We start from the raw sequence: 288358 nt of genomic DNA, 5'->3' as shown, positions 1-288358 counted from the left end.
CTGTTAAGACAGTCGACACGGGTGGAGGTGGAGGCCTGGGCGGAAAAGCGGTGGCCTCAGGACGAACCACAGCCTTCAACATGTCCCGGTGGACATTTCGGACTCGTTGTAGGTCATTCACTGGGGCCACCGTATAGACTGTTCCTTCACCAGATGGCGCCTTCACGACCTGGTGTACCACAGAGCTCCAGAGATCTTGGATTTTATGCCGCCCTCTAACCCCATGGTTCCTCAGATAAACCATTTGGCCAACTGGGAGATGTGCCTCTCGGACTCGCTGGTCATGCCGCTCTTTCCGGCGGCCAGCAGCAGCCAACAACCGTTCACGAGCACCCTCGAAAGCAATTCTGAGCCTGGCTTGATGTTCGACCACCCAGTCCCTGTACCCCGCCAAGTACCGGCTCCTGGACTCGACCCAGGAGAAAGTCTATAGGAAGCTGAGGTTCCTGTCCAAACATCAGATAGAACGGTGTTTCACCAGTGCCCTGATGGGGCGTAGTGTTGTAACAGAACAGCACCTGAGGCAAACAGGAAGCCCAATCATGTTTGCGAGATGCTGGTAAGGTGCGAAGGAGGTTATGGAGGGTTCTATTGAACCGTTCGCATTGCCCGTTACCCGCAGGATGGTAGGGGGTAGTACGGGATTTAGCAACACCGTACAGAGAACAAAGTTGCTGGATCAAAGAACCCTCGAAGCTCCTTCCCTGGTCCGAATGAAGACGGCTTGGGACCCCAAACTTATAAAACCATTCATAGGTCAGGACTTGGGCCACAGTGGAGGCCCGTTGGTCCCGAGTGGGGACAGCCACTGTGAATTTGCTGAACACGTCAGTCATGACAAGGACGTTCTCCAGCCCATTCCGGGAGGGTTCCAACAAGGTGAAATCTATTGCCAAGATTTCATTGGGTCGTGAGGCAAGCAAGTGGCCCATAAAGCTATGGGGTACATGCCCCGAGTCTTTTGCCACTTGGCAACGTTCACACTCCTGGACCCAGCTCTTGATATCCGAGGACATTCCCGGCCAATAGCATCGTTGTCTGACTAACTCCGTAGTCCTTTCGATTCCTTGGTGGCCATGCTCTTGGTGTAACTGCCTCAATGTTTCCTGCTTGAGAACAGCAGGCAAAATGAGCTGAAGATATTCTTCACCTCCATCAGGGCGGAACACTCGTCGGAAAAGGACTCCGTCGTTCTCCACAAGGCGGTCCCATTGACGCAAAAGCGCCATGACTGGACGGCGAAGCTGCTGCCTCTCCGCCGAGGTAGGCTGAGCCTTACGTCGCCAAAACACCAACACCTCTTCGAGGAGTGGGTCATCTTCCTGCCAGGCACGAAGATCGGTTGCCGAGTGGGTTGGAAGAACCGAGACCGAAGACTGAGTTGCAGGCACCACAAGACCTGAGGATGGGTTTTGGTGAAGGTTGGCAGGGAGCAAAGTACCAGGCACATACTGCCGTGAAAGTGCGTCAGCATTCCCATTGCTGCGACCAGAGCGGTATTTGACAACAAAGTCAAAAGACGCAAGCTGGGCCGCCCACCGTTGCTCCGTGGCGCCCAGTTTGGCAGACTGGATGTAACTCAACGGGTTGTTGTCGGTGTAGACAGTACACTTATGCCCCAGTAGGTACTCTCGAAACTTCTCGGTCATAGCCCACTTGAGCCCAAGGAATTCCAGCTTCATGGAACTATAGTTTGACATGTTGCGCTCAGTGGGCCGAAGACCCCTGCTGGCATAAGCCACCGGTCTCACAACCCTGTCCTTCTCCTGGGAAAGGACAGCCCCAAGGCCACTATGACTGGCATCAATCTCCAAGATGAAGGGGCGTGAAAAGTCTGCATAAGCCAGCAATGGAGCTGAGACCAACTTGGATTTCAGGGACTCAAAACTTTCCTCACACTGAGGTGTCCATGCCGCATCCAAGAGTTGATTTGATCTCCTCTTTGACTTGGTGCCTGCCAGCTCTGCCACTAACTGATGCAGAGGTCCTGCCAACTTTGCAAAACCCTCTACAAAGCGACGGTAATAGCTGGCAAAACCCAAGAAGGAGCGCAGCTCTGAAACATGACGAGGGCATTTCCAATTTGCCACTGCCTCAATCTTCCTAGGGTCTGTGGAGACACCCTGGCTGGAGATGACATGGCCCAAGTATCCAATCTCCTGTTTGAAGAAGACACATTTCTGAAGGTTGGCCTTTAGGCCCTCTTTCTCAAGCCGACCGAGCACTGTTTCCAATCTTTGCAGATGTTGTTCAACAGAGGATGAGAAGACGATGATGTCATCAAGATAGAGCAGTAGCGACTGGCCCTGTTGGTCGCCAAACATCCTCTGCATCAGCCGCTGGAAGGTGCTAGGGGCATTGCATAACCCAAAGGGCATGCGGTTGAACTCAAAGAGGCCAAAAGGTGTACAGAAAGCGGTCTTGGGCCGGTCCTGCTCTGCCATAGGAACCTGATTGTAACCACTGGCTAGGTCAAGGGTGGAGAACCAGCAGGCCCCAGAAAGTGCATCCAAGGTTTCCTCAATGCGAGGCAAGGGGAAGGCATCTTTCCTAGTCTTGCTGTTGAGGAGGCGGTAGTCAACACACAAGCGCAAGCTCCCATCCCTTTTCCTCACCAGAACAATTGGTGATGCATAGGGGCTGCAGCTCTCCCTAATGACTTGGGACTCCAAGAGTTGGTTAATGTGGGCCTTCACTGCTTCGTACTCCGATGGAGGGATGCGGCGGTGCCTCTGTCGGACAGGCACATCATCAAGTACGGGGATGTCATGCGAAATGAGAGTTGTACAGCCCAAGTCTCCATCATGGGCTGAGAAGACAGATTGGTACCTGAACAACAAAGACTTTACGCCTGTCTTTTCCCGCTCAGTCAATGAAGACATGTCCAACGTATCTAACCTATCGTGCACTGAGGGGGCAGCTGTCTGAGAGGAAACAGCTGCAAAGGATGACCCCACCTCAGTCACACCTGCGGGAAGGCTGACAATCTGGGCAGCACTCAAGACACCAAGACCAGTACGTGGGTAAAGCAGAACTTCGGTCGTCCCCACATTGACCACAGGGACGTATGCTGTACCCCGGACAACCTGTACGAGGCATGGTGAGGCGAGCAGCCCAGCTGGTAAGCCCGACTCTGGGGGCTCGAAGAGAGCACTTTGACCAGAAAGCTGTTCAGGACAGGTACTAGCAACCAGCTTCATCACCCCTCCGGGTATGCGCACTGCATGCTTTCCCCGGACCCTCGCAATGCCAGTGAGTTTCCCTGGAACCTGAGCGGGAGACTGGTGGACCTCCTGTAGAGCTGCGATGACAGCAACAGGTGCCTGTGACACGATGGGTGTGTCAAAAAGAGAAGAGCCAAAGGCCCCGAAGAGCTCTCGATAGCAGCGACGAATCACATTCATCCCCATGATTCCAGGGACAGGAGACACAGCACCAGGGGGGTCCTTAACGATCAGGATCCCACAACGGGACATCACTTTACCACACAGCTCTACATCAAGTTCCAAGTAGCCAATGTATGGAATGGCTAAGCCGTTAGCTGCTCGCAGCTGTAGCCAGTGACAAGAGCGAAGGCGATCAACGCCCCAAGGTGCAAACTTCTCCAAAAAGAAACTCTCAGTGACTGTGGACACCATGGAACCAGTGTCCACCAAGCACGGGACAGTTACACCTCCGATCATAACATTAATGTTTGGACAAGAGCCAATTAAGTCAGCTGCGGCACCTTCCAGTGAACCTGTAGACTCCCCAATTGAGCTGTGGCTCGGCAGCTCAGTGGGTTTCAGTTTTCCGACCGGTAGGAGGGATGGGCTGGCAGAGAAGCACTGGAGTTAACGCCAGCAACAGAATTACTACGATGTCGGGGGGGAGCCCGCACACCATCACACTCCCGAGCAAGATGTCCAGCCTGCTGGCACCTTCGGCATATTAAAGGACCACTACTAGAAGTTTGGCCTTGGAAGCGAGGCATCTGCAGGGAGGCTACAGTCTGGGTAAGTGTGTTCAGCTGCTCCTGTTGACGTTTCATAAGATCCATCAACTCACCCAACCCTGGCCCAGGTGGATTGACCTGAGGGGGGGGTTGAAAGTGAACCTGGGGGGGTTGGAAGCGACCCTGCACTCCATACTGAAGACCATAAGCTGATGGCAGAGAGGAGCTACGCCCTCTAGTACCCCCTGGAAGACCCTCCCTTTCCCACCTAATAGCCTCGCCACGAAGTTCCAACAAGGTGGCTGTAGGCTGGCGACGAACAAGCTGTTTAAGCTCCCGGCGGAGAGAACTGTCCAGCACATGCTCAATAAACTGATCCCGAAGGAGAACATCTGCATTGGGCATCCCATGAGGTGCATGCTGCTCAACCTGAGCCATTAAAGCCATGAGGGCTAAGGAGAACTCCTGAAGGGTCTCACCTTCAAGTTGGTGCCGAGAAAAGAAAGCTTGTTGTAAGGTGACATAAGACTGAGCACAACCATAAAGCTCCCTTAAGATGGTGAACACTCTGTCTGAGTCTCCTCGCTCTAGCCTAGGGCGAAACTTGATCTCCTCCTTCGCCTCTCCCTCCAAATGATCAAATATGTAGAGGGCTTGGTCCGCAGCAGAAAGATGGCGGGCACGCACACATGCCTGTACTTCTTCTATACATTCAGTTACGCCCATGCCTGTCTTGCCACTAAACATGGGACACTTACGATCCCTTGGAATAACAATAACCCGCTCAGCAGCAGCGACACCTGCATACAGGTCAGGACGACCTGACACCACCAGAGTCCATCCGCAAAGCAGCATGCTCCTGACGAAGTCTCTCGTTGTCTGCCTTAAGCTCCATCACTAGCTCGCGGAGCTGCTGCATCTCGTCCTCCATAACAACTGAGGAAAGCTACACCAAAGCCACACAAAATGGTATGAGGAGAGGGATCCCTATATTACACACTGCTGTTTTGGCTCTACACTTTCATATATGGGAAAAGACACTTACTGCTGAAACTAAACATCAAAAAGGTAAGAAAACTAAACAAAAACTTGTCTCTGCCCCTTTAACGTGGTGATCCTGCCGACAACGCCAGAATGTGGCGGTGTGGGTTTCAGTAGGTACTCTCGGTCCTGCCGACAACGCCAGAATGTGGCGGTGTGGGTTTCATGTAGGTACTCTCGGTTTGCTGACAATGCCATACTGTCTCTGCCTGTGGTGTTCAAACGAACCTGATTGCCTTTTTATGAAATTGTATAACTTTAGTTTTTAGTAATTTCCTGGGGGCGAAACTCCCCCAGGTGGCGTTGTCAGCAAACCGAGAGTACCTACATGAAACCCACACCGCCACAGATGCAATAGATATTATTATGAATATAGTTAGATTCCACTTTCATGATTATGGATCTGTGAGTGAATTGTTTTCTAACGCGTCCTTTTTATTTATATTAGTCTTAAAGTTTTTGGATAAATTAGGGCGTGGTCACATTGAGTGACGGCTCTGTCAAGTGCCTGCCGCTGTTAGCTTCTTGTCTCTCTGCTAGCTGCTCCGTGAAGCTAGCTACAGGGACTCTGCCTACTCAGCTCATCCAGGAAACACAACTTGTAGCCGGCCGTGGTTGTTTGTTCTTCATGCTTATATATCGGACTGTTGTGACTCGCTCTGTGGTTGAAACAGACGGTGCATGAATGCGGTAAGTGAAAATCGAGTACTTATTTATGTGTTAATGATTTTAATCTGCTACGTAATGAATGTTAAGGCTTGGGTTAGCGTGTAAGCGAGTGGTAGTTACATCGGTGCTAACGATGCTAATCGTAGCCTCCAAGTTAAGATCATAGACTGTAACTATATATATAAAGTAGTGCTGTCAAAATTATCGCGTTAACGGCGGTAATTAATTTTATGAATTAATTGCGTTAAAATATTTAACGCATTTAACGCATGTGCAGAATGGCCCGCCCCATACGTGCCACCAGTGGCAGCGCCAGGGTATGGCTGGGGTAGGCGACACCTAAACCAAGAAATGGCTTAGCCCCACCATGAGAAATGATGTTAAAGTAAGCAAAATAAAGTCTGCCAACTCGCGCGGAGTAAATTGCACAGACAGCAGTTAGTCAGATTGATTTCAGTAGCCACGGTTTTGAAAACTTTTGTCACGTAGTGATCGTCTTCTCAATAGAACATCTTTGATAACGGCGTGGTATTGTTGCAGGAAGTCCCGACGGAGAATACTTGTGCTGTAGTACAGGGGTGCACATAACTGGTACGCAGGTTATGTACTCTGAAATGCGTACCGTCACTTGTGTCACAAAGCGCATTTGCGTACCGACGTACTTGTGAAGCTTTTCCAGAAGGCGGTTAGATCACCGGACGCCAGAGTCGGTCTCCGTGTGCACAGACAGGGCTGCTGTTAATGTCGGTCTGTACAACGGAATTGTGCCAAAACTACGCCAACCGGCTGCGGAGGGAGACTCCCCCCTCACTGGAGAACTGCGCTAAAACAGCTGATCACAACATTCACACTCTGTGGTCACGAAGTACTCCACTAGGTGTGTGTGGGCTGTCTTTCATTTTGACACACAGAAAAATGTTATAATAAACATAGATACTGTATGTTAAATGGATATATCCGCCTTCTTTCATTTATCTTTCCATTTCCACAACAATATACATAAATAAATGGCATATTTTGGACATAGTTCGAATGGTGATTAATCATGATTAATTAATTTTAAGCTGTGATTAATCTGATTAAAAATTGTAATCGTTTGACAGCCCTAATATAAAGGTCAAAACGAAATAGACAAGTGTTAAGCGTTATACTGTAAAACAAACGGCTTCTGTTTGAGGTTGATAAAATAAGGTCATCCTTGTAACTTAGAGATATTTTATTATGTAGGTAGGAACTGTATGCATCGCAAAGGTTAATTTAAATTGGCTATGCTCAAGTATGTAGACAAGCTAATGTCGAAATAGTGTATGTGAAATGAACATCACAATAAGATGTGTGTATATTACAATTATTAATGTCATATTTCAAGATGATTACTTAGATATTACAATATGGTTGGTTGAGCTGGAGCATTATTGAGCTTACAAGTTAACGTCACAGTCATCTGAAGAACGAACCCAAACCTTGTTGTTTTTATTAATTGCATTACCAAATTGGTATCAAATAAACAGTAAGCATTGGTAACACAACTTCCAAAGTTACAGTAAAATAAAATGGACCCTGACTCGGACAATACACAATCCAACATGTTCAACAGAAGAGAATCAGTTATATTGTTTGTATATATATATATCTGTTTGTTTAAGGTGTCCAGGTGATGCAGACAGGCTGGACCAGAGAGTGAGAGACAGAACTGGACTCCTCACAGTAGTGAACTTCAGCTCAGGTACAAAGACTCTTTTTTTCATACTGTACAAAGAATCAAGAAATATATTGGTTTAAATAAATGAAGTATTGACTTTAATACACTGATATACATTCCATTAAACAATACTAAATACTAGATCACCTACACATCAGTTAAGTTGAGGGTTTTTTCCATGCAAAAAGTTACATTTAGATATTTAGCAATATGATTTTGTCAGCTTTCTAATTTAATGTATTGAAGGCAAAGATATTTAACACAGTGAGAACTGCTACTATTTATCTCTCAATATTGTCTGTAAAAAACGTGGTAAAAGTTATTCTTTCAGTGAGACAACAGAGCAAGCTTCTACAGTTGCACTACGTTTTAATAACAGTTCAATATTATTTTGATAATAACATATATTTCAATGTTGATGAACTTCATACTGTTCATTCATAATCTGATCGTCTTTGTAGCTCACTGTTGAAATAAAAAAAAAACATTACAATTACAAAATAATTATATCTACAGCCCCTAAACACACAAACACACCGCTTTCATAAATAACACGGTTGTTCTGCAATAATATGTTTTATGTTTCCTGTCATTTTTGTTAGGAAAGGACATGCCTGAAAGACACGACATTTTCTCCTTCTCTGAGGGTCAAGAAGAACATCCAAGAGGATCATTAAAGGCTGATGCTATGAGATGTTAGACCAGTACAGGACATTCACTAAGAAACTACTTTTATTGTGAAAACACAGTCAGCTGATCGAATGCAGCTATTTCCACATCTACACTCCATCAGCTGATTATTTCTATTTGCCTCACTTTATGAGCTTCACATCACTTGTGCCTTGTACCGCAGAGTTTGCAACGTCACAAATAAATGGGGCCAATCTTCAGTCAGATGTGAATGTGTAATCTAACATTTTCAGTCAGAATAATGGACAAAAGGAGTACAAATACAAATACAATTTATTGAAATGTGAACCAAAAGTTCATCAAAAATGTTTTAAATAAAAAGCACATATTGACAGAAGGTGTAAACCTATTAAATGTATAAGTGAACACATTTAGTCAAATAAAGTGACAGACTAGGCCTGTGCAGTTGGTATCAGCTGTGCCCAGCATGGGCTCCTCCATCAGGCCTGGTCCTCCTCGCAGAGGAAAGACCCTCAGTCCTCTCCAAACAAACAGACAGGACGTCCATTACACGGAGGTCTCTCCCTGAAGTCTCTGCAGCTCTCTGGACACCACACTGTCTCAATCCGTCCACACTGAATATGAGAGGGGGAAAATGAAAATAATAAATGCTTAGACAATAAGAAATATAAAGTTGACTGTTGAGTTGCTCAGTTTTTTTAGATTGTCAATACTATTACTGTATAACTAATATCTCAGTGTTGAACTTTCCTGTCGGCTCCCAGACCGTGGTCGAGGAAACAGGGGGGGATGACTCTCTGTCGTCTCCCAGGGCAGAAGCAACAGGCTTTGGATTCAATAACCCACTTTATGAAATCACTGGAGAGAGGCGAGCTCGTCTTGGGAGGTCGTTGTATTTATTTAGTTCTTCCGTTTCACAAGATACATCACAGACCTATGCTTTTTCCTGCTGCCTCGTTTCATTTCCAGAAAACATATATACCGCTCGCTCACTCTCGCTCTACCATACCCACTCTCACATGCACGCGCCACACCCCTCTCTTAAAGGGGTAGCGATCTCACTCTGCATTAGGGGTGCAACAACTAATCGACTTAATCGATTAAAATCGATTACCAAATTAGTTGCCAACTAATTCAGTCGTCGATTCGTTGGTGACGTCATCACGTGCGTTTTACGCACCGTTAAGCTACAACGTTATCGGTACTGGGGACATTTAAAAAATATATGTCATGTATTATTGATACAAAAACATTATATCGCAGTCTTAGTGTGGCCAGCTCGTTTCTAATATGCAAAAAGACAAACAAATGCGTCTATGATGTATTTTCGATCAGACGAGATCTCTCCCTGGTCTGTGTGCGAGGGGGCGGGGCAGTTTACACACACGCGGCTGCTACATGCAGCAACACACTGCGGAGATGGCGGAGAGAACGCGCTCCGAGGTGTTGTTAAACTTTACCCGTCTCGATGCTCGTTGCCAAAAGTGCAATAACAGTTCATCATGTAAGGGCGGTAACACGAGCAATTTATCTAAACATTTATCAAAAGTGCTCCACATCCAGACGGAGAAATGCACCGGGTTCGACTGTCTTTCTAGCAGCTCTGTAGCCCCATCCACGAGTAACGTTTTCACGTCAGGTGTCATGTATGCTAGCAGCAACACACGGAGTTAACTCCATTATACAAACATGGGTTAATGATTAGAGGTAACCGAGTTATTTAGTTTGTTAAAGTTTCAGCTATTCTGTTTACAGTTCTGTCATCACATTATTTATTATTTGCTAAAACACTGTTGTTTCTTTTGATGTGAAATATTATTTATTTAATTTAAATGAAAAGCAATGTTCATTTTGTAAACAATTCGTTTAGTTAATTTAATAATATGTATTTTTTAATCAAGTATTCATCTTTATTGTCTTCATTGTTAGTTTCCACATGCCTAAAACAACCTCAAGCTAAATCTAAAAGTTGATGGCTAAATAAGAGCGCTTGAGAAATTGTGCAAGGCGTAATAGTCCGAATAGTCGATTAATCGTTTCATTAATCGATAGATTAATCGACTATCAAATTAGTCGTTTGTTGCAGCCCTACTCTGAATTACCCTAATGTCATAACACTACCCCCACTCTGGATGGCAATTGCACACAATTCTAATCCAGCACAGTAAATTACATGGTACAACATTTCAGTGCAGATATATAGCAGTCTTTGTGTGCACATATCACTGTGGAGCATAAGGAAACCCTGAAAAGGCATTAATAGCTGAACTCTAAAATAGCAGTGAAATGTATGAACATATGAAACAATAACATTTAGCTTGGACATTAGTAAACAACATAACGGTGTCCATGAACAGTCCCTTAACTGTGTGGCTTATGTCCTCACCCACTCACCATACCAGACAGGTGGTCCTCTGTCCGTGGCCCTGGAACATGATGGCTCCGACGATGTTGCTCTGCCACACTAACCTGAATGTCCTCAGGGGCAGAAAAGTCTGGAGGAGTGGAGGGGACTGAAAGGGCAGCAGTGACAGTCTCCACTTCTGGATCTGACAGGGTACAGCTGGAGCCTTCCTCAGCTGTGGCGTCAGTGTCGGTGAACAGTTGAGATAGACCCAGGGTAGGATCTGCAGGATCCATGTCCAAGGCAGGGGCCGACACCTCCGTAGGTGTCCATCTCCGGGTGTGCTCCACAGCCCAGGCGTTGTCCAGTGGATCACAGCAGCGGTAGGGTTTCAGCTGATCATGGTGAACCACTTTCACTTTAGTCATCGGGCCTTTCTGGTTGCGATACACCAGATCATCCAAGTGTTCCAGAATGAAGTATGGTCCTTTGTACGACGGGAGAAACTTCCTGACTTTGTTTTGGACTCTCCGTGTTCCTTTAATCAGGTACCACACAGCATCACCAATATGGTACTGTTTGCGACAGCAGTTTTTGTCGTATTGTCTCTTAGCACGTTTTATAGACTCACCAAGGGCCTCTCTGGTGATTTGATGAGCCAGCTCCAGGCGTTGTCGGGTCTGCTGGACATATTCGGGGGCTGAAGGGAGTGTGTCAGAGTCTGGGGGTAGACCAGCTACCAGGTCCACCGGCTCGCTCACTTCCCGACCAAACATCATGAAGTTGGGGGTGAAACCAGTTGCATTGTGCTTGGTTGCTCTGTAAGCCATAACAGCATAGGAGATCATGAGGTCCCAGTCCCAGTGGCAGCGCTCAGCTGTTGTGGCCAGTATCTTTTGTAGTGTGGCATTAAATCTTTCGACATGGCCATCAGATTGAGGTCTGAAAGGTGTTGTGCGTGTTTTGTCAATGCCAAACAGCTTACACATTTCCTGAAACACTTCGGATTCAAAGTTTGATCACCTTGCAGCATCTGTGGTGCTCCATAACGACACACCCACTCTGAAGCCAGCACTTCAGCCACAGTTACAGCCTGCTGGTTGGGAAGGGGGTAAGCTTCCACCCACTTTGTAAAATAGTCCTGTATCACAAGCACATAACAGTTTTTGCGATCTGTCTCGTTCAGGGGCCCCGTGATGTCCAAGGCGATGTGCTCCATGGGGGCTCCTACCCTGACAGTGCCCATTGGAGCTTGTGGTGTCTTACGGGGCCTGGCTTTGGATGCACAGCTGGTACAGGTGCTACACCAGAGGGCAACGTCTTCTCTCATTATATACCAGAAGTATCGGGTCTGCAGCCGGGCCACTGTGCGCATTACACCAACATATCCACCTATTTGGCCGTTGTTCATTTGTTTCATGACATCTTGACACTTGACACTTGTGGATAAAACTGTGTGTCATCTAGGCAGTAGAACCGCCTAACCAGAATTCCGTCTTTGAAGTAGAGTCGCTTCCACTGGCTCCAATATGTTTTTGTAGCTGGGCTGCACGGGGAGACTGTTACCCATTGTGGCCGTTCATCGCTGGCCTCCATCCATGCTTTGATGGGGCCTATGTCTGAACAGCCCAGTAGTATTGTTGGTCGTAGTCCGGTAGATTATTCCAGAATTTACATTGTCAATCTCAGCAGGTGAAGCTTCTCCTACCCCCACTGGACTCACTGCTGTGGAAGCTGAGGGTCTCTCTACCCCCACTGGATTCACCATCGCCTGGTTGATGTCAGAGTACAACTGGCACTGCACCGCCTGATCACTAAAGCTCACCGGCTGAGGGGAGGGGCATGGCAGCTTACATGGACAAGACTCGCAGTAGGGTCTCCTTGAGAGGGTGTCTGCGTTGCTGTGCAGCCGTCCAGGCCGATGAACAATCTCAAAGTTGTATTCACCCAGTCTCTCCAACCACCTGGCAAGCTGTCCCTCAGGCTCTTTCATCCGTGTTAGCCAGTGAAGGCTCTGCTGTGGTCAGTGCGCACTGTGAAGGGCCGGACCAGGAGGTACTGCCTAAAGTGTGATGTAAACTCCACCACAGCCAGCAGTTCACGTCGTGTAGTGCAGTAATTCTGTTCAGTTTTGGATAGTTTGCGACTCCCATAGGCCAGCACGCGCTCTCTGCCCTGCTGAACCTGAGAGAGGACAGCGCCAATGCCAACATCGCTGGCATCTATGTCCAGTATCATGCTGCCTTGGTCGAGTGGATAACCCAAAACTGGTGCTGTGGTTAGCAGACGCTTGAGCTCGTTGAAGGATTCCTGGCATTCTTCACTCCAGTGAAAACGGGCATACTTCTTTGTCAGGGCGTGAAGAGGCTCAGCCACGGAGGCAAAGTCTTTAACGAACCGCCTGTAGTATGATGCAAGGCCGATTAACTGGCGGACTTCTTGGACTGATGTAGGCGCCGGCCACTCCTGCACCTTCTGAACTTTGCTGGGGTCAGTAGCCACACCATCCTCAGAGAAAATGTGGCCCAGGTAGGCCACCTGGCGGCGAAAGAGACAGCATGTTGCAGGCTTGAGTTTCAGGTTAGCCTGTTGGAGGCGGTCGAAAACCTGGCTCAGTCGTTACAGCATCTCTGACACATCTCTGCCCAGCACGATGATGTCGTCCAGGGAGACGAGGCAGGTCTCCCACTGCATGCCAGTCAATACGCGGTCCATCAGGCGCTGAAAGGTCGCGGGGGGGTTGCACAATCCGAAGGGCATGACATTCCACTCAAACAGTCCATTTCTTGTGCAGAAGGCAGATGCTTTGCATGCTCTAGGGGTCAGCTCGACCTGCCAATAGCCAGAGGCGAGGTCCAGCGTGCTGAACCATTTGGCATTGGAGAGGGTGTCGAGTGTGTCTTGGATGCGGGGTAGTGGATACGCATCTTTAATAGTGCTGTCATTTAGGGCTCTATAGTCTATGCAAAGGCGGTAGGTGGCGTCCTTTTTGCGCACCATAACTATAGGTGACGCCCAGCCGCTGTTACTGCGGCGGGCCAGTCCTACCTCCAGGCTCTGTTGTATCTGCTGGTTGGCATTTTCTTGCTTCTCTGAGGCCATACGGTGTGGCGTTTGCTTGACTGGGGCACCTGGCCTGGTTAGGATGTCATGCTGCACCAGGCTAGTGCGGCCGAGGTCATCAGGGCCAGTAGAGAACACACTGCCAACTTTGCAAGCTGGGGCTGCTCTTCAGCTTTCAGCTCAGTAGAGCTCTGGGCGTAGAGCTGTTGCAGGTGCTTTGGGACCGTGGGACCAATGACAGTCTTCCCCGGCTGATCTGTAGTGGTTGCAGGCTGTACAGCTTCGACAGGTTGAAGAACAGCGGCGATGGCCCCCTCCTTGATGGTTACGGAAGCGTTTCCTGGATTGAAGATACGGAGGGGCACAGTTCCAGAGTGCTGAGTTTCTACAAGGGCTCGGGCTACCAGCAGTCTGTGTTTTTCAACGAAACCCTTGGTGGGGCTAAGCATTACTTCCCCTTTAGCTTGTCCTTTATAACGTGTGTAGCCTGTACTCCCACCCAGGCTCCACTACAACAGTCCGGGATACTCTCGCTGCACGTGATGGTGGCTTGCTTCGTGGCTTGAAGAATGGGACCTCTTCACCATGATTGGTACCATAGTCAAAACGTGCTTTGGATTGGACCAGGAATGGATGGCCTAGCAGGGCTTCATCTGAAGCTATGTCAGCAACCAGGATGTGAATGCTAACTTGGCGTCGGTTTATCTGGAAAGGGAAGTTAGCCTCACCGAGCACAGGTATGTTACCCGGACCGATACCAACAACGGACGTAACAACTGATTGCTGGAGAGGAGGCCGGACCTCTGGGTGAATAGCTTCGTACTGATGCAGAGCCAACACACTTTTCCGTGCACCACTGTCCAAAACAGCACACACTTTCAGTTCATTTATAAGCATGAGAATACTCATTTCTTGATTTTGTGTTTTAAGGTGAAGCACAGTGGGGTCAGTGATTTCAGGAAATGCTGAATAAACTTGGGCTCTTGTTGTTTTCTTTGGTGAGGGGCAATTTATCTTCATGTGACCTAATCCTGAACAGTTATGACAAGGAATCTCCTCCCAGTTAATATCTTTACGGCGTTTTTGTTTGCTGGGTGTGAATTTTGGGTTGGAGAAGGTGTGTTGGGCATATGGGCTGGAGTTTGCAGGCTCAGGCTTCCATCTGGGTCCTGGGGGTGTGGCTGCAGTCTCAATCGGCTCGTCCTCTGCTCTTTCCCTGAGGACAGCAGCACGGGGCCTCCGCTCAGTGATGTTGTGTGCCCCTGGGTGCATGCGGCTAGTGACATAAAGCGCAGTCTGCTTGGTGGTTTCATGGCGGAGGGCAATGTCATATGCTTGGGCTAGTGTCTGAGGCCGCTGCTCCAACAGTTTTTGAACAATTTCTGCATCTCCCAGAGCATTAGTGAAAACGCCTATCACGTCTTGCTCAGTCTCATTCCGGTTACTGTAGGCTACAGACACTTTCCCATAAATGTCATCCCTCTGTGTGTCATTCAAGCTCGGGATAACCTCAGCTCAGGTGAGGTAAAGGACTCTGAGTGTTTAGAAAGTTAACTTAGTCTAAGTTCTCAGTGGGTCTCAAACGGTGTGGTCACCATTTATGTAAACACATATTTCCATTTGAGAGGGTAGTGATTGGTCTAATGCAGTGGTTCCCAACCTGTAAGGCAATACATGATTGTCACTAAAGCCTTGTCTCTACATTACAATAAAATATAAAAAATAATTGATTAATTAATTTTAATAAAAATTCAAGTTAGTATTAAAGGTGGGGTAGGTAAGTTTGAGAAACCGGCTCGAGATCGCTAGAATTTGAAAATACACAACCGGAGAAAATCTGCCACTTCCTTACAGAGCCCCTCCTCCAACACACACGAACGCACACATGACCAATGAGGGCACGAGATAAGTTTGTGCCCCGATGGAAGGCTGACAGGCAGGTAGGCCATCCAATTGGTTGTACTTTTTACAGTATTACGGCTTCTACAGATGACATTTTTTTATGGATTTTTTGTCAAAGCACTTCAGATATTCATTGCTATCGGGATGTTAAGAGCATTCCATGGAATATAACGAAAAGTGTATCTCGAGCCGGTTTCTGAAACTTACCTACCCCACCTTTAAAGGCATAAAAAGAAAGAAATGTATTATTTTTGGGAAAAAAGGTTGGGAACCCCTGGTCTAATGGATAGTGAGGTGGGCTGAAGATCGGAAGGCTGTGAGTTCAAATCCCGCCAGGAACACCACCACTAGTGTGCCCTTGAGTAAGGCACTTAGCCCTTAGTTACTCCAGGGAGAATGTCCCTGTAATCAGTCATTATAAGTCGCTTTGGATAAAAGCGTCAGCTAAATTAAATGTAATGTGATTAGTAAAATATGCATGAATAAATAAATAAAAAGTTAACAAGGTGAAAAAAGGCAAGATACACTTTTAAAACTTGTTGAGAGAAAACTAGTCTTTGCTGTTGCCTCAAAGAGGAGCAGGGGGGAGAGGAGGGAGACAGGAGAGGCTGATTCAGAAGCACAGACACACTCACAACTATAAATGAACCAAAAATAAATTAATAAACAAGTTTCAGTGTTTTTTTCATATTGGAAAAGGTATGTTATTGGCCATAATTTTATGATTATTGAAATGTATACAGTTCTGTTTAATATAGGTGTTTCCATAGATCTAGTTTCTTTATTTTCCCCTCAAAATGGACCAGATTGATGCATTTAACTCCAAAATAAAAAATAAAATCTTACCGGGGGGGCATGCCCCTGGACCCCCTAGAGGATTTGAGGTCGACCCCCACTAAAAATCACATGGATAGGTTCCTAAATACATTTATTAACCCATTTAAATATGTTCATGTGTGGGTAGTAGATTTAAACTATAGGGCTATCATTATGGGCCCTGCCTCTACCTGTTCGCTCTGCCATCGCGTGAAGGGTCTGCTAACAAGCGATCAGATCTGTGGGAAACACTGGCAGTTAATGGACCAGCACCAGAGGCGTTCCCATACACACAGGCGTTGGAGCTGTTCTTCATGAAATCCCAGAAGGATTAAGTGCTCTGACAAACAGTGCCATCTTTGCGCAAAATGGTTATACAGGAATGAAAAGTCAATAAATAAACATGTTTTTTTTTAATAAAACAGCTCTCAAACCTGTGCAGGAACTCTTTCCAAGGTGTTGTGCCATCATACTTACCAGGGCGCAGTATTGGGACTCTTTCTCTCTGTTCACAGTCCTCCTCACCCTCTGAAGAATCTGGGCAGTGTGCAGGCGAGGCTGGCGTGCACGTGATTTTGGCCGTTCATAGTTGGGGGAATAGCACTTTAATTGACTATGCTGACTATGCTCTTCTTCTGGTGACAGCCTATAGCATGGATAAGGGACTGGCGTGCTATGTATGAATTCTCCCCTATATTCAGGGGTAAAGGGGTTTGAAACAGTAGCAGCCATACACGTGTCCTGCACCCTTGATGGCGTGACATGAGCTTGGGGGCTATACACGTGATCGCATGGGCCTCTGCCTTGTATTTCACAGTCCTGAGCAAAAAGGTTTGTGCTTGAAAACCTCGGCCGACTGGGCTTATTGTCACATATGAAAGGGTTAAAATGTCCAAACTAGGGCTGCACGGTATTGAAAAAAACTGACATCGCGATTTCCCCCCCCCCCCTGCGGTATATATTGCGTTTTTTTTAACCTGTTAAACCCCAAAGTCCCGGCGGGTACTTTACTTTTTTTTTCACGACAGTGTCTCAGGGGATCGTAATATTTAAGAACCTATTAATGTGTTATACCAGATTAACGGAAATAATCTCAGCTAGTTGACGATACAAACCATTTTTACCAAAACAAAACACAAGTCTCATAAGAAGCATCTCAATGACCCCTGAGCGAAAAATGTTAAGGCACTTTGGCACAGAACTCAAGATAAAAGTACCCTTATTATTACTTATCGTAGCTGCATTTACAAGATATCCGATTAAAGCTGAGGTTCCACAGATTATTTAGGTATATAGTATCATCACTGAGTGATCTGAACTCGGACAGGGGAAGCAAACACAGACATCACAACACGTACCTTTACGTAGCTTCTAGGGGAGATGTCTCACCGTAGCTGTCAATCCAACCCAGTCTCACGGCATTTCGTGTTCACCAACACGATTTTTAATCTATTGATTCGTGTTCACCAACACGATTTGCCCCTTTTTTTTTCGTGTTGCACAGCACGATTTTAAAAGCAATGTATTTCTACTGCCTGCAGCACGTCTTTTTCTCCGGTCGGGTCGAGGAAGACCGGAAGCTGTGTGGTTCATAAAAACATGTTCTTACTCAATATCAAGCCGCAGTTATTGCTTTGATTTGAAATCGTATAAATTCGGACTTTTGTTGCCGTCTGTGAGGAAAATAAATGGGGCTCAGAGCCTCAGGATACTGAAATCTGTATTTTTTAAATCTTTTTTTCCTTCTAATTTGTTATTCTTTTCAAAATTACTCACCAATAACACTCAATTATCCTTGCTTTTATTTATTGGTTTAATTCCATAATCTCGGGCTTTTTTGGCGTCCGTCAGGAAACAGACGTAGGCATTTCGAGCGATTACCCAAGATCCTCAGCTATGGTTTTAAGCTCGCTTATTGGATGTTTTAGCCGCAATGCATGCTGGGATTTGGTGTGTATATGATATGAAATCCGGAAAACATTTTAAAAGAATAAAATAATACTTAATTCCGAGTGTTCTTGCTTTTCTCTTTGAAAGTCATCACATAACGGCATTGTAATACACGGTTCGGCTGCATTACATATTACAGATCTGCCGTAGTTCTTTATTTATAGAGCCCTGATGAGAAGACCTTTGGAAAAACTGAGAAAATGCCGCCGAAACTGAATACTTGACGTGGATCATAAATATATTCAACAATTAAACAACATCTTCACACAATGCGTCTCCTTGCAGTATCAACACTAATTCGGCTGACTTTTACATTTGATCTAATTCACAGATAGGTTACATTTACACCATAACGGTGCACAGCTGATATAAAAGGACTGTAGTTTTTAAAGATATTACTGATTTTCTTTGAATGTAAGAATGTAAATACTGAGTCTGAAATAGTATAGCAATATGCTATAAAATTATGTGAAAGCATGAATAAAACGTGTCCTACACTAATAATACAAAGTTATTATGGCTGTGTGTACCTTGTGTGCACCGCCTAGTGGTTAAAGCACGTTATTGAATTATTGTTTTTGTGTTATAATATAACACATAAAAACAATAATGTACTCTTAATATTTTTTTCATCAAATATTATTTGAATATTTGAATAATAATATGAAGAGTACATACTTTCATAGGGGGAAAGTAGAAGGTCTGTGATAGAAATATAGAATATAAAAAATCAAGAAGATACTATAAGTGATCTCTACAATAAAACAGTTTAGTGCAGGATGTACAAAGATATGAATAGGAGGAGGTGCAAAACAGAAAAACTAATTAACCTTTATTTAAACATTAAATAACAGATTAAGGTCTTCTTTTAAATAAGAAAAAAACTTTGGGGGTATCTACAGATAAATATTAAGCCTGACAAAGTACTTAACGTCTAATATATTGCTTTCCTGCCATGTTAACTATGTTGAAGCACTTATTTTAACTGATATTATACATATGAATTATACTCTTATGTATGTAGATAGAATAAGAAATGTGCAGAATATGAATATGTTTAATGGTGGAGGTACACACATATTGATAGATGTCTTGTAATGCACTGTTGAGGAACCTGTGACCCAAGTGTTTCATTCATTGCATAACTACACCGTAGTTGTGTATATGATATGTCAATAAACCTTTGAAAATCTTGAAAGGGATGTGCAAAATAGCCATAATATACAGTCTTTAATTAACTATTAGTAGAGAATAACGAGTAATGAATATACTTTATTACTCGTTTCCATTCATGTCAATTGCAGATACATGTTTAGTCTTCTCAAGCACCAACTATCAAATATCTCTCCTGATTGTTGGCACTTGACAATGACCTTACCTGAATTGTACTCAGGTGTAACTAAAGTCTGATTTAAGGGTTGTTTATATTTCACATAATTAATCAGAATCTGAAAAGTAACTCAAATAAATGCAGTGGAGTAAAAATACCAGGTTAACCTCTGAATTGTCGTGGAGTAGAATTACAAAGTAACAATGAGCTGTCATGTGGGTATATATTAATGCTGCGCTTATGGACACAAGCGATTTTCACCCATTTATTAATTATATGTTTTACATTTGATTACACCAATGTGTTTAATACTGGCAACTTCTAATTGTGGGAAAAACGAAAACGTTCAGTAGAGACGTCCCATAGAACATTTTGCGAAACACAATAGCCAGCATGTGTAGTTCTGGGGGGGCGTTCGATTCCAGTTTTGGATAGTCTGGCGTGGTTTCGTTCCATTTCACACAGCTGTTTGACGCTCTGCGTAACCTTACGGGGACTGTAGTCCTAAACGATAGCTGGGGATTATGGGTAGTGTAGTGTCTTCGGCCTTCCTAAACTCAGAAATGTTGACAATCGCAATGATGCTCGAAATGTCTCTTATAGGCCTACGTCTGTTTCCGGTTATTTTTATTTTGAAATTCAGTTCCTGACGGACGCCAAAAAAGCCCGAGATTATGGCTGTGGTCCTGGATCATCGGTCCTGGATGGATATCCTCTTGGATTCATCTTCCTATTATACACACATGCATTTCCAAACACTTGGACTACCTATGTTGCAAATGTATTATCTTTTCAATTTACACACGGCATCTATTGCACGTCTGTCCGTCCTGGGAGAGGGATCCCTCCTCTGTTGCTCTCCCTGAGGTTTCTCCCATTTTTCCCTTTAAACTGGGTTTTCTTCGTTAGTTTTTCCTTGTACGATGTGAGGGTCTAAGGACAGAGGGTGTCGTATTGTCATACTGATATTCTGTACACACTGTGAAGACCACTGAGACAAATGTAACATTTGTGATATTGGGCTATATAAATAAACATTGATTGATTGATTGATTGATTGATTGATTGATTAAGGAATTAAACCAATAAATAAAAGCAAGGATAATTGTGTGTTATTGGTGAGTAAATAACAGTGTGTTATTTTGAAAAGAATAACGAATTAGAAGGAAAAAAATATTTAAAAATACAGATTTCTGTATTCTGAGGCTCTGAGCCCCATTTATTGTTTGAGCCCCATTTATTTTCCTCACAGACGACAACAAAAGTCCGAAATTATACGATTTAAAATAAAAGCAATAATTGTGGCTTGATATTGAGTAAGAACATGTTTTTATGAACCACACAGCTTCTGGTCTCCCACGACCCGACCGGAGAAAAAGACGTGCTGCAGGCAATAGAAATACATTGCTTTTAAAATCGTGCTGTGCAACACGAAAAAAAGGGACAAATCGTCTTTGGTGAACACGAATCAATAGATTAAAAATCGTGTTGGTGAACACGAAATGCCGTGAGACTGGGTTGGTCAATCTGATCAAAAGACGTGTGAAATTAAAAAATGATTTAATTTATAATCCATAGTTCAATTTTTATGTAAATATCGCAGAGCAAAGATTAGCTGCTAATGGTAGCCACCAGAGTGGCTGCTGCTTCCGGTCTTGGCCTTGCAGCAGTCCAGCGCAGTCTAACACATAACCAAATAAGGAGTGAGAGTGACGCGTAGCCAAAACCGGAAGCTGCATACACTCTGGTGGCTACCATTAGCAGCTAACTGTTGTGCTCCGATCTTTACATAAAAATGGAATTATGGATTATAAACAATTGCTTCAAAGCCACAGATACATTATCAACCTATGGATTAACCGATTCAGCCGCGTTTTTTCTTTCTCGTTTTAATGCCATTGAACACTTCTTTTGATCCGATTGACAGCTACGGTGAGACGATCTCCAGTAAAAGCTCCGTAAAAGGTACGTTTTGTGATGTCTGTGTTTGCTTCCCCTGTTGCGAGATCGGATCGCTTAGATACTATACTTAAATAATCTGTGGAGTCTCAGCTTTAATCGGATATATTGTATGTGCAGTTTCAATAAGTAATAAGGGTATCTTTATTTTGAATTCTGTGCTAAATGCGTTAGCAATTTTTTTTTTTTTAAATGAATAAAACCGCACGTCCCTGCGGTATGAATACCGCGCATGCGCATACCGCGGTTATCGCCATGACACGGTATATCGTTCAGCCCTAGTCCAAACACTTCATATATTTCATTAACATTGTCCATTTTAGATTCCACCTGTGTCTCTGTAGCAGTTGGACTCATGAACCGGTTGGAATAGCTTGTTAGCTCGTAGCAATACTCCGGCTTGTTTACGTTAGCGGCCACAATTTAGCTTAGCTTGCAGCCGAATAAACTTGCTAATTAGCACGGCAAATCTCACAGTTTATCTCCACCATTTATTTACTCTGTTTATGTTCTCACCACTGTCTTTATGTTGAACATGAATAGTCCCTTCGTGGTCGCCAATGTTGAACTTTCCTGTCGGCTCCCAGACTGTGGTCGAGGAAACAGGGGGGGATGACTCTCTGTCGTCTCCCAGGGCAGAAGTAACACGCTTCGGATTCAATAACCCACTTTATGAAATCACTGGAGAGAGGCAAGCTCGTCTTGGGAGGTCGTTGTATTTATTTAGTTCTTCCGTTACACAAGATACATCACAGACCTATTGCTTTTTCCTGCTGCCTCGTTTCATTTCCAGAAAACATATATACCGCTCGCTCACTCTCACTCTACCATACCCACTCTCACATGCACGCGCCACACCCCTCTCTTAAAGGGGTAGCTATCTCACTCTGCATGACCCTAATGTCATAACATCAGGTTAAGAGGCACATTCAAATAAAGATTGGTCTTTAAATACATGTTGTCTTTTGAATTGTTTGTCTAAAGTCAAGGATCTAGAACTGGGATTTAGTTTTAATGATACAGTCTGGTTATTATGCTGTTTGGAGGAGGCCTCACAGGTAAGAGCACTAACTAGCTACCATCACATGTACCTTAGCTTGACTTAAATGTATTACATTTATAATTAAGTGATATCAAAATGTAAATAATTATGTCATGCAAACATATTAATATTTGCTTGATTCCAGTGTTGAAAAGGGATTTTAAGATTCTGAAGTATTATGCTAAAAACTCAATAACTTAGATTATTATTTATAGTTTTGCTGAATAGTTTCATGTCCGCTTACCTTAGAAACGTACAATGCGACCGCAGTGTGCAGATGGGGAGCATGTTAGCTTAGCTTGGTAGCTTCAGCTAGCTCTGGAACTTCCAGCTCGGTGGCAGCAGGTCCCGCCTCGGCTCCGCCTCTTTGCCCTTATTTGGAGCAGGCGGGAGTTGAACTCTGACGTCACTGTCGAGCCGTTAGTGGCCGACTCCGCCTACTAAGGGCTTCTCGGCAACTTTGCAGAATCCTATGCGTGACGTCACCGACCCTACGTCCATTTATATATACAATCTATGGTTCTTACTCAATATCAAGCCACGATTATTGTTTTTATTTTAAATAGTATAATGTCGGACTTTTTTTGCCGTCCATGAGGATAAGAAATGGGGCTCAGAGCCTCAGAATACTGAAATCTGTATTTTTTAAATCTTTTTTTCCTTCTAATTTGTTATTCTTTTCTCAATAACACACAATTATCCTTGTTTTTATTTATTTGTTTAATTCTATAATATCGGGCTTTTTTGACATCCATCAGGAACTGAATTTCAAAATAAAGTCACCGGAAACAGAAGTAGCCGATACACGAGAAGCGTCCGGCTGCAGCCGCAGCCAGACGGTGGAGGTTGATCCTGTAGGAAGTTGTATGAAGTTGTACTTCCAAATATGGTCAGAAGAGAGCGCGCCCAACACGTGAGACGCTGACGCAAGGATATTTAATGAGATATGGAGGTTTACAGAGAACAGACAACAGACAATATGGCGCACCGAGTACAGGTAATTAACGTCTTGTGGTTTTAGATATAATTACATACTATTTAGGTTCTCGGTTGTTTGTCGATTTGGCTGTTTAGCGCAGTGTAATTGTGTTTATTTTGCTAATTTGTATTTTAAATATTCAATTTAAAGGAATGGAATACATAAATTATATATATATGTGTATGTGTAACAGAGTTAAAAATGTGTATAAATAATTATTAGTTATAAATTACGATTTACAATAGGTTGTGAATTCTATCTCTATGAGATTGTTTCCTTTTAATGTTTTTGAGTATTGTTTCTAGTGGGAACACTTTCCCGTTGCACATCGTTTTCTACTTCCTGTATGTCATTTCCGCTTTCCCCTCACATTGAAGTGAGCACTGCTGAGGGTAAGCTATGCTAGGAATTGTTATAGTTCATTACAATTTTGTGTGGTAAACCGGCTATTTAAGTTTATGAAAGTGATGTTAAGTGTCAATTTGGGTATATTATTAACCCGTTTTTGTTAAGTTTCCACCATAAGAAATTGTATTTTTGAGTGATATCTACGGTATGGTTTTGGCGGGAAATAGACGCGTTCTGAACACTTTCTGACTTTTCTTTCGTTTCTTTTGTAAAGATGTGCAACGCGGATATAAAGAGAATATTATTTTTGTTCTCATGTATGTTTGTATTTTGTATGATTACTTAAAAATAAGATTTTCTTGGTAATTTAATAATTTCTCAATGTATAATTAAATACTAGAGGACATTGAAGTGAGCACTGCTGAGGATGTGCAACGCAGATGTAAAGAGAATATTATTTTTGTTCTCAGAATAAATGCCAGAAAAGACACCCAGATGCTTCACTGTCGTTTCCTGATCGATAACATGTCGCTTACGGTTGTGACCCGTTACATATGCTAACTGAGCGAGCATGTCCAGTTAGCATACATGCTAACTGAATGAGCATGTCAAGCTAAGAGCTAAGATATATGTATATATCTTAGCTTGACAGATGGAACAATGCATGTACTCACATTTTTACAAGAATCTGATTTTGTGTAAGTTTTAAATATGAATTGAAGGTGTCTTTCACATTTTAATGTTTATTTATTTAAAACATGTATTAGTTCATATACTGTAGACATGTACATATGTATAATTATATTATTATTTTAAGTGTGGTTTAAAGTAAACTTATATAAAGTTATTTGGTTGAGCCAAGTAACCCAGGTCGATGCAATCAGGTAATTAGGACAGAGCCTCTGTTTTTAGATGGGGTTTGTGGCCATGCTGTAGGTCTGACGTTTAAAATAAATGATCAAATCTTATCTGTTAAGATGAATGTTTTATTTAAAAGGTGTTTAAATAAAGCAGACCGCCTTCTCCCGCCGCAGGCAGGATCAAACTCTCGGTCCGGCAGCTTCCCCGTGATGGGCTCCGTGTAACAAGTCCCCTCAGTCTGTGCGGGGAGCCATCACATAACGCCATTGTAATACACGGTTCAGCTGCATTATATATTACACATCTGCTGTAGTTCTCTATTTATAGAGCCCTGAATAGAAGACCTTTGGACAAACTGGAAGAACTGCCACCGAAACTGAATACGTGACGTGGATCATAAATATATCAGCAATGAAACAACATCTTCAATTTCTCTTCACACAATACGTCTCCTTGCAGTATCAATATCAATTCGGCTGACTTTTATATTTGATCCAATTGGTAGATAACGGTGCACAGCTGATAGAAAAGGACTTGTAGTTTTTAAAGATATTATTGATTTTCTTTGAATTAAAGAATCTAAATACTGAGTTGAGAGGATAGTCAGGGGATTTGGGTGATGGGAGACACATCTATTGAATCACAATTTCAATAGCTTACCATTAAATCACAGATATACCTTTCTGTCTGTGATGTTTTACAAATCAGATATTAATGTGTAGAAGTAAAAAATGTGAAATAGTATAGCAATATCCTGTACAATTATGTGAAAACATGAATAAAACTACACATCTTCAGATGTTATACATACATAAGTGTCCTACACTAATAATAAAAAGTATAATTTGTTGTGTTAACACTTTAAACTTGACAGTTTTTTAACCCGCACCGCCTAGTGGTTAAAGCACGTTATATTTGATGAAAGAAATATTAAGAGTACATACTTTCATAGGGGGAAAGTAGAAGGTCAATGATAGAAATATAAAATATCAAGAAGATACTGTAAGTACAATACACAATAGTACAATAAAACAGTTTAGTGCTGGATGTACAACGATATTAATAGGAGGATGTGCAAAACAGACAAACTAATTAACCTTTATTAACACATTAAAGAATACTTTAGGTTATGGTCTTCTTTTAAATAAGAAAAAAGCTTTGGGGGTATCTACAGATAAATATTAAGCCTGACAAAGTACTTAACGTCTAATATATTGCTTTCCTGCAATGTTAACTATGTTGAAGCACTTATTTTAACTGATATTATACACATTAATTATACTCTTATGTATGTAGATAGTATAAGAAATGTGCAGAATATGACAGTTTAATGGTGGAGGTACACACATATTGATAGATGTCTTGTAATGTACTGTTGAGGAACCTGTGACCCAAGTTTTTCATTCATTGCATAACTACACCGTAGTTGTATGATATGTCAATACACCTAAATCTTGAAAGGGATATGCAAAATAGCCATTATATACAGTCTTTAATTAACTATTAGTAGAGAATAACGATTAATGAATATACTTTATAGAGATCTGCAGATAAATGTTTAGTCTTCTCAAGCACCAACTATCAAATGTCTCTCCTGATTGTTGGCACTTGACAATCACCTTCCCTGAATTTTACTCAGGTGTAACTAAAGTCTGCTTTAAGGGTTGTTTATATTTCACATCATTAATCAGAATATACTCAAGTAACTCAAATAAATGTAGTGGAGTAAACAGGTTCGCGCGTGCACGAGAGAGGGGAGGGACTTAGTGCGTGCTTGTTTTGAGAGGGGAGGGACTGCAGGCACGCTGCAGTGCAGGGAGTGGAAGCAGAGCGCTGAACACACACGGCTCTTATTAAAACAGCGTTTTCTCAACAGAGTACTTTTCCGCGTCATTCTTAAAGTACCGATACTAATGAAACGGAGGAATCGTAACGTTTTTAACGGCAGGGTATCGCGGTACCTTTCAAGTATCGGTACACCGTGCAACACTAGTGTAGTGTCTTCGGCCATACTAAACTCAGAAAAAACTAGTTGTTTCTCCGAAGGGGGAAAACACAAAAGCATTGTACACAATTTAAACCAATCAATGTTGTGTAATTAACAAGGATAAACTGATGTGTTTAGTTGATGAGTACTGCAGATTACTATGCTAACTTCGAGACCGGAAAAACTATTTTCACCCCAAGCTGTTGCCTGGCAACGCAATTCCAACGTGCATTGCGGCTAAAACATCCAATCACCGAGCTTCAACCATAGCTGAGGATCTTGGGTAATCAGTTCAGTGGGTGTGTATCGCCTACGTCTGTTTCCGGTGACTTTATTTTGAAATTCAGTTCCTGACGGATGTCAAAAAAGCCCGATATTATAAAATTAAACAAATAAATAAAAACAAGGATAATTGTGTGTTATTGTTGAGTAAATAACAGTGTGTTATTTAGAAAAGAATCACAAATTAGAAGGAAAAAAAAGAAGAAAATACAGATTTCAGTATTCTGAGGCTCTGAGCCCCATTTCTTTTTTCACAGCAAAAAAAAGTCAGACATTATACGATTTAAAATAAAAACAATAATCGTGGCTTGATATTGAGTAAGAACATGTTTTTATGAACCACACTCCTTCCGGTCTTCCAAGACCTGACCGGACAAAAAGACGTGCTGTAGGCACGAAACATACTACCAATAGAAATATATTGCTTTGAAAATCGTGCTGTGTGACACGAAAAAAAGGGGGAAATCGTGTTGGTGAACACGAATCAATAGATTAAATGTTGTGACTATAACACGAAATGCCGTGAGACTGGGTTGCATGAACTGACATGTGCTGCCATGTGTTTCTCATCCTCAGTCTTCAGTTTAAAGTGTGGTCTAATCCAGACTGCTTTTCTTCGGCTAAGCCTAATATTGTGTAGGAAATTCCTGATACAGTATTCAGCTCAACCATTGTTAAAAACAAAGTACAATATTGCCTGATAGGCGTTGCATTACATAGCTTATCTCATCCTTCCTCTCCCTGCTGCTGGTGATAGGCAACCAGTCTCCGCTGGGCAATCAAATCGGACAACAGCAAAGCAGGAAGCTTTGGGATTTTCTGAAGCTGCAACATGAGAAAGGTCATTTGTTCATCTAAGGTTCTGTATCATGTTAGCTATGTGTCATTAAACTGATTTACTATCCTGCATCACCATTGCCAAAGAATACTTATTGTATGCTGAAGAGGAAGCAAGCATGTCAGACAGATTTATCTAGCCCTATGGACACTCAAGCCTCCGCATCTAATTAGACACATTACATTCAAGCACATTTTTGTAAATATTTTCACATGCTGCACGTATTGTTTTTATTTGACTTGATTTAGAACCCTTTCACACATGCAATGCTGTCCTGAATATATTTAGACATAGCCCGGAGGAGTTGTATGAGAGAACACAACTGTCGGACGGTACTTTAAACAGATTTTCACTGTTTCCTCAGTTAAAGTCTTTGTAATGTCCGATTGAGCGCATGTGGCGATCATTCTCCGGAGATTTTGTTGATGACATTTCCATGCTGCTAGTGCAAAGGGTTAAGAAGAGGACTAATCTTTGTGAGAGCAGTATTGAAAATGTCTTATTTAAAGATGACGAGACTCTGGAACTTCAAGGAATATCGAGTAGCTCAGTTGTTGGAAACCAAATTCGGAACAGCTCAAAGTACTTGTATTCTATTCTCCCACTTTATTTTTTAACACACCCCAACACAAATGCAAATTCCCTCAAAAATGTACCTGTTTCTGACCCATCAACAGGTCTAAAGCTGCTAGCAATCTACATGCTAACGTCAGCATGCTAACATGCTAATAATGACAATTTCAACATGCTTTTAGGAAGGAATGTTACCATCTTTATTCAGTGTGCTAGTATGCAACCATTTTCTATTTAGCACCTAACACAACATAGCCTACAGCTACGGCTGATGGGAAAATCCTTAATGGAAGTAGTTTCTCTGTCATTCAAACCATTTTTAGAGGCCTGGAGAGGTACAACTTAACATGCTAACATTTGCAAATTAGCAAGTAATACTGGAGCTGATGGGAATACCATTACATTTGCAGGTATTTTAACATAAACCAAATAATAAAAAAAAGTACTTTTACCAAAGTTTCTGTACCAAATACAATTTCAAATCAACCAACAGTTGATGAGACATTTAACTGAAACCGCAGACTGTATGTTAGCAGTCAGGGGATCAAGACAATCAAAAGGATTCATCCTCTGGGGATCATGAATGTGAAAGTATATCACAAGCTATTTGGAAGTTTGGATCTGGGTCAAAGTGGTGAAGAAAAGAGACACACATTAACTAAACTAAACTATCACTAAATTTGGTAAAAACCCGATGAGAGTTACGTTGCCAGTCCTTCTGTCAGGTACTACGACTAACAAATGTGATCAAACATTCTGATCCCTGAAAACGTACAGAAAGATACTCTATATTTTGCATACTTTATGTTGTCAAAGTAATTGTTTGCATGGACAGAGCCAACAAAAACTAAACCAAAGGGCAAATGCAAAATATTTCCAGAACACTGCAATCTACAAAGAATACAGTAATTTTCTCCTTGAGAGTCGGATAATTACGCACTAAAGTAACACTATCAGACATATTTAATGAAAACTACAATAACACCTTAAAAGGACCTGTTATGTGCTTTCTTAGGCTTAGTCAGCTTGATATTCTATAATATGTCATTCTTCACATTACAAGACTTTGATACTGTGTCTGATTTCAGCGTTAAACCGGTAATAAGGGTAATGTTGGAGTAATAATACCATTTTATGATAGAAAGGCTGAGTATCCATTTCAAGGTCCACTAATGGACTACTGGTGTGACAGAAAGAAGCTGAGGAATGTTTCAGGTCTCCTTTACAAAACCAAGAAAGAATAATGCAACCAGTGAACACCAGTATGGTTGTGCAAAAATAAATACACATCTATTGCACAATATCAAGCAAAACACTGCCAAGACGATCCTCTCAGAAACAAAAATCATTTGAAAGCAGTCTCTTTTTTGTATTGTGCATTTCATTCTTACATTTTCTTGATTCACCATACAGTAGTATTTTATGTTTTTATAAGACAGTACAAAATCTACGCCAAAATTCTCACGGCCTGTGTGTACAAACGTGTATAAAAGTATGCCTCAGAAATGTCTTGGCACACCAAATGGAACCTTTACAATTTATGTTAAATATTTGGAAACCTAACCTCTGAATATTGCAGGCTGTTAATAGATCGGAAGGTATTTTTATTTTTTTTGATTGAAGCAATAAAATCCTAGCTATTTTTGGACATGGGGTTGTAGCTACCTTTGAGGACACTGAGGTCCTGACCATTGTATTTTTCCTTTGAAAATTGACAGCCATTCTAAAGTTGAAAATATTCACATGGTTAGTCTATTTCAAAGCAAATTCCATTCTTTTTGTGGGTGAAAAATAAATAAATCCAGCTCCAATATAACTCTACCCCTGAGTGAAGAGGGCTTTGAAACCATTAGGTCTTTATCCTTGAATGTAAATATACAGTAAGGCTTTATTTGAAGTGTCTTGAATTTCCTCACGATTGCCTGGGATGTTTCCTGGAAGAATATCTGGTATGTGTACGATATGATATGATATCATGTGTGTAGTCACGTGGAGACCAAGTTCTGTTTTAGAGTTTCAGTTATGGGCTGAATTTATTCGCTGTTCCTTCAGAAACTGTTTAATTTTATTATAAAACTTAATTTGACAGCTAATAAGTTAATATGGGAAATGTCAAAAATCCAAGATAAACATTTACATATGCTTTAATATCTGTGGGTGGTTTTAGGGTGATTCTTTATTACCAGTTGAGAAATAACTTTAAAGATACGTCTCATGTTGGTTGGTGCTCATAACAAATATTGGAAGCCCTTTCATACCCTTGATGAAAACGTGCTTCTCTGTATTTACCCCAGAATATTATTAGGCCCAACATTTGCTTGGGTTCCTCTCCAGAGGCAGTTGGCTGAGGAGGCTCGGGTGGTTCGGCTGTTTGTCAGAGTGCTCAGTCCTAGAACACATTTCTGGAAGGGTCTTCAAAACAGAGACCTGCCATGTTTCTTCCCCCAGTTGAAAAAGTAGACCATGAGGCCCTCTAGAATAACAAGGAATGCCTGGAGCAAAAGTAATCCTCCCCATATCACACAATAGGGGAGTATGTGGATTGTGTCTCTCAGATTGATAAGAACACTGCCCTCTTTATCGTGAAAAACAAGGATACAGGTTTAACTGAGCAGGCTTACCCAGCTATCCATCTGACTTCCTGTCTCTTGTTGCATTCATCCTGCACGAGCGCTAACTGAAACCATACAGTCCTGATTACACACATCAGGCTCCAGAGACATGTCGTCCTGGCAACTAATAACAGTGCTTGTACAGTCTTAATTTAATGTATAACAGTAAAATGATACTGACGTGACGATAACAAACCATACAGCTGATATACAAGATCTTGATTGATTCTGATGTAGAAATTAAAAATACAACAACAGGACAGATGGTTTATAAAAAAAAATATGTAAGGCATTATTAAGAGCTTTCTGTTCTCACACTATTTTTATGTTGGTTTTTTTACATTTTCACTTTTCACAAATGAAAGGTGCAGTGGGAAATGACTGGCCAGAAATAGGTTCCCTTTGCTACTCGGTCCATAGAACCAAGTTTAAGAGAGAGGGAACACAGGGATTTTAGCCTTTGCAGACCATTTACATGCACTAAAACCTATAGGAAACTACAGGAAACGGAAAAACAAACAAAAAGCATAATAAGGACTTTATTGCCAAATAGGCTCCAATTTCCATATAAAATAAACCATTTGGTCAAAGTCACTATAGATTTTAGACTTCAGGACTTAGTAGACCATGTTGTAAGATTCAGATACAGATGATGGTCTTAGCAGGATCCTCTCCACATATCAACACACTTCTGCTGCGTTTCATTCATATAAAACGGAAAGCTTTATAACAAGGTACATTTTCAAAGTATAAGCCAAATGTGAATATTGTAATCTTATATGAACATCTGATCTCAAAATAAAAGCATGGGGTAAAAAGTAATGGTCCATTTACGCAACTAGCAAACTCTCCAATATGATTTAGGACGTTTTAGGATTACAAACATGATCCCACGTGTGTGACTCTCTGGCAGTGCACCTGGTGAGAAATGTTTCATTCAGTGCAGACTTGGGATTTTCTCCTGATTTTCACTCTCACCTGAAGCAACATATCTGATTCTGATGCATTTCAGCTTGATTGAAGATCAAAACAGAGATAGAATATATGAGTTACTAAACATTAACATTTGCGGCTGATGATGATTTAGCCTGCCAGATACCTAACAATCAAACAAAGTCCAAATCCATGTTTATTTGACTAGATTCTCTCCTAACACTGGGTGTATTGTTTTGTGAGGCAGAGTGTCCCGTTTCATTCTACATGGCCTACAGTAATATATAGCACATGTTAGTGAGTGACCACCTAGAGGGCTGGACAGAGGCTCAGCGATCGGACCGAGCTTGGTGCCGACGTCATGAAGTTAGGGAGAGTTTTCGTTCACAATCCTCTTCCTTTAACATCTGGAAAACTTTCTCCAATCGATTGTCCAAGTTTCTCCAGCCAAATCAGGAGCATTCATAAAAGATGTGTTCTTGATGTCGACAGATGTATCTACATTGATGTGATGGCAGCGAGAATGTAATGGGGATTGTTGGACTCTAAAAGGCCTGAACAACAACATTCTGTTTTACTGTCTGCAAATCCACCTTGTGATTTATTGTGATGAATTTCACCCTAAGCCAGGACATTCATCTGGTTGCTTCGTGTTATGTGTATCCTCCCTTCGAGTGAAAAGGGTTAGAGGAAGTGACATTTTTATAGAATCCAAATTGGGTCCAAGATTTTTATGTATTCATTCTAAATAAAGTTTAATATTTAGAGGCAGACAACAGGCAGACTGAGTTCATCCGATATTTGACAAATGGGAAGAGAGGGGAGTTCCAAGAGGGGATGTGGAGCGGGCCAACGGGAGGTGGAGCTCAGGACAGAGTGGAGAGTGTTGCATGTTGGGAAATGGTTTTTTTATGCCACTGAATTCTCTCCCCACTAAATATTTGGTAACACTTTAGAATGCCTGTTATTAAGAAATGGTACGGTGACAGTTGATTCGCCTTAGTTGAATAATGATTTCACAGTTATGCAATTATAATAAATAAGGTTTACTAATTATTATGCTTTTATTTATTTAAGAACACATTATTGTAACAGTTAATTTTTGCACAAATTATAAAATTATAAATTCAGTATTTGTTAATGATTGCCAAAGGACTTGTAATCCTTTAAGGAAATGTTTGTAAAATATTAAGCTGGACCAGCTACTGGTTATTATTGATCAACTATTTGGATGGTTAGAAAGTTTAATAACTATTATTCCTTGTTCAATGAAAACAAATAATAATACATAGTTTGGTAAGCTTCTACATTTAGGAATAATCTTAATTTCTTTAGCATAATGATTATGATTTCTGATCCAATAATCTATGTAATGTTTTACAAAATATGTATTTAATGTGTTCAAATCATATCATAATGAATGCAGCACTAAACGTTTAATACATATTTTACTAATGTAATAATAATGTAATTGTCCTTTTATCAGCTACAATAAATCATTTATAAACTAGTTATTTCATATTACACAAACTAATGAAATGTACATTTATCAAAGTTTTCTAAAAACAAGCAAACATTATCAATTATCATTTAATTGTCAGAAGATACAAATATATTTACTCATCAGAAAAACTCCCTCGGAATATCGTGGCTGATCCCCGCAGGAACAAAGACTCCTGAACAGCATTGAGCTGCATTAACATTATGGGATGAGGGTGCAGAGCAGCCGCGATGAAAATAGCTCTTTAGTTTTGTTTCTATGGTTACATTCAGTGCTAGCTTGCGGTGCTACATACAGCTGTCCTCTGATTGGTTGTGAATCGAAAGGTTAGCGGTATAGGTCAAAGTCACAGCTCGAGATTGTCTCTGCGCTCCAAGTTCAAATTATTTCAACTTTGACCTTGCTGACCTTTTGACGGGCAACCAATCAGATGACAGCTGTATGTAGCGGTGCAGGCTAGCAGAGGAGTGAACCACAGCAACAGAAGTTAACTGGCTGTTTCCACCGAAGGCTCTGACGTCCAGTATCACAGGAAGCTTCAGCAGTGTGGCTTTGAAGGGTGAACACAGAAGCTCTTAATAAGATGAAGCTCTAAAATGTTGGCTCCGTTTAGCTCTCTATAATGTGTGTAACTCTTTCAGCCGTGTTGATCAAGTTTGATCATCAGAAGTTGTAATGCTCCCCGCTGACCCGGGGGGGTTTCAGGCCAGGGTGAAATACTGGGTCACTGCGATCTGCTTCCACACAGATCTCTGGCAAATCACGAGGAGGAGGAGCAGAGACCATTTGTCAGAAATTAACTTGACATGTTGATGAACTGTTCTGCGGAATATGTAACCTCCCAGACACATATCTTAAAGCGGCTGAGGTAAGTGACTGCAGTCAGATTACACTGTCCAGGAACGTGCATTATATATCTGAGAGGTGAGAAGTTGTATAAAGTAAGCAAGAAGGAAAGATTCCCGTTTGGGGCGAATCGGTCACCATTTCCAGGCGGATCAAAGCCGTCCATGCAGCCAAAAGCACATTCTTTCTTTCACACACAACAAAGCTTTTATTCTCCAAAGCGTTGCAGCCAGCAAGCTTCAGTAAGTCCTCGGGCGAGAGTGACCCACCCGCTGAGTGAATTTCTCGAAAAGTGGCTTGGCCCCCAGCCCCTCCCTGTAAATCTCACCTCCATTACTTAGCACTCAAGCACGCACGCATTATCATTCCTCTCGCCTTTTTCACTTCCTCCCTCTCCTTTGTGTAACTGCTCTCTGAGAGACGATGAGCATCAGATGCGTAATTGCTGCTGGGATCTAAAGGCCTGGAAGCACCTGTGATGTACGGGATGAGACAATTACACACATGACAAGGTAATTAGTAAAGGGAACATCAAGTCCATTTTACAACCTTGAAGACTTCCTTATTTCAGTGATTATCAGTGACAGTGGCCATGTGTGTCCCATTATCACATGACTGAGTTTGCACAGCGAAGATGTGGCTTTGCTCTTGGTTTCAATTCAAAATGAATCTTCCCTTCCAAGCTGGGCTTTTTGAATTGAACTGTATACATGGGATGGTACCAAAACATGAATAAATAGGTGGCTTAGACTGTTCTAATATGTTTTAGAATCTGTGAAATTGTTACCTGTAAAAATGCATCGTCATGCATAGTCTTTAAATGTAGATCGATGTATCTTCATTTAAGGCCGACAACACACAGTTGTATTGCGTTTCAACAACATATGTTACTTTTAGGTTACCACTCAACATATGGTATAAATACAGCTTCAAAGTAACACAAACGTCCTGAAGAAGACACGCTGATGTGGTAACCATGACACCTTGATCTCTTTGTCTTTGTAATGGTTAGTATTGGAATAAAGTATGTTAAAGTGAATGAGTGTTGCCAGGGCCGTCCCTCCCTACAGCCAGATCACGCAGACTGCGTGGGGCCTCACCTTGGGGAGGGGGCCTCACCTTGGGGAGGGGACCTCATCTGCGGAGGGAGCCTCAACTGAGCCGCAAATGCGGCGCACCTATGCGCTTATACGGCGCAATTAGTGTGGCGTGGCACGGTTTCACGCTGCGAGGCTCCACTAGCACAACTCGCCCCTAACCCCCCCCCCGCAGACGCTCGCGAAACAGAGGGCCTCATCATATAACTTTGCGTGGGGCCTCAAGTTGACCAGGGACGGCCCTGAGTGTGACCTTAACACTAGAACCGCCAGAGGGCGCTGTATACCTAAAACCGCCAACGGGTAAAATGTACCCGCTATTGATTTTCAAGGTACAATGTTCTTTTATTTACCATACAGAACAGTGAGTTGTGATCGCACAGGGAGGAAACTTATACCAATAGAATCTGTGGACTCTCAGCTTTTCATATGATATCGTTTGTGCAGATAGCATGAAGTATAAAATATCGCTACCAGTGCTGATTTAAACGCTTGGTGTTAGACTTGTGTTTTGTTTAGGTACAAATCTCTCTATCTATCTATATAACTATCTATCGATCCATCTGTAATGTTCTGTTCTATGGACATATAATTGTCTACATAAACAGACGACGCGGACTACTTCTCTCATTCCGAGTGTCCATCTTTATTCAACTGGCACGTAACCTGCATGCATTACGTCCTCAACGTAAGCTCAGTCATCCAAGATCTTGTATTCTCCAAGATATTACACTATCTATAACTATATCTATCTATCTATCTATCTATCTATCTATCTATCTATCTATCTATCTATCTATCTATCTATCTATCTATCTATCTCTCTCTCTATCTATCTATATCTCTCTCTCTATCTATAAGGAACCGCAGCAGACAAAAGGTGTTGCTATAGCAACACGTCATGTCTACGCTGCATTTTCTATGAGGTAAATATTACCCGCTGGCGGATATAGGTATAAATGGCCTTTTTTTTGGGCGATTTTTTCAATCTGACTTCCTATTGTCCATTGTTAACAACAGAGTGTGCTACATAACACACTTTCAGGAAAAGTCACGGACTGGGAGACTTTAATACGTTATGGAAAAAAAGTTACGATCAAAAAACAGCTGCGGGTAAAATGTACCCGTTGGCGGTTCTAGTGTTAAGAAGCTGACCTTCTGTGGCCATTTTGGATTCGATAACTAGAAAAACAATCAATTCAAAACTCTAGAGAATCTGTTGGGATTGCCTAAAAGCAAAATAAAATATTTTACTACTAACAGTGGTGAGCAACCTTTTCAGGAGAACCAATTTTTCTTTGTATCACGATGTCTTTTCAGTTTTAAGCAGTATCAACAAAGACTTACAGGTTCTCTTTCTCTGTCATGTCAACAACTTTAGAGACCTGCAGAGTTAAGACTCAGGAGTCTCCAGCCATGGAGAGGCTGTACTGAGGCTAAGGGCTACATGCTACTGTCAGCATTTTACATGCTCAATGATAAGGTTAGCATGTACAATGTTTACCATGTTAGTAGTGTGTGTTAGCAAATCTATAACACATCTTTACTAGAAAAAAAGTCAGAGGATAACCAAAGTCAATGAGCTTCATCTTCCAGGGACCACGTCTGTCTCTGCAATATTTCACTGCAATCTATTCATAGTTGTTGAATTTGTTCAATACCATCTTTTTGTGTGTGCAGCAGACAGCGTTCTAGAAGAGCCTTTCAGGAACGTTAAACATACCCTTCAGGTTTTTTTTTTAAAACACGGTCAGATATTTTATGACTCGAATGTATCACTAATGCTAACCAATGTGAGGCACAAACTGGACCAAAGTAGGGGACCAATGAACTGACTGATTGCACCAACGGCATTCCTTTGAACTCTTCTCAGTTTTTTCTCCTTAAATGCCATTTGGTGGTATGCAATCCTTGGTAGCAGCTTAGCAGGAGCAGGACACCATTGTTGTTTGTGAAGACTGCCGCTCTGTCACGAGATCTGCTCAAAGAATCACTACACGCTGTACCTCAGAGGCACAAGGGAATCGTTCCCAGGAATAAGAGAGGAGAACACATGGTGTTACCCATGAAAGTACAACAAAACATGTACGTACCACATACAGCACAATGGCTACTGAAAAAGAGCAAAACATTATCATCCATACAAAATCTAATCTTTCCCTCCGTGCTGTGATATGCCTTTTCATATTGTGTCCTATTGTTGGCTGTAGGGGGTCTGTTGTTATGGCCCATTGTGTTCGGGGAGTATTCCCCACTTCCTATAGATGTCAGGTGTCAATTACGTCATTCAAACTTTGTGAAGGTAATTATAGAAAGCCACAATGTCTTGGAGCAAGAATATACTCCCAAATCCTCTGATATGGACGATGACATCAGTCCCCAGCAACCGTTTTTCATAAGTTCATAATAAAACTGTCATGGTCATTGTGATGACCAGAGTCCTGCACTCACAGCACTCCAAACCCAATATTGATATTGCTGCAATGGGATCAGCTGGACCCCGCTGCATTTCATTACGCTGTGCAACTGGAGCATGTGGGGAGAATAAGTGAGCCCCATAAAAGTGTGAGTGTGCTGAATGGCTGGGAAAGGTGGAGGCTTGCATTCTTAAAAACACGGGAAGCGAGAGAGAGGAGCGAGGTTCTACTGCAGAAGGATTGGAGAGGTGACTGGGATTTCATCCGGGCAGATGGTCTAGTTTCGGAGATGGTTTAAACAGCTGACCTGGGTCACAGAACAATGTTGACCAGCCAGGTCCAGGACCAGGACCGCTGGAGGTGAGCGGGTCCACCAGGGCCGGTCTGAGCTCTCAGACAGGACACCGGAGCTGCTGCTTCTCCCACTGCCCTTGTAACACGGCCCCCCAATCCCTATATTATGACTATAATCCAGCCATAAAGAGTTATAGTCGTGGTATGAGGTCTCGACTGGCTAATGAAATAGTAAGTACTTTACGTCCTCGTGTTGACTTTAAACCACAGAGCTGAACGCTGGCCAGGCTGATATCTGACTCCTGCTCTCTTCCTGTCCTGAGACATGACATACTTTTCTTCACTTACAGGGACACATGTTGTTACTGTATAAGCAACAAAAACTCAACTAACATCCTGAATACTGTATGCCAAGTCAAAAGTTTAGTTTCAGAAATGTGCTCATCTGCTTTCTTACCGAGAGACAGATGAGAACATGGATGCTATTTTATTCAAGCAGAGTGGACAAGAGGCAACCATGGTCTGAAATGTGACGGCATGGCCTTACACCTCCCCAGTCCCAACAGGGGGCGACTCCAACGGTTGCACAAAGAGTCTGCTTCTGTAGAAGTCTATGAGAGGATTAACCTACTTTTCGCTGTTGCTGTGGTCCTGAGTCCTGCATCCTGAGTCGTGGCTGTCCCTGTTGCTGTGGTCCTGAGTCCTGCATCCTGAGTCGTAGCTGTCCCTGTTGCTGTGGTCCTGAGTCCTGCATCCTGGGTCGTGGCTGTCCCTGTTGCTGTGGTCCTGAGTCCTGCATCCTGAGTCGTGGCTGTCCCTGTTGCTGTGGTCCTGAGTCCTGCATCCTGGGTTGTGGCTGTCCCTGTTGCTGTGGTCCTGAGTCCTGCATCCTGAGGCGTGGCTGTCCCTGTTGATGTGGTCCTGAGTCCTGCACCCTGAGTCGTGGCTGTCCCTGTTGCTGTGGTCCTGAGTCCTGCATCCTGAGTCGTGGCTGTCCCTGTTGCTGTGGTCCTGAGTCCTGCATCCTGAGTCGTGGCTGTCCCTGTTGCTGTGGTCCTGAGTCCTGCACCCTGAGTCATGGCTGTCCCTGTTGCTGTGGTCCTGAGTCCTGAATCCTGGGTTGTGGCTGTCCCTGTTGCTGTGGTCCTGAGTCCTGCATCCTGAGTCGTGGCTGTCCCTGTTGCTGTGGTCCTGAGTCCTGCATCCTGAGTCGTGGCTGTCCCTGTTGCTGTGATCCTGAGTCCTGCATCCTGAGTTGTGGCTGTCCCTGTTGCTGTGATCCTGAATCCTGCATCCTGAGTCGTGGCTGTCCCTGTTGCTGTGGTCCTGAGTCCTGAATCCTGGGTTGTGGCTGTCCCTGTTGCTGTGGTCCTGAGTCCTGCATCCTGAGTCGTGGCTGTCCCTGTTGCTGTGGTCCTGAGTCCTGCATCCTGAGTCGTGGCTGTCCCTGTTGCTGTGGACCTGCATCCTGAGGCGTGGCTGTCCCTGTTGATGTGGTCCTGAGTCCTGCATCCTGAGTCGTGGCTGTCCCTGTTGCTGTGGCCCTGAGTCCTGCATCCTGAGTCGTGGCTGTCCCTGTTGCTGTGGTCCTGAATCCTGCATCCTGAGTCGTGGCTGTCCCTGTTGCTGTGGTCCTGAGTCCTGCACCCTGAGTCGTGGCTGTCCCTGTTGCTGTGGTCCTGAGTCCTGCATCCTGAGTCGTGGCTGTCCCTGTTGCTGTGGTCCTGAGTCCTGCACCCTGAGTCGTGGCTGTCCCTGTTGCTGTGGTCCTGAGTCCTGCATCCTGAGTCGTGGCTGTCGCTGTTGCTGTGGTCCTGAGTCCTGCATCCTGAGTCGTGGCTGTCCCTGTTGCTGTGGTCCTGAGTCCTGCATCCTGAGTCGTGGCTGTCGCTGTTGCTGTGGTCCTGAGTCCTGCATCCTGAGGCGTGGCTGTCCCTGTTGATGTGGTCCTGAGTCCTGCATCCTGAGTCGTGGCTGTCCCTGTTGCTGTGGTCCTGAGTCCTGCATCCTGGGTCGTGGCTGTCGCTGTTGCTGTGGTCCTGAGTCCTGCATCCTGGGTCGTGGCTGTCGCTGTTGCTGTGGTCCTGAGTCCTGCATCCTGGGTCGTGGCTGTCCCTGTTGCTGTGGTCCTGAGTCCTGCATCCTGAGTCGTGGCTGTCCCTGTTGCTGTGGTCCTGAGTCCTGCATCCTGAGTCGTGGCTGTCCCTGTTGCTGTGGTCCTGAGTCCTGCATCCTGAGTCGTGGCTGTCCCTGTTGCTGTGGTCCTGCCTGACGCTCATCTTACTACTTCTTTGATGGCTCCCACAGGATTGTTGACATCCACCAGGATGGATCTTCTTATTATTTATAGACACATGCATTTTCCAGCATTTGGCCTACCTATGTTGTCTTCGATTTACACACGGCATCTATTGCACGTCTGTCTGTCCTGGGAGAGGTTTCGTCCATTTTCTCCCATTAACTGGGGGTCTTCTTTGGGAGGGATCCTTGTCCGTTGTGAGGGTCCAAGGACAGAGAGTGTCATATTCATATTCTGAACAAACTGTAAAGTCCACTGAGACAGATGTAAAATGTGTGATATTGGGCTCTATAAATACACTTTGATTGATTTATTTCCTCGGTAAAGCTTGTCACTCCCTAGTTGTTTTTGTTCAAGATCAATTTTTGGCTTCTTTGCTTTCATTGCAAAACAGCCGAAAAAAGACGAGACCGACCTCCAGCTAAGATCCTCAGCTCGGGTTTAAACCCTGGCCTCACACCAACTAAAAATGAAGGTTGTTTCTTGATAGAGTCTATGAGTCAATATGAAGCTACAACCAGGAGAAGGTTAGTTGAGTTTGGCATGAGGACTGGAAACAGTGGCTAACAGCTAGCATGGCTCTGTCCAAAGGTAACACACATCTAGTTTGTTTATCCGTACGAAACCTGAAGTTAAAAATGCCTCACTAACAACATGACTGCAGTAAATCACGGTGCCCGGCCAAGAAATAGTCCATAACCTCTAGTTGCAACACAACTTTAATTTTTACCACACTGAGGCTATTTCCTGTTGCTAAGCTAAACTAAATGTCTCCTGGTTCCTGCTTGATATTTGAACAGTGACACTTACGGATTCATGCTAAAACAGTTACAGCAGCCCAGGTAGAGAGGCGTCATAAAGTGGTGACCTGACTCCGTGTCAGCTGTACAGTAATATCTATCTGAGTAAGTGGAAGTTTTCCCCATCTCATTTATAAGATGAGGAATGTTCTTTTTTCTTCCGAAACCTATATGGCACCTCAAACGCACTTGAGAGTGGTCAAGCTCATCTCACTTTCCTGCAGTCACCTCGACCAAACTGTTCAAAGAAAGATTCTGCACTTATGTATCGTTTCCCTTCCAGTGTTCCTCAGAAGCATGATGGTCATTAATCCACACAATATACAGTCATGCACTGTGCACAGTGGCGGCGCCAGAGTATTTGTGTTGGGTAATCTATGGTAGGGCTAACCCATACAGTGGTGGGGCTCAAGTCAGTATTTGCAATGTAATTACATACACGCTCCCCTTGAGAGCGAAACGCCACGCGTGAGGTTTACATTATTTCCGTCTCAATCCAAATTGAACTGTATGAAATAAAAAGGCACATTTGTCTTGTAGTAAATAAAAAGGGCGACCTGGAGCCAATCCTGCAATTTCCCCACAGGTGAAAGAGTTGACATGCTGAAAGCCCAACCCCTGCAGGGGTCTGGGGGGATTCTCCCCCAGGAGATTTTTTGAAATACTAACAATACACATTCTGGTTCTCTCTTGAGAAGAAAAATAAATGCATCTATTACTACACGATATATTTAAAAAAATGAATGCCATTTTTGTTTTTTGTTACTGTGTTCTGAAAGCTGAACCTGCTGCTCCTCAAAGAGAGAAGAGGGAAGAGGCTGTGTATTACTTTACATTGTGGATAAGGGTGGATAGCCCCCATTGTCCTGTGTGCCAAAATGAAAGACAACCCACACACCTATCAATCATCAAACCGTGTTGATTTCTATCAACACGTAATGTTGTATCGATGTACACGTAGTGATCGTCTTCTCGATAAAACATCTGCCTTTTATTGTGGCCAGCCTAAGGCACACCTGTGCAATAATCATGCTGTCTAATCAGCATCTTGATATGCCACACCTGTGAGGTGGGATGGATTATCTCGGCAAAGGAGAAATGCTCACTATCACACATTTCTTCAGATTTGTGAACAATATTTGAGAGAAATGGTTATTTTGTGTATATAGAAAATGTTTTAGATCTTTGAGTTCACCTCATGAAAAATGGGAGCAAAAACAAAAGTGTTGCATTTATATTTTTGTTCAGTGTATATTGAGATGTACTACCGCAAAAGTATTCTCTGTCGGGACTTCCTGCAACAACACCACGCCGTTATCGTGATTCTGATTGGCCAGAAGACATTATCAAAGATGTTTTATCGAGAAGACGATCACTACGTGACAAAAGTTTTCAAAACCGTTTCTGGTCATCGGTATTTCCAGACAAGTGGCTGCTGCAATCAATCTTACTAACTGCCGTCTGTGCAATTTACTCCACGCGAGTTGGCGGACTTTAGTTTGCTTACCTTAACATCATTTTTCATGGTGGGGCTAAGTCATTTCTTGGTATGGCTGTAGCCTACCCCAGCCATACCCTGGCGCTGCCACTGGTCATGCAGTACTTTTTCCCCATTTGTTTACATATTTCCCAAAATAAATGTACAGTATGTGGAGATGCCTGGTGAGAAATGAAAGGATTGTTGTACACGAGCACCGCCCACAGTAACAATGACGGACCAGGTAATGACAGGGTATGGCATTTCAGTGAGACCAGAGAATGACAGGGGTACGCCGAATGACTTTGACCTGGGACCGATGTAGTCAGACGATATGGCTGCAGAACAAATGTGGTGCTGAGGGACTGCAGCGAGTCTCCTCCCTGTGAACATTGTTAATCCTACCCATAATGCACGCTGAGATGGAGTCTACTTCATGACACAACGCACATCAGGAGTGGACAGTATGTCTGGTGAATATTCAAATCAATGAACAGAGTATTGTAGTATCACTGCTCTGAGGATAAAGACAGAGGATAAGGGTTGGTTCACACACACACACACACACACACACACACACACACACACACACACACACACACACACACACACACACACACACACACACACACACACACACACACACACACACACACACACACACACACACACACACACACACACACACACACACACACACACACACACACACACACACACACACACACACACGGCCGGGGCTTAGACAGCAGGCGTTGCTGCTTTGGGCTGGTGTGTATTTTGTGAGGTGCCTGTGATGATGACCAGTACAGCAGACTATACATTGCAGCCGCGCTGAACTCTTTAAACCGAGCACTCAGCTCGAGAATATGAAGATGGCTTTGTGAGTAAGGAAATGAGGCCTGCTTACTCTCACTCTCAATGCCTCAGTTCTTGTTCTCATAAACTTTAAATTATAATAATAACCTGCAAACTATCAACGTTTTAAACCGTGCACCTGTGCACAGGAAAATGCACTCACATTCTACAGCAGGTCTGCCTTCCATGATGGCACAAATGTCCTGTCCCCAGCTCCATGAAATGTGACTCCCAGAAGGCCGAGCGTTGAGGCCTTCAGACACCTGCGGGGGCTTAGCCGTGACAGCAGACAGTCAGCAGTGACACGAGGAGCTTATGGAGCAGGAAACTGCTTCATGTGAATGTATGGGACAGCTTCAGCAATCATCTGCATTATTGCAATTCCTAATGGCAATGCCTATAAAAAGCCCAACAGGTGACTCTGAAAGAGAAAGCTTTATTGTATAATAAATATATTGATAGCAGCCAAGCATAATTTGCCTGAAAGTGATTTACAAGGCTTTAAGTTACTGTTTTCCGGTGCTTAATGTGAACAAATTGAAACATTGCATGTAACCCTGACAACACAGTGACATGGTAATACCACGGAAAGGTTGGATTTGACCCAGACGAGTGTATAATGAGGTAAAGGAATGCACAAGAGCTTATTTCATTAGAAAAGGGCTTACTTCAAGTGCTGAAGGCACTGTAGGTCACATGTATCACCACATGTGTACATATATATACAGTGGGGAAACCAATTGTGCAAGTTCTCCCACTTAAAAAGATGAGAGAGGCCTGTAATTTTCATCATAGGTATACCTCAACTATGAGAGACAAAATGAGAAGAAAAAAAAAATCCAGAAAATCACATTGTCTGAATTTTAAAGAATTTATTTGCAAATGATGGTAGAAAATAAGTATTTGGTCAACAACAAAAGTTCATCTCAATACTTTGTTATATACCCTTTGTTGGCAATGACAGAGGTCAAACGTTTTCTGTAAGTAACGAGTGGAGGACAGAGGAGGCTCCTAAAGAAGTTACAGGTCTGTGAGAGCCAGACATCTTGTTTGTTTGTAGATGACCAAATACTTATTTTACCGAGGAATTTACCAATTAATTCATTAAAAATCCTACAATGTGATTTCCTGGACTCTTTCCCCCCATGCTGTCTCTCATAGTTGAAGTGTACCTAGGATGAAAATTACAGGCCTCTCTCATCTTTTTAAGTGGGAGAACTTGCACAATTGGTGGCTGACTAAATACTTTTTTGCCCCACTGTATGTAAGGTATGTGGTGCTCACATTGATAAGGGCCAACGAGGGGAAAGAGCTTCAGCCTGCTCTGGCCAACACACTGAAACTGATAGTAGTTCATGCATAAAAAACGTGATGTCATGAATCTGAAATAAATGACAAGCATTAAAAGGTCCATCAATTTAACAAATATGAAATATCTGGAAACAAAAAACCCCAGTTACTCCTTTTATACGCTGGCCTCAGTACAAATGGTTGATTATAATCAGAGGAGTAAAACGAGGCTTAACACATGATTTACCAAGTCAGTACCATATTTCACAATGTTTCCATTCATCCCCAACTACAGTAAAAAGGGATGCATGGTACACCAGCCAGGAGAGCTGAGCACAACATGTTCAATCTGACAACACTAAAATGAGATACATTTCAAATATATTTCAGATGGAACAGATTATGAGCCGTACCTGCCAGACTAATGACTTTCAAGGAGTTCAAAGCAGGATGCACCTGGAGTCTTCCCTGTCCATGAAGTACTGTTGTATTAAACCGATCTGCGATTTACGGAGGCCTGCTCGTCGCGAAGAGACGGAGTGGCTCCACCTGTTGCTGCCTAAGATCTGCGATCTACGGAGGCCTGCTCCCACCCGTAGAATACGGCTGTACTGGAGAGGTTTTTACCCCGGAGTGGTCGCGGAGAGACGGAGTGGATCCACGCTTCGGGCTTGGCCTGCTTCCACCGGGCGTGTACTGCTGTGCGGAGGAGGATTTTACCACCGCTGGGGCCTGCTTTCCACCTGTCCTGGTTCTGCTGTTGCAGAGGCCTGCTTTCACCCCGGGGATACCACGGAGGGACCGGAGCGCTTCCACGCTGCTGTTTTCGCCTGTCCTTTGCTGCTGTGCTGATTTTGCTGCAGGAACATCGCGGATACTGTGTGCTGGTCTGGGAAAATGGCCCATATCGGGATTCTGCTGTGCCTGTTAACTGTTTTGGACTATGAGAAGATCTCTAGTCATTCTGAGAAGTCTACTGGATTCAGGTCTGTTCTGCCACCCGCAGTGGGCATCCCCTGCAAAGGTTCGGATGTGTTGCTCAAACAATTACCGGTTGCCTTGTCACAGTCAATCTGCTCGACAAAATGTTATGTTTGTCTTTTTTGTTTTCCTGCGATGATGGTTCTTCAGGACTGCTTCTTAAGCTCAAATCACACTCTCGCAGACTTTTCCGGTGTTTCTAAATTAGATGACAATGTATGTGTGTCGTTTAAGAGGAAAAGATGCCTGTTTTTTTGTTGTTATTACTGTCAGGAAATGTACAACCTAACCCTGGTCCGCCCTCTAGTAGTAGTCAGATCGCTACTCCTGCTGATTTTAAAGCTAGGTCTGGGTTGGGTTTCATCCACTTGAATGTGCGCAGTCTGTTAGGTAAACTAGATTTTGTCCGTATCTGGGAGAGCTCGACTGACGCTGACGTCATTGTTTTATCAGAAACATGGCTAAACAAATCTATTTTGGCCTTAATTTATGTTAAGAATAAGTTCAGTGTAACCACATTAGTTTCCAAATCTATCAGTAAGCATTTTGAATTTTTAGCCTTAAATATAGAAGTGGCAAAGGGTCAACAGGTCATGGTGGTGGGCTGTTACAGACCCCCCTCAGCTGTCAAAGACTCCTTGTCTTCACTAGCAAATCTTTTATCACAACTAGACTACAAGGAAATAGTGCTACTTGGAGATTTTAACTGGGACTGGTTAACTGCAGAGTCAGAGGATTTTAAAAACCTTTGTATCTCTTTAAATGTTACTCAGATTGTGGACGGTCCTACTCGCCCAAATATTAAGTCCCCTAATAAATCCTCCCTAATTGATCTCATTTTAACTAATGTTCTCCATAAATACTCATCTGTGGGAGTATTTGCAAATGATCTGAGTGACCACTGTGTTGTAGCCACAATTAGGGACACTAAGGTCCAAAAGGTTAAACCTCCCATTATCATTAAGAGAGACAAAAAACATTTTGTGGAGCAGGGTTTTGTGCATGATCTGTTTGGGTTTAATTGGGGTAAAATCGATCTGTGTGCTGATGTAGAAACCGCATGGTCTTATTTTTATCTTGGTTTTATGGAGATCATTGATAGACATGCACCCCTGCGTACATTTAGAGTACAGGGACGAGACAATCCTTGGTTTTCTGCTAATCTGTCCAGTCTCCTTCATGAGAGAAACAAGGCCTGGGCAAAGGCTAGGAAATCAGGCTCAGAGGTAGAATGGCTGCATTTTAGGCAGCTAAGAAATAGCTTCACTTCACATATCAAAAGTGCTAAATCAAAGTACCCACAACCACTGTCAGTAACCACACAGAATCTGAATAATCCTGGAACATTTTGGAAAGCCATTAAATCGTTATCCACCGGCGATATCCGTAATGAGCTACCTCCGTGCATTACCACAGCATCTGGCTCTATATCGGACAGGGCTTCTATGCTAAATTGCTTTAATGAGAATTTTGTGTCCTGTGGTTCTCTATTTGATTCTGTCACTAACTCTGCTTCTGTGAACACTACAGTCTGTGACTCTGAAAAACGTGTGTTGGAAAACCCTTTTAGTTTTACCCCTTTTACTGTTGATGTTGTTCGTGAAGCTTTAACCAAGTTAGATCCTAAGAAACCGGCCGGCCCGGACAACGTAGAACCTTTCTTTTTAAAGATAGCTGCAGATTTTATTTCTCAACCTCTCCCTACTCTTTTTAACCTCTCCCTCAGCACTAACACAATTCCAAAATGGTGGAAGTTAGCGTATGTCCTGCCTTTGCTAAAAGGAGGGGAGGCCACCTTATTAAATAACTATAGGCCAAAAGTTGTCAGTTCTGGCTAAGGTTCTTGAACGCTTAGTGAGTGAACAGGTAAAGGTGTTTTTATGTACAAATGACATCCTGTCTAAACATCAGTCAGGCTTCAGAAAGCAACACAGCACCATCACTGCCACAATGAAAGTGGTAAATGATGTGGCGAGTATTTTAGATAATAAGCAGAGTTGTGCAGCTCTGTTTATTGACCTTTCAAAAGCGTTTGACACCGTCGATCATCTCATCTTAAAGCAGAGGCTAGCCAGTATAGGCATGTCCAGCCATGCAGTGGGTGGTTTGTGAACTACCTCTCTGAAAGGTCCCAATGTGTTCACTTTGATGGGCTGTCTTCTCAGTGGTTGAACATTGCAAATGGTGTTCCCCAAGGTTCTGTTTTAGGTCCACTTTTATTCTCCATCTACATCAACAGTTTAGGTGAAAATGTGAATGAAGCTACTTTACATTTTTCTGCGGATGATACCGTGATGTACTGTGCAGGTCCCTCCATTAAGGAGGCTGGTGTTAAATTACAGGCTGTTTTTAACACTATTCAGACTCAGCTCTCTGAACTAAAGCTTCTTTTAAATGTTGAGAAAACCAAGGTAATGCTCTTCTCTAAAGCTAAAAAGACACCAGAGCCTGTTTTAGATATTGTAACTACGCAAGGAATAAAACTTGAAGTGGTTACCTGTTACAAATACCTTGGTATCTGGCTTGAGGATTGTCTCTCTTTTAAACTTCATGTCAATAACCTGCTTAAAAAGCTGAGGGTTAGGCTAGGGCTGCAGTCGAATAGTCCAAAGATCAGCTCCTAAGTTCTAACCCTATCGTCTATTCCTTGACCTCTGAGTGAAACGTCACGGGGTTAAGGGATAGTGGATAGCAGAATTCAAAAGGACTTAGGAGAAGAGACTGCAGTACTTTAGAGAATCCGAATGCACTTTCACTATCCGACGTGTTTATGATGCGCCAGCGGACGTCATTGTGTGCGTCTGCTGCTGTGGGGAAACTATGGAAACCACAGTGTTCTATACAGCGGACTACAACATGGATGTTTAATAAGAACGAGGGACTACTGTAAACTCATCTAGAGACTCTGCACCGTGCTCTGATGCTGCTGCTTTGCTTTATGAACGTGGACAACAGAGAAACATATTCTTCAGGACCAAAGTTGGAAGTGAAATAAAAAAGGAAAGTGAAACTTATGCTCGTCACCCTCTCCCTCCGGTCCACATTAATACCAATGATCCCAATACGTATGATTGTATGAACTAAAGATCTTAAAATCAATACAAATGTATTTATTATAAACGTTAGTCCTTAACATCTATCACTGTGTATATCACCATTCAAACATCTTTTAGAAGTTGAACAAACCCCACACAGCTCAGTAAAGACTGAAATGTTGACTTTATTTGATCATTTCAGTGAAAACTAACATTCATATTTCTCTTTTTGATTATAATACTGATGAACGTGCAAAACAAAGCACTTTGGCAACTTACCACCTATGTTTTAAAATGCTTAATAAGCACCGTAACTTTCATGATATCATTTCTCTGTCATAATCGGTTGTTTCCGTGAACGGCCGACTGTTGAGTGACGGCAAATGCTGCGGCTGCAAGGCATTGTGGGGCAGCATTTTCGCTTCTCCTGCCGGTTAGGGAGGTCCAGTGGTTCCTAAGCTAAAGGAGGTTATAAAGGAAGTTTGAAACCTCCTTTCCTATCATTCTCATCATTCTAGAGAATTCGAACGGCACTCATCATGGCTGCCACTGAGGGACTTCCGGGTCACTTCACTCCTTTAGGAAGGTTCCTAAGCTAAATGGACTATTCGACTTCAGCCTAGGTTTCTTCTACAGGAACAAGTCCTGTTTCCCGCTTGAGGCCAGGAAAAGGCTAGTCACTGTGACCTTTGTACCTGTGCTGGACTCTGGGGATCTGGTCTATATGAATGCACCTGCCCATTGCCTGGTCAAGTTAGATGCTGCGTATCACAGCGCACTGAGATTTGTGACAAACTGTAAAGCATTAACCCATCACTGTACCCTGTATGCAAGGGCTGGTTTGCTTTCACTAACTGTACGGAGGCTCAGTCACTGGTACATTTTTATATACAAAGCCATGCTAGGGAAACTTCCATCTTATATCTGCTCCCTGATCTCACGGAGAATTGTAAGTGGCTACTGCCTGAGATCGAATGCTGTGGTTTTATTAAATGTGCCAACTGCTAGGACTGTCTTAGGGAAGACAGCTTTTAGATGCGCAGCTCCTCTGTCTTGGAATAGTCTAAACTGAACAATCTGGTGCCACTAAATGTTTTTAAAGCTCGGTTGGATGCTAGTCAATCGGAAGCTATTGGTACCTGTTTATGTGGATAATTATGTAAATGATGCTGGATGATGTCCTTTTGTTGTTCTATTTATGTATTTATGTTTCATGTGGAACTACTTGAGCAGGTCTCCCTTGAAAAAGAGATCAATGATCTCAATGGGATTTATCTGTATAAATAAAGGTTTGAAATGAAATGAACATACAGCTCCCTTTCACCTGAGAGTTGAGAGCTGTATCCATCAATTCATTTTGTGCTCAAAGAGCACCAGATTGATGCATTTCACTACAACATTTCAAAAAAAATCCCACAGACCCAAACAGTACATAAAGGTAAGTGTATAATAATGTGTAATGAAAAAAATACCAATAACTGTATTGCATTGTTTTCTTAGGTGTATGCGCAATTACTTCATACTGTCTTTGTCTTTTTCGTCCTGCATTTATTGTGCCCCCCTCAGAAAACAACTGGCCCCCCCAGTCTAATTGGCCTAGAACCGCCACTGCCTCCACCATGAGGTGTCTCCACATTACTGGTTGGATTGCCATTTCATTTGTTGCACAAATGCACGTTTAGTGCACGTATCCTCAAGAGAATGAAACATGACTTTGGTGATCCTCTGACTTTTCAGGTAGTGTAAGTATCAGGTCAAATGTCTAATGTCTTTAGTACTTTGATTACCACATACCTGATCAACTAGGATATATATTCCCATCAGACTCTTTGTTTCGTCCTAAAGAGTATTTGTTGGCATGCTAACAATCTGTAACTAAGATGGTGAAACATGGTATACATTATAACTTCGTAACTAGCGTCGGCATGTTGTCAATGTGAGCAAGATAGCATGCTGGTTAGCATGTTTGATACATTTTATTGCTGTAAAACCCTTACAGTTAAACTTGAGCACACCAATAGAAATATATGCCGAGCACTCTCAAGGGGGCTACATACATCCATGCCATTGATGTAAGTCTTTAATAAGAAAAACCCTCCATACAAAAGTATCTGTACACGGTCACTTACTGAACTTATAGCATGGAAATGATCAGGTTTTATCTTTAGTATTAAATACAATAGCTCTCCACAGAGCGGGCAGAAGAGTCATCCGTCATGGCGGCGATGCAGAGCAGCCGTCTGCCTCAGGACCAGACACCGGTAATATTGTTTGTTTGTAGCTTTTATAGGCTTTAACATAAGTCTAACAATATGAATGAGCGACATCCCATGTGAGTGGGGAACATTCAACTAAATATGGATTTTCTTTTAAACATAGCACACAATCATTGAGACTTAAATAATGCAATCATTGAATACCAGTGCAAGAAAGCATTCAGAACATGGACACAGGACCACATCACAGACATTAACACTTACAGTAAAGCCTGAGTGAGACATCCCAACAGAATGCAGACACACAATGAACTCTTTGCTCCACTGAGTATGAGAATCAGTGGACGTGGCATTAACATGGATGTTATTATTAATGGGGTACATTCAAATTGAAAAAGAAAAAGAGAGTAATCGAGAACATGGAGATGGACAGAAAAATAATTGCACCGTATCCCTGCCATGTGCTGAGCTCCAAGCGGACACCCGCTCCTCACCTAAAGACCTGAAGGAGACCCTGGACTCCGAGTGGAGAATGACGGGGGAGGGGCTCTCTGGTTATGACTCACCTCATGTGTGGGGGCAAAACCCTGCTGACAAAGGTCATTGGTGGGATTCATTGAAACCTCACTGTAGCTGTTGCATGCTAATGTGAAGCTGCGACACACATGTCGTCTACACACGGCGTCTACACACACACACACACACACACACACACACACACACACACACACACACACACACACACACACACACACACACACACACACACACACACACACACACACACACACACACACACACACACACACACACACACACACACACACACACACACACACACACACACACACACACACACACACACACACACACACACACACACACACACACACACACACAAAGGCTCGGGAAGCGTCTAAACGTTTGCTTGTTCAGTCTAAGGTGTCAGTGCTGGGACAGCCGGCTCAGAGAAGATTATTCTCTTTAATTATGTTTCAAGTTGAAACAATTCCCGCACTGTGAATCTTGCAGTTCAGAGATAATAATGTGTGTGCAAGAAGTAAAGAGCAAACAAGGTACTGCATGAAGGACTTGAAAAACAATTGACACTTTTGAGTTGTTCTGCGGTATGGTCCCATGTCTCCTGGATCAACAGGCTTCACTGAAGACACTGAAACACTGACATTAATGACATGTTGTCATGTCAACAACTTTCACATCACTCTTAGGTTTGTTTCAAGCAATAATATTAAGTTGAACCTAATATGTTGTATTTAAACTTAATAATATTGCTTCCAACGAACCAAACACAATCTGTTGACATACTGCATTTCATTAAAGTCAACGTTTCACTTTTTTAGTGAACAACAACACTAATTCAAAAGGGCCATTGTTAAGCTCAAGTCCAAATGTAGTTGTATTAAAAATGTCTGAATAACGAAGCATTGTTCCACCCATTGTTAAAAATATATGAATGCTGGCATCAAAAATACAAGTAAAGCCAACTGTCCCAATACTTACACTACAACTGCATTTCATTTAAAAGATTACTATGGAAATGTTTACAAGAAGTGCAAATTGGTCGTTATTCCAGAATAGCTCATATCATTGTTGATGCTGTGATGAGGGAGTGGACCCGCCCTGATGTCCCTGCATGTGTCTGTCCCTGTGCAAGTCTTCCATGCCCCCCTCTCTCCTCAGGTGCTAGCCTCACTTATCAGAGTTCTTGCGCGGCCTCCTGAAGCTGGACATGTTCTCGTTGAGTGCGTAGATGCGCCTGGAGAACTCCTCGAAGCCGGCCGCGTCCAGCTCTCCCAGCACCTGCTCGTCACATTCCACCGCGACTGCGTGGTCCACCGGGATGGAGCGGTAGTCTTCCATCCGGGCCTCGTCTGCCACCCCTAACCCCACCCCCAGCCCTAACCCGGTGGCCTCTGTGCCCATGATCTCCTCAGCCTGCTCCACAGAGCAGCGCAGCTCTGGAGCCAGACTGACGGAGCCGTTCATTGAAGCCGTGTGCTGACTGCTGTCCTCTCCAGTGTCCTGCACTGTCAGAGAGTGAGACGCAACAGTGCTACTGGTCGGTTGCTGCTCAGGTTCTTCTTCTTTGTCTACTTCCATCTCTCCATCTGTGCTTCTGCATCTCCCCACCTCTGCCTCCCTGCTCTCCTCCTTCTCCTCTCCGTCCTCGGTGGGCTCCGTACACTTGGCCAGGTTGAGAGAGGCCATGCCGGCATCAAGGGAGGAGGACAGGTGTTGGGGTGAGGGAGAGGGCGCTGCCAGGCTCTGCTTTTCCCCCATGGCTGTGCTGTAGCTGGGAGGGGGAGTGGGCTTGTCTGCCTCTGAACTGGCCCTCTTCCTCAGGCCTCGGTCGGGGGAGCTGGTGTGGGAGGGCAAGCCCATCTCTGAAGCAGCAGACACACCCAGCTGAGACTTGGCTGGGACTGGGATGGAGCTCGAGACGTGATGTCTGTCACTGAGGAACAAAGAGAAGGACAGAAATAATCAAGGATGTAAATAAAAGCAATGACAATCAAACGACCACTATGTGCAGTATGACATTGAGATAAGACTAAGTAGCAATCTCTATAGCCAAACGTAAAGTGTCCCAGGCTCCCTTTGGACCTAATTCTCTACTGATCACCAAGCACCCAACTGTTCGAGGAAAAACACAGCTGCAGTTCTTTGTAAATCATTCCAACTTACAACATTCAGAAAACATTTGAGCATCCTGTGGGACTGCACTCAACTGTGTGCTGGAAGTGCGCAGCAGGCGTCCGCCCAAATATGTCAGACATTCTCCTCCATAAAAGATAACGGACTCGGGGGACACCACGCCTGGCCCCAGTACTAAAGCCATACATGTACTTAAATGGAGGCCATATCGCAAAATTACAGGACTATTTAGCGCTCTGCTTAACCATTCCACTATGCCAGGAGCCCAGCACTGTGCTGTTGGGGTCAAAGGTGAAGCAGGGCCTCCCGGGGCTCAAGAGCTTCACATGTGTTGCTTAACGAGTTGAAGGACATATCTCTGCCTTTTCAGTTGGACTTGGATTCATAATAGATGTCCTTGTAAATCTTTTCCTGTCGACAAAGCAAATCTTTGTAACAATGGCGTTCGATGTGTGGATGTATTGTATACTGCTCGTTGTCTGATGGACACTTCAACCACCAAACACGTGACAGCTTGTTAAAAGGGCCTGACCTTGTCCCAGGCTGGCCCCCTGCCTCTGTGGTCCTGACAGGGTTCACAGGCAGGACACTGCTGAGAAGAGCGAAGAAGTCTGTCTAGCTTTATGAGACACTTCAAAGCCCCTGTGATACAGTAAACCAGAACCATCCACGGTCTGAATGTACAGTGTGTAACCGCTTATGGTTCAACCTGTAAATACTGGATGGATAACTTAAGATATCAGAGGCATACAGATGTATACATGTTGAATGGTCAACTAAAGTCAAAGTTAAGAAAATAAAGGCGCAGGGTAACCTGATGGTGTGATGCGGTTGCTATGAAGAGAGCAGAGCAGGAGACGGACTGTGCTTTGCTTGGCAGTGATGTCCATCGAAACACATTGTGCAATACAACAAGCATATGCTTAATTCGGCAGCAAAGCATTTTTAGCTAAATGGAAACAATGTGCTCTTTTACACCACATTCTCTGGGAAGAAAGATCCAAAGAGAACGGATGAATTAGTTGCCATCTCCAACACGTTTCAGTGACTTTCCGAATGAAACCCCCTTGGGATCTTTGGAAGCCACTCCAAGGAAATCTAAGACTGATTTGTCCGAAAGAAGGAAAGCAAGACAGATGTCAGGAGAAGTCAGTGATCATCTTGGTAAGTGGAAAATGGGATTCAGACTCTTTGAAACACAACACCGGATTGGAAACCAGAGACAACTGGTACTGAGCGAGAGGTCAAGGTTGACATTCATCATTTATAGGAAGCTAATAAGTTACTACCAGTCTTTGAGTTTGGTCGACTGATATCCTCACGCCATTGGCTGATTAGACGGCTTTGATTTGAATTACTATCAGCCATTTTCTTCCATCCCTCCCCCAGCTGGCTCTCCAATGTAATCCATTTGGTGTGACGTTAGCTGGTTCTAGGCCTAAAGCAAATGTACTAATGACGGTGTGATGGCCATTTCATTTATGCACCAAGTCTTTTGTATAATGAGCAATGTTCACGTTTGGACCATGTCACGATGCTCCACGACAGCATGTCTCTACGTTTGGCCTATTATCAGGAGTGTAACTTGCAGCAGTATATGAGTAACAGAGGCGGCTGGGTGTGTCTGTGAGGACTTCAGTAAGTAAACCTCTGAACAGTCATAACAATTGTTCTTGAAACATTTGGACTATTATATCAATGACATGTTTTTATTGTAGGCAATTAGGCCCCACATGTACGGCCACTGTGAGCACGGGTGCTGCTTGAGGTCCTGGGAACACAGAACGTCTGAAACACATTTCAGCTGGAACTCATCCAGGCCAAATACTAACATCGCATGAGCCGTCTCCTGTTGACATTCTAGGTCAACTGCGTGAAATGTTTCAAATGAACATTTAGCTATGTCCCCATTCTGAAATGTCCTTCTCCTTGCATAAATCCTTCTTGGAAGTTATCCTTAAACTCCTCTTTTAAAAGGTGGACTGCTATTATAAGGATGGTGTAATGTTCCTCCATCACTTGATGAAGAGTGACAGAATATTAACACTAATGGATCTTTTTTTTAGATTAGATTAGATTTTTGATATATAATATATGGTTCCCACAGGATGAGCTCTATTACTTTCGTGGTCCCCTGACTTTCTGTGAGTTCCATCACCATGCCAACGTTTTGACCTCCATCTCTACAGGATGGATCAGCAGCATAATGTGTACAGTCAAGAGGAGGAATGCTCAAGACTTGTGATTTCCTTGAATGCCAGCACGAGGTGACATTTTATTATTTGAAGTCAAATGTCTCAAAAAATGTCTCAACAATTGTTAACAAATGATCAGTTTAAGTGTGCCTATATATCTAGAGGAAACGAAGAAGAAAGATCACAGACACTCTGATAGGTGGACACGACCAAACATTAGATGCTATCCACACCTACAACAGACAATACTTTATTAAAACGTATACATTGAGAAAACTGAAACGTTACATTTAATTGAATGTATTATGTCAACAGATTTCACACAAATGTATTAGGTTAGTTGAAAGCAATAATATTAAGTTTAAATAAAAAACATTAGGTTAACCCTAACCCTTAATTAAAGTCAACGTTTCAGTTTCTCAGAGTGAGCGCTCCAAACACAAGCATTGTGATCATTGCCTCCTTGCGTTTTAGGATCCTATTTATGATAGTTGACAGACTTTGAAAGGCTATTATGGGATTAAATCTTCAATCTGGGACGTTACTACTCCAATCCTGGACCCCGACTACACAGCAACAGTTTTGAGATGCAACTTTAGCCCACAACCCAGAGATTACTCGTGTTTGCCTGCAGGCTTCCCAAGGATTTCCCTCCAGCCAACACCGTGATGGAAGCATGGCAACGGCTCAAAAGGTTGCATACTGTGGACTTCATTCTTGCAAACATATTCCCAGGCTCAGCAGTACATACTCGAATGCAAAACTTAGGTGAGAAAAATTGCCTAGCATTTAAGCGTCATCGTTGTAAGCATATTAGCAATAATGCCATTAGGCTCAAAAAGGTCTCTGAGTTCTGTTGAAACAATATCACTCGTTTCCAGGCAGCCCTGAATCCTGAATCCTGAACCCTGAACCCTGAACCCTGAACCCTGAATCCTGAATCCTGAACCCTGAATCCTGAACCCTGAATCCTGAACCCTGAATCCTGAATCCTGAACCCTGAACCCTGAACCCTGAATCCTGAACCCTGAACCCTGAATCCTGAATCCTGAATCCTGAACCCTGAATCCTGAACCCTGAATCCTGAATCCTGAACCCTGAATCCTGAATCCTGAATCCTGAATCCTGACGCATACAGTCGATGTCCGCTGGGTTAGATGCTACAGCACACAAGTTATTATTGTGCACATCTTTAGCATTTCTCATCACATAAGAACATTTACCTGAATGTTTTAAACTCTTATCTTGCAATGGCTTGAGCTTTGGAAAATGTTACTTTCAATTACTAATGACTCACTGCCCCAAATGTATCAAGAATAATCAAGAGAGTTAAGCCATAAGAGGACATTGTTCCCCGTGTGCACACTGCAATACCTGTGAGGATTTGCAGCAGAGGGCTCTTATTTCACACTTTCTGTGCAGCTTTGTTTTTGGTTAAGGGAATAGAGTAAATATGGCTGCACCTTAATATACCAAAGTGATGAGGAAAAGGCCTGCTGCACATTCCAAATGTATGATACACAGCTGGTACTGGCACGGTAGCTACCACCTTCAGTAAGTCATAAAAGTGTAACTGGACCCCAATCTGCTGCATCACCCTGACAACAATTTCACTGCACACCGTTACGGAGGAGGTCTCTGCCTAAATCATCAATCAGAGACCGGAACATGCCGAGCCAGAAATAACTCCTCTGTGCGCTTTTCTCCTTTCCACTGCTGATGTCAAACCTGGCATATTTCAGGCCAACTCGGGAAGGTGGTAAGCCAGACCTTTCCACTGTCCAATCCCCAGGCTGGCTTCACAACAAGCCCCTGTTCAAACCCAATCCTGCTAGCGATCCACGATGTTGGGCCAAGACCAACAATGGCAGATAAGATTTGGCTGTTTGATGTGGTTTAGGGAAATCCCCGTGAAACTAAAAGAGCAAACATTGCTAAGAATTGGATACACAGTGTGGTGGAAGCTACCTTTTCTTTTTGCTACCTGGCCACTGTCTGGCCTTTGAAGACAGGGAATTACTACAGCGCAGCAACACCATCAACAAGCGGACAATATCAACTCACCACACTGGTGCAATATCTGAGCTATTGCATCAAATGTAAAAGGTAATACTGTTGTTTTCAAAATTCTGAAATGAAAAGTAATGTCAAATGAAATGAATAGCTCATAAAAATAACAAATCCTTTCTGAGAATGACTTTCCAGAGTCTGCAGAGGAAACAAATGCCTTTTGTGTTATATGTGCATTGTCCCTGTTAATTAACAAATACATTCTCATATGTACACTTAATATAAGGCTACAACATCTTAAGCTCACTTATTCAAACATCATATCTTCTTTGTTTAATGAACAAAAAACAAAGTTTAAAAATGTAAACATATCTTTTACAGTTATTTCCTGTTCAGCTATGAGTCTTTATGCTAAGCTACACTCACTATTCATTTACAATCATTCTGTTGATTGAGTTGACCCAATTCTTTTCAAAAACTAGTGGTTAGCAGTATTATAAACACGTGTTGCGACGGGTGAGCTGTGCGCTGTGCACGTTAAGGGAGTAAAAGCTAAATTCCAAATTAAAAAGCGATCATGGCGATCATGTCAGAAAAATGGTTTATAGAAGGGGAAAATGGAATGGAAATTGCATTAACATTCCCAATGGACAAGGAGGAAGTGGTGTTTGCTGAAGTACCGTACCTTTACAGCATATCACATGAGCAGGGAAAAAGAAAACATCCTTGATTTATTCCTCGAAATGGTCAACTGCTATTATAAATATACTAAATCCATAGTACCTGGTAGGCTTAATGTACCATGCAAATGCTTATTTTAGGTGTATACATTTCAGATGATATCCTTTTATCTTTCCCTGATGAGACTGCAGCTGTTTGTGTAGGTCATGTATGCTTTTCCTAACTTTACACTCACTATGGGGTCTTCAGGGAGACTCACATGCTCCAGCTGCAGTGGTGAATCTGCCTGCTCTGGAGCTTTGCCACACCTTGACCCCCCCCCCACCGCACCGTGAACGTAGCCCTGCTTCCAGGCACCGGAGCGGGATTACAGGGACCTGTGAACGTCTGCCAGGCCCTCAGCGGATGTGAAGCGGCAAATGGGAGCATGTTGAATGTGTTTGCTTTGATGTCTGTGGAGTTCACAAAAAATTGGTTTCTGGTACCGTCTCTGTCTGCCTCTGGGTAATAGATTCACCATTTGTCTGCTGTGTCTTATCCTTCAGAAAGATACAAAATACCCCCATATTGCCCATTTTTCACCAGATCTGGACTGTATATACTACGACATGTTATGATGTGTCTCTGAGAAAGTATAAAGATATGATCAGCAGCTCGCCAGAAGGGCGTCATGAAGCTCAGTGTGCACTCAGGTTTTCTATCCGTGTTCTTCTAACATGTCTGAGATGAAGCCGCTCCGCTCCATAGTGTGGGGGCTTGGTGCTTTGGGAAAGGCTCCCTGTAGACTGGATGCATGCTGAATTAGCTCTATATGAAGGGTGGAACCGTTTCCAGATATGTTCTGGAAACGGTGCCCTTGGTCATATCCTTCATCACATCATCCTTGTTTGGATTCGTGGAAGGAAGAAAGAGGTGGCAAGGAGGGATAGAGGAAGCAGATTAGTTTCTCTCTCTCACAGACTATACGATAATTGTCTGCAGCTGCCAGGCACATTTTTTATACATCCATATTTCATGAGCTGGATCCCAGCGCTGGAAATTGTATCTGAATGTAGTCTTTTACAAGAGCCAAAAGAGGACTGGGACTGATATGGAAAGGAAAAATCTATGCGTACACTCCTTCTGACAGGTATTGTGAAACCATCACCTCCTCATCCTCACTGCAGGCTTTACAGTGCATTAGGCTGAAGGTGCATTATGCATGGAAGCAACTCTAACCACTGTTAGTCCATTTTCTTTTCTTTTTGTATCCAATGGTATGGCGGCCGTGAAGTTGTTTGCGGCCTGCCAGTAAACCCAAAGCAGAAGAAGAAGTGACGTCAGCGGCTTCATTTGCGTAATCTTCCCTCGGGGAACGCGATCTGCTCTTTAGTTCCATGGGGGAACTAACTAAGTGCTGGGAACTAAGTACGGCAAAGTACTTGGTGTGAAAGCGGCTGTTGAAGGTTTCTCTTATTTAAATAAGGGTTAAAGCTAAATCGCACCAGTCAACACGTTATGTCTCAATTATTTGAATATAGACATGAACTGAAATGTGTTCATTAGTGAGCCTTGGAAGAGCTTGTATTGCACCGTTTCCTGCTTCTCGTCCTTCTGGTAAGATAAGAAGATCTGCTGCTGGCTGCTTCATATTTACCTACAGAAATGAGTGTTATCGATCGTTGATCTCACGCTCGGCAAGAAAGCACTTTTGAAAAGAGCACATTTTCCTTAAATGTAAAATATTTCTTTGCTAAATCTATCCCTTTGTTGCAGAGCTTTATACTGTATGTATATATGTACAGTATATTAGGATGAATGACTGATCTCAGTGTGGTTGAAGCTCAGTGTTGCTCGCGCTGATGAGAAAGTCCGTTCTCTGCAGACTTTGAGTCAGTGTTTATGTCTGGTATCTCTGTTGTTAAGTATTGTTGCTTCTTCACACACACACACACACCACACACACACACACACACACACCACACACACACACACACACACACACCACACACACACACACACACACACACCACACACACACACACACACACACACACACACACACACACACCACACACACACACCACACACACACACACACACAAACACACACACACACACACACACACACACACACACACACACACACACACACACACACACACACACACACACACACACACACACATCACACACACACACACACACCCCCCCCCCCCCCCCTTGCTTTCATCTCATCTATCTTTGGGCCCTTCCACTTCCCATTAAGGAGGGGGGTGGGGGCTGGCTGATTTTAGAGCTCAGGCTTTTGATGGCTTCTTGCCTTTCAAAACAAAAGATTATTCAATTAATGTGTGTAATACACATTTTCCCCTTTGCTGACCCTGGGAGAGGAGAGGAGAGGAGATCAAAGACAGCTTTCTCTTATATAGGGCAGTGGATCTGAAGTCTGACGGAGAGCGACTCGAGTTTTAGTGAAAGGTTACTGACAGGCCAAAAGCCTGCTGAAGGAGAGAAGCAGAGATCTAAGCATTCCACTTCACCCGGACAGAGTGCTGCTGCAAATCTCATTAAACACTTATTTTCAAATGTGGAGGTACTTATGATGTGCAGAGGTGCTACGTTATTACTCTTGCCTTATACATACAGTGGGGCAAAAAAGTATTTAGTCAGCCACCAATTGTGCAAGTCCTACCACTTAAAAAGATGAGAGGCCTGTAATTTTCATCCTAGGTACACTTCAACTATGAGAGACAGAATGGGAAAAAAAAAATCCAGAAAAACACTGATGTTTTGGGGCTGTCGCTGGGCAACACGGACTTTCAACTCCCTCCAAGGATTTTCTATGGGGTTGAGATCTGGAGACTGGCTAGGCCACTCCAGGACCTTGAAATGCTTCTTACGAAGCCACTCCTTCGTTGCCCGGGTGGTGTCTTTGGGATCATTGTCATGCTGAAAGACCCAGCCACGTTTCATCTTCAATGCCCTTGCTGATGGAAGGAGGTTGTCACTCAAAATCTCACGATACATGGCCCCATTCATTCTTTCCTTTACACGGATCAGTCGTCCTGGTCCCTTTGCAGAAAAACAGCCCCAAAGCATGATGTGTCCACCCCCATGTTTCACAGTAGGTGTTCTTTGGATGCAACTCAGCATTCTTTCTCCTCCAAACACGTCTAGTTGAGTTTTTACCAAAAAGTTCTATTTAGGTTTCATCTGACCATATGACATTCTCCCAATCCTCTTCTGGATCATCTAAATGCTCTCTAGCAAACTTCAGACGGGCCTGGACATGTACTGGCTTAAGCAGGGGGACACGTCTGGCACTGCAGGATTTGAGTCCCTGGCGGCGTAGTGTGTTACTGATGGTAGCCTTTGTTACTCTGGTCCCAGCTCTCTGCAGGTCATGGACTAGGTCCCCCCGTGTGGGTCTGGGATCTTTGCTCACCGTTCTTGTGATCACTTTGACCCCACGGGGTGAGATCTAGCGTGGAGCCCCAGATCGAGGGAGATTATCAGTGGTCTTGTATGTCTTCCATTTTCTAATAATTGCTCCCACAGTTGATTTCTTCACACCAAGCTGCTTACCTATTGCAGATGCAGTCTTCCCAGCCTGGTGCAGGTCTACCATTTTGTTTCTGGTGTCCTTTGACAGCTCTTTGGTCTTGGCCATAGTGGAGTTTGGAGTGTGACTGTTTGATGTTGTGGACAGGTGTCTTTTATACTGATAACGAGTTCAAACAGGTGCCATTAATACAGTTACCGAGTGGAGGACAGAGGAGGCTCTGAAGAAGAAGTTACAGGTCTGTGAGAGCCAGACATCTTGTTTGTTTGTAGGTGACCAAATACTTATTTTACCGAGGAATTTACCAATTCATTCATTAAAAATCCTACAATGTGATTTCCTGGATTCTTTCCCCCCATTCTGTCTCTTATAGTTGAAGTGTACCTAGGATGAAAATTACAGGCCTCTCATCTTTTTAAGTGAGAGAACTTGTATGTACATAGGATTTCAGACAATACTGTGCTTTGTCACAGTAACATTTTGTTTTTAGTTAGAAGACCTAATGCTGCTAGAAATGTATACATATACAGCCATGTATATACACAGTATTTAACTATACAGCTGGGGGGGGGGGGAAATGACCACTGCAAAAATGATCTGGCTCTCCAATGTAAAAGCTATTTTTTTTTTTATTCTAAACTGCTGACGACATTTCTCCCAAATTCCAAATTGAAATATTCAGGGATGCAGTCGTTTCAGACCTCGAATAATGCAAAAAACTAAACAAAAACAAGCTTAACTTTCAAACACCAGAATATTAATGTTTGAATTTAAGAAGAGCTCATACATCAATGAATGGTGGTACATCTCTTATTTACAATCACTGCTTTTGTATATTGGCTTCTTCTCCACCAACCTGTCACATTGCTGTTGGCTGACTTGCAAATGGAACACCAGGAGCAGAGGTCGCGTTAACCGAATATATTCCGTCACAAATCTGAAAGCAGTCCGTCATTTTGACAGATTAGAACAAACTCAGAACAGCGCCAAAGTTCCCCCGCAGCGAGGCTCCGGTGTTATGCCGTGTTATGCGTGCCCTCCAAAAAGGAAATTATACCGTTTCCAAACCGAACTGTGCCGTACAAATCATTGAAATGTCTGAGTTTTGGCTTTACGCTGTGCACGCTCCCGCGAGGTGCAGCAGCCATGCATAACACGGCGCATGTGAACTGTCCCCCCCCGTTGACAGTTCATGAGCATGCTTCCCCCCCCTCGTCAGAGTTGTGTAAAGGCCGACGGGTAATTCTGGATTTTGACGGAAGTTTTACAATCCTGTCCGTCAAAATGACGGGCAGTGAAAAAGTCTAGCGCAACCTCTGACCAGGAGCAAAGATCCAAGCAGCTCGGCTTTGTGTTATGGCTCATACCCATAAATCTTTATCTTGGTGACTTGAGACTGTGTTACGTGACAGGTCTCCATCCAAACCTTGGTGAGCTGCTGTGTGGCATGGAGCATTTTCCTACTGGAGAAACCAATCGTTGGAGATGGGGAACATTGTCCGTGCAGAAAGAACCACGTTTTCTCGCAGGAGGACTGTCTGTGCCTTAATTCATGCATCCTTCAGAGAGACACATCTGCCCTACTCCAGCCTGAATAAAGCATACCATCCTAACCACACACCAGATTATCACCAATCTTCCACCAATGTTACAGTCATTGCGCGACACTGTGGCATTTAGGCCACTCCGGCTGACCTTTACACCAATACTGTAGATGACCAAGTCTTGGGAAGAGCTGAAAATGGGACTCACTCTGACCTTACTCCAGTCCTCTTGTGTTCAATCCTTACAGTCTGCAGTGTGAGCATTTTAGAGAGTACTTGTCCATGGACAAGTGAGTTTGGCAATTTACTTGTCCGAATAGATTTTTCACTTGTCCAGAATGGACAAATAATTGGGGCCACTGGAATCTTCTTCTTCGTCATCATATTTTACATTTTCCCACGTTTTTTACAACACCGCTAACGTAAGTGAGCGGTAAGATTTTACTGCATCACACATAGGGTTGGGTATCGGTTGGAGTCCAACCACACATGTCCAACACATAGGCCTAATAATAATAATAATACATTATATTTATAGCCTATAGGCCTAGAGCTTTTCTACAACTCAAAGACGCTTGCACGTTTACACATGTCCTGCAATACACATGCTGCAGCTGCCCAGCTACTCACTGTTTGTAAAAGTAAGTAAATAGTATTTTCATTTCAATAATGTACTTTCTATACCCTGCTTCATAAACAATACTGACATTCCTGTGCTCCTCCGAGTCTGGGGGTCCGGGGATGTGAGGACAGCGCGAGGACACGGACAGGGAGGCTGCTTCACTTCATAAAGGAAATGGCGGTCAATATTAACAACACAGGAGCTAAAACGCTTAATAACCTTCATTACGTGTTCGAGAAAGAACATAATTTTTTATGTTTTAACCAGCTGTTCTGTATTCACCTTGCAGGTGCAGCTATGTTGCTTTTATCCTGGATAAAGTGTTTCAGTCATGGATGTTTAAAGTTTAACTTCTTCATATTTGTCTAATATTATAGTTTCATTTTCATTAATGAAGTATGACGCTGCGCTGTCAGTACGCTTGTCCATGTTTGTGATTGGTCAAATGTTGCTAGCCCCGCCCCTTGAACGCGCTCTCAGCTGGAGAGAGAGACCCTGGCTTGATTTACCGAGTTGATAACCAGCGTCGTAGGACCGCTTAGCGACATCTCGTTTGTTAGGGTTAAGATAACTCAAACGTATCCAGGGTCTGTTGAGCTGGCTTCGTAGTGCAGGGCACAGGTGGCTGCATAGCAGCGCTAATGTCAAAGACACAAACATCATACATTATATTTTTATTTTAACAGGATGCAGTGACACAAATATTTGGGAAGGCTTAGCCTTCCTTATCCTACAGTACCCACCGCCCCTGATGGTCCTGCTCCGCCCCGCCCCCGCCTAACAGTAATAATAATAATACACTTTATTTCAAAGCGCTTTTCCAGGTGCTCAAAGACGCTTTACAGGGGTTTGATAAAACATGATACAATAGAATAAAGAATAGAAAATAAATAAAAATAACAAATAATAAAGTGCAGAAAGCGGTGAGATGCATCTCCTTAGGAATCCACAAGCAGAACCAAAACTAACATTTCTAAACGAACAATGGCGGACACGGACAATTTGCGAATGAGTTCTGCTTTTTGTAAACTGAATTTATCAATCATTTGTCAATAAATGAGAAACGTCCGCCGGACAAGTCAATTGAAAGATATGCTTGTCCGATATCGTAAAGCACACGTCTCGGACGGTGCGACGTGTGCTTTTTCGCACACTGAGTCTTCCACAAACCTTAGCCTGGCTTGGCTCTATTTTTTGCTAGCTTTGCACGACTTTAGACCTGCACCACGACTTTAGACCTGCACCACGACTTTAGACCTGCACCACGACTTTAGACCTGCACCATGACTTTAGACCTGCACCATGACTTTAGACCTGCACCACGACTTTAGACCTGCACCATGACTTTAGACCTGCACCACGACTTTAGACCTGCACCACGACTTTAGACCTGCACCGAGGAGCCTGTTTGAGAACACTTTAACCCAGGTATTGGGATGACAATTGCCTCAACTGAACCACATTGCAAACCTCATGAATCATCAAGATAAAGATGGTTTTTCAAAGCAATCAAACAAACCAAGCTGCTTGAATTTTAGAAAAAATGAAAATGAACTTGTTTATTTGCATTATTCGAGGTCTGAATACGCTGAGTCGTTTGCAAAGAACAAAAAGGGAACTCCACGCAGTCATGGAAAACCCATATATTTGCACTTATAACAATTTATACTGTACATAATATAACACCGGACCCTACATTGAGTGTTGTATTATGGGTTGCTTGTTAATCAAAGACACAGGAGGTTCTAACGGCTCGTGTGAAGTTGAATGGAGTGCGTCTCCCAACACCGTCCCTGCAGGAACATCTGGGGACAGGATCGTCCCTCCAGTGACCGAGAGTTCATCCTGACGCTGACTGTCAGGCGGACTGATGATAAAAGCCAAGAGAAACCTTCCCAATGCTTCCAGGAACCTGACAGTGTCTCAGGGTGTGAGTGATGGGCACGGTAGATATATGTAGGGTTTATGTTGAGCTTTAATGGAAGTATTTAATGTTTCAGTTTATAACAGAAAAGGATTCAAGATGTGGACTCTTTTCTCCTTGGACTACATTTCAACCACGGCTGGTCTGAACTGCTTCAAATCTTCAAAATGTGTCAGCATGTGTCTGTGACTCGGGAAGTAGAGCACTCGTCCACCAATCAGAAGGTCAGTGGTCTTATCTTCATCAACATGGTAATTGAAAACGTATCTGTTTCAATTGTACCTTGGCAATTCAATTCTTTAAAAAGGGAAAAAAAGGCACTTAAAAGTTAACTTAGGCCTTGTTACTAATTCACCAGTACTTACAATGGTATGACTCGCTTGAAGTGAATATATTTGCACTTTCCTTGTTGTTCGGAGTTTGATTCTCTATGGTTTTTGCACTTACTGTAAGTCGCTTTGGATAAAGCGTCAGCTAAATTAAATGTAAGGTCATGTAATGTATTGTGTCCTTAGGCTAGTACCTAACCCAAATGACTCCTGACGACACAGGGAACATAGATGGCAAAGCGCTATTTAACATTCAACACAACAGGACAAGTATAGCCACGTTTCCAAAGAAGTGTATTGAACATATATATAATTAGGAAAGGAATGATATCAGGAATGTACATTTTATCTTATCGTTTTATATACTTTCGATATAATGCAATTATATCTGAAGTATTAGCCGGTCATTGTGTTGTTTATGCATTGTTATTTTTGTCTTTCAGTTTATGGAGTAATATATGTTGTGGGTTTGTGTGACGGTTTGATGCAAGTGCTTACATGCTGTCTGTTAATGTGGTCAATTAGAATTAGCTCTGTTTTGATGAAGTAATGTGTATCAAAAAACGTTGATTGTATGAAAAACATTCCTCTTGTTGTCTTCAATTGAAGCACATCCCTGTTAACATGACCTTTCTGGCTGAAGTTGCCGTTTACACCTCTAACCTAGGGTTGATGTGGCGGGTTAGGTTTCTGATCCTTACCATCGCACCAGCAGGCCGTGCTCCAGAAAGTTCTTCAGGTTGGGGAGTGTCTGCTGCAGGTCGGGGGTCGTCAAGCCATGTTGATACCTCAGCTGCAAGAAAAGGGAACACATACGGATCATTTACCTCCCACCACACCTTACATCCCACACGCATAATGATGTGGAGTGGCGAGCACACGGCGCGTCACTCAGACACGTATGCACATTCTGCATGGTCGCATGTTGTTAGGAGAAGACAGGAGAGGTCTGAAGTCTACATTCTTTCACCATGACACATTTCTTCTCCCCCCATCAGACCATTACTCATCTGGACACACAATGGGCATCCTCCCCTGATAACAGGCATGTGAGCTAATATGTAAGGCGTGTGGAAAGACAGGGATGGGATGCGGGTGTAAAAACATCTGGGGCAAAGAGAGCGTATTAGAAAACCCCATCACACTCTCCTGTGATCTCTCCCTTGCTCTTCAACAGACCCACTTCTACATTTCAAACGTTCCTCCCACTAGTGTTTTATTTCATGATGATAGAATCAAATCCAGTGCAAAATCAACAAGGCCACCTTGAAACTCCAGCTCGGTGCCAGGAAACCTCCTCCAACAGTTGAGCAATGTCACAGCAAGCCGACGCTGGTCCCGGAGAGTTTATTTAACCTCCATCACTGAACAGCAGAGGAGCATCATGCCGCACGTCCAGCGTACATCTCTGAGGCCCCTCTGTCACACACACACGCACCAGCTGACATCCGTTTGGTCTCACACACACACACACACACACACACACACACACACACACACACACACACACACACACACACACACACACACACACACACACACACACACACACACACACACACACACACACACACACACACACACACACACACACACACACACACACACACACACACACACACACACACACACACAAGGTTGCTCCCACACGGTATCAGCAGCCCCCAGACATACATCAATAACTGTTTTCTTGTATAATTGGCTTAATTTCTAACCAGAATCCTGCTGTACAGCAACGGGTTGTGCTCGACTTATAGCAATAGGAAGGCATAAGGGGAGGCCACATGTTCATTTGTGTCAAATTTCAACTCAACATAAAATGGCCAAATCCCATTCCGTCTGAATAGCTGCCAGAAAGTGTGTGAACGGCATGGTATGAGCCATACGATATGTTTCCTGTCCCCATCACTGTTCCAGTGTGTTGGCACGTGTGTGTTTCTGGCCTAAATGGGTCCAACAGTAATGATAGTATTAGAGGACGACCTAATCAAAGAAACTCAAATTAAGGGAGTCAGACAAGAGGGGCGCCTCGAAACCCAGATGCTGATGGAATGGTTAGAACCTATGAGAACAACATAGAGATCCATTCATGGCTCAGAGCAAACCTCAGGATCTGACCAAGTGACGCTGCGCTGTCCACTGGGCCGGGCCAGCGGAGTTGGGTTCGAGCAGTAGGCCAAGATCAATAACACCACGGGTTTAGACACAGAAAGAACATAGCAACATTGAGCAGGGGGCTGCTTGTTCTGCGGCCAGATGCTAAAAAAAAGTCAATCCCAATCTAATGGAAATTTCAAGGACACGGTCTAGAAAGTATGAATCAGAAAGCGTGAATCAGATATGAGCAAAGAATAAATATTATGGCTTCAGAAAGTTAAACAGCGCTTGTTGGATATACTGTGTGCTTTCTTTGATTCTCAGTCAGAAAGCTTAACAAAATGATATCTTTAAATTCCATTACTTGCCTTGAGCTCTGAAGTGTGTGTAATAAGCACACTGCGTGTCTGACAGGAGCCCCATGTCAAATTACACGGCTGTATGTCTGCGAGTGTGAGGAGGGAGAGAGGGAGCATGAGTGTGCATTTCTCTGTGTGTCTGATGCTTTCTTCGCGAGAAGCGATCTAGCCAAGCGTGCAGCATACTTGTGCTATGTCTCAATTTGTGGTTTTTTAAGCGTGTTAAAGCGTCCTAATGTGAAGTATTGCAAGATGCAGTGCAAGATTAGTACCCTGATAGATAATGTTTAAAAAGTTGGGTGTGAAGTGCTGGACACTTCTCACCTCAGTGAAGGTTGAGGGCAGCAGCGGTTGTGTTGGATCTGGTCAACACAGTACTACACACACACAAGTTATTTGTGCTGTTTTTTCCTATATTCAATGCATGTACTGTAAAGACTGCTAAACACCTGCACTTTGAAACAACATCCACAACTACTAGCTACTTAGAAATTATTTATCTAATATATCATATTCCAATAACTTGCATATAGACTCTTATTGCACTATTTCACTTTTTATATTTACTATTTACGTGCACTATATTTGTCTGTTTATCTGTTGTATTGTGTTGCACTGTTGGAGCGAGCCTGTGCCCTAAGATGTTCATTGTCATAACTACACTGTAGCTATGTTCGGACGACAAATAAAAAACCTTGAAACCTTGTACCAATATTCTTGTGTCGAAGGAAGCCAACGTTAATTCTGTCGGGTTATTTGCGCAGCCTGTAAGGATTTACTAGCATTATACCGCTAGTTTGCCGCAGTGCATTATTACAGTGTTCGCCAATGGGGATAAAACAGTGGGATGTACTGGCGAAGATGTATTCATAACTGATGCCACAGCCAAGCGAACAAAAGAGAATTCCACTTGCATGGAAGCTGGCTCAGGCAAGTGCCAAACCTCTGCCAGTGGGCACCAACAACACTTGAGCTAAGTGTCTGTTTGGCAGCAGTGGGTGACGGCTGCTTCACACCATCTTTGTAGTGAGTTGTGTTAAACACTTTCAGACACTTTGGAAGACTAAATATTGCAGGCCTAGTCCTCAGCAACCAGACTATCAATATTCATAAACTGGTCTGGCCCTCCCTGGTGGGAGCTGCATTAGGTTTCTCCTCAGAGTGCACGGTGTGTGCGTGTGCGTGTGCGTGTGTGTGTGTGTGTGTGTGTGTGTGTGTGTGTGTGTGTGTGTTGCTTATGGCCTTCGTCCTAGGAAGGCATACATCCTGGACGCTGGCTGTCCAAAATATGCGAACCCCCTCCCTTCTTCGCTGCTCTCTTGAGACAAACATTACTGACCTGGCTGTGTCATCTGTGTGAAAAGAGAACAGGGAATGTTGTAAAGCAAAAATAAATGTTTGAGGCAGCTTAAGATGAGTGTCATTTCCAATTATTGGCACCATCATGAAGGCTTTGACTCCAGTGTGGAAACAAACAGCTCCGCTACAGTTTAGATTCTGGTCTGTAAACCAAACTGGAGAGTCAAACAATAGATTGATTTCTGTCATGCTCTACAGGAACGAAAGTGTGTGAATCTATGAGTCAAGACAGTGAGCATCTCAGAGAAATGTTATACAAACACGGCAATGAGAAACAACCTCTGAGTGTTGCTATGTCAACAGCTCCGGACCAGATTATACAAATGGCTCCGAACCAGTCCACCTGAGACAGCTTGTCATTTCTAGTTTCCCTTACATTTATCATTGTGATGGATGCTGGTGTAGTCCTGTGTGTGAATGTGCTTATGTGCATGTTAGATTGCTGCTGGCCACGGGGTCTTTGTAATGGGGCTAACCAGATCGTGGTGAGAAATGTCCCTCACCCATTGAGGGAGGCTGTAAGGCGAGAGGAGTTGGGAGGGGGGGTTCTTTCACATGATGACATAGTGAAACAGATCCAGCCAGGTCCCCCTGCCGCGGCTCACACCTCTGTGTCTGGACACTCCCTTCGCTGTTTAGCTATTCTTCTAAACCCATGCATTGCTGTGGAGACTTCCTAGTGTGCGTATAGGGAATCTGTTGCTATGGCCTGTTGCTATGGCCGCAAGGTTTAATTTAAGTTTAGAGAACTGACCGTCACATCTGAAAATGTGGGAATCATCCTCATCTCAAAGATGGAGAAACACCCTCGATATTGCAGCAGAGTAAACTGTCCCAGCCTGCCAATATACCTGAGCCATGGACATACAACCACACTGACGAGAGCCGGAGGAAAGCAGTCAGTTTACAGAACATGATGCCACCCATCATTCGGCCAAACCTGCTTGCTTCCCCTGAGCTCTGTACAGAGGCTACACAAACACAGCCTGGCTTATGCCACGTATTACAGCTTCCCTCGGTCTGTCAGTACCAATCACCCTCACATCAGACCGCAAATGTGGGCGGGCTGCAGAGGACTTTGAGGTTGATTGCCGCTGATGTTGCGGTGCAGGTAAAAGAAAAGCACACCTCCCGCTACTCGCAGGCTATGAGGTCACTGTAGGAGCCCCCTGTCAGCGCAGACATCTCAACTGGTGCATATCATTAGCATCACTGACAAGCGGTCTTCCCTCCTCAAAGGGGATGGGCAGTGCAGCCGGGAATCTGAGGCACAGGACATGTTCATCCAAAAGGTTGTGTTTCATGCGTCAGGAGGTTAACATATCCAAATCAAACCCCGGAGTATCCTGTGCATGTCTGACCCGCATCAAGGACAATTACCTAGTTTAGCTTTAGATTTAAATCAAGTGGCTTTTGTCCACAGGGGTACAAATAGAAATGGTTGTTTTACAGAGTACGTATGTTTTACATACTCCCTAGGGAAGATAATCAGGGAGCTCATTGGGTTCTATGACGGCTTGTTACCGAGGGGCTGACCAGGTGTTCCTCCCTCTGGTCAAACTGTGGACTGGATACTTGAGCAGAGGCTGTGAGGCTGACACACATGATTCTCCTTCATAGACCTCATAGTATGCAGAGAGCTGGAGCTATGGGAGACAAGCTGTCACTGATCATATGTCAGGGCTGTGTCTGCTCTTGTAAAGATTCATGAACAGCTAATTATCTAATTAACATTAGAGTGAACCGTTAAGTCACCCTGTAATAGAACAGTTCCTGTGGAGTATACTGGCCTTTATACAGATCCCGCAAGGAAACGCTAGAAATCAGCACGCTGGGGTGTATTTTGAAGCCAAAGCTAATTGTGTTGCAGTCGCCTGAAGGCCAAACACTTCGCTCAATTAAACTGCCGACATCAACCCATTTGTTTGTGAAAATAAATAACTTTAGAAATGACTGAAGCTTAAACAAAACAGCTCAATTATTATTCCAATCTGACAGTTGTTAATGTTAATGAGTCTGAAGACTGTTAGATTCTAATAAACCATGCTTTTAGCTACTGTGGCATTCATTTCTATTTGAACTAAACGGGTGTTAATGCATAATGGCCATTCCTCAAAGATTTCAATACTTCATTTCAAGAGAGACGAGCAATAAAATGGTCAATAACCAACAGTTTCTCTCCCCGTGAAAGCCATTGTTGGGCACCCACAGTGTCCCCTGGAGCAGATTGGCTCGCGCATGAAAACGACATAGTTCATGTTTCTTTCGATGATAACGTTTAAGGAGCTATTAACTCCAGCCAGTAAAGTGCTTGCAAATGGTTCAACACTAGACTGCAGGCTTTAACTGTCCAGGTGAAAGCAGGCAACATTTAACTGTCATCATAAACGACTTCTCGTTATAGCGGTCATTCATCTGTGTGTGCATGCATCCAAATATCTTAAAGCTACTACCTACAAGGACTTCTGAACTGGTTGTGAAACAGTCTCAATGAAATACTGATGCAATATGTATGAACAACGGAAGCTTTAGTTCTTCACAATGACAACTAAATCTGACAAAACTATCGAATCATTAGTTATTGGTGAAGCTACTAACTGGGCTGTGATTAGCAGAGAAAAGACTCAGATGTAGCAAAGAACAGAAACAAAGCTAAAAGGGATTTCTACAGAAAGCCTCTAACACAAGTGTGGTCAGTCATCCAGCAGATGACAAGAGCGGGTGGGATCTGAAAGGCTTCAAAGCCGATCCTAAATGGTCACTCTTCATTGTACACCGCTATGTCTTCTTTCAAATCTAAATTGAGAGAGCTGGTTTTACATCAATTATTTCATTGTCCCTGTCAGCTAGTTCGTGCCCGGGCGAACACGAGCTGTGTGCCGCTGAACTAACTAATTATGACCCACAGTCAACACACAAGCACGAGGCATTTCACAGGTTGTATTGCTATGCATTCTGTCAAATAGGGCTGCATCATTACTTCACCCTCTTCCAAAACAAGATCAAGAACTTTGCAACAAGAGGCGCTGGTAGTCAATGAGAACCGCACTCTTCATTCCAGAACAACACGACTGCTTTAGTTCTCCGGGGACGGCACACTTAACATCAAAGAAGCTTTCTTGTAATTGCTTGAAATCTGTGTTTACAGCTACACACAGCTCATGATCTATTTGTGTTTGCCAACTGTTGTTCCCAATTGTTCGAAGGCTAAGTCCAGCTTTGAGGAAATAAACAAGTCATTCACCTCGGTGGGCTGATATGGTTAGTGAGACGTACATGAACACACTATTTACAGACACAGAGATTTGATGTCTGACTTATTGTTTTGACGTTGCAATAAACAGTTTGACTGGTCCAAAAATAATGACACCACTGCCGGTATCTGTTGTGGCCACGCTGCAACGCCAGACCTCACAGGTCTTTGTGTTACACAGTATATTTATTTAACCCAGAACATGCAATATAGCAGCTATGTTTGACTATCATTTTGAACATTGGAAATAAAACAATGAATATGTTGGATCTATCGCCTTGTAGCTGAACCAGAGAGTGCACACTTGGTGGAGACCATGGCAACTGCTGTTTATTATCTTACTGAAACTGGACTTTCCCTTTCCCAGTGTTTGTAGCCCTGACACATTTTTAAAAAACATTCCAAATTCAAACTGGCCCACATGATCTCTAAATGCATGTTGTATGTGCCAAGTGACTTGAGCACCTAGTCTGACATGTATTTAGCCGTATTGGCTACATTAACTATATATCTCAAACTTACACTCTGATTGGAGATAATGACTCCATTGGCTTTGATAAAGCATCATTAAGAAAGGATGTTATTATATTCCACCATATGTTCCCTTCATTTGGAACAAACGAGTGTGAGAAAAGGCAGCCAACAGTTTGGTCCATGTCTTACTTCTGGCAGCTATAACAGATCTGCCAGGAGCCGATTGCAAAAACATTCATTGTTAACATGAAGGTTGAAAACGTACATACGTACTAGGGTTGCCAGAAACTGACCATGATCAAAATCGATTATTCGGCAGCCCTGGCGAATAATAATCGATTATTCGACCGACCCCTCTCCCCCCCCCGCGGGAGAAGAAAGAAAGAAAAAAAAAGGAATTCCGTTTTCTTTTCTTTACTGGAACATGTTTAACAGCACAAACAACAAACAAGCATGTCATCACAACGACGTGGCCTTGAAGTGAAGTTGGTAATGGCCGGCTGTGCTGCGTCTTTCTCTGTAACCTCTTTGGCGTGCTTCGCACTCAAATGCCAACGCATTGTTGAGGTTGAGCTGTGATAGACCAACGTCTTTTCGCAGAGCTTGCATTTAACTTCCTTTGGACTTGTAAGTTCGAAGTAGTTCCACGAGGAGGAACTCTTTTTACCTGCCGCTTTGTTCATCTTTAGTCGCACGTGTGAGGGAGAGGGGGGGCGGGGTCGGTGTGTAGCGTGCTGCAGCAGCAGTCTGCTCTGCACGCAGGCTTCCTCCAAGTTTACAGTAAAACAAACTGGTGGTGTGACCAATGACAATTATTAATACTATTACTATTATTAGCATATATATATTTTGGTTGAAACTAAGCCAGAAAAAAAAAAAAAAAAACATAAATAAATTTAAAAAAAAAAATATATATAAATAAAATCGATTTTTAAAAATAGTATTCGATTATGGAGACTGTAGCGAATATTCGAATAATCGCTGGCATCCCTATTACGTACTGAAACACCCATCGAGGGAAATGTAGCCAGAACAGACATGTTTGGGGTGATAATGTGAGGTTAACAAATACACACAGAACTACTTATGTTGTCAATAGCTGGAAAGATGTAAGATTGTAGCTCTCAGTCTTATCAGCATGCGTCTTCATATGCCTTTTGTGGACTTTATTTGATTTACATCACACAGGATTCCCCTCTGAGAAGCTCTTTCTAGCTCACTGGTGGATTTGAAATGGTTGATTATATTGGCTACAGTGCGGTGCTCCAATGATTTGGCCCATCTGGCTTACATGGGCACATAATGAAACTCGCTTTACTGGATACAGCCTGCACTCATCCACTAAGTTACAGTTCACCAGGACGCATAGAAAAGGGCCGAGACAAAGCGGCTGCAGATGGAAACTGTGAACACATGTATATGTTTTACATGAATATGAGAATAATATGTTAATTGTTATTGGTCCTTACTATTTTGATTTGATGTATATTTTTAGCAATCCTGTGTTGTTTTTTGCTGACCTGCAGTTGTTTGAGTTTACATTTGCAGCTTTGTATCCGACTACGACAGATACAACCTCACATGGAGCAGTGGAGGTTCACAACCTCAACAATCATGCGGTTCAGTGTTGAATATGAAATCCAACTTGATTAATCACTGCAGCCTTTCATGTGTCTCAATAAATATACAGAGCAAGGCTGAACAGTTGTTTGAGTCTGGCTAGAGTCATATAATTCATTCACAACAGAAGTGTACTTCCCTTATACTCAGAGCAGTGTTCTGGCCTTGAATACGTGCCACGGTCATCATCCTCCGGTCTTTACGCCAAACTGGCAATCTGGATTCATAAACACCACTGGCGTTTGCTTACCACAGGAAATATCTTCCCACATATTCATAGTGAGAATCATCTTCCCGTGTTTTCACTCGTCTTGCTGATGGTGTTTCTTCATTTTCCATGCTAACGTTTAAGTTAATTATTATTCTATTTCCAAACCTTTCCACTCAGTTACATTGGATATAGACAAGGCAGAAAATGCCATACCGAAATGTCAACACTCCAAAGCAATTACTATGGCAGTGGTATAATGGAACGGGACATTATTGTTCATTCAAATGGCCTGGCTTCAAACGTTCCAGAGGACAAACAGAAAGAGAAAAGAAGGATCAACAAAGTATCAGATTTCTTCTTCTTCCGAGTGGAGCTTATTTTCATAAATTGTTGAGACATAGTAAACCTCCAACACAAGTAACTGTATAGTAACTATTAAGCTCTAGGGGTTGGGCCATACATTTATTTAAAAATAAATACTCCTACAAAAAGATTTGCGCTGAGGCTGTGGAGTCCACCAGTAACACACGCACACTTGTTTTGCCAGAGCCATGTGTGTTTGCACTGATGAGACAAGTCAAATAATGTTACTCCCATCAATTCCTGAAAGGTGTCAAGCACGTGATACAAAATGGTCTACGGTACCCATGGTTTCAGGCATTAGTTTTGAGTGGTTGTTGAAAAAACATTAAGAACACCTCCGGTTGTAGCAACCAAAGTCAATTGTTGTGCTAAGCAGCCAGCAGCAGAAGACCTTGTGGGTCTACCATGACTAAAATGTACCGTACTTTTCGGACTATAAAGCGCACCTGCATATAAGCCGCAGCAGCTAAATTGTCCGTCTGTCTTGCTCTCGTTCTGTCTCTCGGTTCCACTTTTACTTTGGCGCGCTACCTGTCTCACTCTTTTCCGGCCTCCAGCTTTTCCTGCTGGAGCCCGCCGCTTAAAGGTGGCGGGCGCGGACCGGTCATAGAGCCCGTAGTGTTAAAGGTGGTTAATTTTACCTGTAAAATCCATAGATGTAGGAGGTTCCCTAGTGGCCGTTAGCTGGACAAAAACAATGGGGAAAAAAGTCGCGGCTTATAGTCCGAAAAGTACGGTAGCTAACATCTGTCAAAAGAAGTGGAACAGGAGCCTTTCTGTTTTTAAAGAGATGGGTTAATACTCATAGCTTACATGAGCCTCTATCATCTAAGGGTCAGTGTTTCAGCTAGGCCTTTAAAGAATCATAGCAATTCAAATCTAATATTAACAATGATCTTGTTTAGGGATGTGAAAAAGATAGATAGACCTGAGCTAAAAAAAAAGTATGGCGAAAAGGTGTCATTTGGTTTTTACACCAAGTTGGAGGAGTTCAGAAAGCTTGTCATTTGGTGAAGCTGCTGTTCAGCCATTCGACCAACACCTCTGAAAAGAGTGTTCGCTACAGTCCTGTAAAAATGCACCCATTGTGTTGTAAGAGTCCAATAACCAGCACATTGCATCTTTTACATGAATAGCCTTTTAGAGTCGTGGGTTGTGCATGGGCTAAAGCCTCTCAATTTCACAAACGTATCCACACCTCGAGATTATTAGATAGCAGATAATGGTCCAGTATGTTTAAGATTATGGTGTTTGACTAAGTTATTGACTTTAGCAGCGGCCTTATCACTGTAAGATGTTTAAGAACCAAAGCAAACTCAACACTACATGGGAACTGCCTGGCTGCATAGTTCATACAATATGTTTAAGCACTTCCTTAGAAGCTGAAATGTAATATTCGTTGTACTTCCTGTCTCTGTTGCCATTTCAAACAAGCGTGTAATAAAACAGTTTTTAATATTGCCCACTCAGTTCTTCCACTCTCTCGCCTCCGTTCTGTCTCTGGGGTAATGTAATACAGGTGTGGGGTACTCACTGTGCCCGAGTCGGATTCAAACGCCGCCCTAATTCAAACCAGATTCTTCCGTCGCATTACTTGTTGTTACACTTTGTGGAGTATCGTATCGCCGCCAAATTCAGTCAACAGATTTACATAGTTACGGGAAAGGCTGTGTGAGATGAATAGGACATTTAGCTAGGGAGACCACCGCTGACAAGAGACCAATGTTAGACTCCTGTGACCCCAATCACGCAGGGCGGGTGGGAGCTGGGTATTGCCATTCAAGCAGTCCTAATGAGATCCTTTCATGATGTGGTTATTTAGTCTGTCGATTGGCTGGTCAGAAGAGAAGGCAAACGAGTCACATGTGCTACAGTGACACCTATTGGACGAGCCACCATCTATGAGAGTGGCTTTGATCCTCAGGGGTTAACGCCCCTCACCACTGCAACAACTATTGCCCTAAAGTAACCCACATTGGCTGACCCTGTTATTGAAGTCCCAACACTGAGGTCAACTTCCTGTTAGCAGTATTGGCATGCATCATCAATCCTCCATGGCAGCTCTAACAAGGACTCCTGGAGCCTGGACACGGCACACCTACGAGAATATGCTAATTCACTGCTTTGTAGATTGAAATTCAAAGCATACGGAGCTTTTGCTCGAGGGATGCTATAAAAGTTTGTGGTCAGATTGGGAAAGGTGGCGAACAGTAAAGGGCACAAGGTCTGCGAAGTCCTGAGGGAAAGGGAGGATGCCATGGACAGGTCTAATGTCTTCTCCGGGGCATGGAAAGATACATGCATGGAGGAACAAACAACAAACCTTGTCCGAGTTGTAGCACACCTTTTAAATAAGCTGCCAAATATAGTCATTCAAACATTATTTTAATTTAGCCGTAGCCAATTTAGTCTGATCACACTCATTTTATTATTTGGAATAAAAGTGTTTTATATGCGTGTTGTGTTTCCACAAGGCCCCTAGGAAAATACTAAACCAGCGCTGGGGATGAATATATGGTTTGTGGGCAGGTGCCTCTCCTGGCTTCGTGCTGCCCACAATTTCTCTCGCTTCCAATGCTCGTGAATGGGCATATTATTTTCTCTTCGTTTCCTCTTCATTTTGTGGATGGTTTTACGACTGAGATTTTCTATTAGTATTACCACGGGACTGGAGGTCACAGCCGAGGCTGGCGAACTGTGTACATTCCCCCTTTATCTGTCTCGGTTACTAACTTTGAAATGTGTTGCTTTCAAAGTGATGGTTGACGAGAGCTACTTATCCAAATGTCTGCAGTTGTTTTACCAAGTCAAAAGTCTGAGTGAGCCATAACAAGAAATGAAGAATGGATACAACTGATCTGGGAGTTGTTGTTTCTCACTATTCCAACATGTAACAACAAAAGGCATATTTTGCACATTCTAAACCTCTGTCCGCTTACTTCATAAAAACTATTTTCCCAGTTGGAATACAACCTTGATGACAGTAAAACAACCACGGCTGGCCTACAGTCCAACTGGCTGGCCGACTACATGCCCTATCAAAACAGTAACAGAGAGCCCCAGATTAAACCTCAGACTTCCAATATTTCACAAAGTTCAAAAGGATTTCCAGACAGATCCCGCTACTATTCTACCAGGATAACATATGCAGCATCAAACTGCTTTGTGAAGGAATTTGGGCTAGTGAGGATAAGAGTTTAAATTGGAAAACGAGGGTTCTTTCTATATCCACACCATGAAGGATTTAGCTATGATTATCATATGCAATATACTGTACGTTTATTGATTTAATTTATGCACACAGGGCATACTGGAGATTTGAAAGATAGTTTGTATTTGTGTAACTTTGTTTGTGGGGGAGCCAGACAGAGCCATCAGGATAAAGTATGAACATATTAAGTATTAGCAGGCAACCTAGCTGTAAGCTGGCAGATCAGATGTGCCGTGGCTCTTGGAGAATAGATTGGAGATTGTGATGCGCTTTCCAAGAAATACTTTTTGTTTTTGTGTTTATCTGTATAACATGTGTTAGTGGGGATTGGTTATGGACATATTAAGTATTAGCAGGCATCTTAGATGTAATCTGTGCCTGGGCTATTGTACAAGAGGTCTGAGACTCAGGCCAGCTTTCCCAGAGCCACGTTAGGTTGCAGAAAGAACAATTACATGAGAACATTAGACAGGAAAGAACATTCTTTCAATGTGAAATATGGTATAAAAGGTCAGCACTAATTCACATTGATTTAAGTCAGACTTGACTTAGACTAAATTGTGGAGAACAGAACTGGGATTTCTAAGCTGAAAAGTGATATTACACTGTAATGGTTGAGCAAAAGGTAAAGAGAGGGTTAGAAGTGAGTTGTTGTAAATGCACCTCCAGTAATCTCTGCGTCACACATTTGACTGTAAACTAATTGTCAGTACAATTCAGTGCGTATCTTTAGAAAATATAAAGCAATGAGGATTTCTTGAAAAGGGCGTACAAATTAAAGAGCAGCATAGCTATGCATTAAAGAAAAAAAAGAAGAACCCTTGGCTTTCTTTTTTATTGGCCCCAAGTCTCAAATTGAAAACCTGCCACGGTATGGGAGGAGTAGAGGCCGTGTCCGGTATACTTTGGAGAGCCCGGAGCATTCTCTGCTCATCTGGGTTTGTTCAACTGTGACCCTGCATAGTGTTAAGGATGTTAAACCTTTTCTCTTGCACTGCCGAAGGGCTGCTAAGATTGGAATGTATAAGTCATAGTCCAATACAGAACGATTTTTGTCATAATGAATAGCTGATCAGAATCAGGGACAATTTCATGTAAACAATATTTGATCTCACCAACAAAGCAATGCGACGCTTGTGGCAAAACCCCCGTGTGGAGCGTTAGCGTAGTTCTTTTCAATCAGATAAAGAGGTGTAATCTGCGATGAGACGGGCGGATCCAAGCTCACTTGGAGTGCTGTCCAGAGTTCAGCCCGCTCTACTGTATTCTTAGTGATAACAGCTCATAGCTCTCGTTTGCCTATACAATGATTACATTCATTAGGCGCATTCACACCGCAGTACTCTCCCCACAAAGGTTCATCAGAACTCTTTAGTTCTCATGAACTAAGTACAGATCGCGTTCACACCGGATAAAGTCCCTGGGGGAGGATTAGGCAAATGAAGCCGCTGACGTCACTTCTTCTTCTTCTGCTTTGGGTTTACTGGCAGGCCGCAAACAACTATACTGCCACCTGAAGTCCCCGGCCGGAAGTCCCCGGAGTTGGGGAGTTTCAGTAGAAGCTGCTGGGACTCCCAGAAGCTTCTGAAGCTCCAGAACGCCGACACCTCCTCATCTCCACCGCTCCCATGTTGTCTCTTCACTAAATCGCTGTACAGTTAAACAACAGAAACCCATAATATTGGGTTCTCCTAATAGATACATTTTAGTGTAATAATGTCTCAAGGAACTCAACACGAGTAGGACTTTTCGAGAGAGGCAGAAACAGACGGATGAACAAGCAACACATACCTATTGTGTGGTCATGTTTTTTTCCAACCACACTCTTGGTAGCCAACTATGTGGATTGTTCCATTAATTCAGCATGAGGGAAAGAGTGTAAGGTTGAATGTGTGGTTTTTAACTCTCTAATTGAGCTGGAAGGAGGCCACTGCTGTCTTGAACTGAAGGCTAAAGTCAAATGAAGGTCAAGCCGGCTCTCCTGCAGCAGCCAATTCATATAAAAGAAGATGCTTTCATCTTATGAGGGACATTAAAAAGTAAGACAGATCAAATATTTTAGATCAGGGATCCTACAGCTTGAAGCAAGTAAGATTTAAAACCTTTGAAGACTTTTTTGTAATTTTAATGGCACTCTTAATGACATTTATGACCTACTTTACACACATTTGCTGCTATCTGGATCTTGATAATGTTGCGAGAATCATTCGGTAAATACAAGAGATGTTACCAATTATTAATAGATATGAAAATAAACAGTTCATAACATTCCACTGAGAAAGAAAAGGTCTTCTTAGACTTTTGCTGTAAGGACCAGCTAGCCCAGGGGTGGCCAACCCGCGGCTCTCGAGCCGCATGCGGCTCTTTGCCTAGTTTCATGCGGCTCTTCAGTTCATATCGAATTGTATATGTGTGAGTTTGGGGGAGAGACACTGACTCCTGACTAGTGTTGCACGGTACCGATACTTTGAAAGGTACCGCGATACTCTGCCGTTAAAAACGTTACGATTCCTCCGTTTCATTAGTATCGGTACTTTAAGAATGACGGGGGAAAGTACTCCGGTGAGAAAGCGCCGTTTTAATAAGAGGCGTGTGTGTTCAGCGCTCTGCTTCCACTCCCTGCACTGCAGCAGTGCCTGCAGTCCCGCCCCTCTCAAGCACGATCTAAGTCCCTCCCCTCTCTCGTGCACGCGCCAGCTGCCAGAGCATGTGAGAAAACGAGAAGCATGGCTGCAAGTGGGAGTGCAACTGCCGCTGCGCCTCGGCTTGTTGACAAAAAAGACGCCAGAAGCGACATTTGGAAGTACTTGAGCGATATCTCTGACAGTGAGGGCAAGCCTACGGACACCACGAGGCCCGTCTGTGAGACATGTATTAATTTGATTTAATACGAATTCTTGTCATTTATTTTATTTATTGTTCTCATTGTTTAAAAGTTTGTGTTATGGTTCTGGTTCTGGTGTGAAATAAAGCACAATAATTACATTTAAGACTGTTTCCTTTTTTTTAAGAAAAGTATCGAAAAAGAATCGGAAATCGCAATGCTTGACTTGGTATCGAAACCAACATGTTGGTATCGTGACAACACCTACTCCTGACAGTTAAAACCTGATATTTAGTAGGTCTGTTAAGTCTTGAATGCTGATCATTCTGACGTAATGTGGCCGGTCAAAGTTGTTTGGGATCGGATAAAATCGCTCCGTTACTTTGGTCCCGTGTTACTTTGGTCCCCGTGTTTACTTTGGTGCCGGCCTCTCCCTACATGTGTATGGGTGGTGTCAGTATGAGAGGATGACAGCACGTCTAATTTAATATCTAATTTAAGTCACAATAATACCTGCGATGCAGTGAACCAATCACCTTTGAGGGGGGGGGAAACCTATCGTTGATTAAACACTATCCAGTGTTACCCCTACCATTGTCTTGGAGGGGCGCTGCGCCCCGCCAACGGAGCCCCCCGCCCCCCCCCCCTTAATTCAAGGTGTTTTAAAAAAATATATATAATTAAAAAAAAATATTTATATATATATATATATATATATCACCAAATTGCAAATAATCTACAACTACTGTCACTTTTCACATTGAACATGTGCTCTTTTATTAAATAAACTAAACACTTTCATTTTAAGTTGTGAGTTTAGTGTTTTTGACCCTAAAAAACACTGATGCATTAATCTGATCAATAACAATAATCCACAGCTCCTCTCTGCTCCAGAGGATTTAAAAAATATATCCCAATGCCACAAAAATGCATCAGTGACGTTGAAATCTTGTCTCCAGAAAACAAAAAACTGAAACAAGCGGTATCAGTGACTGTGTGTTTGATGTGGCTCTTTGCAGTAACATAGAACAAATGTGGCTCTTAACCTCTGGCTGGTTGGCCACCCCTGAGCTAGCCTATAACACAGTTTGTAGAACATATTAAAATTTGACAAAATCAAAATGAAAGTCGAAGGAAAAGCTCCATAACCAATCAACACACAATCCAAACAACTGAATAAACATCACCTCTCATCTTTTGGATGTATTGATCCCAACTCTGTGGTCTGCAGACTGGCCGATTGGTGACGTAAGGCTGAGGTCGTCATGTGGAGTGAGTCTTGTCAACTTCGATGGAAAAGATTAATGTTGACATTGCAGCTGGAAGCTTGGTTCTCAGAGTAATACTCAGCCCCTCTCAAGAATAACTTTAGCTCCAAACGGCTTCCTGTGACCGTTATGCTTGTGGTTGGGCTAAAGCTACAAACATAGGAAAGCCAAACACATGAGCTGACGTATATTTATAGTCAGATGCATATTTAGCTTGTGTGCAGTTTCTGCGGACAACATCCTAATTGCTCTGAAAAGCACAAGCCAACGACTTAACTACGGCATCTTTTAACTTCCAAATAGGGTCTGTTTCCATGGTGACAACAGGTTTGGCAATCATTTGTCCACTAAACTTAAGATATGTCTGTTGGCGCAATAATGGGGGAGTAACAATCTACATGTATAGGGTAGCAACAAACAAACATTGAAGATGCAATCTAACGGAATCTATATATATATATATATATGATATATAAGCTTTATCATATGTTGCTGGGAACAACATTTTCACAGCGCCTTCGACATCTCACATTGCAATGATTTTCCTTTGAAATTCAATCAAATGTGCCTCATTAGAATGATCCTTTAGGTAGCCAAGATTCCTTCGTCAGGTTTATTTTATTATGTTAATACTGAATATGTATACAAAAATATGTCTCAAAAATCTCGTCTATTCTTGGAAATATAAATGAATTCCTCTTTAATTGTCACACAGACGTACACAGCACCGCATACAGTGACATTCAGTCCCTGCATTTAACCTATCCAAGTATAAGGAGCAGCATTTTTCACAAAGTGCAATGCATTTTTTTTCATAAAACAAGTTACATTGTTCATTCAGCTAAAAAGTAAGTTTTCCAGAATTAGAAAAAACAGCTTACGCTAATTATCTTCAAAGCGAAAGAAAAAAAGGACCCTGTTGCAGCCTCCTTTTTTTACTGGTGTTTATTTAACGGCTGTTTTCATGAGCCCCTTAGCCCCCTTTACGCAATAACTGTTAAACGATGATTTGGCCTCTGGGACAACAGGCCTGGACCCATCACAGACGCTTCATTAATAACGAAAGAAGGACGAGGCTGGGTGAAGCAAAGATGACACCCCGCAGACTGGTAGAGTAATGGAGGCTAACATCAGGGGTGATGGAGAGACACTGGCCTAATGAGGTGAAATGCATTTGATTGACAGGAGTGTTGGAGCGACTGACATGCAGAGAAGGAGACATTATCTTGATGAAACCAAATGAGGGGAAACCGACACTGACCCTCTTAACTTGATGAGGAGTAACACTAAAAGAGATCTGTTGTCCAGAGTGGCTGTTCATTCAGATGGAAAGCTGCCGATTGGCCAGAGTCAAAGGGCTGTAATGAAATCCACATGGAAGCAGAAGGCACTGGGTAGCAGCAGTAACAGAGTCAGGGTGTCTGATATGTGTTCAAATAGTGACCAGATGAGGCCAGCATTGTTTTATTCTAAGAGCTGTTTAATGTCACTGAGCCACAGCAAGCCCTGCACTCATGATTGAATACCTCTACTCCAAAACACCCATGTGACAGCACACAGGCCTTGATGAATTAACAACAAAAACAAGTTTTTCTAAACTCGCTGACATAAAATATAATTGGTCTCTGCCCCTCTTTATTCTTATGACAAGTTAGTGGGAAGTTTGGCAGCCAACAAAGCCCCACAAGCAGAGAGAAATCTTTTGTTTGTGTGCCTTGGTCCAGTTTCCCCTCAACTTTACCAAGAGAAAAACAGAAAGCTGCAGATATTTCGACACACAGTAACATAACTATGATCTATGGAAGGGATAAAGCCTCCAGCGAAGACAACACTCACTTGTAATGGACTGTCTGATTGGTTTGGGTCTTTCCTTTTATCTCCCGAGCAGTACGTTTCCTTTGAACCCAAGCCAGCATTTTTAGATATTACCACAGAAACATGAAGTGGAGTTGAGACGGAGGAATTATCGGTACTGTAAGTGACGGGACTTCAGAGAGGCCTTGGTGCTGAAGCAGAGAAGTATAGCATGTAGTGAGACAACAGGAGAGCAGACTTGAAACAAACAGGCCTCGGATACAAATTCAAACCATCTGGAAACTGCAGACGCACTATTAAGTAAATGATGGAGCAGAGCAGCCAGCACTTTGCAAACACCCAGAATCACAGCAAATCCGTCCTCTCAGAAAGTTCCTCCAGTCTGACCTGTGGGAGAAAGATGTTCATAACAACCCAGATTGATCTTAAAAGACGATATATAAGCTAATTAAACATTTCCACTTAATGTATCATCTCTGTATTCTCTGTGGACCAATGTATTCTGCTACCATGAAGAAACTACTGTAAGCTCTCCATCCTATGACGTCTATGCAATCCAAAAACTCTATAAATAACATGACATTGTGGCTTGACTTGCTAGAAACACCAAACTTTGGTCAACGCTTAAATAATCAAAAAAATACTTTGGCACTTACTGTTTGAAATTCTCTCAAATCATTTGCGATTTCTCTTAGTCATAAACACAGACACAGAACTCAAATGTACTTATATCCTTATATTTAGTGGAACTAGCGCGCCTATGGTACCTCTTTGCGGTGATGGACAAACCTGGAACTACCAACCACAAAATGTGGAAATTCAATTAGACAAATGTAAGTGTTTCATAAAGTCATAGGTGGCTGTCCAGAGGAATTCCCATAAAACCCTGCAGCTCAGGCATAATCGCAGCATGCTGACGGACTCGCTACGCACACGCCCAGAACTAGAAACCACAGAACAGTGACACACACATACAACTGCGGTCTGAGAGTGGCTTATAAAATTGAACTTCTGGAGGATGTCAGGCTGACAGACCACTCGGCATCGTACTGGAGTGTCACATGCTTCCACTCTTTCTTTCTTATCAAACATGGAACCTGCTGGGTGGTAAAGGCTTTACAAGCACTGCACCTCAGACAAACTACCGCCTTCCCACAATCTCCTTGATACAGCGAGAAAGGAAAATATCCGTTTATAGAAAAGGGTGCTCCTACTGTACTTGTTGTAAAAAAGGCTCCCACCAACAACTTACTCTGGCCAATGCGTGGCACTGGATGGGAGCTGTAGCTAACAACAACAGTTTGTGATGGAAAACAGAGACCACACAGTAGGGCTATGAAACCCCATGGGCATAGAGAAGTGTACGTTCAGGCCTGGGTATGGTTAATAGGTAGCTTGAACAAGGACTTCCAGTCAGAGAACCAAAAGAACCAAACCACTGGGAGACGGGGTTTTTCTACAGGATTTTTTTGGAGCAGAAAAAACAGTTCTTATCTAAATGTCATTTCTCAGGAGTGTTTCTTCCTGTCTGAGTGCGGGGAGCTGGTCAGGCTTTTCTACACTTCTCTTGTTCGGCCTGGGCCAACACACACACACACACACACACACACACACACACACACACACACACACACACACACACACACACACACACACACACACACCACACACACACACACACACACACACCACACACACACACACACACACACACACACACACACGACACCACACACACACACACGACACACACACACACACACACACAGCACACACACACACACACACACACACACACACATCACACACACACACACACACACACACACACACCACACACACACACACACACACACACACACACACACACACACACACACACGGTTGCTCCCAACTTGTGTTTCAAAAGTAATAGCCACACATATTACATAAGTAATTATTATAACTGTCACATATTTGGAAAATATTTATATATATTAAAAATAATATACATATTATCCATATTCTGCATTTTGTAATGCAAACATATACGCCTATTATCTGATACACTTCTTAGTATAATGTATTATAGTAGTACAGTAAGTATGAAATGGTACGGTATAGTATTCTAAAGCAAATTATAGTATAGTACGCTATAGTGCATAGTATAGTATGGGATGGTATAGTTTATCATAGAATTGTATAGTATAGTATTGGTATAGGTAGTAAGTATAGGTATTATCGTGTAGTAATAAAGGATAGTATAGTAATGCAATAGTATAGTACGGTATAGTTACTCATAGGTATGGTATAGTAATGGGATAGTGTAGTCTGGTATAGTTATGGGCAATGTGTAGGATTAATTGGGGATAGTTTCGTATGGTGTCGTATGGTAGCAGGTGTGTCTCGTCTGGTATCGTGTGGTGATCGTGTGGTACTCTTCATGGTCTCGTGTGGTCATCGTCTCGTGTGGTCTCGTGTGGCTCTTCTGGTCTCGTGTGGTCTCGTCTGGTCTGGTCTCGTCTCGTGTGGTCTCAGTCTGGTCTCGTGTGGTCTCGTCTCGTGTGGTCTCGTGTGGTCCTCGTTCTCGTGTGGTCTCGTGTGGTATCGTGTGGTCTGGTATTTCGGGCTTCGTGTCAGGCCGAACCACGCCCTTAGCTGTGATCTAATGAGCCATATCACCCGGCCTGTCGTGAGCTAGTTGCTTTTATAAAACGGTTACCAAGTGTGGCACATATGCAATAAAAATACACTCTAATTTAAATAGTTTTTATTAGTAAATAATGACGTTCAAATAAATAGTCCCTCCGTTCCTTCTGCGCGAAACATAGGTGTGAGGTGGTTGCTATGCAACAACACTAACAGCTACGAACATATTCGACCAGAGAGCGTTGATCCATTATTTGGCTATTTATTTACATTAATTTGTATGTTGCCGTTTATTGTGCACCCACTGAAAACCTGTCCAGCGTCAGTAGCATGGCTTACGTGGTTACTTGGATAGGTTGAGGTTGTTCTAGGCTGTTGCTCGGCGTGGTGAGAATATTGCTCCACTTTCTCCGGTCCCCGAGATTCGGCTTCCAGTAGCTCTGGAGAGAGCTTTCGCACCTGTGGCCACTAACGGTCATCATTTCTCTGCTTTGTTTCAAGACCCGCATCAGAAAGCTTTTGAATGGTGCTACTTTTCCAGTTGGTCTACCTGCTCTTCATGTAGCTCTGCATGTCGTCCTTTAGGTGCTTTTTTTTCTGGAGATAGGCACTGCTCAATCCACTCCTCCATAGTAAGACCCCCCCCCGGAGGTCGAAGTTAATCGTAAATGTTTCCATCTTATGCTTTGTAAGTTTGTTTTGTAAATGAAGAAATTAAAATATATTTATAAAACTGACAAGTCAAATCAAGCAATCTGATTGGTCGATAGCGTTTTTGCGGACCTCTTTGATTACAGATTTGAAAACAACGTTGCTTGCTTTAAAAGTAGCACAATTCATGATGTCAAACCTTGGAAAGTATCTAGATATCCCTGCCCTAATGCCAAAGGAACTGCACACTGAATATGTTTGCCGTTTGATGTCTATGTCTGGACCGCTGCGTAAAAAGGAGGGTTTCTGCCCCGTTACTTCTCCGCTGCTTTCTTGTTCCAGTTTGAAAAGCAAACTGCAGGCAGTTTCAGCCCAACTGTATACTGTTTTTCTCAGGCGCGGAGGGATACCGACTTGTTGTGAAAAGTAACTTACAATTCTACCCGTGGTATACGCTATATCACGGCTAAGAACCAATCAGATTGATTGATTTGACTTGTCCGTTTTATAAAGTGTATTATAAAACGCGTCGGGCCGAGCCACGCCCCTTAGCTGTGATATAATTAGCATATACCACGGCCTGTCGTGAGCTATTGCTTAAGTATAGTATGGTATAGTGTAGTATAGTATGGTATGGTATAGTATAGTATGGTATAGTATGGTATAGTATGGTATGGTATAGTTTGGCATATTATAGTAAAGTACAGTATAATATTGTATGGTAATGTTTAAGTATAGTATGATGTAGTGTTTGAACAACTCATTTAATGTCAAGTGAATTCATATAGCGTCAAGTCAGATATTATTTACCTTTCGCCACATGATGACAGAAGTTTCCTCGTGGCATGTTTCATACAGAGCAGATCTAGAGCACACTTTATGTACAATCAAAAAGAGATAGGAGAGGCTACAGACAGAACGTGTCAAACTATGCAATAACAGAGGCTTTATACTTCAACCATTGACAGACCTGATCTCAAATCCAGCATCAGAAACAGGGGTTTCCTCTCTTTGAATCAATCTGCAGAGGGAGAGGGCTGACAGCCATCAGCCTGCTGTCTCATGTCAAGCTGTTAACAAACTCTTAATACAACCCACACCACCACTTATGACCCGTCACAAATCATTTATTGCTTGAAATGTGATAAATAAAGTACACTAATGACATGCTTTTCACTGTCAACAGAGATCTTGTTTAAAGTGGCACCTTAATGGTGTTCAAATTCAAAACACATTGTCAAACTCAGGGTTTATAACTTATCCTCTATTAGATGTAAGGAGGGGGTGATTATCCAACATTTGTACAGCATGTGGCCATGTGTACAGATGCAGGTTCAGGTTGTTCTTCTGTGGGCTAAAGCAATAACATACACATTAATGGTCTGCTTAAAACAATACAAATAAACTTCACTTGGTGATTCATACCTTCATTCATCCTTCTCTTTTGTGATCAAAGTGACATAAATGATGTTGACTTGGCACTACATTTTCTAATGCCTGTCCATTATATGTTTTATCATATAAATCCCTGTAAAATGGGAAATGGATGTTGGCATGTGGCTGTTATGGAAGGATGAAGACAATGAGTGGCAGCCGGCAGTAGAAATGGCCTGATTGCTACCAGGCTCTGTCTGGAAGTCAGAGATGGTGGCGGAGCCGGGGGAACCGCGGTCCAGGGTTCAGGTAAACAAACAGCGTACAGTGGGCTGCATTATGATTTCTGAACATTGAGGAGTCTGTTTGGACAGTTCAGATGTAATCATCTGGTTTTCTTCTTTTTTTGGAACACACCGAGAAGTGAGTCACAAACCGCAGCCCTCAGTTTCGACAAGGAGAGGAAGAACAACAGGCTTGTGAGAGAAACCTGGAATAGTCCCGTTTAAAAAAATGTTGATTCTTATTCAAAATAATCCGAGACATGGAGGAGTGAATAAATAGCACACATTGGACCAGATATAGACTTTTCTGCTAAGAGCAATGCCTTACAGTGGGGCAAAAAAGTATTTAGTCAGCCACCAATTGTGCAAGTTCTCCCACTTAAAAAGATGAGAGAGGCCTGTAATTTTCATCCTAGGTACACTTCAACTAAGAGAGACAGGATGGGGGGAAAGAATCCAGGAAATCACATTGTAGGATTTTTAATGAATTAATTGGTAAATTCCTCGGTAAAATAAGTATTTGGTCACCTACAAACAAACAAGATGTCTGGCTCTCACAGACCTGTAACTTCTTCTTTAAGAGCCTCCTCTGTCCTCCACTCGTTAACTGTATTAATGGCACCTGTTTGAACTCGTTATCAGTATAAAAGACACCTGTCCACAACCTCAAACAGTCACACTCCAAACTCCACTATGGCCAAGACCAAAGAGCTGTCAAAGGACACCAGAAACAAAATGGTAGACCTGCACGAGGCTGGGAAGACTGCATCTGCAATAGGTAAGCAGCTTGGTGTGAAGAAATCAACTGTGGGAGCAATTATTAGAAAATGGAAGACATACAAGACCACTGATAATCTCCCTCGATCTGGGGCTCCACGCAAGATCTCACCCCCGTGGGGTCAAAATGATCACAAGAACGGTGAGCAAAGATCCCAGAACCACACAGGGGGATCAAGTCAATGACCTGCAGAGAGCTGGGACCAAAGTAACAAAGGCTACCATCAGTAACACACTACGCCGCCAGGGACTCAAATCCTCAAAGAACACCTACTGTGAAACATTGGGGTGGACACATCATGCTTTGGGGCTGTTTTTCTGCAAAGGGACCAGGACGACTGATCCGTGTAAAGGAAAGAGTGAATGGGGCCATGTATCGTGAGATTTTGAGTGACAACCTCCTTCCATCAGGAAGGGCATTGAAGATGAAACGTGGCTGGGTCTTTCAGCATGACAATGATCCCAAACACACCGCCCGGGCAACAAAGGAGTGGCTTCGTAAGAAGCATTTCAAGGTCCTGGAGTGGCCTAGCCCCATAGAAAATCTTTGGAGGGAGTTGAAAGTCTGTGTTGCCCAGCGACAGCCACAAAACATCACTGCTCTAGAGGAGATCTGCATGGAGGAATGGGCCAAAATACCAGCAACAGTGTGTGAAAACCTTGTGAAGACTTACAGAAAACGTTTGACCTCTGTCATTGCCAACAAAGGGTATATAACAAAGTATTGAGATGAACTTTTGTTATTGACCAAATACTTATTTTCCACCATAATTTGCAAATAAATTCTTTAAAAATCAGACAATGTGACTTTCTGGATTTTTTTTTCTCATTTTGTCTTTCATAGTTGAGGTATACCTAGGATAAAAATTACAGGCCTCATCTTTTAAAGTGGGAGAATTTGCACAATTGGTGGCTGACTAAATACTTTTTTGCCCCACTGTATATAGCAAATAATGGATCCTTGTGCACTAAGATCTTTCTTTCCCTATGAAGGACCCTTACTCACTGTAGGTAGGTTCAGGAAATTGGCTCTAATACAAGATAGCCATCACTCCTATCTCATAATGTTAACAATACATATAATTGAAGGAAAGGTTGTAAAACATGTGACAAAAGACATTGACATTAGCGTACTGTGCATTTCAAAACTACAATTTGAGTGAATTAATGTTACACAATGGCAGTGTGCATAATCATTTATGATTCACAGACTAGTGGATGGTACCAGAGTAAACACACAACTGCTTACAGAAAAGTCAATTGTGGAAAAACAAAATGTATGTGCAAGTATGGTCGTACCATTGTTCTACTATAAGGACTCAACAGTATCACAGAAGAAGGGAAATAAGGTAATCGGTAGAGAAATGTATAGAGTCTTGGCAACTCATCCTGAGCTGGAGGGAGTTGTGAAGTGGAAGGGAGCTGTGTATGTCTTTGCTTGGGTCATAGGGTTTCTATCGAAGCACAATCACATGAGCTAATGTCCGCAAAGGGCTATGCAAAGCCCTTGTCGTTTCTCTTTTGATAAGGGTCATGATCTTTGAAACAGAGGTGAAGGAAGGACCCTCAACTTTGGAATATGTCAAATGAACATTATGCATGCTCACAGTCACCCCTCTAAACCTGATGACACCTACAGTACAGAACAGTTTATTCCTATATCATTATTCTTTTAGGATCAGGGTTAGAAATAGCAAACAGACATTGCTCTGCAGTCAGATAATTCAGACAGACTTATGTTTAAAAATAAATTTCAGAGATGTAGGATGAGGAATCATTTATTTTTTATATTATATTCAAACCAGGAGATTAGTTTATGTGGATCATACCATGCCATTTAGCTGCATGTAACCTAGCTCTTTTTTTTTTTTATTTGAAATGTTTGTCACAGTTTCATGTGAAAATAATGCAAACATGCAGCCTCTTTACTACACATGTTACTGTGTATAATGCACAACAGGCTGTGATATTATGCAATTCACACCAGAATGTACTGGATGTATTGGTCTTATTTATGTCAATAATTAGTAATGTACAAAATATTGCAAAATGCCCCTAGATATTTACCACATCTAGTTACACACTTCCACACTTCTACTGTTCATTATTTTGAAGTCATTTCTAGGCAAAATGTACTCTTGCACCTAGAACGTTTTCCAAATAGCCTCAAAATTAATCCCTCCACCCAACCGGCTCCTGTTCTGCTGCTGCCACCTCCACTAACCGCTAAACACAGTGGGCTCCCCCATGAGTCATAACCGTGTTTTATGGAGCCACAGTTGCCACTCTTAATGGCTCTCGGCGCTCTGACGTTTGCTTCAGACCACCAGAATGGCACTCTGCCTGCAGGTCATGGTGTAAAATTGCACTGAGACTTGGAAGGTGGGAGACTGCAGGCGACTTTCCCCAGTAGACTCAAATCAAGTTTAACTCAGAGGTCTTCTGCTCGGGCCACAACACATTTGCTGAGTTTTAATTCCAATACTAGCTTTCCTGTGCCCCACGACATATGATACGGCAGGCTTAGTGACTAAGAGCTAATTGCTGCGCCTAAAGAGCTAGCTTAGCATTGGTTGTCATCTAATCAGCCCCACATGCTGGTTTCACAACAACGTAGCCTCGTGGACAACATACAGTGCGAGTCTATAACACATGGCGTGCCTCCAGACAAAAGGCTGCTGGATTTTCTTTGAGTCAGCCACACTCACTTGGACAATTTCTCTCTGTGAATGGAGGAATGGCAGGTTTAACATGTTTGTGTCCCAGTGGTTGCACTTCAGGCCCAGCTACATACAGTGGGGCAAAAAAGTATTTAGTCAGCCACCAATTGTGCAAGTTCTCCCACTTGAAAAGATGAGAGGCTTGTAATTTTCATCCTAGGTATATCTCAACTATGAGACACAAAATGAGAAAAAAAAAAATCCAGAAAATCACATTGTCTGATTTTTAAAGAATTTATTTGCAAATTATGGTGGAAAATAAGTATTTGGTCAATAACAAAAGTTCATCTCAATACTTTGTTATATACCCTTTGTTGGCAATGACAGAGGTCAAACGTTTTCTGTAAGTCTTCACAAGGTTTTCACACACTGTTGCTGGTATTCTGGCCCATTCCTCCATGCAGATCTCCTCTAGAGCAGTGATGTTTTGGGGCTGTCGCTGGGCAACACAGACTTTCAACTCCCTCCAAAGATTTTCTATGGGGTTGAGATCTGGAGACTGGCTAGGCCACTCCAGGACCTTGAAATGCTTCTTACGAAGCCACTCCTTCGTTGCCCGGGCGGTGTGTTTGGGATCATTGTCATGCTGAAAGACCAAGCCACGTTTCATCTTTAATGCCCTTGCTGATGGAAGGAGGTTGTCACTCAAAATCTCACGATACATGGCCCCATTCACTCTTTCCTTTACACGGATCAGTCGTCCTGGTCCCTTTGCAGAAAAACAGCCCCAAAGCATGATGTTTCCACCCCAATGTTTCACAGTAGGTGTTCTTTGGATGCAACTCAGCATTCTTTCTCCTCCAAACACGTCTAGTTGAGTTTTTACCAAAAAGTTCTATTTTGGTTTCATCAGACCATATGACATTCTCCCAATCCTCTTCTGGATCATCTAAATGCTCTCTATAAAACTTCAGACGGGCCTGGACATGTACTGGCTTAAGCAGGGGGACACGTCTGGCACTGCAGGATTTGAGTCCCTGGCGGCGTAGTGTGTTACTGATGGTAGCCTTTGTTTCTTTGGTCCCAGCTCTCTGCAGGTCATGGACTAGGTCCCCCCGTGTGGTTCTGGGATCTTTGCTCACCGTTCTTGTGATCATTTTGACCCCACGGGGTGAGATCTTGCGTGGAGCCCCGGATCGAGGGAGATTATCAGTGGTCTTGTATGTCTTCCATTTTCTAATAATTGCTCCCACAGTTGATTTCTTCACACCAAGCTGCTTACCTATTGCAGATGCAGTCTTCCCAGCCTGGTGCAGGTCTACCATTTTGTTTCTGGTGTCCTTTGATAGCTCTTTGGTCTTGGCCATAGTGGAGTTTGGAGTGTGACTGTTTGAGGTTGTGGACAGGTGTCTTTTATACTGATAACGAGTTCAAACAGGTGCCATTAATACAGTTACCGAGTGGAGGACAGAGGAGGCTCTTAAAGAAGAAGTTACAGGTCTGTAAGAGCCAGACATCTTGTTTGTTTGTAGATGACCAAATACTTATTTTACTGAGGAATTTACCAATTAATTCATTAAAAATCCAACAATATGATTTCCTGGATTCTTTCCCCCCATTTTGTCTCTCATAGTTGAAGTGTACCTAGGATGAAAATTACAGGCCTCTCTCATCTTTTTAAGTGGGAGAACTTGCACAATTGGTGGCTGACTAAATACTTTTTTGCCCCACTGTAAGGCATTGCTCTTAGCAGAAAAGTCTATATCTGGTCCAACTTTTTTGCCCCACTGTACCTGTGGCCAACTAATTCAAGGAAATGACGGCAATATGCCATTCATTTAAAAACTTCGCTAAGAGAAACTAATTTCTGTTACAAGTTCAACTGGGACCAAAGAGAACATATATTAACACTCCACAAAAACATGAGTCCCTCAGGCGTTTTGCAATATGTACTGATTGCACAAGAAATAGGAAGGAGCAGTTGAGAATGGCTGCATCTCCATGAAGCCTTTCTTTACTTCTCCTGTTAAGCACATTGACCCGAGGTGGCAACCTGGGAGTGTGTTACAACCTCAGATCCAGGACCCAGCCTTGCCCCTGGCCTCATGACATGAAGCCTAATAAAAGCAAACTTCTCCCTCCGCCACATCAAAGCAGGCTCGACCTGCTGTGGCCCTGATCCTTTGCCAGCATCTCTGTATCGCTTTCAAACACAGCCACACAGGGCAATTTAATAAGAGATGGACAGCTAATGTCCCCCACCCAGGCTCAAGTCCGTCAGCAAACCAGCCAATCAGACGGTCTGCTGTGAAACCAGATCTCTGCTTTATATCACACAGCCAGACATCTAACAGGCTGCATAACATGGATCGCTTAACAAACATTAAAGACAAGTAAGAAAAGTTACAAAAAAAGGTAATAAAGACTGTAGGCCTGTCTCGATAATCGATAAATTGACTTATCGTGCGATAAATAAAAATGGACTCGATAACTTATCTGAGCTCGATAAATTGCCGTTTCGAAGGATGTGACCAGCATTTTAGCTAGGAGCGCTGTGGCTGCCGGCCACGCGCACTGTGAGGGGCGGGGCTGACACACAGCCAGGTCAGGACTAGTGCTGCGTACCGGTACGCCGAACCGGTACTGGACTTGTAAAAAGTTTCGGTTCAAGTCCGGTTAAAACCGGAACGTCGGAAACCGGTACTTGGACTCGCAAAAAAACTAGCACTTACGTATATTCTGGTGTCTGTGGTTATTTAAACATTCCCTGATAAACGTTATTCAGCGTCAATAAATGAGTGCTAATCCCAGTGTGCTCAGTGTACAACATCACATGTCATTTCACCTTCGATTCACGGTTTGAAAACGTAGCATTTCGCCACATGCTAATGCTAACCGGAAGAGAAGAATTAAGTTAATAGTGTGAACTTCCGTTTTTTTCAGAATAAAACTGATTTAAATTAAATAGTGTATTTAATTCAAAATTATGCCATATCAACATTGATTTTAATTTCTAACAGTATGTATGTACATCACTATGTATGTAGTATGTACTGTATAATGTACACATGTAGAGTGTAGAAAATACATGGTGTACAGACAGTACAGTACACTCTGACTGTACAGTCACTACAGTGTAGCCTATACTGTATAGTAGGTGTGTAATGCGTGTAGTCTACTCTACACTCTACCTTTCAGCAACGTTTTAGCGATTTAGGCTCAGTCAGCTCAGGGACTGTTTGGTTACTTTAGTTTGGTAAATGAAATAAATGTTTGAACTTTGTAGTAGTTCATTGTAGTTGCTGTCATAAGTCATTTGTAGACTAAGTGGCAAAAAGTGTTTTTTTTACATTTGTACTTTGTAGAGAAATGTAGACACAAGTTGGAAGGGAGCACAATAAACCTGACGAGTTTGAATTTGAGTTGATTATGAGTTAATTTTCAATTGATAATTAGCTCACAATAAATGCACTTTAGTTACTCACACAACTTGACACAAGCCATGGGTTCAGTTCCGGACTTATAAGTCCGGACCTGAACCTCTGGACTTGAGTCCGGACCTGAACCTGAATGTGAGTCCAGTATGGGCATAGATATGTCTCATAATTATTTGTGTGAACATAAAAATAATTTGTGTGTAAATATGTGATTTGGAAATGTAAAACACCATCCACAAATGGCAATGCATTTAAAAGATTTGCAAACTCACAAATAAATGTGCAAATGTAAAACGGATCTGCAAATACGCTAAATATGTTCACAAAAAAAAAAAAAAAGATCTTTAACATTTACAACTTTCGATCAGGCATTTGTGAATCCATTTTGTATTTGTCGACCAAAAATGCGCTTGCGGATCTAAAATCTCTGCTCTTGAATCTCAAATCTCTGCTCGTGGATCTCATATTTCTGCTTGTAGATCGTCTTTTTACACACAGGGAATTTTGAGACATATTTTCCGCCGGTCTCGGCTAAAATCTACTCGTGTCATTCGGTTATTTTCGGAAACCACGTGATGGCCTGCTGATGATGACATTTCCGCATGATTTCAAAGTAAGAGCATCATGGTTTATTTAATGCTCTGTTTTTTTATTATAATGAACAGCGGAACGTTAGATGCATTCTTTATCACCATCATCATCATGTTATAGTGATAGTTAGTTTGTGTTAGTTTATTGGTTCAATACAGCATATATCGAGCACTTTCGTAGGCATTGATGTTGAAGTACAGGCAACGCCACTTTCGGGTTTTATTGATCATATAAAAGGTGTGCCTTGGAAATACTTGTTTACATGAGATAACTTAGAGTAAAGTCAACGATCTAAACACTCAGAGAGTCCTTTACCTCCCTGAGCTGACGTTATAAGATTTGTCTGACAGGAGAGAGCTCTCCTCCTCTTCCTTGTTGTAGAAACAACTCCTTATGTACACAAAATGCGCTCGCCGTGCCACACACACAGCCAAGCTATGACACACAAAGACCCAGAATAACTTTTAATGCTGTGTCCTATTCTTTTCGAAGGCTTTATTGTATGATATGACAGATGAACAGATCGTCACTGGGCTTACAACTAAAGACACAGCTACGCAAAAAACGCAGCATGTGTACGGCTCTGAGAATCTGCCTTGGTACAAAGTAGCAGTGAAAACATGGGACGGAATTTCATTGATTTGGGCATTCTCACAATAAGCAAGTGGAATGGATTTGATAATGAAGCTCTGGCACAGCGCTCCGCAAAGAGTGGCGAGTGGATAGACCGCTGCAAGGACTTTCCACATGGTAAAAGTGGAGGGTCGAAACTAATAATTTTAAAAGGTGGGGGGGACTTGTCCCACCCTCATATCATAGCTGCGACGCCCATGAACTCATTGCTGAAAGAAATTACTTAGACATTTTATTTTTCTGTCCTCCCGTTATGCAGATAGTGATAGTCGAAGACCTTAAAAGTAACGCAAGTAACGAGATAATTGTGTGCTTAGTAACTGTAATGTAAATACTACTGAACCAACAGTAACCAGTTAAACTACTGTGTTACAGATAACATGTAATTTGATTACTGTAACACCTTACTTTGAAGCATGTTACTCCAAACACTGTATTTAGTCAACTCAAATTACATGGGAAAGTTATTAAATTGTTATACATACCAGATAGATAGATAGGTAGATAGATAGACAGATAGACAGATAGACAGATACTTCATTCATCCCAAATTGTGAAATGTGTGGAAACAAGTATAAACATAATAACATGAAATACAAATGAAAGCCATAGAAAGGAATATATGCATATACAGTAGAAAGGACACGATGAATATTATACCATTTAATGTAGCCTTACTATGAAGGCTGACCTAAATACGGTGCTTTTCTACAGATTACTTTATTACAACACAAACTAACTGTATCACTATAACATGATGATGATGGTGATAAAGAATGCATCTAACGTTCCTCTGTTCATTATAATTAAAAAAAAAACAGAGCATTAAACAAACCATCATGCTCTTACTTTGAAATCATGCGGAAATGTCGTCTTCAGCAGGCAATCACGTGGCTTCCGAAAATAACCGAGTGACACGAGTAGATTTTAGCCGAGACCGGTCTAGGTACCATATCTGCACGGCCTACCAGATACAAAATGGATTCACAAATGCCTGATCGAAAGTTGTAAATGTTCAAGAGATATTGACAGATCTTTTTTTTTATTTGTGAAAATATTTAGCGTACTTGCAGATCCGTTTTACATTTGCAAATGTATTTGTGAGTTTGCAAATCTTTTAAATGCATTTGTGGATGGTGTTTTACATTTCCAAATCACATATTTACACAAATTATTTTTATGTTCACACAAATAATTATGAGACATATCTAAGAAATGGAATTGGTTACAAAACCTAACTACACATCTCGATTCTCCGGTGTGGCAGTATTTTGGATTCAAGTCAAATCAACGATGCGAACCGACAGTACGGACTTCAATGAGCCGGGCGGTGTGTCGCATTTGTTTAAATAAGGTAGCGACAAAAGCAGGCAATACCACGCATTTTAAACTATACCTAAAACACAACCACCCCATTCCGTGTTCCAGCTGGGAGCAAACACGGCAGCTGGAGATGGAGAGTTCCCACCTTCCCGACAGTTTACAATCAAAGATGCATTTGCCCGACAACGCAAACATGTTGGTGTTCCTTTTTCGAAAACTCTGAAAAACAGATTTGGATATGGCCTGTTGAGGCATCTGGGTCTTTGTATGGACAGTGGACTGTACACTTGACTGTTGTTTCAAGGAGGTTTTATTTGCTTGTGAGATAATGTGTGCTCATATATATCTATCTATCTATCTATCTATCTATCTCTATCTATCTATCTATCTATCTCTATATATAGATAGATAGATAGATAGATAGATAGATAGATAGATAGATAGATAGATAGATAGATAGATAGATAGATAGATAGATAGATAGATAGAGAGAGAGAGAGCTCTGTCTTCCAGCCTGACTATTTAATTTATTGTTTTGGTTGTGTGTGATTTAATTAAATTATTATAATTTAATTAATTTGTTTTATTTATTATATATAATTTATATATTTTAATATTATTTCACATTTCATTTGCAATGTTGAATGTTCAATAAAAAGTTATGTTTGAAAGCATGTACTTTTTTATTATTATTATATATTATCATTATGTCAGTGGTCTAAAATGGTCTTACAACGGCGCCGACAATATTATCGTTTATCGCAATAATTTCCAGAAAAATGTATCGTCCAACAAAATGAATTATGGTGACAGGCCTATGTATGCTGTCTGTTCGTGAATGATATGAGCAGAAGATGATCCAGCCACAACGTGCAGGTTAGTACAGCCACCATTCACAACAGTTGTGTTGACTTTCCCAGTACTACGTGTGTGATCCCAGACTTGCAGGAGAACACATTTGAATTGGATATGCGACCAAAGAGGCATGGGGAACCTCTGTTTGCACTGGGTTCCATTGTATCGCCTGTGACATGTTTGCTGCTGCTTCAGGTTGTGAAACAATGGTGTCACTATCACATGGAGCCCTCTTGTTGCACCATTATATTGTTTTGGAGCCAACCTGATAACTCATTCTGAGCGTGAACGTGGTCGGGCACACATGGAATGCACGAGACAGGCAATCAAATATCATACCGTCAAATACTGCTGCTTTACAAAGCTGTGAAAAGCGGGAACATTAGCATAGCTGACTGTAGAAAGATAAGTAACCTTACAATAAACTATTTGGTATGTGCATGGGTTATATTTAATTTGCCGTGCACCCTTTGTGCATGAGGGTGACAGAAATGAGCCACAGATGTCATGCTGTCAATTATAAAATGATCACCCTACAGATTCCTCTACAAAGTTATCACACACTTCTCACATGTGCCCACCTGTATTAGAGCTGATGGTTTACATCTGTTTTCAAGACCTTGCGTAGGAATCTTTATGCATTGGTTTCATGGAAAAAAGGTAAAACATGTGACGATCTGGATCTCATTTCCCCTGCTGTGCATAGACTCCTTTGAAGCTCATTAGAACATGTTCCATTCTTGAGCAGCAGAAGAGACATCTCTCCATCACTGACAGCACACATTCAGAAATATTATACTAATGTTCATACCAGGAAGCTGATTCGGATAAAGAATACTCCTCCTCAAGCCACCTACATGTGCCTTCTATCAGAAGTCAAATTACACTTTCAGCAAGGGTGAGCATGCAGAGGTGCATCGGACTGTTCAAATGAATACAACCCAAATCTCAATGGGTTCGATCCTGATGTGTGGCTTTTATAAAAATGATTATGTGTGAGGGCTATGCGAGGTGAAGGCGATAATATGCATTGAGATGACTGCATGCCAAATGTTGTACATGTGAAGAAGATGTGTCATGCATATTAAAATCCCTTTCCTCTGGGCATACATACAGTACAGTGTGGATATTAAGGTTTAAACAAAATCCTAAAACTTATCCTAAATTGCAATAAACTCTATTCACTGTGTTTATAAACCAAGTTATTCTAAGAATCAGTTTTAACATAACAAACAGAAAGGTACAATATTTGTTTTAATAACCTCTATTTTTGTCTGTCCTAAAAAGTGTTCCCTTTTATTGTCAATCTGAAAAGGTTGTTTCCTCCTTTACCTGTCAAAGACTATATTGAGAGGATTTCCTTACTTGATAAAGGAGGGTGTATGCTGTGCACAATCTGCAGCCACTTCAGGAAAAGTGTGTGAAATATAGCTATACCTAATGTATCAGCCATGATGGATGAGTGTCATCATAACGTTTGCCATTGCACAATCTACACTAAGCTACATGTACACTACGTTACATAAAATATTAGTTTCTATTTTGGATTCGTAAAATAACACGCTGATTTATCGCTCCCTTTTATGGTTTTGCACAGCAATTATTTTCATTTGGTGTCCAACATGTTTTCTTATCGGGCTTATTTTGGTATTCTTGGACTCTGGTCCTCGGTAAGATGGCAGATTGGGATATTGGCAAGCAGCTTGTGGTCTGCCATTCGAACCTAAACCTCCCAATGTGCAGTGGTTTGAAGTCAGCCACCTGCTAACGCTAATTGCCCGGTCCTTCTCAGGAGAGAGGCCCTTCACTCTCGCCTGGGTGAGGAAGAAAACAGGCAATGGAATGCAACTTGTGTGAGGGATGAATGGAGGGAGTAACCAAGGTCAACATATTAGGTGTACTTTAATAAGCAGGGACAGGTCAAGGGTTCAACCGTCCCCTGAGGTGTTCATGGGAGATGGGAGGAGAAAGGGAAACCAATTTAGAGCATTACTTCAGCTTGTGTACAACATGTCGGTTGCACACGCAGACACATTTCACGTTGTGACCGTCCGCTCCTTCAAAATCTGGTGATACTCCATTGTTTTTCTTCTTGTCAACAAATACGGTGAAAAGACCAAGAACAAAAATCTATTGACAACAAGTGCGCTACTTGTGTAGCCCAAGCCTAATCTATCATATGTTTATGGGCAAGAGAGATACTGACAAATTAGGCTAATGTCATTAGTGTCGAAGGTCCTGGACTACTTACATTTTGACCTGATGGGGCTCTTAAAGATCTCCTATCATGCTATTTTTATATATATATATATTATGGGTATATAACAATCATGTCTATGATGTGTTGTGCTCAAAATACCAAACAGATCATGCATTTTAGACATCCCTCACATCCCTCTATTTCAGCCCTGTTAGAGAAGGTCTGATTCTGGGACTGTAGCTGCTGGCCCCGCCCCCTTTGGACCACGGTAAGGCAAGCAGTGAGGTCTGTGACGAGCAGGCTGACTACTCTGCTCAAATAAGCAAAAAAGATGTGATTAAACACCGTATCATGTTCCAAACCACTTCAAGGATTATGTATGCAACAGTATGGAGCTCAAATGCTTTTTCTTTCTCAGGTTTACCACAAGGTGAGTTCCTTTTTTTATTTCCTGCTTCTTTACACATACTCTCTCCAGTACAGGTTAGCTCTGGGTGTTAGCGATGCTTGCTAATGTAAACACAGACCATATTACGTCCAAAACAGTCGGGCATTGTTTCTGATACAGCGACGTTTCTGATAGGGCCGTGGGCGTAAAGCCAGCCCACATCTCTGATATTACGTCATATCGGACGCAAATCTGGATCAGCTCCGTTGTAGCCCCGTCTTTAGAGATTTGGGTACGGAGGAAAAGAGAGGGTTTTGTTTTCTGACACTTAGTGAGTTCCCCGACGCACCGGGGACACATCTTTATGTATAAAAGACATACAAAAGTGCTTTTTGCATGACACTGTAGGACACCTTTAAGTTATAGGATTGTCAATGTTCAGGGAAACATTAACAACTGTATAAAATGCCATTGCAATCCATTCCACCCATACTTCCAGTGTGATTACAGTCTGGTACAACTGGTCGTCTTTCATGTTTGCTTTTGTCCCGGATACACTGTCTCTCTGCAATAAGATACTTCCAAACACACTGATTGGCAGGTGGAAATAGTCCCCACCAAATGCATTGTTTACTCGAGGTAATTCTATTCATATTTTGTAGCGTATTAAAGGGCCAAGAGGCATTGCTTTTTCCCACAGATGATCAGACTTCTTACTATTCAAATGTAGTATATCCGTTGAAAGCACTTCAGTAAATCCCCTTTGGTCGACAATAGGATAATGATCTTACATTAGATGTTCTCCTCACATGTGTCCCATTTACCATCCATTCATTGGTAGCAAATGTGTGTGCACTATGAGTGTGTTCATACCTGGGCAATGTTCTTGTTGAGTAAGTAGACACCATATTCAAAATGAAAGCGCTCTCCTCTGGGGTACAAAGGGAATCTGTTAAAGACAGGAGAAAAGACAAACGTGGTGTTACACAAGAACAGGGGCTGTCTTCCTCCGGATCCACCGCCAACAGAGTATGGAAGCAAAGGCATTAAGACATACATTCAAAATAAGCACAGTCAAGCTTACATCAGCAATATGTACATACTGCATACATGTATCCGATTATAGGTCTTTCCATGTGAAAATGTCAATAAAGGATGGTGGGATTGAAAGGGTCCATTGCTTATTAATTGTACTTAGGGAGATTGAAACAACTGTAGCTCTTTGGCTTTACGATATGCAATGAATTCTTTCCAACATTAAAGTGGCCGTTCCTGTAGCCAGAGGCGCTTACAGTCGCTAACACTTGAAGATTGCTGATGAAGCTGGGTCCGGGTCTATGATCCCATCCCACGGACGCCACCTCCCTACCTCGTTAAACTGAAATATCAAACAGGAGCGGAGGCGTCCAAACAGCCTGTCCTTCTGCCTCGGAGCAGGAACAAAGAGAACTTTGACTTTGGTGGGAAAGTCCCACTGTTGCCCGTCAGATGTCTCATGAAGGATTGTGAAGATACCCCTGGGTGTTGGGGAAGGGTGAGAGAGGAATACGCCGACATGTAGAGGGAACGTTATCGTTGCTATCGGGGACTTGAGGTTGGACTCATCCCTTCCTGTCACTATGTGCTTATGTCTGCTGATCTCCCACTGAGGAGGGTTACATATTTGGGAGAACACAGTCCCATGAACCAAGCGGGACGATGGCTTGACACACACATACTCACATTGACCCTTTGTTATCTAAATGCTTGTCTTAGACCTATCTCAACTCCATCTCTAAATACCTCACCTTGACCTTCAGAGTAACCCAAACCTAATCCCACTCTTAACCGCTCACCCAAAAACGGAATAAGTGCTTGTTAAGAACACAATCTTAGAGGATTTGCACGACTCCTTTCTGCACTTGAAACAAGACATCGGTTGTTTGTAAGCACAACATTCCAACAACACACGTGAGATTTGACCAGTGCCAGGTACTGCCATACAGTACTTAACTTCCATACACACAGATACAGCATCCAAGCAGCTGTTAGTGGCAGGAGGCCATGTCAAAAGGGAACGGAAAGCAGAGGAAATAGTGTTGGATATGTGAGCCTTTACTTCTGAAAACTAACCAGTAAAGCTTGTGCTATTGTGTGATCCCATGTGAGGGAGGCTCACTGGGAAACAACAGCAGAGTGCTTCGCAGAAACGTCAACAAATTAGAATAACATGCACCATCTCATTACAATGGGCTGTCTCTTATATGACAGTGTATTCATTTGCTTTTGGTGTTAGGTTTGTGAGAATGGATGTTATCATTGACCGCTGGGTCATAAAGACATTGTGGATATTAATAGAACTATAACCACCTCGTTTGTGTTGGCTATTCTTCCTCCAATCAGTTAAGTTAAAGCCCATATTTATACATTTCCAAAATGTAATCATCTCATCATTTTATCCTACGTAGACATTTTTGAGAAACTGCTATTTTTAGTATAGGAATTCTAAAGTTTAGACAAAATTATGTTTTATGAGGTCAATGCACCCCTCACCTTTTCACCACCAAATCAATTTGCCCTTGGTTATAATTCATATATATATATAACCATGAGGTCCAATTCCTTGGACCTCATGGCTTGGTTTGTGCTCTGATATGCACTGCCAACTGTGGGACCTCATATCGACAGGTGTGTTCCTTTCAAAGTCATGTCAAATCTATTTAATTGACCACAGGTAGACTCCAGTCAAGCTATAGAAACAGCTCAAGGATGATCAGTGGAAACAGGATGCACTTGAGCTCCATTTTCAGTGTCAAAGCAAAGGGTGTGAACACTTATGTACATGTGATATTTCATTTCATTATTTCTAACACGTTTGCAAAAAATATATTTTAAAACGTTTTCGCTTTGTCATTATGGGGAATTGTGTGTGGGATAATGAGAACAAAAATGAATTTAATCCATTTTGAAATAAGGCTGTAACAAAACAAAATGTGAAAAAAGTTAAGGGGTATGAAGACTTTCCGGATGCACTGTGTATCCCTAGCAGCCAGTCCAGCTAGCTGTGGCTGTTGTCTCCGGACAGATGCGCTCTGATGTGTGTGTTCTGTACAGTATGTGCAGACATGTGTTGAATGCTTTGCACATGTGTGTGTGTGTGTGTGTGTGTGTGTGTGTGTGTGTACTGGTGAGGATGTGCATCCGGCATGCCTCCTCTGTGTGTGTGTGTGTGTGTGTGTGTGTGTGTGTGTGTGTGTGTGTGTGTGTGTGTGTGTGTGTGTGTGTGTGTGTGTGTGTGTGTGTGTGTGTGTGTGTGTGTGTGTGTGTGTCGGGGACTAGGTCATGGTCTTCCGTTAATCCTCAGTGAGATCAGATACAGGTCCCCCCCCCTTTAACTCTGACCTATAGGCGCTTGCCTCAGTGTGAGAACCCAGCAGAATACACATGCCTCCGCGCTGGCACTTCACTGGACTCTACTGTCAGATCCTGCTAAGAGCACTGGAACCCTACGGCTTCAAGTATTGATTCAGATGTGATGTGACATTCTGAAGGCCAGATTCTCTCAAACCTTGATGCTCTAAATCTTTGATAACACCCACGTTTCAGCATTTCAGCTGTACAAGCACATGACTTTGATAACATGAACCCCAGGATTTAGTTCTATGTCATCTGTTTGTTTTCCCCTACTCGTATCTGAGAGATGTCAGACAACATAGTGACGTCATGCTCACTGTAAACACCTCCTCACTCACACTGTGACTTTGGGAAGCTAGGAAGTAAACCCTAAACAGATGGAGGTCATTCTAGCCGTTCCTAACAGGATGTTGCTTCTAAAGACTGGCGAGTAAAGAATGAGACGATGTTGCCTCGGGGCCACACTGCCAGCCACTTTTTGGCCCTCCATATCCCCAGCCGGGGCCCCATGGAGAAAGGGACATGCCAGAGGTCACATCTAAGCACTAGGAAATAACTAACAGAGAGAGGAAGAACAACAAAACAGGCATTCCCCTTGCGCCGCTGGCATTCCCAATATCACTTCCCCCCCAACAGATAGGATTTGTTTGCTGATGGACACTCAGGAAAAGGAAAACAGAGCTACGTCCAACACGCATACGCAAAAACATGAGTCACATCGTCACAGCCAAGTGATTAACGACCGCTGTCCACTGCGTCTGAAATCACACTGGAGAGACTCAGGTTCACCAAACACCAGGAATTCCTCCCGGGGACACCGAGCAAAGTCAAATATATTATTACACACCAGCGGGGAGTATCCAGGGAGGAAGGCAGAGGGCGAGGGAAGGGAGGAGGCGACAAAGCAGTATGTGATCTGGTTAGCCAGCACACTTTTATACATGATCTACTATGATAGATTTGTCACACCGAGATGAATACGCCGTACCTAATAGAAGGGGAACTTGCCAAGAAAATGCTCCAAATAAGCAAACAATATGTAGATCAAGAAAACAGTAATGCAAGAAGTCAAAATAAGAAGTCAATTTAAATGAACATGAAGATAATGAATTCATTTTGGTGTGAAAAAGTAACTTGCAGAGGTGGGAGAAGTACTCAGATCTTGTACTTAAGTAAAAGTAGAAGTACCAGAGTGTAGTCAAATACCCATTTACAAATAAAAGTCCTGCAATGAAAATGTTCCTCAAGTAAAAGTAGAAAAGTATTTGCATGAAAATATACTCAAAGTACCAAAAGTAAAAGTAGTCATTGTGCAGATTGGTCCATTTCAGAATAATATATATGATATGTTTTATAACTAGAGGATGCAATTCCTGAAGAAATTGCTAGTGGGAATGCTTTATGCTGAAAAGCTGACGCTAAACTGCTATGCTGAAATGTAATGTGTAAGAAGAAAGTGAAGAATTTAGATTGAAATGATACATGAACACTGGGGGCTTGAATGTGTGATGAGAGAAGAAGAGAAAGTAAAAAGGCTTGGAAAAGCAGCAGAATATTCAAACTGCAAAGTTCTGAACTAACTTGATGGCGAATGATCTGTCGCCATGGCAACGGCATTTGATGACACCCCATAATACGCTTAGAAGTGTTGATGGCTGCATCGTTACCAAACCTGTGAAGTTTTGGGGTGTTGTGTTGTCATGGCAACGGCATTTGAAGAAATCTCAAAACTGTCCCGTAGATGTGTTCACGGCTGGACTGCTAGCACACATGTGCCTACTGAATAAATATTTACTGTGAATGTGTGCAAAAATGCATACAAGGCGTCCAGAGATCAAAGGTTTGCATTGTTCTGAATGAGAGATACACCTCTTACATGTGAACCTTTTGTGGAAGAACCATAACAGATATCTGTGAAATTTCAAAACGTGAAGCATGTCAAGGAAGTTGAGTATCTGAAGTGTAATCTTTGTGTAGTTTAGGGTTAATAATGTGGCCTTTTTGGCAGTTTAACTAAAGGTGTGCGGCTGCTGCTGTGAGGAAATATCTGCCTGAAATTACAATGGGCTTCAATGGAGGAATGTTGAACGTTTTTGTCACTTCATGCCCTCAAGAGGCATTTTGTTTAATTATTTTTACTTCATTATTTGTCATTTTTCAAGCTACAAGATGTTTTCCTACGTTTGTCACGACAAAGTATGTCTCAGAAATGTAGGGTTTGGGAATTATGGCAGTTTTAAAAAAATATATGAAGACAAATTTCAAGATTTCCTACCCTCTAGCTGTGACATCACGCACTCTAGTTAATGTTAAAATCTGAAGAAAACCTCTAAAACAAGGTCTGAACAATGTTTAACATCTCTAAAAGTAAGAATCAGATTTAAAACGAATAATGTCAGAATAATGTCAGAAAGATGTGTAACATTTTAAAGTTGGAATGAGGTTTCTGAGTGAAAGTATGAATGAACAGTTAGCAGTTGAAGTCGCATGAAGATTGTTGAAGTCTGAAGAATTTCTCCATTGACTTCAATGTTAAAAATGTGATGTATTATGGGATGTATCTCTGGAATTATGAAAGTTATGAATGAGAAAAGTAATAGCCATCGATTCCCGACCGAGCTGAACGTTTTGATGTTTGAACGGAGTTTCTGCGATGTTCAATGCGGGAGGAGAAGAGGGCCAAAATACCAGCGGAATAATAATAATAAACTTGTGGGAACAGCATTCCCACTAAATGATTGATCATGAAAGTGTTCTCAGAGCTGGTGAAGGTGCAGCTAGTCTGAAGTACTTTGTAGACTGCAGGGTAGCTTGTGGATTTACTCCAGGTGGAACTAAGGTCTGATTTAACACTTGATTAGATTTCACATCATTCATCCAGATCTGAGAAGTAACTAAAGGGATTAAATCATAGGCGGCGCGTGAGGCTCAGGTTTGGGAAGGCTAAATAACTTTTTTTTACCTGACGCTGCCCGCCCCCGGCGTCTATAGAAAAGAGATCAACTCAGTGAAAGCACCGTCTGCTGACCAATCAGAGCTCGGTGTGCGGAGTTTAAATCTATAAAGTCATATTACAGGATAAAGGAAATACAGTCTAAACTACCGTATGCAGAGAAGACGCCGACGTGTCGCACTTATCATTCATATCACACTGATATCACATCATCAATCAGATCATCGATCATATAATATCACAATATTTCCTTATCTGAGTCAGCTTCTCGAGCCGTATCTGGCCGTGCATCACTCAGTGTCACATAGGCCTATACTGTATGCAGACGTATTATTTTAAGCAACACATTAAGTTGACGAAACACTCAACTCAAATGTAATTAAAGTCAGATCCACTCGTGGCAGTGATATTCAAACACTCGGTAGTTATGTTTTAACCAGTTGTTCTGTATTCACCTTGCAGGTGCAGCTCTGTGGCTTGTATCCTGGATGATATGTTTAAGTCATGGATGTTTAAAGTTCATATTTGTCTAATATTAGTTTACTTTTCATTAATGAAGTATGGCGCTGCGCTGTCAGTACACTTGTCCCCGTTTGTGATTGGTCAAATGTAGCTAACCCCGCCCCTTTCACGTGAACGCGCTCTCAGCTGGTGAGAGAAACCCTGGCTTGATAACCAGCGTCGTAGGACCGCTTAGCGAGATCTCGTTTGTTAGGGTTAGTTAAGATAACTCAAACGTATCCAGGGTCTGTTGAACTGGCTTCGTAGTGCAGGGCACATTAGCAGCGCTAATGTCAAAGACACAAACATTATACATTATATTTTTCTTTTACCAGGATGCAGTGACACAAATATTTGGGAAGGCTTAGCCTTCCCTAGCCTACAGTACCCGCCGCCCCTGGATTAAATACATGTAGGGGAGTAAAGTAAACCATTTAACTCTGAATTGTAGTGGGGTAGAAGTACGAAGTAGCAAATAATTGAAATACTCAATTAAAGTACACTTATCTCAAAATTGTACTTAAGTACAGTACTCGAGTAAATCTACTTAGTTACTTTACACCACTGGTAACTTGTTTCCTTTTAACATGTTCAAATCTGTTCATGGGGACAGATAGTTATAATTATAATCTCTGCTACAAAAGTAAAAATGTAAGTGGTATTTGTCTCAGAGCGAAATAAGGCATATCATACGCCATTTGTAATCACTCAGCCAGCAGCAGCAGCAGCAGCAGAACTAAAGCAGTCCTCTGCACTAAACAGGAGGAAATACACGACAGCCCTGGAGGAATATGCAGCCCAAATCACTACCCTGTCCAGAGTAAACAGACACAAAGCAGAACGATTCACACACAGGCTGGACAATTGTGTTTGTGGCACGAATTGTGCTTTCCCACTGGCTTGTAAGAATATGTTTTTCTGTTGTTGAGATCACTTTCCCTTTTGCAACTTGTGCGCAATCCTGTTAGTTATTTTTGTTTGATTCTGTTGTACATATAAATCAAATATAATCATCTCTATCTCAGCATATTTCTTCACTTTCCTTAATCAAGCCGTTTCTTCCGTCCGCACATCCCTCTCCTGCTCCCCTCAGTGGCAGATCTGTTGAAGGCTCACGTCCGTGAACCTAACACAGCAAACCCAATATGACAGGCTTGAGGCGCCATAACCAACACACCCACGGACTGTAGCGTCCATGGAAAAGACTGATTGCTGAAACAAATCTGCTTTCATTTAGCTAATATTCAACTCTGTGTGCACTGGTCAAAAAGATGAGAAGGAAAGGACAGCAAAAATAAATCTGTCACTTTTATTCTCCCCTCTCATTAAATAATGTCTCTCCTCTTTCCTTCTCGACTTCTCTTAACCACAGGATATTAACGTGCACGCTCTAGCTTCGTGCGCACATTCAAGATATGTGATTATAAGTGCAGAGCCCTCACATTGTAAAGAAAGACAAAAGCCGCATCTCACAGGAAAGTCCCTTGTCTTTACGAGTGAGAATATGTGCGGCAGCTTTTTAACAACCGGTCTAGACAACTTTCAAATATAAAGGAAGGACTCTTGTGAAGACTAGGAACAACCAATAACCATAGAGCTACAATGATGACATGAAGTAATAGAAGTGCTTTGCTTTGTCGTCCTGTCCATTTCTTTTCAAACACTCATTGCCCTTTCTTTTATTCCTATTGAGGGCTCTTGTAATAGCTGGCTGACTTCTACTTCTGTCACCTCTGAGTGATCCACCCCCCCACCGGCTACACTTTCTCAGGACTGCAGAGCCAGGGGCCTCCGAGCAGGTGTCAGCAGCACGTGGCGTCTTTTATACCCTGCAGTGAAATGGACACATGTGTGGGCAAAGAGAAAAGATGGGTTTACTATGTCCCAAACACTCCAGTTTGTGTATGGATGTTTCTTTGTACACGCAGCCTGTTTGAGAACACATTGGTTTCTGGGGTTTTACACAATACTGGAGTCAAAATGGAGTCCTGTTTCCTGAGTTAAACTGGCCATAGTCTCTACAGGCAGTGCTGTTACAAGCAGTCTATGAGAGAAGGTCAGTGGGGGCCTCTTGTGAAAACCATAGACAGCATGTATATTTAAGCATGTTATAGTATATTGGACTTCCTTATTCCCTCTTGGGTCTGTTGTATTAAACACATAAAGGAAGACGCAGCTCTGCAGGTGGGTGGTCGTGCTGAGCGTCGCTGTGGTTCAGGAGAAGAGGGTGGGAAGACTCCTGGTGACCGGCTGACCTGCAGTAATGTATACACAGGCCGAGGTCTCCACATGTGTTGGATTGCCTGTTTAGACATCCTAATTAATACGCCAATGTGCAAAACAACAGTTCTGGCTCGCATAGCGGAGACGAGGCTTGGCCAATATGTGCACACCCCTGTTTTAATGGTGGGTGGGGGGGAGGGGTGCTTGTGAGTGTCACAATGTCTTTAATGTGCGATCGCAAACGGCACAGGGCCATAAATCATGTCGGCCCGCTAAGAAAAAACACCTGCCTTGCCAACGTGAAGGCTCTAACTGCAGTGGTTACTATCTAGATCACAGTGAGCTGTACTTTTCAATATCTGAGAAATGGTTACGCTGAGCATCTGTCAGTGAATGCTATTTAATGGCCGCTGCTGCACTTAGGACCCCAGTAGAACTGTTTCGCCATCTTGGTGTGTGCTGCGTAAAGTCTCCCGAGTGATGTGGTGGTTGCTCGCTCTGTCACACTGAGCTCTCATCACGGCTCTTAAGAATATCCAGGGGTCTGCTGACCCCAGCTCCAAACCCCTGAACTCCCATTTCCTTTTGTTTTGTATTCCATTGTTTTAATCACATGCAGAGGAGCTCAATCTGACCTACATACTGTTCTCTTGCCAACAACCTAAGCCAGAGCAGACATCCCTGCATCCCTAACACATTATTTAAATGATGACATGCTATCGAACCTCAAATAAAAAGATTATAACACCCGTTTAGGATTAATACGTCAACCTCTTGGCAGTCTCTGGTCAACACCAATTCTCATGATCATAGCTTTACTCAGAGTAATGCAGCCAGGCAAGCGGCTCTGGAGGAGTGTCTTTGGAGTGTCCTTGGGCTATCCTTTCAGCTAAATGGTAGAACAGGTATGCAGTAAAGCTGGTGATATAGATCAAAATGTTCACTTTGCTTTGATGATAAATGATCGTTGATTAGAAGCAGCTATCTCCGTCCCATAAAAGCAAAGCAAAACAGTAAGTGCCCTAAACCTACATGGTTTCAACAGCCCAGGAGGGGGGGCAGTAATACACCTCTTCTCAGTAAACATTTAGTCGTGTTTTCGGCTTCAAACTTTCACTCTTTCACATGGTGTTTTTTGTTCATTGCGTAAAAGGCACAATATGGGGTTCTGAGTCAGAACGGGGGGTTACGTATTGTAACCCTAGTCATATAAGCACAGGCGGAGCCCTCTACTACTCTTAAACTATCAAACCTAGGCTTTCCCCCACCCACCTGTTCCTGGATCAAAGATGTCCTCACTCACCGCCCCCAGCGTGTGAGACTTGGCCCCCATCACTCCTCCACCTGCACTCGCAGCACCGGCTCTCCTCAGGGCTGTGTGCTGAGCCTCTCCTGTACTCGCTCTACACCCACGACTGCAGTCCAGCCCACCCAGAGAACATCATCGTCAAGTTTGCTGACGACACCTCTGTGGTGGGGCTCGTCTCAGGAGGAGACGAGTCGGCCTACAGGAGTGAGGTACTGAAGCTCTCAGCGTGGTGTTCAGTGAACAACCCGGCACTGAACCCCACACAAACCAAAGAGATCATCGTAGACTTCAGGAGCAATACTACCGACCTCGCTCCCCTCGACATTAACGGCGAGTGTGTGGAGAGGGTCCACACCTTCAAGTTCCCCGGAGTCCTCATCACCAACAACCTTTCCTGGAAGGACAACACCACAGCTGTCATCAAGAAGGCCCAGCAGCGTCTGCACTTCCTGAGGGTGCTCAGGAAGAACAACTTGGCCACTAGGCTGCTCTTCTACCGCTCTGCCATCGAGAGCCTATGAACACACTGCATCTCAGCTGCACTGAGGCCGACAGGATGAGGCTCCAGAGAGTCGTAAAAGCAGCTCAGAGGATCATCGGCTGCCCTCTCCCCTCCCTGATGGACGTGTACACCTCGCGCTGCCTCAGTAGAGCCAAACACATTATCAAGGACAGCTCACACCCCGGCTTTCACCGGTTCAGCCTGCTGCCCTCCGGCAGGCGCTACAGGTGTATCACATCCAAAACAAACAGACTCAAAGACAGTTCTTTCCCCAAGAGCCATCATTGCTCTTAACACCTGCAATCATGTGAATCAATGTGACTCTGTACATATATACACATATATCATTACTATTATTATTATTATTATAAATACCTACTATTATTATGTATTACATTACTGACAGACGTTCCCGTCTCACCCTCTCCAGGAGGGGGGGAATGAGATACAGCGGTGGAAAGGCGTAAAGCAGCTTTCTTGGCCATGGCTCGTGTGCAAATGTGTCGAACCCCAAGGGCGGATTGTCCCGCCGGGCCGGGGAGAACCACAGGGCACAGTGGCTGTTGCGCCGGTTGGCGAACAGGTCCACCTCTGCTCTCCCGAACTGAGTCCAGACCTGCTCCACCACCTCCGGGTGAAGCCTCCACTCGTCTGGCAGGGGTCCGCCTCTTGACATGAGGTCGGCCCCCCCGTTCTCCCGCCCCGGGATGTGCAGGGCCCTTAGAGACAACACAATCTGTGAAACCCACAAGCACAGGTTCTCTGCTGCGGTCAACAAGCTCCGCCCTGCCTGTTGATGTACGCCACGGTGGTGCGGTTGTTGCTCATCACCAGCACATGTTTGCCCTGTACTAAGGGTTTGAAGTGCTGTAGGACCAGCATCACTGCCTGCAGCTCCAGGAGGTTGCTGTGCCGAGCCTCTGTCAGAGGCCAGCAACCACCTACAGCTTTCTCTAGGCAGGTTCCCCCCCATCCTGTCACGGATGCGTCTGTGAAGACCGTGATGTAGGAGGTCACTTGCCCCAGTGGAGTCCCCCTCCGCAGATGCTCTGGGGACCCCCAGAATCTCAGGTTGCCCTCCACTGAGGGGGGGATGGTCACCAGACGTCGTTTGTGCCTCTTGGGATCTAAACGAAGGCCGGTAAGCCACCTCTGCAGGCGACGTGTATGCAATAATCCAACTGGCACCACAAAGTGAGCAGTCTGCATGATGGTCAAAGCTGTCACCGTCGCCCCCTGACGCAGTCTGCAGACTGCCCGAAGCAGGGATGCCGGTCTGCTTTCTGTCAGAGTGGCACGCAGTCTGCCTGCATCGAGCATCACCCCAGATATTCTACCTGTTGGTGAGGTATGGGCAGCTCTTCTTCCAATTGACCGCAAAACCCAACTTGGTTAGGTGTGGGATCAATTGGGCTGTGTGGAACATTGCCCATTCCCTGGACCTGCCATGACTATGATGTCGTCCAGATAAAAGAACACCCTCATGCCATGGTCGTGCAGCGGTTGAAGCGCTGTGGCCACACATTTGCTGAACGTGAGAGGGGATAGGGAGTAGCCGAACTCGTAGGCTATCCCCTGGAAGGCAAAACGCAAGCACTTTCTGTGCTTTGGAGCAATTTCCACATGAAAGTAAGCGTCCTTCAGGTCGATGGTTGTGAACCAATCGCCCGTCTGCACTAGCCTCAGTAACTGTTTTACAGTTAACATATGGAACTTTTTGCAGGCAATGTGCCGATTCAGGCTGCGAAGATCCAGAATGGGCCTGAATTGTCCTCTTGGGAACCAGGAGGTACATGGAATAGTGCCCCTTCTCCCTGTCCTGAGAGTGCACAACAGACACCGCCTGTTTTTGCAACAGGGCCTGAATCTGCGCCGAGAGGAAACCTATCTCCTCTTGGGATGATAGATGTGCCTCTCTTATGCCCCTGCAGGGGTAGACATTAAGGGCAAAATGCCACTGGCTCTCCGGGCCGGTGGAATTGTATTATCACTGGCCCCACCATTGTGACCTCTGGCCCGGAGCATTCGTCCACCAAAAAAAAATCGACTAATAATGAAGAAAATTAACACATTTGTTGCAATAGTAGCCTAATGTATGCACTAACGAAATTACTACTTGTACTACATCATTTTAATCATCAGTTCTTCCTCATTTTCCTCAATTGTTCATATTTGGTTTATTAAAATAATGATATTGTGGTCATCAGTATTATTATTAGTATAATGCGCTTTCTGCCTTCCTGTCATTAGGAGTTAGAAATGTAATGGCTATAGATTAGAACCTTCATGATCCTGAACTGCTGGGACATTTCGCCAATACCTTTATATTGTCTTCACTTACTTGTCAGCAGAGGTCGCATTGATGTACAGAGCCGACAGAAGACCTTGTTCATACTGGCATCATATTGAGAGCTGCAGTGACGCGTCCTGAAACCAGGAAGTAAGCTGCTGGTTCCCTCCACAGAAAGCAGTGGGATTTCTCCACAGGGTTTTGGAAAATAGCTGGAAATAAGGTCTGTGGAAAACAAACCTGTTTGATAAATGCACGTTTTGTTCAGCCGGATAATCTCCACATGTCTATCCTGCTTTTATCATTTTCGAATCATAAATCTAATCGATAGATTATAACAGGGTTTTAGGACGCGTCACTGCACCACTAGAAGCCAACTCCATCGATCAAGCTGGAACTTTCTCTCCCTCTTCTTCTCCTCATGCTCCCTGTCACTCTCCTTTAACTCCTCCGGTGACTTTCTTTTATTTGAAGATAGTTTTTTGCCCGGCGCTTGGCCGGTTACCGCTGGTATTAAAAACATTTTGGCGAATGGTTAGGTGGTGCGATAGTCTGTAGTGAAGGAGCGCGCTCCCGCTCACGGGAGCCTGCTCGAGCTGCGCTCCGCAGCAAACAGCTGTTTGCTTTACACCCAACAACGACAACCGCCTCACGAAACGCTATGTTGTAGCGTTGATAAACGAAACAATTTAACTAAATTGCTAGTCAAAATACCAGGAATGCTCGCACCGATTGGCCGGCTACGTTAATGCAACTCAGTAGGTGAATGCCCGCATAGCATGATAGGGAGTAGTACCCATAGAGTCCAGTAGAGGGCGGAGCCTGTGTGATATATGACAATAAGATGAGATTTGGTGGCGTATTGAAGTTACACATGTAGTAGTTAGCCATTGCAGTCAGCTTCACTGGGAGATATGATAACTTTGTTGTTATCATGATCAGGAGGTTTTAACCGGGAGCTAAACTACACCATGTCCCAATCAATCAAGTTGTTGATGTGAAAGCTGTAATACTGGTACAATAATGGTTCCCCTCTGAAGTGGCTAATATTGGGTTTCAAGCATTCTGAAGTCACATGAGGCTAGGTGAAGAATCATAATTATAAAAATATTAGCTCAAATAAATATCTTAATAGTTCTAAAAATAATGTTTCATAAATAACACTATAACATCTGTCAAATATTTCCATCATAAATCAAAAGGCTGTTAATGGCTCTCACACCCTCAATCTATGAACAAGAATACATCATGAGGCTCTCAGCTGGCGGGGCCACTCCCTTCAACCCAATGCATCCGTCAGAGCCGTTCAGCACAGATGCTTCTTGTTATCTTTTAAATAAAATATGGAAGACTGATCAAATAGACGTCACAGCAGGGCTCCAAGATGAAGGGCTGCATATGAAACTAACATGTCAATGGAGAGGAGACTCCTCAACATCTTTAGAGCTTTGATAAACACATCAGTCCTTCCATTGTCCTTGAGTAATATATCCGACAATCTCAAAAGACAAGTACACGTCCAGTGCCGTCCCAGAGTGCCTTTGTAGTTAATCAGATCTAAAGAATGAGATATTTGTTTAAATGTTATTATTAAGTTGATAACCTCTTTCATCTCTTCTATGAGGAACAGTAACTACAGTATGTGACAGAACAAGGCAGAGAAATAGAGTGTACAAAGAAGAACCTCAGCTGTGTTAAACTTGAAGTTCTGTTAAAGAAGCTGAAACAAAGAGTGTTAGGAGTGCCGTGCAGTATTTTATAGAAACACATAGAACACCATGAAATGCTAATTATATACTAATACTAATGTAATTGATAACAGCACATGAGTTTAAAAGCTGTGATAACTATACAGATCTTGTGTTCCAGTTGGAGATTTAACAGAGGACACATGTAGAAAGAGAATACTGATCAGGTGCCAAAATGCCATGACCCACACCGTACCATTTTGGCTTGGTACCGGATATTTGAAAACCAAGAGATTAAAAAAAATCTGCATGGCTAGATATCTACTACTAAGATAGAAAGCCTTGGGTGAACTCACCCTTTTAACTTTAGCTACTTCATTGCCTTAACTGATTGCCACACTTTCAGCAGGATGTCACTGCTATCCCTGCCATTGCTGTACAGGACCGGTTAGTTTAGTTCCCCTCTGCTCTCAGCACATAGTCCATGTGAAGAGACATGAGACCCCTGAAGCCCAGGTACAATAACCTCTGTTCTCGGAGCCCACAGGTTCCCCTCGTCTTAAACTGGCCTCCACCAACAGTTTATGTTGTGCTTGAACCAAGCAGTGATGTGTAAATCCCATTGACATCCTTTTTCCCTTCAGCTGTGATAAAGAACAATAAAAAAACGGATTTGCTGTAATACTTTGGCCTATATGAGGCAGCGCTTTCTTTTTAATGGCTGGGCTCTGGACTCAATCAGACAACGGACATCTGGATCGCATCTCTCTGGTTCTCCCCAAAGCAATCAGAAACACTGGAACCGGGCTCTCGGCAGGACAACATGTGGGTGCAATATGGCGTTAGGGCTCGCTGATTTCAGAAAATGGTTTTGAATGTGCTCCCAAGCCAAATCATACAGGAGTGCCAAAAGGAGCAGTCATATTCAACACCTTACGCTCAAACATTCCAACGAGGCTAGTTCTACACTCAGGAGGGTAACATTATTCTGATCAACACATGCCTTTTAATGTGGCAACATATTAGCCCGTATGAAACAAGGCAGGCATCACTCACTTCCGCAGATGTAAAGGAATAAAATGACTCGAGGTGAAATATATTCACATTCTTCACACTACGCTGAAGGCTCAATACTTGTAACACTTCATGCAACAGGCAAGGCAAAAGGAATTTGAATTGACTCAACTACACCCATCACTCTGAGAATTAATATGAGGGATTTTATGTTGGACAATAACATAATGAATATCTCAGCTAGTGAAATGTGGATCTCTAGGTATCGCAGCATAGCCAATAGGTGGATAAGCACTACTTATGGATGCATGGTCATCTAAGAACTCCATAACGATTCATCACTTTGCAAAAGTAGGGTCAGGACAATTACCAGTTACCAGGGGCCTAGAGTGCAGCATGCACCTAACATGCCATACGGTTCCTATGTGCACCCCATTACAGTTGACTGACTGCTTGCTAATCCTGCCACGCTCTGAGAAAACTGATCCCATGCCACCTCACTTATCACCACGGGCTGCCTCTTTCCGACACTTTAATCACCCCTTTTCTGTGCACTTTTAGAGCCCGGCGAGTTACTTTCCGTCTCCCCACACATCATTTTGCTTTGTCTGGAGCCCGTTGGGACATCAGGGGTCATAAACATATGGAGGAGGGGGTGAACATTTTCTGGAACGTTTGGCCCCACTCAGGGACACCTTGGGGAGATGCTGGTTTGTGGTGCCTTTTCAAAGCCACACAGCTACTAGTTTCTGCTGCTGGACACTGGCGTAGATATCCTGCATGGTAGGATGGAAATGTGTGAAGGGACTCCTATTGAGCCTCTACAGCTGTTGTCATGACATAATGAACCACACAGAGAGATAGTCACTCAATCACTATGTTGTGTGATAATGTCTCTCTTTTTCTCAGACACTTTCTCCCAGCTGTTTGTCTTTTTAAGTATGACACATCTGGATGTGAAAGTGTCAGTGCTGATTTACACGTTATTCCCACGTGCTTCAACAGGGGATAAGCGCCGGTCACTTGTTATGGAATGAGAGTACAGCACAAGGAGATACTGGTAAACGTGTTGACCCTTGCTATGGGAGGACAAACTATTCAGAGCCTGGAGAAGATACACACGAGCTACCCAGCTGCTTTGCTCTGTACAATCAGGGCGTTCAGACAGGACAGAACTTCACTCACCTAGTGTGTGGTTTGGTTCCTAAAACTGTGAAATGATTGTGGAGATTCTTAAACAATTTCATTTTTTTTTTTAAATCGATATTTTCAGAGATGATCATGAGCGGTGACAAGAAATGACATTTGTCAAATGTTTATTGTAATACTATTCAAAATCAGGTATTTAAAATATGTCTACAGCTCATGTGCATGATAATATGTGACAAGTAATCCATTTTGGAATAAAATGAAAATAAAAAGGTAAATAAATAGAATAAAACAACGTCTATTCTATTACATTAACATAGACGTGAAGGGATATGACATTAAACCAAAAACTGTTTAAAATGTCAAATGCATGTTAGTCTGACCTTTGAGAAAACATCTTTATACTGTCTGACACAAAACAAAAAAATTGTCTCAGACAGTTCTGTCCAGCAGCACCAGCAGCCCGAATGGATGGTACTGAAGCTGAACCCAGATCAGCTGTTCACTTTGACAGCACACCTTGACTGCAGTGAGCAGGTCAGCTGGAGACATGGTGTCGATCTTAAATTGTTTGTGTTTCACTACATCACAGGGTTACACCCATAGACTGTATATAATAGTTGGCAAATGTCTGCCACGCTCCTGTTACATTCAAAAGGTGAGAATAAAAACAAAGAGAGGCTTCTGGTCTGCAGTCCTGTTATAATCACCTGATTCACCACCGCCATGTGGCCTGCTTCTCTTCTCCTACCACTTTAAATAATTTACTATAATGAGCCTACTCCAGGCTTTAAACAAGCCCAGCTCAACACTTGACAGACACCTGAAGAACACAGCAGACTGCTCACACAATACAAGGCTAACAACCATTCCTGAAGTGCCCATATCTGTTTAGAAGGGCCGAGATCTGTGCTTTAGATACCAATAAAAACAGGGCATTACAGCTAAGAGTCCTAAATAACACTAATATAAACACCAGTCTTAGGTGAACCAACATCTCTTACTACAATCCGATGCAAAGTAGTCCAGAACCGGGCCAGGTTCTGAGCAATAAACAGGATTCATATTTATTTTTTAAACAAAAATAAAAAAGGCCAGTGATATTTTGCTGATGGCAACAACGCCCTGCACAGCAGAAGCTAAATGATGAGCATAAGGTAATAGCTGACGAGTACAAGCCTGACTCTGCCATTTTCCTCTTTATACTTTTACAGTCCAAGAACATACTAGACTTCTCATTCCAACTCAAAGGGGGCAATCATATTCAGCCACATCCACGCCTATTAGCAACACTGCTGATTACAGTATAATCTACCTCCTCACCCCCCATCCAACGCTGACTGAAGAGGCGCTCGCATGTGTGGAATGTCAGTATGTGTGGAAGGTGCATACCTGAGCTGACTGTCCCAAGCGTGCAATTATCATAACGCAGCAGGGATTTTTTATTCTACCTTGATGCATAGTTACAAGAGAATAACATACAAAAATAATAATTTCATTACGACGTGCCTGTTGTAATAACAGTGTGTGTGCACTTCATGACAAACGACCCCGACAAAGCCCCAGGTGAGGGTAGATTCTTGCTTTCTCATTCGCTTCTCTCCATGTAGTTTCAATCATGAATGGTTTGATTCAACAAAAATGATATAATGCGGTGAGGATGATAGGAAGCAAAGTGCTTACAGCCCGAGGGTGTGACAGAAGCATGTGTTCTAAACGGGCACTTTGATTTACACCCTCAGCTCCATTATAGATACTCTGAACATCGGAATAAAAAAAAAGAACGTGTTGTGACTATGGGCGAAACAAAAAAGAATGTGTTGTTACTATGGGCGAAACAAACAGATAACGACAGACAGCACCTCCCAGCCAAGCTATGCAGGTATGTAGTGAAAGGGTGAGAGATGTGCTTTTTGTATGTATTGAGGTTTCTCTGCATTTAGCATCGGATTATTTTATATCTGCATATGGAGTGAGGGGGTTTTTATATGTTTTTATTTTTTAAAGCCGTGTGAGGGGGGCAATATCTTTTTAATAAATTCATTATTTCAAACACCAACGTCGTGAATTGAGAAAAACTAAAAAATATACAGTGGGGCAAAAAAGTATTTAGTCAGCCACCAATTGTGCAAGTTCTCCCACTTAAAAAGATGAAAGGCCTGTAATTTTCATCCTAGGTACACTTCAACTATGAGAGACAGAATGAGAAAAAAAAAAAAAAAAAAAATCCAGAAAATCACATTGTCTGATTTTTAAAGAATTTATTTGCAGATTATAAGTATTTGGTCAAAAACAAAAGTTCATCTCAATACTTTGTTATATAACCTTTGTTGGCAATGACAGAGGTCAAACGTTTTCTGTAAGTCTTCACAAGGTTTTCACACACTGTTGCTGGTATTCTGGCCCATTCCTCCATGCAGATCTCCTCTAGAGCAGTGATGTTTTGGGGCTGTCGCTGGGCAACACGGAATTTCAACTCCCTCCAAAGATTTTCTATGGGGTTGAGATCTGGAGACTGGCTAGGCCACTCCAGGACCGTGAAATGCTTCTTACGAAGCCACTCCTTCGTTGCCCGGGTGGTGTGTTTGGGATCATTGTCATGCTGAAAGACCCAGCCACGTTTCCCTTGCTGATGGAAGGAGGTTGTCACCCAAAATCTCACGATACATGGCCCCATTCATTCTTTCCTTTACACGGATCAGTCGTCCTGGTCCCTTTGCAGAAAAACAGCCCCAAAGCATGATGTGTCCACCCCCATGTTTCACAGTAGGTATGGTGTTCTTTGGATGCAACTCAGCATTCTTTCTCCTCCAAACACGTCTAGTTGAGTTTTTACCAAAAAGTTCTATTTTGGTTTCATCTGACCATATGACATTCTCCCAATCCTCTTCTGGATCATCTAAATGCTCTCTAGCAAACTTCAGACGGGCCTGGACATGTACTGGCTTAAGCAGGGGGACACGTCTGGCACTGCAGGATTTGAGTCCCTGGCGGCGTAGTGTGTTACTGATGGTAGCCTTTGTTACTCTGGTCCCAGCTCTCTGCAGGTCATGGACTAGGTCCCCCCGTGTGGTTCTGGGATCTTTGCTCACCGTTCTTGTGATCATTTTGACCCCACGGGGTGAGATCTAGCGTGGAGCCCCAGATCGAGGGAGATTATCAGTGGTCTTGTATGTCTTCCATTTTCTAATAATTGCTCCCACAGTTGATTTCTTCACACCAAGCTGCTTACCTATTGCAGATGTAGTCTTCCCAGCCTGGTGCAGGTCTACCATTTTGTTTCTGGTGTCCTTTGACAGCTCTTTGGTCTCGGCCATAGTGGAGTTTGGAGTGTGACTGTTTGAGGTTGTGGACAGGTGTCTTTTATACTGATAACGAGTTCAAACAGGTGCCATTAATACAGTTACCGAGTGGAGGACAGAGGAGGCTCTGAAAGAAGAAGTTACAGGTCTGTGAGAGCCAGACATCTTGTTTGTTTGTAGGTGACCAAATACTTATTTTACCGAGGAATTTACCAATTAATTCATTAAAAATCCTACAATGTGATTTCCTGGATTCTTTCCCCCCATTCTGTCTCTCATAGTTGAAGTGTACCTAGGATGAAAATTACAGGCCTCTCATCTTTTTAAGTGGGAGAACTTGCACAATTGGTGGCTGACTAAATACTTTTTTGCCCCACTGTATATTTTATGAAATCAAATAGGAAGATCACGAGAAAATAAACATTATATATTTTGACAAAGTTAAACATTTGGTCAGGGGCAAATGTATAACATTATACATTTACAAGAAATAAAATGGGAATTATATGTTTTTTTGCCAAGCAACCACATTGTTTTACTTTGCAAAGTTGGGATCGACCTCAAAACCCGAGACGCTGCTTGTAGAAGTGAGGAACATACTTCTGACTAGGGTTGGGTATCGTTTGAATTTCCATGACTCTGATTCAGATTCTACTTTTCGATTCCGGTTCTTAACGGTTCTCAATTCCGATTCTTTGAGGCGCAGGGTAAAAAAATGATACATGCTTCTTCCACCAAAAAAATTACATTTAGTCGAGAAACTTTTACACAGGTTAGTTTACAGTAATATTCACATTAATCAGTCTGTTTATATTCACTGCTATGTAACTGTAACCTGAAAACCACTGAAGCTACAACAGTGCAACAGTCCAACTTTTAAAGGAACCCCCCCCCCCCCCATATTTAAAAACAGTTCTTGTTGAGAAAAACAAGCATATCTGCCTTCTCAGGCATACCGGGAAGAAATGTTTGAACATTTTAAAGCAAAATGGTTCAATCTGGTGCACTTTAAGCAGAATTACTAGAGACCTGATCTAGGGGGTACAACTCTAAACACCCATATGAAAAAGATCGGTTTACATTTTAATAATCAAATAAGTATGTGAACATAACCAGTAACCCATAGCCAATAACAAATACATGTAACATATTTTATTTTTGTTGTTCATCCATCCATCCATCCATCCATCTTCTCCCGCTTATCCGTGGTCGGGTCGCGGGGGTAGCAGTTCCAGCAGAGAGCCCCAAACTTTCTTTTCCCTGGCGACATCAACCAGCTCTGTCTGGGGGTCCCAAGGCGCTCCCAGGCCAGCGAAGAGATATAATCCCTCCACCTGGTCCTAGGTCTACCCCTTGGTCTCTTCCCAGCTGGACGTGCCTGGAACTCCTCCCTAGGGAGGCGCCCAGGTGGCATCCTAACTAGGTGCCCGAACCACCTCAACTGGCTCCTTTCGACGCGAAGGAGGAGCGGCTCAACTCCGAGTCCCTCCCTGATGACCGAACTTCTCACCTTATCCCTAAGGGAGACACCAGCCACCCGGCGGAGGAAACCCATCTCGGCCGCTTGTATCCGCGATCTCGTTCTTTCGGTCATGACCAATCCTTCATGACCATAGGTGAGGGTAGGAACGAAAATGGCCCGGTAGACAGAGAGCTTTGCCTTCCGGCTCAGCTCTCTTTTCGTCACAACGGTGCGGTAAAGCGACTGCAGTACCGCTCCCGCTGCTCCGATTCTCCGGCCCATCTCACGCTCCATTGATCCCTCACTCGAGAACAAGACCCCGAGATACTTGAACTCCTTCACTTGGGGTAAGGACTCATTCCCTACTTGGAGTGGACAGTCCATCGGTTTCCTGCTGAGAACCATGGCCTCAGATTTGGAGGTGCTGATCCTCATCCCAGCCGCTTCACACTCGGTTGCGAACCAATTCAGTGAGTGCTGAAGGTCGCAGACCGATGAAGCCATTAGAACCACATCATCTGCAAAAAGCAGTGGTGCAATCCTTAGTCCACCGAACTGCAGACCCCCCCCCCCCCACGACTACGCCTCGAAATCCGATCCATGTATATTACAAACAGGATTGGTGACAAAGCGCAGCCCTGGCGGAGGCCAACCCTCACCGGAAATGGGTCCGACTTACTGCCGAGGACCCGGACACAGCTCTCGCTTTGGGAGTACAGAGATTGGATGGCCCTTTTGTTGTTCATTCATATCTTATTTTACTATTTTATTTATGCATATTTTTTTATCTCTCCAGTTTAAAACGATATGTCTGGTTTACTGTCCTATAGTATACATTGGAATGATTTCAAACCCGTTTTATCCGGTTTTATCCCAATAATTATAAAGGAGTGCCTTGGAAATATGTGTTTACATAAATTGTGATCAAAACGTTTGAGACCCACTGAGATAACTTAGACTAAAGTGAACTATCTAAACACTCGGAGTCCTTTACCTCACTGAGCTGCAGTTATCAGCCTCTCAGTATGACTGGAGAGGACTCTCCCTCCACATCATTGTAGAAACATCTTCTTCTTCCGTTAGAGCAGCTAGCACCAGATGCTAATAACAACAGCGCCCTCCCTTTCTCCCTCGCTCGCTCCCACGCTCACTCGCACTTTGGCTGTGAGCTGCGGGTGCCAGATAAGCCAACATCCCTCATTTTCATCACTTACAGCGCCCATCGCACAGGGCAAATTAAAATTGTAACCGGGATGAAAAGGGTGTCACATTTACTTAATTATGAATGTTGTTACATCAAGGCCGAAAATTAGGATTGCGCACCAACGGTCAAAACATTTTTTTTTCTCCCAGAGCTGTCAGTGCAGCGCCTCCACAGATCTGGCGCCCTAGGCGAACATCTATAACGCCAGTGCGACGGGCCGGCCCTGGTCTCAGGTTACGCTGTAGGAAGTGCAGAGCTCTTATCTCTCTAGGGCTCTGGGTACAACCTCGGTACAACGCTACATTTCCCGCCCCGCCGCAGTCATACAGTAGGCTACGGAGAGCGGCGAGAAACATTTCCTCAGGCATCGAAAAGCGGAACCGAAATTCACATGTCTAAATGATGCCGTTGGAATCGAAATATTGGAACCGGTTCTCGGTACCCAACCCTACTTCTGACAATCTCTCCATTGCGTTTTAGTTTTTCATACACAAACACCTCCTCCCATTCACTATGTTGTTCTCATCAGAATCGACACAAACATGCCAAAATCTTTTCAAAGTCTGATTTTAGGGTAGTATGGGGATTTATACACTAAAAGTATTTATTTGTTGAAAAAAACAATTGCAGACTATAAATTGATTAGGTCTTCCACTGAAGGCATAATAAGAGGCAGCGTTTGTCTGTGATGACATTGAGTTGAGCAATTTGGTTTCTTGACAAAATAATGTTTGGCGAGGGGCTTCCATCTCAGAGATGTTCCTCTGCGTATGTCTTTCATTTTTTGTAAAGCACTTTGAATTGCCTTGCGTTGAAAAGTGCTATATAAATAAACTTGCCTTGCCTTGAATATCATTATGTGTTTTTGCTTATAGTCAGAACATTGAACTGTGGCTGCCACGAGCTAATGGAAGACAGGTCACTGTAGTACGATGCAGCTGAGGGGTGTAACAACGACAACTATAAAGACTCTTGCATTCTGCACTGCGGGGGAAGCAAACAATTGTCACTGCAGTCATTGTAACTTTGTTCACGCAGGATAACTGCCACTTATCGGGAAGAAGGAGAAAAAAAAGATGTACTAAAACTATAAAACTGTCATTCAAAACCCTGCCAGACCTTTTCAAGGCAGCTTTTGATAACAATCTTTAAAAAGGCATTCACTATCTTGAATTGCATTCTGAAGAATGTAAGACCACTTTGGCTATTTACACTCATATACAAATAGATTCCCTTTACATTAATATTAAAATGCTTAGTGAAGCAGTAGAAGCCTCTCGAGGTTTACAACTCCTTACCACTATAAAACATCTGAATTGATGCCCTGTTGAAAATAAATATAGGGCCTCAAAGAGAATAACAGTACAACAAGGCAGGCAATTTATTGACTGTAACATTCCAGGTGTTTGGGTTCCAGCAGCACTGACTTATTTCATCTGGCTCTTTCAGTTCGATGGATAAAGTGAATAAACTTGATTAAAATAAACGAGACATGCTCATAAAGAAGTAATGATGACAAGACAACACATGTTATGCCTGCATTCTTTGTTTTGCCATATCTACTTATGTTCCTTTCTTCAATTGTAAACACATTTATGCTTTTTGAATCTTGACAGTTGCAGTTGGAAGTGGACCAGTCAAGATGTCTGATCAATGCTCGCTCCTTTCATCTCACAATCATTCTTTTCCACCGAGTAGTCACTCGGGATTTTAGAGGCAATAGCTTCTCTGCACGTTACCAACAAGACGAGACAACGGAATAAAACAGAGCAGATGGTGCAAACTTTTGGATAATCTCACAAAAGTTAAAAACAATGTATGTACCCCATATTTCCACAGATTGATTATCATTTGTGGTAAAATTGTTGGATGGATAAAATAATTTTCACATAAGAACTAAGAATGTGATCCATGTTCCTTCTCTTTTTTGACACTAACAATCCAGTTGCCATGTTGTCAGTCATGTTTTATCTTTTGAAATGCAATGATTGACCCCACAGCCTTGCTGTGTTTGCAATCAAACCGAGTGGTAGAAACATTGTGGGAAGTTCATTATTTTAGCTTTATTACTAAACTGTCTTTTCATGTTGACGACGGAAAAACGTAACTTCCCAGGGGTCCCTTAACTTCCCGCTGAAGATATCTGAACACAAACACTTGAATCTTCCTTTTACAAACAAGTTCAAATGTTTATATTTGGAACCAAATCTGTGTAACAAAAGGTATTCATCTAAAAATAACTTCAACAATGTATCAGCCATAACAGCGCATGGGAACAAAATACTACTCTCGTAATGTGCTGAGGCATTCTTAATTTTTTCATTAAATAATGATATATGTTTTTATTAAATACTGAGCTGTATCATTAGTCTTCAGGTTTCCAATGATTTGCAAAACTCATACTGTTGACTTCTTCTCTACCCTGACCATCCCCTGTCTCCCACCCCACCTCTCGAAAAGAAGGGGAGGGAATGGTACGAGGTTAAGTTACATTCAATTAGATTTGGCCCTATAAACAATAAATGTATCTATCCCCACAGTTACCCTGTTTAGGAGCGGTTTGAATGACATTTTAAATCACAACAACACAAATCAGATTATACCCAATTCGTCAAGGTCTCCATGAGAATAGTATTGCAATAAAACTATAGAATTGTATAAAGTGCTTATAAGCATCATTTAGTAACAAGTGTGTTGTAATGAGGAGCTACCTGTTAGAAAAACAATGGAAAGCCATTCCTAATATTCCATTCACTTGAGAAGCCTAAACCCTGGAAGATGGGTTTGTGCAGGAAGACCAACTGGTACGTGTATTTTGATGAGATGCTTGTTGAGATGTTGCCATGTGGAGTGTTGGGCGTACTCACTCTCTCTCCTTCTCAGTGAGCCGGTCAGTGATGGTGTCCTTGATGGAGGAGCGTGAACCCTTGTGGATCACCGGGTACCGGAGAGGTATCTGCAGGAAGCACGAGATCATCAGCACCAGGTGCGACGTGTAACCCAGGGCGACCGCCACGCTCCCATCATCCTTTGCTGCACGACACAGTAAAATATAAATGAAATGAAATCACACATTAGATAACATTAAGCAGAAATGTTGTTCTTATTATTCCACCAACACAACAAAGCCTTAAGCCTACAGTATAACATAATGCAAATTCAATTCCAAACAGAAGCATCTTAAATCATCCAAAAGTCAGTATTTTATTACAACTTCAAATCACAGTCAGCAATGTATGCTTTGTATGGACTTTCACTTTCATTACATGGAAAGCTAAACTGTGTTTATATACCATGTCCACATCTTGGGAACACAAACAAAACTAAATACAGTTCCAACCAGAGATAGTGTGGTATCCTCCACAGGAAGGAGAGCAGCTGCATTCATGTGGGATGCTGTTTTGAAAGTGATACAGAACTTGGCAGAACTTACAAAGTCCCAAAAAACGTTGGTTGCAGTGGGATCCCCAATTTCGTTCAGATATGTGCTCGAGAAGCGAAAGCATCTCCCCTCTGAGCCCGCCTGCAACTTTAGGGTGGAAACTCTATGCCTCTGCGAACATTTCTGACAGAGAAGCATCTTGCTTCAAGTACGAGGAATGGTTTCAAGACAACACACTAAGTGCTTTCACATTCTCAAACAACAGCAGGACATTGCTTGAGGCAAATATTTAAAATAACCAGTTTCTTTATCTTAATGCGCGGAAATAATAGACTGTGGCAATTGTGCGTAGTCTGTTCCTTGGCTCATGCTGTGTCTTCTGAAACAGAAAGCTTACGTTGGGGCTGGGCGCAATGACAAAAAACTCCTATCATGGTATTTTTCCATCTGATAACGGTATCACGGTATTTATACATTTTTCAATGATTGGAAATGCATTTACATTTATACGTTTTTCCTATCACAGGCGGTCCCTCGAACAAAAGCGTCTTCTAGCGATGCTTGACTCTACTTTAGACGTTTCACCAGCGTTGCTTATTGAAGCTGATCGTATTTTCATACATTCTTCATAAGTGCTTTCTGTTGAGCTGGTGGAGTATATGACTTGTGTTACCTCCTTGGGCAACCATTTTAGTTCAACAACATTTACAATTAATGTTTGTCTGGTCCATTTGAGATTGTTTTAATCCAAAATGACTCATAACGACAGACACAACTCGTCTCCTCGGCACAAGTTCTTCGTGTGTGTCGTGTGTGTCGTATGTATCTCCATCTCCAGTCTCATTGTCTATCTTAACATTCTGCTTCACATGTTATGCTACTGCTACTAAGCTTGGCACTCTGCCTCAGCATGCCTCAGTGGTGCAGCAGTGAAAGGAGTCTCCTGCACAGCTCGAGCACCATTCACCACTTTTTCAACGGTATTGCGGTAAATAAAAAATGAATATCAAACGGTATAAAGTTCACAGTATTCGGTCTGAAATGGTATACCGCCAAGCACTACGTTGTACCATTGTTCTTCCTGTATTTGATCAATGCCATAGCTCCAAAAGCACCTGGCGTAAACAGCTTCATGATCTCTGTTACCACAGTAACACACTAACAGGAATAACTAAAGGACACCTTAGGGTGCAAGTGGAGACAGCTCCTATCTCGTCAGGCTGAGCTGACAAAGAGAGCCTCAAACACTGAAGGGCTCGGCAGAGTGCCACTCTGTTCCACAGCAGGATTAGGACTCCCCTGACCCTGACCCCGGCCTCTAATGGGGAACATCCTCCCCTGCAGGCCTGTTTGACCTCCACACCATCGGACAGCTCTGGATTGGTCTTGCTTTCTCCAGGCAGACCTCACACAAACAGAGCAGGGGTGAACGACGGTGTGCAATGGAAGTATGGGCTTAGATATGTCTCACAATTATTTGTGTGAACATCAAAATAATTTGTGTGTAAATATGTGATATGTAAATGTAAAACACCATCCACAAATGCATTTAAAACATTTGCAAACTCACAAATAAATGTGCAAGTGCAAAACGGATCTGCAAATACGCTAAATAATTTTACAAATAAAAAAAGATCTGTGAATATCTCTTTAACATTTACAACTTTCGATCAGGCATTTGTGAATCCATTTTGTATTTGTCGACCAAAATTGCGCTCGTGGATCTCACATTTCTGCTCGTGGATCGTCTTTTAACACACACAGAGTTCTGAGACAAACACACGGCCTAGTTTTACCTTACCACTGCACTGGTAAGGTAAAACTAGGCCGATACAAATGTGAAGTGCTTTGTAACTTTGACCCACTTGACTGAATACACAAAAAACAATGAAGAAAGTTGAACCAATAAACTAACACAAACTATCTGTATCACTATAACATGATGATGATGATAAAGAATGCATCTAGTGTTCCGCTGTTAAGAAAACAGCGCATTAAACAAACCATGCTCTTACTTTGAAAACCATGCGGAAATGTCGTCATCAGCAGGCCATCACATGGTTTCCGAAAATAACCGAGTGACACGAGTAGATTTTAGCAGAGACCGGCGGAAAGGTTGTCTCAAAACTCTGTGTAAAAAGACGATCCACGAGCAGAGATTTGAGATCCACGAGCAGAGATTTGAGATCCACGAGCAGAGATTTGAGATCCACGAGCAGAGATTTGAGATCCACGAGCAGAGATTTGAGATCCACGAGCAGAGATTTGAGATCCACGAGCAGAGATTTGAGATCCACGAGCGCATTTTTGGTCGACAAATACAAAATGGATTCACAAATGCCTGATCGAAAGTTGTAAATGTTAAAGAGATATTCAAAGATCTTTTTTTATTTGTAAAAATATTTAGCGTATTTGCAGATCCGTTTTACATTTGCACATTTATTTTTGAGTTAGCAAATCTTTTAAATGCATTTGTGGATGGTGTTTCACATTTACATATCACATATTTACACACAAATTATTTTGATGTTCACACAAATAATTATGAGACAAATTTGTGGCGGCACATGAACGATTGTTGACATTGAGCTGGATCCAATACATTCCTATTATCACTTTTGTTATTTGGATTGTTTATGTTGTAAATGTGTTATTCCTTTAAACTTGTCTGGAATTGTACTGTGCAATAGTCACTTTTATTTAAAAGCATATCTTTTTATAAATCTCCCAACATTTCATTCTCAATACTTTAATATGTTATTTATGTCACTTTTAAATTGCTGCTACTAATTTGTTAGCCATGGTTGTATATTTATTTGTCTTTCTTTTTTATTTAATTAATAATGTATGCTTTTCTTATTTTTTTTTATTATTGCTTGCCTTTTTTACCTGCATTCTGAACATCTCTTGCACGACGGTCCATCCTGGGGAAGAGCTGCCTCCTCCTCGCTCACCCCAAGGTTTTATTCCATTTTTCCCTCTTAATTATGGGGTCTTTGGGGGGTTTCTTTCCATGTACGTTTTCAAGGATCTAAGGTTCTTAATGTCTTTCGTTTTTTGCAAAGCACTTTGAATTGCCTTGTGTTGAAAGGTGCTATATAAATAAACGTGCCTTGCCTTGCCTAAGGTTAGATGGTGTTGTATGCTGCACACACTGTAAAGCCTCCTGAGACAAATGTGTAATGTGTGATATTGGGCTATATAAATAAAATGTGAATGATTGATGGTAACATGCATGCTTTCATTGTCTCTTTCTCAGGTCTGTGCATGTTGTACTGCCTTTCGCAGGAGAGACAGAGGTTATGTTAGATGATGAATATTAATGTCTCCACTGAAAAAACTCAAGCGTGGACTTGAATTAAGTCTATAGGTCAACAGACTTCACATATGTATTAGGTTAGTTGAAAGCAATAATATTAAGTTTAAATACAAAATATTAGGTTCAACTTAATATTATTGCCTTCAACTAACTAACCGAATACAGTTATGTGAGATTTGTTGACATATTTTTAATTAAAGTTTAGGTTTCAGTTTTGTAAGTGTACCTGGATGGCATGACAGCTGTTCTCTAAACGTCACAAACCACAAGCCACCTGACCAGGAGGGGGAAGGTAGTTAAATGTTTTAGGGACTCGTTCTGTGTTATCTTCTGCCACAGCACATGCTCGGTCGTTTACTCACTGCTAGGTGTCCACCTCTGCAACGCTGGGAGGCAGAAGCACACACAGGCCTCCACCTTATGGGAACAAGTGATAGCTGCGAACACAAATGGGCTGGCTGTGACCACTGTGCTCTAAAAGAAGCTAACAGGTGGAGTGTGACAGCGGGGAGCGGGGAGATTGGGAGTATCTGTGAGTTATGGGTTCAGAGACGTGCTCGGCCACACCAGCTGTGAGGTTGGAGAGCTGGAGAATGTGGAGTGGACAGTGGCGAGTGTGTTCTCAGTGTAGGACAAGTGCTGCGGGCCAGAGCAAATCATTCATAACCCCCCCTCCAATTCATCGCTATAGAGGGGTCATGAAGTCATCAAGTTCCGTCGCTGTCACAGCAATCCCCATTCATCACCACACAGAGGGCGACCCTAACCCTGACCTACCACACCCACATGATAATAAGGGCTTTCAGGCAGAATCTGCCTACTGACAAAAATGTGTTTTTGATAGTTCTGATGCCTTATATTGCGTATTTCCAGAAGTTAGCATCGCAAAGGCTCCCTCAACGAAAAAGCAATGGGAGTTTGGAATACTGCAAAAGATCTGTTGCAAACAAGTGTGAATAATGACATGTTTTGTTCAGCAGGATAATCTCCACATATAAACAGCCGTTTGTTTGAGTTTTGAAGCATAAATGCAATCACCAGAAGTAAAAAGCTAACATTAGGCTTTAAACTTACTAGTTTATAGTTCCTTATACTAGTCTCAGTTAGCCACTTGTTAACCAACCTTTGTGTTATGACACAAAAAAGCTTCAGACATTCACCAGTAGGTTATTTACCGCAAATCTCATGTCTTAGAACAAAACGTGAAAAACTCTTCAGCTTGTGTTGGCCAGAAATCTTATTTTAGGCATATAACCAAAACACATTCAAAAGACTGTTGACTTTGAGACGAGGAAAACACATGTTGTAAAAAAACTCATTTCTGGGTCTTAGGACTCGTCCTTGCACCACTCTATTGCAGCTGTGTCACATTGGTGGGCTGGAATCAGTCTTGTGACAACACTTTTTAAGATTGTGGTGGACAGAAAAGTTCCTCCATATACAGCCAAGAACAGACCACAAAGGCTAAGTGTTTAGAGAAACAGAAGAATGCAAACCAAGTCCAACATGCCTGGCTCCAAAAACCTTTGTTAAATATTAAAAAGTCAAGAGAGGACAAAGAAAGATGCTTGATGAGAACACACCTAGGAAGGTGTTTGCGGACGTGCCGTTTGGAGGGAGTGTGATACTCACACAGTATCTGAGGCAACGGGTGTTGTTGTGTGTGTCTACATTTTATTATATAGAACTAGACCGAGTTAATAAGAATGTCAACTTTTCCCAGCTAGTAAAACTATTGATGACACAATTATATCATTATGTCTTTTGTGCATTTAAATGACATACCGGTAATTATAAAAGACGGTTATACACCCTGCCAAATTGCCATGTACAGTAGCCAAAGGTATGATATCATAGATACTGTATGCATGAGATCATTGGCCTTCAAATTGCTTTCTATTCACCAAACATTTACATAACCAGAAGCGTTTGTTTTGCATGCTTCACCACAGACTACCCTCCTGTAACCCAGGCACTCACAAGCGGGCACGTAATACAATTACCTTGAAAGTCTTCAGAGTTCGGCAGCTTCACTTCGCAGATGACATAATCCGACTGATTGGCCTGTGGATTTAAAGAAGAGGTTTCATATTAAAGACAATGATCAGACACAGCAAGCAGACAGGATGAAACCTGGAACACCAGCTTTGGCAGAGCCACTGATTTTAAATGATTTCATCATGGTGTGTCGTGTCATGCAAAATAATAGCCTTAATATGGCATTTAGCCCATCATTATATTCCATTGTCTTTAATCAAAATGTACCTATCTGACAGTTAGAGATTCTATCTGTTCAAGTCAATACATGTGTCAGTGTAACGGAGGGCTCCGACGCTGACGTTAGTCCCTCTAAATTGATCATGTTGTTGACAGGGCTCGAGTCTGGCTGCAAATGTCGCTCCACAACAAAAAAGAAAAAGAAGAAGGTTCCATAGCTTTAGCACAAACTAAAGCAAAAGTTGAGACAACTTGAAAGGAGTTCCACTAATCTGGAAGAATCTCATTTATTTTGGCTGGATAATCTTAACAAACAAAAGAATGCTCTGGTACCGCCACAGCAGAGAATAAGAGCAATGCCAGGCTCATGTTTAGCAGAGCGCTCTATAGAGCCTTCTTTCCACATGTCGCTCAGCAGTTATGACTTCATGAGCTTTTCTCGATGATCAAATTATAGCTACTTGTAACCCTGTTACTTTTCCTGTGTCATTTTTGACATTTGGTTCATTCATTTCATACCTAGTTTGAGAGAAAAAAATAGAAAAGATATACTAGAAAGGACTGATATTTATCAGAGAGGCCCGTGAAACAGAAAGGTGATGCCTCCGGATTATCTCCTCAAACACTGCAGTAGAAATAACACTCACAGCATTCCTTTGAACTGTGTGAACGCAACACAGTATCTGCACCCTTTCTGCCTGATCAAAGCCGGGGTGCTGGGACCAGATCATTCTTGCAGTTGCCCTGTCAACAGTGTGTTGTGCAGCAGTGTACCACCCGTTTCAACTCACCACATCAATGGGGTAGATGTAGGAGAGCTCAGAGAGGAGCTGCCGACAGCGGAAGGTGAGCTGGGCGTTGGACTTGAGGAACTGCTCTCTGGGGAGACAATACGACACGGTGAGTAACCGGCAGCAGGAGGGGACACGCGCTGTAGCTACGAGAGGAGAACATTCAGAGGGGGGGCTAAAGGAAGAGCAGAGATGAGAAGGTAGGCGACGCAGTTTGGTTGAAAGTGATCGGAGGAAGTGGAAATGAAACTGCTGATGGCTGCTCCACAGGGTCCCACTATGAACTTAATAGATTTATGATGGACAGATCAAAGACAATCTCTCGACTTGAATCCTTATTTTCTATAAGACACATAACACATAACGGGTGGGTAGATCTGGGGACGCAACGCTCTGGGGGTCAAACGGCTCCGTGTCTACGCCCAATACGATCATTTTTCTGATACCGATGAAGCAATAGCCCCGCCTCTCCCCACGTCTCCTGCTCAGAGATCAGCTGCTGGGCTCTCAGAAGAGGGGGAGGAAAAGAGAGGCTCCATTTATTATCTTATATTATTATATAGAGTCGTTATCAATTTGTTTTAAAGCTCAATAAATAACAAAGAAGACCTCTGACCGGCACTTTTCAAATTTTGTCCGGAAGATTTAAACTTTAACGGACATGTTGACCGGAAAGTCTGCCGCACGGTCCCCTCGTCCCGTGGAAGAGGCGGAGAGGTGGGTGTTTGTCATCTGCTGGTGGACTACCGGAGAGATTTACAGCAGGAGCAAACGCTTGCCTCGGGGAGGGAGAAAAAGAGCCAGAGCGTCCACAGCGGAGAATAAACAGAAGGGAAACCATGGCAACCATGCGCGGGAAGTCTTCTTCGCTGCTTTTGGTGTATTTTGTTGCAGAAGTACAGCGCCACTTACAGGCCTGGCATATGTACTACAGCGTCTCCAGCGCTTTCGAGCGGTCTCGTGTGAACGGACACGTTTCTGGTGCCTGTTGCGTGTGGACGGAAGACTTTTTTGATATCGAATTATGTTCGTTTGCGTTACCGTTCTTGTGTGGCTCCAGTCTAAGTGTCTTGCCCAAGGACACTTTGACAGGCTCAGAATTGAACCACTGACCCTCTGATTGGTCGACGCCCATTAACCCCAGGAGCAGGAGCCACCCAGATGTAGTCCTTATAGGTCTTTGTATTGATGAAAGCGTACTTACTTATTGGAGAGCCAGTTTAGTGCAACTTTACTGTAAAATACCGATTTACTAGTCATTTTATATCCATACTAGAACAGTCATTATTAGTCGTTCAGGTCAACTTGTAAAGTATCGTGCAGTGAGTACTGAGCTCTGTGTGTACTTGAAACTAAGTGGTTTGCACGCTGTGTTGTTTGACCACAACAGAACCCAAAGGTGTATTTACATGAAAATCATTAAGATATACTATAATTACCAAATAATTTCAGACCTGTGTGGAGATAATAATAAATTGGTCTACCCTTGTTTCAAATGTAAAAGAATAACCTCAGAGCCAGGGTTTTCTAGAAATGAAATGACTAGCCGAGACCCCACAGTATGTGCTGAATAGGGTTGTTGCTTGTTAACTGTTTTGTTCAAATAATCTAGTATTTGCGTTTTTGAAACTGTTCCCAAATTAAAACATATTTTTCATCTCTGCAGCTAAAATAGTTACTTCCAGAACACAGATGGGCTGCTTTGGATCAATAGTGTGTGGGTGTCCTCTACAATACTTACACCACTACTTATGGGTAATAGCCCATCATTTCATGGAGACAAAAAGGGATTTTTGGGGGTAAATGGTTATTGAATGTGATGCCCCCTGCCATCCATTCTCCTCGCCTTACACGCAAATATCCTTTTAGGCTTTGGCTGTGGTTAGTAGGCTCTTATCATTTCCATTTCCCAGGGAACTCTCTGTAAAGCGAAGACAGATGGGTGTGTAATGAATGTCTGATTTGACTTAACTCATCTGTCCAGATCTGAAATGCCTCATCTCAATGTGTCCCAAGGTGAAAACACCGTTACTAAAATAGGCAAATGAACAGTACATAAAGGAGGAGTTCAACATTTTGTTAAAAACAGAACATTTACTGTATACCTTCTGGCAGAGAGCCAGGTGAGAAGTTCCATACCACCCTTGTTTGGGTGCTTATAAAATATAAAAGTATTTCCCAAAATGTATACTTATACTTAAAAGTACTCATTCTGCAGCAGAAACGTTTTTGGAACACTGATGCATGAATGTATACGTAGCACTGCTTTACCTGAAAATGTAACAGTTTGTTTTGTCTGGTGGCTCCAATCTAGTGGTCAGAGCAATCAATGGCTTACAAGATACATCTGGGGGTTGGGTGGGGGGGGGGTTATGAGGTCATTAATGGGGTTGGGAAGAAGAAAACTGAGTTTTTTTTTATTGGTCAACGGTGTGCCAATGTGTGTGAGTGTCTCCAAGAGCAGCTGAGCCAGCCTATACCTCAGTGTGAATGTGTTTGAATGGGAGAATGATGACTTGTATATGTAAAAGCTCTTTGATTAATTTACCATTACAGAGCCAAGATAGGTTTGTAACTACTGATTTAACCCTCAACAAGGCTGTATTTCATAAGCTTATTATAGGTTAATGTCTTCATATACATCCGCAAAAGTCCTTAATACATGTTACGAAATAGAACTATAAAGTAGTATTATTCTATACTTAAGTCCAGTGTCAAATTTCATTGTAAAAAGTGTTACACTTTAAGCATGCTATGGGATCTAGAGATTCAAAGTAGAGTCCTTTCTTGTTTCCCAAAAGGACACTCAACAACTACAGCTTCAACGATTAAAGATGTTTAACTAACTGATGCCTTTTAGCCCCAATTGTGTGAGATAAGCTGTTCAACTGCAGCCGTGAGATATTAAACAGGAATGTGGATAGGCTGAGAATGCTGTGCATGCTCAACATAACTTTTCCCTCACTGAAAGTAAAAAAAACCTAACAACACTGATATTTCCACGGAATGGATGCAAGGCAGATGTACAAATGTCGGTGTTAATTTCCTGTTTGCTAGGTATCTTGGCCCCTGCTCGCCTTCATGGGGCTCTGGTTTAGCCTCTGTGACTGCCAGGTACTTCTCAGACAAACAAAGCTGTATCCAGGGTTGACAACCTCCGAACACGTCTTCCCGCAGGCCAAGGCAAACACAGGCCAATAGGCTTCTAAGCACAATGTGCAAACTCTCTGTTGAGAACACATAAATAGGCAGCGCCACCCGCGAAAACATGGTGTAGTTTTGAAAGAGAACGGTGGGAGGCAGGGAGCAGGGCAAGGCCCCATCACAATTCAATAGGATTGTGCAACACTTTGGGTCTCATCATCTACTGGGTCTCATCATCTACTGGGCTCTGGTTAATGTCTGGAGATGATTGCGTTTAGAAAGTGTGTTTTCTTTGCAGACATAAAGCAATAGCTAATAACAGGTTCACACATACCTCTTGGCAGTGCATTCCTTCTGCAGCTTGGTTAAAGATTCTCTCTCCTCCTTCAGACTTTCGTGTTGAGCGGAGAATGCTTCCTCTGATAGAGACGGGGGGGGGAAAAGGGTAAATTATGAGGTGTGTGTTATTTTCTGTTCTTCTGCATCTGAACAGCCAGTGGCTTTTGTTTGGGTGACTGCCATCCACTGTTAAACTCATGCAAGATCAAACAGCTCTTTTGATCAGGCCAAAACCTATTTCCTTCTCACACCACATAAAACCAAACAACATATGTATGCAAATTATAGGACTTGTCAGACTTGGTAAATATAGAGCTGGGTAAATAAATAAAATCTGACAGATAAGAAACGGTGATAATAGAGCTTGGGGAAGTTGTGTAACTGCAGTATTAGCAAGCTCACAATACCTCAGTGTAGCAGAAAACCGGAGATAAGCAAAGTATAATTTAGGGTCGTCAGAATATTTCTCTAATCTGTCTTCATACAGCAACACAGGATGGAACACATACAGTAAACAACCCACCAAAAGGTTATGGATTAACAGTTTAGATAAACAAGAGGTATGGCACATTAACATCCTTATTTATTTTTTGAAAAAACGAATAAATAGATGTGTCCAAAACACAACATGATTTCAATCTTAGCAATACTTTAATTTGTTCTGTTTTGCAGCAGTTATTACACACAGTCCCCATTGTAAGTAAAGAATATAATTCCTACATATTCTTCTTTGCTTTTTTGCCTACAAGCTCATTTAGTTTAGCCTTTCTGTGTTGAAAACTGTAAAAGGCAAAATCACATGGACAGTGATCATTATTAAAATCTGTGGATTCCCGAGTAAGAACTCAACCACTCAAATCACTGAGGCTGACCATGAGGTGCCACAGCTAAAGGACTGTGGATGGGGAATATTATTATAATAATAATAATAATAATACATTTTATTTGGGAGGCGCCTTTCATAGCACCCAAGGACACCTTACAGGGCATAGGGGCAATATAGGGAACAATTAAAACTGTGGATTTAGTGAAATATCAGCTGGGGTAAGACAAGACAAACAGCAGGAAATGGACTACAGAAGGACACAGAAGGACACAGAAGGACACAGAAGGACACGGGGTACAGATCATAAAGAAAATGCCAGTTTGAACAGGGGGGTTTTGAGTTGGGTTTTGAATGTTGTTATGGAATCAGACTGTCGGATGTGTAATGGCACGGAGTTCCAGAGTCTGGGAGTCGAGCAGCTGAAAGCTGGGACGAGGCGAGAGCTTGGGACGATCAGAAGTCCTACGGACGAAGAGCGGAGGGTGCAGGAGGGGGTGTACTCCTGAAGGAGGTCTGTGATGTAGATGGGGGCAAGGTTATGGAGAACTTTATAAGAGAGTAGAAGGTTTTTGTAGTCAATACGGTAGCGTACAGGAAGCCGGTGTAGCTGAGTGAGCATGGGGGTGATGTGGTCGGATGAGTTGGTGCGGGTGATGATCCGGGCAGCAGAGTTCTGGATTATTTGCAGTCTATTGAGGAGTTTGATGGGAAGGCCAGTCAGAAGTGCATTGCAGTAATCAATCCGGGATGTGACGAATGAGTGGACCAGGATTTCAGTGCTGGGTTGGGACAGAGATGAGCGGAGTCTGGAGATGTTCCGAAGATGGAAGAAGGCAGTGTGGGTGATGTTTTTAATGCGTGGTGCGAATGAGAGGGAGCCGTCCAGAATGACACCGAGGCTTTTCACCTGGGCAGCGAATGGTATGGGGAAGCCGTCAATGATGATGTTTGGTGCTGGGGTGTTATGTGACTTGATGAGGGTGGAGCCGATTTTACACACGGCATCTATTGCACGTCTGTCCGTCCTGGGAGAGGGATCCCTCCTCTGCTGCTCTCCCTGAGGTTTCTCCCATTTTTCCCTTTAAACTGGGTTTTCTTTGGAAGTTTTTCCTTGTACGATGTGAGGGTCTAAGGACAGAGGGTGTCGTATTGTCATACTGATATTCTGTACACACTGTGAAGACCACTGAAACAAATGTAACATTTGTGATATTGGGCTATATAAATAAACATTGATTGCTTGATTGATGAGCAGGGCCTCAGTTTTGCTACTGTTAAGCTTCAGGAAATTCCTGCTCATCCTGCTCCTGATGTCCTCAAGGCAGGTGGTGAGGGAGGTTGGGGGCAGGGCACTGGTGGGTTTGGAGGAAATGTAGACCTGTGTGTCGTCGGCGTAGCAGTGAAAATTAACCTCATGGTGACGGAGGATTGTGCCCAGGGGGAGGAGATATGTGATGAATAGGAGTGGACCCAGTACTGACCCCTGGGGGACACCAAGTGAAATAGCACTTTCTTGTGACTTGTGATTACTGAGTTGTACAAACTGTATAATAATATGGTGGTGTAGAAAGAACAGTGCCTTCATGCAAAGCCATCAAAGCCAAAAAACATATATTCTTTAATATCAGACTGTAAATATAAACATTGGTTATCAGGATTTCCCTGTAATGGCTGGTCAATGAACAGGAAGTGCTTGGCCCTAGTTGTTAAGTTACTGCTCCTCCACAGAAAGGTGAACACAGAGGCTCCTTGGTTTAGTGATAGGGATACTTCTCGGGGGTCTCCGTTAACATGCACTAAGGACCGCATTGTATTCAGGCTTAACTGAGAGGGCTGAATGATCCACCAGGAAGAGCAGGAGGAAGTTGGTGAGGAAAGAAACATATTAAAATCTGTTTACAGGGCTAGGGAGGACTAAGGAATTTTCGAAAGAAACTGTTGCATACAGTATTTGTGGCTCCATAGGGAGTCGGATTTATTACCTCAAGTGATGTCAGCATTGGTTGGAGCTGAATGCTTCAACCAAGTCAGAAATGAAAACTAAAATAACTGCTCAAGGTTAAATTCTTCCGCCATCACAGTTTACATCCATGTCAACACTTCATCAATTCAACCTATTGTAATTTGACAGAATTTATATTGAATTAACCCATGGGGCAGCTTGTCCCAAATTCCATAATTCATGTTCACCAAAATAAAATGTACAGATGTACACACAAAAAACTTGAAGAAATAATGCCTCCCACCTTGGCTGTCACCAGGATAGGAGGAATACAAATAGAGGGATGTGGAGTTAAAAAAAAGTTAACTTAACAAACATGTAGCCTCCTCTGGCTTTAAGGCTAGTGGCTTGAGTCTTAGCAAGAATAACCCAAAATGTTTGGCAAAACTTTCCAAAAATGGGTCCTGCTTTATCGGCCTTGACACTTTTACGCTGCTATGGACAATCTGGCAATAATCCACATTCTATGGACAATCTTGCACTAATGTACATTCTCAAATATTGAAGTGACTGTTTTGTAATTTTGTATTTTGTAAATATTGATTGTTGTGTTTTTATTTAGGTCTTAATGTGTGCACATGTACAAATGTGTCTTTGATTCTGTATATATATATATTTAGGGCTGTCAGTCGATTAAAATATTTAATCGCGATTAATCGCAAATTAATCGCACATTTTTTATCTGTTCTAAATGTACCTTAGAGGAATATTTTTCAAGTTTGTAATACTCTTATCAACATATGAGCAGACAAATATGCTTTATGCTAATGTTTATTATCATTTGAACAATGACAAATATTCTCATGAATATTAAACACAACAACCTCTGAACATTACAAATATTCGCCTCAATTCAACCTGGAACCTCTCTCATACAATAATACAATACAAATGGTGTGTGTGTGTGTGTGTGTGTGTGTGTGTGTGTGTGTGTGTGTGTGTGTGTGTGTGTGTGTGTGTGTGTGTGTGTGTGTGTGTGTGTGTGTGTGTGTGTGTGTGTGTGTGTGTGTGTGTGTGTGTGTGTGTGTGTGTGTGTGTGTGTGTGTGTGTGTGTGTGTGTGTGTGTGTGTGTGTGTGTGTGTGTGTGTGTGTGTGTGTGTGTGTGTGTGTGTGTGTGTGTTGGATCGTTGGAGCTATGTGCAGCTCAAGGCATATATGCTCGAACGGGAGCTGCCTGGACGCTGCAATCATGTTGCGAACTATCCGTGCTGAGTGTGCTGACTTTTCGTACAATGTCCCGCTGTCTGGCTTCCTGCATAAAGTCAAGTGCTCGGCGCAGTTGTGGCGAAATGTCGCTCCTCTGTTTTCATTGAAACAGCTCCTTATACCCGTTAGCGCAGCTAGCTAGCACCAGATGCTAACAACAACAATGCACGTAAGGTCTCTCTCTCGCTCGCTCGGGCCACACACACACACACCCTCCCGGTCCTCCCGATGGCCAGTCGGTGCCTGCCGGTGAGCGTGGAAGTGTGGTCTGCCACAAGCGGGCAGCAGGAGCGGGTCTGTCAGCATCAGCTTGTAGACGGTATTTTAAACTCGATGCGCTCTGAAACTACGGGGCGGCCGAGGAAAAAAAATACACATGCGTTAATCGCTTTAAAATAATTAGTGGCGTTAATTTCTTTTTTGCGTTAACGCGTTATTAACGCGTTAAATTGACAGCCCTAATATATATATATATATATATATATATATATATACATACATATTTGCACACATATTTTTATATACATTTGTTTTTATATTCGGGATTGTGGGAAACTCTCTGTCTGTACACACAAACTGGAAGATTGACAATAAAGTTGACTTTGATATTTTCTTAATAACTGTCCAATTGTGAGTCCAATGTTTAATTATGTTGGAAGCAAAAGAAAACAGGAATGAAAGGTAAGATTTTGTGTGAAACCACAAACAGTGGTCTACGATATCCAAACCCCTGCACTCATTGCTTGACGCTTGTGTGTAACCAGCAATTTAGAAGTATGCATAGGAGGTTCAAACCTCTCTTAGGAATCGATGAGGAACCAGACAGAACATTGCTTAATGATTCTTTTACATATGAAATAATTGCTGTTTCCAGTGTACTTCTTAATAACTTAACCTGATGTTTACTTGCATTCTTATACTGAAAGGTAAGAAAGTATTTCAAAATGTCCTAACATTGTCCAAAAACTTGATAGTATGACAGCATTTGTCAGAAAAGTGAGTTTTGAGCATTTAAGATGATCAAATCACATGTAATCAGATAGATCAGCTGCTTTTTATCACATACTTTCACTTACATGCTGCCTGAACTGACACTATACGGGTGTTAAAGAGATATCTTGATGGAGACGACGGGAGGAAGAAAATAAAAAGGTAGTCCATCAGATTAGAGACAGGGATCAGAAAGGCCATCCAAAACCCCGACTGCGTAGGCCTGTATTTCTCTCTTGCTTTCATGTAATGCCCAGCTCTGTTCTATCTGTTCTATCCATCTGCTCATCCTTTCATCCCGCTAACCTGTTCCAGTTGTTATCAGGGTATGGACAGACAAAGCGTGGCATAAACCACGTCAGCCAACATGCAACATGCAACATTTGACACCCTATGTGTATATTAACCATGAGCGTTGGGTTGTGGCCTTACTGGTGAGTCTGATGATGAGAGAGAAATGGGGGAAGAGAGGGAAAAGGTGAGAGGTCAAAGTCCCCCAACAGTCTAAGGCTATAGCAGCAGAACTAGATACAGTAAATAGTACCAGCTACTTCGAACATTTTATATGGTCACTTATAAACACAAATATATAAGGCTACTTAGATTGTTTTTCACAATGGCTTACTTATCTGTTATTTATTTTGTGCTTAATTGTTTTAATATATTATGTAAGTCTATCCTCTTTACTTTATCTGCAGTAGACTTCGAGTGGAGTGCACCAGCTGCGCGTAAAAAAGTAGGTCTTAACTCTAACGTCGGGCTTAGCTACGCCTGACTTAGTGATTTGAATTTACACCGAGTGCACCAAGCCTGACTAGTCTCGGTCGTAGCTGCGCCTGGTCTTAATATGCGCGTCCACGTGAATACACTCGAAACAGTCATTGTTGCCAAGCAACACATGTCTACATAATTTAACACTCAAACTCCTCCATTCAGAGCAAGCTAAGACTTGGATAACGAAGTCATGGATAACGGAAACCAAAAGAAGAGAAAAATGACGCCCACACACCGAAAAAGAAAGAGGGATTTTACAGAGCTACAGCGTGAACTGGTGGAGAAAGAAATCGTTCGTGTGGAGGTGGAGACCGCACAACTGAGAGCGGAACATGACAAAATTGAGCTGGAGAAGGATAAATTAAGACTCAAATTATAATTCTTAAGACTCAGCAAAGAATCACTGTCAATTTGTCATTCACCATTCTCTAATCATATTTGTTGTACTTGTTTGTATCTCAATTTCATGTTAATAGTTCTCCAAATGTTGTTATCTAATGTTCTTGTGTGTGTTTTTTGAATAAATTAGGCTATAAAACTGCCTAATAAAAAGATGTGGTCACAATGGGAGCTTATTGAAATGCAATTGCAAAAAAACTGCGTTCATATTACAAATGTACAGGGCTATATGTTGTTTATTGTGTGATTGCGGTTAAGTCGTCACGGATGCCAGGAGGATTTTGCTGCTTCTTCTTGTGTTGGTAAGTGAATATAATTCCTAAGGTGGCGCTGGAGAGCCAAGGAAACTTGACTAATAGCCCGACATGCAGTTGTGCGATGAACATTAGTCATGTCTCCCACAGTATTAAAGTAAAATCTGAGCGCAATCAGCACCTGCAAGGTTGGGGAGAGCGCAGCGTTTCTGTCTGATCCGTTCTGTGGTTATGGGGAGATTTCCTCGATTAAATCAAAAAGGGCTTGTCTGCCGAAACGAAACCTCTCTATCAGCTCACTGAATAGTTGTCCAGTGGGTTTGTTCGATCACAAATGACTCTTCTTAATGCCCTTTCGTTGTTACAACATGTAAACAAGAACCGCACTGCCATAGTTATTTTCCTTCTTGCCTGTTTTACGTTACTATGGAACCTGGTGAACCTGAAGTGGTCTGTCTTTCGATTTACGCCTGCTCCATACTAGGCGTAAAAGTTACACCCGGGCGCAACGCATACAGGGCTTAAGTCTAAGTGGTGCACTAGTCATAACGATAGTTACAGCTGTAACTACGGTCTATGAGTCCCGGATGACCGCCAGAGGCGGTGCTTTTAGCACTGGATATGTCCATCGCACGCATGCGCAGTTCGAGTACCTAATAACAACAAAGTCACCTGTGACCCACGTGACTACGGCTACATAGGCCGGCGTCACTAGTGGATCGGTTCCCAGAATCTTTCGCGAGCACACAAGAATTCTGAGTGACCGGAAACTCTGGCGGTCATCCGGGACTCATAGAACCGTAGTTACAGCCGTAACTATCGTTCTATTTCGCCCCTACTGACCGCCAGAGGCGGTGCTTTTAGCACTGGATGACTATACCCAACCATGTCATGAAGAATCCGAACACTTGCTTACCTAGCTGGAAGCAGCGGAGCTCGGCAACAGGACCACGCTCAAAGGATGGGGAGTGGCGACATTGACCCGGTAGAACCTGAAGAATGTGCAAGACGATGCCCACGACGCCGCAGCGCAGATGGTCTCCAGGGACACCCCTCTCAGGGCAGCCCAAGATGTTGAGATGCTCCTTGTTGAGTGACATCTCACCCCTGATGGCGGGGGGCGAACACTGGCCCCATAGGCATGTGAGATTGTATCCACAACCCAGTGGGACAGCCGCTGCTTGGAGAGAGCACAGCCTCTTCTCGTGCCGCCATGGCAAATGAAGAGCTGCTCTGACTGTCGTATATGGGCCGTAGCACCAATATACGCCTCTAGGGCACGCACAGGGCCACAGCAACTCAGGCGTGCCGTTCTCCTGTGGGACGTTAAAGCGCGCCAGCTGGATAGGCCGATTGGAGTGGGCTAGTTGAAAGCACCTAGGGCAGGAACGCCACGTTCAGCCAGAGGGCAACACCTGAGCCATCGGAGTTCCACTTCAGGCATGTATCTCTCACGAGAGGTATGTAGCTCTCCAACTCGTTTCCCTGAGGTCATGGAAAGCAGAAATGCTGCCTTTAAGCTCCATCTGGGCCAGGGCTCGAAGGGAGGAGATGATAGGGCATCCGGCAGCAGGGGCAGGTCCCAAGCCGGAGCCCTCGGGGTGCCAGGGGGATGCTGCCGTAAAGCCCCTCTCAGGAAGAGGGACACCGACCTGTGGCACCCTGTCGTGGCGCCGTCGACCCGAATATGTTGGGCAGAGATAGCAGCCACATAAATTCAGAGTGGAGTGAGAACGCCCACTGTCTTAGAAGGGACTGCTGTCTGGGCAACAGCGTGCATGCTGTCCCAAGGAACACACACATTCTTGCCCCCCAGTAGGGGTAGAAAGTGCATGAGTGCAAGCTGCACAGCCCGAAGCTCTAGCACGTTGGCATGGCGTGCACCCTCCTGGGCAGACCACTGACCCTGAACGGTCCTGCCCTGCCGTACTGCACCCCACCCTGAGAGACCTGCACCTATGGTGACGGCCTCCTGGCGGGATGGGATGGCACGCCCATCAGGAGATAGGCCCTGCCCCTCCAGTGTGACCGAGAGTGGAGGCAACGCTGCGACACCCTGACTTCCCTGCGCCTGTGCCACTTGGCATCCAAGTGAAGGCTGTTCAGCCACATCTGCATGGGGCGCAACGCCAGCGGGCCCAATGGCCGAGGCGGCCTGCAAGGGCCGAAGGAACTGAATATAAGGCACCAATGTTGCCCGGCCCACGGGGAAGTAGGCATCCCTCAAGTCCACGGCTGTGCATGTGCTGTGGTCAGCATATAGAGTGGCAGCACCTTCAGGAATCTGTTGATTCCTCTGAGGTCCAAGATCAGGCGAAATCCGCCGACTTTCTTGCTCACGAGAAAGTACGCCGAGTAGAACCCCCTGGGCTAAGCAGAGGGTCTACTGGCTCGATTGCGTCCTTGGACAGAAGGACGGACAACTCTTGGGCCAGAAGCTAGGGCCTCTGCCGGATCGCTGACGACTGTCATTTTGGCCCGGCCGAAGGCTAGGGCCGGACCTGCGGTTCGTACCCCTGGGTTAAGGTGAAAACCACCCAAGGGCCGGAAGTACAGAAAGCCCAGTAACTGAGCTGCTGTTGGGAAAGCAGCCGACGACCGTCCCCGAGAGTCTCGGGGCCTAACCCCCAGCCTCCGGAGCCCCCTGGGGGGCCACCGGTAAGGCTCTGAAGCATGAGGCCGCCTAGAAGGCCGGCAGCAACGAAAAGCCCCATGGGAGGTGGATGAGTGGGGCGCTGGGACCTGCGCAGACCACCACTGTAACCTCGACTTGGCATCTCAAGTCGAGGGTGTGGCCACCGAAGGAGGCCAGGCGGCAAGCTAGTAGCCCCCGCACTGCCTTCACTGGATGATTTAAAACCGAAGCTCAACAGGAACACCCCAGATGTTAGCCAAGGGCCGCTGCCTAACAATCAGAGCAATACGTTACAGGGAGCGGAGCGAGAGCACTGCCCTTCACCAGCTGAGTTTAAATAAAGAAGCTGTAACAAAACATGCAAGATGTTAGCCAACGGGCTGCTGCTAACAATCTAACTAACAATACGTTTACGGGAGCGGGAGCGAGAGCACTTGCCTTTCACCAGCTGAGTGAATAATGAAGGCTTAACAGTACACGCAATACGTTAGCCAAGCGGCTGCTGCTAACAATCAAGCACTCATGATCAAGTCAAACACAAATGTGTAAGACCAGATAACTAGCTTCTAAAGAAGAGAACAGCACAGAGCCGTAGTTACAGCAGTAACCATGGCCAGTGCTTACACGGCATAGAACCGTAAGTTACAGTAGTAACTATGGCCAGTATTTACACGGCTTAGACCCATAGCTACAGTTAGTAACTATGGCCAGTACTTACACAGCTTAGAACCGTAGTACAGTAGTAAACTGTGGCCGGTGCCTAAAAGTGTCAGCCAACGGCTGCACCCCTAGATAATATAATATTGGGAGATTAATCCTCTTTATATGGCCACACATGCAGAGCACACAGCACACACAGTGAAGATTGTTCTCTGCAGATCATCCTAATTACAGTATTAGTAGACTAGAGTCAGTACTAGGAGCAGTAATACCACGATATAGCGCTATGCAATCAAAACCATACGTTACCGGGAGTGGGAGCAAGAGCACTGCCATCACCGGCTGAGTTAAATAATGAAGCTTAACAGTACATGCAAGATGTTAGCCAAGCGGCTTGCTGCTAACAATCAAGCAACCAGTCAAAACACAATGTTAAGACCAGATAATTAGCTTCTATGGAATAGAAACAGCCCGCATAAAACCGTAGGCCATGGTCACAGTAGTAACCATGGCCAGTGCTTACATGGACTAGGACCGTAGTTACAGTAGTAACTATGGCCAGTACTTACCTTACTCTCTGCATCTAAACAAAAACGGGCAAAATATGCACACTGGGCTTTCCATACTAAATTAAATGAGAGACGCAGCTAAAGCTGGACTCAAATGCTAATGATAGCTCGGGCACAACGCCGCAAGCAGAACTTTCAAAAGAGCATAATAAGGGCAACTTTATGGGAGAGGGAGCGGGAACACTGTGGTCACCAGAAAGTCTAAGCCAAACAATAAATAAGACCGCAATCAGAACAACTTAGCTGGGAGCGGGTGCGGGGACACAGCCATCACCAGCAACAAGTTGACACAAACCTGTCCGTCGAGGCTCTGCACAGCCGGCCACAGCTCCTGGAGGACGCGCTAACAACCCGTAGCTCCGACAGTCAGTCGCAAAGCTGCACGCGGCCAGCTGCTTGCAGAGAAATCCCTCAGATCAAATGTTCAAACCTGAACGCTGTAGGCTACAATAATGGAGCTGCGGTACTCTCGCGCAGCGAGAAGATGAAAAGGAACCGATCCACTAGTGACGCCGGCCTATGTAGCCGTAGTCACGTGGGTCACAGGTGACTTTGTTGTTATTAGGTACTCGAACTGCGCATGCGTGCGATGGAAATATCCAGTGCTAAAAGCACCCGCCTCTGGCGGTCAGTAGGACGAAATAGAACTTTAGTTTGGTCTTAACCTTCGGTTCTACGTCGGACGTAGAGTTACGCACAGCTTACGCCCAGCTGATGCACTCCACTCCTGCTGTTGTAATAATGTAAATGTCCCCGTTGTGGATCAGAATTCACAGTTTTGGTGTCTCAGCCTTGACTTGAACCAGCCCTCACTATAAGCTTTATCAAAAAGGAAATTCTTAAGCTACCGGGAGATTTTGAAAGATATCAAACTGCAAAATGAATCACCAGTGTTATGGTTTCCGAGTTTGTCAGAATGACCTGAAGTGTTCCTGCTTGGACTTGGAGGTATTCCTAAGAACATGTTCCACTGATCCTGACTACAGGTCCTGTTGTGGATAATGCAAACAGTGCAAAAGGCTGGAGAGGTGACGGCTTCTCTTGTCAACACATTCACCCTCTGTGGTCCTTTTTAATCAGTAACAAAACACAACTGATCACTGAAGCTACTGTATTGAGAAACACACATCGTTGTAAATTACACGGCAAAATGTTCATGAGAAATGCCATATCAAATGTCTTTCAAAAGGCTCATGTTATCCGTCTCACATTAAAAACTATAAACTAACAAACTGTTTATTACAAAGCATGGTGGTGTTTAGTTTGACTTTGCAACATGTGTATCGAGTGATCTGCAACACATTCAGCATTCAATGCAGCCGTGTACAATTATAAAAATTGGAATGAACACCATCACCTCAAAACAGAACAACACAGTATCATTAGCCATTAAGTGAGCTAAAGAGAACTGTAAAACGGTTTTAAAAGAATCAACTAGACAAGCGTCTGGGTGCATTATTGAAGTTCAAGGCTATGTCCACACTTTGGGAGGGAAGGTTTTGCTGTGACAAAGACAGATTTGGATGAGGGGGGGTTAAATAAAAAGCAAGAGAAATGTAGAAGACATGCTAGTGCGTCATTATGCAGAGTGATGGACTGTAGTGGCTGTCAACTCTTATTCTCAGAGAAACGGCAGCCAGCTGAGGGGACATGCATGTGTTAAAGCTGCTGCTAAGGAGCCCTAATGATGATAGCTTCAATATGAGACCTTCTCTCCAAGGTGACAAATACCTCCTCACACCATACCTTCACAAATCTGTGTTCCTTACACTTAAGAAACCCAACCACTGACATTTATTGGCCAGGAGCTCTGGCTCTGTTCAGAGCGTGAGAATAACTACCGTTACCAAGCACAATAAACACTGTTCTCAGACCTGATTCGTGTCATCTGCTTCAGGTGCAAGGAGGGAAATTAGACAAGAGTGTGGCCCCACCAAAACCAAAGTCATTCAATGGGAGGAGGAGAGGAATACTTGTATTTTAAATTTGGCAGTCGTACAGAAGGAAAATAAATGTGGTCATGCTCCTCTGTCCTCTGTTAGGATAATGTTAAAAGGCGTGCCGTGGACTTAGCGTGTGTGCGTTTGCAAGAGAAGTGAAAAACAACAGCTTTTCTTTTCTTTGAGTCTACACCCCTGCTATGATTTCACTGCCTTTACAGTCAATCAGAGTGCATAGAACAGCCAGTCGTTAACCTGTCGTCAGGATGATATCCACTGCTGATGCTTTTCAGAGCTATGCTAACAATGTCCAGGATAGCAAAGAATAAATGAACACAGACACAGCTTTTGCCTCGTCTTTATATGCTGGCTCACATGTGGACGCACACACCTGCAGAACCACAACTGTGTGTTTGGTGTTCTGCGCCACGTCTTTTGAGAAGGGGCCGTTTCCTGGGAAGGACAGGTTGATAAGAGTGACTTGCTAATGAGCCTGAGGATGGTGGAAGAGATGGGAGGACCACACATTCAGATACACACGAGATCCTAGAGAACGTGAACAAGAATGAAGATCAACACTCCATGCAGTATTCCCTCTGGGGAAATATCGCATAGCAAAGAACTTACGCCAACTATTAAACCTTCCAGAAAACTTTAAAAGAAACCTGTATCTAATAAGCACTGGAATGTGTGAAAGTTCAACGGATGAAACACTCACTTCTATCAACATTAGCTTAGCCAGCAGCTTGTGTGATGAGTAATCTATATTATCGAATGCTTTGACAGACAAGCCGACGGAGTCCCAAGAGGAAAGTCACAAAATGATATTTAAGACACAACCGATAAAATGATGTGTCCAACTGAAAGATGAGATCAGATGAAACAAACACGCTGCGGTGCCAATATAAATATAATCAGACAAAAAAATCCAGCTGCTGTACGAGATACTGTAAACGCCTGTCTCCCAGAGTATCCTGTCGGTAATGAATGCAGGCCTTTTTCCGATAGTGAAACAAATGAGTGTGTGCAGGCTGATTGGAAGAGTTAAACAACACGCTGGAAGCCGAGCTCAGCAGCATATGGCTTTTAGCTTTTGAGTTATGAGTCTGGGAAAAAACAACAAGAATTTCAGCAAGCGCTATTCAGCTACAGCATTTCAATTTACCCTAAATACCTTTTCCCTCTTTAACAGCTGAAGGAATGGGTTCTTCTGTTTCTTAATAAGCACTTGTCCCGTCTGGAAATAAGCCCTCAATGAGCGGCAGAGACTGAGAGCAGCGGGTTCTTTTGGCTGTAGACTAAGTGGTGACAAGTAAAGAGGCGGAGGATTAACGGACATTTGCTTTTTTAGAATCACAGGACAAAGGAAACTTCTCCCTGAACCCTTTTAGTGCTCACTTTTTGTGTTAGTATGTGTGTGTGTATTTCTGGATTCATGTGCAGACTTCATGCTAATCATTACCAATCCCCACCTTAGGTTGCCGGCTCAGTTGGATTGCATTTCAATCTTCACAGGAACGGGCTCAATCTCCACCATATAAGGAAAACAACTATCAATAAACAACTCGGTCAAAATACTTTCCTTTGTTATTCTCATTCGATAGCAACAAGTTCAAGTAGACAGACGGACTGTACAGTTTAGGGGTCTGATAGTAACCCTAAGGTTGTATGAACACATGAAACGCATAACTAAATATCAAAGAGAGTTAGCTGAAGTCGAGGAAAGATCAAACTGAACGTTTCTGTACGGCAGCCAACACAGAATACAATGAAGATAAACAAGTCGGAGGGACATGCCAATTCATTTCTTTATATTTTAAAGTACCTATTAAGACACTGTGTGTGTGTGTGTGTGTGTGCGTGCGTGCGTGCGTGCGTGCGTGCGTGCGTGCCTGCGTGCGTCAGTGCGTGCGTGCGTGCGTGTATGCTTGTACACTATGTATGCATGTTTGCGTGTATATGGACGGCTCAGAATAAAAATAGACCACTCTAATGTTTTCTTGAATCTCAATCTCTACATGTATGGCAGCCATTCAATTCCAGTATCTGTAGACGTCCAACACAGATACATGTTGTCAGTAGTTAATAAAATTCAATTAAAAACACATACCTTTAAAAATAGTAAAACCAGAGAACTGATAATGCTGCAGTGGTCTTTAATGTTTTTCGAGAGCTGTATATATATATATGTGTGTGCGTGTGTGTGTTATGTGGGACCATTTGACCTTTGTTAACCCATGCTTCACTAGTCCCGCCCTTTGATTCCCTGCGTACAGGAGGAGGCAGCAGTAAAACCCTCCCCAGCTTTCAGATATCAGTCAGGAGCTGCAGACTTCACGGGGTTAACTCAATGACACCCCGGCACACACACTGTTGCTTTAGTGGTCTGGCACAGACTGAAAGCCACAGGAATGGCTCTATATACTGCACCTCGTGGGTACATATGCATGCGTGTTGAGTGATTCCCATCCTCTGAGCGGCAGCGTGACAGAGGTTTCCTGTATGTGACAACACTCTCTACTGTGCTGCAGCATGAGCAGGTAAACAGCACACACTCTACCTGCTGCTGTCACACACCGCTGAAACCCCGACGCATCTGTTCAAAACCCAAGTCTCCTGTGCAATCAAATCACAAGCCGAAGGATAACAACTGCAAATCTAATACATGTTATAAATATGTTCTAGAGTTTGTTTTATAGACTAATATTTGAAGTCAAAATACACCTGCTTTGAAAAAGACTTGTTTTATAACTGTCGACACAATATGGAAGATAGTCATTTGTGTTATTCTTTCAGGTTATTATTTTATGTGGGTTGGGCTTCATCTCACTCTAGAGATGCAACTTAACATATATCAACATGAATAATAGAAATTATTTGTTGCATCTAAATATTTCTATAAGCTACATTTACTGAAATGGATTTACTATTTGATTGAATACAAATACAAATATTCTGGTTAGGCCTTTGCTTTCTGTAAAGACAACATCATGATCAAACTGTCATAACATTGTCCTTTATGTGTTCTTTGTTTCATATTCCATTCGTAGCTGCAACACAGCCCTGTAGTCCATACTACAAGTTGATGTCTGCATGTTTATCACCATTCAATGATGTACAGGGACAAACGCTTGTAATGAGTTACAGGGCGATGAATCCTCTCATGGGACATGTATGCACTCTGAATGCCTTTCACTGGTATTGCCACCTGTTACGCTAAAGCAGTGATTTTGAGCTAATCCAGTGTTCTGAATACAAACATCAATGTGCAGCCTTGTGTGTATTCAGTTATCACATATTTGGCAAAGTTGCTTGTGGCTAAAGAGTATGCTAAAATGGTGTATTACTTAATATTGGAATAGAAGGGCACTGTTCAGCAACATGAAATGTCCATAGCTGAAACAGCTGATAATTATATCCGAGACTGTATTTATCTGTTAAACAATGATATTGTCATTAAAACATGAATAAAGCAATAGCAGGATTGAGTCCTAAAGCAGGAAACTAGTTTCAGGTTCCTTTGTCTTAAAGTTCAATTTTATGAATGGGTTTTTGGTTTTATTTCTGAACACAGGTCAGTGGTAACGACAAGCTTACGAGACTTTTAAAGAACTGTAAGGCACAATAAATGCCAGTTCATAGCCTGATGGGGATTGTCTGAAGCGTTAGCTTGGTTGTCTACAAGTGGCTAACTGAGACTACTAAATGTCATCACTGCACATAAAAGTAGTCTGGCTTTAGCTTAGCGCGTGACCATGACGTAGTTTATTTATAGATATTTATGTCTGGTGTTTGCACTTTTGTTACTTTGTGTTGGGGGAGCCCTTGTTATTCCGGTTTGACCCACAAAGACATCATCACTGCACCTCTCTATATCCAAGCCTTCGCCTCCTGCATGTCACAGGGAAACATTGCATCAGTGGGAGTGGGGTATGAGCCCCCGCAGCGTTACCTTTCTTCTGAAGCCGTGCACTCTCTTTCTGCCGAAGGTCCATCTCCCTGCCAAGCGCCTTCATCTGCCGCTGCAGCTCGCTCCGCAGCACAGCGATACGCAGCTGCATGCACTCTCGCTCTTTCTTCTTCTCAGAGCAACGCAAGACGACAACGCGGAGAGAAAAGAGAGAAAGAGGATTAAGGAACTTGTTTAGGATGTGGGCACAGCAGTAATCTGTGTTTATAACCATTTGAAATACCTTTACATTCCTACTAGCTCCATCAAATTCATTTGTGTTTCCAAGTCACATTGATGTATTGCAGATCTACTGAGCTCGATAATCTAGACTCCAGTGTCAGCAGCCAATGAGAAGATGGCCAGGGACTCAGATAGTGGCTTCAAGTAGAGGACAGCACGCTTGTTCATCAATCACTTTATTTCAGTAACATGGTGCCGAATCAAAAGCCTAAACTTTGATTCAACTTGATGTCAATTCATCAATTTAAGTGTGAAGAAGAAGAAGAAGAAGAAGAAGAAGAAGAAGAAGAAGAAGAAGAAGAAGAAGAAGAAGAAGAAGAAGAAGAAGAAGAAGAAGAATAAGAAGCAGAATAAGAAGAATGAAGAAGAAGAAGAAGAACAAATCAGAAGAAGAAGACCAGTAAGAAGACTCACAAAGCCCCTCTCTCCCTAGATCCTCAGAAGAAGAAGACCCCTCCTGAGAAGAAGAAGAAAGTTGCTACATTAATGTATATCTTATCTTGGTATATATTAGATTAGACTGTTATATCATTTCATAAAAATACGTTCTGCTTTCTTTTTTTATACCGACAATTAAATATATATGATTTGTAACAAAACCAACATTTGAGCATGAAATAATAATCAGCATTTTGAAATGAGCAGATTAGTGCATTCTCACTATTATATGAGATGAAAAGACCAAACCATTTAAGGATGATCCAACAGGGGGAATAATAACTGCAGTCCCAGTTACTGTATATATTATGATATACCAAAGTCAGACTCAATACTAAATAATAAGGGAAATGGTTCAAATAGAAATAAATCATTTTAATTAAGCATTCTCCAACCTGCGGATGTGTTCAACATTAACGTTGTTAAAGCAGGAGAACTGAAGTCAGAGTGAACCGTCACGAGTCATTGTCACAGAATATTTGATCCAGAGCTGATTATTGCTACTCAACTGCCAACACACAGAGAGCCAGGAGGCGCCACCAGCTGTGCATGCACACACCTGGAGTGAGAGACCCAGTAAAGCCCATCCACTCCAGATGAGTGTTCCTCTGTGACTCCTTGCACCCACAGCTCTCCTCTGGCGTCTCTCCCACCATGTGCTCCCTGACAGCACAGGTGTGAGAGGTCATTGAAACAAGCCGCTTTGTATTAACAGGGTTCATTTATTTAGTTACAGAAGAGCTGGCAGCTCATCCCTTGAAGAGAAGCCTCAGGTGTATTATAATAAGGGTGAAGAGGAAGGGTATATTTGACAATTATTATGGAACTAGGTTATTGGGCTTTTTTTTATCGTGTAAGATTTGTGAGAAAACGTTTTCAATTTAACTTACTGAATTGATTTGAACAGTGGGCTTATCAACACATGAATACTGTGTTATAAGACAAGCACGAGTTTCACATGTGGGCCATATTCCATTATACTTTTAGAACTTTCCTCGGGCCACAGTGGCTCCCGGGGCGTTATGTAGACACACACACACACACACACACACACACACACACACACACACACACACACACACACACACACACACACACACACACACACACACACACACACACACACACACACACACACACACACACACACACACACACACACACACACACACACACACACACACACACACACACACACACACACACACACACACACACACACACACACAGAGAGAGAGATAGTGATCGTGGTCTGGATCAGACGAAACACAGATATGCTTCTTCGTGAAGACTTCTGAGGGCTTTGCAGTGAACACAGAGAGGCGTATCAGTCGCCAGGAGAGAGAAGACTGATAGAGCCTCCATCTCTAATGTGTCGCCCGTGCTTGCATGTTAACCGCCAATGGCTTTTGCACGAACCAGGAGCCTCCTACACTTTCACTCAGTGACATAGTTGAGAGAGTGTGTGTGTGTGTGTGTGTGTGTGTGTGTGTGTGTGTGTGTGTGTGTGTGTGTGTGTGTGTGTGTGTGTGTGTGTGTGTGTGTGTGTGTGTGTGTGTGTGTGTGTGTGTGTGTGTGTGTGTGTGTGTGTGTGTGTGTGTGTGTGTGTGTGTGTGTGTGTGTGACCGTGCCCGACCACCAGGGCCCGTCTGACTCCTCCTGAACATCAAACAGCAGTGGGTCAGCTGAGTAAATAAGCAGCGGCGTGGGGGGAGCATGATATAACCCACAGATTAATGGCAGAGCGTGAAAGGGCCATGTGCCGGGGCTGGTGGCCTCCACTCTGTCCCCTTTGATCCCCGCTCACTGTGACGCGCACAGAAGGATAGTTCTGAGCTCTCCAAAGGCAGAGGGAAACCCTTAGAAGAGCCACACAATGCTCCACTCACTCTCACCCGGGTTTCTTGAACGGAAAAGGTGGAGGACGAGGATTATGTGATTTATTAGCTGATGTGAGCTCTGAAAAGGGTTCTGAGGAATGTTTCAATGAGGGGGAAATATCAGAGACAACTTTTTGAAAGGGTTCCTTTGTGGCAAAAGAATGGAGCCTCAATGTTTTTGCGGGGAGGCTTGAAAGGGCTTTAGTGGAGCTGTTTTAATAGGTAGGGTGAAGGTCTGGGTGAGGAACAAAAAAAAGCAGCCATATCAAAAGCCGATGAGAGCATGATGGAAGGCAACAGCTGTAACAGATGTCTAAGGCCGTCTACAGGGGAACTAAACCTGTAAATGTGGTATCTGTGCAAAAGCACATATGCAGCACACACTCGGCTGTAGATTTAAACACTGCGGACACAAAAGATCCCAGCTGTGCTTTCCTCTGAAGGCAAGTCTACCTGGAGGATAAAAGCACCCGAGTGTCACTGCCTGGGGGCTTGTATAACCGCAGAAGAGACGGGATGCTTTTGAAGTGAATGTTTACAATAAACACTACGTCAAACCTGGGATCAGTGCTCCGTTTTCACAGCTGTGCGGCTGCCAATTCCAACAATGTTAAATATGCTTTCTTGCTTTTGTAGTGGATCCGTTGGAGGATATGACAGGAGATGGAAACATAAACAGTGGTGAAAGCGTGATCATTATGGCAGGAGGGATAATGGCCTCTCCACCTCCTGTCGAGCAGTCAAAACAGAAGGATACAATAGCTGCCCAAAGAGTAAATAAGCGGCCTAAACACTGCTGCTGATTTAAGGTAAGTTGCTGATGAGTTGGACTTCAGCTGGGGAAGGTTGGGCTCACCCGCTCTGTGCATGTTGCCGTCGTCCTCAGCTTTTCCTCGATCTCCTTCCCAATCCTCTGCACCGTCACTTGGGTCTGTTTGATGGCTCTCTGTGCTGTGTGAAGCCTGCAGGGAGAGAGGGAGGAAAAGCCACCATGCAGATCATTGTTTGGAACCACACTCTGGACCACGCCAACAACCGCATGTTGAAACTGTGTTTTTGAGGGGCCGCTGAATTGACAGGATGCGTCAGTGTTATGACTAAAGCAGCAATTACACCGACTGTTTGGAAAGATTCTTCCGCATTATGATCGTCCCCATGTGTCGGAGTCTTTGTGCAGCGCATTTGTTTTTTCTTGTTTACTTGGGCTGATCTTCTTCCTGAACTGTACAAATGAATGACGAGCTATGACATTAAACAAAGGAGAAAAATAAAACCAAGACAAGTAATATTAGTCCACAGTTTGTTTGACCCTAAAACAACAAAGTTCACAACAACATTTTGTTCTAATCATCTAAGCACTATATGACATCAGACGCTGCCCCATAGACCTGAACCCATCAGTCCCAGGAAAGGAAAACAACCTTCAAAAAGGACTAATCATTTATTGAAACCAGAGACGGAGTTCCAAATCCCCCGATACCGTCTCCACTGAAATATGGAACAGCAACATCAGGACACAAATGACAAGCACACCTATTATTTAGAGCCCAAAGAAAAGACAAGCCTCCTCAACAGAACCTGGGACTCCAACAACACCAGACAACAACCCCACATGACGGCAATGAGTTCCAGGGGACGGACAGCAGGAGGGACCGGCCATAAGCTCTCAAACTGTCAGCGTGCCGTTAGATCTTCCACTGAAAGTACAATTGCAAAGTAATGCACTTTTCTGCCGTGATGAATTGCTCAACTCTTGGAATTCTTAGATGAAGACGTGATTAGCTCTTGTTAGCATACGTTTCTCTTTTTGTGAATAGATTTTAACTAATTGTTTTAAGGCATCTTCACAAGAGGACACTTACATACAGATACATAACTAGGTAAATACAAAAAGACAATTAAGGACAAGGGGTCCCTCGTCCGGTCCATCCCGCCCCTTTTGCCATGCCATGAATATGATAGATTTGTACACATGTTGACAGACCAGCCCACATTTTTAAACGTAACATTTCATTGTTTGCACTTAATTGGCAATGAATCCTTGTGTAAGCGTCTTTCCATATATCAAGGTGTACATGTATCTACATTCACATTCGACAGGAATGACACAACCAGATCAGCAGCTCTTCGATAGCCTCTAGTGCTTTTCTCTCAGCATTGTTTACAGATGCAAGTTCTGAAAATAAAACTGTAAGTCATGTTCATCTCTCTGAATATATTTTGCACATATTTCTGCACAGCCCACACCTTTCAAATATAATACACTGTAGCTTGTCATATATTCATTGTCCTAAGTTGTTTAGCTTTTTAGGTTCTTTTGTATATTTAAATTGAAATTTGGAGTAAATCATTTATCATTTGTATGGTTATATTTTTGAGCCACTCTGTGTGTGTGTGTTTGCACCAACATACACACAAGCTAATTCCTTGTATGTGTGAACGTACCTGGCCATAAACTTGATTCTGACTCCAAGAGGTTCAGAAAGGAAGATACTGCCCCTTTATTAGGAGTAGGGGTTTCCATCATGTTTGAATGATTTGTTGTCAGCACTTACAAAGTGGGTCATGAAGGCGATGTGAACAGGATGTTGCTTTGGTGTGCACTGGCTTCGAGTCTTCAAGAAATGCAGAGCGTTTAACAGGCGTCCAGCTCGGTGGGGTCATTTTACAAATCCTACGGGGGTTTTGTTCTGAAACTTGTCGAGTCACCTGGTGGATATTATTGCTTCTTGCAGGCAACCAGCCTGAACATAGAGATACATCTCTCACGATGTAAATGCAGCTTGGGGCGGGGCCTTACAGGAAAAACATTGCCTATTTTCTGCCAACAGAATGATCCGTGTCAGGTGACAGCGATGGCCGTTGGAGATAGTCCTTTGGAGCATCAGGGCCGATCTGTTTTGACAGCTTCATCTGTTTAGGTGATTGCGATAGGAGAATCTGATATGGGCTTTTCCCTCGGGTGAGAATAGTTATGTCCTCCCTCCTTTTCACGCATGTCTGCCTCCTTATCGTTCCCTTGGTCGTGGCCTAACACCTGCCCAGGAGTCAGGGGGGTCCCACTGCACAGCCACATTGGAGCAGCAGTTTCATCGCTGGGAAACTGTCCGGAAAAGTCTTTGTCAAAAGCCGAGACAACTTTCCTTTTCTAAGGCATTCAAGGTCACCCTGCCACAGGAAGTTATGGCTGAGCCTGTGCACTCAACCCATAATGCGATAAACATCAGACAAACAATGGCATGTTCTCCTTTCACCGTGGCACTGGGAGCTGCAGGGTGTCAGAGGAAAGACTCTTTGATAAAGAGAAGGCATCTTGGACATTTCTAATAGGGGCTTTTAGCTGTAGCTGAACCACAAAGCTAAGTAAATATAACCATTTACAATAAAGTCAATACAAATAGATTGAACTAAAGACCTTTCCATTTAAATTGTTCACAGTGCTTTCAGTGCAGTTGGAGGCAACAGCCTTGGCAGCCGCTCTGAGCAAGGTATTCTGTTTTCTGTTCATTTACCTTTGCTGATTATCTGGAAATAAATATTTACCACGGTTTACAGTGCGTTGTGGTCCAGCATCTGCTATTTTCAAATCAAGGCTGCGAATGAATCAGCAAATGCAGATGTGTCATCTGGCTCACGCAGATAAGCCAGAGAAAGACCTGGGAGGTGAAGAGGACACCAGGGAAGACGGCTGTTCTTCTTGGCGAGAAACAAAAGGCAAAAACGTCAGGCAGGCGTTATGTAGCACGGAATATTGGAGTGGTTGAAATGTTCACAACGCTAAAGGTAGTCACGTCAAACCCTCCCATCTTCTTTTGAGCTTTTCGTTCTAAATAAATGGAATCCAAAATCCCTTCTGAAAAAGTTGCTTTAAATATCAGCTGAATGAATCAATTGGTTCAAACTCAACGGCTGATGGCCGCATGGTGAAATGTATTAGCAGCTGTTCATCACATGGAGTGTGCCAAGTGAACATGTCAAACAAACCTGGGTCACAGGAAACCAGGACAAAGACTAAAGAGTGGACTGAATTCATTTCCAGCAGCCATTTCTGAAACACCACCGTTGAATAGGAGAGCCAACCTAGCAATTCACAACAAGCCGATGCATTGTTTTGACAACACGTGAAGCGTAATGTCCCACCATCACACCTCAGCTGGGGACGAAAACAGACCGCACCTCAATAGGAAAATCACAACAAAGCAAACCGTCTAAATTCAGCCAAAGAATACAAAACACATGTATCCCCTTGTTCTTCACCTCACTTCACTATTCTCTCCATTGTCACGGAATGGAAGATAAGACTGCTGGCGGTTCTTCAGCGAGTGCATTATGCAATCCTATTCCTCCAGGCCTCTTGTGGGGTTCTGCTGAGTTGCTAGACGCTATGTTTACATGAAAACTACAATAGAGTTCCAAAGAAGCGGAAGAGATCTTAAGGAAGATATTGTGCTGCTAAAAGGGTCACACACTCTGGAGATAATTATAGAAGTTTGGATTTCTAGTCATGAGTTGAAGCTCTTTGGCCCTTTAACTTGCACTGAACATCTCCGTTAGTCGTGGTTACTGAAGCTGCCGCGTGGAGTGAGCCAAATAGGAGCCACGAGATGGATGTGTATCATGTAAAGCCGTGGATTTACTTTTTGAAGCAAGAAAACACTAATAGGATAAAGCTTAGTAGTTTTGAGTTTGAATGTGTAATGAACACCACATACACAAGCTATGACAACACAAAAGAGCACTGCAAGGCAAGCAGTAAAAAGCACGAGCAAAACGCACTAGAAAGTGAGAGAAAAAGCGCAGTTAGTGAGCGTGGAAGGCGGAAAAGCTGGGGGGAAAGCATGAGCCTAAAGAGAAGATGATCTCAGATAGAATGTGTAAAACCTTTGGGAGCTAGACAGTGGAGGGGTGCAGGCCTACAGCCCAAACTGAAAACACAACCTTAAACCTGCTTAAATCAAGTAAATGGGGAAGGCTTTGGTTGGGCCTAAATCCCCTCCAGAGGTGTGAAATGAAAACACAAAACCTCCACATGCATCTCTTTACAGTGATTTAGAGCTCAGACGGTGTTTGTTTCTGTAGTCTGGTTAGGCTGCTGGTGGAGTCCCCAGGGTCAGCAGCAGAGACTCACACAGGACCACACCGCATCGCACGGCCGAGAGGCTCAGCATGCAACCAGCGGGCCAGTAGGTCTGAGGAGGGCCTGCAGGGAGGCCTCATCAACCCAGTAGCCTCCGTGGCACGATGGACCCCCACAGGCCCTGCTCCTGTTGACACGTACGTACAGTACTTTCATACTTCACATTGGAGCATACAACACACAGGCAACATGTGGCTCTGATCAAGGGTGGAAAGGAACGTTTCCCCTTTAGGCTCCAGAAGTGTTTGACAGGTTTCATCTGCAATGTCACAGTTCTGAACTGTGAAAGTTGTGCCCGAAGAACAATGTTTAGAATGCATCACATGGGCCACTAGTGGAATAGACCCAAACGTTAACACACAGCATCTACATTGAGCATCTACAAGGCCATCATGTCATTACAGAAATTACTTTATACAGGGTTCTTACACATTTTCCAAAGTCAAATTCAAGCACTTTTCTAGCATTTTCAAGGTGCATTTTCCAGCTTTCCAAGCATCTTACAGCTGTTGTACATTACATATTTATATACACATACTCAAATGATTATTTCCCTACCTCACATTAAATCAGATGTTCTTTATGCTATAAACAACCAAATGTGTGTTTCGTGATAGCATTCTACACGAGGATGAAAAATTAAAGAAAAGAAAACTAAGTTTAATATTTCAAAATTAGTGACCTGTACATAGACTGGGCCTCCCATATAACCTGGCTGAGCCGATATACAACAATCAGCCAAATAACTTTTCAATACATTATTGATTCATTGTTGGTAGTGAACGCAAGTCAGAGGTACATGGTGTACTTCTACTCCACTGCAGTTCAGAGGTACTTCTACTCCACTACAGTTCAGAGGTACATGGTGTACTTCTACTCCACTACACTTCAGAGGTACATGGTGTACTTCTACTTCTCTACAGTTCAGAGGTACATGGTGTACTTCTACTTCTCTACAGTTCAGAGGTACATGGTGTACTTCTACTCCACTACAGTTCAGAGGTACATGGTGTACTTCTACTCCTCTACAGTTCAGAGGTACATGGTGTACTTTCCTCCACTACATGTATTTAATCCCTTTAGTTACTTCACAGGTGAATGATGTGAAATCTAATCAAGTGTTAAATCAGACTTTAGTTCCACCTGGAGTAAATCCACCAGCTACCCTGCAGTCTACAAAGTCATTCAGACTCGCTGCACCTTCACCAGCTCTGAGAACACTTTCATGATCAATCATTATAAAACATATCATATATATTATTCTGAAATGGACCAATCTGCACAACGACTACTTTTAGTGTCTTTCACTATATTTTGATGAGAATACTTTTCTACTTTCACTTGAGGAAAATTTTGAATGCAGGACTTTTACTGTAACAGAGTATTCCTACACTCTGGTACTTCTACTTTTACTAAGTACAAGATCTGAGTACTTCTACTTTTACTCAAGTACAAGACCTGAGTACTTCTACTTTTACTCAAGTACAAGACCTGGTTACTTCTACTTTTACTCAAGTACAAGACCTGAGTACTTCTACTTTTACTCAAGTACAAGACCTGAGTACTTCTACTTTTACTCAAGTACAAGATCTGAGTACTTCTACTTTTACTCAAGTACAAGACCTGAGTACTTCTACTTTTACTAAGTACACGATCTGAGTACTTCTACTTTTACTCAAGTACAAGATCTGAGTACTTCTACTTTTACTCAAACAATATCTGAGTACTTCTACTTTTACTCAAGTACACGTACTTCTACTTTTACTCAAGTACAAGATCTGAGTACTTCTACTTTTACTCAAACAATATCTGAGTACTTCTACTTTTACTCAAGTACAAGATCTGAGTACTTCTACTTTTACTCAAACAATATCTGAGTACTTCTACTTTTACTAAGTACAAGATCTGAGTACTTATAATTTCACTACAAGATCTGAGTACTTCTACTTTTACTCAAGTACAAGATCTGAGTACTTCTACTTTTACTCAAGTACAACATCTGAGTACTTATCCACCTCTGGTAGTGTATTAGCCTGAATTGTTGCCACAAAATCACGCAGAGCTGCATAAAAATAGACTCACAATGGTAACAAGTGGAAAATAATATTTACAAATGTGTCCAATGATTCTAGGTAATGCTGACTACTCAAGACTCCTGACTTATACATCTGCAAAGGAAGACTGTGTTCATTCTACAATTACATGGGATTAAAGCAACATGTAGTTTTAATTGAATAATACTTCAATTTTATATAAAAGACAGTTTGTTTTCATGTTTTCAAATAAACAAAGTATTGGCTTTCAGAATATTAAACTTGTTTCGGCAAATTCAGATGATAAATACAACTTTGAAGCTTCGGCATGATTACAAGCAGAGAACGGACTAATGTAACGTCACAGCAAGCATAACAACAGCCGGTGTTTCTCGTGAGTGTTTCCCCGGTGCACAAACGCAATAATACACAAACACACTCGCGAGCTTCCCCGAGACCAGTAATACAAACGAAAATGTGTCTTCGGGTCAATGTGACTGATTTCGATAGAGCAAGTCACATTTGGTTTAGGCACGAAACATACTACCAGTAGAAATACATTGCTTTCAAAATCGCTCTGTGTCGAATCAATAGACTATATTTCATGACTATGACGAAATGCCGTGAGTGCTTCATCCTCTGAACACCACACGATGGCGACTGTAACGCACATACCATAGGTACGCTCCTCTGAAATGATTGTCCCCTGCAATTATTATTATCCCTCATGGAGTTTGCTATTCAGCTCGCTAACGTTAGCTTAAACAAACGTAACATGCAACGTTAGCCTAATCTAAAATGCTCTACTATGGCGTACCTTTCATGTGGCTCGTCAGCGCAGACTCTCGCATCGTTATTTTTGCAAACTTTGCAGGAGGCTACTCGTGGGCTTGACCCTCGTCTTAGCCATGGCTTGTATTGGTCTTCTGCTAGCCAACGCTCGTTGAAACGGCAACCTCCTGGCACACTGTCATCTATCACTCTCATCAGAATGCCCAGGTCACACGTAACACAAACACTTGCAGGTCGCGCGCATAGCGCGGGAAGGTGCAGCGGAGATGTTTTATGTAGAAGAGAAGCAATTATTTTCTTTTAATCTAAAAAGCGAACTATTCAGTCAGACAGCAATTTTTTGTAAAAGTAAAGCATTTACATTTTCAAGCACTTTATCTCAATTTCAAGCACCATTCCCAAAATTCAAGCACTTTCCCAACCTTGAAAACACCACGTCAAATTTCAAGCATTTTCAAGGATTTCAAGCACCCGTACGAACCCTGTTTCAAGCACACAATGTGCAAGTTTTTGCCACTAACCATCTCTCAGGCAAGAAGAAAAAACCAAAAGCGGTGTCATTTGGTAACGTAGGGTGAGAACCTGGGAGTTGAAGTCTTCACCACCATTTGTATCTCTTCAACCAGCTATTGGCTGTTAGGATTTCTTCATTGTTTATCATTCAGGAAGCAGTTGATGCATACAGGTCTCTTCCTCTCCAAAAGAAGGCCGAGCCAGTGATTCAAAAACAGTAGAAAGAAGTGTTTCTAATTCCATGGGGATGAAGTAGTACTGGAAGAGCTGGAGCTAACTGCTAATATTTGCTCAGTTTTCTCACCCTTATAACTTAATATCGAGTATCATGAAATAAATATAGGAGCAAAATCATCACCGGAGGTCTCGACTTCAAAAACCGCTTAAAGTGCATAAAGCAATTGCATGTTAAAAAGGGACAGTGTGTCGGAGCTAGTGCCAGCGTTGCGTTACATATGGCAAACAACTGAGGAACCCTCGACTAACCCAGTAACAAGCTGCCAAATGCTAAACTGTGGTAATGCCGTCGTATCGTTAGGACCTTAGCCTCAGTCCAGGTCTTTTTTACCATAATACAAGTTTAGGAAATGCACAATTCAGGAGATGGCTAGCGTTACCAGTTTTATAGAAATGTCCAGAGCCGCGTGCCCTCTGGGTGTTTTGAAAGGGCTAGAGCCAGAGTGAAGTTTAGCTTTCAACAAGATATTGTAGAAACATGGGGGACTCCATGGTGCACCACCTCCAAAGTATCAATCCTGTTCAAGTATATAGTTAAAACAACCAATATTTAAAAATGTGGCCTAAAATGGGTTAACGGTCATTTTGTGACTGATGGAACAACAGTGCTGACACTTTTCAAAGGGTACGCATTACATTCAACCAAATGAAAAGGAGCTTGAAATGGACTCTTTTTTGGAAGCTCAGTTATGTGATTAAAGTGGTTGTTTCTCTGTTTCTCAAACATCAAACATTTCACTGGTAGGACAGAGGAATCTATTAATAGTGTCTACATCAAATCTTGCTCAACAGCTGGATAATCTTCGTCCGTCACCGTCTACTTGTCTTTCTTTCTACCCAGGAAGGGGCCTAGCTCTAATTAGGATGTGGCTCGGCTCTATCTAGGCCTGGAAGAGACACCACTTGGCTGATTGACGATCTGTGCTCTCCCTCTTCATCTCTCCATCTGAGATGTGTTTGCTTTACTCACACAGACTATGGGTCTTTTAAAGCCGGGGCTGAAAAGCAGGCTGTGAATCCGCTGACAAATTACCATCATTAATCAAGACCAGCGCATTCTTAGCAAAGCTGCCTTTATCCTTTTTCATTAGAACACAGTGGGAGACAGTTGGGCGGACGTGCATACAAAATACATAAATAGTCCAAAAGAGGCACAATAACAATGAGATGATCTAAGGAGAATAACGCCTTTCCCCCGATTACATGATGAAACATCCTTCATCATTCACGAAAACATGCAACCACGAAGTTCAGTAATCATTCAGTAAGTAAATGCACTTTGAAACGGGAAGCTCTCTGCGGGACAGAGGCCGAGTGGTGTATATGGTTATGTACTACAGGGGGTGGTAGGGTAATCCCTGTTGGAGTGTACAATATCTGATGAATCGTTCTGCACTACCTAATCATAAAACCTGTGCATGTGAGTGCACCAAGCCAAGGAGAAACAGTGACAGGGGTGAGGAGCTGCAGGCAGAGCAGTGTGTGGGAAGAGGGGATCAATGTAACTGTGTTCAACTCCACAGAGTCCCACTGGGTGTGGATAGAAGAAGAGGATGTGGAAGAAAGCTGCAATAATAAAAGAAGCGAGAGCAGAGGTCATAAAAGTTATGATTCAAACTGGGACTGTTTAAGTTCAGCTGGCTTTGGCAAAACTCCTCTTTCTGGGTACTGTAAAGGCCTGTGACGCATTTATGTCCCCCTATTTCATTCCTATAGTAGGAAAGCCTCCTAATGACAGGACCTTATTTTGGAAACGTCCAATCAAAGCGTCTAGATTACATTGATTCAGTTAAAACCAGGTTTAATTTAGTTTTTAAGTGTGGGGTATTTTAACAGGGTTTCCCTCTGGGGAAGCCCTGAGGATGTTGAAAGTGGTATTTACGTTGTTCCACGTTTAAATCTAAATGCCGAATAACACGGCCATGTTTGTCAACAGATGTCAGAAGTGCCTTGTGTTGTCTAAAGTTCTTAATTACTGCACCAGGGTTCCCTTTCTGCAAGCTACTTGCTCAGCAAACCTTTGTCCCCCTTGTGGTAGCACATTGTATTGCAGCTATTTCTCACATTCAACAGAGTGTACTTTAAAATCAAATCAGAATCCCAAGTCTGACACCGGCCTGACGACAAGGTGCCTTTATAAAGATGTGCTGCTTAAAAAAGATCCGTATACTTGACTCATCATGCCGAACAAATAAAGACTAAAGACTAGGTGACTTTAAACAAAGTTGGTGCCTGTGAGAGCTTTTCTGATGAAGAATCACAAACTGGGCTTCCCTGTGGCACCATCTGCTGGAATATATTTGCAACAAAAAAAATACATGCAATACACATAATAGGAGTTAGCATAATCACATGACCAATTACGCATCAAAAATAAATAAAAAAGAGCATGTTTTTTTCCCTAAAAATGGACTGAGGAAAGGTTGCTGCATTCTGAACAAGGAATCCTAATGATGTGAAAGGAAATCAAGCAATCCATTGCCCAATATCACAAAGTACACATGTGTCACAGAGGTCTAAGGACAGGGTGTGCAGCACACCCTGTCCTTAGACCTCTGTCTGAAGGTAGGGGAGAGCAAACCGGAGGATCCTTCTCCCAGGCACACAGACGTGTAAAGGATGCTGGGTGTATAGATTCAAAAAGATGATAAATGACGATGAACATGATGTCATACTGCTACATGGCATGACTCTTACCTGAGTAAAGAGAAAACGCTGTAGGAGTTCCGGACTGAACTCAGGTCGACCTGAAGCAGGCTGTTTTTCTTCCGCTCCGACTGATCCTGGAACAGCCACATGGGAGAGTTTCAGTGCAGAAGGCCAAACAGCGAGCGATGAAAGCTAATAAGAATAGGACTGCGTATCCCATTATAAGGAAGAAGCTCGGAATAATTGACAAAAGGCTGTACCTTATGATCAAAGTCAGCTGCATAGTAGCCATCATTCAATCCAAATATGATCTCATTTGGATTCCTGGATCGAATCTGTGGACAAAGCGAGGCAGAGAGGCTCATTGCAGGGACTGAGAGCAGAGAACAAAGCACAGCGGGCATCTGGCTGAGCGTGAGGCTGAGCGTGAGGCTGGGCTATCTGTTTACGAGCGTTGAACTAGTCTCACTGCGAAAGAATGACAGTAACATAGTTCTTTAAAGGAGTTTGCAATAGCTTAGTTTCATTTTAAGAATGAGAGAAAGTCTCAATTCAAAGTGCTTGCTGTTCAGTCCTCACACATTCCACTTCAGCACATACAGAGCGGAGAGATCACAACATGCAAACACGTTTATTTGTCGCCCTAATATTGCAACATAATGTCGTTGCAAATAACTTGACCTGATCTGCTCCACTTTTCCTCTGATGTATAACGCGGGGAAAGAAAGACAGGGAACCTACGGACTGCAAGGCGTTTGACACAGTGGTCAAAATGGTTATTTACAGTTTTGTCAAATATTACCCACATACTGTTTCAGCGGAATGTTTTCAAGTGACAAAAACAAACTGTGTATTTAATACAGAACAGAAAAAGTGAATAGATGCTTTTGAGAATATGGGATTTACTGAAGGGTCAAACTTTTGACTGCATCGCATCAAAGTAAAGCAGATCAGTTCACTCATCAAATGCATGCTTTTATATATTACTCTGCCTCATTTGAAGGAGTGACTCGTGCATAAGTTGCAAGGTTTTTCTAATTGCCATTCACATCATGTTCAGGAAATGATTTAGTCAAGTGAAAAGGCAAACCTCGGAGCCTGATGAACCTCACTTGATAGGATTGATCCCAAGGCCAAAATGTAAAGCATAAAGTTCTGTTTTCAAAACTGAGAAAATTCAGTTGTAAAATAGTGTTGCAAAAATGTGCACCTTGTGCGTTTGATCTCAAATATATTTGGAGATAGTAAAACAACTAGTTGTGCACACTATCCTTCACGTGCCTTAAAGACCATATGTACAAAGGGCAGCTGGAAGTCATGCTCACACCACTTCTGGATGCATCTCTTGGCAGCCTGTGCACAGATCAGACAGGGAGCCTTTTGGCTAGATGGAATGTTATACACATGGCTTCTACTGTTATCCTTCCATGTGCATGCTGCTGACCTGCTGTCCTGTGTATCTGAGGCCATCCAGATTGACCTTCCATTCTATGAGGAGTTGGAACTGTTCCTCTTGTCCTCCCCAGATCCGCACCACGAAGCAAGACACGGAGGTGTCCAGAAGGTCCGGCAGCATGCCAAAGTCCAGGCTGCGCCAAGTTGGATTCTGGCAAACACACATATAAACACACACGTGAGGATTGGCAGGACATTTAAACTAAGCTACCGTTGATCCAGACAGTTAAAGACAATACAAATCACTTTGAATGTGAAGAATTACAACCTGAAATCAAGTGCGGGGTACCGCTGTCAAATTCAATATCCTAAAGGATCCCTTCCCTTTACAATTTAAGTAATGTAATCATCCTGTTCTACATTAACCCTAATGTCTGAGCCCAACTACAGTTACTGTTCTGTCCTTGAACTTCCAAGCTGACAGCACTAAGTACTGCTTCTACGAGGAACTGTAGCATTTACATCATTCAATTATGTACCATTTCCCTTCATCAGAGACATAATCTCTGCTCCTCGGGTCACTTTCCAGGACAGGCTGGAAAGGGGGGAATGTCACAAGCAGAAGTACAATTCACATGGTGGGGGGGGTGGAAACAGAACTAGTGAGAGTGAGTAGCGGAAGAAAAAGGGGCATAGCAGTTAGAATAAAAACAGGAAGACGGGAAGTGATGACAAGGATGTTAAATTGAACTGGAGGAAGCTGGGGGAGAAGTGACAGGAGTCATGACTCCTGCAGCGCCTTACACACTATCTGTCTGCAGAGGAAACTCAAAGTACGCCTGGAAAGCAGCTTAGGTCAGCTCATGACTCGGCAGCAAGCCCAACATGTACAGCCTGCTCTGCTTGGCAGCTTCTATAGCTTTGAGCAGAACTGCATTGGCAAGCAAATAAGGGAAGTACCAGACAAAGAGTCATGAGTCATGACACAACTTGCACACCAGCAGACACCGTGGTGTGAGTGAACGGCACCATTCCACTTCTGTGGCAAGACTGTTTCATGCATTTTAGTGTACTGATGTTTGAAGAGCAGTGTAAGTGAGAATAAGTCCAGAGGTGAATCGAAGCGTGACCTGCAGAAAGGCAGCAGGTATAAATGATGCCAGCCTTGGCGTCAGTAAAATACAGGAAGTCTTCAGTCATGGTAGTGATGCGTATCATGACATCATCCTGATCCTCTCCCAGGGGCAGACATGAATACTTTAAAGGTCCCGTGTCATGGCCTTTTCTACTGATCATAATTCCATTGTTGAGGTCGACTAGAATAGATTCACATTGTTCAATGTTCCAAACTCACATTGGTTTCTCACAGCATCTCTGTGTCGTCTGTGTATTCACTCTCTGTCCTACACGGCTTGGTGGAGCTCCTGCCCCCCCCCCCCTGTGAGCCCAGTGGCCGTCTGCGAGACAGCGAGACACAGTGAAGCCCGAACACACACACACACACCCGCAGCCTGGCTGGGAGTTTGTGTGTGCGCTCACACACCGACTCACAGCCTCGCCGCGTCCCGCCGTCTCAGGGAGGAGAAATGGGCGGAGCTGCAGCTGGTGCTGGTGTGTGTGTGTGTGTTGTGTGTGTGTGTGTGTGGTGTGTGTGTGTGTGTGTGTGTGTGTGTGTGTGGTGTGTGTGTGTGTGTGTGTGTGCTGTGTGTGTGTGTGTGTGTGTGTGTGTGTGTGTGTGTGTGTGTGTGGTGTGTGTGTGTGTGTGGGTGTGTGTGTGTGTGTGTGTGTGTGGGTGTGTGTGTGTGTGTGTGTGGTGTTGTGTGTGTGTGTGTGTGTGTGTGTGTGTGTGTGTGTGTGTGTGTGTGTGTGTGTGTTGTGTGTGTGTGTGTGTGTGTGTGTGTGTGTGTGTGGTGTGTGTGTGTGTGTGTGTGTGTGTGTGTGTGTGTGTGTGTGTGTGTGTGTGGATTGGTCCAAATGTAACAGCTCCGCGGACGTAACGTAACGGCTCCACGGATTGGTCCATTGGGTATGGGCACGTCACTGTACCCAGGAAGAAAAAGAGACATGTGCAGCGAGGCGTTCTGGGGCAGCACGGACAGGTCTTCTCTGTGTCAGAGTTCTACTCCCTACAGGGTGCACTTTGAGGGGTTGTGACTCTGCAGACCGGTTACATGCAGAACAAGCTTCATAGCACAAGGGGACGGGTAAGAACCAGAAAAGCATCACATGGTTAGTATACTCACCAGCGAGTCTCGTATGACTTCACTCTTGTAAAAATCTAAAAAGAAATCAAAGAATGCTGGTTAAAAGAAGGTATAAAACTCTCATGGACATCAAAACAGTTCAATCTACACTGAAATACAATCTACTAAATGCTTTCGCAGAATGCAGGGGTGTCGGGGTTCCTCGAGTCTCCAATGTCCTTCAGCTCTCCATCGCCTCTTGCTGGAAGCAGCTCTCACCGTGTGTTCAGGAGGAAGACCCCTTAGGGCTGGCTCAGCTCGCCTGAAGCAATGTCCATGTACATTGTCTATGTTGTAATTCTATTGTGTTTTACCGTCATTAATGTTTGTTGAAATGTACAAACTGTAAAGCTCCCGGAGGCAAATGTATTTTGTCTAATTGATCAATATAAATAAAATGTCACTTGATTTGAAAGCTCAGCTCAGCTTGAATATGTGAAAGCAAAGTGTCCGCAGATACACAAGGCAGTAACGCTAATGTCCTCTTATCACCACAGTGACTTCATGGCATTGTATGGAAATGTTCTTAAGGAATACCCTTAAATGCTGTAAAGGCTTGCAAAGAGCCCGCTCACTGCTCCACTGCTTTTCAAAAATAACTCCAATAGCATCTGGACTAAACAAATGTGTTTTGTAAAGTCTGTAGAATGCTATTTGTAGGATGCAGTGTCTCTGCAGCCTCACGATACTTTATTCAAAATGGAATTGTAACTTGTATTTAGACTTTAACAAATATTGTGATTTGAATATTGCACAAGTTCATATTGCAATTTTGATGAAATGTAGAATAGTTGTGCAGCCATAGATGCTACATGTTATTTACAAAATAATTGCGATAATAAACATTCTATTTAAGCATCACAAACTTAAAACAATTCAGACAATTCAGTAGCTACTTTTGTTCATATGGGGAGGACATGGTTCTCCTGATTTAGCGAGCGTGGGAGAGAGAAACATGTGAAAGATGTAGTACGTGATGCGATGTTGCCCCAGCTCTCACAGAGAGGAGGGGCAGGGGGTGGACACTGACCTCTGGAGATGCGCTCCCCTATACAGAGGTGCAGGGTGAAGTAAGTGTCCAGCAGTGGGGAACCATTCTTGTTCACAATGTTCCGGGCCGCTATGCTCCGGAGATGACGCAATCGCCTCTGTTAGAGAAGAAGTAAGAAAGAGACGAGAGAAAGTGAGGATATAAGGGCTGTATTTAGTTTCACTCTTATCGTGGGATGGAAAATACTATCTCTGCTGTTTTGAAGACACAGAAGACTGGTTCACAGCCTTTAGAGATCAAAGAACTATATATATTAACATCATAAAATAGCAGTTATTGATCATGCCTGCTGTCTGGTCTGCTCGATGTCAGCAGTTCAGAAAATAGAGGCATGACATCTTCATGGTAGAAAGAAGCAGGCAGTTAACTCGGCAGGCATGGTTAGTCATGGGAGTCACATGAGAAGGGTATCAACATTGTTAGCGCTGCAATTATTCTGATCAAAACAATGAAAGAATTCATCTGAATGAAAGAGATGGCGTTTTTAGAACGGCGCTCCAGAACACAGCACAAAAACAATGTTGAAGACAGCATACCACAGTTAAGACAAGTAAAGACTTTAAAAGCTACAAATCGTCATGAACCATTAGTACATCTCTAAACAAGAAGTCTGCACTGTTTGGATATGAATCCAAAGACGAGCTTTCTAAATGTATTTGCAGTGGTCACTGCAATGGTTCAACTCTGTAGTAAAAAGATCTGGCATTTGGCAAGTTCAGGCTTCAGGCACACACGTCGCACTGCACAGAGTCTGCCCTGCAGCCACACGGAAACTACATCCAAGTCACGGGACTCCCTACTGTCGAAGATTAAGGGCCTCGCCAACAGAAACTCAGATTGTTCCACATGAGACTTGTGACCCCCCCTCCTCAAAAAGGAAAGGGCTAATGTGGAGGCAGAGGGAAAAGGTTGAGAGGACATATTGTGATACTACTCTGGTGAGCTGGGCTCTGCAGAGCAAAAGTAGCCGATATCAGAGTCCATATTATCCAGTCATCCCGTTAGTCCCTACATGTCAGAAAGTGACTACATGATTACTGTGGCAAAGTGATCATCCGGTCACAAGCCTTCTGCTCACGTTAACCATGAACAGACACTTAAAGGGCAAGCTAGATCAAAACTCTTTCTTAAAATAGTCTCAGGAAGGGGATTCCTGAAAGGGATAGAACTGACAACAAATGCATACTAAAACTAATGAAGTTTAAAAAAGCCTACCTTTGTTGAGATGTGTTCAAACTGAATTGAAGAAGTGTTGACTAAACGTTATGGTGTGTAGTCTGCAGGCTTTTATTCACTGGCATTCTAATATTTAGTCTAGTGTCAATAATATAACATTGCTTCATACGGCTGTAGTAAATAAATAGAGAATTGAGCCTAATATATGCTATGTATGGCTAATATATCAGATGATGTGCACATTCAAGCTCTCCAACAGAAAGATCAAGTTTTATTTTCAAATGTGGCATCGTCTCAACAACAAAGCCAAGTTGGCCAAAGTGCAACAACAAAAAGTACACAAGCTAAATGACTAAGCAAGATGTTTGCAACTGGGTTACGGTTTCATGGCTGCCTTCGGTGTACACATAGTCAAAGAGAACTGTGTTCTACATGCGCTTTGGTTATGGATACATGCAATAGGAAATAACACAAACGTATTATGCTTCAAATAGTAGTGAAGTATTTGGGAGTGCAAACTCTTCATTGTTGCTTCAAAAAGAGAGCATTTTATTCAATATTTAAATGACATGTGCTGCATACCATCGAGTATGCCATAAATGTATCTGTTGGGAATAACAAATAACAGACTCTTATCCCAAAATAGTGTATTCAATTCAATCAAAATATAATTCTATTACACAAAAGCTAAAAGTATTTAGTCAACAAAGCTGTGACATGTAAATGTGTTCAGAGACCGCACATCTGGAGCCAGCACTGTGTCTGCGTTTCACATTGGTATATCGGATTGCTGCACTTTTACATTTGTGGCCTTGTGTTTTTTTTCATGAACACACAGTTTTCATACCACGTAAGAAAAGAAGGCACAGGCCCCCTAACAACACTCCACATGAAACACCTCCCCTGAGCTCAGCCTTCAGTGCATATGCTGCTTCTGTAGGCCAGCATGACAAGGTTTCCTTATGGAGCCAGAGAAGGGTCAATTCAAGCAATCTAATGGCATCTGAAAAGACAGATGTATTTGTTTCAGAATGTAGCTGATGTGCCTTGGTGCAATTGTTGGATTAGTGCTGCTGGGAAATAGGATTTAGTGCTGCTCTTATCAACACAATATTCATGCTGAAGTGCCTTGTCGAAACCCTAATGCCTTTATAATAATCACAACTCTCCATTGTGTTGTGGTGGCCGCAGGAAATTCAGTTTCAAATCTCAAAATTGGAGCTATTTGAATGGCAAGACTCCACGTGGTAAGAGAGAAACCATGCAAATTGTAATATGGGTGAACTGATCCTTGAAAATAAAGTGTGGTTGGAATGTGGCAAGATTTCTGTTCCTGTGTTAATGCTACAATCATGTCTGAACATTTCAAACTGCATGTCAGATCTTCAAAGATTACCATTGATAATGTGTCTATTTTAATCTGGAATAAATGCAATATGTAAACTCTGGTTTACTCTGAACTCTTGACTTAGTTTTTAATTGAAACTGACACTAAGCATTTTTATCATATTGTCAATCTAATGCAAACTAAAAGGTAGTCAAACACTGGTGCAAGACAAAACATAATAGAGGACCTATTGTAAAATAAATTAGACTTTCCAAAAGTCACCTTATGTTTACACTTTTGCTGTACATGTAGAGCAACATACTGTAAGGGTTCTCTACTGTAATGTATATCATTGGATTAGTAATGATGACTCTAGTGGTCTGAATCTGATTTAGGTAAGTACAGTAACTTCCAAGAAAGTCCAAGAAGCACTTATATGTAGTTGCTGGACTCACTGGATGAAGATCAGGGGTTTGCTCTTAAAACTGCACAATATGAAGAAAAATATCCAACAACTTGGATAGCTAAAACCACTACAGTCTATATCTAACTACAGCTGACATGACAGGGAATGAGAGGTGCCTGTGAGGGGCAGATTTAACAATCTGAGGCCGGTAGCCCTAATGAATTAACTGCCTACTGTTCTCATGTCATTTCCAAATGAATGAATGAATGAATGGCTAGATTGATGGTTGTAAGATGAATTTCCTGAGCTTCCAAAGAGGCAACAATTAAATGTGTCCATGGTCTCACTTTTATAACACTTTAATAATCGATAACTGTATTAGAAAATATAACCTCGCAGTGATGACACATGCCACCGTTTCCCTTTAACTGAGCTGACACCTGCGTGCTGACATAACGCTAAGTTAAGTTCCCATTGGCAGACTAGCTTCGTACACAATTAAACGTGTCGAATAATATGTTTCCTTGAATATGGCAACACACGTAGAAATTCGGTCTTAAACACAATTCTAACTTGTGTTGGTGTGCCTTGGCTTGTAAGTCAAGTGCCATTAATTCCCAGTAAGCTAGCTAACTGTAAACTAGCAGTTGCTAGCTACCTAGCTAGCCTAACAGGCCTGCCGTGTTTTCCAGGCAGCAGTTGTAACTAACGTTGGAAACTACTATATAAGACATATACTCACAGTTGTCCCGTTTCATTTAATACATTTCGTGTTAATATGACCTCAGAGGCTTTGCATTTACCTGCTGGGATGTCAGCTCTACATGTAAGGCTCGAGAGGATGAAGCTCCAGAGCTGGTGACAGAGGCGGCGGGGATGGCAAGAACCCGACCGGTGATGGAGTTCATCCTCTTGTCGGCTTCTAGCGGGTCCCCCTCATTCAACAAAACATCACATCCAGGACACTCTGTTTAAAGTTGGTTGAGGCAACCGACAAAGCCATGCAGTCAGGGTTGTGTGTGAGAGTAAAGCGCTACAACAACTGTCAGCTAACCAACGGGAGGTAAACAAAGTACAGGCGGTTTTGCTACACTAGGTTCGGAAATCCGTCTCCGAGTGGGAGGTACGATATTTAGGCTGCTGATTGGTTGATGCTGACGCCTGTCATGTAGAGGCGGTGCCTGCTACTGAAAACACAAGATACTATTGGTTATTTTATCTGTCCATCTTCCAGGTTGGGGCGGTTGTTCGTTGAAATCTGTCAAAGCTGCAAAATATAAGGAAATTGCATAGTACAACGTGACATGCAGGTGACACTTAAATGGTAGCACCCAGATACATTTTTACATCTAATCGCAATTAGAGCTGGTACAAAAAGTGACAAAAAGTATTCAAATATAGTATAGTACAGTATATAATATAGTATATTATAACATAATATAGTATATTATCTACTGGCTTTCCCGGGGGCTTTTGTCAACTTTATGTAACTGATCTCAAAGTAGACCAACATTAGGTCATGTAGCCTACCAACAGCGCATTAAAGGGGCGCCTTCAGTTGCATTAGTCATTAGTGGGTTTGAAACATTGGATGTCAGAGTTGTGTTACCTAGTCTGAATATGCTCTATGAACCAGTCCACTCTAACATTATTATTGTTCCCTAGCAGCTGGGGAAAGAACACTTAGCCCTCCTGTTGTGTTCGGGTCAAATCTGACCGATTTACTACTTTCATCAATCATAACTTTTTTGTTTTACATTCGATTGCATTAAGGCTTTATGATATCCTTCACAGTAGACATTTGAACATATCAAATTGCTGATTACCACTTTCATTGAATTTTTGATTTAGTCAACTTTGTAACACCCATGGTGTTCCCGCTCAAAAATGACCGCCATAAAGAAAAGGAATTAGTAACCATCCGGATCAGATAAAACACACGTAGGCTACACACCATAGACTGTATATATAAATGGACTAGTCACGTAGTGTCCGTGACGTCACCCATAGGATTCTGCAGAGTTGCCGTGAAGCCCTTAGTAGGCGGAGTCGGCCACTAACGGCTCGACTGTCAGAGTCTAATCCCGCCTGCTCCAAATAAGGGCAAAGAGGCGGAGCCGAGGCGGGACCTGCTGCCTCCGAACTGGAAGTAAACAGAGCTAGCTCAGGCTAAGAAGCTAAGCTAACATGAAATACATGCATACCAAGTTACTGCTAACAGTGTAGTTCCCCTATATAAACGTTACATTCATAATCAAATGAGACAATCTGCAAGAGAATTAGTTATATTTTGTTATTCTTAATCAGGGTTCGTACGGGTGCTTTAAATCCTTGAAAATGCTTGAAATTTGACGTGCTGTTTTCAAGGTTGGGAAAGTGCTTGAATTTTGGGAATGGTGCTTGAAATTGAGATAAAGTGCTTGAAAATGTAAATGCTTTACTTTTACAAAAAATTGCTGTCTGACTGAATAGTTCGCTTTTTAGATTAAAAGAAAAGAATTCGAGCCGAAGAATTCGCTTCTACATAAAAACAGCTCCGCTGCGGCCTTCCCGCGCTATGCGCGCGACCTGCAAGTGTTTGTGTTACGTGTGACCTGGGCATTCTGATTAGAGTGATAGATGACAGTCAGAGCCATTTAATAGAAGAGTTACGACATCTCCGTTCACTCCAATGGACCACTTTTTTACAGCAATGGCGGATCGCGGAGCCTCTCAATCGTTCCCCGGAAGTTGGCGCCAAGGCTGGCAGAGCTGTGGAGTTGCAGCATAATACACCGTTCGTGACGGACTTTTAAAGGTAAGAAGAAGTTTAAAGATTTATATTGCGGATATTATCAGTACATCTGATTCAAATGAACATGTGTATTAAAGGATGTCAGTGGATTATCCCTAAATTAGTAGATTTAGGGAACGTTTACAGATAACAGATTAAGCTAGCATACCGAAGCAAGTTAGCAACACACGTTGAACAGCCTTTTAATTGTAAATTCCGTTCTCTTAATGTCATTTCGTCCAACATGTTGAATTAGAGAAGAGGGGCTTCTAAACGGGATTGTATGCGGGGGTGGAGGGAGTTAAATATTAGTTAAATATAACTTTGGTGCGTGTAAGAGTGAGTGTTTTTAGCAGAGCCATATTGTGTCCTTGTGATTCTGTTGATTATTACCTGTCTGTATAATGTTGCAGCTCAGCTGATTCTGGATTGATGGCAAAGGGAGAGGGACTTAAGTGAGAGTGAAAACACAAGGTAAATGTAATACTACTGTTTTATATAAATAAACACCTTATCTCCCCAAGGCATTTCCCATCCAATAGGTGTGCTGTGTGTGTATAACCCTTTCTCCTGTCTGTTACTCCCTCTCTCAGCACAAGAACCAGAGGGGGATTCAATGGAGCCTGAATACCTGCACTGAGACACTCACCCTGCACCCTGAGTCTCAACTCTTAGTGTTTTTCAAGCCTTTCCCTGTTTTTTTGTATTAAACAAAACATTAAGCTTTCCCAATGGTGTGGTTTTCGTTTTGTGAAAAAGTGCAAATGCAGTGTTTGTATATAATTACATCACATATTTTGTTGCTGTTGGTCGTGAAATTGCTCCTGCTGACTTGAGCCAGCCATTTTTTCCTCCGCTCTGTGTCAGTGGGGAAGCCGTACATTCGTACTCCTTTCTCTGAGCGATTGGAGCATCCCCAGGCAGCACAGCAAACCATGGTGGCGACTAGGAGGCAGCACAGCAAACCAGGACAACACGGAGGAAAAGGCACCGACAAACTGCATGATATGCTATTCAATGTTTATTGAATTCCATGTATTTGCAATGGATGTTCCTAAAACAACACATTTAACATCATCATCATCATGCTGCTGCTGCTGCTAGTCCTTTGATAGTCACCTATCGGTCTCCTGTCCTTTCTGAAAGCCATAAAGATGACATTAGTCATTTAGATAACTTGTGTCCTCAGTTACCATGGGATTACTGAAACTACCATGAATTTAAGAAAGTGGTAGAAATTAATCTAATCTGCATTTTAAAGCATTACTTTAGATCCCCTCCCTCTAAATATATCAATATACATTAGAAAGTGATGCTCCTGACTACCATACAAGTTTAAGAAGATAATATTGGTTTGAAAGAATTCAAAGCTATAAATAAACAGCAACAGGCTCTTTAACCAAGGCACTATTAGCCTAACATGTAAACTAGTTGTTCACACTAATCCTAATATTATCACTTAATATTAGCAAATTCGATTTTATTTTTTAAAACATATTGATGTAAATACATACACATATCGATTTGTTGTATAAATATTGCAAATCAAAACCTTTATTCACTAATAATTACCAAAAATCGTAGTTCTATCTCCTGTTATCAATGCATTCACATTGCCCGCCATGAACTTCCGGGGAACGATCCTCGTCTACATGAACCACGTGATGATAACTGTTTTTGGACTTCCGTTGTCGTAACTCTTCTATCTATATGGCGCTGATGACAGTGTGCCAGGAGGTTGCCGTTTCAACGAGCGTTGGCTAGCAGAAGACCAATACAAGCCATGGCTAAGACTAGGGTCAAGCCCACGAGTAGCCTCCTGTAAAGTTTGCAACAAATAACGATGCGAGAGTCTGCGCTGACGAGCAACATGAAAGGTACGCCGTAGAAGAGCATTTTAGATTAGGCTAACGTTGCATGTTACATTTGTTTAAGCTAACGTTAGCGAGCTGAATAGCAAACTCCATGAGGGATAATAATAATTGCAGGGGACAATCATTTCAGAGGAGCGTACCTATGGTATGTGCGTTACAGTCGCCATCGTGTGGTGTTCAGAGGATGAAGCACTCACGGCATTTCGTCATAGTCATGAAATATAATCTATTGATTCGACACAGAGCGATTTTGAAAGCAATGTATTTCTACTGGTAGTATGTTTCGTGCCTAAACCAAATGTGACTTGCTCTATCGAAGTCAGTCACATTGACCCGAAGACACATTTTCGTTTGTATTACTGGTCTCGGGGAAGCTCGCGAGTGTGTTTGTGTATTTTTGCGTTTGTGTACCGGGGAAACACTCACAAGAAACACCGGCTGTTGTTATGCTTGCTGAAAACTTGGACTTTCAAATAAATTGTATTTTTTTTTTTGAATGATCAAAACTTATGACCCTGAAATAGCTCCATAGCTGTGACGTTAAATTAGTCCGTTCTCCGCTTGTAATCATGCCGAAGCTTCAAAGTTGTATTTATCATCTGAATTTGCCGAAACAAGTTTAATATTTTGAAAGTATTATACAAGTAAAACTACATTTTGTTTTAATACCATGTAATTGTAGAATGAACACAGTCTTCCTTTGAAGATGTCTAAGTCAGGAGTCTTGAGTAGTCAGAATTACCTACAAATCATTGTGCACATTAGTAAATATTATTTTCCACTTGTTACCATTGTGAGTCTATTTTTATGCAGCTCTGCGTGATTTTGTGGCAACAATTCAGGCTAATACACTACCAGAGGTGGATAAGTACTCAGATGTTGTACTTGAGTAAAAGTACAAGTACTCAGATCTTGTAGTGAAATTATAAGTACTCAGATCTTGTACTTAGTAAAAGTAGAAGTACTCAGATCTGTCACAAGTTAGACACTTCTATTATTGTTTGTTTCATGCCTCATCTAAACTCTCCTGTCATTTCAGATCCCGCTTTCCTCCAGGCCCTTGTAATCAGCTCATTTCCCTCACCTGGTCTCCTCAGCCCTTCCCCTCACCTGTTACTCATTCCCTCATCACTCCACAGTATTTATACCACCTCATTATCAGTTGTCCTTTGCCAGATTGTCTTGTCGTTTCCGCCAAGCTCTCCAGTGAGTGTTGTGCTCTAGTCCCGAGTTTTGTCCTGCCCAGTTTTTGATTCCTGCCTGTCTGACGGATTTAATGATTTTGACTCTGCCTGTCCTTGACCTGGAATAAACTGAACATTACTATACTGGTTGTATCTGAGTCGTGCTATTGGGTTCTGATCTGTACCTGTGATCGTGACAGTACAATCTGGCCAAACATGAATCCAGCCGACTCAGCGACAGAACCGCCTTCACACGATATCGTGTTACAACGCCACGAGCAGCAGCTTACCTTCATGGCTGAAGCGATGCAGGAGATGGCCGCTCGTTACGAACGGACCTTTGTGAATCTCCATGATCATCTTCAGACCCGTCCTGCAACGGTCCATGGCCCGGAACTAACTCCAGCTTCCGCTGTTCGAATCCAGACTCCGCCGGCATCGGATGCACGCCTGCCTCCTCCCGAACGCTACTCTGGAGCCCCAGGTTTGTGCAGACCATTCCTGGTCCAATGTTCCCTCGCCTTCGAGCTTCAGCCTTCCGCCTTCCCAACAGAAAGATCCCGGGTGGCGTATATTGTCTCTCTTCTCACGGGCAAAGCTAAAGACTGGGGTACCGCCGAATGGGAAAGACAATCCTCTGCCTGCTCGTCTGTAAGCGTATTCTCCGCTGAACTGCGTAAAGTTTTTGATCACGCCACACCCGGAAGAGAGGTAGCTCGGGGACTGTTTAACCTGGTGCAAGGAGGGAGATCTGTGTCCGATTACTCCATCGAGTTTCGTACCATAGCCGCCGAGAGTAACTGGAATGCTTCTTCACTTCTCGATGCCTTCTACAACGGTCTGTCGGATCGCCTTAAAGACGAGCTGGCAGCTAGGGACCTTCCTGCTGATTTAGATGAGCTGGTGGCTCTCTCCATCCGCATTGACTGCCGTCTGCGGGAGCGGAGGAGAGAGAGGGTTTTCTCCGTCGCCCCTCAGGCTCCGCCTCTCCCGTCAGCGCATGCTACTGAACAGGTGAGAGGAGGATTTTCTAACTCGTCTGAACCAATGCAGCTGGGGCGGGCCCGGCTCTCCGAGGCAGAACGACAGCGCCGCCTGCGGGACAACTGCTGTCTTTACTGCGGCCAGCAGGGTCATCTTGCTTTCTCTTGTCCTGTAAAAGACAGGGCTCACCAGTCATCCAGAGGGCGCTGGTGAGCCGTATGATTTTAGAAATGCCCTCTCGACCCCTAACCCATGCTCTGCTGAGCTGCTTGGGGAAAATGCACACTGTGGCAGTTCTTATTGACTCTGGTGCTGACGCCAGTCTTTTGGACATAACACTGGCCTTTCAGATGGGACTTGGTCGGGAGGCTTTGGAGAAGCCCATCAATGCTACAGCTCTAGATGGTCGTCTTCTCTGCAGAGTAACACACCGTTCAACTCCAGTTCAAATGAGCATGTCAGGTAATCACAGCGAAACACTCTCTTTTCACCTTATCCATGCACCACATCAGCCTGTCATTTTGGGGTTTCCTTGGTTAAGGAGGCATAATCCTCATATAGATTGGGCTTCAGGGACTATTAGAGAGTGGAGTGCTCATTGTCATGCTGTCTGCTTAAGATCTAGTTCCTCAATTGATTCCAGTCAGCCGAGGATCTCGGAGTGTGAAGACCTTTCCGGTGTTCCCAAGGATTACTGGGACCTTAAAGTTCGGGCCACCTCACTCCCGCCTCATCGCGCTAATGACTGTCCTATTGACCTGTTACCTGGTACTTCTCCTCCTAGAGGTCAACTTTTTTCTTTATCGGCTCCTGAAACTAAGTCAATGGAGAAGTATATCAATGACTCTTTGGATGCAGGGCTTATCCGGCCTTCATCATCTCCTGCTGGTGCAGGGTTTTTCTTCGTGGGTAAGAAGGATAAGACTCTGCGCCCATGCATTGACTACAGAGGACTCAATAACATCACTGTCAAGAACAGGTACCCCCTTCCACTTGTTTCCTCTGCATTTGAACTGTTACAAGGCGCTACTATTTTTACCAAGCTGGACCTACGTTATGCGTACCATTTGGTGAGAATCAGGGAGGGGGACGAGTGGAAGACGGGATTTAACACTCCTAGTGGACATTATGAGTATTTAGTCATGCCTTTTGGACTCACCAATGCACCTGCTGTCTTCCAGGGGTTGGTGAATGATGTTCTGCGGGATCTTCTCAATATCTGTGTTTTTGTATACCTGGATGACATTTTGAATTTTTACAAGTCTAAACAGGAGCATGTGGTCCATGTTCGCCTAGTCCTCCAGAGGCTCTTGGAGAACCACCTCTTTGTCAAGGCCGAGAAGTGTGTGTTCCACACCACAGAAGTCCCTTTCCTGGGATTTGTGGTCTCCACCGGAAACATCAAGATGGATCCTGAAAAGACCAAGGCGGTCACTGACTGGCCGCGCCCTTCAACCCGCAAGGAGCTCCAACGCTTTCTGGGTTTTGCCAACTTCTACCGGAGGTTTATTCGAAACTACAGTTTGGTGGCAGCCCCTCTCACAGCTCTCACCTCTCAGAACATTCCCTTCCGGTGGTCCTCGGTGGCCGAAGGGGCTTTTGGTGAGTTAAAGTCACGCTTCACCTCTGCTCCCATTTTGATTTTTCCAGACTCTACTCGGCAGTTTACTGTAGAGGTAGATGCGTCGGACACTGGAGTTGGGGCAGTTCTTTCTCAACGGTCGGCCGAGGATCAGAAGATGCACCCGTGTGCCTTCTTCTCCCGGAAGCTGTCTCCAGCAGAAAGAAATTACGACATTGGAAATCGAGAACTGTTGGCAGTGAAACTTGCCCTGGAAGAATGGAGACACTGGTTGGAGGGAGCAGAGCAGCCTTTTGTGGTCTGGACGGATCACAACAATTTGGAGTACATCCGTTCAGCTAAGCGGCTGAACTCTCGTCAAGCCAGGTGGGCTCTGTTTTTCACACGCTTTGATTTTTCTCTTTCATACAGACCTGGTTCTAAGAACATCAAACCTGACGCCCTGTCTCGCCAGTTCCAGCCAGAGAGCTCTCCATCTCATTCTGAGAATATCATCGCTTCTACATGTGTCATTGGTCTGGTGACCTGGGAGGTGGAGGATAAGGTCAAGCGCTCTCATGCTGAACACCCAGCCCCAAGTGCCTGTCCTGTTAACCGTCTGTTTGTTCCTGCCACTCTCCGTACCCAGGTTCTCCAGTGGGGTCATAACTCTCGCCTGGCTTGTCACTCAGGAGTGAGACGGTCCCTAGCCCTGATTCGACAGCGATTTTGGTGGTCTTCCATGGAGAAGGATGCCAAGGAATTCATTGCTGCTTGCCTAGTCTGCTCCCAAAATAAGACTTCACGCCAAGCTCCCTCCGGTCTTCTTCATCCCTTGCCTATCCCTCATCGCCTTGGATTTTGTCACCGGACTACCACCCTCAGACGGTAACACAGTCATACTCAGTCATAGACCGGTTTTCCAAGTCTGCCCGGCTTATTCCATTAACCAAATTACCTACTGCCAAAGAAACGGCTGAAATCATGCTACAACATGTGTTCAGGCTGCATGGTCTCCCCAGTGACGTTGTGTCTGATCGGGGACCACAATTTACTTCTCGTTTTTGGTCCGAGTTTTGCAGGCTGCTGGGAGCCAGTGTCAGTCTCTCGTCCGGATTTCATCCCCAGTCCAATGGTCAAGCAGAGCGAATGAACCAGGAGATGGAGACTGCCTTACGCTGTCTAGCTTCCTCCACTCCCTCCTCCTGGTCGAGGCAGCTTCTATGGGTTGAGTATGCCCACAACACCCTTCCTAGTTCTGCTACTGGTCTTTCTCCATTCCAATGCTCCAATGGATACCAGCCGCCCCTTTTCCCGGCACAGGAACGGGAGGCCAGCGTCCCATCTGCACAGGCGTTTGTAAGCCGATGTCGACGCATGTGGTTAAAGGCCCGCTCCGCGTTCCTGCGCTCTTCCGACCGTTATCAACGGACCGCCAATCGCCGTCGCAAGCCAGCTCCACAGTACTCCCCAGGGCAACGTGTCTGGCTCTCCACACGGGATCTCCCTCTCAGAGTGGAGTCAAAGAAGTTGTCTCCCCGTTTTGTAGGCCCATTTCCCATAGCTAGGATTATCAATCCTGCAGCTGTCCGCCTGCGTCTGCCTCCTTCTATGAGGATTCATCCTACCTTCCATGTGTCCAAGATCAAACCAGTTAATGTGAGCCCTCTTCAGCCCCCCTCTACACCCCCACCACCACCCCGGACTATCGACGGGGAGACTGTTTACACTGTCCGTCGCCTCATCAAGTCCCGGCGACGTGGTAGAGGGTTGCAGTACCTGGTACACTGGGAGGGTTATGGTCCTGAAGAGCGGTCATGGGTGCCCGCTCGCAGTATCTATGACCCATCTCTCATTACTGACTTTCACCAGGCCCATCCCGATCAACCCCGTAGGACGTCAGGAGCCGTCCATAGAGGGGGGGGTTCTGTCACAAGTTAGACACTTCTATTATTGTTTGTTTCATGCCTCATCTAAACTCTCCTGTCATTTCAGATCCCGCTTTCCTCCAGGCCCTTGTAATCAGCTCATTTCCCTCACCTGGTCTCCTCAGCCCTTCCCCTCACCTGTTACTCATTCCCTCATCACTCCACAGTATTTATACCACCTCATTATCAGTTGTCCTTTGCCAGATTGTCTTGTCGTTTCCGCCAAGCTCTCCAGTGAGTGTTGTGCTCTAGTCCCGAGTTTTGTCCTGCCCAGTTTTTGATTCCTGCCTGTCTGACGGATTTAATGATTTTGACTCTGCCTGTCCTTGACCTGGAATAAACTGAACATTACTATACTGGTTGTATCGGAGTCGTGCTATTGGGTTCTGATCTGTACATGTGATCGTGACAAGATCTTGTACTTGAGTAAAAGTAGAAGTACTCAGATCGTGTACTTAAGTAAAAGTAGAAGTACTCAGGTATTGTACTTGTGTAAAAGTAGAAGTACTCAGATCTTGTACTTAGTAAAAGTAGAAGTACTCAGATCTTGTACTTAGTAGAAGTACCAGAGTGTAGGAATACTCTGTTACAGTAAAAGTCCTGCATTCAAAATGTTCCTCAAGTGAAAATAGAAAAGTATTCTCATCTAAATATAGTGAAAGTAGCGACACTAAAAGTAGTCGTTGTGCAGATTGGTCCATTTCAGAATAATAAATATGATATGTTTTATAATGATTGATCATGAAAGTGTTCTCAGAGCTGGTGAAGGTGCAGCGAGTCTGAATGACTTTGTAGACTGCAGGGTAGCTGGTGAAGGTGCAGCTAGTCTGAAGTACTTTGTAGACTGCAGGGTAGCTGGTGGATTTACTCCAGGTGGAACTAAAGTCTGATTCAACACTTGATTAGATTTCACATCATTCATCTGTGAAGTAACTAAAGGTGTTAAATACATGTAGTGCAGTAGAAGTACACCATGTACCTCTGAACTGTAGTGGAGTAGAAGTACACCATGTACCTCTGAACTGTTGTGCAGTAGAAGTACACCATGTACCTCTGAACTGTAGAGGAGTAGAAGTACACCATGTACCTCTGAACTGTAGTGGAGTATAAGTACACCATGTACCTCTGAACTGTAGAGGAGTAGAAGTACACCATGTACCTCTGAACTGTAGAGGAGTAGAAGTACACCATGTACCTCTGAACTGTAGTGGAGTAGAAGTACCTCTGAACTGCAGTGGAGTAGAAGTACACCATGTACCTCTGACTTGCGTTCACTACCAACAATGAATCAATAATGTATTGAAAAGTTATTTGGCTGATTGTTGTATATCGGCTCAGCCAGGTTATATGGGAGGCCCAGTCTACGTACAGATCACTAATTTTGAAATATTAAACTTAGTTTTCTTTTCTTTAATTGTTCATCCTCGTGTAGAATGCTATCACAAAACACACATTTGGTTGTTTATAGCATAAAGAACATCTGATTTAATGTGAGGTAGGGAAATAATCATTTGAGTATGTGTATATAAATATGTAATGTACAACAGCTGTAAGATGCTTGGAAAGCTGGAAAATGCACCTTGAAAATGCTTGAAAAGTGCTTGAATTTGACTTTTGAAAAGGTGTAAGAACCCTGTTAATGCTTGTCATTCACACGTTGAGAAAAGACGGACTCCACCGCCCGGACCTAACGGAACCGCAGGGGGCTAGCTCCGGGACGCCGGCTGGAGCTAGGCCCCTGCGGCTCCGTTAGCTCCGGCGGCCACCACTGGGATAATTGGGTCCCCTATTAACATTTGCTCCCGTTTAGCATTATGGGCGTCATAGCCATAGACTATAAAAGTCTTACCCAAGGCTGAATCAGAAACTAAAATGTATAAAGGGTTACGTCCTTAGCTGGCTAACAAGTGGCAAGCTAAGCTACCAAGCACACAAACACCTGCGAACGGGGTTAACATGTATAATATTATCATTTTAGACTTCTTGGAAGTTCTGTTAGTACATTCAAGCGCACAGCACGACATTTTAATTGTCTGGTATTTGTAACAATATTCCCTAAAAGCAGGGTTGGGAGGGTTACTTTGTAAATGTAATCAGTTACTGATTACTGATTACATGGCTCTGAAAGTAATCCGAATACAGTTACAGTTACGTGTCTTAAAAAAGTAACGTAATCAGATTACTTTTAGATTACTTTTGGATTACTTTCTTTTTCCTGGGTATATTTTGGTGAACAGGAGACACAAAAAGGAAACAGTTTTTACTGTTTTAATGGCTTATCAAGAGCACACTGAAACATCACATCTGAAACGATGTAACAACATAATACACGTTTTGGGGATGCAGCTTGGGATGTGAGGAGAGTGAGGGACAGGGCTTAGAACGGGCGTGTCTCCTTCTGTCCTGCCAGTGTTGGCAGGACATGAATTAAAATGTCGAACTCGGACTTCATTTTAAGGACATTTTGGCCAGGGGTGTAGAGCTATATTTGTTTAAGCACTGGATCGGCAAAACAGGAGAGTGTGTGCACCAGTCTGCCTTGATCTATGAATTAATGTCTGTGACTCTCACAGTATCTGCTGCCCACAGCTGTTTTATAGAAGGAAAACCTCCTTCACTTCATGACATCTCTGCAGCGCCAGGAGGCAGCGGGAGGGTTAACTCCGCCTCTGAGAAGACGAGCTCGCACCGCCTTTCGCACACCGCCTTCACTGTGTTTGCCTTCAGAAATAATCATTAGTAAGGCTAAAGAGCGACCGCAGGCTGATGTGTTTTAACCACACACACCTATACACACACACACACACACGCGATTTAAACGCAGACTTTTGTTCCTCCATGTTTCGTTATTGTTTCACTGAGCGAGCGGACCCGCGATTTTTTTTCAAACGCTTTTTTGGTCCATCTGCGGTGGTAATAGGTTTTGTGCGCTGAGATGATTCGGCTGTACCTACTAGTAATGAATATTAAATGTTGAGAGGAAATCTTTCCACCAATAATTCCAATAAGTAATCCAAAATGTATTCACTTCAGGTTTACGAAAGTAACTGTAATCAGATTACTCGTTTTTGAAATGTAACTCGAGCTGAATACAGTTACTTGATTTTTGTATTCTGATTACGTAACGCCGTTAGGCCTACATGTATTCCGTTACAACCCAACCCTGCCTAAAAGGCACAATCACCACGAACACGGCTAAAGCTAAAGGGTCAAGTACAGTACTATGACTAACTAACGTTGTAGCCTCTATGGTTGTAGCCTAGCAGAGTGGACAAGTTGCTGTTAGCTGACAGTGAGGCATGTACGTGTCCATCAACGTGACCACGCCCTAATTTATGCAAAAACTTTAAGACCTAATATAAATAAAAGGGTCGTGTCAGAAAACAATTCACTCACAGATTCATAATCATGAAGGTGGAATCTAACTATATCGATAATAATATGTATTGCATCCATGGGTAGAAACATGTTTTTTTCTGCTGTAAATTGGGCATTTTAACATGGGGGTCTATGGAAATTGCTCCTTTCTGCAGCCAGTCACGGTCACTTCCGTATTGGCTTCCCGGCTGTTCCCCAGAGTTTGCCGCTTAGACAGACAGACACACACATACACTAGATGTGTTCCCTCCCCCCTTATGTGCCCATCCCCCCATGTGAATCACACCTGCTGGCACACACAAACACACAGAACAATTTGATACATTTCCCGCTCGTATGGATCGCATGGATCACACGCAATACATGTTCAGTGTCTATTCTTCTTTGTATATGTACTGCAGTGTTTCATGTATACCAGTAGTCTGATACAATATTTACAGTTTGAAAGGGTGTTAAATTAAATTTGGTGATGATTAATGTTTTTTGTGTTAATGTAATAGCAGTTAAAACAGGACCGGTCAACTTTGACCCCGAACACCAAAGTAAGGGGGGGGGGAACGAACACAACAGGAGGGTTAGGCCCAGAGATCGAGAAAGTACTGAAACTTAATTACAGGCTAAAAATGCATATATAAATATAATGTATAAATGTTCCCAAATGATTGTTCTTATAATGTACAAACTGTTGGAAAGTTAAATCTGTAAAAATGTCATATTTTGTATGTAAAATGGTAAGATAACACTTAACTATCTATATATATATATATTGCATTACATTGCATTTAGCTGACGCTTTTATCCAAAGCGACTTACAATAAGTGTGTTCGACCAACAAGATACAAACTTGAAGAAAACAGAATCATGAGTACATCAGGTTTCATAGAGCTAAAACATTTCAAGTGCTACTCAACTGGCTTTAGATAAGCCAGCCCTTTATTAGTATATAAGTGCTTTGTTAGTAATTCTATCGCTCGAAGTGGAGTCAAAAGAGATGAGTTTTCAGTCTGCGCTGGAAGGTGTGTAAGCTTTCTGCTGTCCTGATTTCAATGGGGAGCTCATTCCACCCTTTTGAGCCAGGATATCAAACCCACTTGTTTTTGCTGATGGGAACTTGGGTCCCCCTCGCAGTGCGGGTGTATATATATAAGATAAATGTAGTAGTATAGTAAAATAATGTAGTAGAGTGGAGGTTTTGAATAGTAACACGTTCCACTACTCCTGGATCCCTAACTTCTTCTCCTCCATAGAGAGGCGAAGTCCCGCCCATCTACTTCCGACCCATGGGACCTTATTTCGGAAAAATTATGTATTGAAGTCAATGGGGAGAGAAAACGTATCTTTCGATCCCGTTTGAATTGTGCCATGAATTACACATATGATGTTTGTCAATCTTAAAAAAAAATGCCATGTAAAAAAAGTCAGTAAAAAAAAAAAACTGAAATATAAGACTATGAAAAATACGCAACTAGAAAGACTACAAATCCCAGAGTCGCGTAAGTGTTGTCATAATAACTGATATCATAATTGTTTTCATCCACTAAATATAAGAGATAGCTAAGATAAGATAACTTTTAACAAGATGCCTGTGTGCTTAGTTCTTTCGCTTCCCGTCTGATGGAAGCACCAGGAGTGGCTGGATCAAGTTAGCTACCTAGCCAGTAGCAAGCACGTTAGTTAGTATTACAGCCTTAGCCTTGTCATTTTTATTAGCCTAAACATGAAGTAACATTAAGTAACCCAAAATATTAAATAGTAAGAGCAGTAGTCATACTTCGTGAACCCTTTGAAGAGTACTGTCACACCGGTGTGATCATTCTATAATACATCGTTTGAGCTCGGATGCCCCCGGGGGAGACATGCTAACGCTACATTAGCATCGGCGATATTTTCTACTTCATGCTATCTGCACAAATGTTTAACATTGAACATTAAAAAGTTCAGGGAGAATCGAAGGCAGGCAGCTTTGCATGGCATTCTTCTGGACGTGTTTCATTGTGGTGATAGTGAGGGTAGTCAATCCCTTTTTTGGCAAGAGAGTAGTGATGGCCATCTTGGTGACGTGTGTTGTTGTGCGAGACCAGAGATGTAGTTCATTGAGCAGTTTCACACAAAAAAAGTCTTACTTCACAGTTTTACGGCAAAACATTTATTTTTTTACTTGCAAAATTATCTTTTAAATTGACAAACATCATATGTGTAATTCGTGGCACAATTCAAATGGGATCGAAAGATAACTTTTCTCTCGCCATTAGGCGCTTTCACACTTTTCCCCGTACTTTTCCCGCTTAGTTCCGATTCGGATTTTGCGTTCACACCAAAAAAAGAACTTAGTTCATGAGAACTTTTCCCCCCTTTTTAGTGCCTGCTACAGAGGTGGTACTTTCCTGGGGAGAAAAAAGTTCCAATTTCTGATTGGCTGCGTGAATTGCAAACCACGCCCCGTAAAACTCTGAAAAGTTTTGTGAAGCCGCTGTTGTATTTGCTGGCATTAGCATTATTAGCATTAGCCCCCGGAGAGAGATTTATGGCCAAAACAAAACAAAAAACATGGGAGCGGCGGAGTGATGAGGAGGTGTCGGTGTTCTGGCGATTTACTCGGAAGTAAATCGCTCCGGGGCGCGATCGGCTCTTAGTTCCATGGGGGTACTAAGTGCTGGGAAGTTGGAACTAAGTGCTGGGAACTAAGTACGGCAAAGTACTAAGTGTGAAAGCGGCTAATTGACTTCAATACATAATTTTTCCAAAATAAGGTCCCATGGAGGTCCACCTGAAAGGGAGGGACTTCGCCTCTCTATAGGCCATGTGAAGGGTTTGTGTAAGCCTTGATCATCCTGGTTGCAAATTATTGATCAACCATCAGGGGGAAGCATGAGACACATGGAGGTCTTTCTCCACAAGGTCATGGATTCACAAAAGGTGATCATTTCTGAAATTAAGAATGCTCTGTTCTGTGTATATGAAATAGACCCTGCAAGCTAAATTGGCTTGTTGGTGTACAATATTATAAACATATTAAAAAACATCAATATTGCAATCATATTGACACAACATTTTTAATGTCAACATTTTCTATATGTTTTCACTGAGGGCCACATACAGAATAACATACGAAGGGCTGGCCCCTCACTAGAGGTGAGGTATAATGCCTCATAAGTTGTGTTAGCAAAATCAATCAAATGTAGGTAAATTATGTTTGATAATTGAATATGCCTTAACAGCCTACATCACAGCTTTCCATAGGGTTTCATTTATTTGTTGGCAGCTCATTGCTCAGATTTCTTATAATAAGGGGAAATAAGGCACTAAGGCAAGGCAAGGTTTATTTATACTAAAGCGTCTTCCAACACTGCCTGTTATTCTTGAATTGTCAAACCCTTGAGCCAGTCAATAAAATTGCTGTGCAGTCAAATACTGTATATGATTCTGTCAGATGATCTGATATACATGTCTTAGCCTGACAGCTTTTGTATGGTTAGGGCTTATGTTGAGGTTCCACAGTGGCTTAAAATGGTCATAATCAAATAATGGATTGTCTCGAGGTAAATTTGATAAAATATGTAAATATGAGAATTGGGTCAATGTTTCCAAAAACAAGACAGACACACATACACATCTTCTTCTGAAAACATACAAAAGTTTAATTTAAATATCAGCAGACAAATGATGCCATTCATCATATTGACAGGCCTGTTTATTTTTTGCAATTTTCCTGCACATTGATTACACTGCTCTTTATAAGAAGGCACAATGGTGAAACCAGAATAAGCTTCTCTTCAAATCACAATCATAGCATGTACTGCTCATCTTTGTGTACAACATGACACAAGCTTACTTACTTTGATAATGTCCAGGATATATATTATTTTCTTATATATTCTTATTTAAAAAAAAGTATTAGTGACACCCTCTAACATATCATAATGCTTGTATTAACACTCTTTTAATCCCTTTCTTTTCAATTATCACCCATGGCACGGTTACAAAGAGATTCACTGTACAGTGGAATCATCCAACATGCAGGATTTTAACCAACAATCCCTTCCGTTGGATATGCAACATGAGTTTTTTGTTGCATACACAACACAAAGCCATCCAGACCTGGACAACAGTGGGACAAAAAAGGGAAATCAAGCGAGCATGTTGACTGTCTTGGAAGAATATCATATCAAAAGGCACAAAAACCTTAGAAGGTAATCAGCAATACAAAAAGTGCATCAGAAATATCCATTGAGGGACAAACTCTAAAGTTTCTTCCACTCTACAGAATACAATTAATACTTCATGGCATTATACAATCGTACTGTGCACTCACAATATAAATCCACCCTGCAGAACTCCTTCACCGGTGGCTTTCATACATGTGAAGTACATTCCTGTGTGGGGACAGCAGAGGTCTTTGGCTCAATTAAAACGTGGGTTTATGATCCCAATAATAAAGTGGTATCTTCCATTTGCATTGGTTGTGCATTTCGTATATAACATGATCTGAAAGAGCAGAGGGAGAATGATATGGCTGCATGAGTGCAACTCAGCAAAAGCGTTGGCACTTCTCTCAAGTCCTGCGTGTGACTCTAGCTCCATCTAGTGGAACTCCGCCCCCTCTGCAGTGATAAGACAGCCCACACATGATGCCTTTATTGAGCATGATAATAGAAACATTGGCACGCTTTTTGATGTGGGATTTGATGTCCAACCAAGATGCTTAACCTGATAATAGCAGCAAAGAGAGGTGACTGTCCTTCCAACCTGCCATCTCCTGAGAAGCAAGCATTCCTATTTGTGTGAATCCACGCAGAGAGCAAAGGTTTCTTTAGCAATTTGCAGTCCAGAGATATAAAAAAACAGGCACCAAGATAGGATGGGGATGGGTTGGGGAAATGTGCAGGAGGGGCTTGAAAGGTGCTGTCACAGTTCAGACGTTCAACATAGACCCCACCCTTTTCACTGGATGTACAGGACGTCGCTCTCTTTCAGGCCACAGCGGGTCTTGTACTTGTCAAAAAGGCACTGGAGAGACTTGATGTACATTGTATGGTACAGATCCACCATCTCGTCAGTTGCATCCTCAATTTTTGGCACTGTGATTGGCTCCCCAACTGTAACAGAAGAGGAGAGGATTAAAACAATGCGTTCATCAGACAGAGTACAGTTGAAATTCTCAGAACCATAAATACAGCCTCGAAGTCACACATAGCAAATATCGACTTTGTCCCGTCTGTTAAACATTGTCAACTGTAATGTACACAAATCGCAGAGTTTGTGGACACTTTGCAACAAGTTGTGATTCCCTTTCACCAAACATTAGTAGACAAAGCTACCTATGGTGGTGATAGGCTTGCCATAAGGCACGATGCCACAGGAGTCACCAAAGAACAGGCCACATCCATGGAAGAGGCACGGGGCAAAGCCTAAGATCTTCTGAAATCTCTTTTGAATATATCTCCAGAAGGTCCGCTCCTCGAAGATCACCTGCTTGTAGACATCGTTCTCTCCGAAGGAATACACGGGGACCAGGTCGGCCCTGAGGAGACACAGAGGAGGACTTAACCACTGTCCCTACATGTACTCTCAAAGTGGGGTTGTAGATTTTAAACATCTAAAATCAACAAAAAATGTGATATTGAATAAACATTAAAAAAGGGTTTAGTGGTAGAGACTTTATAAATATAAAAAATAAAGACAACAAAGCTATTAAACGACTATTACCCTAACTAAAAAGGACTTTTTTAAACGTGGTATGCCATTATTTATTTGACCTACATTTTTTATTTGTATATATCATGTTCCCTGCATTTACTTGGTCACTTACAACATTCTCTGCAATATTCAGCTTATTGTCATTTATTTGACATGTATATAGGTTTACTTCTCCTGCATTAGTTGCACATTGGTCTTGCAACATAATCTGCACTATTTTATTCAACTCTGTTTCTTCTTGCACTATTGTATTGTTTTAAATGTGTTTTATTGTTTTATGTCTTATATATATTATGTTGCATTGTTGGAGGAGCCTGGGACTTAAGATCTCCTACACTGTAGCTGCTGCTGTGCATATGACCATAAAGCCTTTGAATCTTAAATCTTGAACAATCTGTATATATACTGTATATAATATGTAAATCTATTGGCTTTGAAAACTATTTTGGCACTTGAAGTCTTCCTTTAAATCAATGTTCATCTGTGATAACCATCAGAACTGGATGTTGTATTTTTAATATGCATGTCTCTCCATCAGTGACAGGCACAGAGAAGAACAAAAGTATGTGTTGTGGTGATCACGATTCAGTCATGTACTCTGCGTCTTCTGCAGTTTCCAGTTTGCAAAATCACAGACATGTGTCATGTGTGCGTGCATCCACTGTACATTCAGAGTTATTGTTGGTGAACAGCCACGGGCTTGCTGGGTAAGCAGGTCCGATAAGGTTCATGTAATCACTTGCTGTTGCCTTGGAAATAAATGTACCTTGATCTGTAGCTAAGCTTCAGATGTAAAATGTGATCAGTTGCCCAAACATTTCAAAAGCAGCGTTAAACTTTTGGAACTCCTAACTTAATTACTGCTCAATGTAAATATTTGTGGACGTTTTTCATGAAGCTTGATTACTTAATTGAGTAGGTCCCAACCTTTTTGTTGTATGACTTTTTAAAGACATTCAAAGTGAACAACTCTTCATCAGAGGTTACTTATCCTGGGAGCTGTGTGCACACTCACACTGTTGCATTCAAGTTGTTAAGATTAAACTAATCAGAAGTTTACAAAACAAAAGTCGAAATGTCCCCAAAAAAACTAGATTTTTTAGCAACCGAAAATATCTCATTCCATCTACTTCTGATAAAGTGCCTTTAGATACATTTGTGATAATACATCATTACAACTATTTACAACATTCCCAGTGCAATGCAACTCAAGTGAACTGAATCAGCCGTTTACATCTCTGTTCCATCAGCATCAAAGAAGCTAAAGACCCAGTAAGTTAACCCAAAGGTAACTCAATTCACATCCCAGGCTTATTTCAGCTGGAATGCTAACTTACAGTAGCTGTTATGAATAAAGCTGTGCATTATGGCACAACTCTCTTAGTGTGTTTTGTCTTTTTGTATGTGGTATGGACCTTGAGTCTGGAATAAAGATTGGATATGTTCTAAGCTTATTTGGTGATAAGCCAAATAACAAGGCTTGTTGGGGCTAATAGGACAACAACATGTCCTTGTATAGAACAGTGTGTTATAGTTATGAATGCATGATGGAGGTTAATGCTATCTCACCAGTCTGACCCTTCTGAAGGCCACAGCAGCTCCAGGCTTTACGTAGCACAACACTGCACATTCATAAAAGATCTGCTGAGGCTCACTTAACCCTTCTGGGAGTAACACTCTTTTAAAATGTTCGTTCCACTGAGTCGCTACAGCCCAGAGAATGCTGACATGTTCACGTTCAGTTCCGATTTGGTCCCGGCTGTGGTTGGTTAACTGAGCGTGTGCTTGTTTGTCTCACCCTTTCTGCAGGGCCAGCCTCACAAAGCCTTTGCGGTTCTTCAGGGTGACGGAGTTAACGCCCGGTGCACACTGCAGAGACTCCGCTGCTCCTCCAACAACGATGACCACGGCGTTCCCCGTCCCGTTACGAGACAGCAGATAGTTAATGGAGTTCTTGTTCACTGGACAGATACCTGAGAGGGAACAACATGTGGAAAGATGATTACAAGTGGTAAAGAAGTATTGCAGGGGAAAATACACTGACTTGTCTGTGTATTCCTATTGGACCCCTTTAAAAAATGTATAAAGATATTATCATTCTCAGTCTTTTTTGGACTTGAATTGTTCTTAATGCTAGTGATGTTACGTATTGCGCCGAGGCTTCGGAGCGTGTGTCGAGTAATCCCCGAAGCTTTTTGTGAAGCTTGTATCGAGGCTTGTATCGTTTTGGGCCAGTGACGTCATCGATGACAAACGAAGCCTCGCTGCCTGTCGATACCACGTGACTGCTTCAGGAAGCGCTTCAGATCGGTTGAACCGTTCAACCACAACGCTCATAATACCCATGGATGTATAATAAGAACCATATTACCCCTCCTGACCCGGGCCCGGTGACACGATGGATCAAGAGAGCTCAGACCCTCACTCATATAGAGGTCGGAACATGTCATAAGTATAAATAGATACAAGCATAAATAAATGTAGGAATAAAAACATCAATAAATACAGGAATAAATATGTTGCAGTGTTTTCAGGGAGCTTTAGTGTGTGTGCTGCGGCTCAGCTGGAAAGCAGTTGACTCATGACCGCAGGGTCCCTGGTTCAACGACTGAACAACACGTATTTGTTGTTGTTTATAAAAGCTACAGCTAAATGAGATAATGTAGTTAATAAATGTATTCTTTGATATGGTTTAGCCTTTCTCAGGAATACAAATCCCTCTTTGCAATGTTTACCAGCCACCTTAGGCTTTTCAACCACAATCATTCAACTGGAATAAATACAATATTGTTAACATGAAAATATGATTTTATGTTCGTTGTTTAGAGTTATTCTAAGGCTTTACTCAATGGGAACTCGGTATGAGATAGAGCACACTGTTGAGATGTCCAATCTGCCTGTTTTACACACTTTGACCAACAGGGGGGGTTGTGTTCAGATGAAGCCCATGATGAAGCCTCATGAGATGAACCAATTGGCTGGAAAGCTTCATCTCACCATCACTACTTAATGCATTCATATGCAGCAAAGCCCACACGTCTAGCACTAAGGGTGTAAGGATATGCCGGTATTGCTAATAAGTGTGAGAATTAAAAAATGTAATTTTGATATCCCAGCACTGCTTAAATGATTCCTGCTGATTTGCTATGTTCTCTCTTTGTCCTAGAGAATTTTGAGAGCAATTCATTTCCTGGACAAATAACGCACAATAAAGAAAGTATTAGAATGCGTTTTTACATTTTCATAGACATTGCAATATAGTTTTTGTGAATTATTTTTGTCTTGATAATAGTTTGGTGAAAAATAAATATTGTGACGGCAGTACCACCAAAATAAAATGAAACTAATTAAGCTAAGCATGTTGAAAACAAAACGATGTTCAAAATCTGACCTATTGCAGCTCAAATAACATTCCTTAAATACAACATAACACAAAACAATTATACGAAGGCGATTTACCATAGAAGCTTTTGGAAACAACAATGTCCAATGTGCAATGACCTTCAGTAACCTCTGAGTGTATGTATAGTATCTGAGTAAAGCTGAAGCGCAAACAGCCCTGCAGTTAACTCTCTATCAATCAGTCAAATCAGCAAATCCAGGTAAACAGAACCATTCCAGCTGCGCAACAGGACAAAGGTCCGCTCTCTCCCAGATACACGTATCAGTGTCAGACTTTAAGAAGAACACACTCCAGCGCTCTCCACTTCCTCTCACCTCCAGACATCAGGTAGTCTCGCATCACGGGCATGCAGAAGTTTCCTGCCAGGGTGGCCAGGGAGGGCTTGATGCCCGGGAATTTCTTAGAGAAGCCTGTAGCCTCGGTCCCAAAATTGCAGAAAGCACCAAAGCAGAAAATCCCGTGGGGATGGTAGCCAAAGATGTAGTTCCGGTTGGGCAGCAGGTTGTGGGTTTTAATGAGCTGGAGGAGAAAAGCACAAAGAGGAGCAGTGTGAGGCTCCTTCCATCCCTGCTAGACCAGGACCATCTGACCAGAGAGATGTCCTGGCCAATAGGGCTGGAAGGGACAGAAGCTGTGGGCCTTTCTATACTAACACTTATTATTATTTACACTATAAACTACACCATGTTCTCACATCATCTTTAGAGGTTTTTGCCCGGTTGATTTTATTCCTGGATCTTTTTGTCCGTGTAGATCTCTTTGTATCATTGTTTTGTGCCACATGTTTTATTCTTATTTCATTATAATCTTTAAAGTTGATTTATTTTACGATAAATCAACACACCTTACCATTATTTGCTAAAAGGTAATTATGCTACAACCAAGGATTATTATTATCGTTATAGATTAATCTGTCCATGTTTTTCTACCATCATCGCTTGGGCTCTAAAATGGAAGAACATGTTCTTATTATTATTATTATTATTATTATTATTTATTCATTTTTGTTTGTTATATTATTATTATTATTATTATTAAGTAAGAATGACCCTTTAAAAAAGACGATAAGAATAATATACAGAAATATAAACCTGATTGAAAATAACTATAACATATTAAATGATTAAAGCATGCTAGTTTACATATAAGCAGCACTGCACTATAGTATGTTCAATTCAAAATGTGATAAATAATCAAATCAGCTGTGTGCTCCTGTCTGTAACCCTCCTACACCCACACACAATATGTCAGATTTTTAAAATATGGTAGGAAATATGCAATATGCATATGAAATAGCACAACAAGTACACAACACGGTAACTGCCATCTTCCATTCCACCTCATCAATAAATTGTCACAACCACTTGTAGGATGAGTTTGGTGCACAGCTAATGTTATAGCAGATCAAGGACAGTGTTATCAGCCTGAACCCAGCATGCTCTCCTCTGTCTGCTCAGGAACAGTCGTAAAACCCTGACCTACATGGTGTACATGTTGTATTGGTAGCAATAAAGTACAACTTTAAACATGAAGCTATATTTTGACCTCTTGTTGTCATGGTGAACTTGTCAAACTGCAGAATTCATAAGAAACCAACTGATGTGCACGGTAGACTTGGATTCTTCACAATGTGTACACACTAGGGGTGTAACGGCCCGTCTACACTACAGCGTCGACAGCGTCGAAAGCTCCACTCTGCCCATTCACTTTCAATGGGGTGACGTCACGTAGCCGCGCTTTTTCGCCGAACTGAATTGTGGGTAGCAGAGCGGTCCGTCTCAGGCGTCTCAGGCGACAGAAGTTGAACAATGTTCAACTTCTGTCGCCTGAGAAGCCAGCGCCAGCCAATCAAATCCCGTTTCCCAAAATCTGACAGCTGAAGCCGTAGCCAATCAAACCGCGTCTAAGCTGGGAGAGATATCCCGCCGTTCATTTCTATATTTCGGAGGAGAAACTAACTATCGCCGTAGCAAATCACCCGGTTTTGTATGACCAGACCCTCTTCACCTACCGGGATACAAACCGGAGGAACCAGGCATGGAGGGAGGTGGCAGAGACAGTGGGTGAAACTGGTAGGTTTTCGCCTGTTTGGGGAGTTTATATATATATATATATATATATATATATATATATATATATATTGCTCCCATACAATTCCCGGGGTTTTTTGCTTTGTATGTCGGGGGCGGGAGATTCATGTGATTGGTTGTTGGCCGTGTTGCTTGAATAAAATCCCCAAGCTCCAGACACGCCCAGCTCCAAGCTATTTTTGAAGCTGTAGTGTGGACGCTCCGTAACGGTATCCGTATTCGTCCCGTACCGTCACGGTTCGGCACATGTAGTCACACGGCGAATACGCCTTTTTTTTACGAGTGGGAAAAAAATAATTCAGGGCAGTATCCACTACACTATATATAATCCAGGGGGCGGTATTGCGCCTAAAAGCTGTTTGCCAGCCGCCCTTAAACAACAAATGAAGAACAAGAAGAAACACAACAACAAAACGAACAAAATACAAGAAGAAGAAAAGTTAGTATGGTGAGTTCAGATAACACACAGGAGCTAGAACCCACCTGCTTCTTTTAAATCAGCTGTGTGGGAACATTTCGGGTTCCCTGTGGACTACAATAACGACGAGGTGTGTGAGTGGTGGATCGGACGAGGACGGTGTGTCGGCGTTGTTCGATAGCGGTGCGGTATCAGTGTTGGGAAAGTTCACTTTCTACATGAACTAGTTCAGTTCACATATTTTAAAATGAACTAGTTCAGTTCATAGTTCATAATTCAAAATGTTGAACTAAAGTTCATGGTTTCAAAAATGAACTAATTTATAGTTCATAGTTATTTTTTCAATACGTTGCTGCGAGCTATTATTTGTCTCCTGTACGATGTTAATGGGCCATTTCAATTTTTACAATATCCTCAGAGGGCCGTACAAGTTATTGACCTCTGCTTAAAAAAACTAAAATCACAGCCCATTCATTTCATTCTGTGCAAAGAAAAAGCAACCTCTTAATCCAGATATCTCACCATGACTCGCGTATGCATGCACGTGCAGGGTGTGGCGTGACCACCAAAACAGAAAGATCTGGACACAAGATGTGTGCAAATGTATTTAGTTTCCTATCCATGTGAACATGATTTAAGTGGAGGGGGGACCTAACCTCCTCTAGGGGGGTCCGGGGGGCATGCTCCCCTGGGAAGATTTTTTTAAAATGTTGAAGTTAAAAGCATCAATCTGGTGCACTTTGAGAGCAACATTAGGAGATCGATGGACACATCTCTCAACACCCAGATGAAACAGAACTGTAAACAGATTTACTTTTAATTTATGGATATTTGACAAATCACTCCCCTTTCAAACTGTATTCTTCTTTATTAATAACTGTCATATAGTATTTTATACCTGTTTACTTTATTCTCTTATTTTTTTTACAACTATAATGATCATATAAAGATGTGCCTTTACCTCACTGGTTGTAGACAAAGCTTCTTATATTCGTTAGCATAGCTAGCTAACCAGATGCTAATGATAACAACAAAGTTATTGACTGTATGACAGATGAGCAGATCGCCTCTGGGCTTTCAACTAAAGACACAGACACGCAGAAACTGCGGCATGTGTATGGACTTTCTGCAATTTCTGAAGTGCTGGAGTGGCGTTCTGGTGCTCTCCGTCAGAACTGCACCCCTGTCAGTCTAGAGATGGGCGAGTCATGATTCATCCGGATCATTAACCCGGATCCTAGTAATGAGCCGGTCGTGACGAGTCTCCCTCTCGATTAACCCGAGTCCTTTGAGTCCTACACCTGATGTGACGTAACAATTAAAACTATAAATTGCGTCACTCTTTACTCTCTTTATAACGTGTACAATCACATTACAACGTTGTTGTATCCAGAGATCCAGCAGACTCGTCGCCATGCACGAATCAACAGCAAATTCAGCCCCTCCTCCGGCTCCCGCGAGAGTCCCGTGAGCCGTGAGTGAGCCGTGAGTCGTTGGACTCGCGGGAGCCGTGAGTGAGCCGTGAGCCGTGAGTGAGTCTGCTGCGACTCGTCGAGGTAGCCGTGGGACTCGCGGGAGCCGTGGGACTCGCGGGAGCCGTGGGACTCGGAGGAGGGGCTGAGTCTGCTGTAGATTCGTGCATGGGGACGAGTCTGCTGGATCTCTGGATCTGCTGCCTGCTATATGTTACGGCTCTGAGTCCTCGTAGGCTACTGGTCTCTCTCGATCATTGACCTGGATTCACGGATCCCGCGATTTTTCCGGCTCTAAATTAAATTTCAGTGTAGACTTCTAACAAAATGGTCATGTTGTGCAACAGTCTCCTGTAATAATATCTGCATTTCCAATAAAGATCTTACTTGGAAACTCGTTTATTTTGAACATGGCACACAAAAAGAAACAAATGATAGAAAATTGCAAAACAGTTAGAATATATAAAATGTAATTATACAATTATTATTATTATTATTATTAAATGAAAACACAATTGTGCAAAATTAGCTTAATTACAGGAACATATTAAAATAACTATATACATATAATGCAAAACACTTATTTTTTAAAATGCACACACACACACATGTTTTATTAAAGCAAAAGACACTGTGTAGCGGAGGTTAATGTAACGTTAGTTTAATATGCTGGTTAAATGCAACAACTTTTCGGTTTCACCGGTAGGATTTCTACGGTCTTGGTCATGCTGACTCATATGACTCAAATGACTCAAATGACTCGTATGATCCGGATCTCTTCAATGATTGACTCAGAAGACTCCGAGTCCATAAAATGATCCGGATTTGCCATCTCTATGTCAGTCGAGACATATACCACGTGATGACACGTTAGGCTCGTGTTGTGTTCAAGGACCCTGATCTTGGCCAGGAAAAACAGGCACTCGCTTGTTTAATTTGTTTGCGGTCTAGATTTCTTTCATTTTTTTATTTTTTGCGTGTGTTTATAAATTACCTCGAGGGCCGTACCAAATTGTCTCGCGGGCCGTATACGGAGGCCGGAGGTTCCCCACCCCTGCCGTAGAGTCTCACTCTGAGCGAGTGCTGCTGCAGCTGCTCTCGGCTTCGTCCATACTAATTCATTCATTCATTCAATGCTCGCCGGTTCCGCGGTTCCACATTGTTTGTTGTGAGGAGTCTGATATATTTAGTATATTTATATTTTAGTGTGACAGCCAGGGGTGACAGGCGCGTACGCGTCACAGGCAGCTTGTTGTTGCCAGATTGGGTGGTTTTCCGCATTATTTTGAAGCCTGTTTACGGTGTGTTTTAACTGGGTTTTCGGCTGAAAGGCATATGAAATCTGGCACACTTTTGAACGCCGTTATAATACAGTGCTGAGAATGAACGCACTTTTGAACGCCGTTATACAGCGCTGAGAATGAACGCGTTCTCAATTACGTTCATCTAGCGGAAATACAGTACGTTCAGTTCACGTTCGCCCAAAATATGAACGCGTTCATGAACGATCGTTCATTGAACGCGTTCAGGTACATCACTGTGCGGTATGCTAATGTACACGCCAAACATGCTAAATCATATCAGAAGGCATCACCCAGATTTGCCAATCACCGGAGCGGCAAAAGACAACAGCTGTTCAACAGCTGATCCCAGCTGTTTTTAAGAAGCCAAGAGACATGAAAGCCGAGAGACCAAAAATAAATAACGGAAGCTTTTGGCATATGTTTTTCAACGACTTTGCGCTCTTGAAACACTTTTTTATTATTTATGATGTAATATTTTCAAGACATCCTTTTTAGTTTTACAGCTTGATGAAACCTTTGTTTGACATCAGCCATTATAGATAATATGGCCATCTGAGTGTACTGTGTATGGTTTGTTTTTAACTGTTTAATACAGTTAATTATTCAAAATGTCAGAGTTCTTTATTTTTAAACTGAAACTTGCACTACTGTTCAAACATAAATAACAACAAACCTGGAATTATGCATTTGGGACTTTTTTTTGCTTTTTTGTTGTTGTACCGAACCGTGACCTCCAAACCGAGGTACGAACCGAACCGTGACTTCTGTGAACCGTTACACCCCTAGTACCCACAGCTGCCTTGGTAGCTAGTCAAACATGAAGGTTGCATAACCACATTAGCAGATAGATCCCATTAAAGATCTCCATAGTGCCACCGGACTCCACCTGATGCTCAGAGGTGAAGGTAACATGTAACACTTCATATCGTGAGAGAAAGATATGCAGGTTACCGCATCAGAGCACCAACACGTTACAGACTCTGTTTCCAGTGTTGATGCAGACAGTCCTCACTCTGTTTTTAAGGCTGCTTTGGACTTTGACCATATAGCTTCCAGCTCATATGCAGACTAGCCAAATGGTTATGAGGGATGAGATCACTTGCCCTGCAATCAATTGATGCCCCACAGATATATCCTGCTGTCCGTCAGTCGCAGGGCGGGTTCATTCATGTGTGTTCTCTCCAATTCACTTCTCTTTTGGATAGGTCTTGGGTTACATGAAGGTTACATACAGTAAGACATATTAGTATCATTATTATGAATGACTTTGTATCGTACTTACTTCTCTGTCAAAGCGTCTTTGAGTTTTTATAAAAGCGCTATATAAGGCTCATGTATTATTATTATTATATTTATAACATTATGATGACAAACATGGTTGAAGTAAGGTTAAGGTGATCATAAGTCAAACTAATTTATTTTTGTTGTTAATTTATTACGGTACAATGTCTTTATTTTATTGGACATTTTACTTCTTATGTATATGTCAATATATTTGTTTTGCTTTTTGTTGCACATCCTCACTTTAACTTCTTTTCTTGGTAGCTATATTTCAATTATCTATTTTCAATGACTTTGTTCTAAAATGGAGCAACTGTCACAAAACCCAAATTCTCACCTGATAAATAAAGTCTTCTGATTCTGATCATTGTTGTGCTCTCATCACTTAACGCACATTTCACCTGGCTGGGTGGAAAAAGAGTGATCACATCAACCCACAGCGAGTGTGCAAATCAAAGCCATGAACAAAGGTCACATGTAGACAGTAGGGCTTCAGATTCCTCCTCCTGCGGTCACTCTCTTTGTTTTTTAAAACTCTGGAGAGCGTGTGTGTGTGTGTGTGTGTGTGTGTGTGTGTGTGTGTGTGTGTGTGTGTGTGTGTGTGTGTGTGTGTGTGTGTGTGTGTGTGTGTGTGTGTGTGTGTGTGTGTGTGTGTGTGCACACTGTCGATGTTGACGTGCGCTGCTCCTTCGCCTATCAGGTGGGACAAAGTCTAAAGCTCTCAACCAACGTCAAGCAGTCATCATAATCAACCGGGACGAGGTACAGCATGTAGCCGGCAGCTGATACCGGTCCTCCCTGATAAGCTTATCTATAATGATAAACCTTTGCATGGCTGGGAATCGATGAACTGGCTAAGTCCTACTGTACTGCCTACCCTAAGCATGCGTTAGAATCACTTTGTTGCGTGGGAGCACAAATGTTTTGATGGTTAATTTCATTACTGGTTGGATTTCTAACATCTTCATACAGCTACTGTTATCTTGAGTTTTTAAGATGATAAATTAGCAGTCTGTGGTACACCAAGAAACTGAGTCGCCTACCCTGACTGGGAAGTAGTCCCGGAAATATGTCCACACGGTCCAGTTCCTCACCCAAGAGGACCTCCTGCCACCTAAAGAAGACATTACAGATTAGAAATGACTTCACTACGGCTAAAGTGTTTCATTAGCATTCATCTGCAATAATTACATTGATTCATAAATAATTTAGTTTATAAAATGTAAAAAATATATATAAAATGAACACACAGGGTAACCTGTTTAGAATAATGCTTTTTCAGTCTACAAAAATAGTTTCCATTCATTGACAACGTAACAACATTTAGCAAAATGCTAACATCAGTATGCTAATATAGGAATGGTTAACAGGCATGTGTTCAATGTTCACAAGCTAAATCTGGCTTGTTAGCATTTGCTTATTGGCATCTAACACAAAGAACAGTGCAATTCTGGTCATGCCTAAACATATTTTAAAATGTCATCATCCTCTTTCCTCGTATAGGGGTAACATGTGACTACTGTGCATCATCTTCTTCTTCATCATCATCATTCTTGTCATGGTCATGTCTTGCCTTGTTTTGGGGTGTTCCAGTCCATGATGAGCCAGGCGGTGTACATGGCAGCAATCAGCCAGCAGTCAGTGCAGAACATGTAGATAAGCAGCACAGTGCAGCCAGCACCTGGGGGGGGGTGACATCAAGTGTTTAAATACAGATGTCATTCTTGCAGATGACCTACAAATGAAAGGTTTAACTGAAGGCTTAGATATTCTGTGAAAGGCTGAGAGGTACAGGAGTCAGACTCAGAACCCTCCGTGTGCAGCTCAGATATATGACCTTCTTGACATGGGTCTAATGAGACTACAAGATAAGTCTCATGTTCCTTTACTTTCCGAAGGCTTAAGTAAAATGAGCCTACACACAAACACACTGGCTCACCCAAGGCTAAGAAGCTGAGCACCCACTGCAGCACAGAGATGACCTGCAGATGTTTTTCCATCTTGGATCTGCAGGGCCAAAAAGCCACGGACAGGTCCTGCAGGGCAGAGAGGATGCTGGAGCCAGTGCCTGAGACCAAACAAGAGACAATAAGAGTTGTATCAAAATGATCAAATGTAATAATACTTGTCTTTCGTCCTTTTTTATAACTAATGCTGTATTGTGTGATTTTAAGAGTGTATATTATCATCTGGCCAGGGACAACAGCTGGAATTAGCAATGATTGCTAAAGCTGCCTCATTTACTGTTTTGTGTGACAGTTGATCAATGGGGACTGTCTACGATACTATAAAGAAATAAACTAAACTAATATCCAAGTGGGTGGGTTATTAAAGACACAGTTACAGAAGCAGATGAGAGGATACGCGATGCAGTCGTAACAGTCCTAGTAACTATTTGTCCAGAGCTGGAGATCAAACTAAATATTGACCTCCACACAACACAGCAGCCCTACATCCATACTCATTCCAGCCCTCTACTCACCAGCTGTTGTCAGTCACCAGCCCATGCTAGTAAGGCCATGAAGCTACAGAATATGTGTGCAAAGATGGAGCGAACAGTACAAGACACATTAAGAACAGCTAAGGCTAGTCAAGTGCGCACACAGACAGCCAATAAGAAGAGCTGCCCTCCTGGAAAACACGGCCATCTAATCCCATCTGTGAACACTGGACTGCTGCTGGTAACACCTGTGAACTATGATGCTATGATGCTATGATGGCTTAAAGGCTACACGCGTGGGTGGGTGCCAGTGGCTGATGGGGAGAGACCGGAGAATTGGCCGGGATGCTGGTCACAGCTGAATCGGCCTGCTTACAGCATGTGGAGTCCCACTGGGTGCCAGATCAATGTGCTAACCAGACACAGAGGAACACACGCTGACATGTCCTGCAGAGGGAGCATGGGCTCTTCAGTCAAAAACAGCTTCTTTCCCTTTCTTTAGAGGTGGTTCCACTCGCTAAAGACAACAGCCTTGATAGACTCTTCTACAGCAGCAGAGTCTGCTCAGAAGTCCATATGTTTTAAAGTCTGGCATGAAATAATACTGAAACACCAACAAAAACACTGAGAGATATGTTAAATTGTTCATACTGGCCATAAAGAGAAAACTATTTAAATGTAAGTGATGAAGGAGCAAATCTTCAATCACGAACATTTAAGCTTCTCAATTTAACTTACATTTTCAATATTTCACTGCAGAGAAATTCAAAAATGCGATGCACATCAAACTGTGTTTGTTGGACTTTGTTAGAATAAGCAATAACAACCACATAGCACAAATCCAACATATTATACATGCTGAGGAAAAGACATTTCAATTTCAGTAACCAGGCACAACATCCACAGTCAGGAACAGTCTATAAAGTTCAAACTTCTCCCATGAATCCCTTACTCATATGCTGGACATTCACAAATAACTATTATTTTAACCGTCATATATATCTAATATTGTACTGCAAAGACATGACAAATAGGGTTCATATACAACTCTGGACTTGAAAGCAGTATGTTCAGTGACAAAGTGCAAAATCAGCATATTATATGTCGATGCAATTAAGAAAAATCGACTTGAAGGTTAGTAAAAGGGGACACAATCCAGTCTTTACAAGAAACTATTTCAGGTTAAACTTTTATCCAAGAAAATCCCTGAGTTTTATGTTGGACTACCACCAACACCACCAACACCTCCTAATTTGACTTTAGAATTCAAGACTTTATTTTAACTGCAGAGAAAATGCTAACTTGGGCTGCACATAACACTGTTTCTTTAACGTTATTGGAAGCAGCATTCACAACCACAAACATTTACCAACATACATTAGGTAGTGTGCTATTCAGGACTAATCCCCTTTAAAATCACATGCAGTGTTATGGTAGTGCATTTTGGACATGTGTGTCTGTCACCCTCACAGGACTGTGTGTCTGCTCTCCGTAAACCAGTGCACTGCTCCAGAGCTCTTACCTTTGAGGGCGCCAGAGTACGCAGCGAGGATGGTCTTCATATCTGAGCTTCAGGATGGAGAGGCGGGACTGAGAGAGGAACGCTCAGATGTTGGTTTGCGGGCTGTCAGGATCATAAATCCAGCCTACAGCTCCTCGGACACGGCTGCCTGCGACTGCGGCTCCCCGACGCGTAGAGCCGGCCTTTAACGAGCGGGGGAGGAGCCTGGAGCCGGGTCTGGGTGGATTAATAATATAGCCACAAGACGTCTGGACGGGATGCGGGGGTGCTGCTGTTGTCTGTATTTATTGGGGCAGTCACGTGGGTCAGCTGGGAGCAACATGGAGCAGGATTTGACCATTTGACCATTGACCCTGCCTCACCTCCTCACAGGTGGAGATGGGAGGAGTGGGGGTTTCAAACATGTTTGTTTTTTCCTAAACATTTTCCTTTCCTTGTTATTTTACAACATACAACTATGTATATACTTACTTTCAAAGCCCTTTTACTTTTACATTTACATTTTAGTCAGCATTCAGCCGTTAACATATGGCGCGTTTCCACTGCAGCGGGTAGCTCGCTTTAAAGGGGAAAGGAAACACCAATTACAGTTATAATATTCCGGTAGTTTATTCATTTTACAATGGATATTGATCGTAATATTTATTGTATATGATATTACTCGCCAAAAGAAAATTAATTATCCGCCGGCCGGGTGGGGAATTCCGGGACCAGGCCGCCGCCATTAGGGGAGTCCCAAATGGTGACGTCACTGGCTGTGTTTTCGCTCCACCAGAAGTCAACACAACGTAGCAGATATGGCAGCGATGGAGGAATTTTGCAATGAGATCGACGTTTTGAACGATGAATTTGACTATTCGTCGGGAGATGACATTGATGTGGAAGCATCTACAGTTACCAGGCATCCCATGGCCTATGCTTATGAACCGATTCGGTCGAATAGAGTGGCATACGATCCGGAATAAAAAAATTAAAAAAACACAATGCTAACAGTGAGCCTCTGAATTAGCCCCGAGCGAAAATGCTAACCTATTACTGCACCGAAAATCACTCCTAGCTCCCTTATTACTATTATCCTAGCCGCACATCCAACACATCGTTTATGATCGCAAGGAGACACAGAATCTAACGGTGCCCACCTCAACACTGAAAGATACAAACTCGCGAGGTTATCCACAAAAACGTACATCAAAACAAGTGGCGCTAGGTACTAACATACGCCAGGCTAACGGCTTACCTTCCTCATTGTCTGGTCTAAACTGGTCTTCAATGGCATTACAACGATAAAAACGATGATGTAGTTAATCCATAGGTTAATATCCAATGGGGCTGTGTCCCCTTTGAAATGTTCTGATAATCTATAAGCAATACAACTGCAATTCCGTTATCTGCTGTCCGCTCTGTGCTCCGTGCGCTCTGGGTCCTGCAATACCATCCATTGATAGCAATACTAGCCTTTTTAGGGCTGTTTTCGACAGATGAGCGTGTGTATGCCAGTTTAATTAGTTGAGCTATAGAACACCCCCAATTCTCTATTGTGCGTCATAATAATAGCTACCATTTAGTTTGGACGCGATTGCGTTAATTAATAAGTTCACACTGTGTCAGTAAATACATGTGTGAGCTAGTAATCTGGTAGTGCTGCAATATTTACCAGCTGAAGCAACTCATTTGGTGGCTCAAACTTCACGTTTGTTGACACTGTCATCGTCTTGCGCGGCCGACGTGCTGGGACGGTCGGTGTTCCCGACTGCATACGTTGAGAAATCGAATATTATGGGAACAGATCCTGGCTTCAAATCCAATGTTTTGTATTGAACCAGGCATCCAGACTGGACTTTGAGCAGCTTCTCATCCTTTAGTGGCAGCCTATGGAAATGTACTTCTTCCTTCTTTGTATAAAATCCATTTGTGCAGCCTGGGGCAATACAATAAACTCCTGACGACGACCGTTTTCTTGTAATGTAAACTACTGGTGCATTGCACGCCATGTTGTTTGTTATTGAGCTTTGGCCCAGGAAGCCAGTCAGTGACGTCACTGGCACGTATTTCAAAAAGTAAATTCGCGTATCTCGATCGTTTACATTGGAAATAGACTAGATAAATACATTTCCTAATGGTAATATTGTCGCATGGAAAGCAGTTTGAAAAGTGTTTCCATTTCCCTTTAAGCGTGCCGAGCCGTGCGGGGCCCGTTTTTGGTTGTGTTTCCACTTGGCCTAGTTTTGGCCCGGGGCTACTTTTTCACCTTTTTTCTGGCCCGACTAAATCGTGGTTCTAGGGCCAGCAACAACCAGGCTGAGTTGGGCTGAGTATGCAAAACTAGAGAGAGAATCGCTGGCAAGGGGGCTACAACTACAACAAGATGAACATATTTGACCGTGATTTAATTGTAATACACGTTTCAAAATGATGCCGAAGTAACAACATACTGATACCGGTTAGTAAAAACCATGAATTAATGCTTTGACAAGTCTGCAGACAGACGGCAGGCGAAAAACCCTTTTAAAATGTGTGTTTTCTAAATGGAGATTGGCTAAGCTAACGTTATATATGCTCCGACCGTCCACACTCACAACAACGGCCTACAGACATAAATAAAGCAGCGACTGTATTCGCCATGACACCTGCAGTCTGTGGTTTGTACTTGTTTAACTTTTGTCTAGTTTCTGAACAGATATGAGGAGCTGTGAACTCTGAGAGCTAAGAGCTAACGGCTGTGTTGTTTTTCTGGGGCTCTCATTGAAGAAGACGTCACGGCTCCGCCTACACTGCGTTACTATAGTAACTACCCCAGTTCCTAAACTGTAATGGAAGCGCAGCATTAAAGTGAGCCGGGCCTAACCAAACCGAGCGAAGCCGAGCGAGGCCTGCAGTGGAAACGCACCAATACATTCATACAGAGGCCACCTCAGGGAGACTGACATTCACAAACATTCCCACACCGTCGGCCATCGGGAGCAGTTTGGGGTCAAGTATTTTGCCTGAGAACAAATCGACATGTTGACGGCAGGGGATGGGATCCAAACACCGACTTCAGATTGGTAATGTTCTCATTATCATTCTTTTTGTTGTGTTGCGTCTTTTAGAGAAATGCCATACTGCTAGAAGTTTCTTATTGTGTTCCTATTGAATGCTTTACAAAACATGTTGCACAGCCCTAAATATTGTTGCAGAGATGTTGCACTTGGTGCACTGCACGTGACTTCAGTGTGGGCAGCTGTGGGTTCAGTTGTGAAAAGTTCAAACTACCAGGTAAGTAGTGATGGCAGTTTGACACTGAAGCTTCGAACGGAGCTTCAACCCTGGACTTCCTATTCCATAGAAGCAGTGCTTCGAAGCTTGCTTCAAATCACGTGACATGTGACGTCCGAACCAGCAACTGCTTCAAATCACGTGACATGTGACGTCCGAACCAGCAACTGCTTCATTTCCTGAATGAATCACTGGTTCGCGGTCCATTCACGCGATTCAATGCACTGCCTCGTCTCGATTCTGACAGGTGACAGGTTGAAACAGTTTCGAACTTGAGCGCTTCAACACTTTATGACCGCTCTAAACAATGCGCAATGTGTGGGTTGTTGTCGTAGTTTGCGTTGTTGCTGTTGTCTGTTGAGTTGTTGTTGGCATTGCATTTGAATTGTAGTATCATTATAGAGCAAGCCAGGAAGAAAGATAGGTCGTTCTGGCTCGGGAACAAAAAGACAATTATCAGTAATATAAAAACAGTTCAATATTTCAAGGAATAGATAGCCCAGTGGATAGAGCCCGGGGCCCGAATGCGGCGATGTCCTCCGCGCAGCTGGTTCAAAGCCCGGAATGGATGTATTTTAATCATTGCTTTTCGACTTTAATAACTGATAAAAGGCCCTCTCCTCCCAATAAAATGTCCAGCACTCTCTAGTCTCTTCTCAATAACCCAATACACACAATTATCAATCTTTAATTGCAAATAGAACATGATATTCAGTCTTAGTGTGTGTGTGTGTGTGTGTGTGTGTGTGTGTGTGTGTGTGTGTGTGTGTGTGTGTGTGTGTGTGTGTGTGTGTGTGTGTGTGTGTGTGTGTGTGTGTGTGTGTGTGTGTGTGTGTGTGCATCGAATATTTTTCAAGGCAAAGATACGTTAAACCCACTGCAGCCTTGCACTTCGCCAGGAGAGGTCGCTGTAACTGAAGCTTCGAGAAATGAACCTATTTCCGACACAATTGTCCAAGTGGTTCGACGCTTCATTCAAAGCTTCATTTTGCCATCACTACAGGTAAGTCTTCTGACAGGCTGCCAGCTGGCATGGCACAGACACTCACCACACCAGGACCTGCTGAAGGTGGACAGAACAAGTATGTACAGCTGCTGGCAAACAGCTAAAGAGTAGGTCAAGAGTTATATAGTGGTGCGGGAATGAGTCCTAAAAAACACAACTGAGTTAACTTCTGGTTAATTCAAAATGTTCCGCGACATAAAATATGTCAGTAAATACCCAACCAGTATTTAGCTAACTTTCTGCACAGTGAGAAAGAAAATAGTTCCTTCATGAAACTGCTCATGACAATTGTCATTGATTTAATGAATCAGTGTGTATTTGCTGGATCAACTCATACTGAAATTCGACAGTTCTGACTCAAACTGGGGTATCAATTTTACACCACAATACATTCCCAGGTCGCTGACCTTGCCCTCTACAACCTTATCAAATTCAATATTAAACCCAGTGTTTACTGAGGAAATATTTGCACTTTATATCAAATAAAGTTCATCCCAAAAAGTTGAACTGATAGCACATGTCCAGTGGGATCAGGCCCAAGAATCAGAACTGATTTTGGCTGAAATGATTCATCCAGTCCTTGACATGAGATAAAAGTTGAGAAATGAACCAGCCATTTAAGCTTCAGTTACATAATCATGCATTTACAGTCCTCTAATATCCTTATGCTTTATTTTCAGTTCGGTCGGGTTCTAATTGCTATATTGACATTGATTGTTCTTATAAAGTCCATTATGGTCCAGATGTCATGAATCAAAGTGTTCCACTCAAGTCTATTTTAGTTTAGTCTAGGCACAAACATTATTTTTGTATTATGCAATACCTCAATCATTTCACCTGTTTACCATGTTGTTCAGTGTTCCATGTTGTTATATAATTCCTGCTGTGTATTGTATTCTGTGTCTGAAGAAAAGATACCAAATTATCTATACGACTTTATTACCATGCAAGATTCCTTCCTCATATCACGCCACAGTTGTAAATATAGTACATATGGATATTCTCAGGCAGTCAGTATTTTGTTTTCCTTGAAGAGAAAGCCAAGATAAGATGTGACCCACAGGAACCGGGTTGTACCTTGAACACTGTCTTCAAAGAAGGTCGATAATGTTGTGAATGTAACCTGCAGTAACACACTCCACTCCTCGAGGAATCTGAGACCAAACGATGTTCAACTGTGAAGCCGTTTTGTCTGAGAAGACCCCAATGTGACACATGAATACTTTAGTGGCATTACTATTACACAGAGCATGCAGCGTTAATCATTGTGTTGTATTTGATTGACCAATGTCTAGTAGGAACTGATGGGTTTTATGGTTGAACCAGGTCATGGATGTAGGGAGGGCCTGAGCCAATCACAGCACTTCAGGCCGACACCTGTCTTGAATCAGAAAGTGTGTTTACTCCATTAAATGTGTTTTTGTTCCATTACAGGTTGGCCAGTCTCGTCCTAACACACCACCACATACTTACTGCACCATCCTGGTGTTTTCCCTTCCTGAAAATGTCCCAAAGTTTCCAATTAATAATAATAATAATTCCTTGCATTTATTATAGCGCTTTTCCAGTGCTCAAAGCGCTTTACAGATACACACATTACACATATTGTGTATACATGCAATGGTCACTGTGGACAATACCCACAGGAGCAAGTTCAGGTGAAGTGTCTTGCCCAAGGACACAATTATTCATCTCTCTTGCATCACAGTAAGTACTTTTCTTTTAGTCAGCATTTTACACACACACACACACACACACACACACACACACACACACACACACACACACACACACACACACACACACACACACACACACACACACACACACACACACACACACACACACACACACACACACACACACACACACACACACACACACACACACACACACACACACACACACACACACACACACACACACACACACACTAACCTTGTCCAGACTGAGTTGAAAGCATCAGGGCATTGTCCAATATGTCCTTTCATTTGGAAATATCAGAACCCTGCCATCTGAGATAAAAAGTGTCGACCAAATGTCACAGACAGTCTTATCATTTGGGAACGTGATCCAAAGCTGGGCACTCAACTTCTAATGTGGAATTTAGAACTAATAAAACAATAAATGAGGCACGTATTCATGATCTTTGAGCATGTTGGATAACATCAGTCTACAGTAGTTTGTGCCAAGCTCGATTTGCATCATGTTTGATAAGAATGCACATCTTAGCCGGTCATAACCATATTCTAATTTAAAAACAGGAAATAAATGAGGTACTAAAATAGGAAAAGGAATGGCTCAACATTTTGGAAAATATGCATGCAGAAGGTTGAGGCAGAAGATGGGTAGCCTAGCTTACCTTTACCTTTTGTTACCAGCTCCTCTGAAGCTCTAAAATAAAATCCTATTTTGATCTATACAAACCGCAAAACATAAAACAACAAATGGTGCTTTTACGATGGGTTATTTTGAGTTTTTCTTGCCTTTTCCTAACTTTTCCCAGAATCCCTGTCAGGCTAGTTCTGATCCACACATTTCTGTTTATCTTTCAATTGTCTCTAACCTTTGTGTTTTCTATCCAAACTAATGCAGTACAGTAGTTCATGCTGTTGTGTTGTTATTGCTTCTTGTTTAGTAAGACAAGTAAGACAATGTACGCATCTACAGTAGCAACGGTACAGGCTATGCAAAAAATACCAAGAACATTTGATGGCCTTATGAAAGCCAAACTAACATTTCATATATGTCCACGGTGTGATGAAGGCTTTGGAATAGAGTTCAGACACACACTGAGCTTGAGGCGCAGCTCCCTCGCATCTTCAGAAACACACACGGCAAGCGTGAAGTCCAAGGTTTGAAGAGATTATTGAAATGTGTACTCACACATAAAAACGCACACACACACACACACACACACACACACACACACACACACACACACACACACACACACACACACACACACACACACACACCACACACACACACACACACACACACACACACACACACACACACACACACACACACACACACACACACACACACACACCACACACACACACACACACACACACACACACACACACACACACACACACACACACACACACACAGAGACATCTGTCATTAAAGGCATGATGATAGGTTTAATTTGTATTTGGCCACAAACGGTTATTGAATAAAACAATCGTTGTCTCTTGATGGAACTGCTTACAACCCAAAGTCATGTTTCATGTTTCAAAGGACCACAGCTGTTTTCGGTCCAAAGATATTGGAATCTCAGGTTTATTTTCAAAAACCTTTCTAATTTTAAATCAAAATCATTTGAAACGTAACTTTAGCACAAACATAAATGTAGTGCATTAGAAAGTACAATATTTGGCCAAACATAAGGAGACAGAAATAAAATGCTCAAGTACAAAAATTGGTCTTGTGTAAATGCACTAAATTACTTTACAACACTCTAATGTTAAATTATTTCTTAAATGTTTCAAGGGCATAATATGTAAAACAAAAATATTTAACGAAATTCAGTTTAGTGGTGTTTCCCTGTTTATAGCACTTGGATAGATACAAAATCCCCAAATGATTAATGACTGTTTCTTTAAAAAATGTTGCAACCCAAATTCTCATTATGACCCTGTATTAGAAAGTCTTCCACACAATCCAGAACCCAGACAGAAGCCCCCACTGGGAGGTGGTGAGGAAGACTTGTGTCACCCAACCCTTTCCCACACTGCCCTGAAATCATCTGAATGAACAGCCAGGTCTCAGTTATGAAGACACAAGCATTTCTATTTCACTTTTCCATTTGTATAGGGTTGTTGAGGGTATATATGAGGGTCCCTCATATTAACGAAAACAGCAGTATGTCTTCTTGTAGAACCAACAAAAGCTGATTTATCTTTAATTTACAGGCCAATTGAGAGTAAAGTCATGTCTACCTTAACTTTACAAATAAATATACATTTAAATTCACTCCAATATCAGTCCAGTTCAGACAAAATTCAGTTGTGTGTCCTTGTCCACGCCGTACTTTTCTTTGTGCTCCTCAAACAGCTTGCTGAGTTCGTCCATGTAGAGCTGGTGGAGGGCATCCAGTTCCTCGGCAGCTGGCTTCTCGTTCCTTTGAACCTGAATGGGCCTTCCAACTGCAGGAAGGAGACGAAACAGAGTCAGTGTACTTTACAAAAAAGCAGTCTGGTCAGTTTGGTGCTACTGGAGGACGGTCTAAATGTATTAATGCTGCAGGTGAACCAGTTTGATTTCTTCGATTATACTTTGTTGACTTAGTATTAACCACGTTCGCTCCAAATGTATTTCCCAACCCAGCAACATGATGATTCTGCCAAAATCAATTAGTGCTTCGATTTGTTGCTGCCAGGTAAAGCCAAATGCAATACATGCAATACATTACAGGTTAATCTTGACCCTCTTTTGCAATGGTTTTGTTGAAGTGACTTATTGGGACCATGTTTTGTACAGATTTGGTAAGTATTGAGGCAATTTTGCACTGTCAACGTACGTCCACTAAAATTGTTTAATTTTTGATTTGTGACAAATGTGACCTTATCAAGAGAAAGTGGCAAAGTCTGTCAGTGGGAAAGAAAGTGGTTGGAGATTGACAGCGTGCTATTGCCTGTTTTGGGTCTCTCACCTTCAGCATTTATACTCAAAATGTGGCAAAACAAAGTCGATGTTGGAAAAAACATATGACACAGACTCCATAGACTACTGTAGTGCAAAGGGAAGCTAACTGGGTCCTTGATCCTGCTGTGTGTACTGCACTCATCTGCAAAGTATACTCACCCACTGTATGGATGGGTCTCCTGTAGGGCATGAGACCAAAGGAGTACTGGAATATGCCACGTGCATGGAAGAGAGGCAGGGAGATACCCATGATGCTTTGCAGCCGCTCCTGTGCCCATCGAAGCCAGGTTCCTCTTTTGTTTTCCACTTGATCAAACAGTTCATTTTCTCCAAAAGAGAAGACTGGCACCAGATGAGCACTGAAAAAAAAGAATGATATACTGGTAAAATAATTTCACTAATTGTATTACTTTTTACTTCTGTTTATCGTTCAATAACTGAATTGATTTCATAACAGTGTGCTTTCCCATGTGAGGAGCTTGAATAAGCCTCTGTTTCAAGAGGCCACGCCCGTTATGCAACAAACCTCAAAGGAGGAGATGGACAAATCCTCTCACAGGCCATAACACCTTTGGGAGAATCAGCTCTATTAACAGAAAACGTTCCTCTTGGCCCAGGGCTCTCTGCTCTTACCCGTGTACCATCGCCATTTTGATGAAGCCTTTCTTTTGAGCCAAGAGTACATTGTAGGTCCCAGGGTGGGCATTGAGGGCCTCTGAGGCCCCACCCACTGCTATTACCACAGCATTGCCTCCTCCTGGTTTGCGGAGCGGATAGCTGGCACTCTCTTTGTCAGAAGGAATCAGACCTGCAGCGAAGTAAGAGACAACGAGAAGTGATCAAAATAAATCAGATCAAACCAAGAATGTCATAAAAAAACTGTTAGTATGTCAAGTACTAACATTGTTTGAATACAGTAATCAATGACATAGTATGCTCATTTTAATATAAAGTCAGATACACATGTCTGTAGTGTCTCTACTGTGACATGACTCCATGTTTTAATGTACAAAAAGCTCTTTCTTGTTCTCATACTGCCTGTGCTGCAGCACCTCTTTTCACCCTCTGTCTGAAACCAGAGCCCCGTCTGCTCTGATTGGTTAGCTGGCTGGCTTTGTTGTGATTGATCAACTGCTTAGAGATGTCCCGCCCCTTAGCCTATCACGACGATGTGTCGGAACACTAGCCAATAGAAGTGCAAGTGTTACATAGTGATGTCATTATGTTACAGAAGTAAACAAAGGAGTCCAATGGAGGTGCTTCAGGCAGACAGGGGGGGGCAGAGGGATTATAGCCTTTGCAGACCGTTTACATGCACTGAAACCTCTAGAACACTACAGGGAAGGGAACACCCCTTCGGTTTGATTGAGTACAAACGTCTCTGGCCCCCACCTGCACACATGATGTAGTTCCTGAAGAACGGGGACCTGAACCAAAGGGGCAACATGAGCAGGTAGCTGGTGAGGCCTGGAAACAGCTCTCTGAAGCCCGTGGCGTAGGTGCAGAAGTTGATGAAGGCCCCCGCCACCAGCACGCCGTGGGGGTGGAAGCCCAGGACGTAGTTGTGCCTCGGATCCAGATCAGCTGTCTTCACCAACTTGGCGAGGAACAGAAACAAAATGTTGCAGGTTAGCCATGTAGAATATGTTATTTATTTATATCCTTAAAGAGTTGACTACACTGTCAGCCCTTTGAGGAAGACCATTTCCCCAGTGTCCAGCTTTTCTGTCTGTGTGCAAAGTATTTAGAAACAGCCTGCTGTCAGCTGACACACTCCCCCTCATACACACTGTACCTTCAGGTGTGGAAAGTAACTTTAATTCAAGTCGTGTATTTTATATATCATTTTGAGGAACAGACATTTTCTTGTGTATTTTCTTTGAAACCTACTTTAGTTCCAGACAGAGGAAGATATTAGGAGTAGAATCTGCAGCAATGGATCAATACACCATGGGTTCATTCACCTGTCCCGCAGAAACACTCATCATCAATAAAGATTCATTAAGCAGAGGACTGTCTAGCCTGCTGTGAGGTGGTTCTGTTGTTCCTGCTCTGTTTGTGAATACTGGATATACAGTGACATTATTTGCAACAGTAAACAATATTCACATAGCTTGACTCCAATTAGGCTACTTACATAAACATTCAAAAACAATAAACTACAGTACTGATTTAGCGCTGAAATACTTACTATAGTGACATCACTATCTACAATTGTTTTTTGTGTCAAAATCAGGGCATTAGAATCAGAGATATCATCTTTCTAGTTGTATGCATTCATCTTACTTGTCAAAACATGGTGCCTGCTTTACCCACAATGCAACTGCAGCAGCCAACAAGCTACCTAACTTCACTCCTTCCACCTTTGAATTCCATGCCGTCACTGTGACCCATCCTATACAATGAACCATTGTTGTTCTCTACCGTCCACCAGGCGCCTTGGGGGACTTCTTGGAGGAGTTAGATCATCTCCTCTCACACATCCCTGAAACTGGCCCTCCCGCTGTACTTCTCGGAGACTTCAACCTCCAGACAGGGAAGATAGACGAACTAACATCTCTGTTAACCGCCTTTGCTTTCTCACTGTCTCCATCCCCACCAACTCATAAAGCTGGCAGTGTCCTTGATCTCATATTCTCAAGGAACTGCTCTACTTCTAACCTCTCTGTAAACCCGCTCCACACCTCCGATCACTTCTTCATTTCATTCTCTCTACCCCTTTCCAAACATAACAAACTAATCTCTTCTCATCCTGCACCTGTCCGCCGTAACCTCCGTTCCCTCTCCCCCTCTACCTTTTCCTCATCGGTGCTCTCAGCCCTCCCTTCCTCTGACTCGTTCCAACTCCTGCCTCCAAACTCTGCTGCAGAAACTCTCCTCTCTCCTCTCTCATCCTCTCTGGACTCTCTCTGTCCCCTCACATCTCGGCAGGCTCGTCAGTCCCCTCCTGCTCCCTGGCTAAATGACGCACTGCGTGCTGATATAACCGTCCTTCGGGCAGCAGAGCGGAAACGGTGGAAATCCAAACACCGCAACGACCTCCTAACCTATCAGGCTCTCCTCTCCTCTTTCTCTGCTTCGATCTCTCAGGCAAAAAGCACTTTCTTTCAAGATAAGATCCAATCTTCCTATTCCAATCCCAAAAAACTATTTTCCATCTTCTCCACCCTCTTGGACCCCCCCAAAGCCCCTCCCCCTCCTCCCTTCTGTCAAGCGACTTTGTTAACCACTTTGAAAAAAAGGTTGATGATATTCGCTCTTCTTTTTCTGACTCACCTTTACTCACCGCTGGGTCACCAGACCCTCCCTTCACCCGCACACTGACCTCCTTTTCCCCTCTCTCTCCACGTGAGGTTCTTACCCTCATTACCTCTGCCCGCCCTACCACCTGTCCTCTGGACCCTATCCCTTCAAACCTCCTTCAGACTATCGCTCCTGATATTCTACCGTTTCTCTCCCATTTCATCAACACTTCTCTAACTTCTGGTCACTTTCCAAACAGTCTCAAGGAGGCGAGAGTAAACCCTCTCCTAAAGAAACCCACTCTCAACCCGTCTGATGTTATAAACTACAGGCCTGTCTCTCTCCTCCCGTTCCTGTCTAAAACACTTGAACACGCTGTCTTTAAACAACTCTCCTGTTATCTCCATCAGAACAACCTTCTGGATCCGCACCAGTCTGGTTTCAAGGCAGGTCACTAACAGAAACTGCCCTCCTTGATGTCTGCAGCCTCCCTCTCCTCTGTCATCATCCTGTTGGACCTGTCTGCTGCATTCGACACGGTGAACCATCAGATCCTCCTTCGCACTCTCCAAGAACTTGGAGTTTCAGGCTCTGCACTTTCCCTCCTCACCTCATACCTCAAAGACCGCACCTACAGGGTAACTTGGAGAGGGTCCGAGTCCGACCCTTGTCAATTAACTACAGGGGTCCCTTAGGGCTCTGTTCTTGGTCCCCTCCTCTTCTCCTTGTACACAAACTCGCTCGGATCAGTCATTAGCCCGCATGGTTTTTCATACCACTGCTACGCTGACGACACCCAATTAATTCTGTCCTCTCCCCGCTCAGAGACCCAGGTCGTCGCACGCATCTCTGCTTGTCTAGCTGACATCTCTCAGTGGATGTCCGCTCATCATCTCAAGCTCAACCTTGACAAAACTGAAGTGCTTTTCCTTCCGGGAAAAGATTGTCCTACTCTTGACCTGACTATCAACATCGGCACCTCTGTTGTTTCCCCGACCCAGACGGCAAGGAATCTGGGTGTGACCCTAGATAACAACCTGTCCTTCACTGCAAACATCTCTGCTACAACCCGCTGCTGCAGATACACGCTTTACAACATCAGGAGGATGCGTCCCCAGCTGACCCAGAAAGCGACCCAGCTTCTGGTCCAGGCTCTCGTCACCTCACGCCTAGACTACTGCAACTCCCTCCTGGCTGGTCTACCTGCATGTGCCATCCGACCTCTGCAGCTCATCCAGAATGCAGCGGCTCGTCTGGTCTTCAACCTTCCTGAATGCTCCCACACCACGCCGCTCCTCCGCTCCCTCCACTGGCTTCCGGTAACTGCTAGAATCCACTTCAAGACACTGGTACTTGCGTACCATGCTGCGAATGGATCTGGCCCCTCCTACATCCAGGACATGGTTAAACCGTACACCCCAGCACGTGCTCTACGCTCTGCATCAGCCAAACGACTCGCTGCACCCTCGCTGCGAGGGGGACCCAAGTTCCCATCAGCAGAAACACGTGGGTTTGCTATCCTGGCTCCAAGATGGTGGAATGAGCTCCCCATTGACATCAGGACAGCAGAAAGCTCACACACCTTCCGGCGCAGACTGAAAACTCATCTCTTTCGACTCCACTACGAGCGATAGAATTGCTAACAAAGCACTTATATACTAATAAAGGACTGGCTTATCTAAAGCCAGTTGAGTAGCACTTGAAATACTTGGCTCTATGAAACCTGATGTACTTTATGATTCTGTTTTCTTCAAGGTTGTGTCTTCCTGGTCGAATGCACTTATTGTGAGTCGCTTTGGATAAAAGCGTCAGCTAAATGCAATGTAATGTAATGTAAAGTAATGAATGTTTGCACTCAACACAGAAGATGTTTTGAATGCTTTACTGACGTTATCAGTCCTTGAAATTAGGTCATATTTCCATGATTTGTCATAAATATTGTTCTATATCTTCAACTGTAAAAGATAAGATATCTATGTGTAAGATATATCTGTAGAGGGTGTGTGTGCCTACAGGTCCAGAGAGCGGATGGGGGGGATAGTGGGGGTCACTGTCAGAGTCAAGAGGCGTGTGCTGTCCTTTGTTTTGAAGCAAGTATTATGCACACACAAAAAAAAACCCAATGTGCTGTCTCCACTGTTTGTATCTGAATTTGACGCCTTACTGTTCTCTGAAGAAAATAAACATTGACTTTCATTAAAACAGATTTCACATAACTGTATTTGGGCAGTTGAAAGCAATAAGTTGAACCTAATATGTTTTATTTTAACTTGAAATTATTGCTTTCAACTAACCTACTATACTTACGTGTGTAATTAGCTGACATAAACATTTACTTAAGTCAACGTTTCAAAAATGTTCTCATGGCAACATTCACACACTGAAAAAACTGAAATGCTGAATTTCATTAAATGTATTATGTAAACAGATGTAACTATATTAAGTTTAAATACAAAATATTTTGTTCAACTTAATATTATTGCTTTCATCTAAACTAATACAGTTATGTTCAATCTGTTGAGGTAATACATTTCATTAATTACTTTGATTCTATTTTGTACTTTTTTTGCTTGCACTCTTTTCTTTCTTTCTTGGTCTTGTATCACTCAAACAAGTTGCTGTAGATCTGAATCAGACTATAGGCTGCTGTTGTTGTGGCTCTGTTTGTATTGTGGCCCCTGCTCCCGGGGGGCCCTGGATCACAGAGTCACTTGTTAGCTGAGTTCCTAATGATGAGGACCCTCAGTGCTGATAAACAAAAAACTGTCCGGACCAATCACAGAGCAGCATCAAGGAGATTTTAATACACCACAGGATTTTAGTAATATCCATGTATGTATTGTTGTTACATATTGTACAATGTGTACATTTTAATATTTGTATTGTACATTATTTTAACTTCTTATGTCTGAATACATATTTGTATTCTATTTTATTTTATTTAACCTTTTATCTGCACCATTTTACTTCAACTTTTTCTGTTTTTAGAAATAGTATTATTCTATTTTTATTCTATTTCATTGCACATTTTTACTTAATGTATTAAGTGTATTTAGATATTTATATTCAATTTGATTGTATAACATTTTTGTACACATTTTGACTTTGACTTGAAACAGAAAAGCCTCATTGGCCTCTTGCAGAGCGTCAGATGTGAACTCTGATTGCTCTCCCTGCATGCAGGCATGTTTGTCCTTTAGAAGTGAGCGCACGTCAGCTGGTGATCTGCCTGCCTGAGCTGATGATGCTGCTATTAGAAACGGTGGGCGAAGACACACCATCGAAACGAATGAAAGGACACTGCCTCCCTTCACCCTGACATTGAGTCCTTGTTTCAGCCCTAATGCTGCGTACAGTCAGATGATACATGATCCTTTGGGTTGTCAGAATGAGGGCAAACCCTGGAATGTCATAACTTCTCATTCTTGGTAATAACGTCATTTGTGTTTATTTTTACAGAGAGAACATCGTCAAAGTGATATTTCGACTGATAAACTTTCACAAGAGATCTTTAATACCTCTCACCATGTTATTGGCTTTATTTACGGCGTGGTAAAACATGTGAAAAGATGTCTTGGACATTCCCCATTCTATCTCTTCTGGAACTGTTACATATTCTGTACTACTCTGTATTAGCTGCTTAATTGTTATACAACACCTTCAAATACTCAAAATACTGTATTTTCATGTTGCACCGGTCAATTTAGAGATGTTGAGCTATTTTCCTCCTATAACATGTCTTCTTTCAGATGATTTACTATTGACATCTGTATATTTATTCTAAATGTACAGAAAGAAAAACAGCATTTGCATAATAAAGCATTTTTGAAAACATGTCATCTAAAACAAAATGATCATTTGGGGAAAGTTTCTTAATGATATACAAGGTAAGAATGCACATGATGTAAAGAGATGTCCAGAATTCCCTTTGTAAAAATCGTTGGCTATATATATATATATATATATAACAAAAATGTTGTACCTGGCTTCATGCATCGTTGAGATGAATGCCAAATGTATTTACACATTTCATAATAAAATGCCTTTTTTTTTTACTTGCGTGAGTTTGACTTATTTCCATTGGAATTTCCATCATTATATATGTTTATATAATGACTATTTTCCACCCATTATCTTGTATCCTTTTAAGACTGAATGACAATGTTAATTTCACTAAATGTATGTCCCTGTGATTGTAGTATTATCACTTCTGTATCGGTGTTCTCCTGACTTTTATTCTTATATGGAGCAGTGTTTATGGTGCTCACGGTGTGACTGCCTTATCATACCTCGTCCAGGCTTTTATTATTATTCTTTTTTTTTTGTTTAATTGTTTTACTTTATGACTGGATGTGTCAGAACTTTCTCCAATTAAACAAAGATAAAACGGAGGTAATGGTTTTTGGAGCCAAGGCAGAACGTATAAAAGTTAGCTCTGAGCTTCAGTGTGCAATGTTCAAACCAACAGATAAAGCCAGAAATCTAGGTGTAGTCATGGACTCTGACCTGAGTTTCAACAGTCACATTAAAACAGTTACTAAATCAGCCTACTATCACCTAAAGAATATATCTAGGATTAAAAGACTAATGTCACAGCAGGATCTGGAAAAACTTGTCCATGCTTTTATCTTCAGTAGACTGGACACTGTAATGGTGTCTTCACAGGTCTCACTAAAACATCTATTAGAAAGCTGCAGCTGATTCAGAACGCCGCTGCTCGAGTCCTCACTGACACTAAGAAAGTGGATCACATCACTCCTGTTCTGAAGTCTTTACTCTGGCTTCCTGTGTGTCAAAGAATAGATTTCAAAATACTGCTGCTGGTTTATAAAGCACTGAATGGTTTAGGCCCAAAATACATTTCTGACCTCCTGCTAAACTATGAACCATCCAGATCTCTCAGGTCTTCAGGGACTGGTCAGCTTTCTGTCCCCAGAGTCAGAACTAAACATGGAGAAGCAGCGTTCAGTTATTATGCTCCAAATATCTGGAACAAACTCCCAGAAACCTGCAGGTCCGCTGCAACTCTGACTACTTTTAAATCCAGCAAGAAGACTTTTCTTTTTGTCGCTGCTCTTAATTGAACTATTCACATCTTAAACGGCACTGTAACTTTTTATTCATGTATTTTTTCTTTTAATGTTTATTTTATTATCTTTTCTTTTTAATGACTGTTTTTAAATGCCATTTTCTTAATGTCTTTCGTTTTTTGTAAAGCACTTTGAATTGCCTTGTGTTGAAAAGTGCTATATAACTAAACTTGCCTTGCCTTACAATTGTTCCTGATCTAGACATTGCTTATATTATTATATGTTTGAAATGTATATAAGATAAAGCAGTCTTTAAAATATAAGCTGTATGCAGGATCTGATTAGCTCAGTTTGTCCAACCAAACAATATGGATTACTGTGTTATCATTTATGGTTGTAAAGACTAATTTGCAAAAACAAGGAAATTACCGACTTTATTTTAGAGACACAAACAACTCGGAAATCTTGATAAACTTTGTCCCTTTCTGATTCCAAAAAATAAATAGTGTTAAACTAATGTAGTTGTTGTTGTACTCTTATCAGCACGGTCCAAAGTGTAAGTCCTGCTGGAGGCACACTGTGCTAGATGTTCTTACATTCAGTTCTGTCTGATTCTACAGTTATTATTCATCAATCAAAATGCACACACCCAACATCACACTACTGTCGGTTTTTGGATACAATCCTGTGATGAAATGTGCTTCAAATCATCATCATTCAAACATTTCCCAAATTGGGATCAATAAAGTACATCTTATATGTATGCACTTCTCATCAATGACCACTAGAGGGCACAGTCAGTCAGGTGTGTTGGTCCGAGTTATATGAGGGTGTTCGTAATGTCCCATTGAAAGCACTGTTCTGAAAGCATGCCAACGTAACTCTCCTTGTATAGAAAATAAAAAATGTTTGTACGGAAGAGAGTTCGCAGTTTATAGACACGAATGTATGAAACTGATCATCCATTTGCAGCCTTCAGTATTGTAACTTTCTACTACCTAATACCTCTGTACTTTGCAGCAGCATCTGGAAAGCAGCCAGAGTACATCTGTACAAATAACTGCTGGAAGTACTGTTCTGCAACTAGATGTAAGGAAAGGTTTGACATTTCAGAAAATGCACTGCTTTCTCCTGAACAATTGATGACATTACTCCTCCTATGTCTGTGTGTCAAATATGAAGCAGGAGCAATGTCATGTTTACCATAGCTTAGCATAAAGTCCAGAGACAGGTGGAAACAGCTGACCTGGCTCTGTCCAAAGGTGACAAAAGTGCTTTCGACCTTACAAATTATGTTTTGTTTAATCAGTTAAAAAACTGAAGTGACAAAACACAACACGTTGTGGTTTACTAGGGGGTTATGTGCTGCACTGCTTCTTTCCCGGTGATATATTACAGTATTTTGTTCACCCTTAAGTTAAAAGGCAATTCTTGATTATTGCATGGCAAAAACCCAGTCCTGCACACAACCCCATACAACTGTCATAACCAAAACACAATAGCTGCTAACACCTGCTTCCAGACGGCATGCTAAACTAAGCTAAACCAGATATTGGAGTGGTGTCAATCTGCTACTGACAGCAAGACAGAGAATACAGTCTCATACTATTCCTTCTAATGATCAGCAGAGTCTAAAACAGTTTAATACAGTGATAATAATCCCAATGAACATCATCTGGCTGTGCATCTCATGCCGTCTGCAGCAGTCCTGTCCTGCAGTAGCTACAGTACCTCAGAGTCCATTAGTCTAGTGTTGACAGAGTCTCTGACAAACACTAGTCAAATACACATAGACAGCACTGTGTTTAATCTGACAACTATAATGTGTACCTGTCCTGCGGAGGGGGCTATGTGTGTGTATGCAGTCGGCCACATGACTGCACAGAGCTGGAGCCTCCTACATGTGCTGCCAAGGACAGAGATAAGGGGCCGCTGCTCACATGTAGGTGGAGATCAAAGATAAGATAAACTGGCAGAGTGAGAGGTCGTGATGTCCTCGTTCTCTGACCTGCAGAGGTGAAGCCCTCACAATGAACAGAACTAACGGGCTGCGTAAAGGCAGGTCTGCATACACAGCAGAGCAGTGATTGACATGCAGGCCTTGTGAAAGGGATTTCTTCAGGTCTCACCTTGATGGGGAAGTAATCTCGCATGTACTCCCACATTTTAAGGCCACACAAGAGGGGCATCCTCTGGCCCCCACGTGCTGGGGTGTCATAGTCATAGGACCACCAGACGGCGTACAGCACACTGATCAGCCAGAAGCGAGTGAACAGCAGGTAGAAGAAGATGAAGATGCAGAGGGGAGCTGAGGAGAGAGGAGGGCGTGAGTAGCATTGTCTCACTGTGAGTGCAACACACTCTGTATAGAGTGTTGAGATCATATTAGCTGGAATAAGCATGCTATGAATAGCTGGTGTCAATAGTGTTCAGTTCTGCTTGAGAGGACATCAGTGGTGTGTGTGGTTACTGTCCTGTGGTATTAGGTTCTTATCATTTGTCGATGATGTAAAGTTGTTCATTGACACCTGTGGTTTATCTGGATGCACCGTCTATGTAGAGTTGCCAAACCCCCTTGTATCTATCTATACCTTGAAGTGATCATGATCAGGTACTTTTCTGGATGCCAGTGATGAGATTATCTGCATGTATTCAAATAGGTGGAGCTGTGCATCCCCTTATTTTGCCCACACAAGTCACCAGAAAAACACCTGCTGTATCAACATGGCTTGTGAACAAATATTGTATGTACAATCAATTCCAAATAAAAACATCTGGAACATGGTAGCTATACAACATAATGCTCTGAAGAAGAAGAAAAAAAGAGACCACTGCAAATGTTTCTAAAATCTCAATCTCTACATGTATGGCAGCCATTCCATTCCAGTGTCTGTTGAATTCCAACACAGAGAAATGTTGTCAGTAGTTTGTAGAAAAGTGCATTCTACTCAAACACATACCTATAAATATTAAAACCAGAGAAACTCATAACACTGCAGTGGACTCTGTATCTTTCAGATCTGTATGGAGATATTGATGCGTCAGCCTGTCCTCCTACAAAAAACGACCATATAGGTCGATTGTTCAGCAGCTAAATACGACCCAGAGACACGTTTTAAAGTGTAGCACCTCTAGTGGTCGTGTAAGAAACAACATGCTCCTGTCGATTGCAAACGCTCCGGAGGGTCGTTTATTCACAAATAACCCTCTCTGGAAAATCCTAAATTGTAGAATAGTTTGGCCATTAAAATGCTTTTTTATTAGATTTCTAGCGAGAAGTGTATATTGTACTTTTATAATCTACGTCCAGTGGATGTGTAGGATCTACAGTTTGATAGATATACGAAGATGATTTGAGGTCTCGCCAGGAGAACGTGTATATGGGGCAGCTTCCAAGTAAAATTAGCGTGGGTGAAAACAGTTTTTCCGGTCTCGAAGTTTTCATAATAAAACCGGAAGTATTCCCCACACTGTCAAATGATTACGCAGTGATATCTCCATTACTCATCCACTAAAAAACATCAGTTTATCCTTGTTAATTACACAATATTGATTGGTTTAAATTGTGTACAATGCTTTTGTGTTTTTAACCTTCGATTCGGAGAAACAAATTGTTTTTTCGGAGTTTAGACACAACAGAGTTTCCGAAGACACTACACTACCCAGAATCCCCAGCTATCGTTTGGGACTACAACATCCGCCTTGCTTTACAAACCCCGTGATTAGCCCTTAAGCTCTGTGATTGGATATTGGAGTGGCAGTGCGACAAGGTTACGCTGTCAAACAGCTCTTTGAAATGGAATGGAACCACGCCAGACTATCCAAAACTGGACTTGGACGGGTCCAGCCCGGCCCTCCCCCCCAGAATTACACTTGCTGGCTATTGTGTGTTTCGCAACATGTTCTATGGCACGTCTCTACTGGGAAATGTAGTTTTAAAAGACGTTTTTGTATTTCCCACAATTAGAAGTTGCCAGTATTAAACTGTATACATCCCTGGAGGTTTAGGGGACACGAAACACATTGGTGTTATCACATTTAAAACATATAATTAATACATGGGTGAAAATTGCTTGTGTCCATAATGGGCAGCATTAATACCACATGACAGCTGGTCTTACGTCTGTGACCCCTCCTGTTGTTAATTGATAAGCCTGAAACATGCACTTGTCAAGGTTCAGATGCACATTTAGCAAATATGGCAGTAGCCATCGATCATCTTAAGTTAAGATACTTTATTGATCCCAAGTTGGGAAATGTTTTTGTTACAGCAGCATGTACTACTTTGTTCTACTCCACTACAATTCAGAGGTTAACCTGGTATTTTTACTCTACTACATTTATTTTTGTTACTTTGCAGATTCTGATTAATGATGTGAAATATAAACAACCCTTAAATCAGACTTTAGTTACACCTGAGTAAAATTCAGCCTTATCAGTTTGTCTGTTTTGCACATCCTCCTGTTAATATCTTTGGACGTCCTGCACTAAACTGTTTTATTGTAGAGATCACTACAGTATCTTCTTGATATTTTCCATTCTATATTTCTATCACTGACCCCTATTTTGTATGTAGGCTACTCTTAATATTTAAATGTTTTCATCAAATATAACTTATTCAACAACTAAATTCAATAACGTGCTTTAACCACTAGGCGGTGCGGTATAGACCAGTGGTCTAGTTAATAACACATAATAATATCAAACATAATATGACTATTCACTTTATTGTGAGTTTAAAACAGAACGGTAAAGGAAAATACAGTTTCAGTCTCTCGATGTGAAGCTTATGCATTGTACCATGAACCTGTATAGACCTGTAACAGTCAACTGCATGAGGAGTTGGAAAGGTAGTTCAGAAAATCAGTAATATCTTTAAAAACTACAAATAAGTCCCTTTCTATCAGCTGTGCACCGTTATGGTGTAAACACAGCCTATCTACTAATTGGATCAAATATAAAAGTCAGCTGAATTAGTGTTGATACTGCAAGGAGCCGTATTGTGTGAAAAGAAATGGAAGATGTTGTTTAATTGTTGATATATTTATGATCCACGTCACGTATTCAGTTTTGGCGGCATCTCTTCCAGTTTGTCAAAAGGTCTTCTGATCAGGGCTCTATAAATACATATCTAGGGCAGATATGTAATATTTAATGCAGCCGAACCGTGTATTGCAATGCCGTTATGTGATGACTTTCAAAGAGAAAAGCAAGAACACTCAGAATAAAGTATTATTATAATTTTTTTTAATGTTTTCCGATTTCATATCACATAAACACCATATCCCGACGTGCATTGCGGCGTGATTTTAGCCTATCAAAACCTCTGAAAAAAGAAATGTGTCTCTCAGAATCGAAAGAGAAAAACCTATGGGAAAAACACAAAAGCATTGTACACAATTTAAACCAATTAATGTCGTATAATTAACTAGGATAAACTGATGTTTTTAGTGGATGAGTAGTGCAGATATCACTGTTAAATCATTTGATCATTAGTTTTATTATGAAAACGGCGAGACCGGAAATACTGTTTTAAACCCGTAACTTTACATGGAAGCTTGCCGCATATACACGTTCTCCTGACGAAACCTCAAATCATCTTCGTAATATCTATCAAACTATAGATCCTACATATCGACTGGACGTGGATTCCAAAAGTACAATATATACTTCTCGCTAGAAATCTAATCATAAAGCGTTTTAATGGCCAAACTATTCTACAATTTAGGATTTTACAGAGAGGGTTATTTGTGAATAAACAACCCTCTGTAACGTTTGCATTCAACGGGAGCACTCGAGGCCGACAATTTTAAAACGTAATTATAGGTCGTATTAAGCGCTTGAACAAACGACATATTTGGTCGTAATAAGGGCTTAAAACAATCGACCCATTTGGTCGTATGAGTTGGAGGACTTGTTGTGATGCGTCCAGTCCACATGAAATAGAGTTCTGCAGGAATGATTCCTAAAACCGGAAATTAGTTAGCATTTTAGCAATTCTGGGTTCCCTTGACTTGCAGTCAATGGTTATTTGAATTAGTTTTTTGTTAAATTCATTAAATAAGGTCTGTGTTTAACACAAGCTTATAGAAGGTTCTTGTTTTTGTTCTACGAGAAACAATACGTCAGTAAATACCCCACTGGTGTTTTTAAAATGGCTGTTGCTAACAAGTATCTAGAGGAGCCCCTAAAAATCATCAGGCCCAACATTATTTATTTAGCTTAGCGCTTGTGATGTCATGTCATGCAACTGTGATAGTTTGTTTGTACGATTGAGCTAGCCTACTTCTTGCGATGTGCATTTAGGCTTTAATTCAACTATAAAAAGCCGGTGTAGGTTAGGGTTAGTAAAATGAACGTTGCCACAGATATTTTTTCCGGCAATATTCTAAAATCCAATTAAAAAATCCCAATGCTTTTTGTTGAGGTATCCCTTGAGATGCTAACTTCCGTGTCAGCCTACAGATACAGATCATCACAGCACCACGATAGCAACTGGTTTTAGAACAAACTCAAACTAGCTCCCCTTCTGGCCATCCAGCAGTTCATGCAAATGTGACAACAGTTCTCTAACACTCACATGAACTAACACAAGAAACAACATGTTTGAACACTTACTGTAAAGAAACAAAATGGAGTTGTTTATTTGATTAGCAGTCCGTTACTATCAGTATCATATCAATAGATTACAAATGGTGTTGGTGAACACGAAATGCCATGAGACTGGGTTGCCATATGTTAGGCACACATTTAAACATGCACTCACCCAGGCCAATGAAGGAGAAGACCCACTGCGCCACGGCAGCCGTCTGCAGTCTCCTCTGCAGGGGGATTTCCAGGGGGGCAAAATCAACCTTCATGTTGTTCATGAGAGAAGAGAAATAAAAACCGAGGCTGCAGCCGGTGGAGAAGAAGTGAAATGGGTCCAAAGTCTGTCCTCCTCACCTCTCCACCATCACCTCATATTGACTGCCTTATCTCACACTCAAAATAGGGTTTGATTTGTCAATCCATATCTGTATCTGACGTTTGACCTGCTGGAAACATGAGCGTAAGCATAACTCAGAGGAAGAGGACTGCCACAGCTCAGTGGAAGAGAGAAGAGTTACATTTTTTAAACTTTGTTAACTGTCGCTGCTAGCGTGACAGTGTAATGTATTGATCTATGTACATTTCCGAAGGCAGCCCCAGCATGGTTGAGCAATACTGTCCCTGCACCTCATGCTAACAGATAGCCAGATGCACCTCGTGCTAACAGATAGCCAGATGCACCTCGTGCTAACAGATAGCCAGATGCACCTCGTGCTAACAGATAGCCAGATGCACCTCGTGCTAACAGATAGCCAGATGCACCTCGTGCTAACAGATAGCCAGATGCACCTCGTGCTAACAGATAGCCAGATGCACCTCGTGCTAACAGATAGCCAGATGTACCTCGTGCTAACAGATAGCCAGATGCACCTCGTGCTAACAGATATCCAGATGCACCTCGTGCTAACAGATAGCCAGATGCACCTCTTGCTAACAGATAGCCAGATGCACCTCGTGCTAACAGATAGCCAGATGCACCTCGTGCTAACAGATAGCCAGATGCACCTCGTGCTAACAGATAGCCAGATGCACCTCGTGCTAACAGATAGCCAGATGCACCTCATGCTAACAGATAGCCAGATGTACCTCGTGCTAACAGATAGCCAGATGCACCTCATGCTAACAGATATCCAGATGCACCTCGTGCTAACAGATAGCCAGATGCACCTCATGCTAACAGATAGCCAGATGCACCTCGTGCTAACAGATAGCCAGATGCACCTCGTGCTAACAGATAGCCAGATGCACCTCGTGCTAACAGATAGCCAGATGCACCTCGTGCTAACAGATAGCCAGATGCACCTCATGCTAACAGATAGCCAGATGCACCTCGTGCTAACAGATAGCCAGATGCACCTCATGCTAACAGATAGCCAGATGCACCTCGTGCTAACAGATAGCCAGATGCACCTCATGCTAACAGATAGCCAGATGCACCTCGTGCTAACAGATAGCCAGATGCACCTCGTGCTAACAGATAGCCAGATGCACCTCGTGCTAACAGATAGCCAGATGCACCTCGTGCTAACAGATAGCCAGATGCACCTCATGCTAACAGATAGCCACAAAGACAAGGCCGCTCACATAACCTCATTGTGAATTATTTTAAATGTGTTTTAGTTAGTGTTCTTGTAGATTTGGAAAGCTCCTAAACCAGGCCTATACGTGGTGTGTGCATGACACTGTGGGTGAAAGGTTATGCTTGACCTTTGACCCGAATCCATACTTAGAAATACCCAGATGCAGCTGTTGCAATCTGTTCAGTGCTACTATTCCTATTCTGTGATGAATAGGAATAAGGAAAAAGCTCACAGGAGATGTGGAGGTGTTTATTGGGGCAATAAACAGATGTATGTTAATCCATTACGATTTGCCCTTTGATTGCATCCTAATATGTATTAGCAGATGATCTACCTTAATAACCCCGAACACTTGATCTCTGTAGTGTGTGATTCAAACAGTCCAGAACATCATTGGTTCTCATCTACTGAGACGACATGCACCCCCGCAGCTCCCCTGCTGCCCTCTGACCAGAGACACAGACGTGTTCACTGTCACAGCACCGCAGGCTGATAATGAGACAATGGGTCCTTGGAGCAGACATGCAAACGGCCCAGCATCTATAAGAACCGGACACACACACTTGAGCTGTGTGAATTATTTGTATTGTTTATCTTCTCAGAACTACTTTGTGTTTGGGCTCTTTGTGCTCGCGCAGTCATATGGTCATGTTGTGTCTCTTTGTAGCCATTATGCATTTATTATTTTGTGTGTCTTAGTGTTATATTTGTCCCTGTTGTTGCTTTGTGTCATTTTGTTTTATTTTGATGTTTTGTGTCTTTGTGGGCGTGTCTGTCTTGTTGAATTCTTATGCTTATTTTTGTACTTCTTTTTACTAATTTGATGTATTTATCATTTTGGCCATTTGATGTTATGTCTCTTTACTATCATGTTTTTTCTTTTAGTATTGTCTCTTCGTGGTCATTTTGTATTTCATTTTTTGTAAATAATTGTGTGTTTCTTTGTGTTCTTCTCGTATTTTTGTGTCTTATTTAGTTAATTTGTGGTAATTTAGTTTCATTTTGGAGTCTTTTTGTGTGTCTGTTCACTCATGTTGTGTGTCTCTTTTTGTGTTTATTATGGTCTCCTTCTGCTCACTTTTTGTCTTTGTTGTCATTTTGTTTCTCTTTGCGGCTGTTTTTCCCCTTTTCAAGCTATTGTGTGTATTCTAGCAGTTGCTTTGCATCTCTTTGTAGTTGCGCTGTGATTTTTGTTGCTATTTGTGTGTTTCTTCCTGGTTTGGTGCATCATATGTCCTGTTCAGTAATCCATCTGTACGTCCCACCAGACAGCAGCTTCTCTCAGGCTGTAAGTCTGTTCAGATCACCCTCCATGTTTTTCTTCTTGCGTTAAAGAGGATGCACCTCACACATTTTGTGCACAGCTGCGTTGCAGAATGATAATAAATGAACCTTGTAACCTTATCAGTCAGTGAGTTAATGTTTCACCCGCACCAATGGAACAAATGCATTAAACTTGAAGGAAACATGTGTAACATCATTATTGTTTCAAAAGAATCAGCTGTCAGACTTCATTATGAAGCCCATGTGCTTGTCTGTCAGATGTCGTAGAAATGCAGTCCCCTGTGAAACAGGCCGTCAGGGTGTGTAATGACTCGGCATTATTCATGTGTTGCTGCCTGCAAGCAATGTCTTTGTCACAAAGGCAATTGTGCACGAGTCAGTAGATAACATTTAACATGTGGCCCTTTTTATGGCTTTTATTGTCTTTATACACATGATGGAAATACGAGTACTATACTTTATACTTCCATGTAGTACTATACTTAAAAAATAAATGGCAAAGTTTTCCTTATTACTACAGATTCATCTAATATGTATTTGTTCTTGGTGTTATTTTATATTTCCTCCTGAGCTATACATTTATTTATTTTCATGATATTTATTTTATCAGGCAGATATATTCTCCTCTTTTCTGACCACTGATTTTCTAATTCTAGTTGTATCTAATGTTATACATATCCACACGTTCAGAGAAACAGTAGAAAAGTGATGGCGAAACGATACGCAGTGAGCGAAGGAAAAAACACCTAATTTACGTCAAGCTCACCATGTTTAGCAGCGTTATAGCGGAAATGAATGGCCCAATTTCAAAATAAAAGCACGCGTCAATGCCTTCACATATGCGACGTGAAGAGAATGTGCATAGAATATAATGACATATAGCCAATATATATTATAATGCTATCTTGTTGTGTGCTATTTATAATAAGATCATTTAAAAAGAGCGTTATTAAAGTCTTTACAATGGGGGTTAAACCGGAAGTTATTTGTTATTCTCGCTGATGGACTCATTTTCCTCCGCGGATCCTCCTGTGTCTGTGGATGCTGAGGATGAGGGCGGGGCTGTTTTCCGTTGCAGTCCTGCCAGGGAGTGATGTAGCAGACAGAGAGGGACCGACAGCAGCGGAGAACACGGCACTAGGCAACGGTTGTTTTTGTAGCAAAATAAATCTGTCTATTTTAGATGCAAAATGGATTTACTGATTAACCTCATCTGACGTCAAAAGGTGTCGCTGGCCTCCTTGCAGCCTGACGCAGGGACATCTCGTTTCTCTCAGCTCAGGAGACATATTTTCTTCTGTTTGGCCCCTGCACAGTGCATTGTAGTGGAGCTCCGTAGCCCACCATGGCGTGGCCCTGTATCAGCAGGGCGTGCTGCATGGCCCGCTTCTGGAACCAGCTGGATAAGGCTGACATTGCGGTGCCTCTGGTGTTCACCAAGTACACGGACGCATCGGAGCTGCAGCACATCCAGCTGCAGCCGCCGCTGCACGCGCACCAGGCCCGGGTCACCATAGATACGCAGCCGTCTCGCACAACACCTCGCACCAAGCCAGCCGCGCGCCCCCCGCGGAGGTGCGTGTCCGAGGAGCGCGTGTGCAGCTCGGTAATGCGCGAGGACTTTAAGCACTGGAACGTGCGACCCGAACCGAGCTGTAAACCCAAGAACGAGTACCACGAGCCGGAAACACCGTTCAACAGCGTGACCCAGTACCAGAAGGACTACAAACCCTGGCCGATCCCCAAAAAGTCCGACCACCCCTGGATACCTAAGCCCGCCGCCGGGGAGCGCGCTCCGGACAGGCCCCGGCACTCCAAACAGGCGGACAGCGGGGTGGAGAAGAGCGCTATCGCCGACCAGCTGCAGGAGAAGGACTCTTGGTGTCTGCTGGAGACCAAGAAGAAGGCCAGCAAACCGGAGGGGCAGAAGAAAACGGAGGGGCAGAAGAAACCGGAGGGGCAGAAGAAACCCGAGGGGCAGAAGACTGTGGTCCTGAAGGGGGATGGGGAGGGCCGGGGGAGGCCGGTGGATGCTGTGAACAGGCAGATCCGAGAGGAGATCACCGGGGACAGCTCCTACACGTGAGTCACCCTGTCAGTCTGTCCAGGGTCACAGCAGGGTCAACATGTGTTATACTGTACACACCCAGAGGTGGAAGAGATACTTAGCAAAACTAAATATGAAAAAAACTCCAAGTAAAAGTCCTGTAATCAAAATCTTACTTATGCTGCGTTCACACCGGAGCGAATTCGCGTCTGTCCGCATCTCTGCATTGACTTGACATGTAATCGAGCCGCCCCAAACATCGCATCGCGTCTGGTGTGAGCGCAGCATTAGGTGCAAGTACAAAAGTATTGGCATCTAAATATAAGTACCTAAAAGTAAAAGTACTATACGAATGACACCATTTCGGAATCATATATTATAATAACTGGATTATGATTATTGATGCATTGTTGTGTCTAACACAGCCTGTAAAGTTGTGGTAATAATTTAAATGACTCAGTATGTTGCTGCTTGATGCCTTATATTATAATATAGCCTATAATTCATATCTTATTAATATTTTGTAATAGCTAATAATCTGTAAAGTAACTAAAGCTGTCGGTCAGATAATGTAGTGGAGTAAAAAGAAGGCTATAATATTGGCTTCCAACATGTGGAGAAGTATAAAGTAGGGAAAAATAGAAATCATCCAAACAGGTCGTTATCTTTCTGCATGATATAAATGCCTCTCTCCATCAATCCTTCTGCTGTCAGGGGAGAGTGTTCACAACATACTATTACAAAAATAGAAGAGAAACCCACTTTAGTACTAGTAATATTTTATGTGGACCCACTGCAGTAAGAGAAAAACTGCAACACCCTCCACAATGTTTAAATTCATTAACACTTTGAAATGTATAATTAATAATGTTAATGTACGGCTGCAACACCTTTCTACGACGCCCTTATATATGACGCATTTCAAACACACTTGCAGTGCATTCACAAAGTAAAGCACTCTTTAATTATGGTTACACGTCTCTCAGAAAACATTATTTAGCAATAATTATTTTATCATTACTTAAGGTAATGCATGAATCATACTATAATTCCCATATCATTATAATATATTCTGATTAAGTAACTGAAGTTATACAATTCCTTTGAAATGAGCAGATATAATGCACATGGTTACGCAGCAAGTCCTCAAAGTGCAGATTGTTTTCCTGAAACAAAGCAAACATTCCCCAAAGATCTATGGTTTTAGTGCATGACCCAGTTTACCTGAATCATTTTCAGACTTCCCTGAGGTTGGGTGAACTCATGTATCACTTGATCTTAGGAAACAGTTGTTACAGACACATTGAAAGCTTCCTCTTGAACGTGCACACAGGAAGTGGCAGTCATTACCACAGACTGCAGATCATTACCTCGAAGGTGGTTCAGTGGAATGGAGAGGTCAGGGTGGATCCGTGTGCAGGTCCTCGAGGGTCCTCTCTGTGCTGCCATGCAACGTTCAGAGGGCGATGGCGGCTGGTGGATGGATGAAGATCCAGTCATGCACGTCACTGTGACTGAACGCATGTTTCCTGAGGCTGTGATTGGTTGCATTATGGTTCAGGGAAGCCTGTTGCTTTGAGTGAGATGATATACTGTCTGTGATCCGTGTCACACTTAACGCTGGTTTGTTTCTTTATATTTCTGCTGTGATCTAGATTCAGTGCATGTTTCTTTGTCTTTCCACAACTGAGTCCTAATCTCACTATTTACATTTCTCTCTACAAACACACACACACACACACACACACACACACACACACACACACACACACACACACACACACACACACACACACACACACACACACACACACACACACACACACACACACACACACACACACACACACACACACACACACACACACACACACACACACACACACACACACACCTTTTTGATATGATTTGTATTATTATTTAGTCATTATTACACATAATCACACAAGACCATCACTGCAGTTTAAAAACACAAGGCATGACCTTCTTTTGATCTGGTCCATTTTGTTTGAATCAATAATTATATATAATATCTAATTATATGAATAAAATATTTAGAGAGTTGATGGATATTTTAAGTGTATGTGTTCCACTGTCACACAAAACATCGGACACAAATGTTTATTGTTGTTAGTTTTTAACTACAATTTGCTTTAAATCTCTCAACACAATATGGATGAGAACAATTACGATTGGTTTACTTTGTTCTCAGTATATAAAGGTTCATGCAGAAACACAACACGTTGAATTTAGTTTAAAAAAGGAAATATTTAAAACATTTTTTAATAAAAGTTCTTAATACATTTGAAGAAAAACCTTTAAATAATTAAGTAACATAAAAAGAAATCTAATTTTACCAAAAAGTAAGTCATATAAATATGACAAAAAACTCTGAGAATCAAAAAATGTGCATTCTATTTATAGGTAGCTATTTAATACATTTCTATATATATATATATATATAAGAAATGTATTAAATAGGTGTCATATCTTGTCTGATTTGGGCTGTTTTTACAGTAGTTATGTGTAGGTTTTATTTAGCCAGTGTACTGTATACAGACTCTGTAGCAGGAAGTGACTTTCAAATCAAATCAAGTCAAGTTTTATTTATATAGCACATTTATAAACGATGTTTGGTGGAGCCAAAGTGCTGTACATATAATAAAAATAGCCTACAGTAGAGACACTTTACAGCAAATACAACAGCACAGATTGTTCAGAATATCAGTATGAGAAAAACCACACCCTCTATCCTTAGACCCTCTGTCCTTAGACCCTCTGTCCTTAGACCCTCTGTCCTCAGACCCTCTATCCTTAGACCCTCTGTCCTTAGACCCTCTGTCCTTAGACCCTCTGTCCTCAGACCCTCACATCGTACAAGGAGAAACTTCCAGAGAAAACCCAGTTTAAGGGGAACAAATGGGAGAAACCTCAGGGAGAGCAACAGAGGAGGGATCCCTCTCCCAGGACGGACAGACGTGCAATAGATGCCGTGTGTAAATCGAAGAGAGAATACATTTTACAGCATAGAGACCGAATGTTAGGAAATGCATGTGTCTGTAATAAGAAGATGAATCCACGAGGATGTCAGCTACAATCCTGTGGAAGCCATCAGGGAAGCAGCATGACGAGACCCAAGGCAGGACCGCAGAGACAGGTTCAGCCACGACCCGAAGTCCACGACTTAATCCAGAACTCAGGATAGAGGATCCAGGGCACAGGACTACAGCAAGAGGATCAGCCTCGACTCCGGACCCCGGCGTAGATATAGATACAAAACAAGAAAAAAGATGTGGCTGGGTTAATCGGAACAAGAGAATACACAGACACAGACAGAGAGGTCAAAGGTCATTGGATACAAGTTATTCTTGATGACCCTCTAGAAAGATCTCATGAACTTCCCCACTTTGATCAGGGAGCCATGTTCTCTGTCTATTCAAAGCCAGCTTCATTGTACTGGTTTGCAGCGGGTCAGTTACTGAGTCCTGTTCCCTCAGCCCTTTTCCTTTGCTTGATCCACAGAGAGCACAAAGACTCTTTCTCTCACTGAAGGAAACGCTAAAGGCAACTATAGTTCTTTTCTGCCAACCGCTGTTAACTGTTTCTTTTCTAGCCTGCATCGGTGCAGCATTCTAATCACACGTCCTGGCCTTCATCTTGCCACCGACTCACTGCAGTGTGCTTAAAGGCCACTTCTTGCATTTGAGAAAGTCACACGCTTCAGACAGCAGCTGAGGTCTTTGTTTCTGTTTCCTTTCCTTGCTGTAAAGACAAAGGCTATTCTTCATCTTGTCAGCAGTATTTCTTTACCATTATGTGACGCCTTTAATAAAAGACAGACAAAGAAGAAATTACGTAAAGAATTATCAAGAGAATTGGCACAAGGAATGTTCCAGAAAAGGCTGCGTCTTCAACTGAAATGAGTTTGTCTGTTTCGCTAATTTAAAGCACCTACATAGAACTCTTGGTAGCAGACAGTCCACTGTAAAGAGGCCAATGGATTTTGATGGATTAAAAAAATGATCCTCTTATACAGTAGAGCCTCGTGTTTCCACTGACAAGCAGAGAATGCAGAAACCCATTCTGAACACACAGCGGGTTGCTATCTGACATGTTCCAGACCAGCTCTCTGGCAGAGAAACTGCTGGGATTTTCTGCTCCCCGAAAATAAACCAGTTCATTTGAGTTGTGTGACATGCTGTAAGAGTGAAGGGTCCAGTATGCATGTGTTGCTTCAATTGAGAGCTCTGCCTCTTACGTAACCGATGTAATCTGATTTATTATATCTGATTACAGTTAATTTACAGGAAATGTCTTCAGATTTGATTCTGGATATAAATGAATTATATAAGATACTTTGTCCAGTTAAAACGGCAGTTCTTGCTGAACTCTGACCAGCATAGACGCCCTTTATGCTGAGGACACTGAGGACACATCACCAATAGCCAATGTAGTCCCTGGTATCATTTGTTAAAAATGTTCCGAATAAATGTGTGCACAAAGAAATTCAATAAATAAGAACACCGTGAGAATTATTTGCAAAGGAACAAGAGAAAATAAACAATCTCTGAACAGTTCATCCGTTCACCCTTGGTATGTGGGACCCTCGAGGTGCAACATGTACGCAATTATTATCAGTAAACTTATAGGAAATGGAAAAGCAAACCATCTCCCTCTGTGCAGCAGCGGGTGGGTGAACAGCCCTGTGCTGTAGACGGACACAGGAAGTGCACTGGTAGTCAGAACATCTATCTACCAATCTATCCATGGTGATGAATGATTAATGGACAGTACTGTAAGGAAACCTGCAGGCACCCGATGAGGTTTTAGAATAACCAAGAGAACCTATCTACAACATTGTTTTACAATGTGAGACAAACATTTGTTTTAAATGTTTGCATACAGAGAGATCGCAGAATCCCGGCCAATGGAAAGGAATGCTCTTTACCTCTGTGTGTGTGTGTGTGTGTGTGTGTGTGTGTGTGTGTGTGTGTGTGTGTGTGTGTGTGTGTGTGTGTGTGTGTGTGTGTGTGTGTGTGTGTGTGTGTGTGTGTGTGTGTGTGTCTGTCTGTGTGTCTGTGTGTGTGTGTGTGTGTGTGTGTGTGCTTAAGTGAACTTTCACGGTTGCACAGTAATGCGACTGTATGCGTGTTACAGTAACTGCGACATGATATCCATTCAGAAGACTCACTTTTAAATGCTGTAAGCACCAAGTACACACTGGCCTCGGAGACACAGGCGTTATTGTTACAGTCGTACTGTATGTCCATGAAGAACAGCAATGTTACAGTACAGGCCGCTGTGTCACACTGTGCCTCACAATCTGCCTCTCTCTCTCTCTCTCTCTCTCTCTCTCTCTCTCACTCACACCCCCCCCCCCCCCTTGGCCTTGGACATTGTTGTGCAACCTGTCTTTACATTGTGCCTCTTGGCCCAGCACAGCATTAAATGGACTTCAGTCCAGTTATGTCATCACTGTGTGATTTCCCCTCCGCTCTGTCCCCAGCAGACACGTCGCTGTCCCCAGCAGACACGTCTCTGTCCCCAGCAGACACGTCTCTGTCCCCAGCAGACACGTCGCTGTCCCCAGCAGACACGTCTCTGTCCCCAGCAGACACGTCGCTGTCCCCAGCAGACACGTCTCTGTCCCCAGCAGACACGTCGCTGTCCCCAGCAGACACGTCTCTGTCCCCAGCAGACACGTCGCTGTCCCCAGCAGACACGTCGCTGTCCCCAGCAGACACGTCGCTGTCCCCAGCAGCTTGCTTTATACAGTATAGGTACAACAGCTTAAATGTTAACGCCTGAAAGTGCACAAAGTTTCGATTGATCCAATTTACCAATTATATAGTTAAATGAAAATAAGATGCTAAGGTTAAGCATTTAAATCTTGATTGAACGTCTTTTATAGTTTGTAAATGTCAGCTGTCTTTATTGATATACTGTTGAAACTTTAGATGAACAAAATATGAAATGTATACAACATGAAATGCATATGTTTCAGGTTGGCATCTTCATTTGTCCAATGCTTTGGTTGATGACCAAACACCTGCCAAAGCAATGCCATTTGCATCGACGCTGTAGTTCTGTGTTAAGTGCTAATCAGCATCATGTTAGCATGCTAGCTAACATGATGCTAATCAGCATCATGTTAGCATGCTAGCTAACATGATGCTGATTAGCATCATGTTAGCATGCTAGCTAACAGGTCGTCTGAAAGGCAGAATACAGATAGCCTTTCAGAGACGCTAGCATGCTACAGACTCAATTAGTTTGGATACTATGATAGTTAGTATTTTAAAAGTGATATTACCAGTGGCTCAACAGTGAATGGAAAGGTATGACTAAGGACCAGAACCACACAACAAACCCTAAATCCTAAAGCATAAATGTGCATGCTTCCTGTTGTTTATCATCTCACTCCCACATCAGGTGAGAGCCCAGCTTCCACAGCGTGAGGCATACATCAGATGCAGCCCCTGTTCTCACACGTGCACACGTGTTACATCGATACACCTGTCCCTGAACATGCATTACACAGGAACACCCATGTTCTCCAAGGCTGTTATTGATGCCATCCCTTCATTGTTGTTGTTGTTGTTGTTGTTGTTGTTGTGAGGCTCTCGTACAGCAGCCTGTGCTCTGCTGATGTTGCTGCAGGGACACTTCTCGTTGAACCTTGGCTACGGAGGCTTGGTGCAACGTTAGGGGAATTGATGTGTGTGTGTGTGTGTGTGTGTGTGTGTGTGTGTGTGTGTGTGTGTGTGTGTGTGTGTGTGTGTGTGTGTGTGTGTGTGTGTGTGTGTGTGTTGCGCCCTGAGTCACAGGGGAGACCTGAGAGGTGTCACCTGACCCAGCTGAGACACAGAGCGCTCTGTTTGCCTGTATCACAGCACACTCATCACACTGCAGGAGACGATGTTTGGTTTAGCGCACGAGAGCCATGGTTTACTTGTGTACAGATGGTGAACATTTGCTATGCTTTAACATTCATTCAAATGTAACCAATTACCATTACACTAAGCAACGTTATTGGTAATACACATGTTCCATTTCTGTCATGTAAAGACAAATCCACCATGAGAGCATATGTGTTCATACAAGTGTTAGTTACAGTCAGAACTTCTCTCCTTAATATTAGGGTGTGTAGACTTGTGTTTTCAGAAGCATCACCTGATTACCTTTTTATAAAGTTCAACCAGCCCTACAGGCAGTAACATTTAGCAACGTTTCTGCAGCCGTTCAAACATGTGGCCTGAATGGAAGATGTAGGAATACCGTACACTGCAGAGAGGTAGGTAAGGAAGAGAGAATGATGCACATGTAAATAGCTTTAATACACCTGGCACTCAGCTGCTGGTGTCCTCTGTGCTTCAGTTGTCCATATGTCCCTGCTTGTCTCCCCACTGACACAGAGCTTTATATGTTCACTCTATTTATAGAAGACAGCATGCTGCACAGCGCTCTGTGTTGGCATTCTGCTGACCTTCCTCAGAAGTGCTGTGTGAGGTTTACAGAATATCACCGCATCAGAGGGTGGTGCACCAGTTCACATCCTCCCTACAGTCAGGGATTACAAAATGGGTGTCTTTCTGTCTGCAATAAAATCTATTATTAGAACATTTCTTTCGATGGTCACCAACAACAATAGAGCAACATACACACCAGGGGCAGTGACTCATTTGCATAGGGGTAATTGTACCAGGGATATCACAACGAGTACAACATGCAATATGTTTAACATATATGATGAGCCAGCAAATAATAATAATGTTATATATATTGTAAATATTGGTTTTAAAATAAACATAATCATATTTATTGGTGTTAATAATTAGACACTGTTGGTCTGAAACTATTGAAGTGAACGTCTGCAACATGTTTTCTGGAGCTTTCACAGAAATGTTTGAAGCAGTCTAATCTGAGCCTTCTTTACAATTCTGAAAGACACCTGACTTCCTTCTGCACGCAGGTCTGAGTACAAGGCTTACAGAGATGTGAAGCCCACAAAGATGATCCGGGCCCGGTCCCAGTACCTCCCCCCCGACGAGAAGTCCAGCCTGGAGACGAGCTACAGCGCCACCTACAAGGGCCAGGCCCCGCTGCGGCTGGACAACAAGGACCACAAGGCCCTGGACCGGAGGAGGATACGCAGCCTGTACAGCGAGCCCTACATGGACCCCATCACACAGGTGAGGACACACATTTCATTTAACACAACTTTAATCAAAGTAAATCAGGAGAGGACATCTTTACATGCTGCTATGTGGACTATGTGGAAGAACAACCCAACCTCAGGCATCATCTAAGTCACATGCACTAAGTCACATCATCTAAGTCACATGCACTCAGGCATTCTGTACGGAAGCCCTTATCTTAACCACTTCTCTGGAAAATGGGGAAACAAGTGCATACTACATCTACAGTATACACATTCTGTGGTAAATAAGACCATGCAACTCCTCTATTTATGAAACTTCATATACTCAATGTGTTGACATCGTTGAGCTGAAGACAGCGCTGGTGATGCACGAACCCTGTCCTCCTAAAACACTCAGACAAGTCAGCGAGGACCCAACGAGGAAACAAGTACTTTGTGTAGATGCCTCACAGGGAAAGTGTTAAGTCTCACAGTCGATCTGTTGGTGATAAAACGTAGATAAACCTTCATAACTCAAGCATTACTTCTCATCAACAACTCAAAGGAAAGTTTAGGAATATTGTACGAACAGATTACCCACAGTTATGTTAATGTAAGTTAACAATATAGATATAAAATACAAAGTATAGGCTTTTAAAGCTTTGGTTTTATTTTTAAAAATGATTTAAATGATATTAGTGGTTAGAGGCTCAAATGATGCTGTGGCGCAGTGGCCTAATGCGTTGTTGTTGGGATCAGGGGGTCACAGGTTCAAACCCCACTGCAGTCAGCATGTCGTTGATTGCCCACAGTGTTGAGTGTGTGAGTCACTGTGGATAAAAGCGTCTAACAAGTAACATGTGATGTTGTGTTGGCTATTAGCGTAATTGTTCTGGCCCCTGTGTGTGCCCGTAGGATTCCTAAAGACTTGTTATTGTTGTTGTATGTTGGAGCCTGTTATCATGACATGTAGTTCTGTCAGCGTGATATGTGAGGTCTTTGAGCAGGCGCACTGTGACGGAGGGCTCCGCTTCACCTAACCGTGCGTCCTGGTACCTCGTCAGTATTCATTGTGCATGTTATCATCGATTAGTTGAACAAAACCATAAACAATGTATTTAAAATGTTCACCACACTCTCAGAAATGCCCAGCCATACCTTACAGCTCAGGAATGCATTTGCCCCCCCCCTCAGGTGGACCGGTACAGTGCTCTGCGCACTAAGCCCAAGCGGCCTGGAGGCGCCCCGGGGCAAGCCAGGGAAGAAAGCCAAAGACAAGCAGAGCGCCGCACTGAGGGGCTCCAAGAAGACCACCTCGGAGAGCCTGCCCGAGAGCCGGCCCGCCGCGGGGGACAAGGAGAAAAGTAAAGAGATGAACAACAAACTGGCCGAGGCAAAAGAGTAAACATCCTTGAGCATACTTCTACTTTGATCTCTTATTTGTCGGGGAAACAAACACAGAGGCTGCAACACATTCCATCTATTCTCCACTTTCCCTCCCTTTCCTTCTTTCCTCTCTCCTTTGATCGACCCGTCACTCATCCTTCTCCTCTGTCCTCCTTCACTACCTCCCTTTCCTTCTTTCCTCTCTCCTTTGATCGATCCGTCACTCATCCTTCTCCTCTGTCCTCCTTCACTACCTCCCTTTCCTTCTTTCCTCTCTCCTTTGATCGACCCGTCACTCATCCTTCTCCTCTGTCCTCCTTCACTACCTCCCTTTCCTTCTTTCCTCTCTCCTTTGATCGATCCGTCACTCATCCTTCTCCTCTGTCCTCCTTCACTACCTCCCTTTCCTTCTTTCCTCTCTCCTTTGATCGACCCGTCACTCATCCTTCTCCTCTGTCCTCCTTCACTACCTCCCTTTCCTTCTTTCCTCTCTCCTTTGATCGATCCGTCACTCATCCTTCTCCTCTGTCCTCCTTCACTACCTCCCTTTCCTTCTTTCCTCTCTCCTTTGATCGACCCGTCACTCATCCTTCTCCTCTGTCCTCCTTCACTACCTCCCTTTCCTTCTTTCCTCTCTCCTTTGATCGATCCGTCACTCATCCTTCTCCTCTGTCCTCCTTCACTACCTCCCTTTCCTTCTTTCCTCTCTCCTTTGATCGATCCGTCACTCATCCTTCTCCTCTGTCCTCCTTCACTACCTCTTGGCTCATTTCTATACGAATAATAAGATGTCGGGGTTCAGACATGACATGCCACCTCTCCTCCCACCTCATGCTACGTCACACCGCTATAGTAACGAGTGGGCGGGGCATCCTCTTCCTCCTCCATTTGATGCCACCCCCACTCTGCTCGCCTCCATCTCCAGGTTGCCATGGCTACTGGCTGCCTAGGCAAGGCAATGGATGGCTGTGGTTGCATGGGCTGCCTTTGATCGGCTCAGCAGATGCTCTGTCGAGTTTATCAAGGATCTTTGAGAAAAGATAATTGGCCCTTTGGATTCAGTCTGCTGAATGAACAACACCTCTGGAAGATCCTTGATAAATGTCCCGCTTGGTTAGTGATGAGTGTGGCTCAGGCTCGGTGTGTCTCGGCTCTGTCTCTGCTTCTGCTCTCTGTCCATGGCACAGCTCCATACCACAACGCTCTGTTCAATGTGCTCAATGTCTCATGTTCACCTGGTGGATGAACACTACATTGTTTTTAGTTGATCTATATCCTATTCAGCTTTTGCTCTCATGTGCAGTCCATCAGCCCAGTTATATTTCACTCAAGGCTAGTTTGTAATACCCACTGTGCTGCCACCAACCATCTGGGTCATGCTGCTGACGATGCATTAGACACCAGTCATTTGCCTGCATCTACCCTACATACTGTGGTGCAGCAGTGACAGTGACATTTAGCATGCGTTAAAGCGTCCAACGTGTCTCCGCAGCATTAGAGAGGGATGAGTTCAAGGGACGGGTTTCAGGTTGGACCCGATCAGCCGAGCTCATAGCGCTGTCAGTCCAAAGCCATCACTCACATCGTTGTGTTTCTTAACCAGACGGATCCCTCTGCAGAGCTTTGCAGCAGCTATGCTATCGCAGTAGCAGCTATGCTATCGCAGTAGCAGCTATGCTATCGTAGTAGCATGCTAACAACACACACCTGCTTGTGGCTTCTTCATGGGACGACAGCGGACAGATGATATGAATGCTTCATCTCCATAGCCTTTACAGAGGGAGATGTACGGATGAAGCACAGATTGACCTTTTTAATAAATCATGAACAAATCACTGCCATTTGTTACAATCTTTTTACAAGTATAAGACGTTTTATCGCTTTTCTTTTATAGTAGTTTGTTATAATAAGGGCGAAGTGATGATGATAAGTGTAACTGATTTATTTTTGGACTCCAATGTGCATCACTCTTTGTTTCTGAATCAATGTGGATCCACTTGTTTTGTCCAAAGAACGAGTGTATGCTGGTTTAGTTTATTTAGCCCTCCTGTTGTGTTCGGGTCAAATCTGACCGATGTACTACTTTCATCAATCATAACTTTTTAGTTTTACATTCGATTGCATTCAGGCTTCATGATATCCTTCACAGCAGACATTTGAACATATACATTGCTGATCACCACTTTCATTGCATTTTGGATGATTTAGTCAACTTTGTAGCACCATGGTGTTCCCGCTCAAACATGACCGCCATAAAGAAAAGGAATTAGTAACCATCCGGATCAGATACAACACACACACACTTATGTGCCCAATCCCCCCATGTGAATCACACCTGGCACACACACACACACACACACACACACACACACACACACACACACACACACACACACACACACACACACACACACACACACACACACACACACACACACACACACACACACACGCATGCAGATCAATTTGACACATGTCCCGCTCTTATGTGCCCCTCCCCCACATGGATCACACCTGGCACACGCAGTACATGTTCAGTGTCTGTTCTTTGTATATGTACTGCAGTGTTTCATGTGTACCAGTACTCTGATACCATATGTACAGTTTGAAAGGGTGTTAAATTACATTTGGTGATGATTAATGTTTTTTGTGTTAATGTAATAGCAGTTAAAACAGGACCGGTGAAATTTGACGGCGGACACCAAAGTAAGGGGGGGGGGGGGGGGAATACGAAGACAACAGGAGGGTTAAAAGGAATATTGAATCTGGATTTACTTTTGCTTTGTCGGGTAACATTATGGTGCTGTCTTTGTGCGAAGACGTATTTAGTCGAACATACCAAAATAAACTGTAACGCCTCCATTTATAAATTCTGGTTTATTCCTAATGACCTTTTTAGGATGCGTTAAAGACAACGGGAACAGGAGGTAACTTGTACCCTCACTAAAATGAAACTAACTATAACCTCTCTTGTGTTTAAATATATTTATATACAGACGACATAGGCTCGGTGTTGGAGTCTCCACAAAGCACGGTTTGCTTTCACTAAGTCTTAGAGAGTCTGAGAGAAAGATTGTTTTCTTTGTCTTGGATTAGAAGAGCACTGTTAGTCCTATCACTATAACCCCCATCACACCTCACTGTTCTCATTAGCTCTGCTTCTCAGCATCCTTCCCTTCATTCTGAGCGGACCAATGCACCATCTCATCTCCTGTGGCGTTGGAGACCACCACCTCCATCAGAGCCTGGGCCCCATCAGGGAGCAGGGCCGGACTCATTAGCATGTTGCAGCCTTTGGTTGGGGGACGTCATGTAACACAAGGGAGGGGGCTCGTAGGGGCAGTACATGTAAAGAGTGGTTAGCACAACACACACCCTGTGCTAGCTTTGTGGGTATTAGGAAAATAAGGATAGAAAGTATGGTGAAGAAAGTTATGTCTTGGGCAACAAAAAAATGGACTGTGACGTGCTTGTGTTTCTATCTGCTTGCTCGTATTTAATGAAACATTACAAATAAATGCAAAAAGCAGAAAAAGCAGTGTCTTCTCGCTTCTTTTGTTGTGTTGATGGTGAAGGGTAGTGGCTGCAGCTTTCTGTCTCCCTCCTGTCTTTGTCTTTGTGACAGACAACATGGAATAAATCCACATGGAAGAGAAGCTCTCACAACTTCTTTCTATGCTTATCCAAAAGTCGCGTCACATTCTGGCATGAGCTCTGACTCCTGCCCTGCCCTGCATGGTGCCTCATGTGAGGACTAGCGAATATATTACTCCTGCATCACGCCTCTGATATATTCTCATCCTATTTACGGAGCAACATGCATGTCAAAGGAGGTTCAGAACCTTATTCCAGAATCAAATGTCATGTGTCTTATCTTCAATGATGCTCTTTTATGCAAACCCCCCCCTCAAATGTGTGTTATTACATTACTGACATCATGTTGTTCTTTCTCATACGTGTGCTGTCTGTGGTGTGCTAATGAGTGACATTCTGATTCATTTGAAGGGTTGTGCTAAAACAGTACCACTACGTACAACTCTGCCAGCCAATCCGAGACATTGGCTGGGTGCAGACCCTAAAGCAACACCTGTGGGGCTGTGCCCTCCCCGACCCAAGGTAATCAATGGAGACAACAGCCAAAGGAAATAGACCCTGAGCCACAGATGCACTCATTCCCATTCATACATGCTCATGGAGTTGTGATTTACTTTTGTTTTATATTGCAGTGGCACAGTTTTTTTCATCTCTGGTCTGAATAGCACTGTATATTTCTCTTCCATATGGACCCCAGAATAGGGGCGGGGGGGTGTCTGCCGTCCCATCCTACATGTAAGGTCCCTTAAGCTGCCTATTCTTAAGGAGGCCCAGGTTTAGTCCAGACATCTCCACCATGTTTAAACCTGCCAGCTGCTGTAATGCACTCACTCTGCACAGTTCAGCTAAATGCATGGCTGTCAGGAGCACTGAGACAACTGAACCGCCGACTCTAATTACATGTATTATTTCAACAAGTTTCACATACCGGTATTAGGTTAGTTGAAAGCAATAATATAAGTTGAACCTAATAATTTGATTCAAATGGTGTATTCTTGCTTTCAACTAACCGAATATAGTTATGTGAAATCTGTTGTCGTAAGACATTTAATTAAAGTCAACTCTTCAGTTGTTGTAGTGAAGGAGGTCAATATTCCATTCACTTATGAGTAGGGCTGTACTGTAGCGACCAGCTTGGACATTTCAACTCCAAAATTGACTTTCGAATGTGTGACTAGCTTCTTTTTCGAGTGCAATTCATTTATATTTCTGCACAGATGCAAAACAAGATTTGGCTTCCTTGATATCGTAGCATAATACCATTTGCAGAATTCAAAATGTTCAGCTGATATTATGAAATATGTGGACAGAAATGTGAAGCTTATTTCATAGACCTTATTAGAAGCTTCAAATGTAAAAAAACAAACATTAGTACAGCCCTGTTTATGAGGCAGGTGTGCTGCAGGTACATGCACTGAGATGGAGCACTTTGCATTCTGCTTGTTGTCATGGGTCAACGTTTCATACTATGTTTGTAGTATAATGACTTTCATTTCTTTAATCTGAAGCATGCTGCCACTGTTTTCTGTTGGACCTGCAATCTAATGTTGTCTTTAATCATTTGAGGTGTTAGCTTGAGTGTTAGATGCGGGCTAAGTATGAATGGAATGAGGGAAGCGGCTCTGCTTTGGAAACAAAGGAACTTGTAAGTGCATGTTAAAGATTTTCACTCTGATTTGTACCGCTAATCTATATACTACTGAAATGTGGTTTGTTACTTTGCATCGTGCTATCTCTGGTAGCTACTATTCCACAGAACACCCCGAGACCCTCATTGCTCTAATGGCATCCTGTAGTTCATACATATAGATTAAAACCAATGGCTTGTATTGCTCTAAAGATGCATCATTTGAAATAGAACATTTCCATGTGAACTTTCCACTTTTATAGTCAAGTTCTCCAAGTTATATAACTTGAAAGTCACTCTGTATCAAGATTGCCTCGGAGCATTTGTATGTGATGTTAGTGATAAGTAAACCCAGAGTGATGCTGAAGCTGATCTCCTCTGGAATGAGCGGTCACGGGGTGCTCAGCACACTGACTTGTGTTATTCCGCCTGAGAGAAATGCTTCATCCCGTGTCTCTTTCTGTCTCCTTCTTCTCTGGTGTCTACACCATGTGCTGCCTCCTAGAGATGCTAAGCACGAGGTACTCGGACCCAGTCATCATCATTCCCAGGGTGCTGCTGGAGGAGAACCAGCCCCTCCGCTGGAGAGCCCCGAGCCCCGCAGGAGCAGCGCCGTGGTGCGCTTCGACCTAGACGTGAAGCAGCCGGAGTAGATCTGCCCGTCAGGGTGGAGGCAGAGCCCACAGACTGAAGCTCTGTACTGTACATATATAGTATATGAAGTTGGATTAGGAAGAGTTAAAACCACCAAAACTATCCACACTTTTAAAACACGCATGTTTGAGTCGCTATTACCTCTAATATCACCGCTGTTTGACACATGGCATTATTGCAAAGGTGCTACATCATGTTCATGCAATTTATTTTCAATGATTATGTCAATATCATTAGAAAATACCCCACCATAAAGTGCTTATACAACAACTACACATTCAACTGTGCTGTACATGGATCAGTTTTAGTGTAAATAAATAATCACAAGAGATTACCAAACTGTTCTGTAGTTTTTATTGGATGGGTGTGAGGTGATGTTAAGTTATTAAACAGTTATTGTCGTGGCTTCCTTCCTTGTGTTTCTATCAAGCCATAGACGCCTTAAACAGACACTTAGAACTCCTTTTCTTTCCTTTAAATGACTTACAGTTTGAAGAGTAGCTTGGCCTCCGGTGGTTAGATGATGTTGCGATGTGTTTGCTCAAAATAAAATAACAAACTTTTGCACATTCAACAAAGAAAAGAGGCCATTTTCAAAATAAATAAGCATAACTCAAATAAAATAATAAACAACTTAGGTATTCTTTCTTTCTTAATAATGCTTATATAACTTCATAATGGGTAATTGTACGAGTTGTAGGTGTACGGTAAAAAACTGTTCCTCTGCGGCGTCTCTCAAACAGGTTGCCCATCACTGTGGCTTTACCGCAGACGCCGTGGGAATTGTAGTCCTTTATAATGTGTTGACTACAGATGTCACAATTAGGTGGCCTTTCTTATAAATCAAAAATACTGGCTCTAACAGTTATGTTAAAGTGCAGAGGTGAAACCTTCGGGATAAATGCATGAAAAAGGGATGGTTAATAATTATGAAATGTGGAATTGGCCTTAATACCACTATTACCCACCCACTAGTGTGGTATATTTCCATCATACTTAATTAATTAATGTAACATGATGTCGAGTACACCTGCTGCAGAGCCACTATTTCAAGTATACTACGTCATGGAGTGGCGCAGAATGCTGGGCATGTAACATGCATTTAAACAGTCCTTCGGCGCCACTCCATGACGTAGTATACTTGAAATAGTGGCTCTGCAGCAGGTTTACTCGACATTGAGAAACGGCCACAATCTACCTTTTGTAGGCTTCCTATAGCTACAGATCTGCAACTAGCATAAGAGACAAATGTCTGTATGAAATGTCAGTATCGTGTAGCATTGTGGGTAATGTAGGGTTCAGCAAGGAAGAAGAACGCATAGTAAAAAAGAGAATACTTATGGTTCTGTTTGATGATCTAGATCCTTCTGGTCCCAACTGACCATCATGACAGTGTAGTATCTTTAACTTTTCCAGGGCTCTTTAAATGTTCTTTAAACACAAGCAGCCGCACACAAACTGGAATAAAAGGTCAATAACTCAAAAAGATCTGATCAATGAATGCGCAAAAGATTCAGTGCCATCTTTCAGGATTTGACACTTTTGGATACTGTGTTTTTCCGCACCAGAACCTTATGCGGTTTCATACTTAACCCTAAAGTAATCCATTAACCCTAAAGTAATCCTTTAACAACACTGAGGCAGCCTGGAACTCCAGAGCTCCTCCATTGTAAAACCACTCTGCCTGTTCCTCCATGTATCCCTGCTGCAGAAAAACCAGGACAGAAGCTGTTGCCATGCACTCCTGTCTGCACTCCAAGTCAACAACGAAAAGGAAAGAGTGATGGATTACCTACTTCCCTTAAAAAAGCACATGCAGTATTTTTGGAAGTGATTTTGGCAGGCTTTTTGGGTGCGTCATTAAAACAAGCGGGACTCATATTTCATGTATGGCTTGCAGTCCAGCACATAAGGGGAAATGGAGATGAAGACACAATACAGGAAACAAGGCAGGGAGCTGGTTTCACGTTCTGATTCCTTGTCACTTTTAATGTAACTCCTCATTAGCCTATGGCTTTCATTCATTACTGCTGTTAGCTTCAGAGGAAATGTAGATGACAAATGATATGATTGCACTAACATCTCCGCACAAGCACACAGTCAGCACCCAGTGTGCACAGACAGCGTGGAGCTCACTGTTTCAGCTTGCATTGGTGCTGAACATTCAATTGTTCATGGAGAGACTGTCATCCTTATAAAAGCACTGCAGGAGAGGAAGTCAGCAGGTCAGCCAATTTGATGGTATAAACGGAAATTGGTGAGCACAATATGACTGTCCTGAGAGAGAGAACTGTTGTGTAACACTGTTTGCACTTGTTGGTGGAAAGAGAAAGCCCAGAGAAAGGTCTATTCTAACATTTGTAACATGAATGTGCTTTTACTGCAGCTTTAACATGCAGAAGACCACTCGTCCTAAATTGTAAGCAATCCTCAGATCTGCGTCTAAAGCCCCGGACACACCAAGCCGATTTTGGCCGTCGACGGATGTCAGGCCGACGATTAGCGTCCTGTCGCCCTACTCAGATTGGTGTGTCCCGCACCGTTGTGTCTCTTCGGCCGTGCCGACACCTTTTTGGCCGAAAACCTACCGATTCGACATGTTGAATCGGTAGGCATCGACCAAAGGCTGTCGGTCAAATAAATCACTCTGATTGGCTGTTCAGCTTAGCGAATCAGTGCATGAGAAGCGAAGCGGAAGTGAGGGACCCAAACAAATGATTAAGAAGGCAAATCTGAGATTTCATTTACCTCCAGCTCTCGACTCAGGTTCGGGAAAGCCGCGTGAGCTTCTCGCTGTAGAGTGAAAATGGAACGCACACGCTATTTGTAGTTTGTTTATATTACGCAGTCTGTTCTTCTTCTCTCGGTTATCACGCAGTCTGTCTTCCGGTTGTTGCCACTTTTGAATGACGAATACACACTACCGCCGCCTGCTGGTAGGGAGAGTTATTTCCACTCACGCATGCGCAGTTTGTACTTGACCGTCGGCCGAAGTCTTTGCGGTGTGTTCCAGTGCGACACATGGCTAAGATGCAGAGACGCGAGGTGACGCAACAGTCGGGGGTCCGTCTGTGTCAGTTTTTTGGTGTCAGCTTGGTGTGTCCCTACCTTTAAGGTCCTGACACACCAAACTCACACCAAAGAACACGTCCCGACGGAACGTCTCCTCACGTCGCCTCACGTCGCCTCACGTCGCCTCGCGTCTCTGCGTTGTGGCCATGTGTCGCACTGGAACACACCGCAAAGACTGCAGCCGACGGCCAAGAAGCACGAACGAACTGCGCATGAGTGGCAATAACTCTTCCTACCATCAGGCGGCGGAAGTGTGTATTCATCATTCAAAAGAGGCAACAACCGGAAGACAGACTGCGTGATAACCGAGAGAAGAAGAACAGACTGCGTGATATAAACAAACAACAAATAGCGTGTGCGTTCCATTTTCACTCTACAGCGAGAAGCTCACGGGGCTTTCCCGAACCTGAGTCGAGAGCTGGAGTTCAATGAAATCTCAGATTTGCTTTCTTAATAGTTTGTTTGGGTCCCTCACTTCCGTTTCGCTTCTCATGCACTGATTCGCTAAGCTGAACAGCCAATCAGAGTGATTTCTTTGGCCGACGGCCTTTGGCCGACAACCTCCCGATTCAACATGTCGAATTGGCGGCGGAAGGTGTCGGCACGGACGAAAAGACACGACAGTGCAGTACACACCAATACACACCAATCGGAGTAGGGCGACACAACGCTCATCGACGACCCGACATCTATCGACGCATAAAATTGGCTTGGTGTGTGAGGACCTTAAGGGGTAAATTGATCCGACTCAAGAGGTAAATTGAGCCATCTGGGAGTACCCACTACCTGCTTCGGTGTCTGCACTGTAGTGACACCTCGGCAACATTATGAATCACGTTTGGAGGGAATGAATGCCTGTAAAACAAACATGAAAGAACCAGATCAGAACCCCCCAAATAGATATCCTTGTTAACGTAGCTGCAGGTAAACACATGTACTAGTCTGTTGTGAATGTACTGTACAGATTGTTATAGTCTAGTCATTGATAGTTATTCATGTTATCAAATGTGGTTAGTCTCTTATCTGTCTATCACTTTTATTATAGGCTGTAGCCCTTCCTAAAGATGTTACTTCAGGCGTACGGCAGGAAAGATGCTGGCGTTCCTTAAAATGATTGAACCGATCTAGACCTAAAATAATATTATTCCTTCTATCAAGATTCTGTATTTAGCTCCACAAGACCAGTCACCCTTAGCTGACCTTCTGGATCATGTGACCTCTCACACCTACCTGCTGAACCCTTCTCTCTCCGGCTGTTTGGGACAGGAATGTTGTTCTTTCTACAATGTTTGAAAGAAAAAAAACAAATCAGTTGTGTAAAACTACTCTGAAATCCCATGTTATACTACTGAGACTTAACTTAACTTCAGTGCCTCTTGGGGGGTTAAGTTGAACCATTGACTCAGTTTACCCCCCATTCTGTGGCTCCATTTGCCCCACAGCCACTTATATGTGTTTGGAAAAAATCTGTCTGCTGACTGAGTCATTCATGCTAATCTTTAGCTAAATGATTCACATGGTTTTACTCCTTGCTAAACAACCAAAATGCAAGATACATATTTTCAGACCTGGATAATTTATCTTCGACATAACAGTAATTATGTACTTTGACAAGCCAAACATGGTTTATTGTGAAGAAAACACATTTACCAGTTGACATGTGCTTCTCTCCATCACAGCACATATACATGATGGGTGCTTCCTGAATGTATGGTTACATGTGCACAGTTCCCTAGATAAAGGGGGCGGGTCAACTTGCACACTTGCACAACTTACCCCACTCTCCCCTATCTTATTTGGTAACTCTTTGTTTAAAGCTCTGGTAACTTCTTGTAAAAATAAAATGGATCCGATCATAAGGAAAATGAACACAATAATTACATGAACTGCTTGTGTAACCTCGATTTTAGAAAAACTTCTGCAAATCAACATGTCTCTATATTAACAACACAACATAAACACCATTTTTACTACACAATCAGCATTGCCAAAATAAATCTAGATAACTGTATAATCATAACAAATATAGAGAATCTGAAAAAAACAATTAATGATGAGTCAGTAACCAATGACTCTAAGAAACTCTAGATTATTTACACACTGCTATCATAGATTTATTATTTGCATTACATCAATATTATAATTTTTTTAAATCACAGTTATCATATAAACAATATATCACAAAAGCATTGTTTGAATATATAACAATTAATTACATTCTCATAAAATATTTTGTTTGCTAAATCTTTGTTGAGTAACAGTCAACATAAATTGTATGTAGTAAAACATATAACTGAAGTAGAGAGGAAGGACAAAGTGCCTATAAATAGAAATACTAAAGTACCTCAGATTTGTTAAATACTTATGTAAGCGCTGAAATGCATTAATTATTTAATTAAAAAACAGAAGGGGGGTGCAGGTGACTGAGATTTCACTACAATCCACTGCAAAGGTGGTGGAGGAAGGGCCTGGACCGCTATTTAAAACACAATAAGGGTGTTTCATTAGTAATGAAGTCTGAGAAGCCACACAGACAGACAGACAGACAGACAGACAGACAGACACACACACACACACACACACACACACACACACACACACACACACACACACACACACACACACACACACACACACACACACACACACACACACACACACACACACACACACACACACACACACACACACACACACACACACACACACACACACACACACACACACACACACACACACACACACACACACACACACACACGCATGATGAGTCTGAGAGCGCTCTGACCTGGATGAGACGGATGTGAGGAGAGGGAGGACAGAGGAGACGGTGGAGACACAGATCAGGTTGCAGTCACTACCGAGGATGTGGCTCTGCTGCTTTCCGGAATAAAGACGGGCGGAGTGGAACAACATTTCTCCTCAGGAGCAACCCCCCCGCCCCCAGTCCCCAACACCTCATCTATGAATATGGAATCTCTCTTTGGGTCGTGTATTTAACAATTGTTTCCAGTAAGTATCGAATGGGGAAATATAGCCTATGCATATGTTTTGCAGCATGTGTCGACATTTTAAATTCACTCTGAAATAGACATCTTCACATGGCCCTTGAAGAGAACCTTACAGTTTCATTCCTAATCTGTATTCTTGATGTTTTTAGAGGGGCGTGTGCACATGTATCATTCAAAGCTTTGTTTATTCTGTTCGTTAAATAATGGGGGGAAATATTTGTTATGCAGACAGAGTGATATTAAGATATATTTATTTAAAGTCCCTCAGTATCTTTGACTTTATCAAGTCAACAAAAACAAGAATTGGGAACTTGGCAAATGTTCAGATTGGTGTTCTGTTGCAAATTAAAATACATTTACTAAATTACTGCCTTCGTTGCATATTAAAAGGGAGAGCACTTAGGGGTGATTTATATGAGTTAAAAATATGTCCTCTTTCACCTGTAGTGTCTTCTCTACAGAATGATGCATCATCATCTGAATCCAGTCACTGAATTAGAGGTACACATCTCATTCCATGCTTTTAAACTGAAATTATTCCCACTCTTTGATCGCTTGTCCCGCTCGCTCCATCCCTGCACTGGTCTGTTGCCATGGAGACGTGTTGCCAGGTCTCAGACAGTGAGGCTGAATGGGTTCATGAGGAGGCGGGGCTTCTGCACCCTCCAGATGGTTCAGGCCTCCTTCAGCATGTCTCCGGGGACTCCTCTCAGAGAGAAAGCCTCTCCTGTTTAACATTCAGACCCTCACTGCTGATCCAGGAGCTGTCACTCTGACCCTGCAGTCAACTGTGTGGGATTATGGGATATGTGGGGGAAAGCTGGACCCTCCTCTTCAGATCTGTTCAACTGTGAATGGCTTACTTAAGATCTTTTTTCTAAAGCCCTGATCTGATTAAGAGAAGAAAAGGACACATTCCGTCCCGCCGTCCTGTCAGATAAATGTTGGCTATGACAGCAACCTTTTAATGTAATTTCATATCACCACTGTAAACATGTTATGTGCATGCAGGAAGCCATCTTAGCCTGTTTTCCTACAGCTGAAGAACTGTGGCACAGCACCCCCAAGAGCTCACATTCACACAGAACATGTTTATTGTTGCACCACAAGAGGAGAGTTTTTATAAGTGAGACAAAATAAATATTTCATTCACAAAACTTACAGATACAAAAACTGTAAGTGTAGAATAATAAATATTGTCTAAATAAAAGAAGAATAGCAGCTTAAATAAAAGTGATAACTGTGCTTCACGAGTATATTGCAGATGATATATTTTAAGTATATTTACAAAGTTCTCACATCACAAATGTGCATGTCAACCATACATGAAATGTGTAATGTGTAACTATAAATATCTTCTGGGAACACATTTGTCTCAGCTGAAGGCGCGATGCAGCTTAAATCTTTCAAGACTTCACTTTTACCATTCAAGATGTGCAACATATTTATTCTATAATGTTAAATATACATAACATATTTATAGTCTCTATATTTGACATTCAATCCCATGCAACTAGTATCACTTACATATTTAAAATATATATAGACTGGGGTGGAAATATATATAAAACTCATTTGTGCTTAATTTATTGTTTAATGTGCAAAGATTTGCAATGTTTGGTGAGAACTAATGTGGTGCAACAGCGCCCCCTGGTGGCCGCTGCGCTCTAAAGCCTTACCAAATGTGTCTGCTGCTGCAAGAGTTTATGTGTTCTAATATAGGGGTGTTCAGCTGTTGGTGCTGATGCACATCTAGGTGTTAAATACAAGGTAGGTGAAGTTCTCCTGCTTGGGTTTGGCGCTGAAGTTATAGTGTCCGATGCGGTTCCTCTGGTAGTAGAACAGGCAGACGAAACCCATGATGAAGAAGAGCGACACGCCGATCCCCAGGCAGGAGAGCCCAACTAAATGAAGAGTGTCAGATTCCTCCTCCAAGGACTCTGGAGTAAAATGTGTTGGAGCATTAGAAATCATTAAACATACAGAGGAATGGAGAAACAAGTTGAACAAAAAAACGTTACTCGAAACATCAGATTGGTAAAGAGATGATTCGAAATAATGGGACTTTCATACGGCTCTTATAACAGCATAATCCAAAAGATATTCAATTCAACTCAAGAGTCCATCATGAAAACAGATAATCCACATGAAGAAATGTGTGTTTTCCATCCCGCTACCTTAGCCTGCCACTGCCATAACTGAACAGCTGGATGGATTTTCACATTTGAAAAATGAGAAGAGAGCGTTTATAATAGATTTTGCAGACAGACTAGACTAGAAGCTGTAGTGTTTTACTTGCTGGATGGAATTCAATCCCATTTGATCTAAAACGTATCAACAAAAATGTGTATTTTCTAACAGAACCACAATTGTTTTTTCTGTGTTAGAATACTGACCTTCATTTGACCTCAGCAGAGGTCCGGAGGAACAGAATGCTGTTCCAATTGTGTTTGAAGACTGAGCGGTTCTTTGTTGACAGTCCTGCAAGAAAACAAGAGCAGCAAGGGCACTGTTTATTCTAGAATCATCCACTCTGTAGAAGCTGCACGGCCGTATCTGAGTTTGAATAGCATGAACCCACAGGCACACAGGAACCGGATCCAGTCTGCACACAGATCTGGACCTGGCAGTGCAGGTAGATCACGTCCAGGTCGATGAAGGAGAATATCTGCACGGACACGCGGGATGAGCTGGAGTTCCCATTCATCAATACCGTGGTGTATGTGTTCATTGAGCAGCTGTGGAGACAGGGACAAGGAACTCAAGCTATTGTTTTTCTGCTCTTGTCTGCGTCTGAATTGCAATACAAGATTATTAAATGACAATCCCAAACAATATACAGCTCAACTAAAACTGAATTTTATTTTAAAGCTAAAAATACAGGAGACTTTCTCACTAAACTGCTTACCATTGTTGTCACTATAACATATAGTTTTTACTTCAGGGTCTTTCAGAACAACACACTCTCACTCCCTAAGCGTCCAATAGCGACGTTTGTTCAGTGTCCGTGGCGTCCAATTTTGACGCTCCTAGGCTCCTTCAGCGTCATAAAGGGACGCAAATAGCTTTCAACTGATTGCAACGTATTCCCATCTGCGTCGGGATTTGACGCTCATGGAAGCACGGCATTCGTTTATGCCGGCTGCCCTTAAAGGCAATGTGAGCGTCCATTCCCATTGGATAACGGAGAATTGTACACCCGGAAGTAAGTATTCCTCTTACTGTCGATTGATTTTACAGTGATATCTGCACTACTCATCGACTAAAAAACACCAGATTATCCTTGTTAATTACACAACATTGATTGGTTTAAATTGTGTGCAATGCTTTTGTATTTTTCCCCTTCGATTCGGAGAAACAAATATTTTTTCTGAGTAAAGGATGGCAGAAGACACTACACTACCCAGAATCCCCAGCTATCGTTTGGACTACACCATGTGCTCTGTTTGACAAACCCCGTTTTTTTCACCATTCATTCCGATGGCTGGCGTCTATGTCACGATCTTCAAATGTCTCCCTGCAGAAAAAGAAAACATGGCCGAACTTCGTTTTATTCTAGGTGGAAAATGCCTATTTTAAAGTTAGTTTGGCCATTAAAATGCGTTTTGATGTCATTTGATGCGAGAAATATGAGTTGTTATTTCAGATTATGTGTGCAGTGGATGTACATGATCTTTAGTTTGCTAGTTATTACGAAGATTACTTCAGGAAATCGCGACGTTTTCATTGTTACCAAGGTGGTTGCTAGGGACGCTGCTATGAATATTATTTCTGTTATGTTGTGTACTGTTTAATGGTGTTATCTTTATTGCTACCCCCTTCCCCGTCAATGTATAGTGTTGGTCCACAGCCTAAACATATTAGTTTAACAAAATCCGCATCTAAAGATACGTTATTTTCCCCTGTGCAATTCCAGTCTCACATCTCACAGCACATCGTCATTAACAAATACCGGAAACAGACCGAAAACATTTAAAAAAAATAATAATAATACTTTATTCCGAGTGTGCTTGCTTTTCTCTTTGAAAGTCATCACATAACGGTATTGTAATACACGGTTCGGCTGCATTACATATTACATATCTGCCGTAGTTCTGTATTTATAGAGCCCTGATGAGAAGACAAACATGAGGAACTGAAAATGTGACGTGGGTCATAAATATATCAGCCATAAACAACATCTTACATTTCTTTTCACACAATACGTCTCCTTGCAGTATCAACACTAATTCGGCTCACTTTTATATTTGATCCAATTGGTAGATAGGCTGTATTTACACCATAAAGGTGCACAGCTGATATAAAGGGACACCTGGTGGTTAAAGCATGTTATTGAATTTAATTATTTTTATTATTAGATATTAATACGATCCCTATAAAGTATATTCATTACTCGTTATTCTCTACTAATAATTAATTAAAGACTGTATGTAATGACTATTTTGCACATCCCTTTCAAGATTTCAAGATTTTCTAAGGTTTATTGACATCATATAGGCCTACACAACTGTGGTGTAGTTCTGCACTGAATGAAAAACTTGGGTTGCAGGTTCCTCAATAGTGCATTACAAGACATCTATCAATATTTGTGCATACCTCCAGCAATGTTAACTATGTTGAAGCACTTATTTTAACTGATATTATACATAATGTATTATACTCTTATAAGATGTATGTAGATATTTCATCTCCGGCCTTGTCAGGTATTGAACAATCAATAAATAAAGAACACATAATTGTTGAATATAAAACACAGAATTTGTGTGATTATACTAAATGATTTTCAAATAAACACAACTGCATATTTAATTGTTATACATGCTGATGTAACGCAAATGTTCCAACTTGGGATCAATAAAGTATATCTTATGTTAAGCTGATCGATGGCTACTGCCATATTTGCAAAATGTGCCTCTGAACCTTGACAAGTGCATGTTTCAGGCTTATCAATTAATGTAATGTAATGTTATCACAGGGGTCACACACATAAGACCAGCTGTTAAATAAAGCTCTTCTGACCTTAGCTGGCATGTGTGTATATATATATATATATTAATACTGCCCATAATGGGCACAAGCAATTTTCACCCATTTATTAATTATATGTTTTAAATGTGAGTGTTTCCTGTCCCCTAAACCTCCAGGGATGTACACAGTTTAATACTGGGAACTTCTTATTATGGGAAATACGAAAACGTCTTTTAAAACTACAACTCCCAGTAGAGACGTGCCATAGAGAACATGTTGCGAAACAGAATAGCCAGCATGTGTAGTTCTGGGGACGGGGTGGGGGAGGGGGGGGGGACGCGGTGGACCCGTTCAAATCCAGTTTTGGACAGTCTGCCGTGGTTCCATCCCATTTCAAGTGCTGTTCGAGAATCGGCTTAACCCTCGGAGCACACTCTCCAATCACAGAGCTTGAGGACTATCACGGGGTTTGTCAAACAGAGCACATGGTGTAGTCCAAACGATAGCTGGGGATTCTGGGTAGTGTAGTGTCTTCTGCCATCCTTTACTCCTGGGAATGGACGCTCACATTACCTTTAAGGGCTGCCGACATAAACGAATGCCGTGCTTCCATGAGCGTCAAATCCCGACGCAGATGGGAATACATTGCAATCAGTTGAAAGCTATTTGCGTCCCTTTATGACGCTGAAGGAGCCTAGGAGCGTCACAATTGGACGCCACGGACACTGACCAAACGTCGCTATTGGACGCTTAGGGAGTGAGAGTGTGTTGTTCAGAAAGATAGTGGCACTACTTCAGTGTAACTTTTGATTTGTCTGAAAGCTGCAGGTTTGACTGCTGTTGTTCGTTTGCTTTAGTTGTTTTGTGTTGTTTTCCTCTAAACTGCACCGACCAGAAGTAGCACAAATTCATTCACTGTGTTCTTTACAATGACCATAAAGTATTTATATTCTTTTTTTTCTTTTTCTTGAAATGTTGCAATTTAATTCAGTTTAATTAGAATTTGGGGGGAACAGAAATGTGTCTCCTTATCATCACTGATGCTGAGTTTCTGTGAGCACAAATGTATCTGTTGGTTCAAAATGATTGGGTATAACTCATAGTGACCATGAAGAGAAGATCTCATGTATGGTATGGAACATGGAGCTGCAGCCAGAAGGTGGTTAGCTAGCTTAAAGGGTGGAAACAGTCTCTCTCTGCTGAACATTTTGTATCTTGTTTAAGGAGAAAAGCCGAAGTATAATAACGGCATGATGGTTTGACAGGGGTTACATGTTGGACTATTGCACTCCTGGAAACCTCACACTAATCACTAATCAAGACTGATTCAAATGTAAATTGAGATGTAATATTAAGATGTAGATTCACGATTTAAATGTGTTGCTTAGATTCAGTGTTTAGATTTAAAATGTCAATTTCATGTTTAGATTTCACTTTTAGATATAGTTTTAAGATTATATTTACCAATTAGATATCATATTTACTGTTACACAATACTGTTTAACATTAATATTTAGAACATTAGATTGAACTTGAACCCAAAACATTTACGTATTTTAAAACAAAAATCTATAAATACAGTAAATGTTAGAAATCTGTCAGCTCCCCTTATGCTCATAATCTAACCCCATGTGAGACCTGACCCCAAGAGTCCCTGAAGTAGTGGTGATACCAATGATAGCAGTTAACATATTAGTCATAAAATGTATTAGATTCAATAAAAGGGAGAGAATAGCTATCTGAAATACTGATAGAAACAGAACAGGATAGTGCAGTGGGAGGAGCAGACCTGTTCTCCAGGAAGATGTAGCTGGAGATGTCCACAGGGTGTAGGGTGGGGGTGGCCCAGCATTTGTTGATGACTACTTTAATCTGCTGTGAGGAGGTGTTGAGGCTGACCTCCACCACCACCGCCTCCTCAGAGGACAGGCTGTAGTTGTGGGGCAGAGGCATGGTGCCGTTCATCAGCTGTACCGTCACCTGGAACTCCCCCGAACCCGTGATGATGAGATCTTTGATCATGTCATACCTGGAAAAGGGTAAGAAATAAAATATAGGTCTACAGCCAAAAATAAACAGGGCACAATTCAAAATGGTTTTAAAGAAGAGCTTTTTCTTAAATACATAAATGAAACTGCACTTAAAAAAACGAAACGTTGAATTAAATCTATTAAGTCAACGAATTTCACACTATTAGGTTAGTTGAAAGCAATGATTTTAAGTTTAAATAACTAAGCTAATACAGTTAGGCTATGTGAAATTTGTTGACGTAATATATTGAATTAAAAGTCAAGGTTTCAGTTTTTTCAGTTTGACCATAACCTCTAAAGCTCACTAATTAACATGCAATTTAGTTTTTTAAACTTCACAAAACGTGTACACATTTATACGGAGCCCTGGAGGGTTCATAGAGAGAAAAATAAATAAAACGTGGCCACGCTTTATTAACTTGTGCGCACGAGATGTAAAGCGTGGCCACGCTTTAAATACAACGAGGCCACGCTTTATTAACTCGTTAAAAGCGTTACGTGGCCTGTACTACGAAGCAGGATTTGCTATTTACTATTCATTCATGAAGTATGACGCTGCGCTGTCAGCACGCGTCTCCATGTTTGTGAGACGCAGAATCTGAGAAGAGCAGCACCAGCTGCAAAGAGCGGTGCCTTTTACTGGTTCCTTCACTGCGTTTCGCTTCATTAGAACCGCTGAGTAGAGATCGAGGCTGCGACACACATCGAACTACCAGAGTATTCCCCATCGTTTTATGAAGGAGATGTCCTGTCACCGGTGTGTGTGTGTGTGTGTGTGTGTGTGTGTGTGTGTGTGTTTGACACCACCGGCATTTGTTTTAAAATGACCACGAACAGTAATTTACACAAATCTGGTTCTCCATATGTTACAAGCTGGCTCTGCTTGCAACATAAGGACAACAGTTCCACACCGGAGTTGCCCAAAACAATCATTTATTTTATCCAACGCAGTGGTTACAACCAGCAATAAAACACACAGAGGAGCGGTGTCCTGCTGCACCGAGCAGGGCAGCTGAGAGAGAGCGAGAGCCTGTTCTGCAGCCCTCTTATCTACTGGAATCAAGTGCCACAGGTGGGTCCCATGACTGCTGATTACAAGAAGCACAGGTTACAGCAGCACCACCTGGTGGACAACCACAGGGTTGTCACCCCCCCCCCCATAAAAGAAGTGTCCCCAAGACACTGAAACATCCAAACCAATAACAGAGCTTATACTTACAGCTACTACATGAAACATACATTTATTTAATTTTTCCTTACAAAAATAGTTTATGTTTAAGTTACGCTCCAGGATAATTAGGGGAAACAAAGATTTTTTGAGATTGCTTCAAATAAACCACCAAAAGATCTCCATCTACTCGCTGGTAGGAGAATATATGAAGATCTTAAAGTCCGTTACGAGAGTCAACTTCCATTTGTGGCATGTACTGAATGTCTGCTGAGGAATGGGAGCTTCCAAACCCGAGCGAACATGCAGGGCAGCTCAGACGAGGTATTTGAAGCTGTAGGTGGCGTCGCAGGACAACCTCGAGCCCTTTCAGCGACAACACAGGTCCTGGCGGTGAGGCCTCTTCATGTTAATGTGCCGCAGCTTCTGCTCACAGTTGCAGGTAGTCTGAGAGCAGTCCTTGCAGAGGATGGGCTCCACCCTGTAGGGGTTAAACCCAACCTGACACTTCCGGCAGAGCTGCTTGTAGTACACCTTACTGGTTCCAGGGATGCACCAACATACGCACTCTCCCACCGGATGTTGCATTTCTTGCAGTGGAAAAAGCCACACCTCTGCTCCAGGAACTGAAAGCTGGACCCCTTTGTAGACCTGTGGAAAGTTGTCTTGAAGTCCTTCCCGGTGTCCTCTTCGCCACTGTCACCCTTCTCACATTCATGCCCTGACTCAACGTGATCCACGGATTTGTCTGCTTCTCCTTCACTTTCATCCGCATAGCTGAGTTTCTTCCTGGAGATCCTGCGGTCAAACACGGGGGAGTAGATTGACACAGGCCGCAGGAAGCGCATGTGGCTCACCAGTGTAGTGCAGTACGGGGCCTTCCCCTCTGCTTTAACCAGCCCCGGGCTCTTGGGGGACTTTGACAGGGGCACTCCCTCTGAGCAGAACAGCGTTTTAGGACCCAGCGAGCACTGCACGGTTTTATCCACTTTGACATTCACCTGCACCCCAGACTCTTTGGTGATGACTTTCCTCAGTGGGACTGGTGAACTGGGGTGAACCTGGGACAAACGCTCCTGCAAAGTTGGATCCTCCTGCTGCTGCTTTGCCAATTCACTACGAGAGACAGACAATGGAACAACAGGTAGCGCCAAAACAATATTCCCAGAAATGACTTTTTTACCTTGTGCTTTATAGGTCTGGGCTCGTGTTACTGCACAAGCTGGAACTACCTTTGTCAGCTTCTTCTCAGGGTCAGCAAGCTCGCCCCTCACTGGCTTAGAGGACACCACTGGTGAAAGAGGCACATCAGGCCACACTCTGCCACTAGCCAAATCATTTCCGAGGATGACTGCCACTCCCGGAACAGGCAAAGATGGCCGGACTCCCATGGCAACCTCACCCTGCCGTAAATCACAGGACAACACCAACCGATGCTTTGGAGCAGACAACAACTGCATCCCCCTTGAACAATACACCACTTCCAGTGTCAGTTGCCGAGGAAAATGTATGAATCGATAGCACCTGTGTCTCTCAGTATCTTAACAAGGAATTTTTTTTCACTTCCTTGCAAAGACACATAACCCTCTCGTATGAAAGGGGCATACCCTGGATCAATTTCATCTGCCAACTGGGAGGGGAGAGGTTTCACCTCTTGCAGGGCTGGTCCGTAGTTAGAAACCGCAGCAGCAACTGGTTGCGGGGTAGTATAGAGTTTAACCGCAGCTATAGCCTCATCCCTAGCAACCTGGTGGGGAGAAGCTGCAAGGGCAACAGGCCTGGGAAACTGAACATTTTGGAGTCCCTTGGTTTTTGCAAGTACTGGGCATTCCTTTTTCTGGTGTCCTTTACCCAAACAAAAGTAGCAAGTACTTGGATCTACTTTACATCTGGGGTCACCAGACCAGTTATTTCTGCTCCCCCAGTCAAATCTCTCCCCTGAATGAATCTTGTGTGTTAACGTGTATTCATCAGCTAACACCCCGGCGTCTGTTACATTTTTAACCTTATGCTCATTCAGGTACGTAGCAACGCGTTCTGGAAGAAGATCTTTTAGTTGTTCAAGAAGGAACAGTTCCCTCAAATCATTAAGATTTACTACTTCGGAAGCCGTGACCCACAGATTAAATTTCATCGTCAGCTCCCGAACAAGTTCCACATAGGTCTGTCCTTCTAGCTTCCTTAGCTTCCTGAACTGCTGACGGTACTGGCCTCAGGCACCAACTCATAAGCTTTTAGCACTGCAGTCTTTACCCTTAAGTAATCTTCACTGTCATCCATACTTAATGCAGAAAATGCTTCTTGAGCCCTACCAGTTGACAAACAGCATTGTTTTCTCTGAATCAGACCACTGTCGTCTTTGGCTAAGTCGCTCAAAAAGTCCAAAAAAAGAATCTACAGTCTTCTCCTCGAACTTCGGTAACAACCTCAAGTTATAAGCTACATCAAAAGTAGCTGGGGACACCCCAGAAGAAAGCTTACCCTCTTGGATGAGGTCCAACGTGTAACGCTCTTGTCGCAATTCAGCTTCCCGCACCACTGTAGTTAACCTTACACGCTCCATCTCAGTTTCCTGGTCACGAGCTCTAGCCCGGTCCTCACGAGCACTTACTCGTTCCTCACGTTCACTGTCTTGTTGGTACTGCAGCAGCATTATTTCCTTTCTCTGTTCAAATGTCATTTCACCAAAGTCAAACAAAGAAAAACCTGCACTTCTCTGCCGCTCTGGATTTATAGCTGCCTTCTCAGCCAACTCCTCCTCGGAACCATCATCGCCAGCCACTGCTGGCAGAACTTCTTGCAGTACCAACTGGGCCTGTAACGTAGTCACTATGGTGTCTTTACGACCCTGCTTTGGAACGTCTACCTCAAAGTGCTCTGCAATTTTTAACAGTTGGTCTTTAGTACATTTTCCCAGTAGTTCCACACTGGGACACTTCACAAAATCCATCAATGTAGCCATGATTATGCAAACTCCGTTGAACCCGGTGCACAGACACCTACAAATATATATATATATATTTTTGTTTCACTCTGGAATACCTCTCCCCTAGCTAACTGCCTACCCAATACTAGCCATCTTGTCTCACCCTAGTCTTCATGCATGCCACGACAGGTGTTTTAAACACTTACCAATGACCCGGTAAAGCCCCAGCCTCACCAAGACAGCCACGGACTTGTACCCATGACAAAAAAATGTCGAATCATGTTTATGCACACAAATAAGAAACAAAAACAACAAACCAACAAGCTCCCCTGAAGGAGATGTTGCTTATGCCTATCAGGAAAGGTAATTCCAAAGCTACTCCTTAATGCCCCACACCAGGAACAAACTGTCTACACAATCAAGGCAAACAAATCAAGTAAACAACTATCACCTGGTTCTAGGATCGGACGAGCCCCCATATGTTACAAGCTGGCTCTGCTTGCAACATAAGGACAACAGTTCCACACCGGAGTTGCCCAAAACAATCATTTATTTTTATCCCAACACAGTGGTTACAACCAGCAATAAAACACACAGAGGAGCGGTGTCCTGCTGCACCGAGCAGGGCAGCCGAGAGAGAGCGAGAGCCTGTTCTGCAGCCCTCTTATCTACTGGAATCAAGTGCCACAGGTGGGTCCCATGACTGCTGATTACAAGAAGCACAGGTTACAGCAGCACCACCTGGTGGACAACCACAGGGTTGTCACAATAGCTATATGTGTATTCCCAAGTGAAAGGAATTCGTTTAATCTTAATCTCGATGTAGTGCTATAGTCCTGCCGGAGTGCACCGGAACGAACAACACTATCATAAACAAATGCCCCCACACACACACACACACACACACACACACACACACACACACACACACACACACACACACACACACACACACACACACACACACACACACACACACACACACACACACACACATACCCACACACACACACACACACACACACACACACACACACACACACACACACACACACACACACACACACACACACACACACACACACACACGCCCTGGCGACCGGACATATTCTTCATAAAACTAAATTGAAGCCACGCTTTATTAACTCGTGCGCACGAGTTAATAAAGCGTTCGCACGAGAAGGTATCTCGTGCGAACGAGAAAGTAAAACGTGGCCACGTTTTATTTATTTTTCTCTCTATGAACCCTCCAGGGCTCCGTATGTTTACATGTGCTGTTAGGGCTCCAGGATGTCACTAATGAGCACTGGTTACTTTACAGTTTTTCTCGATTGCTAACACACTAAAATTCTACATAAAGCACAATTATTTTAACTGACACTCAAAGAGCAAAACATCGGCTCAAATCTCCAAAACTCTAAACACGTTTCAGCTTTTCACACAATTTGCAAATCAACATGGCACTTTGTGCAAACCACTGCACACGGTTCTCCACGTAAGACACAGGAATCTGACATAAAGTCACGTGTTAGCACATACATAACACTGATATTCAAAAGGCCTCACACATGGACCAATGATCAAGAACCACGTTCCACCTGACCAAACACCTGATAGCATACTTGTTGGCTCATCAATCAGGATGTTAGCACTATAAAAAGACCACAGGTGAGTACTTTCTTACAGCAACAATGGAAGCCAACATGGAAGCAAGAGGAAGAGGAAGAGGAAGGGCTGGGCTGAGAGTGAGAGGAGGAGGAAGAGCTGGGCTGAGAGTGAGAGGAGGAGGAAGAGGTGGGTGAGAGTGAGAGGAGGAAGAATGAGAGGTAGGTAGAGCTGGAGGGAGAGGACGTGGACAAAGAAGAATACTCTCTAATGCAGTGGTTCCCAACCTTTTTTCCCAAGAGCCCCCCCAAATGACTCCTGTTGGAAGGGCCGCCCCCCCCCCCCCCCCACACACACACACTCACGGGGGGGGGGGGGGGCGCAACAGCGGTAATTAAAGTTTAAAAGTCTCACAAATGCTACACCTACTGTCACAAACTGGATGAATGTGAAGTGTGTTGTTAAAGGAGGATGAAAGCGTAATCAAGGAGCACTATTGGAGTGACTGATGGTTATTGGACTCAGGATTAATTCATTTGGATTCCCGCTGTATGAAGAAATTAAAGGACGGCGCAAGTAGAAACAATTCACAAAGGGATTAAACTGTTTAAAACACATGCTCAAAGTAAGCCGGATTTTGCCGATGTGTTTATGTGGATTCAAAAGTCGTAAATAATCTACAAAATGGAGGAGACCGATCTGATCGGAGCAACTGTGAGTGACAAATAATCCAACTGAAACCTGCATGGACAATGACTGTTTTAAAAATGCGCTTATCCAGCAAATACATATCCTACAATCCTGGTTTGGACACTTTACGGGCAGAAGAAACATTTTTATCAAAGAAAAAATTATACATTTTTGTATTTGTATGCCTTTAATAGCTACTAACTTGAATTTTTATTCAAATGAATTAATCAATTATTTTTTATATTGTATTGTAATGAAGAGACAAGGCTTTTAGTGACAATCATGTATTGAGTTACAATTATATGTACAAAAAAATCCGTAATCCGGACACTTAGACTTGAAAACAGGTTAGTTCCCAGTTTGTAGCTCTGCATAACTCATGATATATCAGAGTTTATATCTATTGTGTGAAACGTATTCACTTCATCACTGTAATTGAATTGTTGGCATGTTGCATACTATAACTGTACAACAACCCTGCACAATGTACTGTGGTAAACTTACTTTTATGCAACACAGACACTGACACTATATCTTTGTTGTTTTTCTGAAGGACTGAGAAACAAAGAGGTGCAGGTGGAAGGCCAAGGATGTTCAATGAGCAGTGGCGGCGCCAGGGTATGGCTGGGGTAGGCTACAGCCATACCAAGAAATGGTTTAGCCCGACCATGAAAAATGATGTTAAAGTAAGCATGTTGAGAACACGGATTGCGAAAATCTACCGGTCGTGTCCACAACACACAAACTGATCCTGCTGTAACAACAAGTGCACGTTACTGACGCAATATGGTTGAGACCATTCGGGCTTATGCTAGAGGGGTGCCAGGAATAGTCTAAGTAGTGGGGGAGTTTTATACACTAAAGGTGTGAAAATTCTCTGGCGTTATAATATCAGCGCGGCCGCGGTCAGATCAAAATGCCTCCGAATGCAATTTGAATAGACCTGCAGCCAATCAGAGCAACGAAACGTTGGGTCTGCTGCGTCATGCATTACTGATATGTCGATACGTCACGTTCACAGTCCCCAAACTCGCGCCGAGTAAATTGCAGACAGACAGCAGAACTTCTAGGATTAATTGTATATTTCGGATGGATAGATTTGTTCTTAAACGCCCTCGCATTGAGGTACAAGTCGAACAGGTGCCAGAGTCACACGACCCACCTGAAGAGTGAATAGTGAGTTTTGAATATATTTTGTAATAATGGGTCATTTGAAAAAGTGTTTGTATGACAATAGAGATACAGGCCACCTGTTGTGTGCTGTGTCTGTCTCTCTCTGTTTACCTGTGTCTCTCTCCCTCTGTCTCCCCCCTCTCTCTCTCTCTCTCTCTCTCTCTCTCTCTCTCTCTCTCTCTCTCTCTCTCTCTCTCTCTCTCTCTCTCTCTCTCTCTCCCTCTCCGTGTCAATTCTATATGCCAACTTTTTTAGTTTCTGCCGCTGCGTAGCATGTTGTAACAACGTGGAATTAGCAGAATAGGCTATTGTATTGTTTAACTCACACCTGTTGCTCTCGATGTAATTTAGCTGATAAAAGGAGACTAATAAAAGCATCACGCGTGCGTTTCACTGTCAAGGGGTGCGATATAGCGTGTATGTAATTACATTACAAATACTGATTTGAGCCCCACCACTGTATGGGTTAGTTAGGCCTACCATAGATTACCCAACACAAATACTCTGGCGCCGCCACTGTCAATGAGGTAGGAAGCAGCAGCTCCAAACTGGGTTTTGGCAAACAATGCATCACACTTGAGATCCGAAGCATAGTAGCTGTGTGCTGAGATGCATGTTGCACAATGTTATCTTTGAATAAAATGTGATTTCTTTCAACAACTCATTTGTATTTCTTCATTTACTGTATTTCTGTAAACTCAAGCAATCTTTCTCTGCAGAACCCTCTCTGTACAGAGCACAGCCCATAACAGATGAGAGTGCTTTAGAGTATGCTCAGCAGTGTGTAGCTGGGTGGTCAAACCATCTAGTATTATGAATGAAGTGTGTTATATGTGGTGCTAAAGTTTGCATTTGGTAAGTGTTTCTGTAGTTCTGAGTCTTCATTTAGCAGGAGGAATGAGGTGTTTTGCACTTTGGGTGTGTGGTTTTGTAATTGAGTTTAGTGTTCGAAGAAACTGAGCAATTGAAAAAAAAATGTGTGTTAGCAATCGAGAAAAACTGGAAGAGCTTTAGAGGCGACAGTGTTTGATGGTTTATGAAGAGTCAGGCGAGCGACAGTATTATCCCCTGTTCCCAGTCTGTATGCTAAGCTAAGCTAACCATCTGCTGGCTCCAATTACATAATACTGTCAGTTCCTTCATCAAGACTGGTATTCATCTTCCCATCCAACTCTCAGGTGGTAACAAAAGGGCCAACTGCTTCAGTTGCTTTGGCAACATGCTAAAGTACAATAAGTAATAAAGAATGACAGCAAGTGAAGCGTACCCCATAGAGCCAAAGTCAGCAGAGATGAGCATGCTCTTCATGTAGGAGCACAAGATGGGAACCTCCAGCTGTATCTTGGGAGCCTCCACTGTCCCACTGTCTGATGTGTACATGTCCATGGTGTTGAACAGGGGTACAGATGCCATGTAGTACGTTTCATTCTGAAGAACCAGATGTTGTAAGCAGTGTGGGTTATTTTCAGAGTCAATCTCTTCAGTTTTACAAAATAAGGAGCATAGGAAAATGCAAAAGCTTCTTAAATTCAGAGGAGAAGGAAGTACTCAGGTCTTGTACTTAAGTTAAAGTAGAAATACCACAGTGTAGTCATTTACAAGTAAAAGTCCTGCATTCAAAATGTTACTCAAGTAAAAGTACAAAAGTATTAGCATCAAAATGTAATTGAAGTACCAAAAGTAAAAGTGCTCATTCTGCAGATTGGCCATTTTCAGAATGAATATATATGATATGTTTTGATTATAACTATTGATGCATTAATGTGTTATCAAATATGGTAAATGTTAATGTAATTTTAATTACTTATATACTGCAGGTGAATTTACTCCAGGTGTAACTACTCCTTTTTTAAGTGTTGTTTATAATTGATATTATTAATCAAAATCTGCAAAGTAACTAAAGGTATTAAATACATGTAGTGGAGCAAAAGTACACAATTTACCCCTGAATTGTAGTGGGGTAGAAGTACAAAGTAGCAACACATTGAAATACTCAAGTAAAGTACAAGATCTCAAAGTTGTACTTAAGTACAGTACTTGAGTAAATCTACTTAGTTACTTTAAACCACTGATTAAATGCAAAACTTTTCAAAAAACTCACATGCATAAGGCTGGTGCCACACTCATCCCAAGCCACGGTCAGCTGGGCGTGCAGGGCGTTGCCTCCATTGACGCCACATTCAGGCAGGCCCAGGTACAAGCTGCTCTCCCTGATGTTGTTGCTCAGGAGAAAAGCCCTGGAAACTGTCACCGTTATTGCAGCAACCCTGCACTGGACTGAGATTTCCCCCAGAGTAGAGGCACTGGGAGCAGTTCTCAGGGTCGTAGTAGTGGATGGAGGAGCTGTAATGGTGGAAGTGGGGTTGGTAACACCGGTTGAAGGGGTAGATGTCATGGATATCATTGCAGAAGTGGTGATTACAGGGGCAGTCATGATGGTTGTTAGGGCATTAGGGGTGGTTGTAGCAGCAGTAAGCGTTGTTGTACTGGCAGTTGTTGGGGCAGTAGTGGGGATTGCAGTAGCACAAGGGGTGATTACAGGGGCAGTAGTAGGGGTTGTTATGGTAATGGTTGTTGCTGCTGTAGTGGTGGTTGCAGAAGAAGACATGGTGGATATTGGGGCAGTATTGGTGATTGCAGCGGCAGTAATGGTGGTTGTATGAGCAGCAGTGGTGGTTATATTAGCAGTAGTAGTGGTTGTAGGAGCAGTAATGGTTGTTGCAGGGGCAACAGTTGTGATTGTGGGAGTAGTAATGGTGGCCGTTGGAGCAGCAGTGGTGTATATATTAGCAGTAGTAGTGGTTGTTAGGGCAGTGATGGCGGGTGTTGGAGCAGTAATGGTTGTTGGAGCAGTGGTAGTTGGAATGGTGGTTGTGGGAGTAGTAATGGTGGCCGTTGGAGCAGTAGTGGTAGTTGGAGGGGCGGCAGTTTTGGTTGTTGGTGCAATAGGAGTGGTTGTGGGAGCAGTAATGGTGGTTGGAAGGGTGCTAGTTGTAGTTGTTGGGGCAGTAGTGGTGATTGTTGGTGCAATAGTGGTTATTAGGGCAGCAATGGAGGGTGTTGGAGGATTGATGGTTGTTGGAGGGGCGGTAGCAGTGGTTGTTGTTGAAGTAGGGGTGGTTGTGATTGCTGCACAAAAAAAGAAAACCTGGTTACACAAAGGTTACAAACTGCAAAGATATTCTGTCGGTACTAAATATATATTAATCATCGTAAAATGAATCTTTCCCACTACCACACTATGGGAGCGTACCGTGACAGGCTCGGCCAGGCCTCTTTGGGTTGTTGTCTATAAATCCATCCAAGCAGACACATGTGTAGGAGGCCCAGGCGTTTGTACATGTAGCCAACAGGGAACAGTCATTTTCTCCCATGGTACACTCATTAAAATCTATAAAAAAGACATGCATTACAATTAGTTTGTACTTGTACTTTACCTGAGTATTTTCATGTAATGCGACTTTAAACTTCTACTCCATTACATTTAAAAGGGAAATAATGTAACTTTACTTCACTACATTTATTTATTTATCAGTACATTTATTAAACAGTTTTAGCTAATTTTCACAAAATGCATTTCTAAAAATGTAACTAGTGGACTAACTCTTTAAGTCACAAAAGAGTCAAATTATTTAAATATTTTAAAAATAGACAATGAGAAATGTGCTTGTCTCCAACAGTAACATTCTACTTGATGCAGAAAGATTATGTAGTAACAATAATAACATAATAATAATAATAATAATAATAATAATAATGATATTTAATAATAATAATGATAATATTAATAATAATGATACTTTTGTACTTTTACTTTGAAATCAGGACTTTTACTTGGTTTTTACAATATTGTATGGTTACTCTTAATCAAGTAAAGCATCTGAATACTTCTTTCACCTCTGTTGTTTTTTTGATACGACATAGGTTGTCTATAAGGCCCTGATATGGGGTAGGATCCAAAAGTGTTGAATCCTACAATTTCCACAAAAGAACTCCATTTTGGTATTCCGTCAATTTTCAAGTCAATGCCTTTGTCTTTCAGAAAGAGTTAATAAGAGATTATAAAGATGACATACCATGTGTGCTTGTGTTGTTTTTATCCACTGTATATTTGGTGCTATTCAGTAGGGAGTACTGCAGAGCTGTGGACACATTAGCGATGTCTTGGCTTTCACTGGGGGCGAGGGTCATTGTAAAGTGGACGAACACACTCCCCTGGGAAAAGCTTGTGATCTCGATTCTCATCTGGCCTGAATCCACCATGGCCTTCATCTCTGGAGACAGAGACTGGTAGATCTGTAGGAGATAAAGTCATCAGCCCCACAGGAAGGAGAGGAGAGGATGAAACAATACACATGTTTAATTGAACTATGGCAATTCATAGAAATGTTCATGTTTCCAATGTATTCAAAGATTACAAGCTGTCCCTGGATAATACTCGTAACACACCTACCTCCTGTGTGATACTCTCAGTGAGGTTTTGGTAGGCCTGGCTGCTGCCGTTCTGCAGGTCAGCAGAGAACTCGATGTTGGTAAGTCGTGTTGTGGCTTCGAGTTTCTGAGCATCTACAAATAAAGAAAGGACTTACTTTTACATTACATTACATTACATTGCATTTAGCTGACGCTTTTATCCAAAGCGACTTACAATAAGTGCGTTCGACCAACAAAATACAAACTTGAAGAAAACAGAATCATATAAGTACATCAGGTTTCATAGAGCAAAAACATTTCAAGTGCTACTCAACTGGCTTTAGATAAGCCAGCCCTTTATTAGTATATAAGTGCTTTGTTAATAGTTCTATCGCTCGAAGTGGAGTCGAAAGAGATGAGTTTTCAGTCTGCGCCGGAAGGTGTGTAAGCTATCTGCTGTCCTGATGTCAATGGGGAGCTCATTCCACCATTTTGGAGCCAGGATAGCAAACCCACGTGTTTTTACTGATGGGAACTTGGGTCCCCTTCGCAGCGATGGTGCAGCGAGCCGTTTGGTTGATGCAGAGCGGAGTGCACGTGCTGGGGTGTACGGTTTAACCATGTCCTGGATGTAGGAAGGGCCAGATCCATTCGCAGCATGGTACGCAAGTACCATTGTCTTGAAGTGGATCCTAGCAGTTACCGGAAGCCAGTGGAGGGAGCGGAGGAGCGGCGTGGTGTGGGAGCATTCAGGAAGGTTGAAGACCAGACGAGCCGCTGCATTCTGGATGAGCTGCAGAGGTCGGATGGCACATGCAGGTAGACCAGCCAGGAGGGAGTTGCAGTAGTCTAGGCGTGAGGTGACGAGAGCCTGGACCAGAACCTGCGTTGCTTTCTGGGTCAGCTGGGGACGTATCCTCCGCATGTTGTAAAGCGTGTATCTGCAGCAGCGGGTTGTAGCAGCGATGTTTGCAGTGAAGGACAGGTTGTTATCTAGGGTCACACCCAGATTCCTTGCAGTCTGAGTCGGGGAAACAACAGAGGGGCCGATGTTGATTGTTAGGTCAAGAGTGGGACAATCTTTTCCCGGAAGGAAAAGCAGTTCAGTTTTGTCAAGGTTGAGCTTGAGATGATGAGCGGACATCCACTGAGAGATGTCAGCTAGACAAGCAGAGATGCGTGCGACGACCTGGGTCTCTGAGCGGGGAGAGGACAGAATTAATTGGGTGTCGTCAGCGTAGCAGTGGTATGAAAAACCATGCGGGCTAATGACTGATCCGAGCGAGTTTGTGTACAAGGAGAAGAGGAGGGGACCAAGAACAGAGCCCTGAGGGACCCCTGTAGTTAATTGACAAGGGTCGGACTCGGACCCTCTCCAAGTAACCCTGTAGGTGCGGTCTTTGTGGTATGAGGCACATTACAGTCAGCACTTTCACCGGCCCTAGGCCTAATGCTTCAAAACATATTTTCTTTTGTTATCCACACATTAGTCATTACAGGGAAATGTTATCGCATTAGTACTGCATTGGACCTGATTTTGGTTGTTGTATTATCTGTTTGCTGTTTTATTATGACACTCTCCTAGTGTCTTGTCTAGTTTCACTTCCTCTCTTCTTCCTCTGTTTCCCGCCTTTTTGTGATTGTTTGCCCCTGATTCTATTCACCTGTGTCTAATCATTCTGCTGCCCTTGTGTTTTGCCTGCCCCCCAGCCGCATTGTATCGTTATGATTAGTTTCTGCGTGTATATCCCCAAGTCTTAGGGTTCATTGTCGATGTTTTGGTTGCGTTGTGTTGCCTGTGTTCCAACTGCCGTCCGATTTGTTCCCTGTATTGTTTTGCTGCTTTTCATATTGCGTTGCCTGCCCCTTTAATTTTGTGTTTATCTGTTGTTTGTATCAGCTTTACTTTTTCATTGCAGATTGTCTTTGGTTATTTACACCCTTCAGTTTCTACTTCGCTTTGCTCGCGTTGCTCGCTTCAAAAGTAGAGCAATGTTCTACTTTTGAGGCTTCGACGGAAGCGCCAGCCAATCGAATCATATGCCAGGAGCTCTAGCCAATCAAACCGCGTGCTTGTGTGTCCGGGGCGGGAGATTCATGTGATTGGTTGTTGGTCGAGCTTCAGGCGCGCCGGCCGGCAAGCTTCAACGCACGCCGCCGTGTGTAGGGGCCGTTATGCCCAGTTAGTAACCAGTGGTTGCATCTAAGTTGTGAACTCCCACCACACAGCTATTGTATGCCCTAACTGCAGCTTTATGACATTACTGTAAATGATTAAAAAAAAGATCCAAAAGTCAAAGCTACTGGAACAGTCTATTTCTTTTTGGTGCACAGTTCTTACCAGTCTTGACTGATATATCTAAGGTGATTCCTTGTTGGCAGGAGCTGGGTGTGACAGCCACTGTGTAGAGAACCCCAGGCTGCAGATCCCTCATCTCCATCATGGTCTGACTGGTGACTCCTGAATGAATGACCTCTGACCTTTTGCTTAGGTCAACCTGGTACGTCTGGTTTGTCTGAAACTGGCTGGACCAGTGGACACGAAAGGAGGTTCCAGTGACATCAGCTGCCCATACGCTGGTGATATTGGCAGGATCTGGAAGGTGGAGGTGGAGAGGGGGGGGGGATATGTATAGTTACATTCAGTCATTGTGGTTAAGGGAATAATTTGACATTTATTGTGAAATACAATTATTTCCTCTTGGCCGAGAGTTACATTGTGTTACTTCTTATTTTACTCTGAAGGAGGAGAATAAGCCTATTCTCCAAAATATCAAACAAAATGTTTCCTACAGCTAAAAGATCAATTTGAACAACAGATGTAATTAATGACATGCAACACATAAATGTGTTTGACTTAATCAAGTAAATCGAGTTTTGATGTTAACACAACTCGAGATGAAAAACCTTTCTTACAGCATGTGGTTGTTGGCAGCGGGGACTCTACAGTTGATCTCAGGCTGCTATAAGGTGCAGAACTTGTCCACTGCGGGGCGTTTGATGAATTATAAGCGACAGTGCTTGTATTACTCTGAGCTGTAGGCATGCTGGTCCCTGTGGAGCTGAAGGAACCCTCAGTGATGTTCCTCACATGCTCCTGGGTGCTGTTGGAAGCTGAGACTGTGGTTGTGTTCATGGGTGGAACAGAGGTAAGACAGGGCTCTGGAGTCACCCTGACGTCAGCTGGGGAGAAAAGAGACAAGTTGATCTAAGCATCTGATGGTGGACTTGAATGCATCAGTGGTGATGACAGCATGTTCCCACATTAAATGTAACATGAATTCCCTTGTTCAGCAGTTTCCAGTGGCTTGAGGAAGTACTCTGGCACATGTCGTGTCCTCCTATTGTGTATCTACCACATTTGAAAAATGACCTGCGTATTATGACACCCGAGCACCGGATTTCTGTATTTGATGACACATTTCTTGATAGTGTTTTTTTCCTGTGTCACACCTTTCAGCAAGAGAATCTAAGGACATTTCCACACGATGTGACCCTGATCAGAATATAAAGCTAGAACCTAGAAAACATAAGCCCACAAAAATACAAGAATCGTGCTCAAAATCACCAAAGGATAAATGTAGCTCTAGCTAATCATTCATTATCAAATCGTTAACAAACGTCCTTAGCCATTGCACAGGCACAGAATACATATCTTACTCAGTTAGCTATATGAATACATTAGCAAAGAATAAGGAATCACACTGTAAATCTGCACTGGGGCTGGGGGGGGTGTATCTGAGGCTGAAGTTGTTTCTGTGTGCTTCACAGGGAGATTTCGCCTCGGGCCACTCAAGCTCCCTCTTGGTGGAGGTTGTTGGATTTTTCTCTAACTCCTTTGAATTTGAGGTAAAACATAATAATTAAGCTGATTTATTTATCTAACACATTAAAACTGGCCAACAATCAAAGATAACTGAGTAAAATAAAATGCTTGTTGTAGTAAAGACGGAAATAAACTACTTTTCTTTTTACTTTATTTTGGAAATGTCTGAATGATTTAAGTACCATAACATAATAACAAAATTTATAGCATTAATCAAAAAGTATCAGGATTTGCGCATTATAATGCAGCCGTTTATGTGGCTTTTTGTAACATTATATGGAATGCTTGATGTCTGGCTTTGGAGTTAAAATCACTTTACAAAACATAGTAACTGGTATCAAAGTAATGGGAAATGTGTGATATAAGGGGAGGGCTTTGTGGGATAGAAAAGTAACAAGTGACTGCTGTAGGGGTGTTGTGAATCTTATCAATGGATTGCTGTAGATAAGTAGATATGTGTATTTGATGCAACACACACACAGTCTAACCTGTGCAATCGGCTCCAGGGTTACTGGGGTCCACATCTACATATCCTTGGTGGCAGGAACAGAGGTAGGAGCCCACTGTGTTGTTACAGTCTGAGTGGGGGGAGCACCCACGCAGAGCAGACAGTGCACACTCATCCACATCTGCATTACAAACACACACAAACATGTTACACTGGACTACATTTTAAACAAGAGTCTTAAGAGGAAATACATTTAAACTGTGCAATATGAACACAGACAGTATATTGTTTTAGAAAAGCTATTGTAAAGGTTTCATGGAAGAAACTGCTTCACTGAAAAAACTGAACCGTTGACTTTAATTAAATGTATTATGTCAACAAATATCACATAACTGATTTAGGTTAGTTGAAAGAAATACAATTAAGTTGTACCTCATATTTTGTATTTAAACTTATACAGTTATGTGAAATCTTGGCATAATACCTTTTATTCAAGTGAACATTTCAGTTTTTTCAATGTACTTGAATTGATTCCCTTGTCCTCTCATATGTTTGATGTTATGACAAGCTTGTTGTTGTGTCTTTTGTGCAAATGTATCAAGCATGAAAAGTGTGTGTGGGGTTGCGTGTGTGTGTGTGTGTGTGTGTGTGTGTGTGTGTGTGTGTGTGTGTGCGCACTCGCTCTCGTGTTATTTTCCGCTGTTGCAGGAAAGATGACTGTCACTCAAATGGAAGTGGTGGGAGAAGGAAACTGTGGTGCGACTGAGTCATTCTTTCCTGAACACCGTGTTCTCTGCAACATGAATCACTTTCACAACTCAACAAGAATGTCATTTCTCTGAAGCAAAGGAAAGAAAGCCTGGAGTATCTTCACTGAGATTTGCTGCTGCTGCGCCTTCACCTTCCACAGTTACAGATGACACTTCCTGTATGTGTTTGAGGAGAAGATGCAGCTCCGACGTGACAGTGTGCAGTGAAAGAGTCAAGTTGCAGGCGATCAGTATGGAGGTGGCCGTTCTGAAGGGATGCACAGGCTGTGAGCTGAGGTAATAAACCTTAACGTCAGACTGCAGTGCTCCAGTCACCTGTTAGTGGTAGAGATACACAATATAATCTGGGTAACATTATTTATTTCGTAAAGAAAAATGACTCAAAACTAAGGGGCACACTGAAAGAACTGAAACGTTGACTTTAATTAAATGTATTATTTCAAAAGATTTCACACAACTCTATTAGGTTTGTTGAAAGCAATAATATTAAGTTGAACCTTATTTTTTTTATTTAAACTTAATATTATTGCTTTCAACTTGAAATCGGTTGACATAATACATTTAATTAAAGTCAACGTCGTTTCAGTTTTTCAGTGTACACGCCTTTATATATATTTGAGTCTTTGTCGTGTTCTAATAATCAGAATTGGTAGAACAAGTATTAGTATCTGGCTTCAGATAAGCAGCAGCAGAACCAACAGCTGCAGTCAAAGCAGTGTTATTAGCAGCAGTATTACCATCGCCTGGAGCAATCGTGTGTGATCCAGAAGTCCTCTGTCAGTGGACACCAGAGGCTGGTAATCTGTCTTCACTGTCACTGTTGCATTAAACCGATAGCCTCCATTATCAGAATAATATGTTGAGTCTGAAAGTTGAGTTCAAAAGGTCAGTTCACTCAAATCATTAAGAAAACATATGTTCTCAATTAGGATACACAATAGTGGAATGTAGGAAAAGTATTAATTACTGTAGGAATCTTGTATGTATCACTTTTCTTTTTTTTAAAACAAGACTTCCACAACTTTGTAATAAACCTCAATTGACTGACACCAAACAAAGAAGAGTGCACAACAGTGTGTTCATATGTCAGTGCCTAAAGGATCCAAGTGCAGTCAAAAGCTGGATAAGACATTTAAAAAAGACTCTGCTCTGTAGATAATATCAGACTTCCTTTTCTCCAGCAAAAAGAAAATTAACAAACCCTTTGTTTGTAACGTCCCTATGAAGTAATGTTTGCATTCTGCCCTGGTTTTAAGATAGAAGTTTGGGGGGAAATTAAAAAAAATTTGGGTCACAGAGAATTTTCTTTTCAATTATTAATCACACACCCTACGGGGCTATTTCTTTGGTATAGGGGGGGTCAGGGGTTTATCCCCAGATAATTAGGACATATACATAAAATACTTGTTTTATAAAGTGCAACAGTTGTTTTCTAATTTCTCATTCAAACTCAAACTCAAATCTGTGAACAAAAAAATAACCCCTAAAGCATTCTTGAAAAACGAATAATGAAAAAGATCAACTAACTTGCAGGATCACTGCAGACGTAACGACTGCAACTCTGACAGCATTTTTGCCAGCCCGGGCAGTCAATGTCCCACTCACAGCCCTCAGATCTGTTCTGCACCCCATCTGCAGTTGGACAGGATCCTGGCTTGGCAGTGAACTCGTCACTCCTGTTTACAGCTTCATTCAGAGGAAATAACATGTTACAGGCCATATATTAGCAGCCCCATATTTGGAGCACTGCAATTTCTGTGCCTCCATCTGGCGTCTTGCACACGGCACCACACGCGGAAAGCTCTCATTACTCGTCTATCTAGAGGGTGTGATGCTATATTATCACATTTTATTAAACGAAGACACTTGGAATTTAACAACGTTTTTTGCTCTTCTGTAATCTGATGACAGTACTCACGCAGGGCACAGTATCGACCCACTTGTACGTGGCCGGGGCAGCATCGGGTCACCTGCTGCTTCACTGTCCTGGTCTCAGTCTCATGGGTCATCCTGTAAAGTGTGACTGTACATGTCTTCCAGTGGAGCCAGCCCCCACAGGGCTTCGTCACAGTATAGGGGACCGCGTGCATCACCAGTAAACTCACATTCCTTGTCTCATTATAAGTACAAAGACGGTAGCCAGATGCAGACAGGCTATTTCCTAGAATAAAAAGAACATGTAAATCTTACTGCTGAGTTTCCTTGTAAGTCTGCATAATAACGTTCGATTTTGCATTTTTAATTGCAAGGATTTAGAGTTGCTCTTTAAGTATAACACAAGCCTAAATCTGTGACATTAAACATCTTAAAAACAAATGAAAGCAGGCAAAAACAATTAGCGTTAATTTCCCATACATATGTTCTGTACAACACATGCATGTTAATCTGCGTATAGAGGCCTACCTTCATGCTCAGTGTTCTGTCCCCTACAGAGAGCCAGCAGGGCCGTCGCCACGCAGATGGAGAGCATCCAACTCATCTTTCACAGATCAAAATCTCGACCATGTATTTAAGGACCACATTGTACGTGCATGTTTTTCTTTGAGATGATGCTAACTCACTGTTCAGGGCGTTCTCACACACTCCATCCTCTGTAGCTGTGTTTCTCCTCCCCTCGGTGCACCATCAGTCCCTAATGGACTACAGAATCATGACAGCCAGCAGGTTAGTATTATATGTATGATAATATCTGGAGTATCATCAGTCAGTGCAGTTAAATTACATTAAGCTTTGCAAGAAAATCTAAATTGTTAGATAATTTGACACCTTTCATTGCTACGACATATGCCGTGAATGAGCGAGTGTATTGCAAAATGAAAAGCCTTTGGTTTACACGATTTCCACAAAGGAAACTCAGGCTTCAGTTTTAGTTTGTAGAATAAATAAGTGTTTTTTGACGGGGGTGTCAGTAAACATGTTTATGATGGCAGGGACAGAGACATGTGATGGGAGGAGACAAAGTCCCTAGTGACTTGGTTTCCACAGGTAGCCATGGCAGTGCTCTCTACTGCTGCTCACGGCCAGTACCAGCCATTAATGTCAGGAGAGGAGGAGTGACAGCTTCCTTCCATTTCCTCTCATGTGTTTTCTCTCGTTATACGATGGAGCAGCAGCATGCTTTGGCTGTCAAATGTTCTTAAAAAGACTATGTTAGGATTCTGTCATGACTTTCATTTTGTATGAATATACATTTGCATCTGATGAAATACTACAGTCCTCAGTATTATTTTTAATATTTTCATGTAACATTTTGCAAATGAAGTCCTTCATTTAATGCTGATCCTTTTATAGTAATGAGGTGTGAACATGTGCTTGATTAAACGTCCTTCAGTCATTAGGTGATAATGAATGGGTACGTGTTGATGCGATGGAGCATGTAGGGAGGTTCAGGGCTACAAGCTGAGTCAACTAATGTGTCCACAAATGAAATACAGTTACACCACAACATCATCTTCAGCTCATTAGAACATGGTTTTATGTCGATGTCCTGCTTTTCTTCAGCATTGTCCCACCTGGTTGGGTGTAGCTGTCAATGCTTTTCAGGAACCAACCTGTTGGACATAAACATAGCAACAGGTCCCTCCTGGATGCCAGTAATGACACACACACTTACTGCTACGCTAAGATGACTTCCATTTAATCACAGGCCTAATTGGTTTCATTGGGGTTTAGAGAAAGTGCAGTTGCACATATTATATCTGCACGTTGTTGGATACAGAAAAATAGGTAACCCAAAACAATTACTGTGACCGACGATTTTCATCGTCATAACTACACTGTAGTTACAGTATGTACTTATGACTAATACAAAAGACTTGAAATGTATATTTAGATTTGCTAAAA

General features: G+C 42.7%; 5 protein-coding genes and 1 pseudogene across 6 annotated transcripts; 1 reads left to right on the top strand and 5 right to left on the bottom strand.

Moving 5' to 3' along the window:
• Positions 1–51765: 51765 nt before the first annotated feature.
• On the bottom strand, positions 51766–178114 carry uvrag (UV radiation resistance associated gene). Of its 2 annotated transcripts, XM_034099680.2 has the most exons (15): positions 177817–178114; positions 174084–174201; positions 173054–173088; positions 170860–171021; positions 169676–169750; positions 169464–169549; positions 158911–159016; positions 155497–155623; positions 139285–139369; positions 135807–135894; positions 134802–134862; positions 128965–129130; positions 103981–104056; positions 67154–67245; positions 51766–53403 (listed from the first exon to the last, which is right to left on the bottom strand). In XM_034099680.2, the coding sequence occupies exons 1-15, from the start codon at positions 177919–177921 to the stop codon at positions 52638–52640; spliced, it is 2148 nt and encodes a 715-aa protein (XP_033955571.1). In that variant the 5' UTR covers positions 177922–178114; the 3' UTR covers positions 51766–52637. The 2 variants fall into 2 exon arrangements, with proteins under 2 accessions (XP_033955571.1, XP_071061493.1); XM_071205392.1 differs by lacking the exons at positions 173054–173088; positions 174084–174201; positions 177817–178114 and adding an exon at positions 172165–172242.
• A 16201-nt stretch (positions 178115–194315) lies between these two features.
• On the bottom strand, positions 194316–210530 carry dgat2 (diacylglycerol O-acyltransferase 2). The gene is made up of 8 exons (XM_034098425.2): positions 210323–210530; positions 208300–208428; positions 207934–208041; positions 207404–207474; positions 200110–200314; positions 198191–198365; positions 196014–196216; positions 194316–195791 (listed from the first exon to the last, which is right to left on the bottom strand). The coding sequence occupies exons 1-8, from the start codon at positions 210360–210362 to the stop codon at positions 195637–195639; spliced, it is 1086 nt and encodes a 361-aa protein (XP_033954316.1). The 5' UTR covers positions 210363–210530; the 3' UTR covers positions 194316–195636.
• A 7180-nt stretch (positions 210531–217710) lies between these two features.
• On the bottom strand, positions 217711–234671 carry mogat2 (monoacylglycerol O-acyltransferase 2). The gene is made up of 6 exons (XM_034099233.2): positions 234279–234671; positions 229642–229820; positions 220632–220836; positions 219873–220047; positions 219399–219598; positions 217711–218740 (listed from the first exon to the last, which is right to left on the bottom strand). Exons 1-6 carry the CDS (start codon positions 234379–234381, stop codon positions 218586–218588), a joined length of 1017 nt encoding a protein of 338 aa, XP_033955124.1. The 5' UTR covers positions 234382–234671; the 3' UTR covers positions 217711–218585.
• A 3334-nt stretch (positions 234672–238005) lies between these two features.
• On the top strand, positions 238006–254752 carry map6a (microtubule-associated protein 6a). The gene is given in 6 exon segments (XM_034099232.2): positions 238006–239049; positions 246987–247206; positions 248349–248392; positions 248394–248555; positions 252546–252656; positions 254267–254752. Coding segments are annotated over 6 exon segments (1422 nt in total). The 5' UTR covers positions 238006–238312; the 3' UTR covers positions 254415–254752.
• A 6738-nt stretch (positions 254753–261490) lies between these two features.
• umodl1 (uromodulin-like 1) lies at positions 261491–287127 on the bottom strand. Its single transcript, XM_034098496.2, has 17 exons — positions 286919–287127; positions 286434–286676; positions 286043–286201; positions 285253–285380; positions 284647–284830; positions 283786–283926; positions 282388–282654; positions 281813–282067; positions 279512–279624; positions 279135–279354; positions 278312–278449; positions 277160–278187; positions 276326–276486; positions 267256–267495; positions 263080–263236; positions 262895–262979; positions 261491–262438 (listed from the first exon to the last, which is right to left on the bottom strand). The coding sequence occupies exons 1-17, from the start codon at positions 286992–286994 to the stop codon at positions 262251–262253; spliced, it is 3783 nt and encodes a 1260-aa protein (XP_033954387.1). The 5' UTR covers positions 286995–287127; the 3' UTR covers positions 261491–262250.
• Positions 268824–271626, bottom strand: LOC139435141 (zygote arrest protein 1.S-like; annotated as a pseudogene).
• Positions 287128–288358: the final 1231 nt, after the last annotated feature.

Source organism: Pseudochaenichthys georgianus, chromosome 14 (assembly GCF_902827115.2).
Source record: "Pseudochaenichthys georgianus chromosome 14, fPseGeo1.2, whole genome shotgun sequence".
NCBI lineage: Eukaryota > Metazoa > Chordata > Actinopteri > Perciformes > Channichthyidae > Pseudochaenichthys > Pseudochaenichthys georgianus.
Note: the sequence above shows the minus strand (reverse complement) of the source record. Positions and strands in the feature narration are given on the sequence as shown.

Bases quoted from the DNA above. Each gene is read 5' to 3' on its own strand.
- uvrag (XM_034099680.2), bottom strand. From the start codon at position 177,921: ATGAACTCCATCACCGGTCGGGTTCTTGCCATCCCCGCCGCCTCTGTC. The intron at 139,370-155,496 runs GTAACGCTGCGG...CGTCTCTATCAG, and splicing joins TGCACGGCTTCAGAAGAAAG to AGGAAGCATTCTCCGCTCAA. The intron at 129,131-134,801 runs GTAATTGTATTA...TGTGTCGTGCAG, and splicing joins GAACTCTGAAGACTTTCAAG to CAAAGGATGATGGGAGCGTG.
- mogat2 (XM_034099233.2), bottom strand. From the start codon at position 234,381: ATGAACAACATGAAGGTTGATTTTGCCCCCCTGGAAATCCCCCTGCAG. The intron at 220,837-229,641 runs GTGAGACCTGAA...TTCCTCGCCAAG, and splicing joins GAGATTACTTCCCCATCAAG to TTGGTGAAGACAGCTGATCT. The intron at 220,048-220,631 runs GTGGGGGCCAGA...ACTTCGCTGCAG, and splicing joins GAACTACATCATGTGTGCAG to GTCTGATTCCTTCTGACAAA.
- dgat2 (XM_034098425.2), bottom strand. From the start codon at position 210,362: ATGAAGACCATCCTCGCTGCGTACTCTGGCGCCCTCAAAG. The intron at 200,315-207,403 runs GTAGGCGACTCA...TTTCTCCTCCAG, and splicing joins GGGACTACTTCCCAGTCAGG to CTCATTAAAACCCACAACCT. The intron at 195,792-196,013 runs GTAGCTTTGTCT...CTTCTGTTACAG, and splicing joins CAAGCCTATCACCACCATAG to TTGGGGAGCCAATCACAGTG.
- umodl1 (XM_034098496.2), bottom strand. From the start codon at position 286,994: ATGAGTTGGATGCTCTCCATCTGCGTGGCGACGGCCCTGCTGGCTCTC. The intron at 284,831-285,252 runs GTAATACTGCTG...TACCACTAACAG, and splicing joins CACGATTGCTCCAGGCGATG to GTGACTGGAGCACTGCAGTC. The intron at 283,927-284,646 runs GTGAAGGCGCAG...TTTGTAATGCAG, and splicing joins GTCATCTGTAACTGTGGAAG to ATGTGGATGAGTGTGCACTG.